Below are 243,793 nucleotides of genomic sequence, written 5' to 3' on the forward strand. Positions count from 1 at the left end.
CATCTGGGAGTGTTGAACAAATGCTTCTTGAACTCTGACAGGCTTGGTGCTGTGACCACTTCCGTGGGGAACCTCTTCCAGTGCAAAACCACTCTCTCAGTGAACAACCTTTCCTGATGTCTAAACTGAACCTCCCATTGCAGCTCCATACCATTCCCTCAGGTCCTGTTGCTGTCTTCAGAGCTCAGTGCCTGCCCCTCCGCTCCCCTCGTGAGGAAGCTGCAGGCCACCATGAGGCCTTCTCCCAGTCTCTTCTTCTCTAGGCTGAACAAACCAAGTGACTTCAACTGCTCCTCGTATGTCTTGCCCTCTGTGGAGTAAAGTAACTACAAAAATTAAACTAATATTCACATTTTAAAGAAAATGTATAGCATTGAAGAAGCTTTCAGGGTGGAGTGTAGCTGCCTACCTAAGCGTTCCCTAGGCTTCCAACCTTAGATGCTATTGCACTAGGGGAACCTGGTGTGCTGACTCTAAGGCACAGTACGGAGCGTAGAGCAGAGTGGAGACACCGCGGCTAGGCTCTGTGGCAAGATGGGAACTCGATTGTTCTTGTGCACACTGAGACCAATAAATTGCACATTTGCTACCCTGAGACAACGACCTGTCATGTTTTTGACAAAATGCTGTGCTCTAGTGAACTTTTGCTCATTATAATATCATTATAATACCAAAACACACCTCCATCCCAAAAGCTACCCACCTCCAAGGTGCAACCACCCCTCACTGAGCACACTCTCTGAATTTCTCAGAGCCTATACCTTTAAACGAAAGCAAGAAAACTTTTTACCAGTCATAACCAAGATATGCTTGACTAGAGTCACTCAAGTTCCACCTAAGGGATAGAAAATAATATAAATTGGCTTAAGAGAAAGGGGATATTAGGGAAGATACCATCAGGAAGGATACCTTCTGACATCAGTCAACGGACTGAGCCTCTCTTCCCCCCTCCATTGGGACACCGTAGGGTAAGATTTGAAGACTTGGCTATACCAGGTATCTCTGCAGAAACTTAGGAATCTCTAGAGTCTTTGTGCCTTTTAACACGTTAATAGCCAGGCTGTGTACCTGTGTATTTCATGCATGTTAGATTGCTTTTGCAGACAGTGAATTTATCACCGGCAATCCAAAGAACCTGTGTAGCTGTTGCTGTAATAAATTGCACTTAATTGCATTGTTCCTAGCCATGATAGTTCTCACTGAACGCAGCTAGAGTGAGGGTGTGCTATGTTGTTGGTGAATCCACGACCGTGATAGTTCAGTTCCTTGAATCCGACCAGACCCGTAACGGTTAATCGACTACGCCCCTTAACGCGACACCCTCTAGAACCTTCATCATCTTCTTAGCCCTCCTTCGGACACTCTCTAACAATTTTATGTCTTTGTTTTATTGTGGCACCCAAAATTGCACACAGTGCTCGAGGTGAGGCTGCACCAGGCAACAAAGTACAGTAGGTCACTTCCTTTGATTAGCTAGCAATGTTGTGCTCGATGCACCTCAGGGTACAGTTGGCCCTTTTGGCTGCCAAGGCACACTGTTGACTCATATTCAATTTGCTGTCAAGCAGAAGCCCCAGATCCCTTTCCATGGGGCTGCTCTTCAGCCTCTCGTCACACAGTCTGTATGTATAGCCAGCGCTGTCCCTTCCCAGGTGCAGGATCTGGCACTTGCTCTTGTTCAGCTTGATGCAGTTGGTGACTGCCCAGCCCTCTAATTTGTCAGGATCTCTCTGCAAGGCCTCTCCACCCTCAAGGAGTCCACATCTTCTCCATCTGCAAAGTTCCTTGGTATGCATTTGAGTCCTGCATCCAGACATCAAACCTTTCCTTTACAGAAAAAGCACTCTAAGAGGGGTGTGATGTAAAAGGCTTAGACAGCACCATCGATTTTGTTGTCTTGCTTTCTAAATTTCTAAAATATTGAATAAAAGCATAGGAAACAAATCAAAGCAAGGGGTTGCACATCTCCCATTTCTGTCATTCACAAAGCATGCTTAGTGTCTTATTCAAGCTGGACCTCCAGAGCAGCCTCTGGGAGAGTGCTGACATCACAGAGCATTGCCTGGTTGCTCAGCGACTCTCTTGCACTATTGAAATCACAGAGCATTGCAAGTCTAGAGAAGAAATGTCCTAATATTTAGTCTCTTTTTTTGGCTTGTGGTGATATTTTCATGGGAGTGTATGTTTTCATAGAATGAGTCCCATGATTTTCACATTTCTTGTCAGCAATGGGACATCAGTATGTATGTGAAGCCAAGACTGCTTTTATGCTTCTGTATTATTTCATTTTTGTCTATGCTGAATTTCATCTGTTTCTCTTTATTGGACAGTCATTCTTCTGCAACTGCTCAAGGTTAGCCCTTGCCCTTACTGGCTGTTGTCATTGTCAACCATCACCACCTCTTTCGCAACCCATTTTCTAAGATATTGACACATACAATGAAAAGCACCAGGTCCTTGCACATTTCCCAGCAGAACTTCATGGGTGACCCTTCTTCACTGCAAGTACTTACTTTTCACTCCTATCCTCAGTTTCTTGTCTTTTCATCAATTAGTTATCATTTAAGGACCTTCTCCCTATTGTCATGAGTACTCTGTTTCTTTAAAAGCTTTTGGAATGGGACTTCATTTAAAACTTTTGTAAATCCAAGTAGCTGTTTCATTCTCACTCTTTCCAATGCCTGTTTAACGCTTCAAGGAACTCCAATGGCCTGCAAAGTAGGACTCCTACTTACAAAATATGTCAACTTCTCCAAACTACAGCACATCTGTACAGAAATACACTACTTATAGACCAGTTTAGACTTTTGTAGAACATCTTTGGGGGATGAAAATAGTTTAGATTGATATAGATGGATGCATGGAGAGATTACAAGAATCTTACGCGACTTACACATAGATATTCACATAAGCAATTTAAGAAGATGTGCTGTCATCGCTTCTTTTGACTCACCTTCCGACATGTCCATAGAAATGTCAACAGGTCACCAAGAGATACATCTTCCATGATCATATAAAGTGGGAACCGGTCTACACAGCATCCAACCAATTCAGCCAGGTTCTCATGATGGCCAAGATTTTGATGGAATTTAATCCTTCCCAGGAAATCCTTTACTTCCTGGGGACCAGCCATATCTGAAAGAATCAAAGAAATCCCAGTCTAGCACCACATGGAGGCAGCAAAGAAAAGGGCAAGTAACTTAAAAATAAACATGACTGCAGTTTTCTTTGGTCCAATTAAAATGCTACTATGACTAGCTAACATGTTACTGAACACAGCTCTATCTAGTAACGACTGCAAAGTTCTGATCAACATCATGTCTTTGATACACAGATATGTATCAATACGTTTTCTGGCCATGTGCCTTACCTTGTAAGGCTTTCAGTATGACAGACGTAGTCTTCCCGGGGTTTCCAGTTTCCAATTCTGCTCTGTAGATGCTCCCATAGCGGCCATGTTTTATCACCTGGAAGGTGCCTGGTAAGAGTTTTTCTCGTGGTATCTCCAGTTCTTTCAGAGTCAGGGATGCAGAACTTAGTAGGCTCTCCACAGATGTTTCACTCAGCTGTATATAGTGGTTCTCTGGTGAGCTAGATTCCTGCTGGTTCCTGTCATTCACTGACAAAAAAAAATATATATGTGATGCATAAAAACAGAGGGATGAACTCTTGCAGTAGGTGGCAATGCCCATCCTACTGTCTTTTGATTTTTGCTCCATACTGTTTTTGGAAATCAGGATGAAGTAAAGAAATGTTAGTGTATCATACTTACCCCAGCCCCTGAGGAGTTCAAGATCTTTATCTCCCACTCTACTTGATGAAAAGGCAGAATGAGTCTGGAGATCTGCACTGTATTTAACTATACAAACTTTCTTTCTGGATAAGACACAATTTGTATTTGATTCTCATGTACTGAAGCAACTGTCATTTTCTTTTATTACCACCTACTGTTTGTTATGAGAGAGACACACATAGGGTGCTCCCACACACGCCTTATCTTTGTTTTCAATTATTTCCTTTAAACTAGGCTGAAGATGCTTTTTTCCTGTGCAGAAACAAGAACAGTTCAGAACTGGACTTTCATTTCCACACAGCAGCATGTGCTTGCGGTAATGACAACCCTTTCTTCACATTCTCACCGCTCCCTATTCTATTTCCTTTTGTCCCAATAGGAAGTGGAATACAGGAGTTTGAAATTAAATTTCTTAAATGACAATATATATAACAAGTTAACTAGGTGTGATCTGCATCCAAAAGACTGTCATACCTCTGTGAAACTCTCCCTGCATTAGCATCCATGAAGACTCTTACATAAGCACACTTTGCAGGTCTCACATGATGTTACCACAGTACGCTATGTTGGTTCAGGTTTGTTGAGAACCATCTGTACTACAGATTCCATTATTGCTACCACAAGTGGGGTAAATGAGGGTTCCCCAATTTTCCTTACGTTCACTAGATTGCTGGATACCACTCGGGATCTTCAGAAACACTATTGCCTAACGGCTCAAACAATGAGGAAATGGGATTGACTTAGGACCAATGAAACCAACACGCTTTCCTCTGGAAACTCTGATGGTTACCTTGTTGTCCAGATGGTGATGATTCCTCCCGCTTTGTTCGCAAGCCTCGACAATGGAGCCAAAGGATCACGGTTAGCAGGATGACAAAAAAACCCACAAGGAGAGCTGGGACAACAATCACTTCGGTCTGATATTCACGCACAACTACAAGCAGACAAAGAAAATGGGAAGCCAAGGCATAAGCATTGCTGTTTTGAAAAGGACTATGTGCAGCATTACCTGATGTGCACAAATTCTGTATTACATAGCAGTAATGAACCATTTCAGTAAACTTCAACCGTAAAGGTATGTGGGGGCATTCACCTGCTGCTCCTTGGAATAACAACGGAACACTTTTAGTGCTGCAACCCTATTCCTCAAAGGTGCTGAATATTTAAAACCTCATGAAGCCATCGGGACTCCTGCACCTCAGGTCACTTATTTAGATGCCTTAATACAGAGGTGAGGAACTGTAGCTGTGAGTGTAAATATCCTACCAGTGAAACATAGTTGGCCCTGGCAGAGGGATAGGAGGGATATGGGAAGGGCTGGACATTGCCGTGCTATCACAAATCTAGATAGCAATGCTATGCAGGTTCGACGACTTCCATTAAAACTATAGGGAGCATTTTAAAGAAAAAAGGGTGGGATCACCTGATTTAGAATTTGACCCAAAAACACTATAATTAACAAGGATGTTGCAGGTGATCGACTCTCTTTTATCCTCAGATTTGGGGGTGGTACTATTTTTGCACTGGGGCAAGGCACCATTTCAGTTTCCAAAGATTACATAAAGTGATGGAATCAAAATCTCACAAAATTGGTCCTTAGAAAAAAAGCAGATAATCTTACTGACTATGTCATGAGGTCTTAACCTCACCTTTATGACTCATTCAATGTAGAAATACTCTAAGATAGCTAAAATTATGTAAGATGAATCCCACCATAAAGGATGGAATCCCTATAGCAGTTTCCACCTTGAGACAATGCAGGGAAAACTCAGTCAAATCCTTCTGTTTGGGCTGGGATGCAAGTGGAGGAGGGGAAAGAGCTTGGTCCCCTTTTAGCAAAGCTGGCCAGCAAAGTTCAGCATATGAAAAATACTAAAGGAATCTGTGAATCTTACCACAGAGCTTGTCATTGCTGTTGCATTCCAGTAGCATGCGTGTGAATCTTTTCACGTCCCCTGCCATGTTCAATCACAAGCAAGTGAACCTCCAACCTCTGCCGTCTGCACTGACATGAAGAATATTAATGAAATTTATCAGGAGGAAGGATGATTTAGGAAACAATTAGTGAAAAGAACATGAAGATTTCCACCCCTTAAGTTCAGTAGTAGTGCGAAGAAGCAGCACAGGGACTTCTGGGACAGGGCTTAGAGAACGACACAGGATATCTACTATCAAATCCCATGAACTGTAGACTGTACAATCAGTGCAAATTTAAAATTAAGTTTTTTCTACAGTGCTACACAAACAATTTGGTACCCACAGATCTGAAGGTTGTCATATGAACAAACATTCATAGTCATTAACTCAATCATATTTAAAGAGCCTAGCACTTCTTAGATGCCAGAATGACTTGGTCTTTTATCTTCTGGTCCATAATGAATGAACAAATCAGAAGCATGAATACAAAATGTCTGTTGTGCTTGACTAGAGTTCTTTTCACAACTCATATTATTGCCGAAGACTTAGCTTCACGAACAGTATCATCTAGAATGTTTTAAAGATGTTGGGACTTTTTTTTTCCTGGAAGTACTTTTTTTTTTTTTTTTTGCTATGGGTTTAAGGCAATTAATCTCAACAACAAATGCTAATAGTAATACGGGATTCTTATTTATACTAACATGACTTTATGGAACTTGGTGATAGATAAAACATTAAAGAGTTTGTTCTCATGCTTAAAATTAAGGGATGAATTTATGTTTTATCAGCTGTACAAAAGATGCAGTGGAAAGAGGAAAACAGATTATATCTGCATTTTAAGATATTGAAAAATGTCTACTTCATTTTTTATTTCCTTTGATTCTTAATATGTTAGCAAAATCACCTGTTTCCAGAGCATGGCTACAAAATGACTTATATCAATGATACAGAAATAACACCAAGCTTTTCAGGTAAACTCTGAAAGCAAGCAAAGTCAAACAACCTTGACTATAACACATGAACATACTTACACACAAATACACAGGCATCACCCTAAGAGGAACATTCCTAGCTTCTTTCATTCTCAGACAAATACACAGATACAAAAGACAAGTGGGAACAGACACAATGGCATCACAGGACAACTGACTTTAGGACAATTAGCAAGCAATCATGTTGTATAATCTAAATCATAAACAGTCCAAGCTTTATCTTACCACTAGTCAACAGCTTTGCTTTGTACAGATGCTCATTAGAAATGCATGCTTATATTTAAACAAGGTGCATGCACAGGCTCATACAAGCACGTGCATACCAGCTGGCACTTACGCAGAAACATGTTCATACGGTCACAAAGATCCACAAAAAAAAGCCTTGATGCAGCAACCATGTATATACTGCTCCCGTTTCTGTAAAAAAGGTTCCTACCTACCTTAGGTACCTCCCATTAGCAATGTCAGTGGGTGGCACCCGCATTTTCTAACCATATCCAGGCAGAACTATGTGATCCAGAAATAAAATCACTGGTGCATTAATTGCACTGGCACTCCCACTGGTTGCTATTGCTTACAGAGACGCATTGGTGTTACCAATGTAAAAGTCAGAGTAGATAAGTCCATTTACACTCTATCCTCTTCCAAAACTCAGAGAAATAGAAAAAGAAGCTGCACTTAGTGATATAATTCTGAAAAGCTTCTCAGTGCTACTTTCCACGACAAGAACAAATGAATTCTTGTACTTAGCTCTGTGGCTTACTGGTCAAACATTAACAACATTGCAGTTCCTGCACTTCCATCCTGAGTTAGCACTCTTGTGGACTGTTCTGCTAACTCAGAAATACACAGATCTCATCTCACAGATCTCAGATCTTCTTATATATTTAATAAACATTTTTTACAGTATACCTGTAAGGCACCCATTGAGGTTATGTGGAACTAACATTTTTAAATTTACAGGTGCATTCTCACCACAGAGCAGAAAGCATACAGACAGTGCTCAAATATTTATTTTAATATATGAAGTCAATTTTCCAGCATCAAGCAAGGATATGGGGAACAAAAATATGTTACGAGGTTCAAAACCTACACCTTATTGGAATTGTATTTTCCCTTGTCTATGTCTTATGTTGTGCCAAGACCAGTGCTGTTTCAATCATGAGCACCTGGAAAACATATCCTGTATTATTTCAATTTAGAATTTGTATTGGACAATTTGTGCAATCACAAGTAAATATCAGTTTAGTTATTCTACTTTTTTAGAACTCTTTTGCATATACTAAAATCTACTCGCTGGAACTCTTGGATCTTCATTTCTCTTAATTGTTTACTTCCAAAAATGCATTTGCTTCTCCTTGCCTGAGCCTATCTAAACTTTCAGGTTATTCTGATTTCCTTCTCCTTCTGTTGAAACTCATGATTTTTGTTGTTTACACAAATCCTTGAATTTCCTTTTTTTCCTGCGACATGCACTTTTTTCACCAGATGCCCTGTTGTGCAGCACATCAATGTGAGAACACCTTATACAAGAAAACTAATTGGTAATGAAATATAAAAATAAAATGTGACAGGCAACAACCACAGTACTAGGCTACTCTTCCTTCAGAATGCCAAAGATCAAGGTAACAGCCATATGTTTCTGTGCAGTTGCAGGCTCCGAAGACTTCCTGAAAGACACCTTCCCCTTGATACATTGACCAGAATGCAAATTAGCTTTCTCAACAAAGCTTCTCAACACAAGGAACTGAATGAAAGCAACAAGAGGCTGCGAAGTTCTCTGTAAAGAAGAGTTTTGCAAAGGCACCTGTTCCCCTGATAAGGGCTCAGAAAGAGGGGACAGGAGTTTCACTGAAAAGATCCGGTGAGACATGGGAGCTTTTGCTGTGGCAAAGGGAAATATAGCTTTGCTGATAGTGCCCTTAAGAGTAATGCTCAATGCATTATTAACCATGTTCAGATACAACATGGCTCCATGTGGACTGTAACAACAACAATCAAGCCTTTCTTTGGCCAATACTTGAATCCAAAGCCCCACATCCAAGCTAAACACATAATCAAGACTGTGGTAGCTAGACATAGCAAAAGTAGCTGCCCTTAGACAGTGAGAAATACATAGCAATACTTAAGCAGAATCTATCCCACAGTCAATGGTGCTTGCAAAGTGCTACTAGGAGGCTACTGGGCAAGCCGCATGTGGAGCAGCAGTTCCACAGCCATTCCTTTGTTGACCGTGCCAGGTGAATTAGCCCCCATATCTGTCTTACACTGACCACTTACTAATTCCTCTGTGTACATCTGCCAACATGATGAGCACCGGGGAAAAAGGTGGTGTATTATCTTCAGCCAAGTTTGTTTGACAAGCTGGTCTGACACACTGGTGATTTAAACAAAGGATGGAGAACAACATGAGCACAGGAATAAGTAGCTAAAAGATGGCAATTGTGGGGGTTGCTTAAACAGGTTCAGGAAGCCCTGATGCTTAATACGAATAAGGTTTTGTGAACGCAGCTGACCTGAATTAAGTGTTCACCACTACCAAACCAGTGGAGTGTCTCGCTCCTCTCTGCGCTCTTCCCACACCTTGTTTTCCTCCCAGATGTGCAACTGATCACATGGTAAACTGATTCAAAACACTATGCCGACAAGAATAATTCACTGCTATATTTGGCACGGTACTTTCCTACCATTTTTGTGAGTGGTACTAGTTCACCAAGCAATTTAACAAGTGTCAACACAGGCTCAAAGAAGTGGCAAGAGCATACATCCAGAAGCAGGAACAGGGAAAACAGATCTTCCACTACCCAGAATATTGAATGACTATTTTGTCTAAAGCTGTACCATGACACCATTCCCTGGGTCAGCACCAAGCCACAGGCACTGTATGCCAGCATAAGCCCTACTACAAATTTTTCCATTCCCTGTCACTCATTCCAATGTTCATGCTGCCCCTATAGTGCTAGCACAAGAATTTACATGGCAATGTGGTAAACTGAATCGAGCAGGTGATCTGCCCTAAAATAAATAATCTTCTCTTGCGTTTTTCATCAGGCTCAATTTATGCTTATTTAAGTGCCAGCACCTAAAAGTCATGAAGCCTAAGAGACAGACATTGCTGTGAAGACTGAGAAGTAACAGAAATATAAACTCTTATGTGTCAATGGAATATATGGGAATAACTGGCTTGAGAACTGCGCACACAAACTGGCTGCTGCCTGCACCTGACACATTCAGGAAAATAAGATGCTGTATGTATTCATGGCACACAGTTTGCCAGTGAATGTATCTAACTTGCAACGTCAGTTCCCACTGTTAAAACAAATCCATGTGTACTGATTAGCTACTCTGGCTAAAGGAACAGGTGACTAAATTAATTAAATATGATAAAAATAAAGGCTAAGATTAATTCAGATCTTCATTAAACCGTTTAAACTGTGCTATGAGCTGATGTGGAAGTTAACGCACTTATTTCATCAGACTTCCTGACTTGCATAATTGCACACCACTTTATTATCACAATATGCTTCCAAATGTTTTTCTTGCACTCATCATAAGGACCAACTATAATATGACTGCAGGTAGGTAAGGAACAGCTGAGTAATTACTCTCTTCAGTCTAGCATACTGAATAGCCTGACTGATAAAAGACAAAATAAATCCTTTAACCATAATGCCTCCTATTTTATTCCTTGCAGCAGCAGATCTATACTCAAGCTTTTCCAGTCACCAGTTCTGTACTGCTTTTATTATTTTCTTTCTGTTGTATATGACCTTTGAACATTGCTACCAGTCAAGGCTATGACAGACGTTATGTGTGCAAGCGTGCTGCTCAGGTCATGCAGCTGGAAAGGAAGGGAGCTACTGGAAACCAAAATGGCAGTGAAAGCACAGTGTCTGGGCTCCAGATAGCCAGGCAGCTGTGCACACTGAATGTGAGAGAGGGAGAAGAAAAATACCACAGAAAAGCAAACAGAGAAACAGAGACTTCTTCCCAGCAGTCTCCACCACTCTACATAAAAGCAGTATCCAAAACAAAAAACAGCTCCCACAGGTCTCAAACTGAACAACTCGATGCCTTTTATGTCTACAAAAAGCTATGCACCTGTTAGACTGCATGTCCTGTCCCTTCTGCCTTCAGAAGACTTTAGTGACTTTTTCCAACAGCCTGGCAGATCACAACATTTTTGCAAGGCTTCCCTGACCCACTGAGCCGTCTCACCATAAGGCACCTCCGAGCTACTTAGTCTGAGCAGCATCTCCAGCCATGTAGAATGGGAAATTCTGACGGGTCAGTCCAGGTCATAACATACCAGAGCCACTTCACTTCTGTCCCGAACAGGGATTACTGATAATACCCTGTGGCTTACTGCACTTGGTGTCATAATTTCTCAGCTATCAAGATTCGGTATTCCAACTCACTTTTGCGTCAGGTGGCAGCTGTAACACCCTATAAGAAAACAAAGTATTTCAAAAAATCCCATGCAGTGACTCAAGATTTTCTCTTGGTCCAACATTAGAAGCAGTACCTGAACATCAAATCTAGGCTAGCTGCTACTGAAGCATATTAAGGAGTTAAAGAAAATCAGGATGACTACTTCTGAAGAGATATACCATGGAAAAAAAAGCAAATAATGAGGTTCATGCTACTATCTGGGCAGGTGGATCACTTCGGGCAAACCTGGCTCCTTTTCAAGGGAGCAGAAAAAATGGGCAAAGTCAGCAGTCAACATTGCACTGAAAAATATGAGTGAAGAGGACTCTGCACTGTTGTGCTTTTATCCTAATGAGATTAGTCCAAACTGGCACCACGTCAGTGGAGATATGCAAGATCTCATGGTGCTAAGTTTAAGCAAAACTTAGATCATCTCACAAAAAATGAATTTATTTGTACAGCATGAGGAAGTCCTGAGTATAGGAGTGTGAAATCGTACAGAAACTGAACGGTGATTAAGACAAAAATATTTTTTCTAATACAGACAAGCCCTTCTATAGTTTCTGAAATACTAACATACATCTTAATCACACTCCCCTTTATTAAGGCCACAAAAAATATTCCTCATAGGTAGTCTGCAAAATAAAAGTTAAAATAATTAAAAAAAAAAAAAGTGACAAATATATTAACCTGAAGCCCTTAGTGAGAAAGAATATGAAAAGTCTAGAGGCCAGATTCATGAGCATACACTTACCCATTACTTTCTTTTTTGTAGTTCCAAAATCACAGGCTACTTTTGAAAGCACCAGCCATGCTGCATCTTTTTGACTGACTGATTTTGGTAGTAGTAGCTGCAAGCACTTAGCCTGTACCCAAACCCCAGCACAAACCTAATACAGATATTCTGAAATACTGTGACAGAAAAAGCTGTACCAGGACATAGGAAGAGTTGAGAGTTTTTCAAAGGACCACAAACACATGTAGCTCTTCTTGTAAAAAACACTGCATGATAAAAATACTGCATATTATGTTGCTGCATAATGGCTTAAGAAACAATGTGAACCTGCTTTCATAGACACACAGCCATATGGAAATTTAGCTGAAGTTATGCACACAACTTTAGCTTCACAAGTCCTTAACTTTTGGCTGTTTGTTGGTGCATTTAATGTAGATTGTCTTTATGCTTAAGTAGCTTATGTGCGTGTGCACATAGATGGAAACAGGTAAATACACAGAAAAAGCTAGATATCTGCACCACATACGATTATTTAGTTTCCTTACAATCAAGCAGTAGTGACAGAAATCAAATGCTAATCAATTCTGAACCCACACCTAGGCACGTATTATTTAACTGAGCACTGAACGTATTTACATACATGGGCACTGCATTGCCTTGCATTGTTTCAGTGAACTGAGACTGATTTTAAACAGAACTTATTTCCTTTCTTATTTTCTCCCTGTTTAAAACGTACCGAGAAGTTATTTCATTATTTCAGTTTTTTCATCAACCTGTGTGTAGAGGATATTACCTCTTCTATTTTCTCAAACCCCAATACCATTATGACAAGATTTTACCACAGGAACGTGTAAGTAACTTCTGTACAAGCAGTAAGCACACACATAGATGTACACACATGTACAGATTTTACAGTGCAGTTATATCCTAGTTCAGGTCACGTTTATGTTAATAGGAGTCTTTTCAAATATTTAAATAATCATCAGCTAGTCTTCTAGCAGCGTTTTCTCTCACTTACCTCAGTCACACCACTTCTCTTGCCCTGCAGTGCTCTTTCCCTGGAACTTGCCTGCTGCCAGCTCCCTGTTTGTCTGAGGCCACTCCTGATAGTGCTGACGGTTACCTCGTGCAGTTGTAATTCTTATGACTAAGTTCCTCCTCACTGATTTTCCTGCCCCTGACCTGCCCGGATTCAGTTCTTCACTCCTCGAGGTTTTCTCGGCCGTCTCCCCAGGGATACCGCACGAGCCTAAGTCCAACACGCACGCCGACAGGTAGGCGCACGCTCGTAAAAGGGGTCTGCCTGGCTTGCACACGCCAGCTGCTCTCCCACTGATGACAGACACAGGCAAGGCAAAGACTCCTTGGGCGGGGGCCTTCGAGCATAACTCGAAGGGCAGGCAAGCACCCATCGAGAGGGACGGGCTAACATAACAAGCGGAAACTGCACACTTCAGGCTAATGGTTCGTGTTTAGAGATAAAATGGGTTCTCAGAACAGAACATTTGGACAACCCCCCTAAAAAACTCCACATGCTGAGAAAGCTTTCTAGCAGGAACACAACCTGGCAGAGAACATGAAAATGAACAAAGGGAGAAAAGATTAATAATACTCAAACAGATAGCTGCAAGGCAAGCTTTTTTCACGTTCAGGCTTGCTCCCTGTATCCCTCCTGCTCAGGCTGTCCATGCATTCTCCAGCATTTTCCATCTCTGCTGTTCAGCTCTTCCCTTTCCCTTTCCTCTCAGTAGCCCAGCTTGGAGCTTCCCACACAGTCCTGACAACGACTCTTACTTACAAAGCCCCTTCAAAATCCATCCTAATCTCCCCAATAAGTCCTGTTAATATTTTAGAACACACCCCTGCAACCTCGTCTTGTTACCGTGCCCACGAAGTCACTGTTCAGCTCTGTTAGTGCCCTCAGTCCTGAGAAGCCATGTGGTGCATTTCAGTTCCTTAGTTCCTTCAGTTCAACTTCATTGTATTTCAGTTCCTCAGCATTTCTGCCCTGGGGACTTTCTTCCCAACCAACCAGTGTATTTGAATCCCAGCTGCTGGGCTGTAGGCTCCCCCTATCAGCTCAAAGACTGCCCTCAGCTATCACCAAAACATCTTGTGTTTCAGATTCCTGACTCCTGACTATATGAGCCTGTAGAAGATTATTTGCTTACCTACTTCACACAAGTGGGAGGCAGTTGTATTACATGAGGAAACGACATGAGACCTACCATCGAGAGACAAAGTTCATTGCACAGTCATTACGCTCTACTGGTGGCTTTGGAAAAGTAAAAAATCATATGATCTCTGACAACTGTTTGAGCAAATCTGATTTATTCCTATTAACACTTTGGTGCTGTGTAAATTCATTTTGGGAAATTTTTAGCCGTGGTAGAGGCAATAGCTTTAGATACTGAAACACAATAGTTAATTTATCCATAGGAGCGACTGCATATCAATGTATCCGTACAGCAGTACCTCCCAAACTTCTCTCTGGGAAGATTGTTCCACCTGGCATTTACTTTCTAGGTATACAGAATGGTTAAACTCACGAGTGGATCTCTTTATGGCTTGATCTCTACAGAGCCTGGCAGAAGTGAGCAAAATAATATTAGTGAAATAGTCACGTAAGGTGGACTTCCATACCCCGACAAACCAGCAGAGACAACTTCTAGACTGAAAATTTTCTTGAGTTACAAAGATCACTGCAGCTGCAGACTGTAGGCTCAGGCTCTGGTTTCTGTTTTCCTCCTATTCTGGTGCTACCTTGCTTTGACTGTCAGCAGTATTTTCTCCATGAAAATGTAAAAGATCTGAGGATCTATACCTCACTCCTCATTAAGAAGCAGCTACATTGCAAAGGATAGTTCCTCATTTAAATGTGCTCTCTACTGAAATGTGTTGCTTTCCACAGGCACTTTCCCTAAGGGCAGCTGGGGGAACTTATTCAAATGTAATGTTAAATATAAATAAAATATAATAACTGATAGTCTTTCTCCGTTTGCTCTTTCTTTCACAGTTTCTACAGCCCACACCTGTAGAAATAAAGAGTAGGAAAGGCATGGGGTTAATATTCAAGGTATGCATATGCACAAGCAGCAACCCCTGCTGCTTTTAGTTTCTCCAGTCAATCTTTCTGCTGGGATCCCAGTCAGACTGGTTGGAGAAGATGTTTTAACAGTTCAGAGTTCAGACTTTAAACTACAGTCTTCCTCACAGATCATAACCCCCTCCCCCTGTTTGGTTAAGGGACAGCAGTCATTTATTGTCCTGTGAAAAGCAAACTTCTGCTACAAGTCTTCTATTGTGTGCACATCCACAAAGAAAACATTGCCTGTTTAAATGTCCTTCTGTTTTTTTCCCTTATGTAATTTTTTCCTTATGTATGATTAAGTGCACTGAAAGGTGATGGACTGTCAGTCTTGCTAACAAAAACGTCCTCTTTACCACATGCAGCAACCATGCAAACCACACACAACTGCTAAGTAACCTCAACAAAATGCTTCTGAGACTGAGTGGCAATGCAGCCACAAACCATTCAGTCTCTGTCCTATGTGATGAGACTGTTAAGCAGGCTGCTAATTTTGTAGTTCAACTTCCAGAAAGTCAGCAAACTCCAAGAAACTGTCACTGGTCCAGGAAGTAAGCTTCATATGAAGGGATCCTCTTGTTTAATCTTGCTGTGGTATCCACATTTTTTTCTGCAGTAACTTAGAGGCAGTAAGTTTTCTGACGTTTACTTTCACATCCTGTAAGATTTGAAAACCATACCCATAGATGATGGACCATGACTGATCTTTTGATCAGCTGAAGCCCACAGAGGTTGAAAGGCTTAGTACCTCTTCCTTTGGTTCTACAAGCTAGCCATTCACCCCTGAGCAGGGTAGGAATCCCTGAGCAGGGTAAGCAGAGATGATCTAGAAGCGAAAGAAACATTCCCGTCATTATCCCAAGTCACTTCTGCCTCAGGAGCTCTGCCTCTCATGATGACAAGATATTCTGACTTGAGAACAATTCATTTGCCTCAATTCTTCTTGAAAATGGTGTGATTTTCAATTCATCCCTACTGCTTTTGTTATTTAAAATTTCCATAAGAATGAAGACTAGGAGGAGCTGCATTACACGAAGAAAAATGAGGAGAAAAAAAAGAGCTCTTCCATATAAAAACTAAATGACCGAAGGATTAATCCTCATCAGCCAGTTGAAGTTCCAGTAATTTGCCAGCACTTACACTATTTAGGGTGAGGCACATCTAATAGTAATCTTTTCCACCCACTTTCCAACCAAACTAGACCGTACCTTTCCCAACTCTCTTCTTGAATCTAAATGGAAATTTCCTTTGCAGTTTTACAGTCTCTGCCTTGGTGGTCAGCCCTCCCTACTCAAACCAGATGCTCAGGAAAGACCCTGAAGGATGGTTAGATGCTCTAAGTACATAAGCTCAGTAGGTTACAGTAGTTTTCCCCTTTGGCTTCTTCGGCAGATTTTCCAGGCCCAGAGGCTTGGATTCATTTGACAGAGATGAAAAACTAAGTTAGGAGCATAGCTGCCACAGATTCTCTGTTATAGTTAATACAAGGTCATAGGCACTTCTGTAAAGCAGGTCAAGCACCAAAATCCTCTCTCCCTACATGACAGGTATAAAGGGTAGCCTAGCTCCTAATTCACATCTTTGTCAAATGACAGAAGTTAGATAACATGCATCTGAGCTAGAGTCTCGTTTTCCTCTTCTTCAAATAAATAATTTCCCAGAGCGAGAGCTCATTGGGATCCCCAAATCAGTAGTTATCAATTGATGAACTGTTAGACTGGAAGTTAGGTGCAGCACATACCATTTGCATTCCCTTCAGCTTTGTGTAGTTTCTTGGTGCTCCTGACCTTAGCAACTAACATCCTGAGCACAATAGGCATGCACATTCTTCAGTTACTTTTACCTTTTCTCTTTCAGCTTCTTACGTTCTTTCTGCTAAATATACACATTTTCCTCCTAAGTTCCATTTCTTTTGCCACTGCATTTTTACATTGTTCACATTTCCAAGTGAGAATACAACAGCTCCTCTTGGCAAAACTTGGAAGCCATTGAACAGAGGTATAATAACCTAAAACACCCAGTCTACATATTGAATAAATCGCATCACTTCACACAAAAAGAAGCAGAGAAGCCGGCTCTTCCCTGGCAAGGATGCCAATAGAGACCTCACAAGAACTAAAAAGTATGTATATCACAAAAGTTCACTTAATGTAACACTGTTACATAAAAGTATGTTTCCATTTAATAACACCTTTTTTGACCTGTAATTCACTCTCTACCATATCGCTGTGTCCTAAAGGACAGTCAAGAAGAATGACAAACCAAGGAATGTTGAAAAAATACTGTTCCTGTCTGCCAGTGCCACTGGAAATGGATTTTAGCCCATTTATTATCACGCACTAGCAAGGTACCTATTACTAAACTATTGGAATTACGTGCATACATTAATTATTGTATAAATAGACGATGTTTGCTGCCCAGATTTTCATGGAGTAAGGAAGCAATATATTAAAAAGCAATACCAGAGCTTCCTAACCACAGGCAAACACGCACACACAGCAGGAGGCAGCATCTGGGAGGCAGCTTAGCGGCACAGAACTCAGGAGCTGAGGTTACCAAACACTGAAATGCCTGTGCCACCTCAAACCGGGGGGCCGTCGGCCCAGCACTGTTCCTCAGACAGCCAGCAGTGTGAGGGAAACCAAAGACCGTAACAACATAAAATGACGTTTCTCACAACACCTTCCCTTGCCTCCAGCCACCTTTGGTATAAGCATTTATTTAGCCAGATATGGCCTTTTCTTGCCTATGCCTTGAAGGATTTTGCCCAACCGCCTTCAAACCCCTGCAAACTTTTAGCAACACAGTGCTCCGTGACGAAGTCCTCAGCTTCCGTGAAAAGTGTTGTGCCTCTTTTTGTTTGCATTGAAGATGGATTCCAGCCTTCAAACCAGCTGCTTACTGTGCTGGCAGTGAAATAAACGGTGATAGCAAGAGACGACTAAAAGTTTTATGCACAATGAAAGCCTTAATATACTCAAACACTTAAAAACGGGACGAAGCTTGAGGTTGTGCAGATGAAAAAGCACAAGGCAGCCCAGACAGCTGAAGGTCTGCACGCTGCTCTGGTCTGTGCCACGATTTGGGGTGCGAGCCGTTCAAGGGGACCCGACTCTCTGCCCCCTATACACCACCTCAGGACTGTTACCTACGAACTCCTGGCAGACTGCGCGTCGTGTCTCAGTAACCGGCATACTTCTAGCCCTGCAAACACTTGCTCCATTATTGTTATTATCTGAAGGCAAAGACCAGGGAGACGGGCAGACTTTCCTGCAGGAGGACACGCAGACGCCCAGCCCCTGGTCTCGGGGCCCGGCTCCGGGGCTGCCCTCGGACCCGCCACGCCGGCCCCCTGCAGCCAGCCCCGCAGGAGCCCGCGGCCCCCAGGAGGCCGGGGCCGGGCGGCAGCAGGGAAGGGGGGGTTACCTCCTGCCTTCCGGCCTCCGGGGAACGGTAACTACGTTTGGCGGCGGGGCTCCGGCTCTGCCGCGGACCGTGGCCGCTCTGGCAGGAGGGGCAGGCGGGCGGGACGCCCCGCGCCAGCCGCCCACCCCAAAAAAAGCCGTGTCCTTCCCCGGCCTTTCCCTCGGCCGCCTACCTCCCCGCCGCAGCGCTCGTTTCCGTGAACCGCAAAATTTACCGGGTGGCTCAGCCCGGGGGCGCCGCAGCCGCGAGCGGGCGGGCGGGGAGGACGGAACGGCATTTTCTCGTGTCCCGTTGCCGCCCGCCCCTGTCGCGCGGGCCCCGCTGGCGGCGGGGAGCGGGGAGGGTGAGGCCTCCGCGGCGAGGCGGGGCCGGCGGCTCCGTGAGGGGCTGCGGCGGGCCCCGAGCTGCGGGGCTGGGGCCGCGGCTGCAGGGTGGCACGGCAGGGGGCGAGTGGGCGGTTTGGTGCCAGACTGCGGGGTTCTGGGCAGCTGGTAAAGCTGGGGGCGCGCTGAGAGCCTTCACCGCGAGGCGTCCTCGTGAGGCTCGGTGTTCCGTTAAAACGCTTTAAGCCCCTTGTAACTCAGTGCGTTTCTGCCACATAACGTCAATCCACAATAAAAAAAAAAACACAGAATGGATACCCCCTAATTGCGTTAGATAAATTATGTGTTTTTGTTTGTTTTTTGTTTTTTTCCTGACAAAACCTATGCGTACTGCGTGGCATGTCTCAGTGCGGCAGTGAAGCTCTTCCCTCCATAGTTCCACCCCATCCATCTGTGGCTTTCAGAAACGGCAATCAAAGGCCAGGCTGTACGTTTTTGGTTAATACCAATGCTCTGAAACTTAATTTCTGAAGCTGGGTCTCTCTGGTTTTGCCCCTAAACTTTTTTTGCTTCCTGAAAATTTACATCCAAGTTAAGCTGAGGTTGCTTCCTGCAACTGAGCTGCTTATATGGTTACAGAAGTTACTATATGCAGTTATCTGGCTCCAGAAACACATGTGAAATGCTGAATATAAATGGAGATTTCACAACACATTGGAAAATTAGGTCAGAATATCTAGAGGAGATATTCTGAAGACAACTGTAACAGGAAAATAAAATTTTCTAATGATCTCTTTGACACAATAATCTTTGTTATTACAGATACCAAAATCTTTACCTCACACAAATACAGCATATTTCAGTGTAATTCTTTCTACTTAAGCTGATTTTAAAATGGATTGAAGGAAGCATGCGACATACAGTTGATAACCAGTAACTTCCAGGTCAGATTCTTAATGAATTAACATGTAAACTGAGAAACTTACACATTTTTTATTATTGATTTTTGTTCCAATATTGTCTTCCCTCAACTGTTAAAATCAACTCACCTCAAAGTAAAATAAAGTATGAAATACTTGCTTTCCTTGCAGATGGCCAGATCAGAACCTCAGGACAGAAATTATGAAAATGTGGTAAAGATGGTAGAGGACCTGAACAGAGACTTAGAGAAACTTCTGGAGGAAATGGAAAAAATGACAGGTAAAGGTCTTTGTTAAGAACAATATGGATTTGTCTACTAGAGTGAAGACATTGAAGATTCATTATTTATATTTATTGCTGTGAACTTCCTCGTGATAGAAATGTAGCTGGAAAAAAAATCGCCATCAGCAAATGCCCTAACGTTCTTAACTGAGAGAAAGAGTGCAAATAATCTAATTGGGCATTAACACTAAGATGATGCTTAGTTCAGAGTAGTGACTGAAAGCAGAAATAATATTAAGGCATTTAATTTACAATGATTAAAACATAGATAACATAAAATGAAAATTTCATTTTGAAAAATGGTGGAGTACACAGTAACTCTCCAGTCAATGCATGACAATCACCCTGTTGGAACACACTTTGCAAATTTAATCATAGTCCCTTATGTATGGAGAGGACTGCATATTCCTCTTCATATTCTGCAACAATTCTATCAGAAACTGTACAGCTAACACAAAGAGATGGAAATTGATAATTAGACTATTTGTAATTAATGATGATTTAGGAATGTTGTTGAGAAAACTAGTCAATTTATGGTAAAACAAAAGGGAAGGTATGAAATTTAAGAACTGATCTAATTAGGTTGTTCTTAATCGTTTTTCCATCTCCATGCTGTGATCTTTGGCTTTTCTTTTCCTCACCTAACATGAGCCTCCTAACTGTTACTGGTCTGGAGCTAGAATTCTTGGGTTTCATTCATTCATTTTAAAAAAGTCTATTACACCTTTTTTAATTACCCTTTTTGTTGTAAACGTTAGGTAAAAGCGTCCATCTCCTTTTTGTACTTTACATCTGTATACTTCCATTCTGAAGTATTTTGAGACATTTATAAAAAAGTAACACCAAACATACATAAAGTCTGGTCTGATAATAATGAATGTCCTTTATTCTTTTATTGAATCAGCCACTGCTTTTTTTTTTTTTTTTTTTTTAGCAAAATTCCTGTCTTGGTAATATCTTTTGGTTTAAAGTGCAGGCAACCTGGATGGCATATGACATGGTAGTAATGCGCACCAACCCAGACCTGGCCAATTCCATGAGGCGTCTGGAAGATGCCTTCCTGAATTGCAAAGAAGAGATGGAGAAAAGATGGCAAGAGGTGCTAAGGGAATCTAAAGGTGAAGAGCAAAAAAAGGAGTAAATTAGTCATACTGTCAGAGCTACATACCTTGGAAAATCTCTCCAGTCTTTTTTTTTGTCAGCCATGGAGGTTTCACAAACACCATGGAAAATAGATTGCCATTCATTTTACTAAGAAATACTTACGTGTATACATTTATGGAAATATTTTGATGAGTATACATACATGTATTAATATTGTTGAATATACAAGGTAACAATGTGTCTATTTTTATTGCATTCATCAGCCATCCTTATAGTGTATGTGAATATACAACTTACTTCCTGGAAGATCACACTCACTTCATAGTCAATATGTACACATGGAATAGTTTGACCTCTGAACAAATGTGTTGGGGCAAGAAAGAGTGTATACAACGGACAACTGCATTGCACCAGCATATGCCTATCAAGGAAAACTGAAGAATTACTTTTTTTTTCCCCAAATGAAAAACTCTAGATGTGCAGATTGATCAGGTTAGTTTGATGTGGGATTGCCTAATAGGTGTTCAGTGACAATTTTATTGTTAGATAGCTCACATGTAGCATTTTCATTTTGTTTCCTTGGATTTTTAACCATTTATTTGGACTGGTTATCCCAGAAAGATTGTTTCTTTCAAACTTTCTGAAGGTAACATGCCTTATTTAAGAAAAAAATGTTTACAATTATAGACCGTAGTTTGTGTGGTGTGGTTTGTGACATTGCTGCAAATACCAAATTAACATTATTATAAAACATGCTTTTCTCCATATGTTCCTACTGTGGGATATTAAAAAAGAATAGAAAAAAGAAATTTAGTTTGTTGTCAAGGTGTGGATTAAAAGCATCACCTCATGGCTTGTAGTTACTGCATAAATGAGTATTTTACCTGAGCTGGAAGTCAGTGTAAGCTTTGAGAAGTAATTCGTCTTTCATTAAAATGCAGTTTAGCAATACTAGCTGGCATTTCTAGAGGCATAAATGGTAAAGAATATGAAGTTTGAACTATATTCTTGACTTTTACACCAGCAGAAAACCTTCATTCTTGCCAAGGTAGGGCAAAATGGCAGAAGAGCATGATGAATCTTGCGCTTTGATTAATCCTTGGAAGATTTTCATGTCATGTTGTCACTTCGGTACCTTTGACAGCAGGTTCTTTAACGCTGCATTAAAAACTACTTTTTTGAAGAGGCATTGTCTTTAACAACTTATGTAGAAACTTACCAAATTTTGTGTGACGTTTTGGCTACCACGTGCTAAGGTATAGATTGACCATAGGTTTCCAGAAAGCTCAGTTTTCATTTAGACACTTAACTCAGTGGCCAGCATTTAAAAGAAAACAAAAAGCAAAACCACAGGCAATAAAACTTCTTTTTTTTTTTTAAGTCCAGCAGTCCTGAGAGAATACTGTTTAAAACCACCACTTCTGAAAAAACAAAATATGGCTTTTATCCATTAAAAAGTCCTCTGTGATATTCAGTGATGAGATACCTGTGGTCCTCTCCTGACCTATCATTATGTAATGTTGAATCTTATAGTACGTAAGTCTTTCTGAATACTTTATTTCTCCAGCACAAATGGACACAGCCAGGGAGCATAATTGTCAGGAGAGGAGGCATCTAGTATGATTTCTAGTAAAAATTTTTTCCCTAGCCCTGAAGTCTCATCATTTTACAGCTTTCCCAATCTTGGATTTTTTTTCTGTGTAACCACAGAGGTAGGCATTATAGCAACAGAAACCATTAAGTACACCTTAAATTTTTTCTCACCAGGAAGCAGAGAGATGATAGCACACCAATGCAGCCTTAAGAACAGGCACTCATGCTGAGGTACTAGGTCACCCCCCTGTGAGTGAACAGGCCAGGTTTGTGAATACCTGTGAAAAGTTGTTGTCTGTACTATCCTTTTTCTTACTGTTGAAAGTTCTTAAACTAGTAACCATGTGCCCAACAAATGCTTAACTATGATGAGCAGTAGGGACAAAAGTTAGGAAGAAAACCAAAGGTTGCAGGCAGGGACTACAGCACATACTTAGCTTAGAGAATCTGGCTGGATAAGTATACTAGGACTGCTGCCTTGTCCCCAAGCTTTTCTTCCCAAGTACATAACTGGAAGAGGCACGGATATACACCAGAGCAGGAACAGTTCATACTGTTTGTAATACAATACAGCAAGATGACTATTTTTTTTTTACTTCTAACAATAAGTTTTTTTGATTGATAATCATCTTGTGGAGATTGACAGTTCTGGTGTATGCATCTACCGCATTCTAGCCCACCTAGATACCTAAGACTTGCCACAGAAGCCACATCAAAGTATGGATTTTTCTGTGACGGGTGCACAATACAAATTCTGTTTACAGAAGTAGAAAGGATGTGGATCAACATCCCCATCTAGCGTTCACAACTTAAACTGTAACAGTAAGTGCTAGGTTGACATCTTCTAATAATCCAGTAGGAAGATTTTTGTAATGAAAGTAAGTAGCAGTTTAGTTTTATGCTCACTCTCAGTGAACTCCACTAATGTAACTTCAGCCTGTGCAGCAGTTATTCATAGGTGATTCCTGTACTGTATTTTAAGGAAAAGCATGCTTTTTCAAACAGCCACAAAAGTAAGAGAAGGGGGCACTAGTACACTGCCACTCCATGATCTCAAATAGAGCAGTAAGGAGTTCTTATTCCTCAGTTCTTAGTTATTCTTCCCTTATCCACTTACAGTAACACTTAATAGGCACATCACAAATCAGTTAAACTTTGTTTTTAAATTATCATTAATGCAGAGACCTGGACAGACAGTGGAATATGTTCACACTAGTTCATTTTGCATAAATAGATAGGTCAGATTTAATTCCACAGCTGATAAGTGTGTGAAGCTTAGCAAGGAGGGCATGGAGTTGATCTTTAAACACTTGTTTAGGCGAGGAAGTGCTCTGATGTTTAGCACTGCCACTTTTTTTTTACAGTATTCACCACAACAAAATTTACAGTCCATTGTTATGTACTTAACTTGTCTGCAGGGAAAGAGTTGGATGCCTACAAGTATCCAAGAACCAGCAAACCAAGTCATATGTTGTCTGATACAAGGCTGTAATGACACACTATAAAATAGAATTGACAAGGCCTGGCCTAGGGGGGGAACTTTGCATTTCAAATGTAAGCTTCAGCTTATCAGTCCTCATCAGAACATTAGCCCACACTTTGATTAGAATGTTATTTCCTCCGGTACTAGTGCTTACCAGTTCTGCTTTCCAGTTCTTATTATAAACCCAATTCATGTTATCTTACAAAGGTTTAGGAGGCAAGTCCATGTTTTGGATGTTTTACAAAGTTGGGCTATTTTACACATTGATATAAGTTTAGAAATCTCAGTCCAAATCCTTGCCTTTTCCCTGAACATAGAAACTAGAGTAGATGAGGACAGAACTCACCTGCCAGGAATCTCTACTCCTTTGTCATACACATGTACAGTGTTGCTCTGTACAAAGAGGGTTTACATGAAGTGCTATTCAATAAAGATTGTGAGGATTGTATAACTAAGTTCAGGAAGAGGTGTTTTAAGGATACAAATACACTACCCAAGGTTGGAGTAACAGCAACTGTAAGACAGAAACATGAAAAACGTTGGACATGTTGGAGAACGAAGCATGCAACAAGATAGCTGAAGGAACACACCCATATTCAGCAGCTGGAAGGAGACTGATAACACCTGCAAGATATCCGAACTTCACGAAGGCCAAACTTCAGGGAGGAACACAAACACATGCATTAGTATGACAGTTAATAACTTTAAGAACTTTGCTCTTCAACACAGAAGACATACAATATTTTACTGTTTTCAGTAAAAAAGTTCTTGGGGGGGCTAATAAATTTTACTGCCACTACTCTGGAACAGAAGCTTGAATGAAGTGGCATTTATTATGTTAGCTGTCTTTTTGAGCAGACAGGAATCTCAAAGAGAACCTTGGATTCTACTGTTTACAGAACACAAGAGCCTTGCAAAACAGATTTGGAATGCATTAGCAGGATAATTTTCCTAATCTTCCAAACTCCTGCTGGAAGACAGTAACAGAAAAACCTAGCTATTTGAGTCACAAAATCAGAAGGCATTTTAAGTTATAGCTCCACTGTATAATTTTCTGTAGAAGTTGTTTTACATTCAAGTAGCCCTACTTAACACTGCTCACGTATCATCCAACATAGCTGGAGACAAGACATCTTTATACATTTAAGGATGTAGCCCTCATTTTCGCACAAATGCTGAAGCAGTAAGATACAGTCATTCATTATTTTAAATGAGAACATGAACAAACACTTCAAATGGATTTGCTTTTTTGGTACTTGAAATCATTTTTATTTGTGAGGAACGTCACCCATGCTGCACAGTTTCAAATAGATCTTACCAAGGAAAGCGGAAATTTCTCCTCCCCGTGTCCTGCAGTGAACAGGACTGGCACAGAAAAAAGAAAACTCAACACACTTGGGAGGTTTAGCACCAGCATCCAATAAAAAAGCATTTGATTTCAATTTCATTTCTTTGGTTGGGTATTTTTCCCTTTTCTTTTCAGTTTGATACCAAAAGAAAAACTGAAAAATTCAATACTAGCAAAACATTGAAATTCTAAAAAAGAAAAAACCCACAGTTGCTGTTGAAACTGGGGAGGTTGCTCTGAATCTCGCTCTCTTTCTCTTCATGCATCTGTCTTGCAGGCGTTCCCTGGATCTCAGCTGCTGGTATTATTTTTAAGTTCTGATGTTTCAAATCTTTGCTTTCATCATTGTTGAGTATTTATTGCTTGAATATTTCTTTGGTGTTACTTTTGAGTTGTACTTTAGGACACCTGTTGAAAAGACGGATTGAAAATATAATCACAGAATATGTAACTTAATTTCACTTCACTGTTGAAAAGGTGGGATGTCAGAAGGGTGAGTGTTCTGATTAACAGATTAAGCATGACTGGCATATCCTATCTACAAACTGAAAATACAGCATCTTCCTACAGCAAAACAGCACCAATTCATTAATAGATGCTATTACTGAAGATACAGATAAAGCAAGACTTGTTTTCTCACAGAGAGAAAGAACAGTAGACAGTTCCTTGATTCACCTACACAAGGCTCTCAGAAGTTGCACGTAACTTACTAGATAGCCAGACATATGGGGATACAGCCACAACCCAAAGTACTAGAAATATACACGATCCTGTTTTAGTTGGAGTACAAGAACTACCCATATTCCTTACCTGAGAGATGGTAAAGGTGCCTCGGGAAGCTGGACATTACTCGGCACCACTCTGCTCAGTCACCGGAGCAGGATTTTCAGCAGGTGTTTCAGTCACCTTTGTCTGAGACACAATAAACCTTGTTAGAGGCAAAGACTAAGAAAATCCCTTCTCTGTTCAGTGGCAGCACCAATATAACCCAGGTTTTTATACAAGCAAGGAAGATGAATCTTCAGAAAATATAATTTTAGCATATTTCTTATAGTTAAAGCATTACACAAATCATTTTTGATACGCTTTTTTCAATGCAGCTCCAACATGGAAGAGACTACCTCAGGTGGATACAGAATGAGAGATTTGCTCACTAGGTAAAGTCTGTTTACAACCTGGATTCATCCAGTTCAAGCAGCTCAGAAAATTGATCCAAAGCTTTCAGAGCTCTCTTATCCTAGAAAGAGATGGTTTGAGGATATTTGAGGAAGCTCAGAATGTTTCTCTCTACTTCAAAAGAGTGTCAGTGACTCCAACTAAGAATTATCCAGAAGCAATTCCTATCCCACTGCTGGTTCCATTTAAGGTAAGCTGCTCAAATAAGTTCATAAGGAACAGGCAATGAAACCAGCTGCCTCTGTCAGCATTTTGGAGTCAGCCATCAGTAACCTCCAACACACCAATACACCTGGTAAATCCTCCCAGCAGAACAGAGGCTCGTGAATATTCATATCATCAAAACTCAGTTTCTGCTGCATTGCCAGGAGCATGCTTACCTCTTTCCCATCCTGAGCTGACGCATTGGGTGGACGAGGTCTACGCCGGTAGTTGTACGGGCGCCTATACCCACGGCGAAGTGGCTGCTGACTCATAGCATTGGCTTCATGCTGGTTCTCTTTGTTTTCGGCCTCTCCTGCCACTGGGGCAGGGCGTGGACGTGGGGGACCTCTGAAGAGACAGGGAAATATGTATCAAGTATGAGGGAGTCCTGAGAAGGTTAAACTACCTTAACTTCAGCCTAGCAAAAAGACCTCTCTAACCAAGTACCATCAAATGCTAGCAAGCAATCCCTTTGCAGTTTGGCTGTCATGTAGTTTAAGGGAAAAACTTGTTTCATTGGAGTAGACAAGCAGCCTGGGTGTCTCTTCACCACTGAGACTACATCAGCATGTTCTACTGCTTGTCTATAATAAAGAGGTAGTTAGGTCATCTGAACTGCTGGCTAAGAGAAGAAACAAGCCAGCAGTGGCCACATAACTCTACCAAGTTAGCCTTGGACTAGCCCAGCCTTATTTGTAATCGAATGGTTTAATTCCTAGTAATTCCTATTACACCCATGAACCACTTCTGTATACTCCCTCTGAAGTAACCAATACAATGTTGCCCCTCTTGACCACATAAAACAAGGACAAGATTTAGAGGAGCAAGTGAGGTCTGCTGAATGGCATACTAATACAATTCAGCTCCTGAAGAGTAGTCTCTATAAGGAATTATGAGAGACAACTACTGGATTGTGTTCACTGGTCTTATTTGTCACTCATCCTCCAAGAGGAAACAGAAGTCACAAGAAGTCAGGAATCTGAATAAGCTTTTCCACTTAAAGGAAGTTAAAAAAATAGTTGGGCAACATCTCAGAATGTGTAGCAGTCAGAGGCTGGGTATTTCATATACTGATATTTTGAACTACACTGAATCACTCAATTATGGAATTGCTCCCTCAGTGCAAACACATGGAAACTAGAGTGGCCATGTCAGAATTAAGACTGAAAAATAAAGAAAAATCCTATGCTGGCCAATTAAAGGGATGACTAACACGTCACTCAGCAAGTTAAGCTGCATACCCCATTGGAAAGCATGAGTGCTCATGTACAATCTAAACTTTGTCTTAACCCAAGAATAGCCTATTTGGTCACCCATTTAGCCCAGTTTTATGGATCCCTACAGGGATCCCTTCACCAGCACAGGATACTGCAAGTTCACTGAAATGCTACCATACAATCTAATGGCCTCTAAGAGATAAGGCATGACTTGAATTTTTCCTGAATAGTAGGCTTTTTTCTGTACCTACAAGAGACGCCAGTGCTTAGAAAAAGGCCTAAGCAACACACAGGACTGTGCTAGATACAGACAGACCAGTAGTCCAGCAATGAACTGCAAACTCCTATGCTACTACACGTGGATGCAGTCTATGTGAAGTATTAGAGCACACATTGCCCCTGCAGATGCTGGATCTACCTGTCCCAGATCAAGTGGAACAATGGTGAATCTAGATTCAAGGAGACATAAGAGTTCAGCTAGGACAAGAGAGCTTCCAACTCACTTCAATGTTGCTCAGTTGTGAGAAGTAACAATACAAAACTTTGCCCTTTCTTGACCTATTCCTGGCTCTGAGTAACATACAGTCACATTAAGCTATTTCTACAGTAACCTCCTGTAGGTAGAAAGGTATAAATATTAAAATGCTTCTCACCTCTCCCTACCACTCACATGTACATGAATGTTGGGGAATACAACTTCCTACTCTAAGCTTTTATAGACCACATTTATTTGCAATGACAAGCAGAGAAAATAGCACAAACCTGCGGTAGCGGGGACGATACGTAGGATTCCTATGGACTTGCTGATTAAGTTGTCCTCCTTCTGTGATCCCATCCTTGATTTCTCCCTCAACACCCTGCAAGCAAAGTAAATCAGGAGACCAAGATAAAGATGAAGTGTTATCTTTCCTCACAGGTGTATGTTGACTCTATAGTCCAAGGATTTGAATACCAGTTCAGACAGAACAGTAAGCCTGTACAAGGATCCCAACACATTAGGTTCTACATTCAAAGCATAGATACCATACCATAAGGCTTTTGTTTTAGCAAAGTGACAGTGGGGGCAGAACAAGAGTTAAAATGTCCTTGTTCCTCCTAGTAGCAGATAAAGCCACCTGCTGATGCCTCCTCCCTCCCTCTAGAGAAAGAGAGAAACCAACAGTTCTAACACATACCAGAGTGCATTTCAAAACAAATGTCACTGAATTGCAAGAGGTAAATGCATTATTGAAAGGTAGCCATTGATCTGGACACTTCTGAATTAGGATAGCTACCTGAAAGTCATCATGCTCAAAGTTGCTTCAGACTGCTTCTGGTCTGGCTCCATTAGAGAAAAACATTCCCTCACATCTCCCTCCCTTCTGTGCATGTCCCAGCATAATTATAACTTCTCTCCAACATGTGAGCTAACAGTTGGAATCTCCATCAGTTCTAACATGTAGTACCAGAAGTTAGAAATCATGAAGGCCTAGAAGGTCTTGTCAAAAGGACAGCATGCCAGAAGTTAAAGCAAAGCTAACAGTAAGGAGGAATGCAAAACTGTTTTCAGCCAAAACCTCTCCTATAGGACTTGACAATTAGCATCACGTTCACTGCTCTTTAAAGACACACAGAAATTCAATATTGCCTTTTAATGGCACAACCTAGGTCCACTCCTCCCTATAGAAGCCTGCATTCTCCCTACAGAAACCTGCATTGAAATCTCAGATAAAGAACAGCATTTCCCACAGTGACAATGACAAAAAGGAATGACTGAACTTGATGAAGCACTACTGGAAAACAATGCAGACACTGTTTTCCTATTCACCTTGAACTGAATTTTGATGCTTCAGTATTTTAAATGTGCTTGGGTTGCACAGCTAGTTGAAAACATTGAATTGCTTAGCCTAGAAATATCAGTAGTATCACAAAAATTAATACATTCGTTTAACTGAAAGTTAAATAGGTCTGCTGGCCAGAGGTCAAGTATGCTTCCAGAATAAAGCTGTTACACTGTTTCATTAACTTCTGACAGTGTAACCAGAAGCCAAAACTTGAGCTTTGAGATCTTGTTTTATTACACTAATAGTAAGTTTATTAGATTCATTGACTGCGAAAGCTTCATCTGTATTGTTAAAACATCACTACATCTCTAGCACACAGTCCTGTTCATTTAACATATTCCACTGAAAGCTTCTAATGTAAGATACCTGCTAACACATTAGGTCATCCTAAAAGATCAATGTAAGAAGTTGGCCTGGCCAGCTTCACTCCACATTTCCTCCTACAAAATAGGCAGGCATACTGTAACTTCCCATGAAGATATGAAGCTTTATTCTCTCCCCAAATGAAAGCGTATTTTTAAGCATTAGCTGAAACTGCAAGGTGCTTTTTACTCATCTGCTTCCTCCAATTTATTCGTGTTCTTCCATTTCAGTACTGTACAAAAGCTACTGAATGAGCCATTTATATTTTCACATCTGCACAAGAAATGTCAGCCTTTAAAGTGTTTCCCAAACAATTTTGCCCATCTCTGACTCATTCGTTCACAGGATTTAGATGACCTCATCAGTTCAAGGTTATTCATGATTCATTGCCTGTATTAACATTCCGACTACAGCTCCACACCATGTCTGTTACCACAGTTTGTGGAAGACCACAGCCTCTTTTCTTCAGTGAATGCAGTTAAGAAGCATCTCTGCTCTCCACAGAACCCTCCGAGCAATCCAGACAAATGTCCATTGAAGCTGGTTAAAAGATTCATATTCTTGAAGTTTCTTCTTGTTCTTGAAGAAAATCACAGGTGTTCAGGAACAGGCCCAGCAAATTACATCCAGAATACAGACATTTGAGCTAGCATGGCAAACAATGGATAGCATCTAAAGTTTGCCAAAAAACACGAATAAACAAAGAAAAATCTCTTGCTGGGCTACAAGGTTGAACTACATTTGCTAAGTGAAAGCAATGAGAAGTTTCTAAAACCTGGAAGACCGCTGCATCAAAATTCACCTTAAACTAAAGCTGAATATTACTGCCATTCTTAAGCTATAGCACTGTTTTTTTTAAGCTGTAAAAATTTTTTTGAATCCTTTGCTCTTTACTAAAGAAAGTATTGGTGACATGGAACTGAGTTCTTGAAGAGTCACCTCTGCAGCCTAGTAGATCTAAAGTGTATCAGGCGTAGGTACACTGAAATTTCTTTTTCAGATGTGCAACAACAGTTGCTTATAAACAATTGAACTTCCTTGAGACACTGAAGTCTAAGAATAGCGTACTATGAGTACCCAAAAAGTTTCAGAAGAGTTCTGAAAGACAGCTAGATGGAAACAACTCCAAGTCAAGCAGCAACACCTTTAGTTCAGCTGTGAACAGCACCATGGAAATAGCATATACATACTGCTATGGCTCAGACATTGCTACCTTCCTTTCCCCTTTGCAAATCTAAACAGAATGGTAAAGCAGAGGCCTTGTTAAAGAAAAAGGGATATTGGAAATAAGCCTCTTGAAATGCAGTAGTCTTGCAGTTGCAAGATGAAGAATGTGTTAACTGATACAAGAAAAAAATTCCTCAAAAGAAATAATGCTTCAGAAGAGGATTCACTCCACTAGGACACTCAGAATGGAGCTTTTACTTGTTCGGGCTACTAATTAATCAGTAAGTCAGTAAAGAAAGCCCATCAGAACTGGTCAGCCCTCAGGCTAGCTCAGAACATAAGAATGCTCCACTGCAATACACAAGGAGTTTAGCAGGCATAGCTGCAGCCAGAGCTGGCATTCTTGGAGAACTCGTAACTAAAGTCATGAGAAAGTGTCACTTGTGACAATCTTACACATCCAGGTCTATGGGACTAGATAGGATACAGTTAAGAGTGCTAAAGATGCTGGCCAGTGTCACTACCATCTTTGAGAAGTCACTGCAGTCACACAGTCTACCTAGTTACTTTGATAAAGAATGGTATGCTAAGGGGATGGTACTATGATGTGTCCAAAATCTTAGAAGTAAGTTCTGTTCTGCTGTCAGTTCACAGATTACACCAGATCTAGAGGACATATCAATGCTCTGGTGGGCAGGTCTGACATTCAAAAGGGTTCTCAACAACCCAAATGGAAGGAAAAAGCCTCATGCACAATAAGCACCCAGGTTAATAACTTTAGGTGGAGCATTTGCAAGCTTTGAAGGCTGTAATTCTTCTAGAAGTGATACCAGAGAAAGACCAGTACGTTTTCAGTTTTCAAAAGGGGCCTCATATCAATCACCAGGTCACGAAGCAGTTAAGGTCTAGTACTGCCCCTCCCAACACTAACATGGAGACTTGGATATAAACAAGCTTAAGAAAACAGTATATCACAATTTGTCCCCCTTGTGTATACTTTCAACTACTGGGATCCAAACAGTATCACATGCAAGCCAGAGTTTTAGCTGCATACATTTCCATTAGACATCCAAGAGAATACGTCCCAGTGCAAGAACCCCGAGACTGAATGTTCCCCATGTCCAAGACAGGTCTCACATTATCACTCCTCAGGCAGAAGGAAACAGCTGCTTTCCATACTCAGCAGTACACAGGGGTGTCAAAGCCTTGATATGTCTGCTCATTTAAAATTTGAATCAGCTCCAAGATAAAGCCAATACTATCAACTAAACCATTCACTGAAGACAGTTGAGGGAGATTTTAATTTTAGGAGAGCAAAAGGAAACAATCAGGAGTTTTACTCCTGTGTTTGCTCCTCAACAAGATAGCTTAACACCCAAAAAATGCTCTAACACCATTCAGAAAGATGCTAAAAAAAGCCTGCAGGACACCCAATAATAAGGCTCAGTATTAACATCAATGATATGCTGGACAAAGCAAAAATATGAGAATATTACTGAAGAACACTAACAACTTAAGCATTAACAGTTTAGCACATGCCACCGTTGAACCTGTTGTTCCATCTCCTGACAAGAATGGAAGATGGCTGTGGTAGGACAACCATCACTAAGAAGTCAAACTTACGCTTCGAGGTGGTCCACGGCGTCGGCCAAAATAGCCACGTCGATAGCGGCGCCTGTCTGCAGCATAGCGACTGCCTTCTACAGGGACTCCATCTGGACCAGTGACATTAGCTGCTTCTGCACCCTAAAAGGCCAAAAAAATTAACCACAATTCTGTGAGAAAAGAACCCGAGCCAGAAGGGGAAGAAAGAAACAAGGAATAACTTGTTTGCATGAGTATAACATCAGTTCCCAGCTACACAGATCCTTTCCTCCTGTAGTGCAAAAGCGGGTCTGTTATTCTCACCCTGCAACACAAGAGTTACAACTGTATAAGCTAATGAGTTGAGATCCTACCAGACTAAGTTCAGAGGGTAGGAAAAAAACAGGAAAAAAATCACTGATTAAAATATAAAGATCCAGAAAGCTCAGAGAACTCAAAATGAGTGAGAAAGTAGAAGCTCAAGAACTTTCAAGTTACCAGACTCCAAACCAAATTATTCAGGGGAATATATATATATCAGTTGTGGCCTGCAGACTGCTAAATAAGCATTAACTGTTCTATCAAGTAAAAGGATCAACACTTTAGACAAAAAACACTAGATGTACAGACAGTGCTCTGTGTTACTTCCCATGAGAGTGATGAGTGATGTAAACTCTGTATTACACCTCTATAATCTTACCTTCTCTCCCTCGACCACATCAAATTCTACAGTCTCTCCATCACCAACACTGCGCAAATACTTCCGTGGATTGTTTTTCTTTATTGCCGTCTTTAGATAAAGAAAAATACATTAGTTAATCTTACTCATTATCTTACTCCTTCATAGCACTGTAGATGAGGGAAGAATTATATTTTCCTGTTACAGTCCGAACTCCACATACCAGATCAGTCACCACACCAAAATACTTCAAAAATATTGATTCCCTCCCTCCACTTTATTACAGGGCCTCCTTCCTCCCTTAGTCAGGGTTCGCTCCTTTTTCAACACTCACAAGCTTACAAGTTGCTGCTGCCCCAGGACTCCCCCTTTCAAGCCTACTAAGTATCACAATCTTTCTGTATTTCCATACACTCAAATGGAGTGTTTGGTCTCCTGCAAGCCATACTGAAGTAGCTCCAGCAACAACTGTGACCCATTCCTTTACAATCACTGGGAGACCTGTTGACCATGTACAAAGATGTTAAGATCATGAGTATTTTGTAGGAGGTGGCATTAACTATAAGGTATCATGACAGCTCTTTGTAACTAGAAAAGAATTATGAACTATGGAGTAACAAAAATATGCATTTTACCTAAGCACTCTAAGGGAGACCCCAGAAAGTTAGGCAAGTCCCTGATGAACACAGGGGAATATTACTAGAGCATAGTCATCTCTTTCAGACAAGAATCCCCAAAATACTATTAACATTGCTTGCAATCAGAACCAGCTGACATCATCCTATCCTCTAACCCCAGACTCACAGGAACACCCAAACATCCTAGAGTGATTTTCAGCCTAACAGCTATGGATGCCTTTCAGTTAGTAGAACATTGCCAGGATTTCAGAGAGGCATTTATAACAAGGAAAGGCTACTGCCAGTTCATTAAGTACAGGTTCACAAACTGAAAGAGATCAGACAACATTAAGCACACATACATTGTAGAAGACAATCCAGGGAACCAGCTTTTTACTAAAGTCCTCTTTGATTAAAGACCAATCTACTCGAAGTCTCCTAATATGGATGTCTTGTTAGCATGAAGGAAATAGATGTAGATCCAGTATATAGAAATGCACAAATCCTGCTTAAGAAGTAAAGTACATTTACAAAGTAAAATAAGAGAATTGTAATATGTCTGCAGCCGAAGAAAGGAAGGCAGAATGAAGATCAGAGAAGTTATTACCAGCGCATGGCAACTATAGTCATTCAGTCAACACTAGCCCCAAAATATTTCCCACTGAAGTACTGAAAGAAAAATTCTAGTCAGTTTAAAGTTGAGCTTGACCAGTTTAGGAAAAGTATTTTCATTTGTTGCTGAAAACAATCCCCTTTGTTTCAGGCAACAGGCCAGCCTGTCCTTGTAGCCCTATAGCTCTGCATCTATCCAGTTTTTCTCTGTACACTGCAGTGTCCCTGAAAGGCTCTTAAGCCTTAGAAGAACATGAAAGTGTAGATAGTATTGCTACCAAAGCAAAAAACAATCCAGGAATTTTTCTGATAGGAAAGAAAACAGATAGGAAGAGATGAGATAATGAGAAGGAAGAGAACAAGCTGCTCAAGCACATTCTTTTGGGAACCACCACAACAAGCAGAGACTCCCACCTTCAGCCAGGACAGCTTTGTTTGCTTTCTTGCTGACCTCTTAGTAACTGCCCCATTACTAAAACCACCTGGAAGTCCTAGGTTTTCCATAAATGCTAAGTACTAGCACTAAAATCGTTACTTTCACTGTAGATTAAGGGTTTAATTTTTTCACTACCATTGTACTGAGACAATTGACATGACTCTGAAGTCTCACACTCTGCACATGATGGATGTCAACAAGCTGCATTTCAAACTCCTCCCCTTCCCTGTAAGGGCAGAGGAAAGAGGACTACTAGACATCCTTTCAGCAGAGGGTGTACTTAAGATTAATCAACCTATTCAAACTTTCAAGAAAGATAATGGAAGATGAAATCAACATGATTTCATGCGTACTGTTTCAGACTTATGGACAAAAGCTTCAAAGTTCAGGATTTGCAATTGAATGATCTGTCAATTGGTGATAGAAGCTGCCATGCAGTAGGCTTTGGGGTTATTTCATAAAAGCATACACAAAGAACTTTGAGAATATCTCAAAACTTGACAGTAAGTGGATGGCTTTACTACTACCTCAGCTGTAGGTAAACACTGCAGAAATAAGCTGCTAACAAGCCTAAGCTCCAAGCTTAGAGAAAAAGACTTGTACTCTGTATATCCAGAGAGGAGAGAGCACTATTCTCCCTGTTACTGTTCACCACCATTCTGCAAGCTCAAGCGCCTTTGTGTTAACACAGGCAGCACTGACAGCTAACACAAAGCCTTTCCTTTCCCAAGGGAACACTGATGAACAGACAGCTATGATAAACTTCAGAGCTAGTTCAGTACTTTGTTTGGAAGAGTTCTTTCTGTACCCTCATGATATCACCACATCATGTGCACATCCAGCATTGTCACAGTGATAGCCAAAATTCGTCACATCAGTTACTGGTACATCTATACCAGGTTGGACTATAAACACTGTGCATGAAGATACAGCCTGGTGAAGTGTAGAAAAAGAGACTAGTCTCTTTTGCTGCACAAGCTTCACCTCACTGCTTCTTGATTCAAACTATGCCTCAAGAAAAGCTTCTCTAGCTACCTACACTTTTAATGGTGTTAAGTTGCAGAACTCCCTCCTCCTTCCCTCTCACACTCCTTTGTGAGGATACGGAATGCCCACTGCTTGCGCTGCACCTAACTGACACAGTGCCCTCAGCAGCACCTCACACGAGCAAACTGCACAAGGACAACAAGCAAGACAAAGCCAAGCAAGTCTTGCCCTTCCCCAAACCACTGCTCAGGTCCCCCACAAGACAAAGGGTTAATTCAAAGCAAGCCATGCATGCCCTAAAGAGAAAAGCATTTTAATCTGTGCTCATTTATAAATAGCATCCAATAGACACACACTGAGAGTTAACCCCCATTCCGATCATGAGACCGGGCTGTTCCCTCCCCACTATGTGCGCACTGAGGGAGGAGGAGGGTGTATCTGTTCAACTAGGTCAACCTTATTCTAAAGGGATTAGATGTATAATCCAGCCCCTCCCCGGGCAGGGCGTGGGGGAAGGGGAGGAGGAGCTGCACAGGCACTAACACAGAACAGCGAGGGAGCTGCTGGCAGGATGTTTGCTTAGCCATGTTTGAATCGCCTTCCTCGCAGATTTGCCTTCCTCACACCACTCCCTGCCTGGCAGCTCCTGCCCTGAGTGGCCAGGCAGCAGCTCCCCAGCACCACGCAGGGGCACCAGGGCAGAAGCCCCAGCCAGGACACCCCGAGCAAGGACCTCCTCCCACTGCACCACCAAGCGGAGAGCAGACCCATCACTCCTTCGCACCCCCGCTTCCTGCCATTGTCCACGGACCGGAACAGCTCGGGATGGAAAAGTTTAGGAACATCTGATCACGGCTGACGTAGGCTGCATCTGGAGGAATCTACACTGCCATACAGAGCCCCCAGACAGGTTTAATCAGATGCAAGCTTGCATGTGATGTGGTGTTTCTGAAACACCAAGCCAGTTTTGCTCAGTGCTCATGCCTAGAGCATCTTATCTTCCACAGCTGAAAATCAAGTTCTTGCCAGCAGCAGTTTACATACAGGTAAATAATCATCTCCACGGGTGAGACAAAACAGCAGATAATAGCATCCTGCTGTGGGCCTTCACTGTTTTGAGTCTTCACAGGCAGTCTTAAAGAAAAACACTGATCTGTGTCATGTTTGTCATCAGTAGGACAGCTGGTTATCTTCACACAGGTCTCAGGGAGACCTTGTTTGCCTTCAGGACAGTTTTACAGTGCTGCCTATTCAAAACACCTTTCAGTTATGAGAACTTTTCCCATCTCCCTCCACGCACAGATGCTGTACCAGCAGCCAGAAGGGTGTATATCAGTGTGCACACAACACATGTTCATTAAGGAAGGAGGTTAACTGTTAGAAATTTGTATATGAATTAAGACCTCTTGAGAAGTTTGTATACACATTGAGAGCTCTTGCTCCCAGACCACTAACTAAGCTGGGAATACTTCCTCATATCTTCACTTGTTACAGGCATGAGTCTTACTCCCTCCTGGTTCCACCCATTTTAGGGATAATGGGTCTAAACCCTTGACCCAGAGAAACAGTTAGCCTGGGGTATTTAGTCATGAAGCTACAGGAGCTAAACTGACTCTTGATGTTTACCAAAGATGTTTAACTACATATGCACAAACCCTCTCCATCTGTAACCAACTCTGAGTGCAAGTTCACCAGCTACATTTCATGGAAATACTGTCACACCATGAAGAAAGCTCTGCTTTTAAGGCTCACGTGGCCTGCAGACCTTTCACAGGGACAAGCTTCAAGGATAGTATTTCATTTGCTGGTGAAGTCTCAGATGATGCAAAACCAGATCCATGCCAGCCAATCGGTTTACATCAGCATGGAAGCAGCATCCTCTGCCTTCCCATTAGCTGTCTGTGACCCAAGACTCACGGTACAAACTTAGTACAGCCTACTGACAGTTCAAGGAAGGTTAGCCAATGGCAGGCTGCTTGGCAATCTCTCCCTACTTGGGCACACTTGGCACATAGCCTTCCTCCCCTTCTTCCCAAGAACAGCTGCCTCATGCAGCAACAGCTGATGGCAACCCAGCCTGGTCAAGAGCCAGACTAGATCACTTTCTCTCCAATACCAGGGAGGGCAGACAGAACAGACCTCAAAGTGAAAAAAAGGGTGGGAAGAAACAGAAGACACAGGAGGAGCATTATAAAGTGGGGGAAGGGAAGAAGGACAAACAGCAGAAGTATTTACAAAACATAGGAAGTCTCCCTGAGGGTGGGGGAGAAGTTTAGTGTTCAAATCAGAGCAGACAGAAGACAGCATGAAGGTTTATAATACCTATTCCTTCAATTATGACTTCAGAGAGAAAGAAAACATACCCTCCTATTCCTCCCTGAAATGCATGCATGCCAAGATGTGATATTTGGAGTAAATATTCTAAGGAGCAGCAAAGATAAGCTGACCTCAGCCACCCAGCTATTCCAGAAGCTACACAAGAAGCCTACCACAGGCCAAGGATAACACACATCTGCAAGTATAATTACTGCTCTCTTACCTGATGAACAAACACATCTTCTTTGGTATCATTTCTGTGAAAAGAAAGTGATAAGTCATAAGACTTCACACTAACATACTTAGATAGAAATCCCTGACTTTACAAGTAAAAAAAACCTCCCTTCCCCCAGGCTGTTGTACATCCCCTGAATTCCACACATTCTGTATAAGGCTGTACTATCAGGACCTTGCTCTGAATTTCCAGTCATATGTTTAAGAGCAGAAAGGAGCCCCCCCAAGCTCTTCTTAAGGATGGGGGGGGAACAGGAGGGAGGTTCCCTGTAATCTGCAGGGTAGCATTCAGTATTTTGTTTCAACACAGGACAGAGTAATGACTAGACTACTTGCCTTTCACTATTCCACCACTCCCTCCCCCCCCCCCCCCCCCATCTTCTACAGGGCATGCAACCTGAGCTACTATCCTAGAGGTCAAGCAAGACTATCAACAGGACTGGCCACAGCTGTTAACAGAGCTCTTCTTTCAGAGAAACTCCAGGCAACTCCACACAAGAGGTGCTAGGAGCATCCACTGGTGGGAGAACCAGAAAAGAAGTCATTAGACTGTCTAGATTACACGAGCCAGTTCAGACGCCTGCAAACAAAACATGAAGATGTCAGAGACCTTGATTCTGTATTCCCATACAGCAAAAACAACCAGACCCTACAGTCTGGTCACTCAATTCTCTGCAGAGGGAATGGCTGGGTCCCTCACAAAGAGTTTGAGGAAGATATGTCATCCTAACTCTCCTGTGCTTGGTCTGACTGACTTCAGCTTGGTGCAGCAACTTGTTAGCTGTCTCACAATATCCAGCTGAAGGCTCCCACTTTCAAGCACTACAAAAGACTAAGAGCATTTCCTAATTCAAGCTTTTCTTTTATATTGCACCAGATAGTAGTCACTAGATACTGGAATAGTAATTTCAGCATTTCCTGTAGCAGAACTGGCTTCAGATCCTGAAAACAGGACTCTCATTCTACAGTGTCCAACTTCACCAAGTCTACCTGTTGTGTAATAGATTAAGAACTTGCAGGACAAAAATGAAGTGCCAGGTATGTCTTTTGCAAGACAACTGTTCTATGCAGGGGCCTCATTTCTCATAAATCACACAAGAGATTTAAGCTCAACACCACAGATATTCCAGCCTTAAAAACTGGAATTCCCTCCAGTAACTTGGAAGTATTGGTCTCAAACACATAAGGTTGAGATGTGATGAGCCTGACTTACAGCTCAGCTATTATTGGTGCCATTCAGATATTCATTTATATTCAGAGAATGAAGTTCTGTGAACCCAGGCCTGGAGTATCTTCTCATATGAGAGAAGCTGAAATTGAATTTAGAATGGGTGTTTTGACTAGTCTCTAAATACACTTGATTTTTTTATCCAAAATTTTTTCCCTTCCCCCATCCTCCTGCTTTCCTCACATCTTTAAAAGAATCCAGGTAGTCGTGAAAGACCATACAGCTCATTAGAATTGAGGTATGTTTACTCAGACTACATTTGTACAGAGTTTGACCCCCCTCCCCCTTGTGTTGACCCCCCCCCCCCCCACACACACACTTTCTATGAAGGGTATATGGTGGAAAGAGGCCCAGAGAAGGCATCCAAGTTTACTAAATGCCTGGCCAACCCTGGCCACTAACTGCATGAGCCGGTAGTCAGGTCTGCTGTTGCAACTACTAACGTAAGGCATATTATCTGTACCACAAGTCTTAGTACATTGTGTATACAAAATAGTTTAAACATACCTGTTGATAAAGCCATATCCATTTCTCACATTGAACCACTTGACGGTGCCAAGAACTTTTGTGGCTGGAAAGAAAAGTTAAAGTTGCTCTAGAACATAAGTATAGAAGAAGTGATTCTATGATTAGTATTACAAAAAATACTTTTATACAGGCCCATGAAGTCAGACTAGACTGATTCTGCTCCCTTAATGCTTAAGGTATTCATCTCTATTTCAGTTTATACTAATGTGGTAGCAGGCACAGGTTAGTGCCTTAACTTACTGTTCTTCATTAAGAAGTTAGCATGCAGCATCTAAAAATGAAGCCCAGCTCTATTTTCAGAATTGGCCATTCATCTCTTCTCTACTTCTTATCCCAGAAACAGGCAATGAAGCTGTAAACCTGCCATCTACCAGTTTTCTTTAGTTTAGTAGCTATGTTTCACATCTAGCTGAAGCTATTTAGAAGTCTCTTTCACTCAGTGTCACCCTTTCTTTACTGGAAAACAGAACTGACTAAAGAAGCAGTATCACAAACACCACACAACTCTCATTTGAAAAGGGCAGCACATCTTTATTTTGGATGAGCTCTTTCTTGCATTGTCAACTTCACTTTAACCAAAAGAACCCAACATTTGTTTTTCTTTTTATTCCTACTTCTGGAAGCCTTCCATGAAATATCAGCTATAAACTGACCAAGTACATGTCCTGAGGGTTCTAGGAAGAAGACAAGCTCCTGTCTCATACAATACCAAATTTGCATCTTATTTAGAAGCCATACTGCAGTGTTTTATAGGATCTGGTGAAACCTGTTCCTCCAACATATAGGTTCCTCCTGTGGGAGGAACTCGAGTGATGGAAGAAGCTCAGCCTCTCCTTCCCTGTCAGCAACTGGGTGGGGACAACAAACTTGTACTTTCCAAACCTGTAGGAAAGAGAATTTTGGGCTCTATTCTTTAATAGATGTTATTTACTACATAGCATGACCACGCAGTCATCCTATAATTTATACAGCAGATACCTGAAAGTGGTCTCATCAGGCAAATGCCTACTTGCTAAGAGCCTAACATATGTTCAGGAAAAACAAGCATCAATTAAAGGGAAAAAGTCTAGAGAGTCTCCAGTTCAGAAGTCCAAGCCAGTCTGCTAAAGGCAAGAAGAACACACTGCAAACAATTAAGTTCACTTGTTTTACACCTGCATTCTTCTCTGTGAACACTCACTAGGCAGTTACACAGCTAGACAGACTTTCAGTCCCATACAGTCTTGCCATTCTCATATACCTGAGAGACAAGAAGAGTGACCACCTCCTCCTCTCAATACACAGCTACAGAAGCAGTGTTTGCTGGTAGCAGTCCATTGTTGTACTGTTGCTGTGGTCTACTGAAAATAGTAACAGACTATTTACCATACCATTACTATTTATTCACTTTTCAGAAGTGAAGGTTTTGGCAAATGTTCACATTTAGAATAAACAAAACCAATTTAAGACTGAGACTGTTATTAGAGAAAAAACTACCTAATCCAGCATCCATTCCCAGCTTTCTCCTTATTTTCAAGAGAAAAACCCGAGTTTCACTGCCTCGCATTGACTGTGTAACAATAACCATCTTTGGCATCAACATTTATAAGTGTGCTTTTAGGTTTAGTTTCATGGGGACATCACCAGGTACAGACACTTACTGCTAACACGAAGACATTGGAAACATGCAAGACCTCACTGTATAAGTCAAGGGGGGAAAAAGTGAAGGGGGTGGAACAAGCACAGAAACAGGAGCCAGTTGTGCATGCAGGTTTTAGCCTGCTGTAATAAACAAGGCTAATACCGCTGATTCCATCACGATCATCCTTTTCCTCCCCCTCAAAATAGCCATTGAATCTGTTGGCCTATTTCAATCAGATTAGGAAGAGAAGCCTAGAAGTTTAACAGAAACCCTCACAGAGGAGCCAGAGAACTGGTGTGAGGAGCAGCAGTCAAAACCTCTGTGTGGCCAGCTGGCTGCTGACAAATGGAAATCCACACACATGGTTTCAGAGCTGGCTCAAACAACATCATTTTGCACAAGCTGTCAAGAATATACTGGAGACTTCTGTCAGTCTCTAGAATAGCATACTGGGGTAATATTCCCTACCTGCACAGTCTTACAGTCTCCCCTAAGCATTACTGTGAGGGGAAGAACATCAGACAATAGTATTATACTCTATGTCCACGTGACCATGGCACAGACATTGCTAAGCCTGAGCTGTCATAGTGGAGAGATCAGGCAGGAAGAAGGACAAGCCCAGAGGAAACCATAACCAGTTTCACTGACAATTCAAAGATAGTTGATGCAATGAGTCCTATCCCACTAGGGAGCAGAAGTCCACGTATTTCTACGAGACACTGTACACCCATCAGAGGAAACAATCATCAACTACTCCTACCCATGCCCAAATTACTAAGTTAATGAAAACATGGCTAAGAAAAATAGAAGAGAAAGCTGATTAATCTTTGCCCTTACACCTAGAAATCAGACACTCAGAGCACATCTCGGACCTTGCTTCTAATGGGATTTTTTTAAGAGGAGACTTTTTTAAACAGGAGACTTAAGTGAACATATTTACAAGACCGTTAGCAGGGACATTTGAGGTAGGCAGGTATTCAAGTCCATTTTGAATTGGCATCAGTCGTCGTTTTCTCACATCTCCTAAAGAGCTTGCCTAGCAATAAGACCAATTTGCAAAAGCATTGCTGTGATAGGTTATGTTCTCTGCTAGACCAGAACAGGCAGTTGTTCTTTCACTCCCCCATGAAGCAATAGCAAAAGGTGAACTAGTTAAAAACATTACTAAGAGCGAAGCAAGCCGCGTTAAGGCCAGAAGCGGCCTGATGTAGAAGATACCAGTGTGCCTCAACTGATTACTCACAGATCTGATAACACAAGAGGGAAAAACCACGCAGGCTGTACCTACGGTTGTTTTGCTAGCCTCCCTCCTACCTCAGCTCCTGTACCTGCCACACTGTGACCTCAATCCTTCTCTTGAGAAGAAGAGAGGATGCTGTCTTCGTGAAGTTCAGGGCTCTGCACTTTCTCTTCAGAGATGTTGTGTTAGCAAAGTTCAGGACTGTACGCTACCAGCCAGCCTCACTTTCATCTTGCTAGCCTCCTCGAGTCACGCAGTAGATTATAAATACGATTAGCCGTGTATAAATAGCAGCCTATTTCCACTAGAACTGCTTCGCTGCAGCCTGGCCCTTTTCAACAGGTTGATCCAGTTTAATCGCAGTCGGGAAGACAACACGCGCCGCCACCCTGGGCTCGAGCATGTGGAAGGCAACCCGGCAGCCCCCCCCCCCGCCTGCTGCCGATGAAGCAGCGGGCTAAGAGGAGCCCCCCCGGGGCCGCGGGCGCACCGGGCGGGCAGCCCGCCCAGCCCCGCTCCTGACTCACGGAGCGGAGGCGGGGAGCGGCGGGGGGGGACGGGGACGAGGACAGCGGCACCGCCCGTCCCGGCCACGTGCAGCCCCGGTACTCACCCAGCACTTTCTTCTCCGTCTCCGCCGCCCCGGTGGCGGCGGGGGCGGCGGCGGCGGCTGCAGCAGCACCGGGCGCCTCGGTGGTCGTGGTGGTGCTGGCGGCGGCGGCGCTGCCGGGGCTCTTGGGCTTGGCGTCCGGGGCGGCTGCGGGCGGTGCCGGCGGGGCTCCGTCGGCCGCCGCGGTGGTGGTGGGGGTGGTGTCGGTGGGCGCCGTGGCGGCAGGGGTGTTCTCCGCCGCCTCGCTCATGGCGACAGGGCGGGTCGGGGTGGGTGCGCGGCGCTCGGCGGGCGTCCCGGGGCCGGCGCTGGGTCTTACTGCCCCAAAATGGCCCCGCCGAACTTTTAACGCAGGCCGCGGGGGCCGGCGCCGCCGCCTCGTTTGCATTTAAAGGGGAAGCGCCGGCCGGGCGGGGCGGCGCTCGGGGGGCAGTGCCCAGACGGGCTGCTAACGAGTCTCGGGCTGAGTGTGCGCCGGCGAGCCGTGCCTTGGAGTATGCTTTCATAGAGCCGTTAAGGCTGGAAAAGACCTCCACCATCATCTGGCCCAACCACCCCCCTACCACCAATGTCACCCACTAAACCATGTCCCTAAGCACCAGGTCCAGCCTTTCCTTGAACCCCCCCAGGGACGGTGACTCCACCACCTCCCTGGGCAACCCGTCCCAGTGCCTGACTGCTCTTTCTGAGAAGAAATGTCTCCTCATTTCCAACCTGAACCTCCCTTGGCACAAACTGAGGCCATTCCCTCTTGACCTATCACTAGTTACCTGTGAGAAGAGGCCGACCCCCAGCTCCCCACACCTTCCTTTCAGGTAGCTGTAGAGAGCAATGAGGTCTCCCCTGAGCCTCCTCTTCTCCAGACCAAACAACCCCAGTTCCCTCAGCCGCTCCTCACAGGACTTGTGTTCCAGGTCCTTCACCAGCTTCGTAGCCCTTCTCTGGACTCGCTCAAGCACCTCGATGTCCTTCTTGTAGTGAGGGGCCCAAAACTGAACACAGTACTCAAGGTGCAGCCTCACCAGAGCAGACAGAGTACAGGGGGATGATCACCTCCCTGGTCCTGCTGGCTGCACTATTCCTCATACAAGCCAGGATGCTGTTGGACTGCATGAGACATCACCTACTTCTTCATGAACTGTGAACCTGGATTTGATGGATATCAAAACAAAAAGAAAAAAAATCTGTAATGCAGACCCTCCCACAACTGCAAGCAGACAAAGCCTTAGCTACCCCAGAGACCAAAATTGAACTAGTGAGCTGTTTTGAAATTCAAAATGCCATCAGAGCATTCAAGGTACTTCCACCCACACCGGCATCAATGCTCCCAATTCAATTACTTACTCCACTTTCCAAATCCTGTATGGAAATTATTATTGCAGTTCTCCTCATTGCACCCCACTATACACATAAGAAACAAAAAGATAATTTGTCCCACAATTTTGAATCCTCCACTCTATGTTTATTTTCTTACTTTATGTTTATGTCACTTTGTGAACTTTGTGAACTTCTACAATTTTCAAGGCACAAAATTTTGGAGGATGCTTATCTGAATCAATTTTTAAAAGAAATCTTATTATGCGTAAATGTTATGAAATGCTTTATCAAAATTCAGACATTTTTCAAATTTTCAATGCAGTTGATAATTATTATTTTTTTAAATTAATATTAGAATTTTATTGAAAAAACCATTCAATATCAAAAAATTACAATGTACAAGCCATGGAAATGTACTGTACTTTATTACATTCTTTTTTAGAAATTTAGCAATGTTTTCCTCTATGTTTTAAATTATTTTAATAATTAGAAAATTTAAGAATTACAGGGTAGTCTCATTTTTCCTTCCCTGGCTGACAGTTGGTAACACATTTCCTTTGCTTTGGTACTCCATCCATTTTCAAAAGTTATGTTAGAAGAAATTAATCTGCCAGCTTGGATAATAATTATAACTATCATATGTTGAGACTAATTTCGGCATCTCTATGCTTTCTGAACAGTTTTGATCACCTATTTGCAAGTATTTTATAAATTTAGAACAGTGCAGAATCACAGAATGGTTGAGGTTGGAGAGGGCCTCTGGAGTCCATCTGATCCAGCCTCCCTGGTCAAGCAAGGGACACCTGGAGCAGGTTGTTCAGGACCACCTCCAGGCAGCTTTTGAAGATCTCCAAGGAGGGAGACTCCACAGCCTCTTCCATTGCTTAGTAACACAAACATAAAGAAGTGTTTCCTAATATTCAGATGGAAGTTCCTGTTTTTCAGTTCGCACACATTGCCTGTCTCTTGTCCTGGCACTGGGCACCACTGAAAAGAGCCTGGCTCTATCCTCTTTGCACCCTCCCTTCTGGTATTTATATGTGCTGATTAGACTTCCCTGAGCCTCTTCTCCAGGCTGAACAGTCCCAGCTCTCTCAGCCTCTCCCCATAGGAGAGGTGCTCCAGTCCTTTAATCATCTTTGAAGCCTTCTGTTGGACTTTTTCCAGTATGTCCATGTCTCTCTTGTACTGGGGAGTCCAGAACTGGACACAGCACTCCAGGTGTGCCTTCACCAGGACTGAAGAGAGGGGAGGGTTACCTTCCCTCAGCCTGCTGGCAATACTTTGCCTAAGGCTGCAAAGGCGCATTGCTGGCTCATGTTGAACTTGGTGTCCACCAGGACCATTTCTGCCAAGCTGTTTTCCAGCTGGGTGACCCCCAGCATGTACTGGTGCCTGGGGTTGTTCCTCCCCAGGTGCAGGACTTTGCACATCTTGTTGAGCTTCATGAGCATCCTGTCAGCCCATTTCTCCAGCCTGTGGAGGTCCCTCTGGATGACAGCATGATCCTCTGCTGTATCCACCACTCCTCTCTGTTTTGTGTCATCAGCAAACTTGCTGAAGGTCCACTCTGCCCCATTATCCAGATTGTTAGGGAAGATGTTAAACAGGTTTGGACCCAGCATTGACCATTGAGAGTATGCTGCTAGTTACTGGCCTCCAACTAGACTTTGTGCCACTAATCACCACCCTTTGGGCCTGGCTGTTCAGCCAGTTTTCAGTCCACTTTACTGTCTGCTCATCTGGCCCATACATCAACAGGTTCTCTGTGAGATTCTTATTTGGGATAGTGTCAAAGGCCTTGCTGAAGTCCAGGAAGACAATGTCCACTGCTCTTGTTTCATCTACTAGGCCACTCATTTCGTCATACAAAGCTATTAGGCTGGTCAAGCATGATTTCCCCTTGGCAACTCCTGATTACCACTACTGATCTTGCCCTTCATATGCCTGAAAATGGTTTCCAGGATTACCTACTCCAGTGGTTTTCCAAGAACTGAATTGAGTGTGATTGACATGTAGTTTCTGGGGGCCTCCTTCTTGCCCTTCTTGAAATCAGGAGTGATGTTTACTTTCCTCCAGTCTTCAGACACTTCAACCAATCATAATTATCAATCAAGGATTATTCAGAGTGGCCTCACAATGACATCCTGCATCCCATCAGGGCACTTTACGTATGTCCAATGTGCTTAAGTATTATCTAATAAGCTTATCCTCTCCCACCAAGGATACATCTTCCTTGCTCCAGCCTTTTCCCCTAGACTCTAGGACCTGGGATTCCTGAAGGCCAGTCTTACTAGTAAAGACTGAGACAAAGAAGGCATTCAGTACCTCAGCCATTTCCATCACCTGTATAACCAGGCCCAACCAGGCCCACTGTCTCCTTCAGCAGTGTCTCCTTCTCCTAGTCTACATTTGGTCACGTATGAACTTACAGAAACCTTTATTGTTGTCTTTGACATCCTGGGTCCGACTGAGTTCCAGATGAGCTTTTTTTTTCCTAACCTCATCACTGGATGCTCATTGCCTCTGTATTCTTCACAGGTTACCCGTCCATGCTTCTACCCTCTGTATGCTTTCCTTCTGTGTTTGAGTGTGACCTGGAGACCATAGTTCATCCATGCAGGCCTCCCAGCATTTTTGTTCTTTCCTGCACACTAGGACAGACCTCTCTTGAGTTTGGAGGAGGTGACTGCTGAATATCAACCAGGTATTTTGGACCCCTCTTCCCTCCAGGGCCTTATCCTGTGGAACCTTACCAAGCAGCTCTCTGAAGAGGCCAAAGTCCGCTCTCCTGAAGTTGAGGGTTGTCTCCTTGTGTTTTGGCCTGCTGCCTCCTCTCAGGAACTCCACTATTTCATGGTGACTACAGTGAAGTCTGCCTTCAGCCTCCACATCCCCAGTGAGCCCCTCTTTGTTTTTAAGTATGAGGTACAGCAGAGCACCTGTCCTCATTGGCTTCTTTATCACTTCCGTTAAAAAGTTGTCATAAGCGTTCTCTGGCAACCTTCTGAATTGCTTCTGTCCTGCTGTGTTGCCCCTCCAATAGGTATGGGGCATGGTTAAAATCCTCCACAATTACCAGGGCTTGCAAGTGTGAGGCTGAAGAAGGCCTCATCTGCTTGCTCTTTTCTGATCAGTTGGCCTACAGGAGACACCCACTACAATGTCACCCGTACTGGTGTGCTCTTTAATTCTTGTGTTGCTCACATCCTTGTGTTGGCTCCTCATCCATCCCCAGGCAGAGCTCCAGGCACTCCAGGCAATCTCTCACATAAATGGCAACTCTACTTCCTCGTCATCCCAACCTGTCCTCCAAAACAGCCCGAATCCCTCCATTGCAACACTCCAGTCATATGAGCCAGCCCACCACGCATCTGTGATCCCTGTGAGACTGTAGCCCTGGAATTGCACACACATTTCTAGTTCCTCATGTTTATTCCCCATGCTACATGCATTAGTGTGCAGGCACTTCAGAGTGGCACCTTGATTTCCTAGAAAGGGTCTATTATTGTTTTGTTTTGTTTTGTTTTTTGATCCTCCAACAGGGTCCCATGTCAGAAGAAAACAAAACCCTGTTGCAGATACCAGCTCTGCAAACAGTTGTTGACACACTAGCCCCTCCTACTCCTCCTTTTCACACCATTTCCCCTTTCTGGTAGGATGGAGGAGAGCACCACCTGGGCCCCCATGCCCTTGACTATGACCCTAGAATTAACACTGCAAATGGTGGAAATATCAAGCTTGAGTTACTTGTAAATTGGCCAAACTGTGATAGCTTGGACTGAAATTTGTACTTTTTGTTTGAAAAGTTCAGTAGAAGACACTTAGTTCTGAAAATGAGGTGAGGTAAAAATTCTTTGCTTTTGCTCATTTGAATTTGTTTTAGGTCTTGGCTTCATAAATTGCAGTGATTCCATGCTTTTGAATGGAAAGTCAAAATCTAGGTGTGGTACGTGTTTTGTAGTTCCTAACTGAGGGGAGAACAAAGCCCCTCCACCCTCCAGATATTAGCAATCAAATTTCTCCAGGTAATCGCCTTCTGAAAAAATATTTTCATTACACAGTTAGTAATGATTTGTGGAGTTGAACTGAAAAATTATCTGAAGCTGCTGTCTGGAGGTGCACTGAGCATGCTCCAGCTCATGCCTGCTGTTTGAATTCTGTGTCTGTCATTCCCGCACGAGTACCATAGGACACTCCGACTGGCCAACCATCCTTGCTATTGCAATTCTTGTTTGTCACTGTGGCACCAGTCACCAATATTTGGAGCGAGAAGACTATCCCTTCTGTGCTCTTCCATGCATTTCCTGGTGCCCAAGTTACAATGAAGACAGGAAGCAGTAGATGGCTGGGGAGCATGGGCTACAGGGAACGCAAGAACAGGGTTTGCCAGGGACTGAAGCACCCAGGATGAACATGTCAGCAGGGGATAAAATACCAGCATAGCAGCCAAGAGAAAACAGTGGCTGAGAGAGCAGAGTTTAAGGTCTGGCAGCAAACAAAAAGAAATGAAGGCACTAAGTAAGCATAAGAAGGTGTGAAGGAGAGTAGATGATGATGAATAGGCCATGGGGAATGAAGGAGCACCCTCCTGACAGCAGCTTGGGACTTGGGACTCTGCAATTCATCTTCCTTCCAGGACGAGCCCAGAAGGCCATGAGTGTTTCATGCTCCATGTACTTTGCCTGCTGTTGCTCCAGCTCCCCAGTTGGAAGGTGTCTGACCTGAAGCCCTGGAGAGCCAGACCCTGTTTCCCATGCAGCTTGGTCGGCGTGTGTGTGTGACAACTGCACTATTCCTCAGCATGAGGTCTATTGCTGTTAAGGTTTTACTCTTGGAAGGGAACTGAAACACATTTTACAAAGACACTGAAGCAGAAAAGTTAAGCAAGGAAAAGTAAAGAAATACTAGAATTGATGCTACTTGTAAGCTTGAGGTTCAGCCCCCTGATTTGCAGAGATAATTATCCATTTCTTAATTAGATGATCACATATTCCTCCTCCCACAGGATCCTTCCTTTTTCAGCAAATGGGCTGTCTTTCAGTAGTCCCTTTCATCCTCACTCAATGTGCAGCTCAAGCTATTACTTAATGCATATTATATAACACTTAGACTAGATGCAGAATTATTCATTCCTTTTTTTTTTTTTTTTTTCTTTTTTATCCTGCAGGGCTTGTACTGCTATATATCCATGGTTCATAAGCATTAATGGATGCATTTTATCCAGCAGCTCTTGCAAACAGCTGAGATTATTATCCCATTCTAGGGATGGGGAACTGAGTCAAAAAGAGATCAATGCTCCTGTTTTCAAGTATCTGCTGATTTTGGGTAGCTGCTTGAATAATACATGTGTTTCTTTTCCATGGAACTTGCTCTTCTTACAAGCTGGGTGGGACATGAGACACCTGCACGAGGCTAGGACACATGGCACAGGAACATGGGAGATTCATACCTGCAGATGGAGGTCAGGTGAGATACCCTAAAGCACCCAGAGTGTCATTACACACTGAATTACGTGTATTGTGTACACAAGCAGAGCTCCCATCAGCTTTAGCTGTGCATGGGAGCACACAGGCTGAGGGGTGGCTAGGAAGGCCCTGGGTACTGCGAGGAAGGATTGTTTTATGACCTGAGTCCAGGGGAGGTTGCTTTTGCAGATCCTGAGTGGTAGGATATGTCTTGCTGCTGCGTCAGGCTGGGAGCCTGGCCTTCTTGGAGGGGTGGGGTTTGAACCCCACCTTTTCTCTCACTCTTTCGCACTGGTGTGCATAAGTTGTCATTCGTTGTATCCTGTGAGTTTCTCTCCTTAGGTTACTGATTCCTCCTGTGGTTTGTGTGGGCAGCCCAGGGAACCCAGCTCCATCTTCGTAATCCCCCAGGTACCTGCATTAGATTGTGCAGCTCCTAAAAATCAAATACTTTGTGATTTTTATAACAAATATCACATTTATCCACAGGGCTCTCTTTCATAATCCTTGCCTCTGGAGTTCTGTGTTAACCTAAAAATCTGTGTTTGCATTCCCTTGTACAGAACTAACATACTCCATGCTGGCTATGGAATAACCCTTCACATGTACTGCTTTGGGCTTAGATACTAAAAGACAGATTGGAAGTGCTAAAATTCATCATTATTCTAAAAAATTCATGATTTTAAACAAACCCCCATGAATTTTGAGTGCTGGGAAATGACAATGGTATGCTATAAGAATTCTAGATCAGATAGGTAGAGTCTGTTTGAGGATTTGTAGCGATTAATAACATTTTCTGCTTATAAAGTAGCTCCTTAGGGGCCTTGACCTCTACTGAGAAATTTAAGGGGAAAATAGGAGTTCTAAAGATTTTGCACAACATGAGATGTACAAGGTATCTGCATCCATCTTTCTGAAACAGAGCACATTCATGCAGTAGACTAGTTCAAACAGCAGATTGAGCTAAAAAGTTTTTTAATTAGAGAATGTAGTGTTAACTGAAGCTGAAATATGTGCAAATACTTTGATACAAACCGACTTTTGTAAGGTATTTCGTGGAAAAAAATGTGATAACTTTCAATAAAGGGGAAAGGTTTTGCTTCAACAATTGCAGAAAGTAACATTTCAATACAGAATTTCCAAATTATTTTTATTATGTAAAACAAAAAAATACTTTTTTTTTTTTTTATAGTAAACAGTATTTTTCTGGGGATATATTTTATAAAATACAGACATTTAGAAATACATATTTTTCTTTCCATTTTGGAAAAGAAAGACATTCAAAGCTACAGAACTGCCTTTAAATTGGAAAACCTATATCTTCTCAGATCTATTTGGAAAAGTAAGAGACTGTATGGGCTTTAAGCATGAATTTAAACCACAAATTCTTCAAAATAGAAGCTGTCCTACAGTATGCTTTTACACACATGCTAGCATAATTGGGACCTTATATTCACTGCGGCTGGTGCCTATGTTGATGTTGTCATAAAATTGGAAGTACAATGCTCTACCACAAGCAGGTTACTTAAACTTTCCACTTTACATTCCTTATTGAAAAATTAAAGTTATGGCATTTATCAAAAGACAGAAAAGTTTTAAAAGGAGAAGATAATAAATTAAAAAATGCAAGACTCGATCCACTGAGTCAGTGGAAAAATGGGCTTGTGATTGAAGTGTATGGTTGGATCTAAAATGTAGAGGATTGATTGATCTTAATTACTTTTACATTACATCTTATAACATCAACAGATACTTCTCAAGTAACATCTTTAATATTGTTTTGAAGCCAGTTTGTTGACATTTCACAGAATCCAGCCTTTTTTTTCTTGTTGTCATTCCTTCTTTGTTTTGTTTGTTTGCTTGTTTTTGAAGACTTCTATTATGAAAAAAAACACCTTACACTGACTTTAATGGAAAGTATTGATAATCTTGTAAATCCTTTAATCTAGAATGATTCAAAACTGTTCATAGATTGAATATCTGCAGGGTACAGTAGTCAAATGCAAAAAGCTGCTCCACTAACCTGTATCAAGAATACTTTACAGTAATGGCATAAGAGAGAAGTAAAGAATATCTTCATTAAAGCTGTGGAAGGTTATGTTGGAAAAAATAACAAAGTTACTGTGGTGGAAAGGTAACAGACTTCAGAAGTCACTGTCCCTTGATCTTCATGTTATTCTGCAAGATACTCCCAGCGCGCAGCGAGAAAAACGATACTGAATCTGGTATTATTTTATTATTATTATTTTTTTTTCTGGTGGAAAATTTATCAGAGATTGCAATGAAATTAGATCACATTCATCAATAACTTTTGCCAAAATAAAATCAATGAAGTACTCAAAAATTGTTAAAGAATTCAGTTGCATATGCTAAATGAATGTGTAGGTAGTCTACATACAGTACACCTGCTTCAGCATGGCAAGTGAAGACCAGCCCATCCCAATTTAACACCTAGCTTGGCGCTGTTCTGGGAAGTGTTGGATCAAATGCTCTCCTCTGAGGGCTTCTGTGTACTACCAGACAGAAGATGTGTTTCAAATTTGGTTGAAGTAACTGAGAATTATTGTCAATAAAGAATTTTTGGATCCCTTTAGGTGGAAGAACTTAAAAGGACTGTCTGTTTTCCTTCAGGATTTTTGTGTTATAAAATGCAGAAAAGCCTATAAGCAAAATAATTTTGATTATTTGGGAAATACTTGGGAAAAAGTTTGGGATAAACTTGGGAAAAAGCTGATGATGATGGAAAATGAGAATTTCTTTGCTAAGAAATCAAGGACCTGACCAATAGTGAAGGCCATGGAACAATTTCTGTTGGCAGATTGACATCTAAAAAGTTTTGATCAGCTCCTGAGTGTGTCAAAAACTGGGTAGTTGACAAGGCTAAAATATAGTACTGTACTGCCATGCAAATATGCCTTTTTCATGAAGAAACTGAGGAAGAAATTTAGCACAAGCTTGCTAGAGCCGTTCTTGAGCTCACTCGGTGCCTGGTGAGCCTCTGCTGCCCACTGCCCTAGCTTAGTTTCCCTGCCACACATCATCCTGCAGAACTGGTCTCAGCTTAATGCAGAGTTTTATCTTGCTGGATAAAACACACCATTCTCTACATCAGACCATCCATTTTCTAACCATGTTAAAAAAGGTGCAAGCATTAGTGTCCACAGACTGATAAAGCCGCTGAGCTAACCTTCCAGCAGTAGCATTTATAAACAAACATTTGTGCACACACCCAGGCACTGAACCTTCCCATATGTCTTTGGCTCCTTTCTAATCTATTAAATAGCAGCTAACAGAGGGGTAGCCTATTCCCCTACTTGTTAACTACTCCTACCTCTGGTCTTTGCCACAGAACCCATCATTTTCTTCTTCCCTATCCAAACTATCTGCTTTGGCTTCATCCTCCATTCCTTTCTCTGGATGCTCCCCTGTATCATTACTCCAGCCAAGGCTTCCTGCAGAGTCTTATGGGTTAACGTGACATAAAGTGAATGCACAATAGGAGGTGTTTTTCTAATTGAGTATCTGGAAGGACCTTATCAAGAAAAGGAATCTGCTCACTTGAGCAATGAATTGTGTAGTGACAGTCACACTGGCTTGCTTCCGTGTCTTTGTTTATTTACAGTTTTAAGAAGACTGGATGAAAGCCAGCTGTTGGCTCCATGTGAAAAGGCAAAGGAACAAGATGTCTACATTTACAATGAACTTTGGAAGCTATAATTTGTGTTACAGTGACAAACAAGTAGAGTACAATGTACCTAAATTTCAACTCAGAAAACCATTCCTCAGCCACATACATATACCACAAACCACACATTCACAAATCTGACTGCAAAAAAAAACACAGAGACCTCACACACAGAGAACTATCCCAACACATCCTTTCTTAGGTTACAGATGAACTTGCATTTGCCTGTGTTACAAAACAAAAACTCGGGTTGGGAGAAACCCTGATCACCCTTCCTGCTTGGTCAAGAAAGATAAGAGTGAACTGACAGTGAGCACCACAGATCTATGTGGAACCTTGACTGGACTAAGATGGGGAGCTACAGGTCAAATCTCAAGCAGAGGCGCAGCATAAGAAGCTCAGCTTGGTACAGCAGTGAGAAAAGTTGAGGTTGAGAAAGTAATGGAGAAGTGTAGAACACGCAATACTCCTTAGGTGGTATAGGAACATCTTACTGTGTCCTCTAACATGTCTCTCTGACGTGGTCTTTCCCTTGCATTTCATGATTATTTTTGATGTCATGAATATCGACTGCTTTTTTAATCTTTTCCAAAGTGTTATTTTTCATATCGCTGTGGCAAATACAATGGCAGTAAGTATCTGGGGTATTTGAGTGGAAGTATGAAAGGAATATAAACTGGCCTCTGTCACTGAGTAAATAACACACTCCTTTACCCATGAGTATTGTCTACACATGCACTTTGTAGAAAGCGTATTATATGTAAGTACTAGATTAAGTTTAAAAGAGCATCTGTCTGCGATATGGGATTCTCCTTTTGCCTGTCACAGTGACTGAAGACCACAGAGTTAATAAATTCCTTCTCCAGTTCTGAGAATGTCATTGGCTTGTTTTCTTGTCCTCAGGGAGTTTTGCAGAGGAAGGATGTGTCAAGGCAGGCATGGGCTCTTTGATTCTCTTCTAGTCTGGAGCCTGCTCTTCGGAGACATCCTTTCTCTGGTTTCTCTGCGCCAGGTCCCGGTAACTGTAATGTACCTAATGGCTGCACTTGCCTACAGGGAGAATGGGTAGGGAGATTGAACCTACTCAACTCAAAGTTTTATGGCAAGTCGTTAAAGATATCTTAAAGGTTAGAAGTGGCAAGTGAAGAGGGGAGTAGTCTAAAGCAGTGCAAAAAGTTTATGATTATGATTAGTAAAGAAAAGCACTGGAATAAAGAAGAATTATCTTTGTGGGGCAAGTATCTGCAGGCAGGTAGCAACTCTGTACCTGGCATAAGGAGACATGCCTATAGCTAAGTCATTCAGTATGTTTTTCATAAAAAAAAACCAGTCTCAGTCTCTGTGGGGGTGGCAAAAATCCCATTTACTTTAAAGCTAAGTTGCATAAAAGCATATCAGAGTCGCAAAGAATAGATTGCAGAGAAGAATCCTGCTCTGCCACATAAGAAAAGTGTCCAAGGTGTGATCTAATACAGTACCTTTTCATTAGACATTTATAAGACCTTATGAAATGCATATGCTCTAGAAATTCCTCCTAAGAGGCAACATGAGCTGAATCCTGTTGGACTAATAGCAGTTCCCAGTGGACTGAGCGGCCAAAATAGCAAGACAGCTTTTCTGGGAGGTTGTGTTGCACCAGTAGGGAAGGCTGTGGATTTGGAACCTGCTGTTCTGTTCTGGCACAGGGAGCTCTGGTGCGTTCAGGTGGGCTTATCTAATGCTTGCTTATAGGAGGAGAGAAGAAATCCATCAAAGGCCACCCATAATTAAAATCCATCCTGTCCTGTTTCCTTTTGTCAACAGCAAACATGAAAGCATTGACCTTTTCTGAACGATTTCTACCTTACAATGTCTATCTGATTGTTTACAGGAGAGTAATTAAAGCTACAACACTAACTGGGGCAGTAGAGCAGGGACAGTTTCCTGAAGCAATGAAATCAACCAATACCTGAATGTTGTTATTGTCTGGCATGCAGCAGGATGTTGATGTTCAAAGAGCAAGTTGCTTTCCTTCACCTGAGGGAGCTTGAAGGTCCTTGGAGCCATTTCGCCAATCCTGGTTGCTGGTTAGGCCACAAAACCTGTGATGCTTTTGAGGTTCATTCTCAAGGTGGATTTCAGCACCTTTGATAAAGGCCTGTTTTAAATTAAACTTTGTGAGATTGTGTGTATTTTTTTTTTTAACAATAAAAACCTTGCCTCAAAATGAAAAAAAGATCTTGTCTTCTTTCTTTAATCATAATTTCTCCTCAAATACAGCCCAAGGTTGCCACTACACAAGCATTACATCTCAGTTAATGTGGCGTAATGACCACACGGAGACCAGGGTTCTTTTAGGATCAGTAACTGCTACTGCTTTATTGATGACATAACTTCAACTCTCTCTTACTGAGGGCATAACCTCATCATCTTTATTGAGGACAGGCTCCCTTCTTATCCCATTCGCCCCACAGCAGTACTTTTCCACTAACTATTCATTGGTCAACGACCTTGCCCGGCAACAGCAAACACCAGCAACTTCCATGCCTTAACGGCTGGAGAACAAGCAGCCCAAGACAGCAAGGCGTCTCCTGAATCACCCTTCTTTGTTCCCTCTAAACTCTTTACATTCCTGATGGCCCTATCGTTAAGAGTCCGATGTTAATCACCAATCGTGGGGCTTGTCGACCCCCATGGCCACACTCCCGCAAGTTAATTCATTCCAAAAATCCTCTCTGCAGTTTCCTTATTGGTACACTGTTTTTCGGGAGAAATGTATTCCACGAAGTGATATGGGTCACACGAGGAACCCTGCTGACAGAAGCAATTCACTTCTCGTGTCCTAGCCTCTCTCTGATGTTTCCTGATTATAAAATTGGGCGTGGGTGTGTGTTTGTGTGCGAATGCCAGCCATCATCATGAATATGAAGGATGTTCTGCTTTACTCCACCCCACCACTGAATAAAGATTTGAGGTGGTGATGGAATTTACTTTCCTCTGAAAACACAACATTTGGTATTGTCTGAGATTATAAAAAGTCAGGTTCTGTTAAAGCCAATCCTATTACCCTACCCTATACAGCACTCCTCCTTACCTCTTAGGAGTTGCTGAACTCACACGGGAATCCTGCTAGGAGAGTCACCACATGCAGAAAGGTTGCTACACTTCCTTTACCTCCTGTCCCCTTTTAAGCTGGATTTTTTACTGTTTTTGTTATATATATATTTTTTTCTGCTGCCTGAATTATTTCCCTGTTCTCTGACGTTTTCCTCCTGTTGCACCAGTGAGTTCTAACAGAGAAGTGGTTCTTTTGGCTACTCTCATCACTTTTCATTACCTAAAACTAAAACTTCCCAGACAGCCTCTTCTTCCTGGCCCGGTCCCTGGATGTGGACTCCAAAACCATACAACTCTTTACTGTTCCAACTGGATCTTTGTGTTGGGAGCTTGGTGACAGGGCACATGGAGAGAAGGTCAAAAGGGAGGGAAGAGTCTTGCCAGTGTGTTGAAGGAAAGGGAACTCAGCTTTTAGCAAGAGTATTTGGAATAAACACCAAGAACTTTGAGATTCTGGAAAACTGTATTGGTTTTGTTATTTTTGTGTAATTTAAAAGGTTTTGTTCATATTTTGAAAATAAAGAAATATTTCACAGTAATTTCTAGTTGCCAAAATTACTCCTCTCCTCTCCTCTCCTCTCCTCTCCTCTCCTCTCCTCTCCTCTCCTCTCCTCTCCTCTCCTCTCCTCTCCTCTCCTCTCCTCTCCTCTCCTCTCCTCTCCTCTCCTCTCCTCTCCTCTCCTCTCCTCTCCTCTCCTCTCCTCTCCTCTCCTCTCCTCTCCTCTCCTCTCCTCTCCTCTCCTCTCCTCTCCTCTCCTCTCCTCTCCTCTCCTCTCCTCTCCTCTCCTCTCCTCTCCTCTCCTCTCCTCTCCTCTCCTCTCCTCTCCTCTCCTCTCCTCTCCTCTCCTCTCCTCTCCTCTCCTCTCCTCTCCTCTCCTCTCCTCTCCTCTCCTCTCCTCTCCTCTCCTCTTTTTTTTCCCCCCACGAGTAACTCAATAGCTGTGCTGAAAAGCTAACAGTGAATCAAAGTGATTTAAGCAGGAAAGGAAGACAAACTTTCCAAGGCCACTAGAAAAAAGATTTTAACCAAAACTTGTAGCTCTCAAATACACAGAGGAGAGGAGAAACGTCTATCTGAGACAACGATGAGTATATTCAGTCATAGCCAGTAGATGGCAGTAAAAGATGGGGAGTAATGAAGATTAAACCTGTAATTTAGAAACGGCCTGCGGGTTCTCATTTCTATTCAGAGACTTTACTGTGTCCTGGTGCCATACTCTGTTTACAGTTGGATTAGAAAGGCTGCATTGCATAGTTTCTTGGAGAGCTATTTTTTTCTTATTATGACTTGTGTCTTTCTCCTTAGGTTTATTGGATGCACAAGAATGTCAATGTTTCTGTAAAACAAATCTTTGTTTTCACAATTTAATCCCATGAATAAGATTTCCTAAAGAAATGTTGCAAGCACAATGGCCAATTTATAGGTAGGATCTCCCACAAACGGCTGAAACTCAGCTTCCCCTCATCAGTAACTAGTAAGTATGGTCCAGCAACTAAACAACAGCTCATAGAGAAAGTGAAGAGTACGGCCAGCTGACGTACAGATATACCCAGTGGAAGCAACTGGGAGCCCATTTGTCCACAGTAATGTTTGGTCAGCACTTGGATTAGCAAATTGAATACGGCAAAGAAAAATAATCCCAGGACGTTGAACAAGTGCAGTGGTCAAAGCCCAGGCTGTGCATTTTACACAAAGCAAAGCCTTGTGCAGCAGAATACTGCATAGGCATGCATTGTGTGAGCTGAATGAAAGGCTGGGCATTGTAGTTACAATGTCACTCTGGGATAGATGAGCACCTGGGCATTAAGGGACGTGACTATCTTCTGTCACAGCAAGAGAGGTGAAACGTGAGAGTGTAAATCTGGCGGGAATCCTGGGACACAGATGTTTTACCCTGACTTTGCAGCCATGCTCATCACATCACATCTTTAGGAGATTTATCATGCTCCGTCCCCAAACCAGTTTGTTCCCCTCCTCCCCTCCCTCATAAATGCCCTCTAATTATCACCTGTAGTATTCCATACTTCTACGCTACAATCTGCTAAAGCTATGACATATAATTATATAAACTGTAATGAACATAACACAATTATGATTATATAATATAGAAAATACAGAATTAATATAATTAATGTCATTACAATACATTAAAAATCTAAATCTAAATAATAAAACGTGCAGTTCAGATTGAAAGCAGGTTGACATTTTTCACAGAAAATGTCTTCTGACAAGAGAAAATTACTTCAAAGTTCTTCAAAATCTGCAACTTTTTCGGCAGGTGAAACTTTTCAGAGAAACTTTTTCAATAAAAATAGAAGCATTAATTCCAGGTTTTCTCAGGGGAAAGCCATTTAATCACAGGCTATATGTAACACTTAGAAGAAAGAGCATCCTTAAGCTGAGTCACCAGCTACCAAAGACTCCTGTTCTAGGCCTGCCTCTGCTGAGAGTGAGAGATCTCTCATGTCATGACCCTACAAGGGTTTAAATTAATTCTACCTTACACACATTGCGGGAGGCTGAACTTAATTTAATGGCTTCTGCCTGATACCCCAGAGGAACGCATGTTCACTGAAGACTCTTCAACAAGACACTTTGGTAAGTCCCAATTTGTATGAATTTCTCCTTGAAATGTACTATTGTTCCTTTTCCTCTCCATTTCACAACTGTCACCATTTTAGAATCACAAAAAAAAAAAATGTGGGAAGAAGGTCACCTAGTCCAGCTCCCTGCTCAAAGTGGGGCTAACTTCAGTGTTTGATCAGGTCACTCGTATTTTCTTGTAGAGCTGAGAAATCTAATAAAATACTGTAAATAGGACAACTGAAAAGCTCATTGAATGACAAGGAAATTCTTTGTCATGGCATTTCTTTAAGGCAGAGCTGAAGGCATTCACTGACATACCATTATTAATACAAAATTACTTGTTCTTGTTACAGTCTCTGCAAAGAAACAGTGTAAACTGCACGTGATTCCTGTTCCTGTTTTGTATAAAGTACAACCATCAGTTTGCACCAGGCATATATAAAACACAAGTTAGAGTGTATAAAACACTAATGCACTGACATACCTAGACAGGTCTTTATTGATGGTAGTGACTTGTATATTTTTTAATGCCATGAGAGCTGTTACCGAGTTCTGCTCACTGTCTGGTGAGGGGTGGCTTTGCCTTGCCAGGTATTTTCTGCAGTTAAATTTGGGGGTCAGTAGTCCTCTGAAGGAGTGTTAAAGCTGAATACCAGGTTAAGATATGAATCACAGGAGAACCCTTACAGGGTTGGGCTACAAAGTTTGCATTTGAAAAAAATTCTGCTTGGGGATAGCTTGACAGTGCCATGAAAGAGAAACCTTCTGGAGCCAATCTACATTTATATGTAAACTGAATGAACATAATTCTTCATTTTCTGCATACAAAGAACCAATTCAAGTCTTCTACATTCTGCAGGCAAAGCCTGTGTTGTTGTCCCAAAATATGGTGCGTGAACCAGACTTCTTGACTTTGGAAGGGGAACAGGGAGGGAAAGGGGCAGAGCTGGAAGAGAAAGGCAGGGGAGAGAGTGCAGCAGGACACAATCCTTCCAGCAGCAGCTCCCAAGCCCTCCCTCATGGAAAGCAGCAGCAAGCCTGGTCTTCCCACGCTGCTCCTGGAGGCTTGCTCCCTGCGATGTCCATCTACTTTACTGGAGACTAGGACTGTTCCTGTTGTCAGCATCTGCATGTAGAAAATGCTCCACCTCCTCATTTCTAATTTAGTTCTTGTCTGCTCTTAGGGATGGTTTCAGAGTGGCTGCCAAACACCAAGGCATCACATTCCTAAGGTGAGGGAATCTCTACACAGGGGTACAGGACCATCTCCCAGTGCAATATTCATGGGTAGCATGGCTGTTTCTCCAGCAAGCTCTACTAGTCAGGGTGAGAGCTGGTGAAACAGGATGTTGGGAGACTTCAATGACCAGCATTAGACAGAGGCTCCATGGCTCTCCTTCAGAAAGCATCAATCACAAGCATTTTTGGTAAGGTTGTTGCTCCCCTGGGGCTGCAATTCTCCATATGAATTTCCTACATAACAATACTTTCATCAAGAAAATACTTAGAAAATGTGTTATCTAGAGAAAGCAGTTTCAAATAGTTCTCTTTGAGAAGAAGACACAGGGATCTACAGGAGGCCTTCTCCCTTCTGGGGAGGCAGCTGGAGTCCAGAAGGAACACCTAGATTATATAAGATGACTCTAGATGCTCTTGTTTAGGCATCCCATTTGTAAACTCTCTATATTTTATGACTTCCCCATTCCTTCAGGAGAATGTCTTCAGGAATCTGTTTGCTTTAGAAACGAACAATTCTGTAGTAATTCAGTCCTAGAAGGCTTTGTGCTCGGCGCTATCACTGCTTCTAGCCTCTGTCTGGCCTCAACCAGGCAGTACATTGCATCCAGCCACCTGACCGTTGACTGTTGCTCTCTGCCACCACTGGGTAGCCAAGCCAAAATGGCTACTGAGAGGGGTGAAGGCTGGGCTGTGAGCCTGGATGTTTATTGCTGCACAATTCAGGCATCTATAGGAACCCCACTAACTGTTCTGTGCTATCTGATCCTTTGTTGCAGTGATGACCCAGTCCATTGTACGTGAGGTAAAGCAAGTAAGCTCTTGGTGATCCAGGCAGATAGGAGCTAAAAGGAAAATGCGAAGGCTGGAAGGGTAAGGGGAGAGTAGGAATGTTACAAGAACTCCCCTCCATGCGAGTGCCATGCTCTCATCTGTTTTGGTAACTACTAAATCCTACTGTACCCTAGAGCTATATTTATCTGATGACACTTCTGTACTGACTCATACCAGTACTCAGCTTCTGACATATACCTATGAACCCACAGGCAAAATATCCACCCATACTCATGCTGTATTTTCAAATCTACCGCTCTCCTTCCTATAATGCAGCAGTGCTTCAGAACACGAAAGGAGCAAAAACTTTATTTTTAACAAGACCAATGACAAGCATGTACCCTGTTGTCACAGCACAGTGGTACGATCCACCAGCTCTTCAGGTAATTAGGATATTCTCAAATGTTCTCTAAATTGCAGTCAGTGTGAGTGACATTGTTATAATCTAGAATAGCTGGACTTCCATACCACAGCCAGTATGGCTCTAAACCAGAGCTCAGCAACAACAGGTCACAACAGTAACTTCAGGTTCATGTATCTGACAGTATGCTCTAGCTGTACCTTAGTGTTAGAACCAGCAATTGGACTGAGAGGAAATAGCAAATATCTCACAGGGCCTGAAAGTGATTTGGCAACATATCACATTCAGTAAAATCTTACTCAACTGTCCTCCTTGTAGCAGATCTGTCAATACAGAATTGCTCCTCCCTGGGCCTGAGTCAGTCTCGTTTAAAAAGGACACCAATAGTAGGCTTGCTACTGCAACCCACATGCTGTAAATTGCCCATTCTGATATTCCTGAGTGACAGTAAGGGGTGAAATGAAGAAGATGAGAGTCTGGGATATGTTAAATGAGGCACACAGAAGAAGAGGAATGACTTCTAGACTTGTCATCCTACTGAGCCTCTTTTCTAGCCACCAGTCCTACCATATCCTAGATTAACTTTCTTGACTACTATGTAGTATGTACCATATCCTGCAATCTAGTCCATCCAAGTTTCAGGTCTTGGATGAGTCCTGTGAGTCTTATGCAAAATATCTCATACATATATGCTTCAATCTCAGTTCATAAACTCTTCATCTGGGAATACTTCTGAGATGAACCAATGAGATTAGTACTCGGTTCCTGTAAGGGTTGAAAGCAACCCAATAAATTTAATTATGGGTTCAGTAAAACCTTATTCCCAGATGTATCAGTTTTTCTCATGACTCACCATGTTTGTTGTATTTAAAGGTCATCGAGTACATCACTGTGACAACTGAAGAATTAAGTGCAATCTGTAGGTCCTTTTCACTTCTGTTTTTTCCCCTAATCTATTACTGTTCAGCTTGTTTCTTTTATCTCCAATGACTCCCACTTAGAATCTGTGAGAAATGTAGAAACCAGAGTCAGGATCAGAACAAGCAGCAAACATCACATCCTGCTTACCATCTTTTCACTTCACATGCTGCAGTCTTCACTTACAGAAGTGCCAATGGCTTAAGCAGGATCAGACCTACCTTGTAAAATGGTGTTCTCAGACAGAAGATTGACAAGTATCAGTTCCACATGGTGGTCCAAATAAGAATCAGGAATTGAAATAACAAGGTAATTCATGGAAGAACTCTACAACTCAAAGCAAATGAGTTATAAAGTAGGTATGTGGTTTATTTTGGTGCCGGGTGCATGTGGGATAGCTCCCAAAGGCATGCGCACCCTAACGCAGCAACTTGCTTTGGTTATATGCAGTAAAGAGTTAAATATGCATGAAGATTCCCAATACGCCTATACATATTCATAACATATCCCTGCTTTGTATTAAAATTAGCTCCAATAAGTCATTTCCATAAACTCCTCCCATCTGCGCCTGCGCAGTGCCTTCTGGTGGTGGTCGTCGGGGGGTCATGGGGATGAAGGCTGATAATTCTTCTTCATCACCACTAGGTGACCCCCTGCCTTTGTACAGACTCAGCTGCTCCTTGGCTCTTGTCCAAACCACAAAGTCGGTCTCAGCTGGCTTTTGAGACAGGTTCCCCATTTTGTCAGGAAACATCCTCTGTGAGGGGCCCCGAGACTCCTTGTTTTGGTTAATTTGCACAGTAGTAAGCAAAGACACTCAGCAATATCTATTTTAATGCAATAAAGCAAGCTCCCATTCTTCCATTCCTGGCTTTAATAATTACAATTGTTTTATTTAGAAATCATTAATGAGATTAAGCAAGCCCTCATTCTTCTATCCCTGGATTCAAAGGCTCATAAGAAAAGGTCACATTAGAAGTCATCTCCTTGGGAATGACTCTCTACTATATCTTTTTTTTCTTTTTTTTTTCTTTTTTTTTTTTTTTCCTCCTGGAAATGAAAAGACTCAGTGGATGAAGCTATACTTTTTCTCACTGAGAGACCGTCCAGACATTTCACTGTTCAGCCCAGCTACAAATAGTCTACTTAAACTCTAAAAAAATCAGATGTTTTCTGCATCACATGTGCTTTCTTTCCTAAGACAAATACAACATAGAAGAAAGGATGTAAAACTAAATGGCAAGCATCTGTTTTCCTTCATTTACCCTTATTCTGAAAGCTCTGAAATAATAATCTTTTTAGAAGCAGAAACATGAATTACTGGTTAAAGAGGTTCAGTCCAGGTCACCAGCATTTCATGACATCTTTCACCTTGTGATCACTTTCCTCAGAGGCCCAAATGAATCCCTCTGTGTGACAACACTACGTGTGGCATCTGAATAGCTTCTTGCCTGAGGATTCTGTCTTCAGCACTGGGGAGGATCAGCACCCACCTTTCCATACCTGCTTCTTCCCCAGTCCTCCTCCATTCTACCTTAAATGTTCAACCATGTCACAAGGAAATGACAGACTGAATGAATGCAAGTGTTGTGCAAATGCCCACTAGGCAGCATGTGAAACCTTTCAGTGCACAGCTACACAATCCAAAAGTAGCTATATAAAAATGCTCTGGAGATCAGTTTATCCTCTTAAGCTTCACAAAGGACTAATAACATGTTAACCTGCAATAAAGCTGTAGTGAGGAAAAAAACAAATTATTTTAAAAAAAATCATTTAAAGAACATTTTCCAAGTTGTGTTTACATAATGTTGTGAATGAACTCGCACAATGCTGGCAATAAGATGCCAGCTTTGTAGCCCTAGAAATTCTCTTCTGCCCAAATGATTATAGAACTATGTGCTACTCAACCACTCCTCCCAGAGGCTGAGGTGAATTTGACCCATTTTTCATTGCTTTGGTTTTCAACAAGCAACGATACAGCAGGCAGTGGTTTTATTCTGTAGTTTAGATGCCTACTAAATCAACAGCAAACATGCTTACTACTTCACAGCCAAAATGAACAACTGGTCACTACCATTCCATTCCAGATGGAAACTGAAAACTAAGAGCTGAAAAACTTTTTATATTTCTAAAAAAGTCATTACTACCCAGTACCAAACAGTCTTTAGCAGTCTTACAGTTCAAATGCATCTTCATTTACATTAACTATGCTTCTCAGCTCACATTAGCATAACTGAAAGCACAGCTTTTGAAGAGATGGTTCCACACATCCAGCTGCAGAAGAGATAAGGAGAATAGCTAAGGGCAGTCGCTGGAAAACACCTTCACTTCCATAGCGAGTTCCTGCACTGAAACAGCTGCCTTCAGTTTCTTCAGTTACATTAAGAGACCGAAATATACTGAGGTCTCAGCCAGGACGGCATCAACAGCTATGCCTTTACACAACAACAGTTATTTGAAAATTGACTGAAAAATCTTTAGAGTTTGCAGTTCAGCCTCAGGACATTGAGAAATATATTAATACACTGAATGATTGTTTTAAAATCTGTTTATGTTTCTAACTTATTAATGAAAAGACTGACATTTCAGACACCCTCATGGCTGCTTCTTTAGAAACGTGTCATAAAACCCACAAGATTGAAAAGCCCTCATGCAATTCTAAGAAGTGTTCGAGACATGGTTCAGACTCATACCACTGAAGATCCTCTCTAGAAAAATGACCATACTGTAATTTAATTCAGTATCCCTCCAAATACTTTAAATTGATGTTAACTATCAGGAAGAACTACACTGAGCAAGTACAAGGAAATTAATACCAGCAAATAAAGTGATTTAATACTTCAAAAGCAACTTGGACAGTGATAAAAAGCAATCAGGAAAAGACTCAAGGAAATATTACAAAAACACACTCTCTGAATTTTATCTTAAAATCAGAAAGACTAAGCACCCCAGTAAAGTAGACATTTCAGAGTAATAAGCAATCCTGAAAAAAGTTCAAGCAAACAAAGTAGAAAAGAACGTGTACTTTGCCAATAGGTTACAAAAACACAATTAAAATCTGGAAGGAGAATAATTCAGGAGAACCTACCCCGCAGCATAGGATCTAACTGTTTTTTTGTTTGTTTGTTTGTTTGTCATGGTTCACAGTAATGTATCCTATGTGAGGGTCCACAGGACCAACTGATGATCCATGTGTAAAGGAAACATTCAAAGAAAAGACAAAAGTATGTCAAAAAAGTGAAAGAAACTCTTGGCCTGTATTGTGGAGTTAACCACAGGAGGTTCCTGCATCAGAATTCTTCTTAATGAGGAATGCAATAGGATACCTCTCTCAAATTGAAGTATGAGTTGTTACAGTTTTAAAATAATCTTATGAGAAAAGCTAACATGGACTTTTAACTGATGCAATCACATCTCACCAGCATGCATCTGATTTGTTGTATTTTTGGATGGTTTTAAATGTTTACAAGGAAATACCTCGAAATGTCCCCCCAGAAAAGAAGAATGCCCACCCACCCCCAAAACTGGCAAAGTATTATTGTGTTATTGTCTAGTTAAGAGTAGAAATGAAGAGGAGAAATAAATTGTTCACTTTCACAAAGGTTGAAGGAAAGCTTTTATGTCTGAAAAGGAACTTTGCAATAGTCTGTTGCATCGTACATACATGTGAATGATCCTGAAAAATGGGTAGAGGAGTGTGCAAAACCTACTGAGACTGAATTGTTTAGGACCATAAAAACAAAATCAGATTATTAAGAATTGCAAAATACTAAGTAACTAGACAACTAAACAGCACATGACAACTCATTCATTGTTTGAAAATGTAGAGATGCACATGAAAAACAATCATACACATACAGACTGATTGGCTGTGAACTAGCTGTGGCCAAATGGAAAAGATACTGGTCTAAACATACTTGCCTTACAGGGACAGTTCAGGACATTCCCAGTTGGCAGTTTTGGCATATATCAATTAATCAGATGGCAGGGCCAAAATAAACAACAGCAGGGACTTTTTTCATGTTATTAGAATAGATTGTAAAACACATTGTTAGAGAATGCTGTACAAGCCCAAGATTTACATTTATGGTACATAATTAAATACCTGATACTCCATGGAGGACTAGTAGACACTAATATGCAAATCTTGATATGGAAAGCCATTAATTAACAGATTGCTGTTGGGAGGAGAAGTAGTCTCACTGCAGAATTTCTTTATCCTTATCTTCTTCCCTCTCTGCTTTTGGCCACTAAGTGAGAGCGTAACAATGGGATAGGTAGGTATACAAAGGCAATATGCCCTTGTACACAGCTTGCTGTACAGCAAAAATACATTATTGCCAATAGATATGGACCAGTTGAGTGATAATGTAGCCTTAAATTAGAAGGCCATCACCAACTCAGAAAGAAGCCCCATCCAAAAGAGATTTTTTTTTTAACATTTAAATACTACTCAAGTGGCTGACATTGAATTTGTGAGTTTGTCCCCCCATTTTACAGACAGACGGTTAGACTCATAGCAAGTGAAAACCTGAGTGCTAGAAATGCTTACATCACAGATTCAGGAGTCATTTTTGGTGACTGGCACATATGAAAACAATGCCAACAGAATCAATCTAGAACCACAATCTTGTTCCTCCTCACATAGGTCTCAGTCTGTGATGGTAGCTACAAACTGTCAGCAAAGAGAAGTAAGCCATACTAGAAAACTAAGTTAAATGAGGGCACTGAAGATGACAGGTTAGGCAACGCCCTTCGGAGTCCCAACATCCTTAATCAGTGTCTGAGGAGCTGAAGTGATCACTGTTTTGGTGGTATACAAGAGGATAATTTCCATCCTCATTTGTCTTTGACTGGCCAACCAGGCCAGGAGAAGAATGATCAGATAAACTCAAAAATGAAGTACTTTTTGAAGGATTTCCATAGAGCTTTCAAAAGTGGTTTTTGCTCTCATTTTTGTTAGTTTTTTTTATTCCATATTTGAGGCTCTGAGCCATCCATTTACTTGTTCTTTAAGAGTCAGCAGAAATATTTCCAGCCCATATCACACTGTAATCACACAGTGATAACAAAGTTGTGGACAGACCATCTCTTCTTGCTTGCAGGGAACTTGACTTCTAAGCCCAGCTGAGCAGTTAGGGTTCTGTATTGATTGGTCCTCTTTCTAAAGAAAGAAATTACGGCACAACAGCAGGGCAAGGAAAATTGATGTTGATTTATTGCAATCCACGTTCTAATAATAGAAAACACAATGAAGATTCAAAGCAACTTTTACAAAAATGTTCCTAACCTACAAGACAAATTCTGTAATTTTAAGAATCAAATGTTCCTGCAATAGAGCTGAAATTGCCAGTTCATGACCACGTTTCTTCAGTCCGTGCGCCACATTCTACATGGGAAGAGATGAAAAGTGTTAGATATTGAATTATATTAGCTCACAAGTGTCCCAGTATGAAGTAACACTAAGACACTGATCCATCTGTTGGGACACGGTATGGTTATCTGATAATCCCCTCTTTCTTATTATTTCATAACAAACATTCTTTAAAAAAAATATGCAGATACAATGCATGCTTGTCTTAGTTTGGATGTCTACATTTCCCTAACAATTCTGTCAAGTTTCATCTTAATCTTACAGAAAGGTAGAAATACCATCTTTCCTATGAGACGTTTGATCATGTCAGAATCCTAGAACTTAGGGCACAAGAATATCAGAGTGAAATCTATTTATTTTCCTTATATCAGACAACATGGGAAATGGAAGGATCACATCTGTCAGGAGAGAAAAGGCATTTGGACAATACTGGATAACAAGTGTTCACTTACATGGCTGATCTCTTCCTCCTGCATTTTCCTTGACATAGATGAATTCTTCTGTAACAAGACATCAGAATGGTCACGCTGCTAGATGATACCCCCCCACACACACACACAGAGCAAAGAAAACAATACAGCCCAAAGCTTTGATCTGCCAAGAAGGTCACAGTAATGGCCAAGGATGTTTGTACAGATTGGGATAGTCACAAGAAAACACTGAAGGGGAAGTATAGAAATACAATAATCTGAAAAGTTCAGGCCCCCCTTTTCAGCTAAAAGTGCTTATTACAAAAAAAAAAAAAAAAAAAAAGAAAGACAACTATGCAACAAGCAATCCTAGATAATTTTAATCCACTCAAAGACACCTCATCTTATGACTTTCTTTCCATCAAAACAAACCACCCTCAAAAGCAGACATAACCCTACATTTTAAAATGAAGATTTAGATCCAGTTCCAGATCTGGACATGTCCACTCAGATGCGGGAGACTGAACCTAGTTACCTACTTGGGGTAGCAACTTCTACCCTTGTTCATGTAGACACAAATTCATGATCTTCTAGAAGTAAGAGAAAGACACTTCAGGCATGATCAGGCAACAGAGCACTGTGTCCAGATCATGAAGATCTGAGATCTCCAAACTGATTGAGACCCTGAAGAATACATACAAAGTATGTAGTATCTGCATAAAAAGAGTAGGATTTTTGCTATAGAGGAGCAGGAAAAAAAAAAAAAAAAGAGTAGAAATGAAAACTCATGGAGACCCCCCGTCACACATCGCTCATTCAAACTGATGTTGTGCTCAACTGCTGGCATGAGGAAAAGGTTCTAAGAAACAATGGACAAACAAAACCCCAAACCAATAAAGTCGGTTGTTCGTAACAGTTCAGTTGGTCTTCTTCCTTGCCGATTGGATGTGAGTTACTCAAAAGGTTATCCAGAAACCAAGTACCATTTGTAACTGACCCAATGTATGGGCCACCTGGCGCTTGCATGCAGGACCTGATGCCTCTGTAACTATGCTGACTTTGCCAGGAAGAAGGAAGATGGACCTATGATGCCCAATAATGGAAAGATCAGGAATCCTGGGATTGCCGTGCATTGCCTACATCCTTTGTAACATGCAGTTCTTCTCTGGAGCTGACTCACATTAGTTTTTGATACTTTATGGATCGTTTGCTTCGTCCTGAATTTAGATCAAAATCTTAGTGTAGCCAGGAGGCCTCCACATATGATATTAAGATAAATGCTTATTATTTATATTACCAGTATATGTGGGTACCCTCATTATGAACCTTGGGAATATTTTATTATTTTCTGTAGTTTAATATCATAGCAAATATACTTATCGTTGCCATGTTTTCCTAAAACAAGAGTTACAGAACTTGTACATATCTTTATTAACTTATTAATGTAAAACCTTGTTTGCTGCTTCCTCACTGTAAAAAAAATGATCTGCCGATTTAAAAAAGTTTCCATGGCACAAGTTCCCTCTCCAGCATTTTCACGTTTCTAGTTTTTTGGAAAAGTACCAGAAAATATCTTCCTTACATATTGTAAAAAGAGACACAAACATCACTGTTTATAAGCGAAATAAAAATAGAGAGGAAACTTCTTACGTGTTCTGTTCCTCACATATTGCTCAGTGGAGATACTGCTGGGCTCACCTACAGAAAAGAAAAATCAGAACTCTAGGAAATGTATGGTTTGGATCCTTTTCATCAAAGCTGTTTGCAATTTGCCACAACAGGGTACTGTAGGGTTGGCTGCACTATGCAAAGGAAGCAGAAGTGGCAAGCTAGCTGAATTTCCTGCATCCCCTCCCAGTAATACCAATAACAGGTAGCAGAGTTCTTCATGCAAAGCTTTCTATTTATCACATACGTCAACTATAAGAAAAAACTGAGCATGCTATTTTTCCCCTCTCAAAATAAGTGCCCACAGATAACTCTTTCCTCTGCTTATGATTTATGTACCTAACTTGTATCTGCTGCAGGCTTGAAGAATCCGTGACAAGAATAAAAATTAATAAAATCCTGGCAATACAACAAAGAACATTGTGACAAATTAGGATATTTGGATACTGTTAAACAATGTTTGGGCTTCTGTTTACATTTATTTAATTTCTATGGTATACTTACAGCTGGAGAAAGGAAATGGAAGAAATATTGAAGTTTTTATCCATTTCCAGCATAATATAGCATACTAAAAATAACTGATTAATCTCTGATGGCTCCAAGAAATTTTCCTACTAAACTAGCAGACCAGACTTCACATTTTCAATATTTTTAAGAAATATTTCTTTTAAGAAAAAGAAATACTTTCTTGCCTTTTACAAAAAAAAAAAAGCAAGAAACAATAAAAACCCTCAGTCCGTCTGCCTCTCATTATACTTCACAAAGGAATAGGCTAAGAAGCCAATAAGCAAGCAATGACTATAAAATTTTCCTTCTTCTCTCTACACAGTAGGCTTCTATGCCATAGTAGAAATCTGAAAGGTGTGTGAGAGTGTTACGTGTGACTGTTGGCAGAAGATATTTGCATATAGAAGGGTTAAAGAAGCAGAACTCACTGGACATACCAGTCAAGTAGTCTTCCTCTGCGATAGAGTCATATTCAACTATTAAAAAAGAATATTATTATAATTAATAAAAAATACTAACATATTTTAAAAGGCAAAGATTTTTACGGCTTCACAGGAAACTTCAGCCCATAAGAAACGAACTGAGGTTCAAGTTTCATTCTGCGGAAGAACAACTCAAGTCAGATGTAGAAGACAGAGAGGAAGACAAGGGTATGCTGACCTGCCCACTTTTTCCTCCCATCACCCCAAACCCTCCTGAAATCCATACTATCAGGAAAACAGTATTAAATATTTTACTTGCTAACAAGAAGACTGAAAAGTAATGTTGCTGGTAGAAGCCAAAACCCTCAGATTTTTCAGTGTTTTAGGCCCAGTGCACAAAAGCCACGTGACGAAGTTACACTCCAGCCAGTCTCCTCTGGGCACACATCCCAGCAGAAGGTACTCACTTCCCACATCTGTGCTACACTGCTGTCCCCAGGAATGAACTGCAGCTGGTGAGCATGCTGACCAACCGTGAACTATACTTGGGAATCCAAGCCACAAAAGACCTTGTGTATCTGTGCTGCATAAGCAGAGATGCAAGAGAAAGGGAAGGAGAGACACAGTTAGAAACTAGATGAGCAACATTTGTGCAGACTGCATGAAAAGAGATCCTATGAAGCAGAATAGCGACCATCAAGGTCATGGAAAAGCTGAACTCAGAGCTCTTTCTGTTGGTGTGGCGATTTGCCAAGTTGGGGTGCTTTTTTAATCAAACATTGAAAAGAAAGAAGATAATCAGAGGTGGAGGATACTGCAGCAAGGGCACCAAAGCATGAGGAACTGAGGGAGGCGTGTGTGGGAAGGACAGGCCTGAAACAGCAGAAGGAATGTAGTTCAAGACTGGAGGAATACTGGCCATATTATTGCAGGAAGAAGATTTAATAGGAATAAGGCCTTCAAAATTAGTATGAGAGGACTCTGGTGGTAAAGAGGGAAAGGAATCTAAAGAACATTAATTTATGACTTGAGTTTAAGCTCACCTTCCCGCTGTTTTCTGATATAAAATCAGGGCTTTGGGTCCCAAAAGCCTGAAATGTCACTAAAGCAAAATCTACACACCTTTAATAGTCTGGGTCTTTGTGTCTCTGGCCTCTGCAACCTCTCATACAGTGGGAGCTACAGTCTTTCATGCAGTTATGGCAAGCACATGTATCACAGTAACAAGAGTTAGGTACTTCAGAAATAACAGAAAGTGCAAGACTAACTTACTGTATTCACTCCTTCGGCCTCTGCTTTCACTGATGGTCACTTCACCTGCAGCAACAAAGGTGAGTACAAGAGAGCATATTTAGGCCAGCTGTGCCCTACTAGCTCTGCTCTCTAACACCTACAAATGCTTAAATACATGTGGCCATCTGTGATTTTGGGCAAGACCTTTGTATTTGTCAGTACCCATCTGCAAAAGAAGTGTTGATGAATTTATTAAAAATTGTATGATAGTGATAGGCATGTAAATATCTTAGATTAAAAGCAAACAGGGCTCAGAGAAGAGTCTGCATACCATTTTTGAAGAACATTTTTCTTCTGCTATGATACACTTTTGAAATTGCTGTCAATAATACCCATTCAAACTCATTGAAATGGATGCAATTTAAGAGATGTAACAGTAGGGACATGGCTCTTTAAGCCTTTAGCTCAGCTGAGAGGCCATGGGAATAGTTTATAGGGGCTTACATATTCTAGAAAACATTCCAGTTATCAGTTGACCATTTTTATGGTTGATTTTCATAGTTGAAAGTTTACACTACTTAAAATGCGTTTCCATGCAGTGTCACATGAGCCAGCATGCAAAGCCATATGTAAACCACCCCCTGCATGGATCTCTTGGGAGTAGTGGTCTGTGTGTCCATTTCTTCTATAGCTGTTGTGGGTTACTGGGAAAAGAAACTCACCAGTAACTTCTGTGGTTGTGTCCTTCGGGTAGGAAGCTGTGACATCTGGGAACAATTATTAAAAATAATTAAATATCTCTTGTATGCCCCGAAGACATGAAATACTTTCTGGAAGCTTTCATTTCCACAGCAAATAGCATATACCTGAGTAACCCAGCACTCCATTGTCTTCAGCTATGGGTCAATAAGTGCTAGTTTGATCTCTAGAGGTCTCAGGCATACACAGTAATAAGGACAGTAGAATTTTCCATCAGTGCTTCCCAATACCACCGTGGGTCTCTGCACTGTATTTGCAATGTTCTTTGCCCAGAGCTGCTTACAGCACCTGGCACGTGAGCTAGAAAAAGCTCCTGTACAGATCTGATCTTAGCAAGGCTTCAGCTATTGCAACATGCATCTCATCTGGAGGGGAGATGGAGATGCACATTATCATTTTGCTTATGCAGCTGTATTTGTTTGGGACACAGGAAATTCGCAGTCCTGCTGGCTTCTCCAGCCCATCAAGCCCCAGAAGGGAGCATTGCTGACAGGCTCCGGAGAGAGCCTGAGCTGCCTGAATTTCCTGATTTCCAGGGTCACCATGGTTTCATGCTCAAGCCCGGCAGGCAACAACCTGCAGGGTCCTGCCACCAAACCTGTGAAGATGGGGCTGCCGGGGAAGAGGTCCTGGCACAAACATAGTCTGAGGCTGTGAGATCCCCAAACACAGGGGGCTAGGGAAAGCTGTCCTACCGAAAACAGACCCATTGTGCCAGACGGCCAATACACCCCTATCCCACTGCCTGCATACATAGCAGTGAGGCTGCTGGACACAAGCAAGCCTGCTGCCTTCAGCTTATACCCAAATAATGTACCCCCAAACAGCGTACCACCCCTTAAAGCTCCGCCTGGCGATGCTCCCCCTTCCCACCTGAGGCCGTTACCTGGCGCTGCGCTGGGGAAGGCCAGCAGTGGGGCCGGGAGGGCCAGCAGCAAGGCCAGCCAGGCCAGCAGAAGCACGGCTTCCCTCGGCATGGTCGTCGTCGGCCTGCCCCCTCCGGGAGCCCGGCGGCCGCCATTTAAGGGGCTCCCGGGAGCCCCGGGCGCTGGTGGGGGTCGCCTTGCCCGGCGACGGCCTCCTAAAAGGGTGCCCCGGGGCCCAGGCTGGGCGCAGCGGGGAGCCGAGAAACACATTCCCGCATTTTATGGGAAGTGGAAATTCCTGCCTTTCGCCATCCGCTGGCTTGCAAAAGCGCAGCCCGGGGGCAGTGCTCCACTCCTGCCTTCCCTCCTCCGTCCTGCCCCTGCCCAGCGAGGGGAGCTGGCGCCCACCCGCAGGCGCCAGCCTGAAGAGGGGCCAGAGCCCTGAAAGGATGGGTGGTTTTTTGCATGCTGCAAGCTCAACTTGATTTGATCCTTCTGCCCTTATTTTTATGGCCAGCTCCCACTGCTCTTAGGGATAAGGATTGCAAGGACTGCCTTCCCGAGCTGCAGAAGGCTTGGAGGCACCTGCTCTAGTGTGACGAGGCCTGTGTCAGGCATCCATGAGTCCATGTAATGGCCTCCAGAGACCTGCCTTTTAATTCTCCTCGTCAGGAAGGAGCTGGCTGTCTGCATGGGGAAAATCAACTGTTAGAAATCAAGTGACTTATCTTAATTAACAGCACGTCATGCTTTAAAAGATGGCAGAGTTTGTCTACATGAGACATTAGGTGGTGATTAAAATCAATTAAAGGCTCCGTCTTCTTTAGAATGCAGCATTTCCTGGTCTAGCCAGGATGAGGTGGTAGCTGCGTGGTCATTAACAGCAGACCTGGGCCCTGCAGAGCTGAGGAGGAGCAGTACAGAGTTGAGTAAGGTCATATTCTGGTGTATCAACCTGGGACAGCATTGAAGCAGGTGATTTTATGCCAGCCATGGAAGGTTGGATAACGATGGACCTGGTGTCAAGTCTAGCAGTACAAAGTTGAGCCTCCAGTATTTTAAAGAGGTTTCAAACAGCACAAGGTAGGGATATTTTGCAGTGGTTCTAGAAAATCTCAGGACAGATTTACTGTGATATCAAAGCCTAGTCTCAGTTTTGTTGTTTACCAGAAGTCTCTTCCTCTTGCTCTGTAACAGGCCACAAGATGTCTTTGCTCAGCTCTTAGGGAAAGAAACAAAACTCCCAAACCCAGAAGCTCGATTAGCCACACAAAATTCTGAAGAGATTTAATGGAAATCCAACATAAGGAGACACTAAAAGACAGCAGTATCTGTAAAGAATATGGCTTCAGACTTGGATCTGATAAATCCTGTGCAAACTCCGTTTCTACCACAAAGCACTTAGCATAGCCTGTGTGAGAGGGGACATGAGTTTCTGTGTGTACTGAGGAGAATTAAAAGATGAGCAATATAGTTTCTCAATGAGACTGTGAACTAACATGATCTCCTTGGTGCCCCAGATTTTCTGTCATGTAACTGATGCAATCCTGTTAATGTGCCCCAGGGAGAAAGCAGTGAAAAAAATAAAGGAATTTATTTGAGGGAAAACAGAGATATAAGTATGAAGAGAGAATTAAACACTGGTGGAAATGCATCTTTATTAACCCCCATTGTCCTTCCTTACTGAAATCACTTCTTGGGTGACTGTCTTGCTCTCTTCTTTGTCAATTAACTATCAACTTTCTTGACATTATTATTTACCAGTAACCTCATGTCCTTGTTCTCCTGTGGTTTTCACACCTTATGAATTTTTTCATGTTATCCTTATCTTGCACTTTCTTCTTCTACCCTTCTAATACTCCCACCCTTTCATCTTCTACTTGCTAAATGTCCAGTTTCATGCTTTTGCCTGTGTCTTGGACTGATTTTTGGATTTACAGGCTGTATTGTTATCCTAAAGAGGGGAGAACTAGGCTAAGTCTGAAAAAGGAGGATAAGTAGCAATATCTGTAAAACAGGCATGCTACAAACTGGCTTCTCCACAAAACCTGACAAATAAAGGGGATTGCATTAGTCCTGCAGATTACATCAGGTTATTTGTCATGTATGGGCTCCTTACCTATTCCATGCCTTTCTGCTGCACGGTACAAATACAATATGACCCGTGTTTACAGGTTGTTAGTTTGGAAAACATCAGTCACATTTCTGAGCTGCAAGAGGAAGTGTCTCATTTTAGCATTCACATCATCTTTGCGTTGTGGTAGACATGTTGGACTTGCTTTTTTTAACTCAATTCTTAACCACAACACATTGTACACAGTTATGCAGGCTTTTATCTTTCTTCGTGCTGCATGAGAATCTGAACCCAAGTTGCCACTGAGATTTTAAGTATAAAGTAAGAGCAAATGAAGAGTGCTGTGTGGACTCCAACTCTCAGGCCAGTGGACTATGAAGTACCCGGGGATCTCAGGACAAAACCTCTGCTTCTGTGTGTATTTCTGTACTGTCGGTTATTAAGGCATATTCATTTACTAAAAATGGAAAGGAGACAACATGCAGCCAGATGTGCTACTCTTCAGGGCTGAAATCTATAAATTATCAAGGACTCATGGCTGCCATTCTGCCTCAACTGCATTTCTTACCATCTCAGGTTGGTTGTTGAGGTGTGTCATCATTTCCGTTTTAGAGCTTGTGTTTTTTTATTTGCTGTTTGTTATCTGACTTGTCATGCAATAACAATTGAATGAGCATAAGGCCTGATCCTGCAAAAGAAGTCAGCACTTTGCCTTTGAGTTAAATGGGGTCTGGATAAAAGGCTGTTTTTGACCACTGACCATTACAAGAAAAGAATGACCATTGTTATAAGAAAAGAACTAAGAGTTCAGAATTAAACCACACATTGAAATCAGCTTAGAAATATATTTTATTAAACTGAATATGTATAAGGATATGGATTCAAGAAGAAAATCATGTAAAACATGGTGCTTCGAGGCTGATTTTTTAAGTGCGTGGATTTTGCTGAATTATAGAAATTTGTTCTTAAATTTCCAACTGTCTTTGAATCGTCTCTCCTGTACAACTGGGTCTGAGAAAATTCTAAACACTATCACACCTAAGCACAGAAGGAGAGTGGCAAGTAGGTAAGGACTAATACAGCTCCTATTACAACTGGAATAATTCTTAAGGGTCTGAGAGTTAGTGCTCAGTAACAGCTCAATAATCACATTTGGAAATATTAGTTCTAAAAGGACTAAGAGGCTTTGTCCTCCACTTACCCTCCCATTCCCTGGGGAGTATAGTAACAGAAGACCATGCGAGTTTTCCTTGGCAAACAAGATTCCTCTTGAACTTGAACCCCCAGATACTGGACTGGCTTACTGCAATTTGGCTTGTCAGAAAGGAAAAAATCAAACAGACTGCTGAAGGACATATGCACCCACAGAACTAGTACCCAGCTAGTCCTCGGTAAAAACAAAGGAAGATCATCTGAATGGACCAGAACTGTAACAATGAGTTGATACAGCTGATAAAATTTCCTTTGAATTCAGGGACTAAGACTGACCTCAGGGATCAAAGCTGGTTTTCTGTTCAACGCAGGCAGAGGGTAACTTAGATTAACCAGAACTGGCAAGAAACACAGCAAAGCTAGCGTAGGGTGCCTTTTGTTTTATTAGAGAATTCATAACCAAAACCAGCAGTATCACCACCTTTTCCAGCATTATTGCTATCTTGAATGAAGCCCCTGTGGCAGACAGGGAATAGAGGAAGAGCTCTGTCTGTGTTTGAAGAAAGTCCTCATCCTTAGTGAACCTTACTATAATGAAATCTGAGAATGAACTACTCAAGTCCACTGCCTCACAGGAAGGTTGCATATATGGACTGGGGAGTCCAGCTATGCAAATAGGTGGTTAGCTGATTCATCTCAGACAGTGGGCCACAGTATATCCTGTCATTTAGGAGGAGCTGTATGAGTTTTACATTTTCAAGTCCGAGAAGTGATGAAGTCTTTGGCTTACTGTCAAATGGCAAATGTGATACATACTTGATTGCACAAATAAGACAGATACCTGTGTTGTGCCATCTGAGAGAGTCAGTCCTCTCCTCAAACTGGTGTAGATATCTTTAGCTTGTGTCTCACCCTCTGAATGCGTCTGTGCCACTGTTTGTGTTTGGACCACCCTCAGTGAGTACAGGTTGACATACTTCATGAGGAAGGTGACAAGACATTGAGGCTAGATGAAAACAACAAAGCTGGCTGTGAAATGCCAGGGGACTTTCAGTTGACAGTTGCAGCTCAGACCTCTTGCCCAAGTTTGTGATACATAGCTGGCTGCCACATCTTTAATACCAGTGGGAGACCAAAGACATTCAGGGATTCACCCTTACCAGGCTATTCGTGATAGCTGAGATGAACCTTACCTTTGTGCAGTAAACATCCACATCTGATTCTGTATTATGGAATAGAAGGTGGTTCCTCAATAAACTGCACACCTGCATCTCCAGGAAACGCACACTAAATCCCTTGTGCAGTTAAGCACATCCTATGAGAACGTAGAAAATGAACCAGTGCAGCTCATAGAAGTTCCTTCATGTTCATGGCTCAGGTCTCCTGACTAGGTCCTTGGTCTTCCAAGCAACTCTACAGGAAGACCTACTGGGGTCTTGTGACTGGGGTCACTGTGGTTCCCTTGATGCCCAAGCAGCCAAGGGGAGGATACATAGCTATCTCCTCCTTTCTGTCTGCATGGAAGCAGGTCAGATCTTTTGCCCCTTGAAGTTCTCCTGCCTGTAGAGATGACTCTGCTCTGGGATGATTTCCTACACAGGCAGGTAGAGAGTTTTTTTCTAATTAAATTCTCACATCTCACATTGTTGACTTGATGCCAGCTATTATGCCTCCTAGCATTCTGTTGCTTTCCAGAGACATACTGTTAGAGTTTCTCTCAGGAATTGATGCATTGAAGAGAATTGCTAGGTAGAGCCTGAATATTCTGCTAGCTCATAATTTGGCTGTCTAGGGAAGAAGATGTACAGTGTTGAAAAGCTGAACTGTAGTACCTCTCTCTTCTGATGAACTCCTGTCCCTTCTTTTCCCACCCTTCAGCTTTTACAAAGAGAGTGCTGAATTTCCAAAGAAAAGGGTTTGAAATTAGCCCTATATGAGGATTTTAGTTGGTCTTCTAACCTTTATTATATTTGCCTTCAAGGATATCCTAAAATGTTTGTTCTGTGCTGGTTTATCAAGGACATCCTTTTAATGACTTGTTTGCATTCTTTTAATTATCTCCTTCAGTCTTCACATACGCGTTATTGTGTCTGTGAACAAAAGGGATGGTGCTTATCAGCAAGGGTTGACTGGAATGGGTGAAAATCCAGAAAAATAGGCCAAGCCAGAACAGCAGGAATGAATGTCACTTGTAGCTCCAAGATGTGCCTGAAGCCACAGGGAGAGAGAATGCAATAAAAGGAATCAGGTAAGCTCCAGGGAAAAGGAAAGGGACCAAAAACAAAGGAGAAAGACAGCTCCCTAGAGCCAGATTTACAGTCAGATGTAATTTTTAGATGTCATGTGTAAGACATGTAGTATTATATATATAATCAATGACCAGGCAGTCTTGTTTTAACAATTCAGTGACAGATAGTCCATTTCCCCCTCAAGCTGTATCTTACAAGGATTTTGCCTTTATGTTTGAGAGCAGGCATGTGTGAGCATGAAACAAATGCAAGGAGAAGGGTATTTCCTTTCTCACCCATATACATATCCTTAGTATTGTAAGGATGAGAAACCATTGCAAGCTGTCCCTAAGAGCAACCAGGCTGATGAGGCTCAGAAGAGTCATCAGCTGGCATGGCTCCAACAGGCAAGAAGTAACTAGAGCTCATCAGGGAACCATAAGACCCTGCTGCACACCTGCCCATCCATCATCTGTATATTTCTGTCTGCCAAGAGCTGTCAGCAGGAACATACTTCACGTCAACATTTCAAAGACACTAAATAGACTGTAAACATTGACAAACTCCCCCAAATTCAGTGAACACAATTATAGTCTCTGCCTTGTGAGAATGAAAATCAGGCTGAAGTTTGTTAAAATTGCCTTAAACACTATAGTGGGCTCATTGTCAAACCCACAAAAACGCAAAGTGTGCCAAATTCTTAGTAAACACCCAAAACAGTCACTTCAATTTTTAGAAGTTAACAACTTCTCATTTTAATCAAAGTCATTTCCCTCCTTCAGCTACCGAGCAGCATACAGAGCAGTACATGCATGCTTCTTACTGCATTGTCTATGCTGTACATGTGGTTACCTTCCAGATGGTAGGACCTGCCACTTATATTCCTAGGGATCTGCTTGTAGCAGCTGAAGACCTGGTTGTCTGCATGAGTCCCTGTTGGGCTTATAATCAGTGGCAGTTTCTAATTGGTCCTGAAATGCATTTCCCTTTGCTGTGTTTGCATATGCAGCATCTGGGTGGATGTGCACTTAGTTCCTTGTGAAGCTGGCTCATTCTGAAATGATGACCTTCTCCTTGGTAGAGCTTGTATTGCCAGGAACTATGACTCCTGCTGCTGTGTATCTGCTATACAAAACTACATTACTTTAGCTTTCAAAGACTGTGGAATTTTTCTCGCTTCCAAAGAAAGCTGGAGCTAACTTATTTAGGTTGACAATTTAATTTGGTTGCAGGGGTTATTTGATAATTTTATGTGAACCTTCAGGCTAAAATCAGATCAGTCTAGTGAAGGACAACAAAATGCAGCTCCATTTCAGGTCCAAATGTCTCCTGCCACCTCTTCTTTTATTATCTCTGTTTTTTAAACTTTTATTCCTCCACTAGTATTTAGAGACCTGGATTTGTCCCACAGCCTGGCAAGCAACATGATCTCAAGAAAAACATAACCATTTTCTTCTACTGTTCACTTGATGCTCTGCTTCTGTCTTTAGAAAGTCCTTATTAGATCAGCACCCCGCTTCCTGACAACAGCTCAGAAGTGTTGCAGTCATACAGTTAATAAATGTATGACTAACATAAGAACAAATGCTGGCATGCTAAGTGCTTTACTAAATCTTTATTGATTTCTGGTGAATATATTATAAAAACATGGTGCCTTATCAACAGCAACAACATTGCCTAAGTACAGATAAGCTTAGACACAGGGAACAATTCTACAAGTATTTGATACACTGTATAGTCCCTCCTACTCCGGGACTGCAAATCATTGCTATCAGCCTGTTCAGAGGAATTATAACAGAACCGATGAAAATTCAAAATAACGTAAAAACAGACACCAAAATAATAATTTCAAACAAACACATTTAAACCTGAAGTGTTTTAGTTCCAGTGGAGGGTTCTGATTTAACTGAAGCTACAGCATTTGGGGAAGAAAAAAATCAAAACAAAACAAAAATGAATTGCTGCTCCAAGACAGAAACAACATATTGTAAATCGGTGAGATACTCCTCTGGACAAGCAGAACAGAATAATTTTACTCAAGCCGGTGGCGGAATGAGACTGAGACTTCTCTGCTAAACATTTAAGTTCCTTGCACCTTTAATAAATCCCACCAGAAGGCTGTCAGAGGAAGAAAAAACACATGTAGGTCTAGACTTGGAAAAAAAAATAAGTTTAGTGCAACCATTTGCATTCCTTGTTTTATCCATACATTTTTGCACTTCAGCATATTGAAATCTAAAAGCTTATCTACATGCAAATTATGGCAAAATCAAGTCAGGTGTGAAATAAAAGTGATGTTCCAAATGAGTCTACCTGGTCATTTGCGTTGTCTACAGAAGACCCAGATCCAACGTTTGATGCAGCAGCTTGAGTCTGCGCCTTGTTACATGCACTGATATAGTGAGATGCTTGCCGGCATTATTATATTAATAATATATAATATATTTTGTCCACATATGGAGGCATTTAATGAAAATCCTGGAAGAAGTAACTGAAGAGTGATCAGTCTGGCAGCATGTCTTCTTTCATAGAAGTCTGTTCAGAGAAGATAATGTAAAAATAAACAAACTTCATGTCTTGTTTTGTCGAAGAAGCAGAGCCTTCCTGTTCTGACTTACCTGGAAATAAAAAGACAAAAGCTAATAGAATATCTTAGTGAAGTTCAACCTGCTGTGAGTGTCCTCGTGAGTAAAGGGAGGGCACCTGGGCATCATGGGGACCACAGGTAAATGTGCCATGCCTTGGGATGGAGGTGTGGTAGTGCAAATATGACTAGGGAGACACAGTGAGGGGGACATGGCTCAGTGACAGGGACACTGCTCCTGGCACAGGTTCTGAGGTGGTGACAGCCGCCAAGGGGAGTGATCTGGAGGAGCGATTAAACACTTTGTAGCTCTACAAGAAGTGAATCTGTGTCTTAATACTAGGTCTGTTTTCCATGCAGTGTTCTTTTACTAAAAGATTTCCCAAAAGATCCCCCAAAAGCTCTAACATGAGACAGGCACAGATGCTTACAATGTTTGTATCTTTCCCTCCACGTGTACCATGTCAGCCACCCTGTCCCAGAGGAGGCATTGCCTTTTCAAAGCTGCCCACAGAGGGCTCTAGGAGCACTGGATGTGAATGGGAGGATTTTCTCTGGAGGGCTGTTCCCTGCCATTCCCAGTCTGAATTGGACAATTGTTCTTCTGGCTTCTTTCAAACCCCAGACTGATAAACACGGCGCAGTTGTGGGAATCACCTCTAGCTGCACCAGCCATTTTTTTTTTATTTTTTTTCACTTCATGGCCTGCTGGTGGGGTTATTTCCCTCCACAGCTGGGAGACAACTATGGTTAAGTGATGAAGCAGATCCAAGACTTGCTCTGACAGGCAGTTCTGGCAAAGCTCTTGGGTATTAAAATGTGCCCAGTTAAGTGCACTGTGCATCAGCAGCAAGAAGCTAGATTTTATCGAGTGTGATTGTGAGTTGATGGCTGGCTGAATGTGTGGCAGAGACTTTATCATACGGGTAGAATGCTTCCTTGCACCTCTTCTGATAAATGTGAACATATTGTATGAAAATACAAATAAGGATAAAAATGTCTTACTCTGTTTGTTAACTGGACTGCACCATCTGCCTCAGGAATTATTACATTTCACAGCTAAAAGGATCACACAGATGAGCAGAATCACTGCAACAAAGTACAGGATGATGGCAACGTAACACCAGTGTTTGCTCTCATAGCAGGCCACTGCTGAAGAGAAAAGGAAGAAGGGTCTCACAACAGCCAGAAGCAACTGAAGTTTTGTTTCAAGTTAAGTTTTGTTCCCAGAAAGAAAAAAATAAATTTAAAAAGTCAGTTAGCTAGCATACAAAATCACTTTAGCTAAGCCCCCAACAGGAAATGTTGGAGGATATCATCAGTCTGTGCTGCAGATGCAATACATGCAATTGAAAGTGTTGTTGTTGTTATTGTTGTTTTGTTTGTTTTGTTTGTTTGTTTGTTGTTTACCAGGTAAATGTATTTGTATTAGCTAATTCTTGTTCTAGAAAATGTTATTATTAGTTTTAGTTATAATTTTAGCTATTAAGTGAAAATAAAGCCTTATTTTTTTTTTATGTTTATCTATGAATTCACATTTTCAGTGTCAGAAGAACCTGGTCAGTTCTAGTTTTGATCATGATAGCTCTTAAGAAGATGCCTGAAAATGTGACGTTTCTGAAACCATGCACAGCTTTGCCAGCACTGCTTGCCTTGCTGTGCAGTTTACCTGCTGCTGTTGCACAGCTCTGACAGTGCTTCTTGCTCTGCAGTATATCCGGATGTTCTGTCCCGGAGTTTCCCTGGGAGAATGACTCATAATGTTAGTTCTAGCATGGGGTTATTATTCTGAGGTTACACAGCTGAAGACCCAGAAGGAAATCATGACATTCCCATTCCAGCTTTTGGAAAAAGTTTTCACAGGTAATTTGGAAATTTACAGGCTGCTTTTTCCAGGTAGGCTCTTACCACCCTTTTTAAGCACTCCAAAGAAATACATGTTTAATTAGTTGTTAAATCCCTGCCATCCATTATTTTCTGCTTCCACTGTAACCCTGTCCAGCATCTCTGTGCCTGTGTTCTTCTGATCCCTATCCCTTCCCACTTTCCAGACCAATCTGTATAATAATAATAATAATAATAAAGATCTAAATGAGAATTAGAAGAAACACCTGATTTCAGTGACTTTTAAAGAGGTTTCAGTGAAAAATGTGAAGGCACAAAGGTCACCTATAGCATTTTGCCTGGATTTTGATAGTTCCAGAACCAAATTGTGCAAACTTGGAAATATGGGTAGACTAGGCAGAATCAGAGAAGGGGAGAAAGAAAGCGAGGACTGGAGTATAAAAAGGCAGTCAGCAAACAGAATATGATGATATATCAAAGCCATACACTGCATCACCTACAATACTTTTAATGCTGCAATCCAGTCCCAACTTCTGTGGCAAAAAAAATAAAAATAAAAATAAAAATAAATCAGAGGGAATTTAAAGAAAGCCAGTAAATTGATTTTGCCTTTATATCAGCAGGACTGAAACTGCATTTGGTCCACTGTCTTTTCTGCCTGACTGGAACCGTTAATCAGAAACACCTTCTAAAACTGTCAGTTTCTTTTTCCCTGCGGTAAGGCAAAATTAAACCAGCAATGGAAACATTTGTTCTCACTTAGCATTTTCTGCAGCTAACATTTTTTCTATAAATATCTTAATGTTCTTCTGCAATGCATGAATGCAATATTTTCTTTCCTTCTCTTATTTGTTTTAACCTCATACAAGTACATGTGAGTTAAAACTCCTATATTATTTTTCTTTGCAAAGCCAAATTTTGTTTTAGGGCTGGTCTCACTGATTAAAAAAAAAATATTTTAATGTGTCTTAAAATTTTCACTTCAGAAAAGATCAGACACAAGTTATCTGAACTTATTAAATAACTGTTCAAGACCTAATTAGCTATCACTTTCTAAAAATAACTCAATTTCTCCAATTTAAATGATATTGCGGACTTGTTTATTCTCTCTAAATGCATTTGGAAATGAAAAAACATACACAGAAATTGTTGCTAATAAGAACATAGAGCTTGCCATTGCAAAATAATTTTAACCACATGTTCTGAGCAACCCCTCAGGATCAAAATCATCTGCAGAAAAGATGGAAAGTAATACTGTCCTATACCCTGGAAAAGTGGGCTATTTGTCTGCTGAAAGGGTGGGGAGTTGCTGTGTTGTTTATCTACTTGCTAGAGGCATGGGAAAGCAATTATTCTGCTACCCATTCTGCGTCAGATCCTAGACCTCCAGTGGGCCACCTGGCCTGCAAGGTGCATATACGTTTGCTTCTGGGATCCTCCTGGGATGAAAAAACTGTTTCCTTCTCGGAAGAAACCTGGCCATATTTCACAGAACATTCAATGGTGCAGACATGGACAGTGCCAAACTTTACTTCCTCTCCCCAGAACTGATCTCTAGCACAATCCCCGATGGATGTTGTCATGGTCTATGTGAGAACCCTCATTATGTTCCCAGCAACATGCTGAAATGTATTCTGTGCCGTACAGTAAAACAAACAAACAAAAACCAACCCAACCCAACGAACAACAACAGCAACAAAATCAAGATGCCCCCCCCCCCCCCCCGAAAAAAAAACACAAACCAAACCACAGGAAAAAAAAAAAAAAACTGAACAGAAAAACAAAACCAAACAAAACCAACATACTTTGGCAATGTGCAGCACAGCCTTTTAAATTCAGGCATATCCACCAATATCACAATGAAAAAGATCTCATGGGGCCTAAGGGAAAGAGGGGGCCAGGCATTCTGCTGTGCAGATGCAGCCAGTGTGCTCCAGAGCTCCTTGCAGTGAGCAGCAGGGACGCAAATATGTCTGCACCACCATGCCCTCAGACCATCACGTACTCCCTGGTGCGATCCACCCAGTCAAGCACTGACACAAGAAAAAGATTTGCTGGACTGAGCCGCAGAGGCACCCTAATGCAAGGGACAGGGGTGCCATAAATCCTTGTAGGCTTAGCTGTGGCAGAGGGACAAGAAGCTTGGCCGAAACAAAACCTGGGATGGGAACCCGTGGCTGCACGTGCTAACTTTGTAAACACTCACCGTCAGCCTCCAGGCAGGGGTAACGAGCAGGAAAATCTTTGATGGTTTTTAAATTTGCCTAAATCATACCTACATCTCTGGAAACCTAGCACCAAGTAACTCTTCCATTACGTGTAATATGTAATTAATAATAAACGGTATACAAAGAGGATAACATTTAATGAGAAAGATATAAATTTCCTGCTGTATTGCCATACTTGTATGTGTAGACGTGGATGTATTGTTGGTGTTGTCAGATTTCCATTTCACTTTCACCTCAGCATAGGTGATCTGATCACCTGCAAAGACAAAAAAAAGTGCTACAGTTAGAGGAACTGCCTGAGGCCAAATCTCGCAGTTCTCATCGGACCCAGTACCCTGCAGCATCAGACCTGCTTGGAGAAAATGGTAAGAGCAAAAGCACACACTAGAGGTTATTTGCACTTTTTTTTTTTTTCTGTGTCACTGGATGAATTTGCCAAAAAGAAAGTAACACAAGAGCTCATGCAACTTACTGTCCTGTTGTACAGTTTTCCAAAAAAATCCAAAAGATGTTATTCAGTTATTAAATTTTAGAAAAATTAAAAAGGAACTGAAGGAACTGTTATCACATGCTGAAGTACTCTATTATAAATTCTATTTTTTTTTCTTTTTATTCCGTATGCTATCCACATGTATACTTTCTGTCAGTCTTTAAGTAAAAGCTAATCAATGGCAAGTTAGTTTAGTTTTGTTTGTTTGCTTTTTGGCTAAATTATTATTTTTTTCTTTATTTCTCAGTAAACTTTTTCTTCCTAGTGAATTCAGATCTTGCACATGGATATGAAGCATGCCTGTTTTCTACAGCTTCTTCTTTCACACAGGGGAGCACAGCTCCTAGGGGAACAAAGCTATGCTGTACTGCATGTGCGTAGAGACAAGCTATTTTACAGTCCCTTATGGATTAAACATCATTTCTAACAATTCATCATGTAAAATATAAGCTTATTATTTCACACTATTTTCTTTTCATCCACAGATTTTTCTTCCTCAGGTTCATTCTTTCAAGTATTTAAATGAGGTTTTAATGAATTGCTGGTAGGCACCACGGCAGACAGAGCACAGATTTTTCAGTACAAACCATTAATTTAACTTTCTCTTCAAAAACATGAAAGGGAAGCCTGGCTGCAGTTAATTCTCATCCAGAGTAGTCCAAAAGCTTCTTCCTTCCTTCCTTCCTTCCTTCCTTCCTTCCTTCCTTCCTTCCTCCCTCCCTTCCTTCCTTCCTTCCTTCCTTCCTTCCTTCCTTCCTCCCTTCCTCCCTTCCTCCCTTCCTCTCTTCCTCCCTTCCTCTTTCTTTCTTTCTTTCTTTTTCTTTCTTTCTTTCTTTCTTTCTTTTTCTTTCTTTCTTTCTTTCTTTCTTTCTTTCTTTCTTTCTTTCTTTCTTTCTTTCTTTCTTTCTTTCTTTCTTTCTTTCTTTCTTTCTTTCTTTCTTTCTTTCTTTCTTTCTTTCTTTCTTTCTTTCTTTCTTTCTTTTTCTTTCCTGTTCTTAGTCACAGGAGACAGAAACTTGAGGGAGAAGAATTAACAATAGACTTATCTGAATCTTTATTACTTTGCTAATTTATGACCATTCTCACTTGAGAAGAGAGGAGGCCCTCTTCTCTTACATCAGTGCTCTTGGCATTTGCTTTTCTTGACTAAGAGTTGTTTACAAGAGAAGCTTTCCATAATTGCTGCAGAACTGGCATGGCCACTCTCTTTGCGCGCAGTGGAGCAGTCATCTCCACTTAGCTGAGATACGCATTCCTCTTGGCTTAGAAGTCACCGTTTCACAAACCAAGACAATGGAACAGGTCTTTCTATCATTGTGAACATTTATCTTATTTGTTGTAATGAAGTTTAGAAACCACAGGGAACAACTGATTTTCCTCCAGATACTGTTTCTTCTCTGTCTCTTCCAAGTGTTACTTGTCATTCTTCTTCCTTTTTTTTTTTTTTTTTTTTCAAGTTTGCCAGCTGCTCAGCTGCTCATCAGATAGAGAGCTTCCCAGACCATCCTTGTTCTAAGAAATCCATTTTTAGGAATTATTTTTGTAAAAAAACTCCTCCATCCTTACACTTGATCAGACTGTGTTTGCATATCAGGAAGAAGTCTTCTTTCTTGTCCTTGTGCCTCAGAGCATGCACCCATTCCTTCTGAAAACCACTTAGCATCTCCAGACTGCTTGGAGGTATTGGGCTGCACTGAAAGAAACTGCCTCGAGACACAGAACATTTAAGCAAAATAAGCCATGGCTTTTCTGTTATTGAAAGACATCTTTTCCATACACAGGATTGCCTCTTGTTATGCATGGATCCTGTGGTAAACACTCTAGCATTTGCTATGGCACTGTATGACACTAGGTTTTCAAGAATGACATGGTGGAGGGAAGGTCCTTCCTGTTCTGTATCTGGTGGTGAGTCAGTAGCAAACCCTCAATTGCTCTGTTAACCACTAGCATGGTTGTGACACTCATGGTTGCAACCATTAAAAAATGTGTTTCAAGATTTTTAAGACCAATGGGACTAATAAAATGCTGTCAGGGTAGGTTTATCCAAAGGCATGGGATTGCCTGACAAACTGCACAGTCCCTTCTTTCACTTACGGCCTCTCAGCCTCAACAGCGGACAATACCCATCTGCTGTATTATCAAGAATGTTTGATAACCTGGGGGGGGGTTTGCTAACAATAATGCAAGTTGGGCTGGAAAAGGACTTGGCAGGATTTTCAACAGCAGACGTTCATTTTCCTAAGAAAGAGGGTCATTTTCTCAGATTGCTGTGCCTTAATACCAAGAGAAAAATCATTTCTCTTCTTATCTTTGGAGGCTTTGCCTACACTTGACTGTAATTATCTATGGATGCTTAAGCTGGCATCTGAATAACAGAGGAGATCTTTTCCACTATCACTGTAAAAGCAGAGCATCTTTCAGCAATTAGAAATTCAGAGACAGGTGCTAGAGATTGCGCTCAAGGCAGTCTTGATGTCTACTTCTGCCATGTCCTCTAGCTGCGTCATATTCACAGTGCTGTTAGAGGAACACCTGGAAGATATCTCACTGCCCAAAATCTCCACAAGCCCATTGTCCCAAATAAGCAAGACTGTAAAATCAGAGTAAGAGGGAGAGGAAAGTGGAGGGTGGTGGGACATGCTTGACAGACCCCAGCAGTTTTCTGTAGATGTGGCAGTGGAAGGTAGGAAGGAAGGGAGGGAGGGAGGGAGTGAGGGAGGGAGGAAGGAAGGAAGGAAGGAAGGAAGGAAGGAGCATTTTTTTTTTTTTTTTTTTTTTTTGGTTTATTTCAACACACAACCTTGTAGATTGCCTACTTTTGTAGATTGCCTACTTGTAGATTGCCTACTACTGCATCTTTTGCCTTATTTCCCACGAGCTCTGTACATCAAATTTGCTTGCTGAAATTTATTTATTTATTTTTTCTCAAGAGAGAAATCAAAGAGATTTTTCATTGAAGTGCCATGGGGAAGATGATCAAATTCAAATGTAAGCAGGGCAAAATGTAGGATGAGTCCAGCAAAGTGAAGATTAAAAGCTCTTGCCACCACATGCAAAAACTCAAGGCAGCAGTGCAGGTGATGAAGGCGGTTGAAGGGAGGGAGAGGAGAAGCTGGGTGCAGACTTGCAGGAGATGTGCATAGTGGGCACAGGGAAGTAGGCCAGACTTAAAGCTCTGTAATCAGATAAGACAGCACAAACTCTGAAGTCCGTAAGTCAAAAAATGCTCAGAGGCAGGGCAGTATGAAACCCCTTTTCTTTGCAGGTCTAAACTATCATTCCAGTCTTGTAGGAACAACTTTGGCCTTTTCCAGGTCTTGATATATTAGTGATCTAAAGTAAAATATACATGGAGTAAGACAGCAGCTGCTTCCTTTGCACCTTGTCAGGCAGGTGGCTGAGAGTGAACTCAACTGCTCTGAGCTCACTGTAGCATGGCAAATACCAAACTTTTGACTAAAGAAAAACAGCCTCCTCAGTGTGCCAGATCTGCCTTAGGCTTATGAAAAATGTTGAATCTAAAGCATGTTAATACCAAGCATTATCAAATAGCTCTCATATTAAATTCACCATCTTTCTCACACAAAAGCCAAGGAGTCAAAACAGCTCACAGCACCTGGCAAGACGAGGACCACAGTTTCCTGCACTGGTGTTCTAATTGGTGAAAGCAATTGAGCACATGTATAAATGGAAAATGGGAAGAATGTGTAATGAGTATGGATGTTATGTACATTCTCATTATAACACGAAAGAAAAATCTTAGTTAAATAGATTGGATGTTTTTTCACTTCGTCGCACTAGGACACACTAACAATAGGAGGCAAATTCAAGACTGATTTAAAGTATTTCTTCAGGCAAGATATTAGAATCAGCCTGTAGAAGTAATTGTTTTAGGAAGTTATTAAAGTAAATAATTTATTAGGAGACCAAAAGGGATGCAACATTCACAGAAGTGACAAGGATATTGGTGTTACAACAGCAAAGATTTTTCAAAAATATTACGAAAGGGTAAATGTCATGCCGTCATACTCTAAAGGGTAAGAAAAAACATTTTGCCTGAAATTTGATTACTTAGTTGGCCTCATAATTGGCCGTATATATATATATATATTTTAAGGTAAAAAAATTAGGTTCTGCCTGTCCAATAACCTAATACTGGCAAATTTCAGAATTATGTTATTGCATTAGAGGGCTCTCAGGATATATATATATAAAAGCAATTTTTTAAGCATATATTCTGAAGTATATTAGAAACTGTGTGAAAGCAGTAAAAATTACAACAATAATAAAAACATTAAAATGAGTTTTAAAGGATAATGTTAGTTGATGAAACAAACAAACAAAAAAAGATGGAACAGACTTTTATGCTCTCAATTTTTGAAACATTTTGTACAGATGTATTGGATGTGTGAGTACACCTCCAATAAGTACTTACAGGGTAATTCCACACTGGGAATTATCCTGGCAGTTCAGCACTTCTGCAGTGAACTGGTTGTGACCATATAGTCTAAGAGACAAACTGAGTTAACATATGAAAGATGAAGACATTGCACTGATACAGATGCTTTTAGAACTGTGTACCAAGAAGTGAATCTACAAAACTTATTTTTATAGAATAAAAGTTGCTTTGCTAACATATTCAATATACATTTGCCTTTCGTACTATGATCTCTAAATATAATATTAAATAATGTGTCCATACTTATTTATCTTTTAACTAGCGAAGGTCTGGTTTTTGATCAGAAATTAAAACAAACAAATAAACAAACAAAAAAACTTGATATTTTTGTTTTAAAAACATGAGGTATATCCATTAATGGATATCTTTGTCACTTTATTTCTTGAAAAAAATATTTTTAAAGTAATGTAGTTTTATAGTAGCAGACATCAATAGGTCGTACACATGACTAAATTTTGAAAATTATAGAAACTTCTACTGATTATTGACCTCTGTTTTTCTCAACATTTAACTTGCAGAAGAGAAAGAAAGACAGAGACAGACAGAGAGAAAGAAAGAATGAAATAAAAGTAAGGAAGAAAGACCTATTGTTTTACAATTTAAAATTATTTCTGGAGTCTAAGAAAATTAACCAAAGTAAAATATAAAATCAAGAAAATTAATCAAAGTAAATATATACTACAGGAGAGAAAATCTCAGTGTCATCACTGCACTGTAACTGCCAATGAGTTTTCAATAATTTGTATTAATATCTTGAATTTCTAATTGTTAATGCAATTCAGAAACAGCACTTTTTAGCTATACTATTGAAATCCAGAGTGGGATTTTAGAGGTCAGTCTTTACTTTTGCTAGAATTCAATTTTCCTTCTACTAATAAGAAAAAAATTTCCAAGCAAATGGATATGTAATAGATAGATACTAATATTCTTAAAAATGCTTTTAACAAGACTTCAGCTTCTTATGAATGTTTCTGTTCAAAGAAAGAATGAAAGATTTAAGAATGTGTCACTGAACAAAGAAAAAGTAAGTAATATTAAGATGACCATTTGTTACCTGCGTCTGAATTTTGTGAAGTAAAACGCATTCTTTCCTCAGGTGATACCTCTGCATAAATCACCTCACTTGCCATTTTGAAGAAATGTCTTCAGATCTGCAATCAAAATGGACTCATTGAAGGAGTAAGTACCCTGTATGACATCCTTTCTGGCCTCCTCCCACCTATCACACCATGTTAGGTCAAAAGAAATGTTTAGATGTCTGTAAAACGGAAGGAAACTAGATACTTTTTTCTTTAAAAAAAAAAAAAAAAGTAAATGTACACCTTGCACACTGATAATTTTTGTCTGGAACATGACCTGGCAACATGAGTATGCTCGTATCCTGTTCAAATCAACTGGACACTAAAATATTTTTCAACAACAACAACAAAAAAAACAGTTTGTGATTGTCAGATCACCTCCTCCTAAACTTTGCTAACTTAGGGTTGAAATCAGAAAGCAATGATGAGGGGAGGAATAGGGGAAGTATGAAACATCACTAAAATATCTCATTTCAATACTCTTGAATTGGGGGAGGGGGGGGGTTGTATATTGAATTTTTTCTTCATTATTCCATAATGAAAAAAATAATATTTGAAGTTGGATTTGAAACAAAGTGCTCTTATTAGGCCAACTTACTTTTTTCTTCAGATTTTCCTCCACAGATAATTTTTTGTTTTGTTTTGTTTTTACTGTAACTTAATATGTTGCCAAAATTTTTAATTCTTCTCCCAGACGAATTTCTGTTCTTCAACCAGCTCTAGGTTACATGCTAATACTTATAACCCAGGGGCATCATTAAACTCAGAATTAAATCATGATTGAGTCTGACCTGTGAATATTCTCCATGTTGGTCATCAAACATTTGCATTAAAGACAGGTGGCATGCTGCTTTGTTTTCTGCCTTTAGTAGTGGTGTTTGTTCAAGATGAAGTCAAGAGAGATATCATGGTGGAAAGTCAAGTAGTTCATTATTTTGCCCTCTTGGGACCAGCCATGAAAGTAAGACTTTGGCTTTTCAGCTTAAATCATTAAACTCTTTCAATAATGGACTATTATGCTGTTAATGATCATGGTAACTAAAAGGTTCAGTGTAATTTCCTTTTCTCTCAGGGACAGGTTTGAGGTGAGGTGGTTTGTTACTTTCTGTCTTATCTACTAATGCCAGGCTTTTATGCAGACTGTCAAACCATGAACAGAAAAAGATGAAAAGTTAAGTGTACTGATTTTTTTATTCTGCTTCAATGATTTGGAGTCAATGCAAACTACACAGCTATACTAGAAGACTAACTGAAAACTGCCATGTTCGAACTTGAAAAAGCAATAACCATAGAGATTTCCCAGGAGTAAAAAAAGAAAAAAGAAAAGAAAAAAAAGAAAAAAAAAGAAAAAAAAAGAAAAAAAGAAAAAAAGAAAAAAGAAAAAAATGAAAAAAAGAAAGAAGGGAAAAAAAGAAAAAAAGAGAGAAAAAAAAATATCCATTTCAAAGAACAACAAAAAAAAAAGAAGAAACTCGAACATCCCTAGATGAGACATGTCTATGCTAGGCTAGAATAAAATTGTGAAGCAATACCACTACTTTTTGTTTGAAGGATCTTTAAGAAATTATTCAATACATGTGTACGTTAAGCACATGTTGCTATTTACTACCAGGGTAACGCAAAGTTAAATTTATAAAGTCTTTACCAGCTGTCTGAGAGAAGGATTTGTCACCTAAGCTTCCAGATAGCTCACAGCTCTGCAGGCACGTCTACACTATTCAGGGATGCTGCTCTGGAGGGGCCTGGATGTATTGACATTGTGCATTAACTGGTGTAACTGTTTACACTCTGAGACTTGTATCCCACAGGCTTCTCCAGCATGTACCACACTAACAACTCGCCTATGCCATGCACAGACATCACTGTGCTGCCATGCTCCTTGTCTGGATGCAGGCACAGCACAACCCACAAATTCTGCTTGGCACTCACAGCAAGAATGTGGCATCTGCTCTTGCTCAGGCTATGCAACAGCACATCACTGCCTAGGACAGCTGTGAGATTTGGTTCATGAAATAGCAGGGTTGCAGGTGAGTTTGCATTTGACCTTGTACTGTCCTTGAAATGCCTGTAGGGAATGGGGAACTCTATTGCAAAGGGCATCTTTTGTAGCTCTGGCCCATCACAACAGCCTAATTCATGTCTGTGATTCAGGACAGTCTTCCACCGCAGAGAGGTGGTTTTCTGGCAAGAAAGGATTCAGTTGAAGATAACACTTGTTGCCTGACTTCACAGATGTTCCAAGGCAGATTCTTTACATCAGCAAAACAGCATGAGGAAGAGATTTGTGTTGGTACTTAGGCACTAAAATGTGCCCTCAGTGTCAGTGTTGCAACCTAGATTGACTTTACTAGCATTCTTATGGATATATTTATTGTGGAGTCCTAAGGCCTCTGAAGATATCTGGGGAAAGGAGAAAAGAGATTCTGTACGCACAGAAGCCACTGATGTTTGATCCTTGTTTTCCAGACCATGCATTATTAGATCACAGAACTGGCAAAATTGTTTTGTCAGTGGATTTGTGGAAAGGATGTAAAGATGTATATATCACCAACAGGACATTTCAATGATTTGGAAGAGGTCTTTGTATTTTAATAACACAAAATAGTCACTAGATGTCTCACCTGCACCATAAAAAAATCAAATTATATTCTACCTAAACTAAGATTTTTATATGCTTATATAGCTCCTTCCTTCCTTCCTTCCTTCCTTCCTTCCTTCCTTCCTTCCTTCCTTCCTTCCTTTCTTCCTTCTTCCCTCCTTCCTTCCTTCCTTCCTTCCTTCCCTCCTTTTCTTTTTTCTTTCTTTCTTTCTTTCTTTCTTTTTCTTTCTTTCTTTCTTTCTTCTTTCTTTCTTTCTTTTTCTTTTCTTTTCTTTCTTTCTTTCTTCTTTCTTTCTTTCTTTCTTTCTTTTCTTTCTTTTCTTCTTCTTTCTTTCTCTTCTTTCTTTCTTTCTTTCTTTCTTTCTTTCTTTCTTTTCTTTCTTTCTTTCTTTCTTTCTTCTTTCTTTCTCTTTTTCTTTCTCTCACTCTCTTTTTCTTTCTTCTTTCTTTCTCTTTCTCTTTCTCTTTCTCTTTCCTTTCTCTTTCTCTTTCTCTCTCTCTCTTTCTCTTTCTCTTTCTCTTTCCTTTCTCTTTCTCTTTCTCTTTCCTCTTTCTCTTTCTTTTCTCTTTCTCTTTCTCTTTCTCTTTCTCTTTCTCTTTCTCTTTCTCTTCTCTTTCTCTTTCTCTTTCTCTTTCTCTTTCTCTTTCTCTTTCTCCTTTCTCTTTCTCTTCTCTTTCTCTCTCTTTCTCTTTCTCTTTCTCGTTCTCTCTCTTTCTCTTTCTCTTTCTCTTTCTCTTTCTCTTTCTCTTTCTCTTTCTCTTTCTCTTTCTCTTCTCTCTCTTCTCTTTCTCTCTCTCGTTCTCGTTCTCTTGTTCTCTCGTTCTCTCGTCCTCTCTCTTTCTCTTTTTCTCCTCTCCTCTTTTTCTTTCTCTCTTTCTCTCTCTTTTTCTTTCTCTCTTTTTTCTCTCTCTTTCTCCCTTTCTGTCTTTCTGTCTTTCTCTTTTTCTCTTTCTTCTCTCTTTCTCTCTTTCCCTTTCTCTCTTTCCTCTCTCTTTTTCTCTCTTCTTTCTGAAATAGAAGGGCTATAATTCCTGCACCGGAACAGAGCAGGGACTGGACAACCTATGGAAGTCCTTTCACAGTCTTCTCTTTTCATGTTTTTAAATGATTTTTTTTCTCATTATTTCAGATTCTATGCTGTGGAGAATATATTCATATAATTTATATCCCAAAACAAGGGTATAATTTAGGTACATAAATATCCATGGGCATAAACTACTGTATCACTTTAAGTCTTCTTTTGAGCATAAGCTGATGAGCTGACTGGAACTGAACAGGCAAAATAACAGCCACCGACAATGATTAAAACATAATCTCCCTTTCCCTTCCCTTCCCTTCCCTTCCCTTCCCTTCCTTCCCTTCCCTTCCCTTCCCTTCCCTTCCCTTCCCTTCCCTTCCCTTCCCTTCCCTTCCCTTCCCTTCCCTTCCTTCCCTTCCCTTCCCTTCCCTTCCCTTCCCTTCCCTTCCTTCCCTTCCTTCCTTCCCTTCCCTTCCCTTCCCTTCCCTTCCCTTCCCTTCCCTTCCCTTCCCTTCCCTTCCCTTCCCTTCCCTTCCCTTCCTTCCCTTCCCTTCCCTTCCCTTCCCTTCCCTTCCCTTCCCTTCCCTTCCCTTCCTCCCTTCCCTTCCCTTCCCTTCCCTTCCCTTCCCTTCCCTTCCCTTCCCTTCCCTTCCCTTCCCTTCCCTTCCCTTCCCTTCCCCCTTCCCTTCCCTTCCCCCTTCCCTTCCCTTTCCACCGTCTGTGAGGTAGTAGTTACAAACTTAGCACTCCTGGGAAATAAAGCCCTACATCTTTCAGGGGGTGGAGGCCCTGATATTTCATAAATAGCCACTGTTTCCCTTAAGAATTATGTGTATTCCTAGAAAGGGAATAGGGAAATATTTTTATTATTACTTCTGAACAATATATCTCTTAAGACTGCATTCAAAAGTATGGAAATATTTTTATGTGTATATTTAATTTCACTGAAACATATAGACTAATAAAAATATGAAGAATAGCTAAACCCTTTTCTCCTCATCTGACACAGCTAAGCCATGGAAGAACATGTGGCTGGAAAATCAGAGACGCATTAAACTGTCTGCAATTTGACTTTTGTATCACACATATATTTACTGAAAAGGCTTAGACTAAGTATGATTCTGGACTGCAACATGCTCAGCTAAAAGTAATTACTCTTATATAATCAGAGGCAAGGGAAGTGCTGGCATGTGGACCTTTCTCCATTTAGTGCCTAACCAACTCCTGTCGATTTTTAGTAAAGCCCTGGTTTGGGAGTATATTATGAGTGGGTTCCAGTCTGCCTGAGAGACTAGAGATGCTATACTGCTTCCTTCTGTAATTATCAGAAAACTTCAGGGAAGACTACTTGTGATGACGTGATCTAAAATGTTTGAAGATCTTTGTAAATCTCAGCAAAGCAATCTGCATGTATTGCACAGTGTATATTGTAAAAGTTACTAACATCAAGGACATGAGACTGGATTGCAATTAATAATTTGCTGTCTTCTGCCAAAAACAATGCAGTATTTTATACATAATGTTTTAAAAAAAGCATTTATTTTTAAGGTTTTATGACGCATTAAAAATATCAGAAATATAGAGAAACACCACTAGAAGCAATGTCTCTTCAGACAGAATCCTTAAACAAATGAATCTTATTTTAAATAGGCAAAGTGAAAGCTTTATTACTGTTGTGTTATTCTCATAGCAATTTATTGCTGATATCCTTGTCCTTATTCAAAAGTGCTCTCTTATTTTGAATAACGGTTTGAAAGAGCCAAAGTTTTCAATTCAGATCCGTCCTTTGCTCAGCTCATTTAAACTATCATTTGCAAGCTTGGATAAATTATTTTTGATTGTATAATTTGGAACACGTATTATATAAAAATTAAGATACTAAAAAAGATACAAATTATAATTGTGCAATGACTACAACCCCCATTTGTTTCAGAGGGTTCTGTCTTTTTGTTTCAATCGGCTAAATACTGAACTGTTCAAATAGCTTAGAAAGAAGCACTTAGACAAGGACAATAGGTATTCCATAAATGCCAGAAAACACTAAAAGTGAGTTTGATGAGAAAGACAGGTAGTCCACCTTTTCACATAATTTCATTCCTCTTCTGATGCTGGACAATACAGATATTTTCCTGTGGTATCTGGAAAAAAAGTGCACAGAAAGTTAAAGACAACGAACCAACCAAGCAACCACTTTCTTTCCTCTGACTTCTTTTCTTTAGGGAGCCCAAGTCACAGAGGCCAGGCAGCTTCATCTGACTGAATTACACATTTATTCTGCTTCAGCTGTTAAAATGGACACAGCAAGTTTGCCCTTCTGTGTTAGATAGCCCATTATATTATCCTCATCTCCTGAGAAAGGAGACAAGGACACTGCACGTGCTATGCAAACCATAGCTGGTCATCAGTGTCCAGATTTCAGCCAGGCAAAGGCATACTGTGTAACTTTCTGCAGCTGCACAGGGGTAGCTGAACCATACGAAGGGACTGTCAGGATCCATGTATATGGGTTCATGGTCAGGGCAGCACAGTAATGAGGCAGGAGAGGGGTTATGCTCCCTATACTAATCTGACCAACACCAGCTAGAATAGCAGAGCAGCTCTTCTACAAGTTTACCCACATAGATTGGTTGCTGAATATTCAGGAGGTTTCAATTCAACCAGGGTATCCACTGCTGACAGAGTATCCACCAGTCCATGGCACCTCCAGCTTTGAATTGCCTGACATTGGCCTGAGTGGCCATAGACAGCTGGAGGGATTGTTGAGGGTCATTGGTTTCCAAATGCAATGGTCCCTTCCCTTTTCACAGTGAATGATGAGTATTGGATGATACATCAGGAATGTCACCAAGAGACCACCCAGCCCTGTTACAGCCTCATGACTTATCCAGTGCTGTTGTTTCACATGGGCACCAGTGATACAGCCAGGAGAATTCTGAGGAGTATGAAGAAGGATTACAGAGCCCTGAGAGCAGCAGTAGAGGTCTCAGGAGTGCAGGTAGTTTTTTCATCAGTCCTCCTGGTCAAAGGGAAGCGGATTGAAAGAGTCAGTAGAATCTGGTAAGTCAACAGATGGTTACAGGAAAGGTGCCACAGACAGAGGTTTGGCTACTTAGACCATGGGACTCACTGAGAAACCTGGTCTGCTGGGGGCTGATGGGGTCCACCTGTCAAAGAAGGGTAAGAGCATTCTCAGTCAGAGGCTTGCCAAGCTGGTGAAGAGGGCTTTAAACTAGAGTTGCTGGGGGAGGGAAACCTCAATCCATCCCACTCTTCCCAGTTGATGCCAGTGTCAGTGATAGATGCCCAGAGCATGGAGAAGGGTCACAGTCAGCGGGAGAGCACCTGAAGAGTAGCGCACAGGAATTCCAGCCACTCCAGCCAGTAAGTTAGCTTCATCAGGGGCCCAGCTCGAATGTCTCTATGCTAACACATGTAGCAGGGGGAATAAACAAGAAGAGTTAGAGATGTATGCACGCCTGCAGGGCTGTGACCTCACTGGCATTACAGAGACGTGGTGGGATGGCTCCCGTGACTGGAGTGTTGAAATGGAAGGATACAGGCTCTTCAGAAAGGACAGGCAGGGGAGATGAGGAGGGTCATCGCCCTCTACATCCATGAGCAGACTCTAGGCTTCAGGGCAGCAGGCTTTGGCGTCTTCAGGGATCTGCTTGGTAGAATACCATGGGACAAAGCCCTGGAGGGAAGAAGGGCCAAGAAAACTGGTTAACCTTCAAGGATCACCTCCTCCAACTCAGGAGCGGTGCATCCCAACAAAGATGAAGCTAGGCAAAAATGCCAGGAGGCATGCATGGATGGTCCATGACAAACTCAAGCAGAAAAAGGAGGCCTATGGAGTGGAAGCAAGGACAGATAGGCTGCTAAGAATACAGGGAAATTGTCTGAGCAGCCAGGGATGAGGTTAGGAAAGCTAAAGCCCTACTCCTATTAAGTTTGGCCAGGGACATCAAGGTCAACAAGAAAGGCTTCTATAGGTATGTCAGTGATAAAAGGAAGGATAGAGAAACTGTGGGCCCTCTCGGGAAAGAAAAGGGACACATTTTCATACGGGCTATGGAGAAGGCTGAGGTATTCAATGACTTTTTTGCCTCTGTCTTCACTGGCAAGTGAGGCCATGGAGAAATGGCCTCAAGTTGCACCAGGGGAGGTTTACGTTGGATATTAGCTACCAGCAGACTGTTGCAGCTCTCATGTCCCAGACTGCCAGTGCTGCATGCTCAGAGGACTTTTTTCCTGAACTTTGTGTTCAGGAAATATCAGGCTTCCTTCCCAGTAGTAGGAGGGGGTTTTGCACAGAGAAAATATTCTTTCAGGGAAGAAAAAATATATATATACTAAAAAATGAATGTGCTCTTTGACTCAAAGTGGGGCTGATCTCCAAATCCCAGATTATTCCACTGAATGTGAACTGAATTTGCAGGGAACAACCAGAGAAAGTTCAATGATAATGATATTAATCATATTAATTATGTTAATTAGAATCAACTGCAGATGGTGTAGCAGTTCCATCTTACGAAGCATGACACTGTCATGCTTTCCACAAGTCTAGGTAGATGATGTGAGTTGCTCTTTCACTATACACCATGGCTGTAATCCCACAACAGAGGGGTGCTCTTGTTGCAGAAATGCCTTGTGCTTTTTGTTGAATTTCCCTGGGTTGTGTTTACTCACTATGTTAGTACACCATTTCCCCATCTGCCAACCTTCTGGCCTCACCTTCAGACCCAAGCCTTTTGACCCTCTTACCTCCTTTTATTTCTGTCCTAACCAGTGAGCATCGCATTTTTCTGTTTATTGCCTTTTAAATAAACCAATACACTAACTTTGCACTATGAACAGTCTGCAGCCATGACTGTAGAAAACAATTCCTGTGACTGCAGAAACAGGAAGTTCTTTTCTTACCAGAGGAAATCCTGCTAATAAAATGTTTCCTACTCCACCTGATTTTCATGGGAGTTTTCATATCAGTTTGTTCTTCTTAGGATTCATTTTTTTCAAAAAAGCAACAGCAACCAGTAGTATTACTTATAGCCAACTGCGTTCCCTACAAATTCAGTTCACATTCAGTGGAATAATCTGGGGTTTGGAGATCAGCCCCACTTTGAGTGAAAGAGCACATTCACTTTTTAATATATATTTTTTTCTTCCTTGAAAGAGTATTTGCTCTGTGCAAAACTCCCTCCTACTACTGGGAAGGAAGCCTGATATTTCCTGAACACAAAGTTCAGGAAAAAGGTCCTCTGAGCACGCAGCACTGGCAGTCTGGGACATGAGAACTGCAGCAGTCTGCTGGTAGCTAATATCCAACGTAAACCTCCCCTGGTGCAACCTGAGGCCATTTCTCCATGGCCTGTTATTTATTCATACCACTACATACCACACCTTTAACACCTTCAATAACCCTTTTTAACACTTCTTTCTATCTTTCTCCAGCCTGTACTTTCACCAAAGTCTCAGTCATTGTCCAACTTAATTCCATACCTTTCTCCTTCCAGGATGCTGAAACATCATATCAGTATAACATATTTCATCCCATTTTCCTTCTCTCCTCCTTCTTCCACTCCGGATATTCCTACCTGAAGTGGCCAGGCTGGCCACACTTTCCTTCATCTCTCTTCCTCTCCTTTCCATCCTGGCCCTGACTGCCCCTGAAGATTTTCTTCCTCTTTCTCCAACCCTCTGCCTCACTACCTGGTACACTGTCAATACCATTAGCTTCACTCTCTGCTTTTCCTTCTCATCTCCCCTGACACACACCTTCGGGGCCTCCCTCAGGAGGGCCCCCAGTGCCTGTTCACTACATCCTCCCACCTCCCGGAACTGTGTCCCCCCCTGCCCCCCCCACCATGTATCCGGCCAGGCTCCAACCACAAAATGAACTTTCAAGACCCCCCAGGACAGCGGGTCCCCGGGACTCACCTCGAGCACTCCCCCACCCCGACCCCAGTCTCCCACATGACCCCTGCGCTGCCCACTATCACCACTCCAGCCAGGATCGGCAGGTGGGCACCCCTGCTCTGCAGGTATTACCCCCGGTCCCGGAGGATGAGCTCCTTCCCATTCTTGTATAGCAGCTCTCCTCCTGATCATTCCCATTTCTTCTCCTGTAAACAACATACTTAGTATAGACATCATTTCCCCCCAAGAGTATAAGTTAGGCCCTAGGAACTGGTCTAATTGTTCAGCTAGCCTGATGGGGTCCTCAATTAAAGACTTCATCTCCTTCTTAAAACCCCTAACACCTCTCTGCTGGTAAGGGGCGGGGGGGGGGGATACACAGTTAGTGTTAGTACTGTTAGTATCGGGGAAGACAAAATTCTCAATATCTCTTCTACCTTGTTCTAATTCTTACCAGAGCCTAGAGTAAGTCCTTCTCTAGGGACAGTGTTAATTGCAGACCCTGTCTCCCTTCCTGGAGCGACTGCTGCTGCCACTGGTGCAATATTAGGATTATAGGGAGCATAACTTGGCTCCTTCTCTGAAAAAGGAATCTTATTGTTTACATATAAATTTAAAGCCTGAATTTTCATCAGACCCGTATTTTGGCCAAAATACTGCTGGTTTCCTTAACTGGTTCTTTTGTCCAGACTGATACACAGTATTAAACCATTTTCTTCTTTTATCATTTCTTCTAATTTTGGGATTATTTTTCCAGTTTCTTATCATTCTTCAGGAAGATCTGTCAGTGGGCAGTCCCTCAGGGATATCTCCCTGCCCCCTGGAACCCATATTTTCCCATTTCTGAAAATGGGGGTGTACTGCCAAGCACTTCACCGTGCAAGGGGTACCGCACACCTATGAGTTTACCAGATTCCCTGGTGTACTGCCAAGCACTTCACTGTGCAAGGGCTACAGTACACCAAATTTCCCGAGACTCTTCCTTTCTCTCTCTTATCTCCTGCTTCATCTGTCTCCGGCCGCACCCCTCGTGGAGCTACGGAAGCACGGATCAGGACTCTACACTCTTTGTACAAAAGTACGTCTCAATCACACATCACACAGAGTCTCACCCTACCCCCAAGGCAATACTTCCTATTTCTTACCTTGGTCTGTGCACACAGTTACCGGATCAATTCTTAAACCCGCAGTGCCTACCTTCTTCCTTTCCCCACTCCTTCACGGATCCTGCCTCTTTCATCAGTCTCGGGCCCTCTGTCAGCTCTCCGCAGAACCGCCGCCGTCGATGCACAGGACCGCTGAAATCAGCGGGGCATGCCTTCCTGCTGCTGCGGCGGTGGGGCTCCCCAGTAGGCGACTGGATCCCGGACGAGCCCCCAAATTGTGAGAAACACTCCGTAGCCAATAACTTAGGCTCAGGTGAGGATCTCAGTGAAGTGGTAATTTATTCACAATTGCAGTGGTGGGTGTCCCACAAGCAGGAGTACACCTACTAGTCACACAGTATGGTTTATATACTTTATTTCTCAATGACCGGGACCCTCCCCTGTTTCCCCATTGACTGGGTAATCCAGGTTCACAACCTATCCGATGCTTCACAGACAATACATGGCCTTCAGTTGCCGGCCTATTAAATTTCAAATTTCTTTTGACTTTTTTTTACTGTTTGAAGTGGTAATGTTTCTTCGCTTACCTGACTTGACACCATGATCTTCACCGAATTGTTCTAAGGAGTCTGGTTGTCTGCATTTTACAAGGTTGCCTGCTAAGTTTTCTTATCACTGCAAGCATATCTCAATACCTCATTCCTTAACTTTAAACAATGTAACTCTGCAAAAACAACATATTTATTCCCACACCTTGCGAAAAATGGGAACCTCTCCAACAGGCACGCATGTTGTGTCTTTTAAGTAGCAGGCACAGTACTGTACTGTCATTAGAAAGAGTAGTACTGCAGTGGGAGTATATGGATCCAGAGTGCTTGAAGAAATTCTACCTCCACCAGTTGCAGGTAGATGAATGAAGAGCATGATCTGCAAAAATCACTGCCACTTCCAAAGACACCAATTTTGCTGTTAACAGAGGCTCACTGAATTGATCATCTTTCAATCAGAAGCAAAGTTGATGTGCTGCTGTAGGTGATTTTTGAAGAAAGAAATGCCTCTGTCCCCAGAATGAGGGCATTTTCACCACATGAATTACAAGTTCTCAGTATGAAGCAAAAACAATGGCACTTCAAGGAAAGTGTCAATACTCAAAGTGGAGAAGAAAACAGAGAGATGACTACTTTAGCATCTAAGATTCTGTAATTGCACTTTATTCCTATCTTCTGAACCCCATATATTCTATAGTCTACTCTATAATCTGCACCCTATCTATATGCGACTCCTTAGCTTTCTCTCTCGCTACAACCTGAGGAGCATTAAGCATTAAGATAGAAATATGAGTTGTCAGAAGAGGGGAGGAAAAGTACTGGTTTACTCTCTATGGTCCAAGCAACCAACAGGTCAGAAGTAACCTGTAGGAACAGCTATGTTCTCCTTAGAGAAGACAAAAAGCAACTGTTAAGATATTCCCTGCCATATCTAGGTAAAATAACAGAGATAGAGGCCATATGACCATAGCCTTGAGGGGGCTTTGAGTCCCATTATGGTCTGGTGGGAGGTGTCCCCACCCATGGCAGGGAGGTTAGAACTAGGAGATCTTTAAGGTCCCTTCCAATCCAAGCCATTCTGTGATTCTGAAATTCTGATACCTCACCAGTGGGTTCAGCTGAGACTTATCAAAGGTCACCTTGCACATCCAATGTGTCTGAAGTACAATCCAACAGTCTCAACCGTGAACAGCAGTCCTTCACTGAGCCTTTTACAGTGCCCTTCCTGTAATCCTTCCCTCTGATACTGAAGATGTGTGATGTTCCTCTGACTTTCTCGTCGCTGGTGCTTGAGCCTCTTCTCCCTCCCTGCAGCCTGACAGTCTGGAAGAGAAAGAAGTGACTGAAAGTAGTTGCTAAAGAGGTTAGTGTGGCAACATCTGTGTAGAAACAGGTACCAGCCTGTCTGGGGACAGCCTGTCTGGAAAGGAGATGTGGACTCCAAGCAGCCTGACTCATGGAACAGCCATAAGGGTTATGAATTTCCCCTTGATAGAGGCAGCTGCATCACTTTTATCTCCTGCCTTGTGAGGATACTGTAGAGCATCCAAGGGTTCAAGAGCTGTCCTGGACCAACAGGCATTCAATCCAGCAGCTCTGGAAGTGGGACAGGCATGGCTGAAGCTAGGAGGGTAAAACTCTATATTAAACATCTGTCTTGTGTACCCTCTTCTCTCCCTGCCTCCTCTCCAGTAAGAGTTATGGAGAAGCAGCAGCAAGAGAGAGAGAGATGCAAGGCAGGAAAGAATGCATAAACACCTCTGTGTGCGTGGATTGCAGCTTGAGAGGACAAAGAGTGGGTAACCTGAGACAAAGTTATGCCAGGCACGGCGAAATACATCAGTATTTATGCTAGTGCAAACCTGGACTTAACAAGAAGTGAAATCATTGTATAATGATTTTGGCAGAGCCAAAAGATATATCCTGCAGGGAGAGTGAAAAAGGGGAGAGCCTCAGTGAGATGAAAAACTGGGAAAAAATCAAGTTAAATAACTGTTTTGTAGATGCAGAATAACTTTCTTTCGTCATATTTGGAAATTTCCCTTCCCTTCCCTTCACTCCAGCCAGTAAGTTAGCTTCATCAGGGGCCCAGCTCAAATGTCTCTATGCTAACACATGTAGCAGGGGGAATAAACAAGAAGAGTTAGAGACGTACGCACACCTGCAGGGCTATGACCTCACTGGCATTACAGAGACATGGTGGGATGGCTCCCATGACTGGAGTGTTGAAATGGAAGGACACAGGCTCTTCAGAAAGGACAGGCAGGGGAGATGAGGAGGGTCATCGCCCTCTACATCCATGAGCAGACTCTAGGCTTCAGGGCAGCAGGCTTTGGCGTCTTCAGGGATCTGTTTGGTAGAATACCATGGGACAAAGCCCTGGAGGGAAGAAGGGCCAAGAAAACTGGTTAACATTCAAGGATCACCTCCTCCAACTCAGGAGCGGTGCATCCCAACAAAGATGAAGCTAGGCAAAAATGCCAGGAGGCATGCATGGATGGTCCACGACAAACTCAAGCAGAAAAAGGAGGCCTACAGAGTGGAAGCTAGGACAGATAGCTTGCTAAGAATACAGGGAAATTGTCTGAGCAGCCAGGGATGAGGTTAGGAAAGCTAAAGCCCTACTCCTATTAAGTTTAGCCAGGGACATCAAGGTCAACAAGAAAGGCTTCTATAGGTATGTCAGTGATAAAAGGAAGGATAGACAAACTGTGGGCCCTCTCGGGAAAGAAAAGGGACACATTTTCACACGGGCTATGGAGAAGGCTGAGGTATTCAATGACTTTTTTGCCTCTGTCTTCACCAGCAAGTGAGGCCATGGAGAAATGGCCTCAAGTTGCACCAGGGGAGGTTTACGTTGGATATTAGCTACCAGCAGACTGTTGCAGCTCTCATGTCCCAGACTGCCAGTGCTGCACGCTCAGAGGACTTTTTTCCTGAACTTTGTGTTCAGGAAATATCAGGCTTCCTTCCCAGTAGTAGGAGGGAGTTTTGCACAGAGCAAATATTCTTTCAGGGAAGAAAAAATATATGTATACTAAAAGGTGAATGTGCTCTTTCACTCAAAGTGGGGCTGATCTCCAAACCCCAGATTATTCCACTGAATGTGAACTGAATTTGCAGGGAACAACCAGAGAAAGTTGAATAATAATTATATTAATCATATTAATTATGTTAATTTGAATCAACAGCAGATGGTGTAGCAGTTCCATCTTATGAAGCATGACACTGTCATGCTTTCCACAAGTCCAGGTAGATGATGTGAGTTGCTCTTTCACTATCCACCATGGCTGTAATCCCACAACAGAGGGGTGCTCTTGTTGCAGAAATGCCTTGTGCTCTTTGTTGAATTTCCCTGGGTTGTGCTTCCTCACTATGTTAGTACACCATTTCCCCATCTGCCAACCTTCTAGCCTCACCTTCAGTATCATTTTCATCGCCTGCTTTTGTGGGTTGTTACTCCGCTTGAAAGCTTAAAATTGAATTGCATTAAGTAATTCACCTGCTCCAATGCATTGCAAAATCACTTCCTGTATGACTCTGTTGCTATGTTCCTAGCTTGAATCAACTTTACTAGTCATTACCTACCTTCCTGGTTTACCAAGGTCCCATTTACTTTAATGGACATTAAATACCAATCACATTTTGCTGTGGTTTAACCCAGCCGGCCGCTAAGCACCACACAGCCATTCGCTCACCCTCCCCCCTCCTTCTCTGGCATGGGGGAGAGAATCAGAAAAAAAAATGAAGTCTGTGGGTTGAGATAAAGAGTTTATTAGGACCAAAAAGGAAGTAAAATAATAATAATAATGATAATAGTACTGCTAATAATAGTGTGTACAAAACAAGTTATGCTCAATGCAATTGCTCACCACCCGCTGACCGATGCCCAGCCTATCCCCGAGCAGCCGGGCCCCCCCACCCCGGCCAGCCACCCCTATATATTGTTTAGCATGACCCCAGATGGTATGGAATACCCCTTTGGCCAGTTTGGGTCAGCTGTCCTGGGTCTGTCCCCTCCCAGCTCCTGCCCACGGGCCAGACAGAGAGAGAAGCTGAAAAGTCCTTGGCTTAGTGTAAGCACTGCTCTGCAACAATCAAAACATCAGTGCGATATCAAAGTTATTCTCATCCTAAATCCCAACCACAGCACCATACCAGCTACTAGGAGGAAAATTAACTCTATCCTAGCCAAAACCAGGACACATTTGAACACCCCATGGAAAAAGAAGAAGGAAATCAAAATACCTTATGATACATGCCAAACAGATAAATTGAAAGTTCCTAGTCAAAGAATTACTGAACTCCATAAAGAGCCGGAAGAGTCACATCACTGGATCCGCTATGAGTTGCGTTTTCAGTATGACATTCATGTCTGTCCCACAGTGTTTCCAGCTGCACAAAAAAAAATCATGACTTGCAGTTCTGAAGATTATCATCAGAGTTCTCAAAGAACATATCTATTGCAATGCCCTTCAGCAGTTTTAGCCATGAAACTGCATTCACAAGAAATAACTTTTGTTCTTTGTAACAGACACTTTATTTTCTTGTTGGTCCTGCCAATTTTTAACCAATAACCTCTTTTTGGAGAGTCACTATATTTCCCTTTATTGCTTCAAGAAGGAGGATCCAGGAAACTACAGGCCAGTCAGTCTCACCTCTGTCCCTGGAAAGATGATGGAACAGCTTGTTCTGGATGCCATCTCCAAGCAATTGGAAGAGAAGAAGGTTATGAGGAGTAGTCAGCATGGATTCACCACGGGGAAATCGTGCTCGACCAACCTTGTTGCCTTCTATGATGGCATCACCAGCTGGGTAGATGGGGGGAGAGCAGTGGATGTCATCTACCTTGACTTCAGCTTTTGATACTGTCTCCCATGACATCCTGCTGACAAAGCTGAGAAAGTGTGCGATAGATGAGTGGACGGTAAGGTGGGTTGAGAACTGGCTGACTGGCTGAGCTCAGAAGGTGGTGATCGGCAGTGCAGAGTCTGGCTGGAGACCTGCGACAAACAGTGTTCTCCAGGGGTCGGTGCTGGGTCCAGGCTTGTTCAACATCTTCATTGACGACCTTGATGAGGGAATAGTGTCCACCTTCACCAAGTACGCCAATGATACAAAGCTTGGAGGATTTGCTGACTCTCCAGAAGGCTGTGCTGCCATTCAGCAAGACCTGGACCGGCTGGGGAGCTGGGCAGGAAGAAACCAAATGAAGTTTAACAAGAGCAAATGTAGAGACCTGCACCTGGGAAGGAACAACCACATATATCAGTAGAGGCTGAGGGATGACCTGCTGGAGAGGAGCTCTGCAGAAAAGGACCTGGGGGTCCTGGTGGACGACAGGTTGACCATGAGCCAGCAGTGTGCCCTGGTGGCCAGGAGGGCCAATGGGATCCTGGCATGCATTAAAAGGAGCGTGGCCAGCAGGTCAAGGGAGGTGATCCTCCCCCTCTACTCTGCCCTGGTCAGGCCTCACCTGGAGTACTGTGTCCAGCTCTGGGCTCCCCACTACAAAAAAAAGACAGGGATCTCCTGGGAAGAGTCCAGCGGAGGGCCACAAAGATGATATGGGGCCTGCAGCATCTCCCCTATGAGGAAAGGCTGAGAGACCTGGGTCTGTTCAGCCTTGAGAAAAGAAGACTGAGAGGGGAATCTCATCAATGTTTATAAATACCTGAAGTGTGGGAGACAGAGGGATTTGGCCAACCTCTTTTCAGTGGTTTGTGGGGACAGGACAAGGGGCAGTGGCCACAAAATGGATCACAGGAAGTTCCACACCAACATGTGAAAGAACTTCACGGTGAGGGTGACGGAGCACTGGAACAGGCTGCCCAGGGAGGTTGTGGAGTCTCCTTCTTTGGAGATATTCAAGGGCCTTCTGGATGCCTACCCGGGCAACCTGCTCTAGGGAACCTGCTTTGGCAGGGGGTTGGACCCGATGATCTCTTGAGGTCCCTTCCAACCCCTAAGATTCTGTGATTCTGTGGTTCCCATGGAGAAGTCTGGATGTGATCCTCCTCCACTGTACCCCTTGGTCCTGTGGACCTCCTACAGCAGTGACTCCCTGTATTCTGAATTCCAATTTCGTATGAAGAAAGTCTCTGTATTTACACAGCCAGCTGTCCCCTATTAAGAGATTGTCTTTGGATCAAACTGACCAAGGGTGCAAAGCCAGTTCTTCTGTGAAGAGCACTTTTTAGTAGAGACAAAGGCTGAATTTATATGGACACAGTCTCCATCATCTGTTATATTGACATGAAACCTAAAAAAACAAGAGAAATACAAAAATTAGAGCAGAACTCTGGCCTAAAATTTACAAGATCTATTTCTTATTCTGTCTAAAATTGGCTCCTACAAACTGCAGAGAAAAAAAACCAACCAAACAAAAAAGAGAATAATTTAAAATGATTTTCTTTCTCATTGGGATGATAAGAATTTGAAATGCATTGTCCATGGTAATGCTCTGATGAGCCTTCTATTAATGTAAGTTGCTTTGATCTCCACAGGGACATACCATGTGTGCTTGTACTTCGCAATTTACAATGTGATGTGGACATAAAAGGCACAGATCACTCCCTGGCAAGACAGTTCTATTTTTTCCGACAGATATTGGCAGAATTCCCATCTAAGCATGGAGTTTGTTGTATAGGGGCAGATATTCCCCACAGTGATGCATGTTTTATACACTACCCATTTCTTCCAGTGTGGGTGCAAATGCACAAGAATAAAGGGAATCTATGACAATTCCAGCTTATTCTTTGCCCCTTCTCCACTTCTATTGGGACCAAACTAGATCAGTATTAGCACTTTTATAGTCATATGACAACCCTCATTTGAGAAAATATGCCAGTTTAGCTACAGTGGAATAGTTAATACGGAATAACTTTTCTACGTGGACAAAAAAGCTAGGGACTCTCCTCTTGCATAGCATATTTGAAAGAAAGCTCACAAGTTTGTGTTAAGTGACTCTCCATTCACCCAGAAGAATTTATTTTCTGTCTTTTGTAGTCCAATCCAGAAGTCTATAGTGCGCATTCGATATAATATAAATTCCTAGGCAAAACACAGAATAAAAGAACATATGGGTGTGATTAGATTTTTAAGAAATGATTATGATTTTATAGCTTTTTATAAAAAAAATATGTATATATACACTGTGTCACAGAATGCCTGCCTCAGCACTGTCTTGACTGTTATGTCACTGCAATTCCTTGAACGCTAGCTAAACTGTGTCTCTATCAAATTCCAGCTATACAAGGAAACAATTGATGGAGTTACAGAAACCATTTCAGCAGCAGACATAACATTAAATTAAAGCCACTAGAAACCTTACCAGATCTTGGACGTGGTCAATTACTGCAAGGGAAGCTCCAAAGTCAGAGCAGAACTTCCGACTGGAATTCCAGTCTGCCACAGATCCTGACTGATAGTAACATTTCCTCTTGTAATATAGCCAGTCATCAGGGCATGGCTCCAGGTCTAGTAATCTAGGTGAATCTTTTGTTCAAATAAAGAGAACATGACTTGCTTAGCATTAAGTTTTTAATATAGAGTTGTATACACATTTGCAAATTCTGGATCCATGTCCTCTAGCATAAAAATCTCTGAGACTTGCACTGAATCAAGCAAGACATAGGCAAACACAATAAAATTAAAGTATAGTGTTCTGTGTTAGTTCTTCCAGTTCTATCAGCTATAGTATTTCCAGGAATGCCTGACTGGCTGGGCATGTGTCAGCAATGGAATCCTGCATGTGCAGGTGCTCCCTTGACACTGGAGACACCACATATAAAAACATCAGGACAGAACAGACAGATAGACTGTCTCTGCAGATATGATAATATCTACCGTGAAGCAGCCAAAATTTATACTTAAACAGGTTCTGGTTTATGGCATTTAATCACAAACAAAACAAAACAAAACAAAACAAAAACCAACCAACCAAACAAAAACACCTCTCCATGCCAGAAACAAGTCAAATCAAGCATTTAAGTATTGCCTTGCTAACTCTGCTTATGGCCCTCGTGCCATTCCTCAGCATTTTGCTAAGCTGCAGTCTGATGAAACCTTGCAGAATATTAAAAAATGAAGTCAGTTCAACGCCAGAGGAAACAACTATGGACAACCTAGGCAACAATTTAGTTTCTTTTTTAAGATAATCCTTTTCCTGTTCCTGTAGCCATGGTGAATGGGAGGGGTGAATACCAGTGGAAATGCCTCTTACCCACCAGCAATCCACAAACAACAGAATGAAAGGCAGAAATACTGAATCTCTCTTTCCCAGGCTAGATTTTTTAATAAATGCACTCACATAAGATAACCCCTATTAAGATGAAAATCACAGCAAGACTGAAGACAATTCCAGTAACTCTTTTCCAGAAAGAAAGGCGTGAACACACATCTAAGGAGAAAAAAAAATAATCAACGCACGTCAAGGACCAAGGCACATGCAAAGAACTCAAGCTCATTACGATTTTCAAAGTACCAAACACCTGCAACCACCCTTGGAACGACTGCATATTACCCACCTTCAGCGCCTCTAAATCTAGACCGGGTTTCCAAAGGCATTAAGCTGCCAAATCCCAGAGAGATACTTTCAGAAAACCATTCCCCGAGCGCTTGCACCCCACGGGAAGAGAGAAGAGAGGTCTCAGAAGAGAGACAGGCTGTCCCCAACCCCAGAGTCCGGGCACGGCTGTCACCGTCCCCTCCCCTGTCTCACCCCACGACGCCCCTCGTCCCGGCTGTCCCGCCTCCAGGCACATCAGCACCCGGGTGGCCGCGGGGACACTTCTCCTGGCAGCGGGCGAGCAGAAAACGGGGACGTCGGGCGTCCGAGAGGAGCCGCCGCCGGAGCCGCCGCCGCTCGTCGCTACCCCCAAGCAGGAGCCGGAGGTGAAGCAGGGTCCGGTAGTCGGAGCAGCCCCTTCCAGTTTCGGTCGCGGTGCCGGCTCCCTCCCTCTTCCGTATTGCTTTTGCTTTGGTTTTATCGTTTTGCTTCCTCGGCGTGGGGCGTCCCGTCGGGTCTTCTCAGCAGCTTTCGGAGCGTGCGATTAAAGCAGGTTGGGGAAGGGCGAAAGAGGGGGAGAAGCAGCAAAAGGCCCGGGACAGCCCGGCAGTTCATCTGCAGGTGTCTTGCAGCCTAGAATAAGCATAGTATAGCTTCTTTGCTATTTTCCCAGCTGTAGATGGGACTCGAAGATGAGCAGGGACTGCAGAAGCCATCGCTGAGGACGTGGACTCCGCGAAATATATGCAATGTGCCTTTCAAACGCCTCACAGGTTGTCGAACAAGAGTCAGTGGTTCATTCACTGAGAAGAAGGTGCTGCACAAAACGTAAGATTTTTATGTTGTTATGTAAGACATCTTCCTGCAGGGTGTCTGAAGTCTAGCTTGAAATCCAAGTCGCTTGGCTTGGACAAGATAAAGAGATGGTAATTTATTTTGGGGCAAAGCTGTAGATACATGATTTAAGAAACCTATTTGTGTTTACTCCAAGTGTTCTCTTTTGTGTGAAAACAAGCATTTTTCCATGTGATAGTTTATCTATATGATATACTGTTGGTTAATATGTAGGAAGTGAAGGCAAACCTCATTAGAGAAAATAGTCCGTGCCTTTGCAACAGATGAGCATCTGCCTTTCACCTGCCTTGTCTGTGAAAGAGAGCTTGTGGCATAGTGTGAGAAACAATCTGCAGCCAATAACATAGGCTCAGGTGAGGATCTCAGTGAAGTAGCATTTTTATTCGTGATTGCAATGGCGGGCATCCTGCAAGCAGGAGCACACAGCAGAAGTGTATCATAGCCCTGTATTCCCTATTACCCGACGCTTGATTCCTCCCGTTTTGTCATTGGCTGAGTGCTACAGGTTCGTGAACTACTCGACACTTATTACTATACCATATATGTGCAATTTTATTTGACCAACCTTTAATTTCTCCTTTTCCTTTTTTCCCCCTTCTTCTCTCGTGACTAGAAGGCCTGTGATTTTTTGTTTTTACTGATTTCGCACTGCTTGTCTTGTTTTTCTTAGCTATCCTCCTTACTTTGGGACAGTGGGACCTTCCCCTTATCTGCTTAACTTACTCCCCACTGCTATCCCACTGTTATGCCTGCACAACCACTTTTGAATATGCAAGGTTAGTGCGATTTCCCACTGCAAAAACACATTCTACTGCAAAAACACAATTTTGTTTCTCACAGAAGGGAAAATAGGTTTGATTCAGGGTTGCAGCCATATGCTGAATCCAACCTCATCCTTTAATGGTTGAATTGTGTGAGAACATTCTCCCGCCTTCCAAACATGCATGTAGCTTAACTGAAGTCAGTGATGACCTACAGATTTTCAGACTTCAGAGGTTAGCGCTAAGAGGTCTCTAAAACATAGTGAAGGAGACTGGAAGGAGACACTGCAATTCATGCATCTGTTGAAAACTTTTGTATATTTATGGATCAAAACAATGCCAATTAGACGATGATTGCCATTTTGTTAAGCTGTCAAGTTACACAGATATCATAGAATGATATAAATTCAGACTGCCTTGTTTGACTTCAGTAGCACTTTGTCCTTACATTATTAAACTTTAAATTAAATGCTATTCTGCTGCTGTTCCATTAATAAACAAATACAGTCTGAGCCTAAGTGCTCATATATACAAAACCATTAATGATCTTCTTTTTCACAGGCAACTTTCTATGTACCGCATTTCTGCTGGTGATGATCATTTTATTTGTTGGTAAGTCTTTGAAAGATTTTCCATTTGAGATATGTTTCCTCTGACTACTGGGCTTCAGGATCACAGCAATGAAACACAGCAACCAACACGGTACTGCTTGCAGAGTCACAACACCTGGGACTTCCGACACTATTTCAATTTTGATATTGGTATAAGGTTGAATAACATCCAGGCAGCATTTAAAATGAGGGAGAATTTTCCCTACAAACAAGATTCGGATGATTTAACTGTAAAATTGCTTTTCTTTCGTTTTTGTTTGTTGAGTCTTTGCTGCTCTTCAGAGTGTAGTCTCTTGCCTGGCCATTCATGTGTCATATGGATGTCCTGTCGGTGCTTACACCAGTAACCTATCTGATTATACCACCTGGTGTTCTCTCAGCGTCACATCTCCAGGCACAGACTCCAAGCTTGTTGTCTGCTCCTATACCTGGTCTTGATGGCTTTTTTATTATCACATCTGGAAGACAACTACGTCATACAGCTAGACTATCTTTCTTACAAATGGTCTTTGGGTGTCATTCTGCCTTTTTGTTTTTAAAAAATCAGTTTGTGTTGCATGCTGTATTTTTAAGAAAAAGTCAGCCTTACCCGCCACTGCCAACAAGGGAAGCAAGATGTGCATCTGCTGTCCGATGCAGAGCTCATCAATAGGAGCACAGGCTGTGCTGCCTGCTTTATTATTTGAGGTACCCAAGTCACTGGATGCATGTGAGTCTCAGTGGAGGCTGTGCAGCTCAAGTCTGCACAGGCAGCTCTTGAACCCCTAGATTAAACCTACCTTCTCTCTGCCCCCTGCAACAACATGCGATATTTTAGCGAGGTCCTCTGCACATACATGGAAACAAATGGAGGACAATAGTGACATCTGTCTCTGTTAATTTTCCTTTCCTTTATTAGGCTTCTATTTCAACAGAAATAATCACATTTTCTTGGAGGGATGGAGGGCAGTGCTCAGTGGAACTTGCTAAAGGGTCTGCAGTTATTGTGAATGGAATAGCTGACTGGAAAGGAAAAAAGAGACCCAAGTGTGGCAACATCAGGCTGCGGAGTCTGGGAAATCAGTTCTCTTTCTGCAAGCTGCCATACTCACATAATGGTCAGTTACTGTCACTTCAAGGACAGCCATCACCAAGCACAAGCAGTGGATAAATGTGCTTTGGGTGAGGAAGGTCTGGATTCAATCCCAGCAGGATAACCCAGGAAATATACTTTGTACTCAGGGTGAGCCTGCAATTGTTAAAAAAGACAGGATGCTGCACCCAAAAGGTCACTAACTTTTCAGTTACAATCAGACTATTTTTGTTTGGATAATAGAAATAGAAGTAAATGCATGTTAATTCTCTTTAACACAAGAAATTAAAGTAAGTGCTAAAGCAAAATATACCAGTGAGTCTTCTCACCCTCACAGAGCTACTGTGACAGAAAGAAGATGAAGGGGGACATCAAAACATGCTGGGGAATAACTCCAAAGAACCATTCTCCAGATCATTATCTCCAAATAATAATAATTTTATCTCTTCATTAACAGACAAATTTCATTTTCATCATATCAATATCTAATTTACTTACCTTCGCACATGTTTCTCAAACACTTAAAAGGTCTGATACAAAATCAAAGCAAATTGTCTTAATATTGAAGCAACTTCATTACTTAAATTTTATCAATAAATTCATATAATATTATGTTTATTACCCTATTACTGGATTAAAAAATGTGTCAATGCCTCTAATTGTCTAAAATGCATGTTTTCCAGGCCTATTTATTTTATATTGATTTTAGTAATCAGGCTGTTGTCCTCAACTCACACATTTCTCAGCTGAAGACATTGTGTGAAAGTCATGGAAGGTCAGGACCCTTGACCTTTTGGCTTCTCTTCTGGCATCTAGTGTGGCATTTGCTTTCAAAAAATGTGCACTTTAGGTTGTTATGCTGATGAATGCTATGATTTTACAAGGTAGAAATTTTGTTCTCCCTTTTCTTTTGTAGTTCTAGTGCTTAAGATGTATCAGCGTGGGAACCTTCGTTCTGAGCAGTGTCCCAGTGAGTGGATAGGTTACAGAAAGAAATGTTACTTCATATCAGAAGAGGAAAAAAACTGGACATCTAGTCAGGCCTTCTGCACTAAGAATGAATCTTTGCTTGCCGTTTTTGAAAATAAGGATGAAATGGTAATGGAACATAAAACAAACCAGTACCACTTCTGTCTCTCTCTCTTTTCTTGACTGTTATCTACAAAGCTCTCTTTTTCTTATCTTGTAAATCTTTGTAAAATAAACAAGCTGTGTGAATTCAGGTAGTGAAAAGTACCTACTTGATCAGTTTAAGTAACTGTCTCACTGCAGCAGATGCAGCAGCACTAAAAGCTTTCCCATGCTGCTTTTTTGCCTGGAGTTAACTTGAATGACTTTGAAAAGCTCTTTTTTAATGAATCAAATTGTTTACATAGTTTTCCTTTTCTGTCCTATGTATCTTCATCTTCAAAGCAAGTATGAATCTATCAAACTCTCAGTATAGACAAATAAATATATCCTTTGCTTTCTAAAAGAAAGCAAACCATTGAAACCAGCATAATGGAAAATCATCCATTTTATCTACTTGTATCTGGTTTTAGATATGACTTAATGCCTCTTAGAGATTCATGCTTATACCAATGGTGGGAACATACCTCCATGGAAGCTGGTTTGGACATTTCTCATTCTAATAATTTTGTTAAGACACTTTAATTTGCCTGTATTATGGTCCAGTTGCATTGAGTTGAATGCTAGTGACATCTTGCTACTTACCGCATGTTACTAAAACTGCAATTTGCTTTTACAGACTTGCTGCCTCTTGAGTAATGCCAATGAGAAAGTAGTTTCATCAGAAAGTTAGTTTTTAAATAAGTTGACATTTGAGCTTTGTTACTGTGATTTTTAAACAGAGGTCAAAACTCTACTTTTCTGGCTGGCTGCTACACGTTGGTGGTGTAGCAGCTCTCGAAATAGAGGAAACCTCAGTGAAATTACAGTTTAATCACATCTAAATTTGTCTTGAGCTAATAAGTATTTTCACAGTGACAAGAATTTCAACAATGACAAAGATGCAGAACATAATTCTTACTTCAGTATGAGTCCCTTGCTGAATGTGGTCTCTGATTTTATCCTATAATCAGACTTTCTTTGTCAAACATATTTGCCAACTTGTCCCCTCTCCAACAAGCCCCTTCTGCATTGTTGCACTGTGCGTGGGACATCACTTGACTGATTTGTTAATGCTTCTCTTCCTTACTTATCTAAAAGATCCACTTTTAATTCAGTGCTTGTGATGTTCAGCTGATAATTGGCTAGGTAGAAATTGGTGTTATTTAAACTGCTGCTTAAAAACCTCATACGCACAAACTACGAACACACCTTATAAAAGTAAAGCACAGGTACACTGACATTGGCCTACTGGGTCAGCCTTGTGCTCTGTGTCATGAGGTGTCTGGTCTCCATCACTGGGTAGCATTAGCCACACCAGAAGAAGGTCCGTCAACAACTGCAGAAATGTCATTGGGATCGTACCAAGACAGTTTCTTCTGAACAGTATTGATCTGAAATTGCTAGGGAAGAGTAGAGGAGTAGAAGACTACATTATTTGCATGTCAATTATTAAGTCCATGCTGGCAGTTAATTTGCATATAATTTCTAATTTCACTGAGTCTAAAGACAGCTTGTTGCAGGGAGTTCTATAATATTAACCTATCGCAAGTGCTGCTTCTGCTGTTTTCCGTCAGCCTTTGCTGTGTTTGATATAGGTTGTTATAAACTTCTGAGATAGTGAACTGTCTTTTATTCTTTTTATCTAGATACCCACAAGGCTTTAAATAAGAACTGGGAAGGGGAGGAGCTCCCATATGCCCATCTGAATTGCAGTTTAAACACACCTGTTTGTACCACCCAATTTATACCAAGCTGCATATGTAGAGATTGATAAACACATATAGGCATACATGTGTATAAAAAATACATGGTGTTTGGGTATTTTTGGGTGCAGTGAATGGTAATAACTTTTAAGGGTGTAGAACTGAATAGTTTAACTGAAAGTTATGATACTAAAACAATCAATTCACGGGCTCAGTTAGGGCCAAGAAAAAAGAGTCAATTCATAACTGTCAATGAAATACTTAATGAAAACCTTCTAGATGACAGAATGATGGAGTAGTCCTCCTCTGAAGTCACTGGAGGGATTTGGTTCTTGTTGTGAGAACTCATGTTGATAAAATACTTTTTTTTTTCAGTATTCTTTAGTTAAACTATTGAAAATAGATGAATCTTGGATTGGATTGTGCAAGAAAGGTGAACGTTTCTACTGGGAGAATGGTACTGCCTTGAACATGGACTTGTAAGTTCCTTTTCATTGAATAACACATACCAGGACATTGAGAATACCATCAAGTGCTTAAGCAAATGTAGAACTGGGGTTTGCAGCACAATGTAATTTCTGTCAGCATTTTTTTTTTTCTGCTGGGACTTACAACCATGACTTTGAAAAGAAACTCTTTGCAGTTATTACTGATCTAAATCCAAAAGTGCCAATGAATGGAGAGAAGTCTGATTCAAAAACGATGTTTTGTTAGCTCAGCACAGTAAGATGTTATTGATTATCCCTACTTACTTTAATGTCTATATATTTTTCAGTACCTAGTATAGACATTTCAACTTCCAGATCTTCAAAGTTCTTGGTTTCTAGTGTGATCCTTTGTTCTCATCTTCTTGAAATACACAATATCTAGCAAAAGCTGTTTCAGTATGGCTCATGATGGTGTTGTCTTATGTAGTTGTAGTTGAGGCATTCATTTTCATTAGCTATTAGGAGATAGCAATTAAACCTCTGTCTGAATGGATCTATTTCAACTGTTCTCAACTTCTGTCAGGTTCAATTTATGCTGTTATAGGTCTCCTGCAGCCCTTTCTTTGCCGCTTTGCTCTCTTTTAGACCTCTCCCAAGTAATTTTTCCGTCTATGCATTCATTCGTATTAAAATAATGTAAAGTAACTTTTTGTTGCATCATACCAAAGTATCATCTTTCCAACGTGTTCTAAAGCTGTTTCATTTGGAATCCCAATTTCCTTCTTTCTCAGCAGTAATCCAACCCCTGTGACCAATTCTATTGGTGCAGTTCTAAAAATAATTGATAGACAAGGGACCTAGTTGTTATTTACATGCCTCAGTTTCTCATTTCCTTTACATTGCTGCCATTTCTCAGAGAGTATTTTTAAACAGTGGTGGAGCTGCCATGAACTCACAGACATGTTTTTCTAAACCTCCATCCTTCCTAGCATCTTGCCCTTCTTAGGAATTTTGAAAAAAAATACTTGTGATTGGAATTTTTCCTGGGTGTCACTTTTCACTTTCAATTTGTACCTATGTCAAGATTATTGGCATTATTCAGTGCCATCAGTAAATGTTTAACCTGTTCTTCTATTTTTGCCTAGATAGTTCTGTCTATTGTTGGAATCCAGATTTTAGGGGAGCTGGGACTTTGGCCAGACCCAGCATCACCACTGTCAAGGTTTTCTTGTTCAGTACAGACACCAGTATGATTTCTTCAGATATATTGTCTGTTTATCTATAGTCTTAGCAGGTCACCTGTTACTCTCACATGATTTTTTTTTAGGAATCAGAGAGAATAAATTGACAGGTAGGAAGGAATCATAGAATCATAGAATGGTTTGGGTTGGAAGGGACCTTAAAGATCATCTACTTCCAACTCCCCTGCCATGGGCAAGAACACCTCCCACTAGACCAGGCTGCTCAAAACCCCATCCAACCTGGCCTTGAACACTTCCAGGGAGGGGGCATCCACAGCTTCTACGGGCAACCTGTTCCAGTTCTTCACCACCCTCATAGGAAAGAGTTTCTTCCTATTATCTAATCTAAATCTACCCTTTTTTAGTTTAAAGCCATTACCCCTTGTCCTATCAGTATTGATAGGACAAAGAGTCACTCCCCATCTTTCCTGTAGACCTCTTTTAGATACTGGAAGGCCACTATAAAGTCTCCCTGGAGCCTTCTCTTCTGCAGGCTGAACAATTCCATCTCTCTCAGCCTGTCTTCATAGGAGAAGTGCTCCAGCCCTCTGATCATCTTTGTGGCCCTCCTCTGGACCCAATCCAACAGGTCCATGTCTTTCTCGTGCTGGGGGCCCCAGAGCTGAATGCAGTACACCAAGTGGGGTTTCATGAGAGCAGAATAGAGGGGAAGAATCGCATCCCTCAACCTGCTGACCTTCTTTTGATACAGCCCCGGATACAGTTGGCTTTCTAGGCTGCAAGTGCACATTGCCAACTCACGTTGAGTTTTTAACCACCAACACCTCCAGGTTCTTCTCCTCAGAGCTGCTCTCAATCCATTCCCCGTCCAGCCTGTATTTGTGCTTAGGATTGCCCCAGACCAGAGGCAGGACCTTGTGCTTGGCCTTGTTGAACTTCACAGGTTTGCATGTGCCCACCACTCCGGGTCCCTCTGAATGGCATCCCTTCCCTACAGCATGTCAACCGCACCACACAGCTTTGTGTCACTGGCAAACTTGCAGAGGGTGCACTCAATCCAACTGTCCATGTCACCAACAAACATGTTAATTAATACCAGTCCCAATACCTGCCCTGAGAGATACCACTCATCACTTGTCTCCACCTGGACATTCAGTTAGTGACCACAACTCTTTGAGTGCGACCATCCAGTCAATTCCTTCCCCACCGAGCGGTACATCCCTCAAATCCATGTCCCTCCAGTTTAGAGATAAGGATATCATGGGGAGGTTCCAGTTGACTGGAAGCTGGCAAACATTGTTGCAATTTTCAAGAAGGGCAAGAAAGAAGACTGTGGTAATTACAAGTACAAGTACTATGGGAGATACTAATTCTAGGTACAGGTACTACGGGAGCCGGCTAGGAAAGGTGCCCTCCTAGATCTGTTTCTTGTGAACAGAGAGGATCTCTTGGGTGGAGTGGCAATTGGTGGCCATCTTGGCCATAGTGACTGTGAAATAAGTAATCAAATTTAAAATATCTGGTGAGAGGAGGAGAACTGCCACCAGAACTTCAACCCTGTATATGGGGAAAGCAAGCAGACTCCCATACGGAGCTGCTCAGGGAACTGGTGAGCAAGATCCCCCAGGACTTTTTTTTTTTAAGATATTTTTTTGAAGACATTGGTGCCCATCAGTGCTACTCAGTTTTTAAGTACCACCTCTAATGAGCACAGGAACAGGCAATTCCAAAATGCTGGAAGTCAAGCAAGCAGGGCAGAAGGTTGGCTTGGCTGAGCAGAGATCTTCTTGTAGACCTTAGGCAGAAAAAGAAAGTGTGTGTCTTCTGGAAACGAGGTTGGGTGACATGGAAGGACTATAGAGATGCCGTTCACCATTGTAGGGAGAACTTTTGTGCAGCCAGGGCTCAATTAGAGTTGAAGCTGACCAGTACTGTGGGAGCTCTTTTAAAGGGTTTTTTAAAATATGCTAACAGCAAAAGGAGGACCAGAGCAAACATTGGTCCATTACTTGATGAGGATGGTCAGCTCAGAAATAGGGACGTAGACAAAGCAGAGATGCTCAATGCCTTCTTCCCCTCTGTCTTCAACACCGATGGTGGGCTCTGAGTTGGAGGACCATGACTGCGGTAACAATAAACTTCCAGCCAACCCTGAGCTTGTGGAGGATTTGCTGCTCCACCTGGATGCATATAAGTCTATGGAGCGTGAAGGGCTTCTTCGCAGGGTACTCAAAGAGCTGGCTGGTGTCATCGCAAGACCTCTCTCATTTTTCAGTGGTCTTGAGATTCTGGAGAGGTCCTGTTCGACTGGAAACTGGCAAAAGTTACTGTTTTCAAGAAGGGCAAGAAAATAGACCCTGGCAATTACAGGCTTTTCAGTCTCAGTTCAGTGCCTGGTAAAATTATGGAGAAAATTACTCTGGGAGTTATTGAAATACAGGTGAAGGACAATGTGGTCATTGATCATAGCCAACACGAGTTCATGTGGTGAAGGTTATGCTTAATGAACTTAATTTCCTTTCATGACAAGGTCACCTACCTAGTTGACCAAGGGAAGCCAGTTGATGTAATCTTTGTGGATTTCAGGAAAGCTTTCAATACTGTTCATTACAATATCCTTCTGAACAAAATATCCAACATACATCTAGATAAAAACATAATATGATGGGTGAATAATTGGCTGATGGGTTAGGCTTAAAGGGTTATAGTAAATGGGGTTACTTCAGGCTGGCGTCCAGTCTCCAGTGGGATTCGTCAGAGCTCCAGTTTAGGGCCAGTTCTCTTTTATGTTTTCATAAATGACTTCGATACAGGACTTGAAGATGTATTAAGTAAGTTTGCGGATGTTGAGGGTATGTGGTGGTTTTACTCAGGTGGGCGGCCGAGCTCCACCACAACCGCTCTCTCACTCCTCCTCCTCAAGGAGGAATGGGGAGAAAATACAATGAAAAGGGCTCAAGGGTTGAGATAAGGACAAGGAGATCGCACAGTAATTATAATGATGGGCAAAACAGACTCAGCATAGGGAGACAGTAAGATTTATTGCTTATTACTGACCATCTAGAGAAGAGAGAAACAAAGGAAAGAAACCAAAAGAGCCCCCCCCCCCCCATCCACCCTCTTCTACCTCCTCCCCCCGAGCGGCGCAGGGGAATGGAGGAATGGGGGTTATGGTCAGACTATAGCGCTTCTTCTCCACCGCTCCTTCTCGGTCACTCTCATCCCCTGTACTGTGGGGTCCCTCCCACGGGATGCAGTCCTTGCTGAACTGATCTGGCGTGGGCTGCCCACAGGCAGCAGCCTCCGTTGGTGCAGGTCCACCTGCTCCACCGTGGTCTCCTCCATGGGCTGCAGCATGGAATCCTGCTCCACCATGGTACTCCATGGGCTGCAGGGGGACAGCCTGCTTCACCATGGTCCTCACCACAGGCCGCAGGGGACTTCTGCTCCGGAGCCTGGAGCACCTCTCCCCCTCCTTCTTCACTGACCTTGGCGCCTGCAAGGCTGTTCCTCACTCCTCTCACTCTCCCAGCTGCTGTGTCGCACAGCGTTTTTTTTTTTCCCTGTCTTAAATATGCTCTTACAGAGGCGCAAACAACATCGCTTATTGGCTCGGCTCTGGTCAGCAGTGGGGCCCTTACCAAACATGGGGCAGCTTCTAGATCCTTCTCACAGAAGCCACCCCTATGGCCCTCTGCTACCAAAACCTTGCCACGTAAACCCACTACAGGGTAGAAAGGCCTTGCGGAGAGATCCTGACAAATTAGAGAGCTGGGCATTCATCATCTCTATGAAGTTTAACAAGTGTCAGATTCTGCCCCTGGGAAGGGGCAATGCTGGCTATATTTACAGACTGGGGGACAAGAGGCTGGAGATCAGCTCCACGGAAAGGGATCTGGGGATTTTGGTCAATGGCAAGTTAAATATGAGTCAAAAGTGCACCCTGGCAGCCAGGAGGGCCAACCAAATCCTGGGGTGCATCAAGCACAGCATTGCTAGCCTGCCAAGGAAAGTGATTGCTCCCCTCTGCTCTACGCTGTTGTGGCCTCACTTTGAGTGCTGCATGCAGTTTTGGGTGCTACAATATAAGAAGGACATAAAACTACTCAAGAGCATCCGAAGGAGGGCTATGAAGATGGTGAAAGGGTCTAGAGGGCAAGACATAAGAGGAGTGGCTGAGGTCACTTGGTTTGTTCATCCTGGAGGAGACTGAAGAGGAGGGGAGACCTTGTGGCAGCCTACAGCTTCCTCACAAGGGGAGTGGAGGGGCAGACACTGATCACTTCTCTCTGGTGACCAGCCACACTTCCCTCTGGACCTGAAGGCATGAAGCTGGACAGTGCTCTCAGACGTGGTTTAATTTTTAGGCAGTAATGTGTGGAACCAGGATTTGGACTCAATGATCCTTATGGGTCCCTTCCAACTCAGGATATTCTACGATTCTGTGATTCTATAACTCTATATTTCTACAATTCAGATGTCTGTGCTCTAAGCCTCTATATTTGGTGGATGCTTAGTGGCACAGAATCTAGCTGGAGGCCCGTAGCTAGCGGTGTCCCCCAGAGGTCAGTACTGGGTCCAGTGTTCAACTTATTCGTCAGCGACCTGGACAATGGAACAGAGTGCACCCTCAGCAGGTTTGCTGATGACACAAAGCTCTGCAGAGAGAGACCTGAGAGTCCTGGTGGACAGCAGGCTGACCATGAGCCAACAATGTGTCCATGTGGCCAGGAGGGCTGACAGCATCCTGGGGTGCATTCGGAAGAGTGTTGCCATCAGGTCAAGGGAGGTGATCCTGCCCCTCTACTCAGCCCTGGTGAGGCCACACCTGGAGTACTGTGTCCAGTTCTGGGCTCCCCAGTACAGGAGGGACATGGAGCTACTGCAGTGAGTCCAGAGGAGGGCTACAAAGATGATTAGAGGCCTGGAGCACCTGTTGTACAAGGACAAGCTGAGGGAACTGGGCCTATTTAGCCTGGAAAGGAAAAGACTGAGGAGAGGCCTCATCAATGTGTATAGGTATATGAGGGGAGGGCGTCAAGGAGATGGAGCTGGTCTCTTTTCAGTTGTGCCCAGCAAGAGGACAAGAGGAAATGGGCATAAACTGAAGCACAGGGAGTTCTGGCTGAATATGAGCGAGCACTTCTTTACTGTGAGGGTGACAGAGCACTGGAACAGATTGCCCAGAGAAGCTGTGGGGGCTCCTTCTCTGGAGATATTCAAATCCTACCTGGATGCCATCCTGCACAATGTGCTCTAGGTGATCCTGCTCAGCAGGGGGGTTGGACTAGATGGTCTTCAGAGGTCCCTTCCAACCTCGGCCGTTCTGTGATTCTGTGATGGGGGACATTGTCATGCTTTCCACAAGTCCAGGTAGATGATGTCAGTTGCTCTTTCACTATCCACCAAGGCTGTAACCCACAACAGAGGGCCACCATCTGGCCTGTCAAGCACCATCTGCCCTTAGTGAAGCCATGTTGGCTGTCACCAATCACCTCCTTATTTTCCATGTGCCTTAGCATAGTTTCCAGGAGGATCTGCTCGATGACCTTGGCAGACAGAGAGGTGAGACCGACTGGTCTGTAGTTCCCTAGGTCTTTTCCCCTTTTAAAAAATGGTAGTTATGCTTCCCCTTTTCCAGTCCTTGGGAACTTCACCGGACTGCTGCGACTTTTCAAATATGATGGACAGTGGTTTAGCAACTTCGTCTACCAGTTCCCTCAGGATCCTTATCAGGTCCCATGGATTTGTGTACCTTCAGGTTCCTTAGATGGTCTTGAACCTGATCTTCTCCTAGAGTGGGCAGTGCATTGTTCTCCCAGTCCCTGCCTTTGGATTCTGTGAAGTGGACACTATGGCTAGAGCACTTGCTGGTGAAGACGGAGACAAAAAAAAGCCAGTGAGTACCTCAGCCTTCTCCATGTTGGTTGTAGCCAGGTCTCCTGTTTTGCTTATTGAGGGGATACAGTTTCTTTTATCTTCCTTTGTTGCCCTATGCACTTCAAGGAAAACTTCTTGACATTTTTTACATCTCTAGTCAAGTTCAGCTCTTCAGATCATCTTCAGATGGATTAAGCATCTTCATAAGAAAAATCAGACTGGCTTTAGTGAATTTGTAATAAGCTGCAAACATCCCAGATTCTGCCACTGTTTATACTAGAAAATGTGAGGGATAAAACAGCTCTGCATCAGGCCTAACAAGCTCCCCCCTGCCCTGCTCTGAACATTTTTGGCCTCAGTAATTATAGGCTGCGGATATCATAAGCTGTCTTTTGTTTTTCCTCCTGTTACCATGTGATATCTGGTATTGTCTGTTCACAGAAATGGGGATTTATGCAGCAGTGCATGAGCTAAACGGGCTTTTCTAACAGGATTTGTTGCTCACCTTGTTTTGAGCAGCTGAAACTACCATGTCCTGGGGACAAAATTCAACTGGAAACTACTTCAGCGGAAGTTTGTTTTACAGCAGGCTGAAATATTTGGCTCTTTAGTAGAAGAAATTATTTAGTAATCACTTTTTTCTTCCTGTATTTTTTCAGGTTTCAGATAAAGAATCATTCTGAGTGTGCCTACTTGCACTCCTTCACTGTCTCTACATCGGCATGCTCTTTGCCCAGGCGCTGGATCTGTACCTATTATCCCTAAAGTAATAACTCAGATCTTCTTGGGATCTTGATAGTTAAGATGTATCTGTCCATTGTACAATCTCTTAGGATAAATGGCAGTCCTGACATGGCCACAGACTTTTGTACCACCTGGAAGCCTAAATCAGAGAGGAGAAGGCTCCACGTCAGCTTCCAGAAATGTGCTGTCCATAACACACCAGCTCTCCTGTCCTAGGACAGAAGAGGAATATGCTTGGTCCAAGATACAGATCCTCTACACTGGGGACTACTTGGGCTGGCTGCCTGAGGTGAAGGCGCAGTGGGATTCCTGATAGTCTTCTGCTGCATAATGATCTCTTTAGTGTTCTCCTTCATCTCAGCTCATGGCTTTGGGGATGACCACCAGCCAGAGACACTAACCAGCTGGCACAGCTGCAAAAGCACTAAATCGGGGCTATTCGCTTTCTCCAAAAAATGATGTTTTTATAGTGCTTACTCACTGTGTTAGTACACCATTTCCCCATCTGCCAACCTTCTGGCCTCACCTTCAGACCCAAGCCTTTCGACCCTCTTACCTCCTTTTATTTCTGTCCTAACCAGTGAGCATCGCATTTTTCTGTTTATTGCCTTTTAAATAAACCAATACACTAACTTTGCACTATGAACGGTCTGTGGCCATAACTGTAGAAAACAATTCCTATGACTGCAGAAACAGGAAGTTCTTTTCTTACCAGAGGAAATCCTGCTAAGAAAGTATTTCCTACTGCACATTTCTGGAACACAAAGTTCAGGAAAAAATCCTGTGAGCACGCAGCACTGGCAGTCTGGGACATGAGAACTGCAACAGTCTGCTGGTAGCTAATATCCAACCTAAACTTCCCCTGGTGCAACCTGAGGCCATTTCCCCATGTCCAGCTGCTTATTCCCTGGGAGAAGAGACTGACCCCTACCCTGCTACAGCCTCCTTTGAAATAGTTGTAGAGAGCAATAGGGTCTCCTCTGAGCCACCTTTTTTCTAGGCTAAATAACCCCAATGTCCTCAGCTGCTCCTCATAAGACTTGTGCTCCAGACCCCTCACCAGCTTCATTGCCCTTCTCTGGACACACTCCAGCACCTCGATGTCCTTCTTGTAGTGAGGGGCCCAAAACTGAACACAGTACTTGAGGTGCAGCCTCACCAGAGGTGAGTACATAAGGACAATCACTTCCCCAGTCCTGCTGGCCACACTGTGTCTGATACAAGCCAGGATGGTGGTGGCTTTCTTGGCCACCTGAGCACACTGCTGGTTCACATTTAACCAGCTATCAACCAATACAAGTTGCAGAAGTAATACAAAAGCAGAGTAAGGGGCTTTATGGAAAAAAAGGGTGTCAGCCTCCTGCTTCTTATAACACGATGAGATCTGCTTGTAATCATAGTGCTAGCAGACAAGAATGGTTTTGGATTTGTGAACACAAGGCCACAGAAGCATCTGTAAACCAATAAGAACTGCTCATTTAGTCATCGAACTAGTCATTTGAAACATTTGAAAACTTTGTTTGCTTTTGTTTTTCTTTTGATTGTATGAGAACATCTACATTCTATTAAAGCACCTATATTGTCCTTTGATCTCTATGATAAAATGTCTAGGTAGCTTCCTGCTTCTTTGTACAATGACAATGCCTCTTACAGGAATTTTGAACTTTGTTTATATGAAACATGTTTTTGAGAAACCTCATTTTGCTACAAGTTTTGCTCTAAAAATGTTCACAATATCATTAAAATCTTTACAAAAATACATTATTAAGTTCCAGAGTTAAAAGAGCTTATTTTCCCAGCTCATTTGAGTGATAGCAAATTACTTAGATCTGCTAGAAAAAGTTGTTTTCAGACATGTGAAGAGATTTCTCAGACATAAGGCCCAAACATTGCAAAACTTCTCCACCACTTGTATAACCAGAAAATCTGCATTCCTGTGGTTCAGTATTTACATAGTATTCTTATAGTTTATGGGAGGCATCATTGACAGAACAGAATTCTACAGCATCTAGAAATCTGACAGGAGGATTTACTCAAAGAAACAATGGATCTTGTGTCAGTTTTTCTTAGCTCTTCCCCATGTTACTAAACATCTACGGTTCCTACTGATCTGAGTGACAGTTGGAGAAGGCCACCACTGTGAGCACAGTGGTAGAGCTTTACCCAATTTCTCTACAGCATTTTGAGTTTACTGATTCTCTGCACAGTTTGCTTGCTCAAGCCAAAGACATTGTGTAGCACCCCAGCAACTACAGAAGAGAATCACAGAATCATTAAAGTTGGAAAAGACATACAAACTCATCTGGTCCAACCACCCCACTACCGCCAATATTACCCAATAAACTGTGTCCCTAAGCGCCAGGTCCGATCTGTCCTTAAACACCCCCAGGGATGGTGACTCCACCACCTCCTTGGGCAACCCGTTCCAGTGCCTAACTACGCTTTCTGAGAATAGATTTCTCCTAATTTCCAACCTGAACTTCCCATGGCACAACGTGAGGGCATTCCTCAGAAAAATATCAGCTTTTACTTCAGGAAATCTATCAGAAAATTTGCAGATGACACGAAACTGGGAGAAGTGGCTGATATGCCAGAAGGTCATGCTGTCATCCAGAGACCTGGATAGGCTGGAGAAACAGGATGATGGGAACCTCATGAAATTTAGGATGGGGAAGTGCAAAGTCCTGCACCTGGGAAGGAACAACCCCAGGCACCAGTACATGTTGGGGACTGACCAGTTGGAAAGCAGCTTAGCAGAAAAGGACCTGGGGTCCTGGTGGACACTAGGTTGAACATGAGTCAGCAATGCTCCCTTGTAGCAAAGAAAACTAATGGTCTCCTGGGCTGCATTAGGCCTAGTATTGCCGGCCACAAATATGATTAAAGGACTGGAGCAGAGGACCTCCAGAGGCCCCTTCCAACCTCAACCGTTCTGTGATTCTATGATCTTGCCTGAGTTTTGGCCAAAGCTAGACCTGAAGAAGCTGTATTTGAGAGCCAAGGCTTCTTCTCACTGTAGGCTGCTCAACTGTACAAAATATCACACACGATGTGCAAGGATTCCTCCATTTAAATACATCAAGAGCAGAGAGACACCTCCCTGGCTGAAAAAAAGAAAAACACAGAGGTTTAAGAGTATGCAGTATCTAGGGGAGGAATGGACATAACTTAGAGGGAGTCATGTCTCATCACTGGTCTGATGCTTCAGACCTCCGTAAACACAGGACCAGTGCATTTTCATGTTAACTATTGCCAAAATCAGAAGAAACACCTTACTCTTCAAAGAAATCTGCATTGTCAGACAATGGCCTCAAAACAGTGATACCGAGACTGGCTTTGTCTAACAGTAGGCCTGACTCAAGTTTGAGCCCATCAAGAGCAATTAAAATGAGGTACGAATATAGTACACACACTATGTTCTTGGAGAACTGACAACTTATGCATGCTGCCAACACTGCAGTGCTATGAAGAAAAAACGAACAAACAAACAAACAGAATTGTTATTTAAAATATCCTTTTAATTTTAATTTTAATTTTAATTTTTCTTTAGTCAAATCAGTGAAACTTAAAAGCACTTAGTAGTCTGCCTTAAGGTAAAAGAATAGGCATTTATTTTACCTTTCTGAATTTCAAAGACTAGATAGAAACATTAGAAGCCCATGAACAAAAGCATGCTTTACATTTATAAAGGAAAATGGTTGAAAAATCTCAGCAGACAATTTGTGGTTTCCTATGTGAAGCTTTATTCTACATGTTAACCAGAGCAACACACATGTTGGGGAACTTGCTTGTGTTTATGGTGGTGGAAATAATATGAAAAGACAACACACTTGTCTGAGAGTTCATCTAACCACCAAAGAAAATTGAATTAGAAGGGAAAAAGGCAATTTTGGAAATGTTCCTGGAAAGCTCCCTTTATAAAAAATCTCCCTTTATAAAAAATCTATTTCACAGCCAGATCTATTAGCCATATTTATGAATACTTTTGCATATGAACAATCTCTTAAGCCCTAACTCAGTAAGGCAATAAATTGTATGCTAAGCATCATGAAGCAAACTTGTTTAGCAGCAACCTTAGGTTTACTGCGAATTTTTGTGCTGGGAAGATTCCTTTTTCCATGAACTGTCAATATGTTATAGCAACATTTCAGTGTGTGATAAAATACAATTGATTGAACATAAGCATTTCTATTTTGCCATTAGTGATACTTTTTCTTAAACAAATGAATGAGCACTGGTGGTGGGTTGACTTGGCTGGCCACCAGGTCCCCACCAAGCATCTCTCTCACTTCCCTCCTTAACAGGACAGGGGGAGAAAATAGAATGAAAAAACTCATGGGCTGAGATAAAGACAGGGGATTGAGATTTTCCACCAATTACCGTCTCAGACAAAACAGACTTGACTTAGGGAAGATTAATATAATTTATTGGCGATTAATAACAGAGTAAGGCAGTGAGAACCAAAAAAACCCAAAACCTGAAAGCGCACTACCCCCATCTTCCCTTCTTCTTAAGCTCAACTTCACTTCTGATTCCTGACTCTACCCCTTCCCCTTTCCCAAGTGGCACAGGGGGATGGGGAATGGGGTTTTCAGTTTGTCCGTAACACTTCATCTCTACCGCTTCTTCATCTATACTCAGCCCCTTCTCCAGCATGGGGTCCCTCCCACGGGATGCAGTTCTTCCTGAACTGATCCTGCGTGGGCTTCCCACAGGCTGCAGTTCTTAAAGAACTGCTCCCACATGGGTCTGTACCACAGGGCCCATCCTTCAGGAGCAAACTGCTCCAGCACGGGTCCCCCATGGGCAGCAGCTCCTGCCAGACCCCATGCTTCACTCTGGAGTCTCCACAGGCTGCAGCTCCAGCCCGGGGCCTGCTCCTGCGGGGGCTCTCCATGGGTTGCAGCCTCCTCCAGGCCACATCCACCTGCTCCACCGGGGGCTCCTCCACAGGCTGCAGTGTGGAGATCTGCTCCGCCGTGGGATCCATGAGCTGCAGGGGGACAGCCTGCTGTGGTAGTTTTACTCGGGTGGGTGGCCGAGCTCCACCACAACTGCTCTCTCACTCCCCCTCCTCAAAGGGATAGGGTGAGAAAATACGACGGAAAGGACTCAAGGGTTGAGATAAGGACAGGGAGATCACTCAACAATTATTGTGACAGGCAAAACAGACTCAGCATAGGGAGACAGTAAGATTTATTGCCTATTAACAAAAAGCTAGAGAAGTGAGAAACAGAGGAAAGAAACCAAAAGCGCCTTCCCCCCATCCGCCCTCTTCCACTTCCTCCCCCCAACTGGCACAGGGGAACGGGGGAACGGGGGTTATGGTCAGTCTATAGCGATTCTTCTCTGCCACACCTTCTTGGTCACTCTCATCCCCTGTGCTGCGGGTCCCCCCCACGGGATGCAGTCCTTGCTGAACTGATCCGGCGTGGGCTGCCCACAGGCAGCAGCTCTTGAAGAACTGCTCCAGATATGGGTCCATACCACGGGGTCCATCCCTCAGGAGCAAAGTGCTCCAGCACGGGTCCCCCACGGGCAGCAGTGCTCCCCAGACCCCCTGCTCCTGCGTGGTCTCCTCTCCATGGGCTACGGGTCCGGCCTGGAATCTGCTCCAGCGGGGGTCCTCCACAGGCTGCAGCCTCCGTCGGTGCAGGTCCACCTGCTCCACCATGGTCTCCTCCATGGGCTGCAGTGTGGAATCCTGCTCCACCGTGGTACTCCATGGGCTGCAGGGGGACAGCCTGCTTCACCATGGTCCTCACCACAGGCCGCAGGGGACTTCTGCTCCGGCACCTGGAGCACCTCTCCCCCTCCTTCTTCACTTACCTTGGCGCCTGCAAGGCTGTTCCTCACTCCTCTCACTCTCCCAGCTGCTGTGTCGCGCAGCGTTTTTTTTTTCCCCTGTCTTAAATATGCTCTTACAGAGGCGCAAACAACATCGCTTATTGGCTCGGCTCTGGTCAGCAGTGGGGCCCTTACCTTACCTGGGGCAACTTCTAGATTCTTCTCACAGAAGCCACCCTTATGGCCCTCTGCTGCCAAAACCTTGCCACGTAAACCCACTACACCTGCTCCACCAGGGGCCTCTCCACAGGCTGCAGGGGAATTTGTGCTCCGTTCCTGGAGCACCTCCTGCCCTCCTTCTGCACAGACCTTGGGGGCTGCAGGGCTGGTTCTCTCCATACATTTTCTCACTCCTCTCTCCCAGCTGCTGTTGAACATCACTTTTTCTTATATATGGTTTAACAGAGGTGCAACCAACCATTGGCTTATAACACAGAAATACTCTATTGGTCATTGTAAATCACAAACTGTGAGTTTCTCTGATCCTAAGCATTAAAACCTAGTTAATATTTACTTTCCGACCATTTCTGGTTTTTAGTCTGTATCTCTCCAGTTTCAGAGTCGTCACCCAAATTGTCAGTCTACTATTGGTCTTTCTGAAGGTCCTATGACTGCAGATAATTTGAGCAAAAAAATCAGAGAGCTCTTGCCACAGCTGCACGTTTTACACATAATTTTTTCTTGATTACAAAAACAATCACTATGTGATAAATGGAACAAGATGGAACTGCTACACCATCTGCTGTTCATTCTAATTAACATAATTAATTTGATTAATATAATTATTGTAATGTAATTAGACAGCTTTAATGTCATGCAAACAGATCTAATCAACTCTTTATTTGGAAAGACAACTCAAATAAATAACGTGCCCTGACAAATGGTATCCAATTCAGTTTTAATGTGTAGTTTCTCCTCATATGAGAAGGGATTTCAAAATCAGATTATTTTTTTGCAAGTATTGGAGGTTAGGAAAAGTGCATCATGGATAATGTTAAAAAAAAATCATTTATTTTCATTATGGAAAAGTTCTTGTATTAAAGAGTGGTGTGCTTACAGACAGCATACAGAAAAACAATACCGTGGATAGCATGCATGAAAACCAAAATAGATTAGGACAAAAACCATAACTGTCACTCCAAAGGTCCCGACTGGGAGATTCTTTTATCATTTTCCTGATGGAAGCCAAAATACTTTTACAGTAGGTCTACAACTTCTCATTTTAGAAGACTGTGTATGCATTGTTTGTTTGAAACTTTTGCTAATGAAGAGAATAAGAAAGAAAACTGAAAGTTGATTTACTGTCCGTTTCAATAGTGAAACTATTTTAGATAATTGAAAGAATAAAAACTCATGCTATGGAAATTTTCCTTTGCTGAGAGAAAGAGATTGAACTTTTGGAGTTCAGAATACCTCTGCAAGAAATTCCTTGGATATGTGTCCCCTGAGTCCACACTGAACCCGGTTCAGCTGTCACAACCAGATGCATTCTTCACGATCGCCACTGATGGTTATCGCCCAAGCAGGGTTACGAGTGAAGAGTCAGGCTGGGGGGCAGGCAAGGGTAGTATACTGCCACAATGGGTGAGGCATGATTTCCCTCTAAATCTAAATGGTGGTTCTCTGAATCTGCTTTGAGACTGTTAAAAACTAGACTCACCTTCCAGTCTTCTGACACGGATACTTCTAAGCAAGTTGCATTGTATTAGCAGCTTGGCTGTCTGATTGCTGGGTTTCTTTACACGTCTTGGATAGATAGCATCTGACCATGTCCATTTGGGTGTATTCATTTTCCTGTTTATTGAATAACCTGTAACATTGACCTTCTGAACTGAGACACACCCTCTCATATATGTCCCATGAAGAAAATTTAAGTACAGAAACCTCACCAAGTTCATCTGTAGCAAACACATGTAACACATCCATTTTTTTTTCTATTACTGTATGGCCTTTCTGATCATCTATTGCTTTACCTGCCTTTTGGCAGGTTTCTGCTCCTGAAGAAGGAGGATTTTGTTATTTTAATGTTTCTTGCAAGCTACTTCTCAGTTTCTTTCTTGTTTTGTTTTATGATGTTATCATATTCAACTTTATAGAACTTATGCACCTCTTCTTTAGTTTCATTTTAACACATACCTTTTTGTAAGATTGGCTTCTTACTATTCATAGACTTTCTTGCCTATTTTTTAGCTCTGCCAGCATCCTTGGGGGGTGGACCCAATGATCTCCTGAGGTCCCTTCCAACCACTACAATTCTGTGATTCTGTGTTTCTGTGATCCTCTGAGTCTGTCATCTCAGTAAAAAGAATATAAATGTCCTCCCAAAATAAATAAAAAAATGTTTTTGACTTGGACTCACAATACCATGTTGTCAAGAAAGGTTGCTTATTTGCTTTTTACCCAGAAGTCAATTTAACAGCTCGTTTTTATAGTTGGAAGCACATGTTGGACTTCACAAAAGAAAATAAAATGACATAGCATTATATTTTTACAGCTCTGAAGTTTTCTTTCTGCTGAAATAAAATGTGAAGTGCAAAGTCTGTTTGAGAAACAAGAACCAGAATGGAAAAAAAAAAAAGATGAAGCCAGTTTTCTGAGCATGCAAAAATAAGAACTAGGTTGTGATGTAAAATACTATGCACATCAACTGTAAGTACATACGTAAAGAATTCCATGGAGACACTCTCATTGAAATGTAAGCATGCCTACATTTTCCTGTATTGTCCTTCTGGCTTGATGGTTGGAGCCAAGTTGCATGCTCCATCCTTCTGTTGAGACTGTGATCTATATTTTCAAGGCTCTTGGCTGTCACCTCCCTGCAACTTTGGTTGGTATCAGGTTCTGCTGCCAACCTGAGAGCAACCTTGAGCTTAATTTAACTTGCTAACTTATGTAATAAACACTTCTGTGTTTTTTAACCCAGCCTATGCCACAGCTGGAAGTCACTACCTATAAATGTCTTACTCCTTGACTTTACTTTGGTACTTTCCCAGTTATCCTCTGCTAGTATAGAACTAAAACCTCAGTAATAGATTAGCAGATACTACTATGAGATCACCACCCATCATTCACAGCATCATTGGTTTACCTTTCTTTTGTCCATTGTGCTCCTCCATTTTCTTGCTGTATCCACCTATCTGGCATATATTTTATGTTTTATTTTTTTATTTTTTTTAGAGAAGTAGCTGATAGGGTTTGACAAGGTAGACTCATCAAGTTGTTATGCATTTGTACAGTATTCACTCTTTACTCACTCTGTTCCAAGACTGCTTTACTGCAGTAGAAAAAAAATAATAATAATGCCATCTTTGGCAGAATGATGTCAAAGACCCAGATCCCTGAAAACTCTGTAACAAGTAAGGCTGCTGAAAGGTTGATGTTTTGCTGCTACATGGGGTTTGACATGCATATTAGTTGACTGTATCATTATTGGAGGTGTACTGCTTGTATGCATCAATGGCTTGGTTAATCTTTTGGCAGCGTGGTAATTCTTCTAAGTCTGGAAGACTGTTTGCCCTTTAATTGCGTGGGTTTACTTCAATCTTTATATGTAGATACAGGAATATATTTTCACTTCCACGTTTAAAAACTAGTCTAAGAGTGTAAAGGGGAATTAGTACAAATGAAATGAGAGACTATAGTATTTGAGCAGTGTACTTATCAGACACATGAGTTTTAAAAACTGGTCTGTTCCTATGCAGGAGGAAAATCCACCTAGGAATCCATTTCTGTCATTATTCCCACAGGTGGTCTTTTCTTAACCTTTTTAAGAGCTTTCTGAGACAACTGCAAGATCTATTCATCTACTCATTTTGATTTACTAGAACATTGTATAGCTTAGAAAAAAAAAAAAAGAAAGAAAAAAAAGAAAAATTATATAGACTATGTTAAGATGATTGTGGTAGGCTGAGCTTGGCCAGATGTCAGATGCCGACCCAGTCACTCTTTCACTCTCATTCCCACTACTCTATAGGATAGGGGAGAAAATAAGGTGAAAAGACTCATGGATTTAAGATAAACCCAGAGAGTGCACGTATGAGTTACTTTCACAAGCAAGACAGATTCAAGTTGGGGAAAATTAATTTAATTTATTGTAAATTAAAATAGATTTGTATAGTGAGAAACAAAAAGATTAAAACACCTTCTTCCCACTCCCTTTTCCCAGGCTCAGCTTCACACCTTCATTCCCAATTCCAACACCTACTCCACCCACCCCCCAGAGACACAAGGAAGCTTGAGTATGGGGGATTATGGTTAGCCCATGACAGCTCCTCTCTGCCACTCCTTCCTCCTCACACTTTTCCCCTGCTCCATGGTGGGTCTTCTCCTCAGGCTGCTGGAGAATCTGTGTTCTGTTGCCTGGAGCACCTCCCTTGGTCTTCGCAGGGCTTTTAACCCCTCACTCCTCACACTGCCATGAATGGATTTTAAACTTCCTTAAATGTTTTTTCCCAAGGGGACCACCAGCTTGGCTGATGGACTCAGCTGTGTCCTGCAGTGTGTCCTTTGGAGCTGGCTTTGTCTGGCACCGGGCAATCCCTGGCCTCTTCCCACAGAGACCACTTCTGCAGCCCCCTGTTACCAATGCCTTGGCACCTACACCCAACACAATGATGAACAAGTATGACCCTTCAAAAAACAGCTGTTGCCAGCAGAATATCCTTTGCGTCAAGGTGCTACAAAGGGGCAAGGGGCCAGGAGCATCAGAGGCTCCCTAGACCACCAGGGCAAGGCTTGTCAGCCAGGGCCTGTCCTTCTGCCCCACCAGGAGAAGGCACCTGGGGGCACCAGGACAGCCCCAGCCCTGACACCAGGCATGTTCCTGGGATGGGGCCAGGGTAAGACCTGTGTATGGGCCCATGGGTTGGCCTGGTTGGGCAGAGCACGACTGTGGGGAGATGGCCCTGCAGGAGCTTCATTGGGGTAGCGGCTGACGGCTCCAGGATCTGATGTAGGGTCCTGAGTGCAGGGGATCCCAGTGGGTGGGCAGGTTAGAAATATCTGAGAAGGTTCTAAAGTTTTCAGAGAAAGACAAAGAACTGAAAAAAAAAGAAAATCAAAAAAGTTCACTTGTCAATTCAGTTATGCTCTTTTAACTGTTACATTCCTTTTCATGGTCTCGTGACAGCATGACTTCAGTTAAAAGCACAAATGACCATCCACTGTCCTCTTCCTGTTTATAACACTTGTTTGAAACATTTCCCGTAACTGAGTTTGACACTAACAGTCATTTGCAATCAATAGGAAGAAGTGATAAAAAGACCTCGAGATGGAGAATGAAGAGGGTTACACAGAACTGAATTTCAAAGCAAGGAAGAAAAATTCCAATGCAGGTAAGCATATAAGCATATATATATCCTTCTGTATTCAGACATTTGAGTTACTATAAAACAATCAAACAAAAAAACAAACAAACAAAAACCACCACAAATCTGCCAAAATTTTAGTTGGTGTTGCTAATGAGCCAATGGTATATGGCTATATATTGAGAAACATGATGGACAGTAGGTAAAAAGTACCACCAGGCTTGGAGTGTCTGTTGACAGTCCCAGTACAGGATGGAGATTAGAAAATGGAGGTATGGGAAGAAAACATAAAGCAGTAATTGTCAGCAAGCTTGCAGTGGTCTCAGCTCATCACCTATTTATGTTTTGTCCGGTATTTTTTTTTTCCTCCAAGAATCACACCCAAGGAGAATTTAAGAATAATTTAAATGAAAACTGTAAGACAGTAACTTACTACCCAGTAAGCTTTTTCAACAACTTTTGGAGGGTTTTGTCAGGAGCAGCAGGGGAGAAAGTATAAAGATAAATGCTGGAAGGCTTTCAAGATCACTTTTGCTAAACTCCACTTGTTTTAAGTGATGTGCGGGAGAACTCAGACCACAAATATCAAGTCCTCAGAGCAATTAGACATCCAGGTTCCAAACAGTTAATTAGCTATGATGATAGGTTTCTGAGAAGTTCTGGCTGCCCTCTTACACAACAACAATTTTTTAAGTAAAAAAGTGAAAGCCTGAACTTAAGTTACTCAGCATAGTAGGACTAATTCTGTGCAACTTCATTGACATAAATTGTGCCAGTTTTGCTATTATTAAAACTTATACTGAGAGTCTGTTCCCAACTATAATAAAAGTACAAAACCAGCAAAAGTGAGAGAAAAATAAATGGAAAGCTGATAATAAAACTTAATATTTATTTAACTAAGAATTTTAAGTTATCAAACTTGTCAAAATGCAAAAATATGTTGCTGTAATGGAGTAGGTTGAACATTTTCATTTAAAAGAAGCAGAAAGTCAGGCAAAGTGTATGTTATCAAATGTACATAATAGTGTGTGACCATAAACACACAGAGCATGTAATGACTAAATCAGTTTTAAAATGCTCTGTCTTCATCTCCCTGCATGACTGGGTATCTTCCCAAAAGACCACTGCAGGAGCAAACAGGCAGAACAGGAAGACTTCAGGTAAGCAGCTTACAGGAACAGTGGTTCCTTTAAGCTTCCTTCAGGCCATATCCACCTGCTCCACTGTGGGCTCCTCCACGGGCTGCAGGGGAACTTCTGCTCTGGTGTCTGGATCACCTCCACTTCCTTCTTCACTGACCTGTGTTTGCAGGGTTGTTTCTCTGTACATTTTCTAAGTTCGCTCTCCCAGCTGCTGTTGTACAGCAGATTTTTTTTTCCCTTTCTTAAATACTCACTCACAGAGGTGCAACCAGCATTGCCTAGTGGCTCTTATCTGACATGTTATAGCTTCTGGGCTTTTCTCACAGACTCCACCCTTGCAGTCCCCCTCCTACCAAAATATTAAGCTCAATATACAGTGTGTGAGCTAGATTTAGACTAGACACAGGCTAGTCATGGTAGCATGGTATCTCAGAAGTGAATTTGCTGGAGTGGTTAGTAGTGGTCACAATGCCCTGTTGGCATAATCCAATGCAATATTGACACCAGTTCTTGTAGCACAGAAGAAAGACCACAATGCAGAGCTCCCCTTCCTCTTTGCAGTCACATCCGGTCTTGCCCGTGGTGCAAGCTGCAGAGGTGTCCTGAGAAGCTGGGCAAACACCAAGCTGTTAGCTTGTTCTTCACTGTCAGCACTGTGATATCACCACTACCAGAGCTCACTCTGGGTATCTGTGCAATAATCTGAGTATTTACACAAGTCACTTGTTACCGTTTTGCCTGCAGTCCAGCCATTGTGCAAATCATGGCAGAGATAAGATTAGATAACCTAGTTGCCTTTTTGTTGTCAAAATCACTGCACAGTACCCAAGGAAGAAGGAGAATGCACACGTATGCATAACCATAATATATGTTGCATAGTCAGTGAAAAGAACTGTATTCTATTTACAGAATATGTACTGTCTAAATAGGGTGGGAATATAAAAACAGTGGGGATTAACTGTTTGAATATTTAAAGACAACTAGTCACATATACAGAATTTCCCAAGTAAGCATGATTGAATGGACAAATGAGGAAAAAAAAATGTTTGACCTTTGTGTAAAACTGACAGCTAGAAACCAGTCATGAAGCGGAAGTGTTAGAGAAAATGAATTTATCCTGTTGCACAAAGTTCAATAGTCTTTTCATGATTGGAAATGCAGCTCCACACATTACATTTTTGAAATAATAGTGTTGCAGCAGAGAACTTTTCAAACAGCTGATTCACATCTGATCTAGATCACCAGTATTTGAAATGTAACAGTTATTAAAGGATATTTACAAAAGATACTTCCTGATGTAATTTACTAGATGCAAAACAAGATCTTTATGAGGTAAAATATTTTCCTACCCCATTTTCTCTTCCGAGAAGGTTAATTTCCATGAAATGGAAAGTCATTCTTCTGTTGTTCTCTGACTTTATTCCAGGACCCCAACTCAAGGCAGATGAGGGTAAGGAGTAGCACTGTATGTAATGGAGGGGCTGGACTACATGGAGCTTGCAGTTGGTGATGACATGGTAGAAAGCCTCTGAGTAAGGATTAAGAGACAAACAAATTAACAGATGCCATTGTGGGGGTCTACTACAGGCCACCCAGCCAGGATGATGACACCTATGAATTGTTCTTTAAGGAGCGAAGAGATACTCTAGATCAGCCACCCTTGTCCTTTTTGGTGACTTCAGCTTGCCAGATGTGAACTGGGAATACCCCACAGCTGATGCAAACAGGTCCAGGAGATTCCTAAAAAATCTTGATGATAACTTCTAGGTACAGGTACTAAAGGAGCTGGCGAGGTAAGGTGCCCTCCTAGATCCGTTTCTTGTGAACAGAGAGGATCTCTTGGGTGGAGTGGCGATTGGTGGCCATCTTGGCCATAGTGACTGTGAAATAAGTAATCAAATTTAAAATATCTGGTGAGAAGCGGAGAACTGCCACCAGAACTTCAACCCTGTATATGGGGAAAGCAAGCAGACTCCCATACGGAGCTGCTCAGGGAACTGGTGAGCAAGATCCCCCAGGACTTTTTTTTTTTAAGATATTTTTTTGAAGACATTGGTGCCCATCAGTGCTACTCAGTTTTTAAGTACCACCTCTTATGAGCACAGGAACAGGCAATTCCAAAATGCTGGAAGTCAAGCAAGCAGGGCAGAAGGTTGGCTTGGCTGAGCAGAGTCTTGTAGACCTTAGGCAGAAAAAGAAAGTGTGTGTCTTCTGGAAACGAGGTTGGGTGACATGGAAGGACTATAGAGATGCTGTTCACCATTGTAGGGAGAACATTTGTGCAGCCAGGGCTCAATTAGAGTTGAAGCTGACCAGTACTGTGGGAGCTCTTTTAAAGGGCATTTTAAAATATGCTAACAGCAAAAGGAGGACCAGAGCAAACATTGGTCCATTATTTGATGAGGATGGTCAGCTCACAAATAGGGACGTAGACAAAGCAGAGATGCTCAATGCCTTCTTCCCCTCTGTCTTCAACACTGATGGTGGGCTCTGAGTTGGAGGACCATGACTGCGGTAACAGTGAACTTCCAGCCAACCCCGAGCTTGTGGAGGATTTGCTGCTTCACCTGGATGCATATAAGTCTATGGAGCGTGAAGGGCTTCTTCGCAGGGTACTCAAAGAGCTGGCTGATGTCATCGCAAGACCTCTCTCATTTTTCAGTGGTCTTGAGATTCTGGAGAGGTCCTATTTGACTGGAAGCTGGCAAAAGTTACTGTTTTCAAGAAGGGCAAGAAAATAGACCCTGGCAATTATGGGCTTGTCAGTCTCAGTTCAGTGTCTGGTAAAATTATGGAGAAGTTTATTCTGGGAGTTATTGAAAAACACCCGAAAGACAATGCAGTCATTGCTCACAGCCACCTTGGGCTCATGAGGTGAAGGTCCTGCTTAACAAACTTAATTTCCTTTTATGACAAGGTCACCCACCTAATTGACCAGGGGAAGCCAGTTGATGTGATGTTTTCATATTTCAGCAAAGCTTTAGACAGTGTTTCTCACCATATCCTTCTGAACAAAATTACCAGCATACAGATAGAGGAATACATAATGTGATGGGCAAGCAATTGGCTGATGGGTTGGGCTCAAATTATGTAAATGGGGTTACATCAGGCTGGTGGCCATTCACTAGTGGGGTTCCCTGGGGCTCCATTTAGGGCCATTTCTCTTTAACGCTTTCATAAGTGACTTGGATGCAGGACTTGAAGGTATACTTAGTAAGTTTGCGGATGACACTAAATTGGGAGGAGCTATTGACTCTCGAGGGTAGAGAGGCCTTGCAGAGAGATCTTGACAAAACAGAGGGCTGGGTAATCACCAGCTGCATGAAGTTGAACAAGAACAAGTGCCAGATTGAGCACCTGGGTTGGAGTAACCCTGGATATACATACAGACTGCAGGATAAGAGGCTGGAGATCAGCCCCACAGAAAGAGATCTGGGGCTTCTGCTTAATGGCAAGTGGAATATGAGTCAACAGCGTGCCCTGGCAGCCAAAAGGGTGAACCATATCCTCAGGTGCATTAGGCATGGCATTGCTAGCCAGTTGATGAAAGTGACTGTCTCACTCTACCCTGTGCTGGTGTAGCCTCACCTTGAGTACCATGTGCAATTTGGGGCTCCACAATATAAGAAGGACATAAAACTACTAGAGAGCATCCAAAGGAGGGCTATGAAGATGGTGAAAGGGTCTAGAGGGCAAGACATGTGAGGAGTGCCTGAGGTTACCTGGTTTGTTCATCCGAGAGGAGACTGAGGGGAGGCCTCCTGGTGGCCTGCAGCTTCCTCACGAGGGGAGCAGAGGGGCAGGCACTGAGCTCTGCTCTCTGGGGACAGTGACAGGACCTGAAGGAATGGCATGGAGCTGCAACAGGGGAGGTTGAGCTGGACATTAGGAAAAGGTTCTTCAGTGAGGGGGTGGTTGAGCTCTGGAAGAGGGCCCCCAGGGAAGTTCATGGCACCAAGCGAGTCGGAGTTCAAGAAGTGTTTGGTCAATGCTCTCAGACATCTGGTCTGATTTTTGGATGGTCCTGTGTGGAGCCAGGAGCTGGTCATGGTGGGTCCTTTCCAACTCAGGATATTCTATGTTTCTATGAAAAAATTCTCCAAATTATAACACAGACTTTTCTAAAGGCCATCCAGTGTACAGGTGATTAATTAGTGAGTCCTGGTGCTAAAGAATTTAGCCCAAAGGTCTACTGGTCCTTTGTTGATTGACGGTGTGGGTATTCATAGCCCTAGAACTTCTTTTTTATTTGTACATTACATATTTGTCTTTTTCTTTGCAGCTTAGAAACTAAGCTAGAAACTTAGAAAATTCAATTCTTCCTTATATCTTTTTACTGTTTGTGAGGTTTTGTTTAGCAATATTTGTTAAATGCTTGCTGTGACATGTAACAGTCGTGTTACTTGCCAGGGTGATATCCCCCTGATATGAAGAAGCAGAAACTGGTAGCTGTTCCACTTATAACCTCAAATGGACTGGCAAACAGTGAAAACAGATTCAACAAATTTAAACCCAAGAAAACTTTTCATAAATGAATTTGTTAGAAACAAGAACCACTTGATATGCATGAGGCAACCAGAAGGGAAAAGGGAACAATCACAAAGCACATAGCAATGTGACAGTGAAGGATATTCTGTCTGAATGATGTCTAGAGAAACACAGATTTATGTCCTAGGTAATATCTCATGCCATGTTTATAAAACCATCTTATTTCTTGCAGAATTTTCCTCTGATTCTTCAGCCTTGCGGTATCTTGCTGCACTCTCAGGATTTCTGAATCTTGTATTTCTGGGAGCTGTGATTGCATTATTTCAGCAATGTGAGTGACCAAGTGAAATATTTTGCTTTAATTCCTGTGCAATTGGCAGGTGTTAATCCTTGACTTAAACAATTTTTCCAAACAGACTGTTTTGATATGGTGACAAGATCACTCAATGCTTTTTACTATTAGGTTTCCAATGAAGGTGAGAGGAGTTATTGGTATTTTGAGGCTGTGGATCTGCAGAAGATCAGTGGCTTTCAGAGGGCTGTTGCATGTTTGGAGTTTATGAACAGATCTGGAGTCTCTCATTTTTCAGTCCCTCAGCCTGAGGTTCCCTCTTCTTCTTTTCCAGAACTGAACAAATAACCCAGATTTCTAGCCAAAGAATTAATTTTTCAGTTTGTAAAAGCACTTTTGTTAATGAAACAGAGTTCAGTCTGGATATGTGGTATAACTGGAACCCCTGCTACCTCCTCCTCGTCTCATCCTCACGGCCAGTCTTCACCTCTTGATGCCCGTCTTTGCCTGCCTTAAGTTTCAGCCAGTCCTACCTGACTTGCACAACAAGAAATGTGAGCTGTACTTCAGGGATGGATGAGATAGGAGGGTGGAAGATGTTACATGTAGATGAAAACTACCTCTTTAAACAGAAATAAAAAGGTGTGCCTATAAATTTGTAAATGTGGTCTTTCCACTTTCCACAAAATGTATGCATAAGCACTGGGTTACTGCCAGTACTGATCGCAGAGCTTAAATATCTAGCACAAATGTATGTCATTATCCCTGGACATTTAAACTTTGGCATCAGAAAGAAGTGGCTGCAGTTGCTCTGGACAAGCAAGTTGAACAAGGTGGTCATCAACAAGTATCTAAATACTTATCAAGGAGTCTAATTTTAGTTTTCTCCTTCAGAAAATCTCAGCCTGATAACCCCAATGTCCAGCCTGCTTCTGGACATCAAAATCACTTTGCACATCAAAATCACGTGAGAATCTGGGAGAAAATGGAAATTCAGAAGCACTTCTGGATATAACTATATTGTTAATGGCAGTCAGCCATTCTCCCTTTCTCTGGATGTGAGTCCTGCACTCTCACATCAACCCATTCTTTTCTGAAATTAGCTGAATACAGAGTTCAGGCACTAGAAAATCAATGGCACAGCCATGTTATTTGAGAGATGGCTGTTATATACCATGTTGTTAAAAACAAGTTGATGACACAATCCGTGCTGTCTATGGGAGTTCTTTACAGTTTATTTGTGAACTTTACATTAAAATGTTGGAGATTCTTGTCCAGGTGACTTGCTATCAAGTGATGTGTGGAAGCCCAGACAAAATATTTCTGAAAGTGGCAATATCTCAGGGGAAGATCTCCATGAAAACAACTTATTGACTGCATTAAAGGAGAGTTTATGCATGAATACAAATGGTAAGGAAATAAAATCTCGTTCATAGTACCATAAATGGTTTGAATCTCTAGAAAAGTTTAATATAAAAAATAAACACCTGGATGAAGTAACCGACCTTCAGATTATAGAATAATAATATTTATATTGTTAAAGATGTATAAAGCGATATATTTCAGAGTTCCATTCTTGGAAATGTTAGTTTAAGGAAGAAATTCAAGTGGAGCAGTGATACTGAAGGTCTTTGTGACTTCTCTGTGGGTTCCATGGAAACCAGTTGTACTACTCCCAGGGATGTCAGCAGAATGGGAATTTTATCTGTGGCTTCTATCCAAGTTTTTATGTAAACTATTTAGCACAATTATCTAGAGTTCTGAAATATTTAAATGCACAGAGTGATCCCTAATCCCTAATGACTATCCTTATTGCCACTGTAAAGCAGAAACAATGTGCTTTCTTAAAATGAAGTGTACCATCACAGTTTCTGCCCCACTCCCGGCTTAAAGCTTCTTTAATCTCATATTCAGAAGCCTCAGAAAAAGTGCAAGTCAATACTACTAATATCAGTTGTAAATAACGCAGTGTCAAAATCCATTCACCCCAAACTCTTCACAGACTCCAGATGTGAACTCTGCCCCATTGGTTGGAAGCTGCATTATGGGAGATGTTATTACTACTCAGAAAAAAGTGACACCTGGGAGAATAGTAGAAGGTATTGCTTAGGAAGAAAATCTGAGCTCCTGATTATAGAAAATGAGACTGAAATGGTAAGCTTGTAAGGCACTCTGTGGTTCAAATATTATTTTTACTTATACCTTGAGAATCCAAATATCACAGCAGAGCTTTTCATGTATATTTAGAAGACATTTCTAATCCATATATGCTCATAAAAGGCATTGTCAGTGGTAAATGCACTGATGATTGATCTCTGCATGTTAAGAAATGTTTGTGTCAAAAAGACCAGTAGTCTAGATTTCATTTAAATAGATGCAATGATATGCTTATACTTCATCTCCAGCAAGACCCAGATGGAATTTGATTGAAGGATTATTGCATGTTTTATTCCAAATCAAACCAGTTCAGAGCTAAGTTGATATAAAGGCTGCTGCCTGTCTTCTGGGGATGGAACTATTTCTCTGTACTTTATACATTTTAAAATGTCAGTATCAGGCTGAGCTGGCAAAATGATCACCTCCTTCCTTGTAAGGGGAAAAAAAGAGGTACCTTCAGCTGCTATATTTCAGATCAGCCTGATCCTCATCTAAAATGTGCTAAAGGAATGAACCCAGGGCCAGCAAGGAGCCAAAATTAGCTCCTTGGTTGATCCACTTTCCAACATTAGCCACAGTACAGGGGTATAATTGAGAGTCTGAACAAATTTATATGCTGTTTTTCCTTCAATTTCTTGGAAACATTCTCTGGAGTCTTTGGGCATGGAAGCCTTGCTGTTTTTAAAATATTAGTTATCACTGTATGTTACTGGTGCTGGAGTTTTATGAAGTGCCATTATTATGAGAATTCAAAGGCATACCTTTCTCCAGGATTTCTTAAATAAACTGAAGGATAAAGACATTGGCTTTGTTTGGACCGGATTAAGTTTCAATGAGGATGAAGGAAAATGGGTATGGCTCAATGATCCCAAACATCTAGGGCACAGGTAAGTTCATTCTGGAATCAATCAGTATTGGCTTCTACAATGTATTCCCTACTTGCTGTGCTGAGGCTATTCAGCCATTACCACGAGAAAGTGACAATATGATATCAGAAAAAGTGAGAATATGATGTCAGGTGCCATGCTCCAGTCAGGCATCTCAGCCTATCCTGATTTTTCTCTATATAGAATTCTGATCAAAACATGCAGATGAAAAGTGAAATTCATTGACAGATTTCAGAAAAGAAACTGATTTTATTAGGAGGTGAGAATGCTGCATAAACTTTTTTCTTCCAGCTATATTTCAAGTAGGGAAGCAGAAAGGATGAAGCTTACTAAACAAGCAAAACCTGCCTGCTTTGCCAGAGAATCAAAAGAATGACAGCATAAAAACAACAACAACAAAAATCCAGTCTTTGTGGCTTCACTATTTATCTATTCAATTTTTTTCCCCCATAACACAAATTCCAAGATATTTATGTCTGTTTGTTGTTTTGCTGTTGCAGTTTTACAATAAAAGGAAGGAAGAAAGAAGAAAAATGTGCTGCCTATAAGCTGACAGAAATGCATGCTGATAACTGCCACTCCCTATACAAGTGGATTTGCAGGAAGAGTGCAGTGTTTCTGCGGGTCTAAGACGTTTTAAAGTGAAAGAGAGTAGGTTCTTTGAAGATTTATAGCATTTTACAGTGGGTAGGATATCTGATGTAAAATTAAGGGGAAATTGTTGACCTGAATTCTGATGAATTAATGCATTGTTATTCTATTTGTGATTAAAATCTAGGAAGATTTCAGGCTTCTTTCTCTCTTCTTTTCCAGATGAAGGTATAAAATCTATGTTTTTGTGCACGCTGATGCACGGCCCCTTAAAGCTACAAAAACAAGTAGCCTACCAACTTTAAGTTTAAGGAGTTTAAGGAGTCTAAGAGTTGTATAAACCACAGGTAAAATGAGGGTTTTGTACCAGCCTGGCAAATAGATACCAACAGGCCAAAAGTTGCTGCTGCTGCTTATTTTAGATGAAGAGGTTATAATTAAACTATGCACTTAAATGTGCCTGCATATCTTACCACTAGAGGACCAACATAGGAAGCCAGCATGACTCTGTGAAAGAGCAAGTCAAAATCTAGTATATTTTAAAAAAAATTGGTTTCATGTACTTCATTCAGTGCTACAGAATTTGAAACTTAAAATACCATAAATACCTCCTGAAGTTGGATGTGAGATTCAATTGTCTGTCTTTGTTCTACTAGCGCACTAGAAATGTCAAAGTCATATTTATGGGGCTACGGGGCTATAATCACTCCACTATTGATAGTCCACTGACAGACAATTCTTACAAGTCAGATTTTTGTTTGTTTGTTTGTTTGTTTAATTTTGCAACCCTCTTACATCTCAAGGCTACTGATCATGATGGGGCAGTGGATCTCAGAGAAATTTGCTCTTTTCTCTCTGCTCTAACCTTAAGATAACTTGTACAGGTCTGAGAGTAATCTGTAGTTCTTCATTGTTAGTATAACTATAACATACTAAGCATTTTAGTAGCCAAGAGAAATCAGTATAATGATTAAAATGATGACTCTAGGGTGTAAAGCCAAGTTCCAAATTGCTGTAGTTGTGGGAGATCACTCTAAGAGGCCCTTCCACCAGCAATGCTGTATTTTGGATTGCAGTAGCAATGTGGGTTCTTTGGTTACTTACTAAATGTCCAGTAACCTTTCCCTTTATGGCTTTTGAGCAACATGTCAGGCTTTAGGTGTAAGAGTAGTGTGCTCTGACATTTCTGGCAATTATCTGAAAATTGTTGAAAATTGCTTAGCAATGCCTAAATGTATTGAGCCTAACAGCATACAATTGCAATGATTTCTGTGAGCTGGGTATTGCTTCTGTGGGTATGATGTAAATAAAACCACATCCTTCTCCAGTGTTACTTTACATACACATCTCTTATCAAATAAGTTATACACAGATTTTATACAATTTGTGGACACGTGCTGTACACAATGTTGTTATACATCTCTAAAATTATCTGGCTAACTCCTTCACAACAACAAAAAAAATTTTTTGTAGTATTGGAACATGGTAGTATACTACTCACGTAGTTTTCTGAAATCTCTGTAATAGAGGAACTCTTGGTTACCACTATGACCGGTTTTCTATCCAGCCCAGAAGCATACGCTTTTACATATCTGTTTTATATCTCTGACATTATATAACACTTCACAAACTTGCAATCTTCCCATTCCCAATGTTGTAAATGTATACTTGATAGCATGCATTCTTTTTAAAATACATTTTATGATTATTACAGAATCACAGAATCACAGAATGGCTGATGTTGGAAGGGACCTCTGAAGATCATCTAGTCCAACCCCCCTGCCAAGCAGGGTCACCTACAGCACATTGCACAGGGTCACATCCAGGCAGGTTTTGAGTGTCTCCAGAGCAGACTCCATGGTCTCTTTGGGCAGCCTGTTCCAGTGCTCTGTCACCCTCACAGTAATGTTTTTACACATTCAGATGGAACTTCCTGTGTTTCACTTTGTGCCCATTTGCCTCATCCTGTCGCTGAGCACCACTGAAAAGAGTCTGTCTCCATCCTTTTGACACCCTCCCTTCAGATATTTATACACATTGATGAGATCTCCTCTCAGCCTTCTATTCTCCAAGCTAAACAGGCCCAGCTCCCTCGGTCTTTCCCAATAAGACAGATGCTCCAGTCCCCTCATCATCTTAGTAGCCCTACACTGAACTCACTGCAGTAGCTCCATGTCCCTCCTGTACTGGGGAGCCCAGAACTGGACACAGTACTCCAGGTGTGACCTCACCAGGACTTGAGTAGAGGGGCAGGATCACCTCCCTCAACCTGCTGGCAACACTCTTCCGAATGCACCCCAGGACACCTACCATTGTCCTTCTTGGCCACAAAGGCACATTGCTGACTTATGGTCAGCAATATTATTAATATTATGATTTCTAAACTTAATTGATTAAGCTTTGTTTTATATAGCACTTAAAATATTGAGTTTTACAAGTACACACCAGCACATCCATGTATATATATGTTACATGTGCAAACATAGAATCTTAGTCATAGAACAGCCCAGGGAGAGAGACCTGCAAAGATCACGATCACTATTATGAATGAGAGGCATGTTTATCTTCACTGAGAAAAACAGGTTTTCTCCTGATTAGAGACGGGAACACCTTGTAATTGGTTCGTTGTTTTTTTTTTTTTTTTCCCCATTATTCATAGTTTTCTCTTGATTTTAACTTCATTGGAATTGACCTAAAACAAAAAAGAGTATTATGCCTTTTTCCTTTCGTATATACATAAGCAACACCAAAAAGAAAGCAAAACCAGCTAAAATAACTGCCACAATACAACTTTGATTCACATTGATTCACTTGAATACTGGCAGTACCTTAGCACCAGGGATGTGGACTTTTAGCATTGCACTGCTTTGTGGAAGGGTCACTTTCTGGACCAAAGTCAGCTTCATCATGACAGGATGTTTTGTAAGAGCCTCACAGGCTCAGGGGCCCACACCCTTCTCTTTTAAGGGCTTGCATTTTTTTCTACAGTGCACATTTTGTACTTATATTTAGTTTTTCTTATAATTCCCTGATCTTCACTCATAACCAGTCTTTATTCTACCTTGTTTTCAAGATTCAGCCCTTCTCCAATTTTACTTCCTCTGTGTTTTAACTCAACAGGCTCCTAATTCAGATTTTAGTTTCTTGCTTTTGCCTTTAAAGCCTGAATTTCGTGATCTAGCCTATGTGTCACTGACCACATTGCCTATATGCTGGCTCATGTGATCTCTTTACAGGAAGGTTTGGGTATTAATGCTTTACATTTTGCAAACTCTTTGTCAACATCTGAGGTGGTTTTATAAAAACGGGTTGTGAGAGCTTGAGTAATCCCATTCCCCAGCTCCAACAGTTCTTATAGAATGGGCTGGAGTGTAAGCAAGATACTCGCCAGGACCACAAGGTCACACATTAACTGCATTCATGGTGTTCTGTGATCACTGGAGGCCGCCATCCACAGACTGGCTTAACTCCAGCCTATGAGATTAATATTGTTACTCAATACCAGAGAAGGTCTTCTACGCTGGAACAGGCTCCCTAAGGAATTGGCCATGACACCGAGCCTGGTGGAGTTCAAGAAGCATTTGGACAACACAGCCAAACATATGGTTTGATTTTTGGGTATTCCTGTGTGGAGTTGGGCTCGATGATCCTTGTGGGACCCTTCCAACTCAGGATAATCTATAATTCTGGTATTCACAGAGTTAACTCAAAACAATTAGGCTATTGTCAGGCAATCTGACTGCTAGACAACTGCTGTCACTGCTAAAACAAGCTAAAGTCAGCTCTGCCCAAGGCAAATGCAGACAAATCCTGCGTGGTTAGATAGAAGCCTGTCACTTTTTGCTAGTAATGGGAAAATCACATTAACTAGGTTACAGGGCTGTCTCATTGTTATTTTCCATGTTCCCTCACAGACTTTCTGCAGAAGAGTGAACAATCATTTCCTATGGATATAATCAGAATATTATGTGGATATCAATCCCAACGACACGTGGAGAATTGTACACTGTCATTTATTCATCTGAACGGTTATCTTGCTATTTCTACATTAAGTGCTTTAACCTTCTGAACATCATTCAAGTTTTTCTGTGAAATACGAATGCAACGGTTTCTGTAAGTTAGATGTCATCCAGCTACTTGCAAAGTGAAAAATGGTTGTATTTGGATATCCAGCCAAGCCTGGATAGCCAAGTAGCCTACGTACTTTAACTGCTGTGTAAATTTCTCTGGAACCCAGAAGGCACACAGATGTACAATGAAACATGCTGAATGAGTATGCTGCAACCAGAAGGAAATGCTACATTGCTTATCAAAAGAAAAATTCATGTAGCCAACCAAGTATTACTGTAAAAAATGCAAAATAACCAAGTATTACTGTAAAAAATGCAAAATAAACAAGCTAAAAAATGGAGAAATGAAAGATTATCCAAGCAGGATTTGTTTTATTCCTATTACAGGCTTTTAATCTAATTACACTCACAGCTTTTTAAACAGAAATGCCATCCGTTTGGGGTGCTAAGTAAACCGGAAGAATACAAAACAGATTTCTCATATATGTGGGGTAACCTGAGATCCCTCTGACTAGTACATTTTTATGCTGAAACCATGAAAGCAGGCTAAGGAGTTCTGATTCTTTAGGTAGTTACTATGAGTTGCACTTACCTGCGAAAAAAATCACATGCTTTTTCTCCAGTCATCAGTTTCTAGCTCTAGAAACCGCTCAGTCAGCCTTCTAGTTCATAGTAAACTGCTGGTCTGTTAGCTTGCAAGGTTTGTTCCTCTGCAAAGCTTTACATGGTGCTTTTGTAGGGAGTTGGCCTTGTATAGAAAACCAACCAGGATCCAGACTTTACTGCTAAAGCTTCTCCAGGGGCTGAGCTCAGCCTCTCCTCTCTGTCCTGTGCCATCCCAGGCAGTGTGCTATAATTTTGCTAGCGTTGACTCCTAAAGACTGATAACTGGGCCACTACCTAATATTGCAGGAGGTGAGGTCACATATTTTATTCCTCTTCTTTGAGGAATTTTGATCACCAACTCTGTTCTGGATTTTGATCTGTTTCCTTCTGTTGGACAAAAATATATTTGATTAAAACTTGAACAGTATATTATGAAAAATATTACAGACATGGTCTTCTTAATGGATTCCTAGATAGTCCTTATATAAAAAAATCTGTAAAGACTAAAGCATAGTGTATAGTTTCCAAAGAATTAATCAAACAGAAGCTGTGAATGAAACCTTTGGCTTCTTGTAAGCTGGTCCCAGGATGCTCTACAGAGCTGTAACTGAAAGAATTAGCCTTTGAATCTTAAAATTTTATGCTCAAGAATAATTTATTCACAACTGTATTTCTGCCTCTTTGGGGGGGAAAATAAAAAAAAAAAGGAGAAAAAAAGAAAAAGGAAAAAAAAAGTAAAGGTGCCACGTACTTGCAGTTGTAAAGAAATAACACTAGAGAGCACTGCAAGTTCTGTGGAAGGGCTGTTGCTGGCTGTAAGTCTCAGTCTGTGTTCCTGTAAACTTCCAGAGGCAAAATAATAATAATGATAACAACAGCAACTACAACAACAATAAAAATAAAAATAAAAATAAAAATAAAAATAAAAATAAAAATAAAAATAAAAATAAAAATAAAAATAAAAATAAAAATAAAAATAAAAATAAAAATAAAAATAAAAATAAAAATAAAAATAAAGCATTCAAATAAACTGAGGAAGAAGGAATCTCTCGAATTCTCTAGTCCAACCTCTTGTTCATAGCAGGGCTAACCTTAAAGTTAGATGAGGTCACTCAGAGCAGCACTCTTGTCTATGTGAACTTTAGCCAAGGACAAAGGTCCCACAGGCTTCTCATTTCATAAACAGAAAGAAAATGATTGCCCCAAAATTACTGTGACAGTAAATACATACTGTAATTGGCCAAAGAATTTCTGGCTTTACATGTTGAGGGCATTTACAGAAAGAGCTCTGGAATATATGGGAAGATGGAATCTGACGTTATCTGGATTCAAGCACTACAATTTGTGAAGCAACTACCTGCAAATTAGGTGCAAGCTGCATTCATAATCAGTCTGGCCTACTGAACAGGGTGCTGTGCTGAGGGTCAGGGGTGCTAAGCAGTCTTCTAGCCACTGCCACCAGGCCTCTGGGTGAGCTTGGGTAAATCTTTTGACTTCTGCTCCTCCATCTGCATCCTGGGAACAGTGATGGAAACACAGTTTAAAATGCTGCCCAAATGGTAATATGTTGTGATATACGAGGGTAAGATATGGGATCTCTGCTAGACCTGAAGAAAGGCAGGCTATGTCTGCATGGCAAAATACAGCATACCGCAGAAGGCCTAAACACACAGAGGCTTCATCTCCTAAGTCCACATGGCGTGATGCTGCCCTGCACTGTACAGATGTACTCAGCACACGGTGTTACAGCTAGTTGCATTGAACCAAGAAGTGTTCACTCAGCCACAACGCTGTGGTCACACTGGGATGATCTGCAGCTCTGCACCAAAACATCTGTTATGACATCGCAGAGACAACCTCTGTTGTACAAAGTGCTAGATGCCGTTGTGGAGATGTATGGTCTGCAGAAAGACACACTGCATTTTTTCCCAGCAGCCATTCTCCAATTCACAGTTACGGGTGTTCCAGAAGACCAGAACATAACTTACAACATTGCCGAGCACATATTACCTACGGAACAGGTCCCAACTGGCTCACTGACTCAAAGCTCCGAAGAAAAACTGATTCAGTGTGTGAGAGTGAAGGAAAGGACAGACGGCAATATGGCAGTGTGCTGGAAGGGGTGTTCACCAGCTCCTTCCTGACATGCCATCACCAAACTGGTCAGGAGACTGAGCACATTCTTCTGTCCACATATTCACCCCATCACTGCTGAGCAGTGAAAAATGGCACTCACAATAAATACTCCACACAGCCACATCTTTGGGAATGAACCTGAGGAGTAAAAAAGAGTTGACATTCCCCCTTCACACAGCACCCCCCTTCCCACCCAAAAAACCCACAAAACACACACATGTGGAAAAAACAAAACAAAACAAAACAAAAAAACTGCACGGGGAAGAATCCATCTCACAGACTCCTAATCCTGACTTCTTTGCATTTAACCCAGGTCCCACCTGCTGAACATTAAACTGCTGGTGTAGAAATATTCAGCCTGCAATCCCCAGGCACTGCTTGTTTTCTGAGCTCATTTTTTGTTTTTCTGGTAAATCCATGGGTTTACCCTGTTGAGATGATTTTTTTTTTCTTTTTTTTTTTTCTTTCTTCTTTCTACAGTGTGGGATGACAATTCACAGGCTTTCGTTCATGGGAGAAAGTGTCTTTGGTTGTAGTCATAGCTCTCATCACATCTTCTGCATGCATACTGCTCTTGCACTGACTGCATTGCACATACAGGCTCTGCTGTTGCACGGGGTTTAGAACCAAAACCTGAACTGGAGATGTATGCGTGGGGTTCACACATATCAGCTCTGTGTTACAGCTCAGCCTTAGGGAAATAAAGAGGTCCATTTTGTTGTCAGAGAAGTAGCTCAAGTTCTTCAAAATGTGCACCATGAGTCAGTTGGATGCCTGGGCTGAACTGCATGTTCTGTGGCAAAAGGTGTTGAATTATGCTTTGCAGCCCACATTGCCGTTTTGTCTACTCGTGCCTTTTCACGCAGTGGAGGACACACCGTCACACCCACAGATGGGGTGCAATCTGCAGTTATTATCACATCTGCCCTGTGTGTGACTGGAACAGATATCTGTGCTCGCACCCAAACATCACCACCTGACATTACTCAGCCACAACCGTTAGCAGCAGAGAATGTGTCTATGTGCAGTCAGGAACACGTGCCAAGGTGGGGAAGAACCTGAGCTCGTTCATTTGGCTACCTCAGCAGTGCTGCTTAAGCCCCAGATAGCCAGACTCCAAATGATGGGCAAGAAATCCTAGGCAACAACCCCCACCATCTTTCCCTGAGGCAGCAGATGCTGCAAGCAGGTCTGAACTGCCAGGTGTCTTCGTGCTCTGCCAAACAGTCTGAGAACTCGGGGACAACAAACCACTCCTCCCTGCAGCCTCTGACACGTGGGTGACTAATGCACAGCAAGCCCTGCTGTTTCACAGGCCTCACGAGGGCTTGTGTGCATGTTAGCTAAGCGTGTTGGTCAGGTGGCTGGAAGGGAAGATGGGAGTGAGGTAAGGCTCCACCTGGAGAAGTCAAAGGACATGACGTGACATGGCTGTGAATCCTAGGAGAAGTTTGGCAACATGGGCACACAACCCCGCTTACAGTTGTGATATAAACTTGTGAAGATGCATCTAGATATTTGGGCAACTTTTTATTTATTTTTTAACACAGGAGTAACAGACCAAAAATACTGTTACAACGGAATGATTATATGTGAAAAGATGACAGTGAATGCATAAATAATCTTAAATAGACTCATCTTGTGAAGCATTTATACTCCAAAATGCATCAGTAAAACACATCGGGCTGTCACAAGCAAAAAATGTGTTCAGATTTTTGCAATATTCATATTACAAAACTGAAGCTGTGACACTGTCTAAACAAACTAGATGAACTCTAGCAGAGTTTACAACAAGTATCAATACTTTATTTTAAGACACATGGCACACAATGAAAGATTCTTGCTTTATACAGCATAATGTTAGTCTGTTATCTGTAGTATTTTGTTAGGTAACATACAAGGAGGGGATTACAGAGAAGCTGGAGACAAACTCTTCTCAAAGGGGCACAGCGAAAGGACAAGAAGCAATGGGCATAAATTACAGCCAGGGAGACTGTGACTGGGCAGGAGGAAAAATTTCTTCCTTCATGAGAGTGGTGCAGCTCTGTTACAGGTGCCCACGGAGTATGTGAGACCTCTGTCCATGGAGATCTCTAAAACTTGCTTGGACAAATCTCTGAGCAACCTGATCTAGCTGTGGAATTAGACCTGCTTTGAGCAGGCATTGGACAAGAGGCCTCCAGAGATTCCTTCCTCCCCACATTCCTGCATGATCCTGAAGTGTGCAGGCTGGTAATGCTCCATAACCCAGAGTCCTGACCCTTCAAGCTGGAGGGAACTGCCACCCCCACACACGTGGGCAAGGAAAAGGAAACCTTCCCTCATCTCTGTGAGTAGTTGGTTGTTTTGCAGCCAGTCATCCCTTGGCTCTGTAATGGCCTTTTCTTAAAACAGCCAGGATTGTTCCTTCTGGACTTAAAGTGCTATCAGCACCATACAGTGAGGAATAGATCAGTGGGTCAACCTTGGTGACCCACAGCTGGGTATTCATAAATAAAGTCAGCATTTAAACTGAAAACAAAGAACAGAATGAAAATACTTGCAGAGTTGAAAGTATTAATTCTAAAGGAAATACTTAAATTAAAATACTGTAGCAGTGCAATATCCTTTTTAAAAGTATGAAAAAAAAAAACCAAAACACCACAAAACCATGGTTTTGCTGTAGAATGGAAAGAATCCAAGAAAAATGCCCTTCAAAGACTTCCATACCCCTATTCCTTCTAGAAATTAAAAATCGCCTTCCTTTTCCTTAAGTCTTAACAGTGAGCACAGCAAGTAGACTTCAAATCCAAAATGAGAAATGCTTATGGGTATTTTGTAAGTTTGCTGTGGAAAATAACTATTCATCATTTTTTTCAGGTAAGTGAGAACCTTTTAGTCATAAAGGATGTAATAGCTTGGTCTGCACCGCATGCTTATTGAGGTTACGTCCTGGTCTGAAAATGTATTTCAGCAGGGAGAAAAGAGAGGAGAGGAGAGGAGAGGAGAGGAGAGGAGAGGAGAGGAGAGGAGAGGAGAGGAGAGGAGAGGAGAGGAGAGGAGAGGAGAGGAGAGGAGAGGAGAGGAGAGGAGAGGAGAGGAGAGGAGAGGAGAGGAGAGGAGAGGAGAGGAGAGGAGAGGAGAGGAGAGGAGAGGAGAGGAGAGGAGAGGAGAGGAGAGGAGAGGAGAGGAGAGGAGAGGAGAGGAGAGGAGAGGAGAGGAGAGGAGAGGAGAGGAGAGGAGAGGGATGTTTAAAATAGAAACACAGGTTTTTTCCACTAGCTCAAAAAGACTCATGCTTGCACAGACTATACATGATTAGATCTTAATGGTTTTGAATCATTTAGGAGAGAGCGATGTGATAAAATGCTGCCTAGGTGTATATGAAATAATGGAAAGAAAGACTGAGAGCTCATGCAAGCTCTTTGGCCTTTTAGCTCTCCTGCTCTCCTTTATGGATCAAAGTGGAAAGAAAAAAAAGAAAAAAAAAAAAAACTTTTTTTTTTTTTAAATTTCTTTTCTCCATTTCAGAGCATAAATATCTTGCTGCAAATGATGTTAAGAACTTCAGGGGCCCACGATGGAAACTGATTCAATCAGAGGGCAAATGCTTTGTGTCATGATTGGACCAGTCATACAGTTGGTATGTAGATCGTCATAAAACAAACGTTATCAGTATCCAGTTAACAGTATCCACATCTGCATACTGATAACTTTGTGGCTGATAGAATAACAACAAATCAGATATGTTGCATATAAATTGTACCTGAGCAGTACTTCTGAGTAATTTGTTCCATGACTATCGAAGGTTCATTTTTTTCCCTAAACCTTTTTGTTTCTGTGCTTAACGCTGTTACCAACATTGAGAGTAGAAAGGGAAAAGATCAGTAATATAAGATCACAAAAATAAACTTTTTTTTTTTTTTTTAAATCTATAAGGTTCTAATAGTCCCGTTGAATGTAATAGAAAATGAGAATAGGGTATGTAACAGAATAGAAATATTATTTTCAATTAATATTAATAGGGTTGTAAACCCTATCTGTGCTGAATTCTGAAGGAATATTCTAAGTGGGAATAAAGCACAAAAACAACAATATAGCTCTTAACAGGAAATTTCAGACCCTTCATGCACAGTACTTTATGTCTTTATGTTCTGAAACATTTTTTTAGGTTATAGAAGGGCCTTAAGTTTCAGTTCAAATCTGTGGTTTTTCTTTTCAATATAGAAGACAAAAACACTGTCATCAAAATATGCTGCAGCAAACACAGGTGTCATGACCAAGGAATTAAAAGCAACTCAGACTTTCTGACTGTGGAGTTAGTGTCAAACAGGGAACAGCTCAAACCACCTAATGAACAGCAACTCTCATCCTAGTAATTACTGATAGAGCAATATAAGAGCATTCAAACACTCTCATAAAAGACATTGATTGTATTACTTTTTATTTTATTTAGAATTAAATGTGTTGCACTGTTAATATCACCTAAATTCAGTTATTAAACAATTAGTGGATTGAGCGGGTTCGAATTTGAGTTGCATTTTAAAAGCTCTAGCTGTGGTTGTAATTACATTAGCCCCCAAATGTCTTATACTGATACATATCTTGTTTATCTTCCTTTTAGGTAAATAAGTTACGTAAGATCACGCGCACTAGTCTAATACATCCACAAGCCATATTGTACTGCTTTAGCTATTTTGTGCGAACCAGAAGAGCGTTTGTACTTGTGTAAGTCCCTTTTTGTGTACTCCTAGAAACTTTCCTCTGTTTGGGCCATTTTATATTAATAAAAATAGTGTGTTTTTTGTTTTGTTTTTTTTTTCTTCTTCATTTTCTCCTGCATTCTGAAGGGCAAGAGATCATACAAGAAGAGACAGAATGGTGGCTGAAAACAGGCTTTGAAGCTGTATTGAAAGAAGTAACTTCCTTCCTTTTATCTCTTTCTCAGCGTCCCTCAGAGCCATAGCACAGCATATGTATACTTCTGGAGGCAGGCAAAGCTAATACAGGATGCAACCCACTGTATTAAACCTGCTCTTTCCATAACTCAGAGGGATTTGCTCATCAATGGCAGGCGATATCACGTACGTAGATGTGGCAATGCTACCCAGGGAAAGACCAAGCACGCCTTCTCGGACATCAGTTCCAGGTAAAACATCTAATCAGCTCTTGGACAAATACTGTTTTCTCTCCCTCTGTTTCACTCTCCCTCTCTTTTCCTTTCTTTTCCTTTCTTTTCCTTTCTTTTCCTTTCTTTTCCTTTCTTTTCTTTTCTTTTCTTTTCTTTTCTTTTCTTTTCTTTTCTTTTCTTTTCTTTTCTTTTCTTTTCTTTTCTTTTCTTTTCTTTTCTTTTCTTTTCTTTTCTTTTCTTTTCTTTCTTTTCTTTTCTTTTCTTTTCTTTTCTTTTCTTTTCTTTTCTTTTCTTTTCTTTTCTTTTCTTTTCTTTTCTTTTCTTTTCTTTTCTTTTCTTTTCTTTTCTTTTCTTTTCTTTTCTTTTCTTTTCTTTTCTTTTCTTTTCTTTTCTTTTCTTTTCTTTTCTTTTCTTTTCTTCTTTTCTTTTCTTTTCTTTTCTTTTCTTTTCTTTTCTTTTCTTTTCTTTTCTTTTCTTTTCTTTTCTTTTCTTTTCTTTTCTTTTCTTTTCTTTTCTTTTCTTTTCTTTTCTTTTCTTTTCTTTTCTTTTCTTTTCTTTTCTTTTCTTTTCTTTTCTTTTCTTTTCTTTTCTTTTCTTTTCTTTTCTTTTCTTTTCTTTTCTTTTCTTTTCTTTTCTTTTCTTTTCTTTTCTTTTGTCATTTGATACTAAAATAATGCTATAACATGCTGTGTGCAGAAGTCATGAGAAGGGCGAGAAGTTGCAGATTGTGGTGATACAAATCAGAAAAGTTGCTCTTAGGTCAGTATTGCTATGGAGCTCTGTCTCAGTTCTGGACTATTATTTTAAGTAACAGAACAAGAAGAAAAAAAAGTTGCAGCTTTTTAAACAAAGTGCATTATTTTTAACATGTACACTATGTTTGAAAGCTGTTAGGATATGCTCCACCAAATTAACCTAGTCCAAAAAATCAGACCAATGTATTTTGTAATGTTTTCATGGAAAGAGGATACTAAACTTAATCAGAAAACTAGTGGCAGTCAAAAGTGCAGTCAGTGTCACTGAAGGAAATACTGAATGACTCCTAAAACTCTATTGCTCTTCCTCTTTGATTTTCCCGGAATCACATTATAGGTCTCCCACCACCTGAGCAAACAGAAAATGTATAATGGTCATAATAAGATGATATTTTCATGTTTTCAATGATCATTAGAAATTAATATATTTAGTAACATTGTATAATGAGCATTTTTAGAACATGTTGTTCTGCTTACGGCGAAGATTAATAATGCTGATGATGCTCTGAATGCACGTAAACAAATAATACACTATTTTTTATATTTTTGCAAAAGCTTTATCTGAAAGATAAAAATGACTTCACTTGAACTAGATATCTAATGGAATAATCTACCTTACACTTTCTATTCGTACATTCACAGAGGTTGTTCAAACTGGTGTAACCTGTACAGTGCAAAGCACTGTACACTCAGAATTTTACCCAGTTTCTAGGGTGATATAATTTATTTGCAAAGGGAGACTGGTGTCAAATCTTGATTTGAAAACATTCAAACATGTTTCATGATCATACTCTCTAAAGGAAATCTTGATTTTGAATTGGCCAGGCTTTAATTTTCAATGGAAGTTCTCATTACTTTCGAGATAGTTCTTGTTAAACCTTTAATAGATTTTAGCACTCAGTATTTTCTCACATTAAATTACTAGCCAGAGCAGTTCATTCATCTCTCATTCTCCTTTTGCTTTTACATCTTTCATTGTAATTAGCTTTCTAAAGAATTCCAATCATTTTTGCGGATCTTCTCCTGTACATCCACCAGTGATTGCATCTCCTTTACAAAATACGAGCATCAGAAATATATATACTCAGTATTACTACAAGTCTCAGATATGCTGTCTTAATTATACAGAGAAAATATCTTAAACAGTGTTTCCTTCACTACTTATAGGTCGCAGTATCATCTTCCTTCACCCTAATATCTTGTTCTATTCAAACACATTTTATTCAACTGGGCTTGCATTTACAAGTCTGATGTGTGTCTTAATTAAATGTGTTGTTAAGATTTCTGTTATTTTTAAAATCTGAAATCTATCAGCAATATTTTTTCTACTTACTTTTTCACAAATGGAAGAAGCAGCAAAGAGTATTAGACAATATTAGACCTAGCATCATAGAATCATAGAACAGAATCATAGAATATCCTGAGTTGGAAGGGACCCAAGGATCATGGAGTTCAGCTCCTCAGTATAAGTTTAGAATATGCTAGAAATATCCCCTAATGACAATTAGTTCTGTCTTCTTCATCGACATATGCTAACATAGATGTTATTGCTATTAAAGAGGACAAAACCTTGAGACGTTTTATCATGCATTAGAAAATTCAAATGAATGATTTCAGCTGCTTATTCCTTCCTTGAAGTTTTAACATTTTTACTGGAATTCATATATATTCATCCAGCTGGCAAGTATTCCTTTACTCCAAGAGGCCCATCAAAAGCAAAAGAGTTGTTTCTACCATGGGAAGAATGGGAGAAAACACAAATCCACCCACAGAATTTTCTGTAATTTTTAAAAATTCAGGCAAAAAAGAAAAAACAAATAAACATGAAATGTGACAGAGATGTTGACCAATGTTCTTGAAACATGCTTAAACTCACTGTAAATGCTGCAGTTATTAGTGTTAAGGTACCCCACTGCATAGCGGCCCCTTACTGAGGTGCTCAACAATTCTTTAGAGCTAATGAGGGAGAGTTTGTGATCCATAAAACCCGATGTAATGAGCTAGGAACTGCCAAAAGCAGCCAATAGAGAGGACCAATGACCCAAGTTGCTGCTCAGTCAGCCATTTCTGGGTGTTAGATCCTTCCGTACGGGCTAGGAGAATCTCTCTCCAGTGTGGGCTGGGCTCAAGGCTGTTTTGGACAGAACAGCTTCTACATACCAGACATGCTACTAGCATGTACCACTCGTCACACCCTACACGAAGAAGTTTAAATGCCTTCTCCAGTTTGAAGACAGAATTTGAAGCCAGTTTTCACAGAGAGGGTCTCAGCTCCAAGGTGAATGCACTAACTACCAGCTGATGGGACTGTCTGTGGCAAGTGTCACAAGCTCTCCCTTTAGCTCTACGCTGACTGTGATACAATGAAATGTCCACTGGATGATGCCTATTATCCACAAATCCCCCTTTGCCAGACTTATGCCAGTCTTGCTCTTGGCCAGGGATGTCTGGCTATCTTGCAGAAAAAGAAGCAGCTTTAAGATGGGCATGGTTAAAATTTTACCAGGGAGGAAGGAGAACTGGCTTGAGTCACCACTGCAAATTCAGCAGATGAATACTTCAAGTTGTGGATTCATCAGGCAAGGAAAAACAGGCAAAAAGGAAAAACAAAAAGGAAAAACAGGCAAAGGAAAAAAAGGCAGGAAACATCAGGCAAGACCTCAAATTACTGGGCTACTGGAAAGTCAAACATGCCCACCTCCTCCTGGCTGCACTGTGTATGAGCTTTATTAGATGTAATTTACTGGAGCAGATACTAAAAATGCATGGGCTAGGGGCATAGCTAATTTGTCCTGCTAAAGTATAGCTGCGTCAAGATTTGGTGCATATGAAAGATAAACATGCTGGGGGCTGAATGTCTGCCAAGGTTCTGCAGTAATTGAGCAGGTATTTTAAATATGTAAAATTTGGATTTGGGTGTGAAAGTCTATTTCCAGATACAGGGCCCAGTTCTTTTTCATCTTTTCTTTATCTGTGAGAGCTGGATTTTTTTTGGTCATGTTATGCAGAGTTTCTTGGAGTTCTCCCATTTACTATTCTTATCTCAAAGGTTATTTATTCAGTATATTTTAACAGGATACAGAAAAAGATTAAAAAAAAAAGAAATCACTGGTGGCACAGTCACAAAGAATCCATTAGTTTGCAGACTAATGATAAGAAAAGCTCAGTTATTGAAAACTATTGGGATAAACATGATAGAGTGGACAAAGTGTTTAAACACTGTTTACCACAATGTAGGAATAAAACATGTCTGTGGATATAAATTTGTGAGGCTGCATCCAGAAGAGTGATAGAAATGAATTTGTTGTGATCCTATTCCAACTTGAAAGTCAGCAGTAGGTCATTACACAATCTGTTGGACTTCGGCAGTTGGTCAGGTGCTCTGAATTAGGACAAGATCTGAGCTAGAGCTCTGAATGCTCTAGCAGGTCATGTTGAGTGGGTGGTACTATCTGTGCACATGCTTTGGTGGACTAGCAGGTGCTACTATGTTGCTTCAAAACACATCTAAAAGTAGAAAAGTGTTACACAAATACATCCATTTTCTAGTGAAAGACAGTTTGCACTTCCTAGTGTATTCAAGAAATGTTTGAGAGCAACCTGATTATTGCCCATAACTGATTACATACAAGGCATTTCATCTAGAAAAAAAATAAAAAATAAAAAATTGGGAGTTCAATTCCACCATCTAACTATCCTACAAATAGTTGTAGGCTGCATTTATTTTGCCCCCTAGCTACTTGTACCCCTCCATATACTCCTTGGCCCCTTGCGGGTGCTCCATGCCCTGGCCATCTTACCATCCACCCTCTGCTGGACCCTTTCCAGCTTCCCCAGACTCCCTAAACCGGGTGGCCCCCACCTGGACACAACATTCCAGCCGTGGCCACAACGGCAGCAAGTGGAGCAGCACAGAAACTTTCCCTGCCCTGCAAGTCAGGGCTCTCCAGACTGAACCATGCTGGTGGCTTGCACCACTGTGATAATGATACACTGCTGGCTGAGATTCAACCTGGTTTCCTGTCGACCACAAGAGCACAATTGCTGTAAAGCCTGACTTTGTGGTGTGAATGAACTGCCAGGAGCACTCCCAATCTGCACATTCACAAAGTAGAAGCTTCCAGTAAACAGAAATATCTTTCTGCACTTGATGATTTGCATATAGAAAAGAAGTGAAATTTCAGTTTTAGTAAGTGACAGAGGTCTCCACCTAGAACCAGGGCTCCTTGTTGCTGAACTAGGTAAGGGTGTGTAAGCATCCGGCAAAATTCAGGTTACGTGGTATTTTCAAACCACTTGCTGACTTCTGAGGACTTGACATTCAAATGGTCATGTGCCAATACAGACTATAATAGAAATAATCTCTTTTTTGAAACATTCAGATTACATGGATAAGATTTTTTAAAATTATTTATACCGTTTGAAATGTGTTCTTTACATTTTTAAAGGAAAGTACCTTTATTTGGGAGAGAAAATATTTAGCAATAGTAACAGACTTTCTGAAGTATGTATTTTTGAAAAAGTGTCTCCATTTATAGGGGTAGTGCATTTAAATGTTTAGAAGTCCCCACTACTGTACTTTGAAAAATATTTACATTCTAAGAAGAAAAATGCTTACAAGCATTTCTTTCTGAAAACAGTTACTTATCTGTACAGTTAAATGCAATTTAGAAATTTTCTGTAGTTCACTGAGCCAATAAATTGTAATACATCAAACAACAAAATGTATCAGGCAATGTTCTCTAAAACATAGGAGGTCTTACCTCTATGAATAAACCTCATTTTCCATTCAGTACTCCTCATTATTTTTCTTACATTAAACCTCTCCACACTTCAGCAACTCATATCAAATGCTACCTCATTTCATCCCAGTGAAACTCTCTTCATTTTTTCCTGCCAAGTTCTTTCCTGACCAGTGAGACTATGTAAAACACAAAGTACTTCTTAAAAACCCAATGACCAGAAACCAAGGATGTAGCACAGCAGCTTAGTCTTGATTCAGCTTAATTAAAACCCACTATTTATGGAGAGAAGATCAATGTACCAAAGGTCCAAATATCATCCATAAAATTAGCTAGTAGCCCTACTAAATACCTGGTGAAAGCAAAATTGAAAATGTGGTCAGTAGTGAAGTCATGTGCATCTAACTCACCCCACTCTATTTTAATCGCTTTTCTTGCTTTGTTTTGGCAATGTGCATTTGGAAAGGGATGCCTTAAATCAGCAGGTCCATTCCTCTGCTAATACAGGCTTCATGTAATACTCTAGCATAAAAATTCACAGGCCAGAACCACCTTGCTGCAGAAGTATTTCTGTGAATTGCAGTTCTCCCCTTGCGGTCCACCTGCTTTGCAAAGCAATCACAGCTCTGCTGCCCAATAAGTCTCTATGGTACCTCTTGAGATGGCTTGGCAACATTGGGAAGCTTTCTATGGCTGGTACTCAGGTCTTAATGAAACTTCAGCCTGGCTGCCTCCTGGTCCAGCCATACAGTACCCAATTAGTTCAAGCAAAGATTATGGAGGAGGCTTTTAGTTACTTCCTGACAGCAGCAGGAAATGATAAGTCATCATCTTGCCTGTTTTTTTTTTTTTTAAAAAAAAGGAAAAAAAAGCTGAACCAGCAGCTCTGGAAATGCATGTCCCTTTTTATACGGACTCCGTCTCCTGTATAATTCTTTCTTCTTTCTCCACTTAATGGCTCATTCAACCACAAATGTTAGCATTTCCCTACTCCTTACAGGAAACATGATCACGTACGCTGAACTGCGCGTGAAGACGAAACCCAAGGGGTGCAGCAGATCAGAGATTTCCGTTTCTGGTATTGTACTATTTTGTTTGGTTGTCGGTTACTAATTATAGTTTGGTCTTTCCTATTACCCAACAGTAAAACCTATTATCAAGAGTCTTTACATACAATCTCCCAGTAAGGAATTGATTTCTCATTTCGTATGGTCACGTTTCTTTTCACTGGGTTTTCAGATTATCCTGCAAAAGTGATATTGAAAAAGATTTTTAAAATATTTTTAGTGCCTTTGTGCCCTGAATTAAAAATTTAGTAAAGGAAAGTAAAATTCTGCATTGTTTGAAGAACCCTCCTATAAGTACAGACTCACCTCTATCTCTGCAGGAACAGCCGTAGTGGGGCTTGGGAAGTAGCCTAATACCCAGAGCACTATTTGCAGTCCCAGCTCTCTACTCGCAGTCTGTGCCCTGAGGGTTGTCACCCTCTCTACTGAAGGACATTTGCAAAACAAGGTCAGACCCATGGAGCTCTGTGAGCTAAGAGGGAACATTGCAAATACATCTCAGGCAGTTGGAGAATGGGGCAGTTTCTCATCTCACCCTGGAAAGATCAGAAAAAGAGTAGTTATGAAAGCATAACTTTGTGGGTTGTGGAAATGACACCTTGACCCCAAATTTCCTCGGGTCCTGCCTTTTCCTGGGTATTACACTCTCAGAAACTGATGAATGCCAAATGGCTGGAGAGATGCTTGACCACCTGTATTTCTCTGTGCTGTGCCGTCAGTGTGGGATCTTTGCCTTTTTTGTGAGTTTGGGTAAGTTAGCGTTCAGCCACATGGCCAGCGCTTTAACACAGGAGAGCATGGCCAGAGAGCATACCACAGATCATTCCTGACATCTCCCTGGAATCGCTCTGCAGGGCTTTGCAGGGTGTAAGTGGGTAGATGGGAAGAGGCAATGCTTGAAAAATTATTTCAAAAGAGAAAAAGAGAATTCTTAATGGAATAACTGGTTGAAAATCATTTGCTTTTTCTGACAACAGGATCTTTCAACTTCACTTTCACCTATGCAAAATAGATGCAAATTGTTGATAAGTAAAATGTCCCCACATACTCCAAACGGCAGAGTTATTTTAGATGATTTCTCTGTTGTTTCCAGATTAGAAGCAGTCATACATGAAGGCAGTGCTAACTTTTGTAATGCAAATTGCTTAAGCCACTCTTCCCCTTGTCTTTCCAGGCTGCAAACAGCAGCGCTCAGCCTGGTTCTACGTGGCATTGGCCTTGGGATTTCTTGTGCTCATTCTGCTGGTCACCATGGCTGTGCTAGCAAAGCAATGTAAGTAAATCCTACCATCAGTTTCATCTCTTCATTATAGGCATGGTTAAACCTCACAAAAAGAGTGATACCAAAAACAAACTTCCCTTAGCATCGCATCAAAGGTGTCAAGTTATACACAGGTACAGGAAAATAATTCTAGTGTTCCAAAGGCAACATTTGCTACCTGACGTTTAATATACAGAGCACAGATGAAGGGGAATTGCTGCAGTCTACCTCATCATCAATAATGCTGAAAGGCTGTAGGGGCAGACTTCAAATCACTAGGATAATCAGAGCATCTGACCTTCCTGAATTACAAGTTAAAAGTTGCATCCACGGTGCTATTTTGAGTCTATTTCTCTTAATTACTTTGTGGGTTTGAACAAATAATTAAAAAAAAGGAAAAAAAACAGACTTCAGGTTATTTCAATTAATCAGACATCCTGGTACTAGTAATATCACAGCCCAGACCATGTTCTAGCTATTTAAGAACTAGTTCCAGAGAATATATTAATTTATTATATATTTATTAATAAATATATATATATTATATATATATATTAACTTAATTTAAGTTCCAGAGAATATATTAATTTTCTAAGAGAAAACAGCCTTGAAAAACTTCAGAAAAAAAACACATACTTCCCCAACAAAAATTCCTACCAAAATATCATTTATTCTTTATACATCCAGCTATCAAATGTGGCATAAACCTATTTTCATTTCCTGTACTCACCATATCTTTCAGCAGCTACACCCTTTGCCAGGCAGTTATACTCACTGAACATACTCACAACTGGGTGTTCATACCCCTCCACATGCGTACACACACATCTCACAGTCACAGTATAACACTGGATGCAAAGACTGTATTTCCTTGACCCTGTTGTTAATCATAATCTCTATTTTTATTTCGTTTCTTCAAGTTTTGGAAGGCAGAGCAGAAAAATCAGAAATTTTGTCCCAGTATGGTCTAAATAACACTGACAATCACATTTCTTCAGAGAAAACAGTCTCAGTGGTGCTCCTGAAATGGCTAATGGAGGAACTGTGTGAAGATGGAAAAGGTGAGGAAAGTTATTCCTTTCAAACTATGAAAGATGTGCTGTGTACACACTTCTGTGGTCCCTGTTCCCATTTCTACGCCAGCCTGCAATTTATGGGAAATCACTGGTACTACCCGGGGAACACGGTGTTCCTCCATAGGAGAAGTGGTGACTGGATCTAAACTAACATTTTAATGATGTCAGTTTTGCTCTTTTTTGGTGTATACAATTTTTAGTACTTTCTTTGATCTTTCTTTCTGTCAAAGGCTGCTGTCAGAAATGTCATCTATCATAGCCTCCCTGTATCCTAGAGAACACTTTCCAGACAATAACTGTTTGCAAAGAGTAGGTAGGATTTAACTTTCCTACCCTTTTGCAAGAATCATGCAGGGGAAGACCTTACTGGCCTTTTCACCATGGATCTATTATTTATTAGTAAACATTAATGCATTTCTGAGTGTTGATTGTAACGAGAAAAAAAAAGATATAGACACTGTTACTTTGAAACATTAAAGGAAGCCAGGACAGAAAATGTGAGGGATGTTCCTCACAGATGCTGTGAGTGAAACAGAGAGTATATCTGGGAATAACAGCATTCACCTTAATTCACTCTAATTCTTTCTTCAGCTTGATGGACAAAATTTGGACCTCAATAAAGCATCTGTAGTTTTCAGTCACCTCATATATAAAATCTATACACTCCGCATCATGTCATATAGCATGGTATCTCTTCACAAGGACTGCAAGAGGGAGATGAATGTCTTCACAGCCCTCTAGGTCCTCCCTGTACATATCCACCTGGCATATCCATCAGGGAGGGGAGAGCGAGGGGTTGTGCAGTGGGAATGCACAAGTACATAGCATCAAGGCAAGGGATTGGGAAGCTGAGAACAGGAGTGACAGAGGAGCCTTCAAACCTCACAACCTTCCGCTGCCAGTGAACCCACGCTTTGGAGTGAAGGTTGACTGCTTTTGGACCAGCCATCCTGGCACAGGAACATAAAATGCTACAGGGCAACTGGAACAAGTAATGGTGTGAGCTAATGTTTCCCTCTCTCCATCTACAGAAACATGTGAGCTGTGTCCGCCAGGGTGGCAACTACACAGGGGAAGGTGTTACTACTTCTCCGAGGAGGCTGTAAGCTGGGATGACAGCCAAAGAAACTGTCTAGCTAAGAAATCCCGTCTTCTTGTCATTGAAGATGAAATTGAGATGGTAAGTCTTGCAGCAGCCCTAAAAAATGCACCACAAGCATCTACCTTAGCCAAACATTTCACCAGGTGAACCTCCAAATGCTGCCCAAATATCAGGTGTACACACAGCCAAGCAAGAGCCTTATCAGGTGCAGAGCATCTGACTCCCTTTGGACAGGACTTCATTTCAGAGAGGGTCAAGAGAAGAAATGGAGAGAAGCACAAGAGGAGCAAGTGTGGAAACCACCACAGTTTTGACTGGGAAGAGGAAATGCTGGGGCTTCCCACTCATCTCCAATACTCGGCTCTGGGAAGAGAGGTTTGATTTGACTACTGAATGGAAATTCAAACAGTCAAACCTTCATCCCATTTTTCTTTGGAAATGTGAGTATCAGGGTATGACTAAATGGCAGGTCATGGCTCTTCTGAGAAACTCTTTGTTCTTTGAGGAACAAGACTACCTTAAAGCTTTGCAGTCTGGCTCACTAGAGTGTGAAACATCACTGAGGCCATTTCCAGTTGTCGAGGGTTTTTTTGACAGCTGGCAAGAAGCTAGTTGGTCTGGGCACCGGCCTAAATCAAATCTCTGTGGGTGGTCATGTGTATAAGCCACTGTAATGGGCTGCTTTGCTGTAGCTGGATCCCTGCCCTTTCCCTTCATGTGAGGGACTACATCGAAAGCTGTGTATGGGACAGGACAGGGACCTGAACACAGCAGAAAAACTCTGTTGTTGGATAACATATTTCTGCTTGTTCCACAGGAATTTATAGATAATAAAGAGAAAGATACCAAATATATATGGATTGGGTCAAAGGTGGAAGATGAGAAGAAACAACAAAATTTGCTTGAAGATCCCAGAGTAAAAGAAAACAGGTGATTACTGGTTGTGGGTTTGAAGGGGAAGGTATCTTTGGCCAAAGCAAAGGTGTATTACTCTGCATGGAAATATAACTATGAGCCCAAGCTCTTTTCCCAAAGTCTCAGGCACCTATTCTGGGTCTCTTTCACTGCCAGTTTAAACAGATCCTGCTGGGCACCTCTGCAAACACATTTGTCCTCTGCCTGCAAGACCAACCACAGTCACAGTTTTTGTGTATATGAATACAAAGGGACATTGTTACACACTTCTCCCATTAAAAATCACCATCACCAAACTCTCAGTGTGTAGACTGTGCATACCACCTCCACTGAATGTGACGTCCATCACATAGAGTTGGTGCTGGGATTCGTGCAGCTGAAGGGTCCTTCTCCTGCTTTCCACTATTACATTACATTGCAGTTCATCATCATGGCTGCATGCAGAGATTTTTTCACGTTTCTTACACTAATGTTCATGATAATCAATCCTTCAGTGGCCAAAAGGATTGACTGTGGGTGCCTATCCCACCTATGCATGGTTGTAGAGGAACTGTACCTCAACATGTCACTGAATGTGCTTTCCCCAATACCCTGACCCAGTATATTACCAGTATTTTTATCCAGTACTGAATTTAAAGCTGACAAGTCATTATATCCTTCTTGTTCTCTCATCAGGTTAGCTACAAATAGAATTGGGACTGACGAGAACTGTGCTGTTTACAGAAAAAAAAATATGATCCAAACGGATAATTGCCAGACTTTAAAGAAGTGGATCTGTAAGAAAAATGCAACTTTGTTGGCTCTCTAAGCTAAATTGTCAAACAATAGGCAGAGCTTTTTGTCAGGAGACCTGTTTTGCTGACAAAACAACAATTAATCAATGTAAATAATTTTATGAAACTTGTGCAGAAATTTGAATTCTGCCATTCTGTGCTCGCTAAGGCCATGTCTGATAAAATCAGGGAACACAGAAGTTGCCAAGTGTTAGCGTGAAGGTCATGCAACAGGACTGTGAGTCAGCACGTGTGGCTCTGGGAGTGATGAGCATTCCCATGGACAGACATCAGCAGCAGCTCTCTCTAGGAAAAGACAGGATAAGAGATATGTGAGGATGAACACTGTGTACATGAACTGTATGATATGCAAGAAAGATGCCATCTGTGAGGGCTGAAGACTGTGCTGGAGCCCACTGCTTTTGTATACGTCCCTGAGGCAGACTTTGCTGAGGCACATTTTATTTGGGTTTCAATATTTTGGTGTTTTCTGAAGGGCTGGAAGAAAATGATTTTACTAGACAGCGTCTCATACTTATTCAGAGCCAACCTGCATGGCTGCTGGGTATAGAGGTACTGGACCAAGCACAAAGTGACCCATAACAGTTGTGGCTAACAGTCTGATGGCTCCCATCTTCTTCTAATGTTGAACCTTGTGACCTGAAACAAAGCTCTGAGCTAAGGAAGAGATTTGGACCATAAGACAAGATCGCAGAGGAACAGTAGCAAGGAAATGAAGATGGTGGCCTGCCTTTCCTCCTACATTTTGTCCCTTTATGTTGTGAATTCTTTGACATGGAACTGTAAGTACTGCCTGAGAGATGTGATGAGATATTGAAGCTAAAGTTTAGTGAAATTAATGACTGTTGATGCAGTCAGTAAATAAGATGCTTGGTCACTCAATTTTCAGGGACACACTATTTCTGGACCTACAATGAAAAAATGCTAAGAGCAATCTGACTTACTGTCTTTTTTAGATTAATATATTTGAAAAAAATATATGAAAAAATGTCATAAATAGTTTTCAAAGAAGTCACGCAAGTAACTTGTTCCAATTTTTACAAATACCTTAGTCTAATAACAGTGACAATTACTTTAGATTTCTAGCTAGCATGTCTTTGAAATGAGTAACCAGTCAGAGTGCAAATATTTGCACCACTGTTGAAATATTTCCAGTGACTCATGTTCAACAATGAGGAGAGCAAGTAATACGTAAACATGGAAATTAACAACAACAACAACAAACAACAAACATATAGGGGAAAATGGAAGTGGAGGTGTAATAAAACTGCTTTCCTCCTGTTTGCAAATCATGTACCTCCACTTGGGTATTCACAGGGCCCTGAAGGCACTAATAGGCCCTAAGGGTCCTGACAGCTTCTGCTGAGACTCCCACCCAGATCTCCTTCCCACGGGCCCAAGAAGACTATTCAGTCTCAGGCCTGGGGTCAGTCTCTGCCTGGGCTACGTCATAGATGTACTGTCTCCAGTCTTGCCTTCCTGCCTCATTTCTTGGATGGATCTTGAACCTTTGTTGTTGATATCTTGTCTCCTGGATCCCTCCTTCTAAGAATTTTCTAATTTGTCTCCAGTCCTCTCTTTGTCCCTGCCTGCTGGATGAGCTCTACACCCACAGTATAGTCTTGTCTCTAGCCATGTCTCTGGCCCTGTTGCTCCTGACTGGATTCCCTAAGTCAGGATCCTGGACCTGCCTCATCACTTGCTTTGCCTGGGACCATTGAAGGACACTGTTATCAGCACCCTGCTCTACCTGCTGTTTTCAGCCCCTATGGGACTGTGCCTGGTTGATGAGAGCATTGCCTGTGCAAGGTTTGTCCTCTGCTCCTGGCTCACCTTGCCTTTGGTATATTCCTATTTACACCAGCTGCTTCTGAACATACCAAGCCCCACAGGTGGCACCTCAGATCTATCGTACAAATCAAGCAATGAATTTCGTATTCTTGCAAACGCTCTTTTCACTATTGGAGTGCATAATTTCTGCTCTACAAGTTTTATGTCCCGTAACAATATTGAGGGGCTAGGGGGACCTCTGAATTCCTCGTCCATACAAAGATGCTCAGCAGTCCTCTGTCTGCCTCAAACACCCACCGAAGTGCCTTGCAAACCCTGTTATGCACAAGTTCACCCAAATGAAATACACGATCCTTATGGCAGACTGTATCCCATTTATTTGTATATTTCCAGACTCTAAGTGAAGTTGTGTGTGTGAACTTTGTTTTCTTATTACAGCAGCAGTGAGTAGAAAAAGATCTCCTCCTCCAAATGGAGAGGTGAGTTACCAAACCTTAGACAGGTGGCTCTCCTTGAGAAGAGAAAAACACATCCTTGTTTCTTCTCTGCTGGATACTTGGCACTATTTCTTATAGTCAAAACAACAAGTTGGTTTATTTAATTTAACAAAGATTTGTGCAAGGGAAAAATGAACACAGTCCAATCTGAATATTTTATTGGAGCAAAGAAAACCAACTCTTCCACAGTATGTTTGAGTCTTGTTCACTGATACTGATACACTGACTGTATTAGTCATGAAGCATAGCAGTGGTGGCTGTTCAATAGGGAAGCAAAACAGGGAGACTGCATTTCAATATCCTTCTCTTCAGGTATGCTTTGATTAAAAAATACCGGTGTGACATCTGAGTCCTATCTGATAAAATATCAAACACTTCTGATGTGAAAGCTAATATTCAAAAAGCTCAAACTAAACTCTGAATCTCTAGTTTCGTATTCTCAGACAGTGGGGCCAAACAGCTGAGGCATTCTCATACATACAAACTGCTGCCTTGCAAAAGTGTAAAATGTACTTTTCCATGCTTACAGACAGGGTTGCTTAAGCAGAAAAAAACCAACTTTTTTTAACCCTTTCTATTTCAATTTTTAACCCTTTCTATTTCTATTTTCCACTACGTTGTGCTTACCACAATAAGACACTGAATTCTTACCTCATTTCATAGAATCATACAATATTTTTTAGAAAAAGGCACTCCAAGGCCCTTTTGGGGCCAGCTGGGGAGAGTTTCTAAGCTGCCAGGGTTTTAATACAGTTTTATGTGCTTTTACATTGTCTCTGTGTGGTGAACTGTGTGTGGAAAAAAAGACAAACCACAAAATACCGTAACATTAAAATCAAAGGTGCTGCTCTAACAAAAAATGCACAGACTGGAATTAAAGACCTTTTTAGCACCAAGAGAGATAAATAAGTCCAATATGGCTTTCAAAATATAAAGCCTTTAGCTCATGTTTACTGTGGAACACGTAATTAAAGGCAGCTGCAGTTTCCAAGGTATGTTGATTCATACCTGTACCAGATGTGTGGTGCCCATCTGGAGGGCTGTGGTTAGTGTCTGTAACCTGCGATGAGTAACTAACAGACACACTCGCAAGTGAGCTCATGGCATGAAGTACCACTTTTTTACCACACACGTGACTGCAACTTAGAACAAAAGTTTCATGATATATGTCATAACACCAACAAACTGACACCCTTCCCTCACTTCATGTGGCTCTTAGTGAGTTCTTAGCTGCACTGAAAACAAAGAGAAGACAGAATACGGCAGTATGTAAGCCTTGAAACTCAGAGACCAGGGAAACTATCTACACAAGAAGGGACCCTCCATATTTTAGCAACTCACCTCTCAAACAGCTGTAGAGTCATTGAACATTTGAAGACCTCAGAAAACTAACAATATTAAATTAAATTTACAGACTTCTGCTGACCTGCACAAATAAAAACCTGTTGTGGTGTTAGAATCCATCCATGGACACTGATGTCCAACAGTGCACTTATTTATGGACACACAAAGATGCTAGGGAGGTAGTAGGCGTGTGTAAGTGAGAGTTTTAAAGGCGAAGAGATCCTCTTTTGAGATACTAACCGCTTGATGCAGTCTATGTTCCATAAGCACAACACAACAGCTTTTCTTAAGATCTTTAAAGCTGAAGATTAAAAAGTGAATGTCACCATCAGCGTTACTGACTTCCTTTCAAACGAAAAAAACAACGTAACTTTCCCCTGCAGAATGTAGTATCAGCAACTAAAGACTCATTTGAAAAACTGTTGTTCTCCTTGTGTTAAAAAAAAAAAAAAAAAAAGAGAGAGAAAGAGAGAAAAAAAAGAAAAACTCAGTTCATCATGCATGCAGGGACAGACTTGTTCTACATGGAGAAGAAAAAGCAAGGAAAACATCTGAAATGAACAAGATACTTTTTCTCAATGGAGAAAAAACCGTATTATTCCAGGGTACTTAGAGCCTACCTTTCTATATGCATTGTAGACAACTCCTGGATTGCTGGATTTTATGGCAAATATTTCTCAAACCATGTTGTGGTTTAACCCTGGTAGGCAGCCAAGCACCAAATAGCCGCTCGCTCACTCTTCCCAGGTGGAATAAGGGAAAGAATCAGAAAAGCAGAAGTGCGAGAACTCATGGGTTTGGAGGAAGAGAGTTTACTAGGTAAAACAAAAGCCATGTATGCAAGCAAAACAAAACAAGGAATTCACTCGCTACTTTCCATCGGTGGGCAGACGTTCAGTCACTTCCCGGAAAGCAGGGCTCATCATGAATAATGGTTTCTTGGGAAGACAAACACCATCACTCCAAAAATCCCCCACCTACTCCTCCTTAATCCCAGCTTTTATTGCTGAGCATGATGTCACATTATATAGAATCCCCCTGCAGCCAGTTTGGGTCAGCTTCTTGTGCACCCCCAGTCTCCTTGCTGGCAGAGCAGCATGACAAGCAGGAGTCCTTGATGTAGCGTAAGCACTGCTCTGCAGCAACTAAAACATTGTTATCAAAATTATTTTCCTCCTAAATCCGAAACAAGGCACCATACCAGCCACTATGAAGACAATTAACTCTATTCCAGCTGAAACCATGACACATGTTGAGCTAATTTCTCTGAAATCAGTGGTGATTTTAACAATACTTATGAAGTATGTTATTCAAACATCCTAGCTATTACTAATGTAATTAAAAATTTTTGTAGTGTCTTACCAAAGCCCTTGCCTACACTTTAAGCAGTCACTAAATCTTGTGTAATCCCACAGATTTAAAAGAAAAAAAAAAAACATTTAATTGTAGTACTTCATTAACCTCACTGTGAGTAAAGTGAGTTCACATCCTGCCCCTTCAGTTCCTAGCATGACAGACATTGGGTACTAACAAAGATGCGAAGTGCACCCATTAGGAGTCATAAAGTGCTTTCATTGTAACCCATTGTGCTTATGGTTTCTCCAAAACCTCCTTTAAGAACCAAAATTTTCAATATTTGGACTCTACATGTAGATGGCATTGATGGAGAAAAAAAAAAAGAACAAAGAAAACCAAGAGAATCACAGAATCACAGAATCATCTAGGTTGGAAGAGACCTCCAAGATCATCTAGTCCAACCTCTGACCTAACACTAAGTACTCCACTAAACCATATCACTAAGGGCTACATCTAAACATCTTTTAAAGACCTCCAGGGATGGTGACTCCACCACCTCCCTGGGCAGCCCATTCCAATGCCTAACAACCCTTTCGGTAAAGAAGTTCTTCCTAACATCCAACCTAAACCTCCCCTGGTGCAACTTTAGCCCATTCCCCCTCGTCCTGTCACCAGGCACGTGGGAGAACAGACCAACCCCCACCTCTCTACAGCCTCCTTTAACGTGCCTGTAGAGAGCGATGAGGTCTCCCCTGAGCCTCCTCTTCTCCAGGCTGAACAATCCCAGCTCCCTCAGCCGCTCCTCGTAAGACTTGTTCTCCAGACCCCTCACCAGCTTCGTTGCCCTTCTCTGGACTCTCTCAAGCACCTCCATGTCCTTCTTGTAGCGAGGGGCCCAAAACTGAACACAGTACTCGAGGTGCGGCCTCACCAGAGCTGAGTACAGGGGCACAATCACTTCCCTAGCCCTGCTGGCCACACTGCTTCTTATACAGGCCAGGATGCTGTTGGCCTTCTTGGCCACCTGAGCACACTGCTGGCTCATATTCAGCCGACTATCAACCAATACTCCCAGGTCCTTCTCTGCCAGGCAGCTTTCCAGCCACTCATCTCCCAGCCTGTAGCGCTGCTTGGGGTTGTTGCACCCCAGGTGCAGGACCCGACACTTGGCCTTGTTGAACTTCATGCAGTTGGCCTCAGCCCATCGCTCCAGCCTATCCAGATCCTCCTGCAGAGCCTTCCTGCCCTCGAGCAGATCGACACACGCACCTAACTTGGTGTCATCTGCAAACTTACTGAGGGTGCACTCGATCCCCTCATCCAGGTCATCGATAAAGATATTAAAGAGGACTGGCCCCAGCACTGAGCCCTGGGGGACCCCACTAGTAACCAGCCTCCAACTGGATTTGGCTCCAGTAGTGGTACTCCAAGAGAGTGCCATTATTCTGTATTTAAAAAGAATGTCTGGGTAAATCAGCTCATTGAAGAAGAATAAGATAAAATGTGGTACAAGAATACCCCTTATCCCTCACAAATTCTATCAAATTTGTAAAATATACCTATAGAATGTAAATATATAAATGCTCTGAAAACTTTGCAAGAACAAACTGAATAAAACTCCATGTTTCCCCCCAAATTTACTGTACTGTTTGTATTTCACTATGCTTGTTTCAGCATTTCCACAGAACTACTTCAGCAGAGTTTAGTTAAATGCTTTGTTAAATCTGACATATTTTGAAGAGTTTAAAAAGATTTAAAGATTTAAAGTGTTAGAAAATGAAATGTCTTCTGGGGTGGTGATGTGAAATGTCATGTTTCATGTAAACCCCAACATTATCTTTAAAGAACTTTTCATACTGAAAACCTGAATATTTTATTTTGCTTCAGTCTGGTGTGACTTTTTTTTTTCATATGGTGCCTGGGCTGAAAAAGACTTTTAATGGTACAACATTAGCGCACACACCACTGGAATTCAAAAGCTCTGTAAAGATATTTATTAAGTATCTTTTCAGGACTATTGCACGTTACCATACCCTTCAGAGCTAGTTAATTTAAAAACATTGCAGGGAAACAAACAAAACAAACAAGTTACGTATAAATTAACACATAGAATATTACGGCTATTCATACAGTAGAGTCCTGTTACTGTGCTTATAAAGAACACATGCAATTAAAAAAGTGTAGTCCAGAAAAATTATGACCATATATAAATTCACATCTAGAAGACAAGTTTTTAACAATATCTGTACCACAAAATCCTGTTACAGTACAGTCCTACTGTCACAGAAAATAATGAAGGCATAAACAAAACAATTAACAAAATTAGACAATTAAATTTTCATAAAAATACAGTGAAGGCAAAAAATAATTAGAAATAGGACAAAATATAATACTGCAAAAAAAACTTTTAGTGCAATTTTACATTCTTGAAAATGAAAGAAACATAATTATCTTTCCTTCCCTGAAGCTACAGTGCACTCTAGTGGCTACTCAAAAAGTTATTCCACTTGCTTCTTTAAGAAATCCCATGTAGTCTGCGGCATACCACATCACAAAAGTCAACTGTGCATGCCTGAAGAGGTGGCAGAAGGGCATTGCAATACTGCAGCAGATCCTGTACTTCTGCAGAGTAGCATATTTACACTTGAATCAATTGAGCAACACTGATTTCCACCAGATGAGAGGTCACCCCCCTTACTTCCTAACAAAATACATGGACAACCTCTATGGCCAGGGGCATTCTGTACTAGGTATACTGCCAGAGCTGCCTAAAGGAGAGGGAATCTTAGTAAACAAAGTCCATTGTTTCCAGATTTTATTCTGAGCAAGAAGTATTTTGCCCTGTTATACATAAGAATTCCTGATCCTTCCTTGTCTAGAAAACCATTACAAATAGTCCCTCCATGAAAACATGCTGATTTGCTTCCCCTAGTTCAATGTCACTTTCCGTCTTCAGTTTACCCTGTAGACATGAACGGACAGAGTTCAGTGGGATTGTGCCCTCATTCTGTTTAGACTGATAGCCATTCAACAGCACTGTATGTTGCTATTGAAAATGATATGCACACAGAACAAAACACTGATTGTCTATACAGGAATTGACCACTTGTTTAGATTCCTCAAACTCAGATAGGCACAAGACATGAGGAAATCATGAAGGCACATCCTTTACTATTAATTCTCTTATTCTCAACATTTTGCCATTTGCACTAGTGATATTTCTAATTTTACTATATTAATACTTGGACCCTTACTTTTGCAGTTTGAACTTTTCCTCCCCATTTGTGCAAATCCTCAGATAAATTAATACTCTAACTTTTTTCTCTTTTTTTTTGTTAAGATGGGTGCTGCAGGAAGGAGAGCTTCAGGAAAGCAGCTATACGAATTTCAATATTACTACCAAGCAAATTAAACAAAATTAATGCAAAATAACAATTACAACAAACAATGAATGCAATGCAGAGACACACAAGAGGCACCCCATCAAACTGGGAGAACAAAGTCCACAATGCTCATGTCTAAAACCAAAGTGCTCATTTCTGGATCATCCTGTATCTGGGAGACACAGAAACCTTTAGGCAGAGCCACTTCACTTTGTATAATAACACCGTGCCTGTACACAGAGCTCGGATAAGGGAAAAGCAGAACAAATACCTCCAATGACACACCAAAAAGAAAAGAACAGCTGCTTAGGATCCTACAAGACAAGAAATCATGGAAGAAATACTGATGACACAAAAGAAACTACAGGCTGAGCAGTAGCTTAGTAGCTAGAAAAATGGGGCAAGAAAATTTATCAAGACCCTGAGAAAAGACATTGAAATGACACTGTGAAAAAACAGAAGCCTGCTCCATGGGCAGAAAGTCCTGGCTACCAGAAAACACGTTCACTTCCAGGCAAGAGCTGAAATGCATTCCCAGGTCCCAAAGTATACACATATACTGTGCAGATATATCAGAGCTCTAGGTGTCAGAGGTGGTGACTTTGCCCACCATTATCACGCTAAGCTAGTACTCAAGCTACAGACCCACTTCCTGGTTAAATAACATCCAGAGGCCGAGACTCCTTTTGACTCAAGATAGGCACAGTTTCCAGAGCCTTTTACTTCAATCCTGGAAGGGAAAATGAAAGATACTATTACTTTGACAGCCAGAATCAAATAATTCAACAGAGAAGAGAGAACTAAAGGGATTAAGGATTCTTTTCATGTAACACCTGATTTACTACAGGCAAGGCATGGCATGAAGATGATAACTTGCTCTTTGAAGAAAATGCCACAGGTATCATCTTCTTTTATGGGGTCTGGCCCCCAGAATACAAAAACTAGGGCTAGCAGTATTCCTACATCTTGTCTAGTGGTTGCTTAATGTGAAATACGTCCCTAGAGCAAATAATGGAATTTAAATTTACCCTTCTGAAAGACCCCATGCTATCAAAGACTGGCTCCACTTTTGACTCCCTTGGCATTCTATACAGCTAAAAAGTTCCAAGAGAAGCTGTGAAACAAATACTTTTTTCATTTTCCCCTTCCTCAGAATTGAGCAAGGCACTATGGTTAAGGGGCTGGTGGGAAACAGGAAATGAATCTCCATTTCCGCACCACAGGCATGGAAGAGGTAAGGGCCTCCTTCACCAACTGTGTGTTAAAATAAAATGTAATAGTGTTCAGTGAGTAGGCTAACCAAATTGATACATTCCCTGGAAAAGACAAAGGACAAATCCCCCCCTAGTGCTAACAAGACTCTTACAGTACATGTGCTTGGACATCAAGGCGCTCACTCTTTTAAAGACAGAAGGAACAGTTTTAGGCATGCACAGAGGGAAAAGCCTAAGAATGCAAAGAACTTCAACACTGAACATAAAAACAACAGTGGATGTTTCTGTCACAGGCAGGGGTAAGCAAGAATGGGAAGGACTGCAGTTTCCAACTTAAGATGCATACATTCTGCTTACATCTCCTATTAAATGTATAAGATCTTTGTCAGATCCAGCTTGCAAGTCTCAGGGAGGAACAGGATATAGTTACGCATAACTGGTGATGTCAAAAACTTTAAAAAGTGAAAAATCTAAATACACAATGTTACTTTCAGACTTTTGAAATCTCAGTGTCTATCACTGTCATTGGTTATTCTACAGACTCCTGCCAGCAGCTGCCCCAGCATGAGATGCAGGACTCTCTGAAATGATGGACCAGCCATCGGTGGGAGGAGCAAAGTACCCCCACACTCGATGCCTGTGAGAGGACGTAGGGCAGGTACCACCGAGTAGCTCTTACAACACAAATTCACAGCTTCACCTTCTCCTCTGGCAGCCTTTTTTTTTTTTTTTTGTGTAGGCATATACCATAAGAGGTATGAAAATATCTTACAAGCCTCCCAAATACCTTTCATATAAGCCTCTTGCATTGCTTTTTCAAGCTGTATTTTATGATGAGGAATTCAGGTTATTGGCATCTTTCATCCCTTTCCCCATTACTTCAGTATCTTGGTGGTCTCAAGATTTAACTTTCACTTTGCTATAGTGTTTGTTACCATGACCTCCCTTCTCATTTTGCTTCTGAGTCAGGTGTTACGGATTTATCTCCTAATTTTCATCATCAGTTTTACCCGTACTGTGTGAAATCTGTATTGTATTCCTTGCTGTTTCCATTGCCATCTGGACAGCATCATTACAGGTATTTCTTTCAAGTCACTATCTGTATCTGTATGTTATCCTGCCTTGGTCCTCTATAATCTAGTATCACTAGCAAAAAACAACAGCATTGACTTACAGCTTGTTATCTAATGTGCTCCCATTCACCCAAAAGAATTCTTCATTTATTTTATAGAGTCCAATCCACGGGTCTTGCTTTGTTATCTTCACCATAAAACTCTGCAGGAATAAACCCATGAGAGAAGTTTTGCATGTTCCATACAGTTACCAAAATATGAAGTCTTTGATGCAAGGCTCGAAAGCAAAGCAATGATCTTGCCTTTCTCTCAAAAGGAACAGTATTAAGGACTAAATCTACAGGGTACTACAGCATCTGGATCTTGTGTGATTCACCTTACTGAAAGAGAACTTACAACTTTAACAGAAATAAACAGACTAATTTTAAGATTACCCCTGCAGCACTCAGATATTGTAGCAGTAGAAATGCCAATTACAAGAATCCAAGTATACTGCTGAATATTAAGAACTACTATGGAACTGCATTTACTCTTTCTCCACAAGAAACTCTTCAAAGAACAATGAACACCTTTGCAGATAATGCATTTTTCCATCACTGGTATGTCTTCATCATATTGAATTTTTATTACCAAGTAGCAAGGATTTGTGATAGACATTTTAGAGAGAGATGAGTGAGGGTAGAACCTTGCCACAGCACATACAACAGGACTGTCATCTGCACCCAGTATACCCATTAAACTGGTATCTGTGATGTGATCTATTGACCTAGGGAGAGACTGTTTTAAAACAGCAAATGCTATCAAGGTCTATTAACAGATATGGGAGGATATATTGTCCTAGGTCTTTTTACTAGTATGATACAGAAAAGGATGCTCTAAACTGCGGTTAGAATAAATTATCTCCTAACACCAAAAGTCAAGACTAACACATCTATCAACTTGTCTGTCAATCTATCTTGCTAAGAGAGAACAGTTTTCATCTAATTAAAGTTACCTAAGATACAACGATGTTTACCCTGACAGTTGCCTTCAGTGTGAGTATTTATGGTTGCGAACAGCATAAAATTTAACTCAGATAAGCCTTGGGGATGTTCTAACATATCAACTGTTCTAACATATCAACTGCTAGAACTGATGTTTGCTGTTTGCAGGCAGAGAGGTACGCAGCTTTCTGCTTGCTGTGACTTGTCACAGCCTTTGCATCAGAATTAAAACTGTTTGGCTTACAAGGCTGGAAAAACTCATGGGTATATTGTGCAGTATCCTAGAAGTGAGATGGAGTGAAACCAGGATCCCCGCTTTGTTCTCTTACCAGTTCCTGAAGATTTTCGATCACAAGGAGGGAAGCATTGTGCAATGAGCAGAAGTTCTGACTAGAGTTCCAGTTGGCTTCACTCTCTGAGAGGTAGTAGCATTTCTTCTGGAAATATAGCCAATCTGATGGACAGAGTTCCAGGGACGGACAGGCAGGAATATCTTTGTCTGAAGAATGGTTTACTGCGAAAAGACAGAAACCTATTTCTTCCAAATGGAAAAGGTTTCTAGAGTTTTTTAGCTTGCTTTGTGGCTGCACCATCTAATTCATCTCAGTCTAACCACAATATCATTATCTCTGCCCAGCAGAAATATTTATTGCAAACTAATTATGTACTCTAGCTCCCGCTAACAAATCTTTGAAGTGATGATCAGGGCAAGCCGGTTGAAGTAACTGGGAAGGTAATAACTATGTATGCCTTAGACACTCATCTACAACTTAAATGTTTCTGACAATTAAGGCTTTTGCGAGTGTTCTGAATCAGTAACTTTATTATAGTGTTAAGGATTACAGAGTGGTTGCAAAAGACCATCTTCCATTTGTTTTCCCAAGCTTGGATTATGATCAACAGCAAGGTTATACGATTGAATGTCAGAAGCACACTCAGACTAATCTGAGCGCTAACTATTGGAGTTATTTCCCCAGTATCTGACCACAGTTTTAAACAGCAAGGCATGAGACATCTATTTAACTTTGAAACAAGGTAAGGTCTGAACAACCCTCTTGTGAGGTCCCGGGGACTTCTGACCACACAGAACTCTGGTAATTTCTAAGGCTAGTTATATGTTCTTTGTCAGTAACTTACACAAAGTGTATACGCTTACCAAAGTGAATACACAAAATCAAAATGACAGCAGCAACGAGGATTCCAGCAACACCTCGCCAGAACCAGATATTTGAGAACACACCTGAAAAAAAAAAAAAAGAAAAGAAAGAAAGAAAGAAGAGGAATTTTAAAAAATATACGGAGTTGAAAGAGGAGTAGAGCCCAGGATGCACGGAGCCGTTCCAGAGGCCACTCTCTGAGGAAAAGAGGCGAGGGCAGTGGCCCGGGTGGGCGCCGCGGCCCGATCCCCGCCTGCCCGCGCCCAGGCCGGCCCCAGGCCCCCCGCAGCCCCTGGGAGCCGGGCGGACGCCATCTCGCCGCAGGCCGCCGCCGTGCCCCGGCGGGGGTTTCCAGCAGCCCGGCGGCTCCCGGGACACCGGCGCTGCCCCGGGACACCGCGGCTCCCCGCTTCCCGCCCGGCCGCAGCCAAGGCGGCCGCCGCCGCCGAGGTCCCTCGCCCCCTGCACCTCCAGCCTTGCGGGGCGCCGTCCTCCGCTCCGGGGAGCCGCCAGCCCCGGGGCGCCCCATGGGTGCGGAGCTCTTGCCCCGCCGCGGGAGGAGATGACGGGGCCGGAACGGGCGGAGAGACCGGCGCCGGGGGCGGCCGGGGGAGGCCCGGGACCCGGCTTCGCCGGCCCGGTGCCGGGGCTGGACGCGGGGCCGCAGTCTGGCTTGTAAGACAGGGCTGTACGTACCAGGAGGGCTGGCGCTCTGTACAAGTATTTCGTCCGCTGTGTTACGCACGGTAACTGCTTTATTCGCGACAGATCCTGGCTGTATGGCATGGTCAGATGTCCAGGGGAATGCGGCTCTCCGTGCAAGGCTGATGAGGTGCACACCTAGTGCTGTTTTGTCCAAAGCATGCAGCCATCTGTACCCACGCAGAAAACCTTAAAACAGAAAACCATGAACATGGAGGGTTACACGTTATGCTTTCACTGTGACCTCCAATTCCTTTTATTTGTCAAGAATATTTGAGCAGCTTTGAGGGTAGTCAATTGATGAAAACTATCTCCAGGTGCTTATCTTTGCAGATAATAAAGACCCATATAAAGTGTATGCTTCTATACGTATTAATTGACCTACGGTTGACTTTAGCTTTTGACTGTGGCAGCGGTTCAGTTAGGCAATGTGCTGGGAGAGCTGGACGTGCCAGTACTCCTGGGATGACACTTGAGAAGGGACAGGCAAAAGGGTGAAAAGGAATAAAAAAGGTGTGTGAAAACAATACTTAAAATATGTTGGCTTAGGGGAATTTAGGGAACCAAAGATTCCCAGAAGAGGGGGGAGGGGAGGTGGAAAAAATAATGGATCCAGAATGCTCAGGATGTATATGCTTTTAGGTTTGTATACTTTTTTAGGTTTGGGGAGAACTGAACCCAGAGGAGCAGAGAATGAGAGGAAGATATGGAATTAGGATGGCAAGAAGGGTCAGTACCTGTTTCATATTGAACAAGTTTTGCATAAAAGGAGACAGTGAAATACTAGTGTATGCACAGCTATTTGTGCATCTCTTTCTAAGAACAAGTTTCTCATCATTTACTCATTCTTCTACTTTAGGCTGTTTAGTGATAAAAGTTGCCAAGCACCTCATGACTTAAGCAAAACAAAGCAAATCTGAGAACATAAACAACCCCGGACACTGGACCATCCACTTTCCTACAACCTGATAGTGCACTACCTGGTTTTAGTCTTAAGAATGAAATGTCTCTTAAGTGGCTCGCTCTCTTTTCATTCAGATCTGCCTGCTACTGTGGTCAAAAATAGTTTACTGTGGCTTATAACCACAGAGAAGTCACAGGTATCCATTTCACACTTACTCACCCACTGCTATTATTGACATTTTCAGGTCATTCTCCAGGTTGACAAAGAAACTGAGAATTTACATCTTCCGTTGTGAATCATTTGATGCTTCAAAATGGCTGTCCTTGTTACCCTAGATGCTTCCTTTACATAATTGAGACACTTGACTTTTAGTTTCACAGATCAATTTGGCTAATACACCTCCAGACCGAAGAGTAAGCAGCCTGCTGCTGTTACTGAGGAAGTGTGGTTTTCAAGGCTCCCCACATGAGCTAAAGGCTTTGGAGGGGGACAGTTGCTGCTGAACTACAGACAGACGAGTTGGGTGTTTGCAGTGAGTGCTCAGGATGATCTTGGAGGAGAAGGGGAATTTATCCTTGTACCAGAGCAGAATGCAGTGCATAGGCTGAGTGCAAGACAGACACTTGTCAAACCCACTCTCAGCTGCTAATATTTAGGGCAGCTTTCAGCTCTCCTTTCTAGCACCTTACTGGCTCAAAGCATGTGGGCTTCTGTGAAGGTAGGCCTGCAAATTCCTCTGCGATGGTAACTTCCACAGATGTCACTGGGGGCTGTTGAGCTGTCAAGGATAGCTGTTCAGAAAAGGGAAGTGTTTATTTTTGCAGGAAAAAAAGTCTCCCATTAGGTGTTGTAATGGCCATGTATTTGCTTAGCTGTGTAGTTTCATGAAATGTTCCCACATTTTATAAAATGAAGATTGAAAAAGAAGATAAGAATTTGATAAAGGCAAAAGGCAAACATACCCTCCAGACAGAATCACAGGGAGAAAATGCAAACATTCTAACCAAAAATGTGGCATTTTCTAAGCAAATTATTTTCTCAGAAAAACAACTTGGCCCCTTCAATGCTAGGAGTCTCATGGGATTGACTCAAAATGTTTGATGGATTCCGTGATGCCACCTCCTGCTTACTGCTGTAACAAATAAACGGTGATTACCTTTTCTCACCCATTAACATGCTACCTCTAACTTTTCAATTATGCAGGGAGAAATCACTTCAGAACAAAAATTTGGGGTATAGAGCGTTTACATTAGAAATATCTGCATGGTGGTCACAACAGCGTACTGCAGGGATGCCCTAGTTTGACTGGAACTAAATAGCTTGCATGCTAGCAGCAATTTAGCTGTGATTGCGCAGCTAGGCCGGGGGAACTAATTCGTCCTGCTCTTGGTTGATTTTGTCAGCCCATCTCTATCTTCCTCCACAGTCGATGGAAGAACTGCCAGTGAGTTAAAAATCTTCAGTCAGCCCTAAACAAGGGCTATACCCTAAACAAGATGTTAATTTTGGGGGTGCTGTTGAAACTGTAGTAAACTCTACATATAACATTTGAAAAGTGTTAATTTTTTAGGATCAAAGGGTTTATTAGAAAAGTAGCTAAATGAATGTGTTGTGTTACTTTTTAAGTTTTTTGAAGCTAGCAACCATCCACAGATCCACAGATCAGTACCTCTCATGCAGCAAAACGCATCGCTTATTTGTAATGTTTTGACTGTAGTCCCCAGAAGCCTCCTGATCTCAGCATGTCACTGTATGATAGGAGTCCAGTAGATGGGAAGGAGGAAGGTACTGGAGGATTTGGGTTTTGCTTACTATTACTAAAGTTTTCTTTGTGTAAGTCCTATGTTCAGCTGAACAAAAAGACATTTATTTCTTTCTGTTAATAGTTATAACAGTAATCTTTTTGTTTGTTTGTTTGTTTGTTTTTTGATATTTTAGTGCGTATTATTTTTGAGGTGATACATTTTTCAGGATAATATCAAGAGGTTCTTGCAGTTCCCAAAGTGAAATCCTTAGACTGGAGAGAGAGATACATATGCGTATCTTTAAGCTGTGAATATTACTCTTGTGTAATACGACATGAGTCAGACAAGTAAATGTTAACACAGAAAATATCCATGTTTTAGACAACAGTATGAAAGAAAGAGATGAAGGAAGAATGTAGCAGAAATAATGTTAAGGGCCTTACGGGACATCAGGCATGTGTAGTAGTTTTGAACATTTTAAAAGTTGCTGTACTTTAGAAGGTATTTAACAGAGGTATTAGAAGGTTGTATTTACTGGAGAAGGTAAGAAGTAGTACTTGAGGAGCACTAAGCATGTTATGAAGCGCGGGACTGAGAATGTTGCAGCTAGGTCTTTTACATCAAAAAGGCCAGTCATTCAGCAGTCTTGCAAAACATTATTTGGAATGTTTTGGAATAGGACACGTAAGAGAAAGGAATCCAGATATGTTATTAGCTGTGTTTGCATTTTTGGTGAGACTAGTATTCACCAGGATTGTTATTTACTTGTCTGCAGCACTTGTGTGTTAGAATTTTGTAGAAGACATAGCCTCTGTCTTTAAGAACTGACAATATTAACACTGGAAATGACCCGAAGGAGGACAGAAATAAGTAGGGAGGGTTGAAGTACAGAAGAGAAAGCACCACAGCAATATAGTTACATGAACGCAATTAACAATATTAAGGTTAATAAAACAAATAAAAACATAACAATAGGTGTGACAGGGAGATTATGGTAGAAACCTCAGATGACCTAAAACATCAGACTTCCTCTTTGTCATTATCTACAGAAGCTGATAGACTGGATATCAATAATGATTAGTAGCTGTATTTCCTGTTAATGTTATCTTTCAGGAAAGTTCAGAATTTCTTTATAGATAATGTGATTCATCACAGAGCAAACACAGCATTTAACACCTTGAAAAGTCACTTACCATTTGAAGCCTTTGCAACCACAAACTGTGAAAGGTTCCAGTGTTGTGAATCATAGATTTTGCCAGTTGAGGTTGGTGTCATCATGTCCCCTGCATGGATAACCATGTTAGAAGTTTCTCCCCAATGTGTCTGCAGGCTATGCATCTGCACCAGGAAGTTCTTAGCGGCCAGCACGTGAGACCATGCAGCTACACCATCAGCCAGAGTTCTCCATTGCTTCTACTGAGGTCCACTCACAACCAAAGAGGAGAGAAAAGAAGTGTGTGTAGTGCTCACCTGTGGCTTTTTAAAGTGGTGAGTCATTCTGACAGGGGCTTGACAGAGCTACTCAATTCAGTTTCCTGTTCAGCATCCTGTTCATCTGTGTCGTGGTTGCAGCTGGTGGAGCTGTGCACCTTCCTTCACAGGAATGAATAATCTCTTGTCTGCTTGTAAAGGTTTCTTTTCCTATCCCTTATCAGTTTAACAGCTTTTCTTCCCCACATTGCCTGCTGTAGCAAAGGTACTGTAGCAAGAAGTACTGTCCTCCTTGGGACCAAAGCAAAGGAAGGAATATTTACATGAAGTGCTGAGTAAGAGAGCTGCATAGGGTAGTGAGTCTGTAGGGAGATCAGACCATTTCATGATCCGATGAGTATGTAGCTTTAAGCTGAAGAAAACAAGGAACCCGTATGCCGTTGATTTCTATAAGCATGGTGATATGTTCAGTGTTGTTCTTTACCATGTTCTTTGTACATCCTTTGTACAGCCTGTTTGCTGTTTTGACAACAGATCTATGTTAGCAGTACCTAATGCATAAACTTCCTTTATTTTTTATTTTTTAACGTAAAATGTCACAATTCACATGTCTTGTTTAGGCCTCTGCATTTCTTCACTGTCAGCTCAAGTTCTTAATCACCTAAATAATCCATGGTACCCTGAAAATTTTGCTGTGTCAGTACTTCCTTCTTCCACCCCAGACTATATTAAATTAATATTAAATATTTTAGCAACATAAGCAGATTAGGTCTGCATTAGATATATTAAGTAACATAAAGTAATGGTTATTACATAAATATTTAAAATCAGAGTGAGATGGGAAAAATAACAAGTGTGCATGGCATATGAAAGTAATACTTTACCTGTTTCTGTTTAAAATACTTGTGTTTAATGAGATTGAGATGGAAAAATATGCTACCAGTGGTTTAGAAACCAGGCATAGCTATAAAACCAGAATATCTGTTTCTTTCACATCAGTTCCTGGACAAGACTCTGTATACTAAATACCAATAGCAACAGGTAATTTTGCCAGGAAGAGCCTGTGGTCTAAATAGAAAAGTTCAGCATAAGACCAGAGAGAGAAATGATTGTTTTCCATATTTTATGGGTGAGAATCAATGTGCAGAGCTGAAGTCCTCATGGCTACATAGTGAATCTATAAGCGGGAGAAAGGAAGGAGAAGACTCAGTTGTGTGCATCATCCTTCCTGTCACAAGATTAATTTAAAAAAATAGATATCTGCATGAAAAGGAAATGGTAGAGCAAGTTGTTCAAAATAATTTTGTTATTGAAAGGACTGCGATCTCATGGTCTGCAAGTAACTTGAATACTTCTTCCTTTCAACTTAAAAATCCACTCTAATGATACTTAAAGTTATTGGGTTAGGATATTAAACAAATATATCCCAGATTTTAATGCAAGAATGAGGCCGAGAAAATCAAATGATTTTTGAGCTGCCTGCATTTCTTGGGTCCTTAATTTTTGGAGTATTCTAGGCAAGCCAAAAGATTGTGTTAGAGGGCCAGTAAGAAATGCAACCAAATAGTAAGAAACTGTTTTTACATCTCTTTCTCACCTACCACCTTAGATCCACAAAGAATGAGGTGAAAAGCAAACTGCACTGGAATATGGATGATTTCTTTAAATATGGCACTTATCAGAAGGACAGAAATATCAGTGCAATGCAGTCTGAAGGACTGTTTTCCACCAAACCTTAAATAGGTTAATAACAGCCATTTCCTCATCTCCTCTGGAGCCAAAATAGTCAACTGCATCACGTACATTTCTATGGTCTGCAAGACAAAAGCAACTGAGACAAATATTACACTGTAAGATCTGTCAGAGGAAAAAATGTTTGCCAATAAAATGCCTTGTGCAAAATATTATCTCCTCATTGCAAGGAGGGAGTAATACCGTTTTTTGTTTCCTGTTTTCTTAACTAAAAATAGAGTAGAGGGAGGGGGAAGGGATAAAGAAGGGCAAGGCAACAAAGCAGTATAGAGCATGTCTGTGTCCACTCTGTCCTTCAGTGTCATGCTGTTTTTCAGTGTCAATTTCTGTGGGGTGTTATATGGGGTATGATGGAAAGAAGCAGCAGCTCCCATCTCTTTAGGTGACTATATTGGGCTTAAGTTGCAAGGTTTCGGTAGCAGGGAGGCTGCAAGGGTGTCCTCTGTGAGAAGAGTCCAGACGCTGCCCCACGTTAGATCAGAGCCAGTTTCAGTAGGCTCCAAAGGGACCCGCCACTGCCCAGAGCTGAGCCAATAAGTGATGTTGTCTGCACCTCTGTGAGAGCGTATTTAAGAAAGGGAAAAAAAGTGCTGCACAACAGCAGCTGGGAGAGCAAGGAGTGAGAACCAGCCCTGCAGCCCCCGTGGTCAGTGCAGCAGGAGGGCAGGAGGTGCTCCAGGCACACAGCAGCAGTTCCCCTGCGGCCTGTGGAGAGGCCCCTGGTGGAGCAGGCTGTCCCCCTGCAGCCCATGGGTCCCACACGGAGCAGATCTCCACGCTGCAGCCCGTGGAGGAGCCCCCGGTGGAGCAGGTGGATGTGGCCTGGAGGAGGCTGCGGCCCATGGAGAGCCCCCGCAGGAGCAGGCCCCGGGCCGGAGCTGCAGCCCGTGGAGAGGAGCCCACGCAGGAGCAGGGGGTCTGGGGGGAGCTGCCGCCCGTGGGGGACCCGTGCTGGAGCACTTTGCTCCTGGGGCATGGAGGGACCCCGTGGTATGGAGCCATGTGGGAGCAGTGCTTGGAGAGCTGCTGCCTGTGGGAAGCAGGCTCAGTCTGGGAAGGACGGCATCCCGTGGGAGGGACCCCACGTGGAGCAGGGGCAGAGTGACCGAGAAGGTGTGGTGGAGATGAAGCGAAGCAGTAGGAACTGACCACAGCCCCCCTGGGGGGAGGAGGTAGAAGAGGGTGGATGGGGGGGGGGGGGGGGGGGAAGGTGGTTTTAGTTTGCTTTTAGTTTCTCACTGCTCTAGCTTTTTAGTAATAGGTAATAAATTACATTAACCTCCCTATACTGAGTCTGTTTTACCTGTGACGATAATTGTTGAGTGATCTTCCTGTCCTTATCTCAACCCTTGAGCCCTTTTCATCCCATTTCCTCCTCCTTTCCTTTGAGGAGGGGGAGTGAGAGAGTGGTTGTGGTGGCGCTCAGCTGCCCAACTGGGTAAACCACCACAGTGAGATGGGCCAAGGTGGCAGTGTGTAGTTGTGGTCTGTAGCTCTTGCTGTATGGAGTTGTGTGGAGGTCAGCATGCAGGTGCAGATGGTGTTGGAGGCATGGGTTGTGGTAGTTCCTGTGGCTGTAGTGAGGGTTGTGGTGGTGGTGTTAGCTCTCCTGCTTCTGCTTCTGCTCATGCAGGGAGGATGATACATACCTGGAAGTGAGCTCTGTCTAAGAGCAGGAGTGCATACCCTTGCAACTGTAGCAATTGGCATACCCCAGCTGTTGAATTGCAGCAAGTGAGGTCCAGTCCTTCTTCATTTCCTGGTCACTATTGTTATTGCTTATTTCCATTCATAGGAGTCAGTTTTTCATCCATACCAAGAATAAGTGCTTTTTGCATCCTGCCTCAAAAATGGGGTTTGAGCAACAATAAAAACAGCATGCAGAGAAAACAATTGATTGCAGAAGAAAAAGAATGAAAATAAACTGAGAGCAAAGATCTTAGGGTTAAAAATAAGGAACTAGAGAAGGACACCAAGCAGAACACCACCTGCTGCACCCTTTCGTTTCTGAAGGCACCCTAACAGCCAGCAGACATTGACTAGTAATGCTCCCACACAGACATAATAGGGTAAGGGAAATGAAGCAGGGGCTACTTTTGTCACGGTCCCACAACAACCTTTCTCCTGATGGGAGGCTAACTTGATCAAGCTAGCAGGAACTTACAGCCGTATTAATTTCTGCGCTGCTCAGGGGGAGGATGTAGTAGAAGAGGGTGGATGGGGGGGAAGATGTTTTTAGTTTGCTTTTAGTTTTCACTGCTTTAGTCTGCTATCAATAGGCAACAAATTACATTAATCTGCCTCACGTTGAGTCTGTTTTGCCTGTGACTATTATTAGTGAGAGATCTCCCTGTCCTTATCTCAACTCACTAGCTTTGTTTTAATTGTATTTTCTTACCCCGTCCTTCTAAGGAAGGGGAGTGTAAGCATGGTATGGTGGAGCTTATCTACCTACTGTTGTGAAATTACCATAGCAGGAAATGGCTTTGTGCTCTGTACAGAAGCTTTTGGTCAACACATACACATTTTTTTAACGGATCTGTTAGGATGACCACTGATGGCCAGCAACTCTTGACTTGCCTGGTCAGAAAATTACCGTATTTTGTTCTCTCACACAACTGTTGGCTGATCCCATGATCAGAGATCCACTTTCCATTTTGATGTTGCTGACATATTTGGTGTTATGTTCAGGATAAGAAAGCATGGAGGGAGGTATTCTTCCACTTGACTCCTCTGCTGTGTAGTGGAAGGGAAGGTAACCACAAAAGAGAGGTTAGTGGGAAACAGTGTTGACAATGCAACCGTAAATAGATTCACAGCAAAAGCACATCTCACACTGCTTCTTTGGGTGGGTTGCAGTCTTAGAAGGGAACTCTAAATCCTCACCAACCTCATCCTATTTGCTGTGCAATTTAGAGTGCTTTAATATTTCCTCTATGCACAGATCAATGAAATCATGATACAAATACTTCTAAACATCAATTTTAGAGTGTGCAAGTTTGGAGCAAGAAAAAACAATGTCTATCAGCTTGTACGTTTATTTTTGACCGAGATGCACAAATACAAGCAAATGTTGCTAATCAAGGCTGGCCTGGCAGATGGATGACTTCTCCAGTGCCATTCTTCTTAGGGTACAATTTTGAAGACTTGAGAGATGGACATTGACTGGCCAAAAACCAGAACTTATCATACCTACATAGTGGTTGTAACTGGGGTTCTTTTCTGCTAGCCTGCCATTTTATCCTTGCAGTCTGCCAGTGCCAGAGCAGTTGCAAATGAACTCTGTAGTTCCTAGCAGGAAATATTTTCACTGTTTAGCATATGCATGAAGTTCACTGCATGCTTAAAAACTTCTGCTTACCATGCACAGAGAGGCAGGCCCAAACAGAATAAAAAACAAGTGATAAGGAAGTCTGGCACATTTTATTAGGAAGAAGCATTACCAGCCTCCTTGTTCACAGTATGGGTTGTACTGCAGGAGTTTTCTTAGCTCTGGTATCAGCTACAGGTGTCAGCTCACACATACGTCAGACCTTACTGATACAAAGCTAGAAAGAAGTGTCTGTGGTACCTCAAAATCTTTCAGAGCTAAGGTAATGGTTAGAGGGCATAGCAGGATACATGCCAGAAATGTGGAAGACGTTCTGCATAATCAAAGGAAGCACTGCAAGGAAAGAGCGTGCCCTCGTAAATCTACTGTCAGAACAAGGGCTCAGCATATGTCTGAGCCAAAGTTCTCAGGGTCCTGTCAGCAAATATACACGTTCGGAGGAAGGTTTGACCAGGTAGATACCCTCACTCTTTGCACAAAAAAATACAAAATAACCGTGATCTGATCTGACCTAGAGTATTTGCCTAAAGGTCTGACTCCACTACAAAGTGATTCTTTTTATCTTGTGAAATGGAACATTTTCTGCTTTATGACATTGCATTTGGTGTAGTCATCCAAACAGACCTTTCCCCCTGCCCAGACTCCACTAATAAAATAATAATGGCCTCCATTCTACCAAAAGAAGCAGGTTTGCCAGGTGGATCGTGGCCACTGTAAGGCCTCCTTATGCTTCTCTACCTGCTCAGGGCTCAGATACATGGGCACCTTTTGCTGTGCTCACGCTCCTGCCATCCACAGTCAAGCCCTTGAATCCATACACCCTTCCTTTGTGGATGCTCCCTCTTGCTAGTTGTCCATTCTCCTCATGTTTCTTTCCACGTTCACCCCAAGAGGACATGGCACATTGGGCAGGATCAGGAAAGAGCCTGACCTGAGGAAGAGAAGGACAGGAGGTCCCAGTACACTCCGCCTGTGCTCAGGGCCGCTTTCCCATGCGTCTGGTGTGGAGAAGCCCAGGTTATCCTCAGCAATGTTGCAATGCTGCTTTCAGGAGAAGGCTGGGCAAGAGGTGTTCCTGGTGGGCAGGGCCTAAGCTTTATAAACCAGGAAGATATCAGATGTTGGTTTTCTTGCCAAGTTCCCTCCCCTCCTATTACTCTCTTCCAGAGGCTAAGGCTCCTCCTTCGCCAGAGAGGAGTGAGTTTAACTGAAACTGTCCACCCCTGGGCAAGTGGGAAGGGCGTGCATTGCCTCTTTTCCTCCTGGCAGCTCTCAGCGCCGCTGCTGGCTCTGGGAGCTTTTGAGAAGCCCTTGTGTCTTGCCTCATCCCAGCCAGTGAGTAAGTGCTTCTGTCCTCTGTGTAGTGCAGCTTGCTTTCAGATGATGGGCTGTGATGGGAGATGTACAGGGAGAAACCCCCCAGTTCTCCGGGGGATGGCCAGGGACAGGAAGCTCACCCCAGGGGCTTGGCTGCTGCATGCGATCACACTCTCGAGAGCAGGGGTGCGTTTCGGTGAAGTATTTGGGCAGGCTACCATGGTGGGGGATAAGAAACAGAATAAGGAGTCTCCTCAGGCAGCTGTTCTGTGCACCATGCAGAGTTTATTTTCTTCCTGAATGTCTCAATTATCAACGTTTGCTCCCCCCCCCCCCCCCCCCCCCCCAACAAGGCCCTAGATGTTCAGCAGAAGCTGTAGGGAGTGTAACTGACCTCTTGCACTGTTTCATGTGCCCCAAACAGGAGCTACCCCTTCCTGAAATACAGCTCTTGTGGCAGAAGGGAAACAGAAGAGAAAGCAGTGCCTTCTGTCCCCTCTAGAGAGGCTGAGGAAGCAAAGGCAATTAATTCTTTGTGACTCAGGGAGAGTGTAAAATGCTCCCAAGCACAGACTGCAAGACCCTGAAAACAACGATGGCTCTTGCTCAGGCTCCTGTTCTCTCTGCTGGCGTTAGTGTCTCTGTTTAGTTTTGGTTTCACATCCTCTAGCAAGCTCAGCAGAGGGAGTCCCTTTTCGATGTGGAGGAGGAGGAAGAGGACAAGAAAAGAAGACAGTTTAGCATGCAAGCAGATAGCAAAGTTGAGAACGAGGAGACTGGCAACATTCAAGAACACCATGCACTGCTCATAAAGTTCTCAGCAAGCTGTTGTGTCTTATTCCGGTGCTGGACTTCTAGCTCTGCAAGAGATTAGTATATTTGTCATTAGAAGGCCACAGCTGGTTATTTACAGTTTTGGCAATCCTTATTTATTTTTGGCTCTCATAAGGTGAACTTGCTTGAAATATTACATCCGGATCTTTGTGAAAAGTAATTTTTTCCAAGCCTAATGAGGTACTGGGTGATACAGGTAGCAATACAGAGCAGCAGTACCTGAGGCTTGCTACATCCCTGTTGTCCATGCAGAATGAGCAACTTGCACTGTTGTTTTGGAAAGGTCAGTGTATTCTCCCCACAGCTTCTCCAGTGTGAATGGAGAGATTTTTCAGATAGAATGGAGAGATTTTTCACACAAAGAACAAAAACCTCCATAGCAATCACATCTAGATTTTATAAAGAGCTCCAAGGCAAACTGTTTGATTCCTTCTTATTTTGCATAGCTCAGCTAAAGTGAGGGAGTAGCCATCTGAGAAGGTTCAGTTATGGTCCACAGGACTTTCTTGTGGTCTGCAGAGAGTTATTTGCAGAGGGTTGCTGCGTTTAGGGTACTTGCTCTGCTTTATGCCTTTCCATGTTGATAATAGCAAAAGCAGATAGCATTCTGTACATTCCTAATATTAAATCCCAAGTAGATAATACCATTTAATACTATTGTAATATTTAATATATGAAAATACTATTATAATATTTATAAATATTTTATAATATATATTTATATATTATAATATTTAATACTAAATACTATTTAATACTATTAAATACCAAGTAGGTAATCCAAGTAGATAATAGTTATTACTAAGGAATTTTGCTGTTGCAAATGCTTGAATGAAATATATGGTTACTTATCATTACTATAATAAATTAATTCAAATTCTAGCTAGATGAAACACATTTGCTCCCAGAAATAATACCACTGAGTTAAATCAGATCATGAGTCAATGCTTGAGTGTGACTGAAGTTTAGAGTATTGATCTGAGTTGAAGCCAGGGACTGAGCCAGATGCTTGATGCCCCAGTTCCTGAACTGAGAGCCTGTCACCAATATCAGTGTTCCTGCACTGCACTACAAGTGTGTAGTGTAGCTCAAGAAGAGAAGCATGGACAGGCAAGATAGTATGCCTTTGGCAGACAGAACAGTTTGCATTGTATTTCTGTCTTGTATTTCTGTGTATTTTTATGCTGAATAATTTCATCATGTGTGATTTCATGTTTTGCTTTTGCAGAAAAGAGTGATGGATTTCAAAGAGGAAATTAAACCCATTTCTGATGTATGCATTAAAGAAACCAGTTCTGCATTATCTACAAGAGCCGGAATGTCAGATCTTCAAGGACCACTGGTGCTTCCTGAGCTACCTGAACTGGCAGCCCATGAGACTCACCACATCTTTGTCAGTTATAGCAACACTGATTCAGCCTGGTCAAGGAACTTTATCCAGAGTTTAGAGACTATGATTCCTAATCTGAAGGCGTGTTATCATGAGAGAGACTTTATACCGGGTAAAACCATAATTGAAAACATGGTTGAATCCATTCAAGGAAGCCAGAAAATAGTCTTAGTTCTCAGCCCTGACTTTGTCCAGAGCAGGTGGTGTCTTCTGGAAGCCAATCTGTCTGTCTTCCAAGACTGTTTGGGAAGGAAGCCTGTGATCCCCATCATGTTAGTGCCCTGTTTTGTGCCACTGCACCTCACCCATTTGACTTATCTTGACACCAATGATGTCCATTTTTTAGATAAAGTTGTCAAGGTCATTTGCACTCCCAATGACAAGATGAGGAATGCCACCATGGTTCCTTATAGCCCTCCATCTCTCTACAATGGGAAGTCCCTCCTGTCTCTGCCTGCAGTGGATGACCAGGTCATTCCAAAATGGAGAGGAGGCACATTCAGTGAGGCACTGCCTGACCAGCTGAGTATAGTCTGTGAAGATACTGAGGTCTACAGAAAGGCCATCCAGATGATTAATGAGGTATCTTCTAGGGTATCACCTTGTACCTCAATCAGTGTTGTCTCCGGGATATCAGTTTGCATATTAGGAAGCTTATTTTTGGTGATTGGTATCTTCTTATTTGTTGGGTTTGACCAGTACTCTGGTGATTCTTATACAATTTTCTTGGGCTGTATTATGATCTTTGCAACTCTGTGTACCTTTTCTGTTTATATTAATTGTGCCTACAACTACAAAATCAAATCAGCTGATGAGAAACTTCTGGAGATGTCCCAAGCTGCTGGTGAGGCCAACTCACTGCTGATAAAGAATTCCCTTCTGGTTGGCTGTGATTCCCGACTGAAGCTCCAGTTAGTCTACATCTCCCTCGAGGGGTGCAGGAGTCACTTCTCAGAGATTTTTGGAGAGGGAGAACCCTCTGCTGAAGAGATGTTCCAGAGAGCCTTGCACTATTTCTCCTCTGATTATGCCTGTTGTGTAGCCAAGAAGCATTTCCAGTTCTCTTGCTTGGGGACAACACCAGGACACTGGGATAAAGGGCCTTGTTTTTGCCAGTTTGTTTTCCACTGTATGGAGAAAGGGTCCTGGTACTGGAATAGTGATTATCATCCAGATAAAAGAGCACTGGATTTAGGTTAGATGCTGGTGAGGTTATACTTCGAGCAGCAGACAAGATAAATATGTAGCGGACACTAGTATCACTGTATCACTAGTCCTTTTTTGTCTTGACAAAAAAAGAGCTTTGGGTATAAGAAAGAGAAAGGGATTGTATTCTATTTCCATTTGACCCTCGAAGAAATTCAACACTAAGGAATCTGCAGGCAAAATATCTATGGTGTCAATGTCACAGGAAAAAAAAGTCATTTCTTCATCTACTGAGGTAGCTACACTCAAGTACAGCCCACTTATATACTGCCCACAAGACAAAGGTTAGGGGAAAAAGAAGCATAAACCACAAGGTGGTTGGCAGTGCAGACATCTAGGCGTACAGAAGGTGTCTTGCTGAAGGCTAATAAGGGGAAAAATGTTCTCCAAAGAACATCATTTCCCCTCCATTTCAGGCTTATTTGCAGGGGAGGTAAAGTAAGTCAAAGAGAAGGCTGGTTGATTTACTGTCTCTTGAGCACACCATGTTCTTTATTACATGCCCTCTAATTAATCATTTCTGTAGGTTGTACAAATACAAACAGGACAAGTGCTCATCTTCAAGTCTAGTCTTGATAAAGCCCATCAGGAATTGCCTTGATGTATGCAAGGGTGGAGTAGGAAAAAAAAAAAAGTACTTGTGAAAAGTGCAGGAGTGGGCAGAACTGAACAGCAGTGGAATTACCAGAGATTGCTCAACCCTTCTGGAGAGCAAGCATCTTTAGATACATGATGTATGTGATGCTCCCCTTTCTTTCTGGCCTGGAGGGCTCCAGTGAGAGCAGCTGGGAAACTCCAGTTGTCTGTCAGAAGGATGAAACCTCATCTTGTCCTTTTCAGGGGCAGCATTTTTAGTCCACACAGAGCATTTACCAGGGTGATTTCTTGCTACATCAAGAAGTTCTCTCGTCAGCACCTGATTGAATCTGTGAACTGCAGTGGTTACTTTCAGATAGCAGTTATCAGGTATATACATTTACAAGAAAAGGGAGCGGATGTTATGCAGGGGCCTGTCTTACTGTGGCAAGGACAGGGTCTTAAAATAACTGCTGAGAGGAGGCTGGGACAGTTGCACTGTTACTTTGTTAGTGTTGGGCACCACAGCTTGTGTGACTTCTCAAACCGAAATTGCTGTCTGTACTGAGCCATTCTATGATTCTATGAAAATAAAATAAAATAAAATAAAATAAAATAAAATAAAATAAAATAAAAATTTTTAGGCACATTAAGAACATGATAAAATATTGGGGTCTGCATTATTGTTTATTACAATACTGAGTTTTCTGGCATCTGTTCAGCAAAATAGGAACTGGGTTTGCAGATCCACTTTCAGGGAGACTCAAACACAGTCTAAGAGCTAATGCTGGGGGTAGGCCTAATAGGTAATTATGCCCAAGGATGAGGTCTAACAATATGGAGAATTTGTGCAGTTATAATATCGACATTGCTGTGCCAACCAGACTTTGGTACGGATTTCTTCATACCTACAACACATCTTTCAAGAAATTTCTATGCTTGGCTAAACGTCCTCCAGCCTGACAGGTATGAGAGGGGGTTAATTTTCACAAATAATATTTAATAATCCATTGTAGCACTCTTAACCCATTGGTCTGCAGGTCGCAGGCAATGTGGTATAGCTACTCAATTCATAAACCTCTCACACAGTCTTGCACAATGGTACTGGTAATGTGGATGCCTTGGCTGCTTTGTATTTGTTTCAGCTCCTGGTATTGAGTGGTTAGTTCAGTCAAAAGTATAAGCATACTATGCTGATTATAATGCATAGTGGAATAGGCAAACAGCAGTCCTGAATGGATGTCCACAGCTACGAATACAAAGTGTTTGCCCTGCCAGGCTGGCAGGAGCCCCATATCATTGACTTGCCATATTTCACTAGCATAGCGTCATTTAATTGAGCCTTTAACAGAGGGACAAGATTAAATCAGGAACAAGTAAGGCAACTCAAACAGGCTGCTTGCAAAGCTTTTAATGGCACTTGTTCTCTCTTCTTGGCAGCCCATGCTTTGGCTGCAGTTGCTCATCACTGCCCTGAAGCTGTGTATATTTGAGTAGCCTTTGTCATAGTATCTTCTTTAGTTATTCAATCACTACAGCGTTGTGGACAGTTCCAGAGGCATTACACTTTGTAGGCACATCCGCATATCACATCCAGATTGGTTTTTGCAAACTAATGCAGTATATTTCTTTTCACAGTTCTTTACCCCACAAAGGTTTTACAATGCTGATAAACTCCTTTGTGGCCCAATAGGCCATCCATGTCAGTAACCCTTTGCAAACAACCTGGTTGTTGGTATATGCACACACATGCCCTTCTGTACAACTGAGTGTTAAATGGACCATATACTGTTTGTCCTACTGCCTAGATTGGCCTCACTGCTATCTAACAATGTTTGTTTCCATTTTGGGTTATAGTATACCGCTTGCCATCCACAGTATTGTATGCGGCCAATCTGTCAATTACCCACGCAACATGTTTCTGTTCTTCTGTTAGATCACCATATAGCGGGACCTCCTGCCTATAGATGGGTGGTTAAAAAGTTATTGCCCATTCTATTGATTCTGGGGAATGGGTGAAAGCAACAGCTCCCCAGAAGGGCAGCATGAGCGTAAGTGATGGGTTTACCTGAAAGCATACCTTGCTGCAAATAGTGTTTCCATCTAAAGTGGGTAGCCTGAAAGTAAAAGGTCCTAAAACAGTTTGCAGCACTCGGCCCCATCAATATATCAAAGCCAAGAAAGCATCTATATATAGGAGCTGCCAGCACCATGGTGCAGATTTATCAATAGCCAATTTAAAATGGCCCACCAAACCCATTTTTTTTTCCCATACCCCCCTAAAGCTATCACCCACTGCTCTCCTCCCCAGGGCCACATTATCCTTAGGGATATATAGGGATGTCGGTCCCCCAGGTGGTATGCTCCGATGGAAACATGATGTTTCCATATGATGATCTCATCTCCCCGAGGAGATCGTGGCCCCGCGACCATACACAGATCTCGAGCTCACCCTGTTTATTTCCCATGCTTCGCACATTGGTATACAGGCACTTTAGGGAAGCAGCAGGTGCAGTTACCCCTGGAGGGACACAAGAAAATTCCAGACGGGGTATCGGGAGCATTACCTTCTCTGAGGAGCCCTCAGACAACCCTATGGGACAACTCAGAGGTTTTTCCCTACTATCTTCAACAGTGACAGCAGTGACAATGTCCCCCAGCCCTCCTCTGTCACATCTAACTCCTCTCCCTTCCCCTGTCAAACCTAGTTTAAAGCCCTGGTAATAAGTCCAGAGAGCTTGCTCCCCAATACACTTGTGCCCCACTTGCTGAGTCGGAGTCCATCAGCAGCCCACATACCTGGCTTCTCAAAGGCCTGCCCAAGATCAAAATACCCAAAGGCTTGGTCTAGACACCACCCCCTCAGCCAGTCATTTACCTGTCCCGTTCTCCTTCTTTCTGGGTCCCAGTCACCCATCGGGAGGACAGATGAGAACACTACCTGCACCCCTGATCCCTTCAACATCCTGCCCAGGGATGCAAAGTCCTTTTTAATGTTACTCATTTTCCTTGTTGCAGCATCCTGGGACCCATTCTGAATGACAGTAAGAGAATAGTAGTCCTCTGGTTTAGTGAGCTGTGGCAGAGCCTTCCTAACGTCTCTGACATGCACTCCAGGAAGACAACACACCTCTCTGGAGAGGTTATCCGGGTGGCAAACGGGAGCCTTGGTAACCCCAAGCAAGGAGTCCCTGATTACTAAGACTCTCTGCCCGTTTTTGTGGCACTGGCTTGGATGCATTGCCCCGACCGGCCCCGCTCCCTATGCTTGGTACTTCCCTCATCCTTGACATGCTTCTTGGGGCCTGGGTTCCAACTGCTGTCCAGACCTTCATCCTTTTCCTGCCCGAGAGCCTCGAATCTATTACCCAGGGACACTGTGGGGGTTGGTGGCACCGTGGGTGTTGGGGGCAGATACCTCCTTCTGCTTTGAGCAGATACGAGGGTCCAGCCTCTTTCCTCTCGTGGGAGGTCAAGCCCTCTGTCCTGCAGGTGAGCAGCTGGATCAGCTACTACCTCTTGCAGGGACTTAGGAGGGGGCTGCTGGGCCTCAGTAGGGGTAGGTTGACACCTCCTATCTGTCTCCCTCAGAGACTCCCAGGAGCCCCTCAGGCTGCCGCTCTCTCGCTGCAGCCCAGCCATCTGCTCAAGCAGTTCCTTGAGCAGGGCACACCTGAACCCATGACAGCCCACTCTTCCCTCAAAGCCCAGGGGGGCCTCCAGATTCCAGAGCGCCCTGCAGTCCTCAGTCTGGACTGCCACTTCACCAGATGCGACTCCACCAGATGCTCTGGCCTGATAAGCAGGAACTTGCTGCAGGTCTGTCTGTGGTTCAGGAATGCTGAGGAATCTTACTATAAGCATGTTCTAAAAGTTGGCTAAAGTTTGGTAGTTGCTAAGCAGAGGGTTGAATTGGTCAATACACTCCTTTCTGCTCACCAGTCTTCTGAATTCATCTCCCTTACAAAAAACTGTTTGTATTTTATTTATCAAAAAAGAATAGGGTGTATTGAGGTCTAGTGTAGAGAAACTACTTTTTTTTTTTTTCAGCAAACTCCATGTTTTTCTTTAAAACTACACTTAGTCCATCTCCACTGTTCTCTAAATGTACTGTATTCTCTCAGAGGATTCCTGCACAGTTGAAAAAAAAATGTATATTTTTTAAACATGTATTATTTTTCTGCTTGTTTGATCTTCATGTTTTGTCCCAGACCTCATAATAACAAGGAAACTTTTCAGAGGGTTAATGTGTATATATGTGTCGACACATATGCATATATACACACATATTTTCTCTTCAACATGCACTCAGCCATTTATCTTTGTTGATTCTTCCATGAAGGGATCATTCAGGTTATCTAAAATCAAACCATGCATGGGGGGGAATTGCACAGAAATCATGCTTTTATGTCAGTGCCATCACAGACAAAAGTGGAAGAGACAACTCATACCAACCAGAGAAACGAGGTTGGAGGAATATTGCCCCCAACCAGTAAATGTGCAGAATAACCCAGTTAATCCACTAAAGACCACTTTGCTGTGCATCTCTTGTAGTTTAGACTTGCCAGATAGTCTCTTAGGTAAAGAGGTTGTCTCTTTCTCCCCCGAGACATGGTGGTTGGTAAATCTAGTATTTCCTGATTTAATTTTTTACGTGATTTTTCAGATTGTTTTAGAGATTTTCAGTGGAATATTATAACAATATGTGACTGCAATGTAAATAGTGTATGGCCTTAGCATAGACTGTAGGGAATATTACTGTTGCAAGAATAGGACAATTTGGTGCAAGAAAAGGGTATTTTAATTTTAAAGCTGCTGTGCATTTGTGTGAAAGCTATCCTAAGCCAAACAAACACTGTCTTTTGTTGGCTCAGCTGTAAATAGGATGCTACAGACAGGGCTGCAAAGAATGGTCCTTCTGACAAAGGAGATCCCTAGGATGCGTCTTTGTGGTAGACTTCAGCTCTGCATCTGACTGCCAGCTACTACACTGGTAAGCAGGAAGATGTCTTTGTCCTTTCTCTGAATTGAATTGTACTGCTTTTCATGTCTACACAGCTACTGTCCAGAATGTGATATGCTTTGGTTTTGTGCTTTGAGTGTCATCTCTCCCTCCTCATAGTTTTGGCCAAGTCATGAATGTAGTGCTTTTAGTCAAGAGCATGCTTTCCTTTTCAAAAGGGCCACTTTTTGCATTGTGACTACCCTGGGTTCCCTTTGCCCTTCATCAGAGGCAAAACAGCTGAAGTGATTTTTCTTGAAGCAAACTTAGATATAGGTCTATGAATATAGGACAAACCCTAAAGAATACCTCTTGAGTCATAGAATCATAAGAAATTCTTCCTAATGTCCAGTTTAGATCTCCCCTTGTGCACTTGAAGCCATTTCCTCATGCTCTATCTCTTGTCACCTGAGAAGAGACCAACACCCACCTTGCTATAATCTCCTTTCAGGCAATTGTAAAGAGCAATGGGGTCTCCCCTTTTCTCCAGACTAAACAACCCCAGTTCCCTCAGCCGCTCCTCAAAGCTCTTGTTTTCCAGTGCTTTCACCAGCTTCATTGCTCTCCTCTGTACACCCTCTAGCAACTCCGTATGCCTCTTGTTGTGAGGGGCCCAAAACTGAACACAGTACTTGAGGTGCAGTCTCACCAATGTTGTGTAAAAGGGGACAATTACTTCTCTAGTCCTGCTGGCCACACTATTTCTGATGCAGGCCAAGGTACCATATGCCTTCTTGCCCACCCGAGCACTCTGCTCGTTCATGTTCAGACCAGCACCCCAAGGTCCTTTACTGTTGGGCAACTTTCCAGCCACTCTTTCCAAAGCCTACACTGCTGTATAGGGTTTTTATGACCCAAGTTCAGGACCTGCTACTTAGCCTTGTTGAATGCCATTCAATTGGACACAGCCCATTGATCTAGCCTATCCAGATCCCTCCACAGAGTCTTCCTGCCCTCAAACAGATCAACACTCCTGCCAAATTTGGTATTGTCTGCAAACTTACTGAGGGTGTACTCAATCCCCTCACTCGGATCACTAATAAAAATTATATGCAAAACTGTCCCTAAGGCCGAGCCCTGGGGAATGCCACTGGTGACTGGGTGCCAGCTGGATTGAACTCCATTCACTAAGACTCTCTGAGCCCAGTTACTCAGACAGTTCTTCACCCAGTGAACTGTACACCTGTCCAAGCCATGAGCAGACAGTTTCTCCAGGAGAATACTGTGGGACACAGTGTCAAATGCTTTACTAAAATCCATACAAAAAACATCCTCTGCCTTTCCCTCATCTACTAAGTTCTCAGTCCCAGGTTCTTCTTGATAATGGTCATTGAATGAAGCACCCTGGAGCCTGCCATGTATCTAGGATGTGCACTATGACGCTGACACTGTCAGCCTGACCTAGCCAAATGACTGTTGACCCATTGCCCAACTGCAGAAAGAATTAAAACCAACCTTGTAATTCTCTGCAGTCACCAACCACAGAAGTTCTGAGAGGCTAGGTTTGGATTGGTGTGGGATTCCCCTGCCCTTGGCATCAGGATGAGACCACGACCAAGGCTGAGTTGGTGTGAGTTACTTCACCTTTCCTTGTGGTGGACACGCCAAAAGCTAACCAAAGTCTCTCAAACTGTAAACTTCAGGTTTATTTAAAATGTAAGATAACAAATCCAGAGAAAGATAAGACTTGTGAGCAAAGGAAGCACTGAGGCTGAGTAAATAAACCAGTTTAAATCAAACTTCCTCACTTGTTAGATATTTCTTTGTAGACAGTGTTCTCTTCTTACTCCTTTGACTTTCTGGATTTGAAGGACTTCATGTTGTCCCACAGTGACCTTAGGGCCACTTCCTCGTTTCTTTCACCTCTGATATGTAGCTGCTTAGTTCTGCTGCTTTCTGAAGCCTCCAAATTTGCATTAGGTCCAGTGGCTCCTAGGGAAGTGATATATCCCCTGCCTCCTTCATCAGAGCCCACCCAATTAAAGCACAGCAGCTAGAATACGAAAATTAAAAGGCAGCTCTCTTCCAGACTTCTCTGTAGTACAATGCAGAGCTATCTCCCACCCCCTTCAGTAAACTGAGTACAAACAAACAGCCCCATCTTCCTTCTGAAGTCCCTTTAGACTCTGGTTTGGGCCACTGAGATTATTGTATTACATTTATGTTCTTACTTTGTTCTTCGGTGATTAAAGGTTAGTGAAGGAACTACAAATATGCTTTAAAGGACACTTGATGAATAAGGCCATTAAGAAGTATTGCTTGTCTCAGAGACATCAGAATGTGCTTTCAAGTAAGAATGAGAGAATGTTTCCTGCATAATTCTATGTTCATTAGCCTTGGCCACAACATTTTTAATAGCAATTGTTGATTAAGAGAAGACATTTTTCTTTCTTTTCTTCCTTTTTTTTTCCTTTTTTTTTTCTTCTTCTTCCAATGAGTAAGCATGCCGTCACTGCACTTCATTGAAGAATTCACAAATCTGTTTATCTTTCTCCATCCTGCAGATGTTGGAGAGAGCCATGAATTGACTTTGACACAATTTGAAGTAAGAGTGTTTCTGCCTCAAAGGAGATGGTAAAAATGACAATCCTTAGAGTCACAAAAGCACCAGAGTCCCAAGAGCCACTGAAAGACATTGGAAGAGCTCTGGTAGCATTCACCATTTGCTGGTCATGTCTCTGCTCCACTGGTACCTCCTCTTTCTTGTATTGGCTCTGACATGTCAGTGCCAGAAAAACCTTCACGTATATATTTCTCCATTATCCTGAGAAAAGCAGGAGAATCTGCTGTGATGTCATTTTCTGCAGGCCGCTCTCACATCTCTCACCAGCTTCTTCACAGGTACCTTTGTTTTCAGTAACAACTTTCTGTCCAGCTAACTATTATTGTGACTCTGTTTTTCAACTTTTGGTTGTCTCTACTGCTCTTCATCCTGTGCACTTTCCCATCAGGATTAAGTCTAACTCTGACTTTCTTTCCTTGACCTACACAGGACTGCTGATGATTTTATGCAGAGGTCTGTGGCGTAGGATCATTTCACTTTTTGTAGGCAATCACATTTTAGCCCCCCAGAGATCTGGTATCCAGTGCTGGTAAGTACTTGCTTAGGGTTTTCTGGTCATTTTTTTCTCCTGTCAATCTTGTCTATAACACATAAGGTTGGGTGTGGTTGCACTTGTCTGCAGGATCCAAAATATAAATACATCTTAAACTTTACTTGCAGCTGCAGAGAAGGCCAGTGCATGGCAATGCTTCAAAGTGCCTCCTTGTGCACAAGGAGGACTGTGGATGTAGAAGTGTGTATGCATGTGTCTATGAGAAACAGGATCTGTATGTGATCACACCTCTCACCAAGGCAGGACTCATCACCAAACAGTGGTTCCCTAAAAGTCAGGCTTCTGACGTTAGCAAGTCATCCAGGTTCCTAATGTGTAAAAATTAAGGTTCTTCCAGAGGCTCATCCATCCAGTCTTTGACACCTCTCTTAGCAAAAAATGTGCTAAGCTTGGCAAGGTGTCTAGACAGAAGGGTGAGAGATTCCTTTGATTAGATATTTAAGCAGATAAAATGAGACAAATTCCATCTGGTGTTCCTACACAAAACTGGGAGTAAGGTTCCTACTTGAATCTGTTTTTTGTCGCTCCTCTTCTGCCTTTTCTGAAATACTTGCACCTTTTTCACACATATTTTTTGTTGTTGAGGATTCATAGCAAGGTGCAGTTGACACTTCGCCAAAGCCAACAACAGTGCAGAAGTAGTCAGGAGGTCCTGTTATAGGTCCTGTTATATTAAACCTGAACAGGGAGAGAAAGTCAGATTTAGTTTCATTCCTGACCCAGTTAGATGCAATGGCAGTGAATAGTATCATTTACATGAAAGACAGTGTGTCACCTCGCCTTGCAGCCTATGTCTTTGTCAGTTGTAACGGAGACTGCCTCATCAGAGGGTCTCATAGAATCATAGAATCATAGAATATCCTGAGTTGGAAGGGACCCATAAAGATCATCAAGTCCAACTCTTGACACCGCACAGGTCTACCCAAAAGTTCAGACCATGTGACTACGTGCACAGTCCAATCTCTTCTTAAATTCAGACAGGCTTGGTGCAGTGACCACTTCCCTGGGGAGCCTGTTCCAGTGTGCAACCACCCTCTCTGTGAAGAACCCCCTCCTGATGTCAAGCCTAAATTTCCCCTGCCTCAGCTTAACCCCGTTCCCGCGGGTCCTGTCACTGGTGTTAATGGAGAAAAGGTCTCCTGCCTCTCGACACCCCCTTACGAGGAAGTTGTAGACTGTGATGAGGTCTCCCCTCAGCCTCCTCTTCTCCAGGCTGAAGAGGCCCAGTGACCTCAGCCGTTCCTCGTACGTCTTCCCCTCCAGGCCTTTCACCATCTTCGTAGCCCTCCTCTGTACACTCTCCAACAGTTTCATGTCCTTTTTATACTGTGGTGCCCAGAACTGCACACAGTACTCGAGGTGAGGCCGCACCAGCGCAGAGTAGAGCGGGACAATCACCTCCCTTGACCTACTAGCGATGCCGTGCTTGATGCACCCCAGGACACGGTTGGCCCTCCTGGCCGCCAGGGCACACTGCTGGCTCATATTCAACTTGCTGTCTACCACGACCCCCAGATCCCTCTCTTCTAGGCTGCTCTCCAGCGTCTCATCGCCCAGTCTGTACGTGCAGCCAGGGTTTCCCAGGTGCAGGACCCGGCACTTGCTCTTATTGAACTTCATGCGGTTCATGCGGTCTCCCTCCCAGCTCCTTAATTTTTTTTCGCTCATCCTCAACAGAAGTATATGGGCTATGCTTTCCCATGCAGAGACCTTTCTCTTCTTTGTTATGCTCCATTCAATGATGCTAAGATCACAGTCTCTTTTATATCTGCCTGGTGTATCCTTCCTCTCTTCACTGAACTCCATTTAGTCAGATACCTCCTTTGCCAGCAGAACTGTAGCTGTGCCCTGTCTTGCCATCCTGATCTGACATGCCTGATTCAGCCATGGACTCCCTTTGAATTGTCATTAGGAGGTACTGTAGCACCTGAATCTCAAGGAATCAGTATGCTTCAAAACCCTGATTTTGCTTGCACACTGTGTTGGCCCTGGAGCATTTGTGACAGTTTCTAGACATTCATCACAGTGATTTGCTGGAATAAGCTTACATGTCTGTGCTGTGTTCTCTGCCGTTAATCCACTCCCAATTCTTCTTGCTTTCATTGTACTGGAGACCAAGTAAGTAATAATGATTTGTGGATTGTGAAATAAGGTAATCCTAGACGGGAAAAAAAACACAATGCTAATACTTCCAAATTATATTTTCTTCACTGGACGTGCACAGAAATTTTAGTACTAAATAGCCAACATAGAAAGAACGGTATGGATCTAGCTACACTATCTCTTTCCGCAGCTTCAGAGGCTGAATTCTTTCATTCTTATTTAATCTCATCCCTCTTCCTGAGGCTTCTTAGGAACAGACTAAATAAAATAATACACTCCTGATACTATTAAAGCTGTACATTGTAGTTAGCCAGATGTGACTTAATACCTGGAGACACTTTTTTGTTCTGACTGTGATGGGAAGGCCTCTTCGGTTTTTCTCAAAGTGATGTCTCTGACCAAAAATGTCTGTTTGATTCATTTGGTCTTGGTTTGTGTGCTAAATCCCTTTAAGGCATACATCATGTAGGAAGAGAATTTTTTCCTTCCCATGGGAACACCTTTGAGGAGAGAAGCTTCTAGATGCAAGACTTTAAGAGGGTAAGATGCCAAAATGCATCTTACTGTGAAGGCTTTTTCTACCTTACAGAGGTGCTTGGTGTATGTGAGTGTTTATAGGCCCCCAGAGACATTTAACATAAGAAGACACCAGTAACCCACGAGGTCTTTGACATACGGGTCAAACAACCCTAGAAGCAGCCTCATGGATTTAGATCTCACCAGTTCTTTCTTGTTGTCAATGGTCACCAGTTCTGAGTGCATGCCAGTACATTCATCATGGAAAGCTTTCCAGTTTTTTCTTTCTGCAGTTTGAGAAAAGAAGTAGCATTTTTTCCCATTTCTTTTCCAATGTTGGGGGCAATCTATAGGAGGGAAAAAAGTGGAAAATCCCATGTTCAAACAAACAAAATGATCCCATTACAAAAAAAAAAAAAGAAAAATAAAAAAGAGTAAATTACAGCCAGAAAAGTACCCTTGTGGTTCTGTTCATAATTTTCAGCAGGCCGCCAGGGATCCCTGCCAATCTCTATAGCTAATACAAGCTCATTAGTCTCTATGCATGAGTCAGAGAAGTAGGATCATGGATAACATTATCCAGTCTTTTAAAACTTTGCTCAGGAAGTAAAGAGAAAAGCTTGGGGCAAAAAGCAGCTTTCAGTTTTCAAACATCTTATTTGCCCGTTTCAATATATGGCAAAAGTGGTGCTACTGAAAGAAAGAATATTTCTCCCTGTTGCTAGGAACAGAAGGACAGAGAATGAGACTTGGAAAGGGTGATACAATTCAATGAGACAGAGACTGTGTGATAGAGTTTTGTTAGTTACTCAGCAGCCCTTAAACATCAAAAAGAAATTACACTTAGTTAAAAGGCTGAGAATGGAGGGGTATTTGAAAGCAATACATATGCATTGATCCAGCATGCTCACTACTATGCTGTGATACCAAAAGGACCATTGTATTAATGTCCACTCATCTAGCCACAGGCTCCTCTGCACTACCATGAAGGGAGGAAGTCAGTTCTTCCTCCCTCTGAAGCAATAATGTAGTGTTGAGCAAGCACTACTTTCAAAGATGAAAATATTGCTGTTTGGCCTTGAGAGCATATTCTCTGAGTTATTAATGACTTTTTTTTTTGTCAGATTAGTATTTTTATTATTTTATTATTTTTATTATTTTTCCTCTGAAAAAAATCAAGAACCCTTCTTAAAAGGCAATCTGACAGGTACCTGGAAACTGCCTTTTGAACCACAGATGATTACCTACCTTGTGCCTTATCATAGGTCATGGAGAGTGTTTCTCTGTCCTGTGGGCTGCTTGTGGTTGGATGGTCTGGAAATAAGATGACAGTAATTTCTGTTTTGAATAGCTGACCATATTGCCACAGAGTGTCAAAGTTCTTCTAGACCTTTTCGATCTTCACTATCACTCCACAAAGAATATCTACTCCTCCCCTATTTCCTCCTCCACTGAAAAAAATGGTAGTACTATACTGTGGAGCAGATTTCCAAAGAGTGTTGCACCCTGAGATCAAAAAGAGACAACAGTCTTCACTGTAGGTTTTAAAGCAGATACCTAAGCTGAAATTACCTTATTTTCACAGAATTAGTGGCTGAGATCCCACAGGACATAGTCCTTAGGGACAGGGGATCTGTTCAGAGCTGGCAACTATTTAAGGATATTTTCCTTAGAGAGCAAGAGCTCTCTATTCCCATATGCAATATATCAAGCAAGTAGGAAAACAGCATGGTTGAACAAGAACCTGCTGGCCAAACTTAGGCAAAAGAAGAAAAAGCACAGACAGTGGAAACAGGGCCACGTACCCTGGGAAGAGCACAGAAATGCTGTCCGGATGTGCAGGGATGGGATCAGGAAAGTCAAGGTACTGACAGAACTAAACTTGGGGAGGGATGCAAAGAATAACAAGAACGGGTTGTACAGGTACATTGGCTGCAAAAGAAAGACTAAGGAGAGTGTACCAACTCTGACAAATGAAGAGGGAGAACTGGTAACAACAGATGTGGAGAAGGAAGAGGTCCTTGACAACTTCTTTGCCTTGGTCTTCACCAGTGGTCAGGCTTCCCACCTATCTCAAGTCCTCAAACCTCTAGGCAGGGGCTGGAGGACCAGAGTCCCTCCCACTGTAAGTGAAGAGCAAGTTTGTGACCTCCTGATGCAACTTAACAATTACAAGTCTATGGGCCCTGAAGACATGCATCCCAGGGTCCTGAGGGAATTGGCTTATGTAGTTGCCAAGCCACTCTCCATCATATTTGAAAAAATCACGGCAGTCAGGCAAAGTCCATGGTGACTGGAAAAAGGGAAACATCACTCCCATTTTTAAAAAGGGTAGAAAAGAACACTAGGGGAACTACAGTCAGGTGAGCCTCATCTCTCTGCCTGGCAAGATCATGGAATGGGTCCTCTTGGAGTCAATGTTAAGGCAGGACAAGGAGATGATCCGGGACAGCCAACATGGCTTCACCAAGAGAATTAGTATTTTTATTATTTTATTATTTTTACTATTTTTCCTCTGAACAAAATCAAGAACCCCTCTTTAAAGGCAATCCAACAGGTACCTGGAAACTGACCAATCTGGTGGCCTTCTATGATGGAGTGACTGCATCGGTCAAAAAGGGAAGACTGACTGTTATCTACTTGGACTTCTATAAGGCCTTTAATGTGGTCCCACATGACATCCTAATCTCTACATTGGAAAGATATGGATTTGAAGGGTGGGCCGTCTGGTGGATAAGGAATTGGCTTGATGGTCACACCCAGAAAATCAATGGCTTTATGTCCAGGTGGAGGGCAGTCATGAGCAGTGTCCCTCAGGGATCTGTCTTGGGACTGGTGCTTTTCAATATCTTCATTAATGATGTAGACGATGGGATTGATTGCACCCTCAGCAAGTCTGCAGATGACACCAAGCTCAGTGGTATGGTTGATACAACAGAAGGAAGAGATGCCATCCAGAGGGACCTGGACAGGCTGGAGAAGTGGGGCCATGTGAACCGAATGAGGTTCAACAAGTCCAAGTGCAAGGTGCTGCACCTGGGCCAGGGCAATCCCAGACATGAGGACAGACTGGGAGAAGCACTCATTGAGAACAGCCCCGTGGAGAGAGACTTGGGGGTTCTGGTGGACAAAAAGCTCGATGTAAGCCAGCAGTGAGCACTTGCAGCCCAGAAGGCCAACTGCATCCTGGGCTGCATCAAGAGAGGAGTGACCAGTAGGTCAAGGGAGTGATTTTTCCCCCTCTACTCTGCCCTCGTGAGGCCCCATTTGGAGTACTGCATTCCGGTGTGGGACCCCCAGCACCAGAAGGATGTAGACCTGTTAGAGCAAGTCCAGAGGAGGGCTACAAAGATGATCAGAGGGCTGGAGCACATCTCCTGTGAAGAAAGGCTGAGAGAGCTGGGGATGTTCAGCCTGGAGAAGAGAAGGCTCTGGGAAGACCTCCTTGCAGCCTTTAAATACTTAAAGGAGTCTTATAAAAAAGATGGAGAAGGACTCTTTACTTGTGTAGATAATGATTGGACAAGAGGCAATAGTCTTAAACTAAAAGAGGATAGATTTAGACTAGACATAAGGAGGAAATTCTTCACTGTAAGGGCAGTGAGACACTGGAACAGGTTGCCAAGAGAAGTTGTGGATGCTCCATCCCTGGATGTGTTCAAGACCAGATTGGATGGGGCCCTGGGTAACCTGATCTAGTGCGTGGCATCCCTGTCTATGGCAGGGGCATTAGACTTAGATGATCTTTAAGGTCCCTTCCAACCCAAGCCACGCTATGATTCTATGATTATTTTCCCTGTTTCTTCTGACATAGTGGCTGTGAGGGATTTGTGCTCCATGGCAGGCTTCTGACTCCGCAAAAAAGGGACTTTGGAGAGAGGCTTACAACTTCATTTTTATTATCTGATGACTAACTGGACTGTATGACTATCACAGAGAAAAAGGAAAAAAAATCTGCGAGGGTGAAGAAAGTGGTTTTGAGGCCTCAGATGAGCTAAAGTTATGCTTTACTAAAGCTTATGTTTACTAGAGTGGGTCATGTGTTTTTATGTATTTTTCAAGTCTTCTCAAGCCTTTGGTTTTTCAGTTTTAGCAACTTCCCCAAGAGTTTAGATCTTGAAAGAACTGAGTTCAGGGATCACTCACAATTAACAGGCTAGAGGAGGATTTTGTTTTTCCAGCTGGCTCTGTGTAGCAATAACTAAATCTACATATTCTCCAAGCTTCTCTGCTTGGGAAAACTCAGCTGTACATCAGAGAATCAGAATCACAGAATCATTTAAGTTGGAAAAGACCTCTAAGATCATCAAGCCCAACTGTTAACCTAGCACTAAACCATATCCCTAAGTGCCACGTCTACACATCTTTTACATACCTCCAGGGATGGTGATTCAACTACTTCACTGGGCAGCCTGTTCCAATGTTTTACAACACTTGGAGTGACAAAATTTTTCTAATATTCAACTAAACCTCCCCTGGCACAACTTGAGGCCATTTCCTCTTGTCCTATCACTTGTTGCTTGGGAGACGAGACCGATCCCTACCCTGCTACAACCTCCTTTGAGGTAGTTGTAGAGAGAGACAAGGTCTCCCCTGAGCCTCCTTTTCCCTAGGCTGAATAACCCCAGCTCCCTCAGCCACTCCTCCTAAGACTTGTTCTCTAGACCCTTCACCAGCTTCGTTGCCCTTCTCTGGACACTCTCCAGCACCTCAATGTCCATCTTGTAGTGAGGGGCCCAAAACTGAATGCCCTATTCAAGGTACAGCCTCACCAGAGTTGAGTACAGGTGGACAATCACTTCCATAGTCCTGCTTGCCACACTGTTTCTGATACAAGCCAGAATGCTCTTGACATTTTTGGCCACCCAAGCACACTGCTGGCTCATATTCAGCTAGCTATTGACCAATACTCCCAGGTCCTTCTCTGCCAGGCAGCTTTCCAGTTACTTGTTGAAAAATACAACGGCCCCTGCCATGAACAGCTGTTTTTAGTTCAGCTGATTATTAGTTACTGAATTGTATAGAATAAAGTTTCAAGAGGCATTTCTGAGGTTATTTGGAGTTGAACAAAAAATGTATTAGTAACTACGGTAAAGAAACTATAGACTAAATATTATAGTGGTAGAATTATTATACTTGAAACCAGAATCAATAAATTCATTGAAAACAAACAAAAAATAAAATAAAATAAAATAAAATAAAATAAAATAAAATAAAATAAAATAAAATAAAACAAAACAAAACAAAATAAAATGAGAAAAAAGATTGGATTCAAGAGAGTTCTGACAAACTTGTACCAGAACAGCATAGTTCATGCTGTTCATGGTTCAGCATGGTATGCAGGCTCCATACCTGAGACAAACAGTAAAAGAGACAAAATATTAAAAGAAAGAACTTCATTTACCAGCAGTAAACTCAAAAATAAGATGAGAGAAAAGAAATGGGGTGGCATTTAGATTATGTAAAGTGCAAACAAATTCCTTTAAATTCCCTAAAACTCAGGAACCTCTTTCAAATGTACTTTCATTCATATTCAGTTAGAGATTTCTTGTGTTATAGACATCCTAGTGATGTTATACAAGATCATCTCTGAAATATTCTCATGGGTAACCACCATAATATCATTATTATTTCATTTTTACTTTCTTTTTTTTCAACATATTTGTATTTATTTGATTTATTTGTTTGATTTGATTTGATTTATTGCTTGAACATTGTATATTTTGATGATTGTGCTTCCGATTTTTTTCTTTTGGAATTTTTCTTTTGATAACATAGAATGGAAAACCATTCAACTCCTTTACAGATTTCTCCTATGACCATGGTTTGTCAACAGTTACTGTCCTGAACCATCAAAATAGCCTTCTGCTTCTACTGGTTTTACTCGTCATGATTTAGATGTTATTCTTTGGGTGAGCCACAAGTAAATTGCAGTTAATACATTTTTAGCTGAACTTACACAGGAATGTCAGCCCCACCCCTAAGACCAGTAGGAGGATTATCACAGCAATCAATATTCCAATATGTGTTCTGGAACAACAGTTTTTACCTACAGAGAGAAAAAATAAGGATTAGGAAAACAACTGTGGTAGGACGTTTCATCGTCATTCAAAGATGCCCTTTCCAGGCTCATATTGAGACAACTCCTTCAAGTTAGTCAAAGTTTTTCCCTCTGATGTTTGTTCTTCTTGTGCATACCTGTTATTTTTTTTTTTCTTTCCCATGATAGGTATTCAACTGAACCCTTCTGATACTGCCTAGAATACTATGTTAAATTCTGCTGTACCTGATGCTAGAATTCAGTGCTCTCTGGCATCCTTACCTGCCCTCTCAAAATATTAGTGAAGGAAAACCCAATCAGCCTATCAGATAAAGGTCCTGCCATATCATTTTTTCAGAAATGTTGAACTGTCTCATCTTTATGTTTTGACAGTTGTTTATGTATTTTTGGTTTTGGATTTACTTCAAGGAGATCCTTGCGTCAGTCATTACTCTGTCAACTCAGTGGGTACTGCAGAGCACAGGCAGCTTCAAGAGGGTCAAAAGATATGTTTGGAAGCTGACTGAACTCATCAGACACTGAATTAAAGGGTAAAGGACAGCTTTCCATCACTTCCCGCTTCACATATCTGCTAGAGTATTTTACTTACCCCTTCTGCTGTCTTTGAAGTTTGTGATGTCCGTTTGACCACTGGGAACTGTAGAACAAATGTAGGTTATTCTGTATATCATCCCTAGATCTTTAAAGTAAATAGTTTTATGTAAAGGAGGAGACCAACCCGAATCTTCACCCTAGCTGCAGTCAATACTTGGTCTGTTTTGTGTGATAACCTCATTTTCACGCCTATGTATTCATTACTAGTTGAATTAGTGAAGTAGTAAAAAGCTGTCATATTTAATACAGTATTAAACTGAACTGCTTTTAAAACAGTCTTTGAAAAAGAGTCAGCAACCCCAGAGTGAAATGGATCCAGGTAAATTCAAAGAGGCCAAACTGAAGATGCAGAAGCAGTTTTGGATGCCAGAAGTGGATAAATTGGTCAATTACTATTATGGGAGCTATTGGAAGGGGCGTGTGCCCAGGCAGAGTTGGCTGTACCTCACTGTCAATCACCTCTGTTCCTATTCGTTCCTGCTGGGCAAAGAGGGTGAGTTGTAAACTTGGTAGTTGCTTTTCTGCTATATCCCATGATCTTTTTAATGTGGTTGATCTTTCATGTGGACTTTTTTTAAAGCTGACAGTTGGTTTTATTTGTTTGTTTTTCCTTTTAGGAATCCCTTGAGCTCTGGCTCAGCATTTAGATCAGTCCTTATACACATAGGCACTTCAGTGAAATTTAAACTGAATGCCTGAGTCACAGCTGGACTTGATTATCTTAGAATTCTTTTCCAACTCAAGTGATTCTGTGATTCTATATACTAGAAGCCTAAGAAATAAGATGAGAAGACCTAAAATGTCCAGCCCTAGATTAAAACACCCAGGCCTCAGGCACCAAAGAATGTGTGCTTTGTGTCATCCGAGATGGCCTCAAATATCAGATAACTGTACATGTCTGGAAGATGTTGCTAAACCTACATGAGATCTGTGGTCTTCTAGATCTGCCTGCTGAAGGCAGACAGAATGTGCTAATACTTCCCAGGTGGTTCTGGCCACCTGCGGTTTGTTAACCGAAGAGTACCCCAATATGTATATGGGAAAGTGGATAAGAGGAAAAGAGGCAGCATAGTACTAGACTACAAAAGGAAAAATAGAGTGCTAATGGATAAAAGAGGGGAACTACATAAAGGAGAGGGCACTTCTTATAAAAAGGAAGTTGTAAAGTGCTGCTAGAAGAGAATAAAATCCATACAGGCAGAGCATATATTATTAAAGGATAACATCGTGGCAGCGTGTGGACAATATAAGCCACTTACTAAGAATGATCTGGGAACAGATAAAAGGAAGCAGACAAGGCTATTAGAAACAGATGGTAAACTTTACAAAGCTGTAAACATAAAATTTACAAAGCTGTAAACACCAAATGAAAGAAATAGAAAGCATCACAAATGGTGGGAAGATAAAAATCATATATAAAAATAATTAGACAGCTAAGAACTTGAGAAGCAAAAACCATCAGAATTACCTCTCAACCTGTCTTTAAACACAATGAGAGAAGGTAACTTTATGGAGCTTTGTAGGCTGGTGGATTGTATGGTATCCATGAAGTATTCAGAAGATAAGACTATAGCAGAGAAATTAAATTAATCCTTTAATCAGGGTTGACTGAATAAGAACTGGGTGGATCTCCCATTTCAGGACAGTTTTGTGTGAAGAGTTTCTTGAATGTGGCCCAAATACACAAATGGGTGCAGTAAAAAATTCCAAGACAAGTTAGGTGTGAGACAGCTGGATTACTAATGCAGTTTTGTAATCCCTCTCTTAAAACTACCTTTGTACCCAGGAATTAGAAGGTAACACATCTAATGTGAGCTAAGCCCACAAATAAATAAATAAATAAATAAATAAATAAATAAAAAAGCTAGAGTAGATCTGTGAACTTCAGCTGATCACACAATAACAGAATCATTTAAGTTGGAAGTGACCTTTTCAGATCACGTACTTCAACTCCCTCGCTCAAGCAGGTTCAGGTAGAGCAGGTTGCTCAGGACTGTGAGGTCAGGTTTTGACTATCTCCACAGATGGAGACTCCACAATCTCTCTCTGGGAAACCTGTTCCACTGTTTGACCACCCTCAGAGTAAAGAAGTGTTTTCCTTTGTTCTAAGACTGTACCAGGGAACCTAGTGGGTACTATAATATGGTACCCACTATAAAATCCTGAATATCATGGAGACCTTGGATTGGGTTTAGCTGCTTACTGTTTCTTTCAGGGAGCATTAGCTGAAATAGTAGGCCAGCTCAGAATAGACAAATGGAGCCGGTTCTTCACTGCATATTTAAAAGAACTGTGGATCTCCTTGTCAAAGGATGTTATAGAAATCAGGGCTGTGTATGGAATCAAGGGGAGATTGGGCAAGTTCATAAAAGAGAAATCCACCAATGGTAAGCAAATAGAAACACATCTGCCTCAGGAAGTCCTTGAGTAGTTGGATGCATGTGAAAGTTATTACAGGAAGATAGCATATATGCCTACGCTCTTCTTACTCGTCAGTAGTTGTACACCTTTGACTGCCATTGCAGATAGAGGTTGGGCGATGTGATTTCTTGATACTGCCCATAAATCTTGTGTTCCTATGCCAGTGAATCCAAGAAGTGTTTAGTTGCATATAATACAACACATCAGATGCTCCTTACTTTGGCTTCATAAAGCAGTCAAGTGTATATTCCTGTCTCCATGTGGTCCCATGTGGTTTTATATCACTTCATTTCTTGAAAACAAGGAATGGACTCCTCTCTTCACATTGTTTAAATTCATATCAGTATAGCAGACAGCTGAAAACTCACCAAATGATGCATAGCTAGCTACAGCACTTGTGTCTAGGGATTGCACATTCAGTTCTGCGTATGTAGAATCTAAAAGCAGGCAAAAATAATGGGGAACAGAAAAAGAAGAGAAACGATTTAAATGTAATAAAAATAACTGCAATTATGAGAAATGATAAACACATGGCAGCAACTGATGCAATTCATGTGACAGTGTTTAACTTTGACACAATAATATGTTTGTCCACTGTATTCAAACAATAAAGGACTTGCTATAAGCAGAAAAAAGATCTGTTTTATCATCAGTTCAGTGCGGACAGTGACAGAGGAAACATGAACACACACTTTAAATCTAAACAGAAGTGGAAAAAAATGTCTAAGGTCTCTGACTGTCTTACCCAACTGTCTTTCTCTGTTAAACAGAGAAAGAGGGGAAAAAAAAAAAAAAAGAAATTCGGAGATGAAATCTATAATGTCTGTCATTTTAGGATGTAATTTTATGCAGATGTAGCAAAAACAGTGCAAAAATTTACATAATAATTCTTACTGCTAAGATAAGATTTAGGTAAGAATTTTGCAAAATCATTGTACTAAATCAAATTGAATCTGTTCATGAAATATTTTATGCTTGATTTCTTAAACAAGCAGCATGCACCGGCAAGCCCAGGAGGGAGAAAACCCAAAACAATGCTTGCTATGCTCAGCAAGCAGCATTGTACTATGGATGAGACTGCTTCAAACAATGGAAACATGAGGAACTCAACCCTCTGATCAGTTTGCTGTAAGAATCAGAGTATGCTACATAAGAACAGACCTGGATCAGGAGATCGAGTAACGTTCAGCTGTGGAGTAATTTCTTAAATCGGACCTCTTAATACCACACAAGAAACTCTCCTTCATATTTGCACCTTGACAAATGAAAAGTAGACCTTATAACGATTTCCTTTATTCTGGTTAAAAAATAAACTAAAAATTGACCCCACCTGCAAATTTTTCACAGCTTTGCCCTCTATATTTCTTTCACCCCCTTTGGGGCTTTGGTGCCACCCTCTTTCAAAATATCTCTGAGGGAGGCTGAAGAAAACAAAGTTCAGTGCAGACAGATTGACCTACCTTGGACATTGATGTCCTTCTGTAGCCTAGACCTTCTTGATTCAGTCAAGTTCAAGTCAGCATAGATGAGATTTTCTGACATTCTTATTCCCACTTCTTTTTTTCCTTTGTTGCTGTCGAAAAGTTGTTCTCTGCTGTAACGGGCTTGTAACTTCCCTCCTCTTCTTCCTCAAGAGGAAGTTCTTTCTTCCTTCTGTCATACAGAAACCAGTAATGATAGGGGAAGTTTGATTCTAACTGATCTTTTTATAGCAGGTTTAAAGGTATAGGGTTAAGGTTAAGGGTAAGGTTGCAGCCTCGATATGACGACCTTTGTCTAGAAGGGGTTCTGGCATTGTTAGTATTTTCAAATTCTACTTTTTCCCCTTGTATTTTGAAAAGACAAACTTCGTTAAATGAAATGGGAAGGAGAAAAACAGAACAGATTCAGAAGTGAGGTCTGAGAAGCAGAGTAAAGCTGTCAGTGTGGACCTGCAGCACATCATAGGGAGCAACCCTGAGTTGTTCAGGAGGCAGTGCTCTCAAAAGCAGACATCTGAAAGTATGATATATTTATTCCTGATCTGTAGAGTATTCGATACTGCTGAAAGAGGACCCTGCCACACTTCAGGGTTTTGTGATGCGGCTGCAGCTTTTTAAAGCCAGAAACACCTGAATTCCTGTGTCCTGAGGAATGTGGGTTTCATACAGCTCTCAAACATGTTCATACCCTCTGTGGGTAACTTCTCATGGCAAATTGGAATTCCTAAAGTGGGATGGCTCCAGCATGTTTCAGGAAGGGCCAAGGGTGGTTAATTTGCAAAGGCAGCAACTAGAAAAGTTTAGCCTAAACACAACAATCCCCAGACTTTCCAAGTTTTTAATCCCCCCGTGACTGATGCTTTCTTAGAACAGAAGATGGCAGTTATGTGGACCATATGCTGTGAGTCACTTTTAAAGAAAGTGATCATAGCAGCAATTAGCAATTGAAAATACCAGATTTACTAACATGCCCTGAAGGCAAATTGATCTGCCGGGAGAAATCTCCTGCCCTCATTAAAGTACAAGGGAGGATGAATGGATGAATGAAGAGTCTGCACTCTTGGCCTTCCCATGACTTGGCTACACTGTGAGTGAGAAGAAATATGATATATTCCCATAGGAATTTGAAGGGGAGGGGCTTTATTATTGTTATTATTTTTTAAGTGAGAATTGTGAGAATTAAGATAACATTATTAAGAAGAACACAGTGATCTCACTAATATCTTTTATTTGGGATGCAACTCTGGATGTCTGGATGATTCTCTTGGAATCTTTTGGAATCTGAGATTCTCCTCATGAGTTTACCTTCAAAGCAAATCAGTTTTTTCTGCCTGTGCTTCAGTTTTAGATAAGATAATTACTAGCCATTTAATATTCATCAGCCCAATGAAGAAGGAATCCACACTGCTTAGTTATCCTTCTAACCACTCTGTTGTTTGCTTTTAAAGTCAAAAAGTGTTTTTACCTGGTATATTAATTATTGTCAAAATAAACACAGGCTCTGCCTTGGAGAGTGTAGGGAGAGAATTTGTTGGAAACTTCCAGTATGAAACTTGAAATTTGGAAGAGTCAATATGGTGACTAAAACCATAATTCTGAAATTTGTGCCAGAGGAGATGTTGACATGGAATATCTGTGTATACCTGACTTGTAGGATGAAATACATACCATACTCATAGCCAAAAAGTGACGCCACCAGAGAGCTACCATGGATAGAGATCTCTGAAGAGTTAAGGAATCAAACCAGCTAATGATAGCTGCTCCTGGTGATGACCAGTACTTCAACAGAACTGTCTGAGCAAACCTGGGCAACTGACAGTAGCTTATATAATAACAAGACCTACATGATATAAAAAAGTGCACAAATCCGTGATCCTTCCCCTATCCTTCCCCTATCAGCGTACACATCAGAGATTACATCAACCACAGTATGCATAAAAAGAAAGTATTAATTATGATTCTTTCTGATGTCAACTTGAACTCTAGTTTTTGATGTGAGGAAGAGAGGACCTGGCGGCAGGTTGTACCAGTATAAGAAGAGGGTCTCATAGGTAATCACATATGAATATATACCATGAAAAGATTTCTTCTGATAGTCTTGTTCTTGCAATGGCTATAAAAGAAAAACCATGAAGAGGACTGTGAAAGACAGGGTACAAAGAGAATGGAGCAAAGAGAGAGATTTGTTTACATGATGGGTTGTCACACAGCTTGTGAATTATGGTAAACTCTAGAAAAGTTACTAAACCAAGCAGAGGAAGTACGTGTTCTTCTGATTTCTTGTGGTCTGGCCTGTTCTTCCTGTTCAGATTGGTTTGGCTGTGATGGAGCTAAGGTTTTTTGTAGCAACCTGTGTGATTCTGTGTTTCAGATTTGTGGCTAAAACACAAATTGGTGACACACCAATGTTTTAGCCATATCTGACCAGTGCTTGCACAGTCTGAAGGCCTTCTCTGTTTCTCTCTGTGCCCTACAAGTGAGGAGTCTGGGGGTGGGCAAGAAACTGGGAGGGGGCACATCTGGAACAACTGACCCAAACTGACCAAAGAGATATTCCATACCTTCTGATGCTGTGCTCAGCAATAAAACTTGGAGAGGGAAGTTCTTCCGAAGTAACCATGGCTTGGGGACTCGTTAGGCATCAGTCTGCTGGTGGAAGGTGGAGAGTGATTACCTTTGCATCACTTGTTTTTGTTGTTGTTGTTGCTGTTTTGTTTTGTTTTCCTTCATTTGTTTAACTGTTTTTATCTTGGTCCACAAATTTTTCTGACTTTTACCCTTCCTGTTCTCTCCTCCATCCCACTGATGGGAGGAATGAGCAAGGATCTGGTGTGTGCTTAGGTGCTAGCTGGGGTTAACTGACCACAATTCCTTATGTGCTCTACTGCACTCCCTGTTTGCATTGTTATCATTTTATTTATTTATTTTTCCTTTGAAGGACCTCTATTTTACTTGCAGCTGAAGAGCTTGTACTGTTTGAATGTCATCTGTTAACTTGACCTATCAGTAGAGAAAAATGGCTTCAGGAAATGTGGGTACAGTTCAGAGACCAATGGAACTTTGAACCAGAAAATTGAAAAACATTTAAAATTTATTCTTGATGTTGTTCTCCTCTACTGCCAGTCATATTCTCAGGAGCATAAATCTGTCAGAACCTACTGCAGATGCAATGGCACCTTGAAATATGGTTTACAGAAGTCAAAACGTGGTCAGGCCATTTTACATGATTTTGGGTTCCTATGCACGCTATCAAGCTGTTGCAGTCTTCTCTAGGGCATCTCAGCACACGCCTTCAGTCTACTGAAACTGAGGAGCTTAGCCTACTGAAACTGAGGATGTTACTGTTTGGCCATGAAATCTTTCAGATTCATTCATCTATTGGTGCACTGAAAAAGTTAGTCTGCTTACTGTGAAGTCATTCATGTACGTGACTTCATGTTGAACGTACCAACGAACGTGCCAACGTACAAATGAGTAGATGAGTAAGAAGTCATGCAAAGCAACCCAATGCATTTGACCTCCATCCTTTAGTTTGACGTGTCTCATTCTTCAGATGCTCATTTTCTCCTTAATTCATAAGCTCATGTAACCTTTTTAAGAAACACGCAAGAAAAGGCAAACCTTGAATAAAGTCGAATATTATGGCTGTATTGTTTTCTGTTTCATTTCTCTCTCTCTCTTTTTTTTTTTTTTTTAGGAACTAAAAGCTGGGAAATTACTCACAGGAAAGGTGCTTTTGAAATTCTGCCTTACAAGGAGAAATATAATTGCATGTAAAAAGGGAAATTATTGTTAACAGAAAAAGGTAGTTTAGAAGGATTTAGCAAATATATCATTCTTCTGGTACACTTCACATCATGCTGTTAGACATCTTTATGGAAAATTTTTGCCTGTAAAAGCTTCCAGCAGAACTCCAAGTTCAGTGTCGGTATGCTACAGATACCACACTGCAGCAGGTCTCCCTTTGGTTTAAAATGATGTTTTTGTCTTCCATAGTAGAACATTTGAGTTGTTAATAAAAGGCCTATGTTCTGGACGATGGTCTGTCCAGGACATACTGTGCAACAAAAACAAAACAACCTTTACTTCATATGGTTCAGAAGTCAGTTTCACCTCCTTTCCACTTAAACATTATATATAGAAAACTCTTCTTTTAGCCAAAATATTTCTACTGATAAAAGAACTTTTAGGAAAAACTAGAAATGAGAATATCTGCTTTTCACTTTTCCCAGCAATATATCAACTTCTTTTTTCTTTTTTCTTTTTTCTTTTTTCTTTTTTCTTTTTTCTTTTTTCTTTTTTCTTTTTTCTTTTTTCTTTTTTCTTCTTTTTTCTTTTTATAGATTTTATATGAATGTATTTTGGTTTGTAAAGAATATTTTCATGATATTTCTTTGAGGAGTCCCAGCCTGCTTTGTAGAATATCATGACAGGGTTGAAGTTGGAGAAGTGCTAAATTTAATTTCAGAGTCAGAGTTCCTTAGGTGTCACACTGTAAGAAAATATCTGTGTACAGTTAGAAAGGAAAACAGGAAAACTTCAGCATGATAGATTAGCCATTACACTTGCATATATTTAATGTCAAGGCATGGGATTCTTGAGGTGTTCTATATCTTCACATTTTGATGTTTCAGGTCTATTATTCAATAAACACCCAGCCATTGCCTCATTATTACCTGGCAATCAATAGATAAATTCCCTGACATGCAGTTGCTGGAATACATACTTTATTGCTGGATATGGCACAACTGGCTTTAGATTCAAATATATTACTTGGATTATTAATTAAAATGTTTTAATAACTAAGGAGCCTAGTTTTCTGTACTGACCTAAGTGCAGGTTGTGAGTATATAACTAGAAATTAGATAAAAATTACTGAAATATCTGTGAGCAAATATACATCGTAACCCATCTATGAAAGCTCTGGATTTAATAATTAATCACCAGCTATTCAAGAAATGACATCATATTCCTGTCTTTACTGCATTATAGTACATTGTTTTTTTGATTTAGAACAAACTACAATAGAAAGTATTTTTCAGGAAAATAAAATAAATGCCAATACACACAGAACCTATTTCTTCCAAAGGGAGAGAATATTCTATTATTTAGGTATCTTCTCATGTTCACGTTGGGGCTGGAATACTCTGATACCAGGTGGTCACTTGTAGTGACTTCTTCATCAGGCCAGTGATCTGTTCTAGTATTCTGCCCCTCACTTCCTATACTCAGAGGAAAAGATAATCCAAGCAAACAACAGCTGTGTGAGAAAAAGAAGAGGAAGTGAAACAGTTTCTTTGGTGGTTGATGATTCAAAATTGTGTGCTGCGGTCAAACGAAGGTTTGCAGTAGCTCTCAGATCTGACAGTGTCAGTTGTGCAGAAATATTGTGACAGAGAGCCCGCTCTGGAATACAAATATCTCTGATGAGACCACTCTCACTTTTCTGGATTTCCTGGGGATGGAAGGAAAGAGGCAAAATAAAATTACAGTTTCTCCGTCTAAATAAGTTGGGAGCCACAAGAATTCAGAGATAACACTATAAGTTTTGGATATGTTTTAGTCAATTTTCTTGTTGTCTGGATGAGTCATCTCAGAAAAAGTCATGAGACAGAAGAGAAACCCTCTGAGACAGGAGAAGATGGATTTTACATCCTTTCTCAGTTTATGAGATTTTTTCCCCCTGATTTATCTGTAAGATCAGTAGGTATGAGGCTAATATGTAATTAGAGAAGTAAAGGCTAGGAAGCCATGTCCCATGAGATTGAGCTTTCTGGATCATCCTAACTCCCATGTTGCTTGAGGGATCTTCAGCACTACTTTATCGTTTATTGCATCAAAAATGCCCTTCTGTAGCATTACCTGTTAAGCACTTATTACTGAGATGCAAAAGGTTTTTTTTTTTTCTCTCTGAAGAATGTTTAACTTTTTTAGAACAATGGTAAATGATTATTAAACATCTCTTGGACAGTTGCTTGCAGTTGCAGCCTAAGAGACGGGTTTTCATAATTCAAGTACTCTCTTTCATTTACAATAGATAAGCTGTAGATAAGCTGATATTTCTCATGGTGGTGTGTGTTGGCTCTGTATTTCAGCTGTGCTTAACTCTCAGAACCTCAGAGGTGACACCATTTTCCCAACCACAAGTTGTGCAGAAGGGGGACTTACATTAATGGTTTTAATCACAACTATTTGATCTGCCTCCTTGGCTGCTTTCTCTGCAGTTTTGACAGTTTCATTATTCCAGTCAACAAAGTCCATGGCCATCATTCCTTCCACTGCACTGGGGAGAGAGTAAGGGGAAATGGGGAAGTAGAGAAGACAAGCAGTGAGGAGGAAGGAGGAAAAAAGAAAGGAAGGGGAAAAAGAAGAGATTTTTAAGGTGACGGAATTGATAAATTCCTGCAACAAGAGAATTCAACTAGACAGATCCAGATATGTGGGTATATCTTCCCTAAGACCATTTCATTTACATTCTCTTTTCCATTTACCATTATTGATAGCTACATTTTGCTATGCTACATCCAGAAACATGCTGACTCAGGACTCACTCTGAGGCCTCCTGCTTGAGTACATGCGCGATGTACAAAATGTCAGGGTAGCCCATACAGCTGGAGATGTTGTTACGAGGGTAGTAGAAGAGGAATGAGAGACACATCTCATTCATGGTGCTTGGCCCAGCCTGCAAAGACATAAGGATGACTCAGAGGCCTACTGAGATTCCAAGGGAAGACAGTTTCTCCTCAAGAAAGCACTCTTGTTTACAGGTCCTGCAGATCCTGTGTGGTGAATAAAGAAGAACCTGATTGTCTGTCAGTTAGAACCAAAGAATCCTCCTGGCAGTTCAATAAAGAGTCTGCTCTGTAATTTTATAACTTAAATGTACTTACTTTGTCTTTCAGGAAGACTATCGTATTTGTATTTCAATCTATGGGATCTTAAAGTCTGAAACTTTGCAAAGTTCTTCTGAAACATTAAGGGAAATATCTGATATATATATATAATATCTGATCTGCTCTGCATTGTATGTGCTCTAAAATAAGTCAGTTATGAAGCTAGAGTATGACAATAATTGCTTATGTGCTGTGTTCTGCAGAAGTGTATAATTAAACCGGTGGTTGAGATCTGAACAAGAAGGGTTCAAGAAAGAATGACGTTATATTTTGAGAAGTCCAGATCAGATCTAGCTGCCAGATTAGTTCATTTTCTGTATTTGACCCAAACTGTCCACTAAATACAGTTGTTCAATGATTGAAAAACAACTCAGCTGCAAGTTTCTCTACTTGCATATGACTTTTTGGACAAGGGTTAGCTTGTATGGTATTAGGTGCAAGACATCTTTGGGATCTGCTCATAAGCCTAGAGTAGGAGGGTCTCAATGGTGAGCTACTCTCCAGCCACAGCACAACCTTGCAAGGCATGCCTCAGTATGTCTGATATTGTGTCTAGCACTAGAAGCATTTGACAGTGCCATATTTGCTTTGCCCAAAGGATTTTAACGGGACTAAACTAATTTTAAAAGCAATGGAAAAATGGTAGGTAGAAAAACAAACTTACAAAAGTAATCCCTGACCGATCCAGTGTCTGAAAGTTACATTCGACCAGGATCTCATCCCCCTAGGGAACACAGTAGGTCATATCATCAGAGCTGTACAGACAAACCACAGACAACAACCACATGCAGGAAAGAGGCCAAGGCCTGAAGTGGAATGAAGGACAGAATATATCAACGTATTCTAACATTTCTGACGCATGTCACCTCCCCAGCTTGCTCTCCCACAGCTACATTCCAGAAGAGGAATGAACGTACTGGTTTGATTACAAGGATTTCCTTCATGTCCCGAATCTCCTGCAAGGTGAAGTCATACTTGTTGTCCTCACAGATGATCCCCAGCTGTTTTCCATTCCTGGCAAAGATGTACAAGGGGAGAGGGTTATAATGTTTGCAGAGGGGAGTGTGGAATAACTGATTCCCGGATGAAATAAACGGAGCTGAGGAAAATCCCATCCAGACATCATGCTTGATCTCTTTTTTACATAAGTTACACAACACATTTTTAGTGATGGTCCCAAACACACACTTCAAAATCTTTTTTTTTTTTTCTTTCTAAAATTTTCTGGAATCCCAGAATTAAGAACTCCAATACCTGCACTACAAAGCACCAAAAAGAAAGATTCTCTGACCCTAGCATAGTAGAGCTGGCAAGCTCTGTAAGCCCTCCCTTGCAGGTGCATCAAAAGTAAGTTAATTTGATATTTCTATACTGCTATTTTCATTTTTATTTGCTATTTCTACATTGCTTTTTTATACAGCTCTTTAGGTGGTCTTTTCTCAGCTTGAGCATTGTTAATCCATGAATATTACAAGTCCTTATATCTTGCTGAGTACCTCTAAAATGCCAAGAAAGAAGATGCTTTGTCACATAACACACAGTATATGTGTATCATGTGACTTGCATAAAGAGAAGGAGCCCCAAACTACCACTATCATTTGGAACAACATAGCTTTACCTTCCTCACATATACTTGCTATGGGTGCTTTGGCACGTAGGGATATTTTGAAACTAAACACCTAAAAAGGAGAGAGACCTGTGCTACCAAGGCCCTGAGTCAAAGGCTCCAGAAAAAAAGCCACCTTCCAGAGAGAAACTTTCAGCCAGGGACAACCGCAGAAAGTCCCTAAATTGTTATCAAGGATAATCACAATCACAACACACTATATTTTACCAAGACCAACTTCCAAACAGGCTGAGGGCTCCACTAATTAGACAAATAACTAAGAACAACATAGTCATCCTACAGGAGAAATCCCAGAAAAGAATAATCACCTCCCACAGCTCACTGCGGCTGAATCAGATCTGTTCAGAAATTGTTTCAAACACTTGACTTTCTGGTTTGGAACTTGTGCTTGAGGTGACTTCAGGGCATGGTCCTAGCATGATAAAATCTGTAAGAGTCTTTTCTCATATATATGTTCATCCTAAGTAAATTGAACAAATAGGATAAGGGGTAATGATTTTAAACTAAAAAAAGTTAGGTTTAGATTAGATATAAGGAAGAAATTATTCACTATGGGGGTGGTGAGGCACTGGAACAGGTTGCCCAGAGCGGTTGTTGAAGTCCAGTTTCTGGAAATGTTTACGGTCAGGTTGGATGGGGCTTTGAGCAGACTGGTCTAGTGGAAGGTGTCTCTGCCCATGGCAGGGGGGTTGGAACTGGATGATCTTTAGGGTCTCTTCCAACCCAAATTGTTCTATGATCCTATGAATTCTCTAGACAGAGAGGCCTGGGAATTTAGTGTGAGAGCACAGCCACATAAAGACCAAGCAATGCCAAAGTTTCTTGGCATTCCTAATGGGACCCACATTACACCCCAGATGCATCAGTGATGCTGTGTAGACAGTCAGAGAACTTCACCTCGAAGGTGTCACAGTGAGCACTCTAATATTATAATGTTGCTGGAACATCTTGGGCTACACCCATATGGCTAAACAGCATGGACTGTTCTTGGGCTGAATAGAAAGGTCAAAGTGCCTGACTCCCTGTAAAGTCTGAAGCGTGATGCTTGGCTCATACTGGGTTGTTCTGAAATTAGAAACCTAAGGAAGAGAAAGTGTTCATACCTATGCTACCAAGCACTTGGACCTCTGTTACGCCTTTTTGGCCTAAAGCACAACTTGCTCCCCCCCCCCCCCCCCCCGCTTCAGTTTATTTATAAATTTAAATTGGCAGAAGCAGTGTTCAAACGCTGTGCTGCAGACCATGATTTGCTGTTTTCATAGGCTGAAAGCGAGAGTTCATGTCTCATGGCTTGGGGTGTGATCAGACAGTGCATAGGGGAGATGAAATCTTTAGAGTGGGAGGATGGTAAAGGAAACCAAACCCACTATAATTTTGCCTATACAGCCCATGGGAACTGGTACATGCAAACCACAGAAGTGCATCTATATAGCCTTGGGGTGAGTCTGGCATGCAGGGCCAGACACGTCAGAGCACCTTGTTGCAGTTGACCAGTGTAGAAGAGCAGCAGTGCAGTGCTTGAACTCACTGCCTGGGGCTATTTTATTTGACAGCACATGCATTCCTAGTCTTTCACTCCTCACTGAACTGACCCGTCTTTCTCTAAGAGCTAGCTGTTGGCACTACAGTTCAGACTCTATGGAGTCTCCTGCACTAACAGAATGGAAATGACCCCAGGAACAGGATTCTTGTCCACTCTGACTGAAGAGTCAGTGACTGAGCCCATGGCAGGGGAAAGAATATGTCTCTTACCTGTACTGCGTAACCTTCACTCCTCTGCCAGCCAGGTGAGTGTGAAGCAAGTAGGCAAAGACGTGCAGATCTGGAACCGGTGTCCCATTCATCTGCAGTCCAAAAAAAGTGGGTCATGGCCTCACTTTCAGAGCTTAGCAATACACATTTAAGCCTGTCCATCAAGTCAAAAGCTTCATTGAACCTCTCTAAATGTCAACTTAGCATTTTTTTTAAAAAAAAAAGTTTTAGCCTGTCTCCTCATGTAGGCTGTTACTGTTGAAAGGTTGTTCTGGTGAGCCTTTCTGAAAATTTCACTTCAGGTAGTTTGAAATAGGTGTCTGAGTCTGTGATTTCTCAGGCTGGGTACTGTAAGTATATTTTGCTATCAGCTATTACAAGCTAAAATAAATAAATAAATAAATAAATAAATAAATAATAGAAAAGTGGTAGTAAGTTAAACATGTAGATACCTGAAGCCTAACAAAGACCAAGGAATGGAAAGAGAAACAGCAAAAATCATAAGACTGAACAATCAATGGGCTATTAAAAGAATGACCAAAGTGTAAACCAGAAAAGGTTCAAAGAGAATCCTAATAATTGGTGAGAAGAAGAAAATCAAGGTTACCTCAGGGCTCATAAGGAGCAAACTTCTCATAGGATGTTCAATTAAAATAGTAAAACTTTTAAAATTGTAAAAATGTAAAATCGCTCAATTAAATGTAGAATTTATGGGATGTTGTAAGTGGGTTGTGGGAATGTGCAAAATGCATTATGGGATGTTTAGGGAAAATATCAAAGGTAGGGAAATAGTAACAAACGTAGGACAACGGGGAGAGGAAGGAGAGAGTCCATATGTACTTCAGCAGAGTTAAGGTCAGTGTACTAGTCTGGCCAAGCCTGGTACTTGACCTCTGCAGTCTATATATACTACCTTGTTACACTCTATTGCTAATTATTTTCTGTGTGAGTGTGCCTTCTGTACTACATATATGTAAGACTCAAGGTCCCCGCAAGACACTGCATAAAACGTGCCTAGGTCTGGGCACAAATACTGGAAGGACTTAACAGAGCGAACCAGAAATTGGAGTGACCTAGAAGTATGAGTACATGTGAGAGCTGCATGAGAGTATGTGCATGTTCCTTCCAATTCTTTGCGTGCATTAAAAGGAGCATGGCCAGCAGGTCAAGGGAGGTGATCCTCCCCCTCTACTCTGCCCTGGTCAGGCCTCACCTGGAGTGCTGTGTCCAGTTCTGGGCTCCCCACTACAAAAAAAGACAGGGATCTCCTGGAAAAAGTCCAGCAGAGGGCCACAAAGATGATACGGGTCCTGGAGCATCTTCCCTATGAAGAAAGGCTGAGAGACCTGGGTCTGTTCAGCCTGGAGAAAAGAAGACTGAGAGGGGAATCTCATCAATGTGTATAAATACCTGAGGTGTGGGAGACAGAGGGATTTGGCCAACCTCTTTTCAGTGGTTTGTGGGGATAGGACAAGGGGCAATGGCCACAAGATAGAGCACAGGAAGTTCCGCACCAACATGAGAAAGAACTTCTTCACGGTGAGGGTGACGGAGCACTGGAACAGGCTGCCCAGGGAGGTTGTGGAGTCTCCTTCTCTGAAGATATTCAAGGCCCGTCTGGACGCCTACCTGGGCAGCCTGCTCTAAGGAACCTGCTTTGGCAGAGGGGTTGGACCTGATGATCTTTCGAGGTCCCTTCCAACTCCTTCAATTCTGTGATTCTGTGATTCCTCTAGTGAATTTTAACCTTGATTTGCCAGATAAGAGGAATGGGACTGGGTCATTTGTGTTGTCTGTGCTCTCAAGGTACCCCCATGTTTGTGCTCACCCATGTGGTACCTGTAAAGGCATTGTACTCCTGTCTGTGTTGATCTGTCAGTGGCCAGCTGAGACCATTCTCTGGTCATGTGTGTTTGGGTAGGTGGGGTGGAGTGGAGGATGTCTGTATCTTTGGAGTTTGCCCCCAGTCTCAGCACTGGCTGGTACTGGGAACAGTGAAAGGAGTATCTAGTAGTCCTGGAGGGAGTAAATCCCCTGGATCCCACAGTCCACGGGAGTTGACTGTTGTTAGCAACCCCATGGCAGTTTTTAGAGGGATGTGAGCTCTCTGCCCTAGAGGTATCTTCTTGACCTGAGAGATTGCACCACATCCTCCCAGCCCAGCACCTGCCTTCCTGCACCAGTACCACATACCTTGTGGTAGGACAAAGTTCTCACGTATGGTGGAACAGACTCCCTTGGGGGTCTTGGGAAGCTTTACATTCTTGGCTTCCACACACACACACACCATTTACTTAGATGTTGTGAATGGGTACTTAAGCCATGATTTTGACATGCTTACACAGCTCTGCTAATGCTCTTGGGTCAAACCCTGGGTCTCTTCTGAGCAGTTTTACTGGAAAAGATATTCATTTTGCAACATGCAGAAATGGAAGGCAAGATGGCACCCTGCACCAAATGGCTTTTGGACGTGTCTAGAGCAAGACGAAAGACCAAAGTGAGAAAGATCTAGAAAACAAGAAGGATTTCTTATGTCTTTCCCCCACACTCACTTCATCAAACTGGCTTGAATTGCAAAGGCCGTAAGATCTGTAGGATTCTGCTCCAGGAGGAATGAAATGCACAGGGAAGGTGAAGATGCCTGTTTGCAGTACCCCCACATCGTACTTTCGTACCTCTGGTGTATAGTAGATTCGTACTCCTGAACTGTCGATCAAACCTTTAAAATAAAAATAACCGCTCCTTCAGCAGTGACTCCAGAAACATCTCTGGTTTACATGACCCTTTTCCTTAGTTTTCCATCCATCCTGTGCATGTCTGAATCCTCACCTTTCCCAGCTCCCACGCCCACATCCCCAGTCCCCTCAATACCCAGATAGCCACCGCTTGACTGTCAGTACCCTGTACACATCAGTCTGTTCTGCTCACATCTGTACTTTGTTCTGTTCATAACTGTACCTTGAGTCCCTTGTGTTCTGTGATCTCCTTTACCTCTGCCCTCTTCCCACCCCTGGGCCTCCAGGCATGCCTTGCTGTCCTGACTCTGGATAATTTCCCATTCTTCTTCAGGAGGGAGCACTGGCTAGTTATCAGCAGAGGGGCCTGAAGCAACAACACCTAGAGTGTCTCATTCCCAATTACGGAACTGGAATAGGCACAGACTGACAGGAGGGCCTAAACCCTCCACCCTACCTGCAGTGACATGATTCACTGTCATGTACAATCTCAAAGTCATGCAAGGTTCATGGTTGCACAAACCGTCACTCACAGTGTATCTCAGTCTGACCCTGCCTATAGGCTCAGGTGGTTCCTATCAAAACTTTAGTTTTGCCTACTGTAAAATGATAATAAATAACATGGTAGTATCCTTCATCACTTGTCATAGGGATTGAGTGCTGGAGGTCATGGTAGAAGCCTGAGGTGATACTATTAGCCTCTCAGGACTTCATCCTGACCTGATATTCCTATTTCTCCTGTAGTCAGTCTGACACTTTTCACTCTGCTCCTCTTTCCCACGATGCCCACCTTTTCTTGATGTTCTTCCTAACACTCCCATGTACCGTACCTGCTAGTATGTACCAGCAGATAGATGTGCTTAGGTTTCTCTATAACAAGACTTGTCTAACCTAGGCAGGTATAACTTTAGAATTCTTCCTGAATGGGAGCCAGTTAAGTTTCCTCTTACTGTCTGAAGGTTGTACTGGTCAATACGTGGAAGGATTTCACACAGTAACTCGTTCCTAATTGGTATGTAGGTGAGGTCTGAGACTACCATCCTGCTGCTGTTCTTTGTCAGACAACTGCCCAACGTTACCCACCTGATACTAAGTCAAAATTGCTGTAATGGATTTCCAGTCGGACATACTGAGGGTCCCAAGGTGTCCCAATGGAATATGCAGCATCATCTGGAAATTGATAAGACTTGTGGAGAAATAAAGTTACATGAAGTAATTAGTAATTTTAACTCTTCTCTCTCTCTCTCTCTTTTTTTTTTTTTTGACAGGGACAGAATATGGAAACTTAGAAAAATAAAGTTTTGATTTTCTTGCATCTGTGAATTTTTTTTAGACTTTGTTAAAAACCAAAATGTTGTCAAAAATTCTTCCTGTTCTATTAATTTTTTTTTCTGAATTGAAATAAAGAAGAATTTTCAAAATTTATTTTTCCCTTATCCTTTTGACTGGTTTCGTTTTTATTTTGTTACTATATTTTATAGGATATTTATATAAAGTATAAATTCGTGCATTGAATTTCACATCAGCATTGGAACTGCATAATTTGAAATCTAAATAAAATGAATGTGTTTTGTCTAAAATTCATCTCCTACATCTTTTCCTCCCCATGTACATCCATACCATAGAACCACAAAATACATTTTGCTCTGAGAAGTGAAATAACAATCACAATATAGATGCTATAATTTGTGTAACCCTGACTATCAACTAAATCACTCATCCATGAGCACCAACTTCACCTAACTTTTAATTTTATTATGCTGAAAAACAAGTGGAGCCAGTAGGACTGAAGGCAGTGAGTAGGTACACTCCTGTCCTGGTTTCAGTTAGGACAGAGTTACTTTTCCTCCTAGTAGCTGGTAGGGTGCTATGTTTTGGATTAGGATGAGAAGAGCGCTGATAACACACTGATGTTTTAATTGTTGCAGAGCAATGCTTACACCAAGCCAAGGACTTTTCAGCTTCTCGCTCTGTCCTGCCAGCGGGCAGGCTGGGGGTGCAGCAGGAGCTGGGAGGGGACAGACCCAGGACAGCTGACCCAAACTGGACAAAGGGGTATTCCATACCATCTGACATCATGCTAAACAATATATAGGGGTGGCTGGCCGGGGTGGGGGGCCGGCTGCTCAGGGATAGGCTGGGCATTGGTCAGCGGGTGGTGAGCAATTGCATTGTGCATCACTTGTTTCGTACACATTATTATTAATAATACTATTATTATTATTATTATTTTTATTATTATTTTTGTGTCTTAATAAACTGACTTTATCTCAACTCACAAGCTTCACTTTCCCGTTTCTCTCCCCCATCCCAGAGAGGGAGGGGGGAGGGTGAGCGAACGGCTGTGTGGTGTTTAGCTGCCAGCCAGGTTAAACCACAACAACAACTTTCTCTTATGCAAGATTAGTCCAAGGAGAGTTTTGTCACGTTAACGTCAACATTATCAAAAGGTCAGAATGAAAGCCTTACTATTTGACATATAATAACTGTTCAATGCCTGTATGATAATAACATGCACATACACTCCGCGTATCAACAGCTATGTAGAAATCAGCATCTTCAACTGATCCCACAGATGACTTGAGTGAGAACAGAACGAGAGTCCCCCAGTTTGATTGGCTCTGCAGGACAGTGAGGTCTTACTGGATAAGCTGACAAAAAGGGTTACCACTATTCACAACAAGAAATAAGGAAGGGAACGGGCCCCCAGACTCACCTCTCCTCCAACAGCCCAGCCCACAACCACCTGAGAGCACAGGGCAAAATCTGGATTGGCTCCGTAGCAATCATCTATGCCACTTGGTAACACACTGGCATTGCCACAGGCATAAATCAGAATATGATGAACTAAAGTTATGTTGTGGGGTGTTATTACAGGTTCAAACTGTAAGCAAGAGAAAGAGACAAAAAAGAAGTTATTTTCAATCCTAAAATATTTATTTCCCAAGCAACAAGGAAGAACATCTAACCACAGCTTGAGTAAACAGATAATCAGATTCACAAGGTGAATGGCAAACTGGATGATGGTTTATCCACTGATTTCAATACGCACCCAGCAGAGTCCATTTTTTCCAGAATTGAATTGCACCTTCCTCTAAAGCATGTTTCTTTAGTCAGAATTACAGGGATGTCTATTTGCCCTACTATGTTGGGCAGTGTGATTCCAGACTACAAATATAACTAGTTTACCTCATGAACCACTTTATTGGCTGAATAGCAAGATAAAGAACCTTGACCTTGGATGCTTGATCTAGGTTCATTGTAACTTGCTGTCCCCTCAGTTGTGCCTGCACAAGTATAATCAAGATATTTTAAAATAAATCTGCAAATAACCTGGATCTGTTTATGAATCATTGAAGTTTTACTAGTACCAGTGAGATCAGGCCTCAAACTCCTGATGTTACCACCAGAACTGACTAAAACTCCTGAGTTTGTTCTGTAGGCTTGTATTTTTGTCTTTTAAATTCTTGCTTTTCAAGTCCATGTAAATTCTTCCTTCTGAAATTTTATGTCATTTCATTGGAACATCTCTTTTTTAAACCTTCAAAACCTGGAAAATTAAGAAGGGTTGTGTGACATTAAAGCAAAATTATCTCAATTTGAGAATTAAACCAGGTTTGGTAAGTTCATGTTTTTCCTTCCCTTCCCTTCCCTTCCCTTCCCTTCCCTTCCCTTCCCTTCCCTTCCCTTCCCTTCCCTTCCCTTCCCTTCCCTTCCCTTCCCTTCCCTTCCCTTCCCTTCCCTTCCCTTCCCTTCCCTTCCCTTCCCTTCCCTTCCCTTCCCTTCCCTTCCCTTCCCTTCCCTTCCCTTCCCTTCCCTTCCCTTCCCTTCCCTTCCCTTCCCTTCCCTTCCCTTCCCTTCCCTTCCCTTCCCTTCCCTTCCCTTCCCTTCCCTTCCCTTCCCTTCCCTTCCCTTCCCTTCTTTTCAAATACAGAAAATTCTGCAGGCTCCCTTTGCTCTCAAAGATACTGATAGGTAACATGGCCTGAGTTCATTACACTGAGAGAATCAGACTTGTAGGAAGATTTCTTCGGGTGTGATGTACATAAAGATAATTCCAAGGTTAGAAATAAAGGTTAGAAATGAGGCAGAGAATATTTTTACACAATCCAGACAAATTCACTGGCTCATCCCAATGGCAGTGAAGGACACATGGAATGCTCCCAGATTTATGCTAAAAATGCTCTAAGGGACAGACTTGCAAGCATAATTGAAGGAACAAGTCTGTTCTGTCCTGTTTTTTCCCCAGCAAGACAGCCAACGAGTTTACCTTGTAGATGTGGTGCTTCTGCTTAACCATGGGCAGTGGGAGAAAGGTACAGGCATACTTGGTTTCTTCAACGGGAACAGCAAACTGGAAAAGAATCAGACACAAATCACCTGAAGATTCCTCTGGCAACACAATAACATGTGCAGGAAAGTGAAGAAGCCAAAAGGAGGCTGTGCAAGGAGAATGAAAAACAGAACTGGACCCTGTTCCTCCAGTCAGGAGGGAGAGATGATGCAGTTAGCAAGAGACTGATGGGGTTCTGGTAGCAATGAGTGAAATGATTAAAGGTTCAAGAAGACAAGACTCCATTCTGGTGAAGAGAAAATACTTTGGTCAGCTCCACCAGCTCTTAACAATTAACCTGTTCAATCAAATATTTTTAATTCCTGTATGTCTAGAGTCTCAAGCACAGCACATACTTATATCTTTTTTTTTTTTTTTTTTTTTTTTTTCTGAGTAAGTCTGTCCTCCTCTAACACATCCCAGGTAGTCTGCTCCAGTATTCCAGTTCAGCTATCCACATCTCTGAGCAAGCACAGCTTAGACATTGAGTCTGGGAGCTAACTGTTTTTTGTCCAATACTTACGTTGTCCAGCCTCAGGTCATAGGTGAAGAATATTTTAGGGTCAGTTGAGTTGGATGGACTTCTGTATCTCATCAAGAAAAGAGATTTAGAAAATTTTTGGCCCTTAAAGAGTTGGACTGTGTCATCAGTGCCAAATACAGTAATGAGACGTGCTGTGTCCATCTGTAATGAGAGTGTTTCATTGGAAAATCTTAATTCCTTCCCATCAACGATAAACATGTCATTCACTCGCATCATATGCATTATACCGCTGCACACATATTAAAATCCAATACAATACTAACCATGTGCAGTTAAAAGTCACGTGTATTATAAATGTGAATGTTTGGTACGTATGTTACGTATGGACAATCAAGCAATATATCAGAACACACAACAGAATGTAACCACTGTAATACATAAAATTTGCCTTGTGCAGGCACAAAAACAATATACACATATATTTGTGTGTATATATATATACACATATATAAATATACACACCTTTTTTTTTTCCTTACAAATAAAGGGTGCTGGCTTCAGAAATTTTTACTAAGAATTGCTACAAGACCTAACACAAAATGCTAAAAAAACTGTAGTACCATGATTCTCCATTAGCAGCTAACACTGAGCATACATTCCTGCCTGGATCTGCCCCACCATGTAAGAACAGCAGTAGCCTTGGAAGTCTGAACCTTCTTACCATTTAGAATGGGATCATATTTCTTCCAATTAGTGAAGGTAATTAGGAAGGTCTGTCACTTCAAAGGAATATAACTAGTTTTTTGAGCATGTATTTGAACTCTGGAAAAATGTTGAATATACACCTACCTCTGGACAAACATTTTTGCGTAGACTAAACTTGTATTCAGGCTTAAGAAAACACTGAGACATCATCACAATTCTTTGATGGAAAACATTGTAAGAAAGTATAAAACACATCAATATCACACCCTTGAAATGGGCATTATAAATGTGGCCATATGATCCCATATTTTTCTTCATATTCCTGTAACTTTACTGTTGTGAGAAAATCTTGTTATTCTCAGATCCGATCCAGAGAAACTGGGACTACAGGGGGACATGAGAGCAGTTTGGTTTGGTTTGTTGTTTGACCAGTCCCCTTCCTTACTGTGATATCCAGGTCATTTGAGTCACACGTCCGGAGGTGGCGCTTGAACAGCATGGTGGTGGAGGTCTCGTTCTCTGTCACTGACAGCAGTTGGTAGTCCTGGCTGTCATCTTCCTCAAGGGTTGCCTCATCTACCACATGAAAATCCTGGAAAAGGAAGAGTGGTAAAAGCCATAGAGAGGAGAGAAAAACTTCCTACACTCCAGGAAGTCATGTTCCTAATTACTGTTGGTGGCACCTGAATAATCTAAGTATTTCTTTCACCAAAAAATCTCCCCCACTTTCACTGCCAATTTCCACAAATAAATCAAAGATAATTCCCATCCAGTCCTGCTACATCCAGCTTCTCAAAGGAAGAGCAGCCCTTGGTGTCCCATTGCCCAGAGGGTAGCCTGGATAGGATGAATCCTAGAGGATCTTCCCCACTCCCTGACAGAGAGAGTCTCCTCCTGCATACCAGGGTATTTTAGCACATTTGGCTAAATTACACAGGAACTGGGAGGTAAAGTAAGCCCTGCTGAAAAACAGGGGTAGTTTAAATACGAAATATTTGGGGCATACCAAAGCTTCTAAGATCACAATTTAAAGATAAGTATTTTGCAAGTGAAGTACTTTGAAATAAATATGTAAAATTAAATATACCTTAAGAAAGAGAAAGGCAGTGAGCAGCTGTAACAACAAACAGATATCCAACAACATTTTTTTGGCTAGTTTTTCCACCCATTGGTCATTATTCAGATAATGAGTTTGGCATGGTTGAAGTAAAAGGGAAGATTAAAACAAAAACCAAGAATGCAAGAAAAAGGATTAAGGGAAGAACACAAACAGAAAGCTCCACATAAACGCCATTTACGGTAACTAGCAAATTTTTCCTCAGTCTGTTCCATGGGTTCAGGAGAAATGACACACAGGCTACAACACATGTAGATCTTTGTGTTCAGTAATGTGCTTGCTTACTATAATGTCTCCAGATTTAAGTCATTGGGACATATTTTCTTATATGTAGTAAAGCAGATAAAAACTAGGATGTTTGTGGGACTGAAGTGATTTTCTAATTTAAACAAAGAATTCCAGCTACCAAGGTAGAGAAACACTGAAAATGTTAAATATTTAATATGAATATTATGGAATGTTTAATATTAATAATTTTGAAACTGAATACTTCAATTTCTTATTTTAGGATGTACCTTTCAGGAGTTGTTAAAGGCTTTCATTTTACCCTAAATTATTATTATTATTATTTTGTAATTACTCTTAAATAAACTACAAGCAACAGTTTCTTCTAAGTTGACCATATTATTTCCCCCCATAGTTTCATTTACCCCTATAATTCATTGTGTCACAATCACAAAAAAGATTTGAAACTCAGTATTACAACAGCAGTTTGGCAAACAACTAGACCATGAGTGAAGCTAGCTACCTTATCTCCTCCAAAGTTCACTGACTTTAGAAAAGCGTAAAGACACATTTCATGCAAAACACATTTTACTGTTATGTGAATAGGGAAAATAAAATGTCTCAGCAAACTAAAACCACTTTGAATTGCAAATATTTAATCGGTGTAACCTTTTTCTTTTCCTGTGTTTGGATAATACTAAACTTTTTCTCTTTCAAACAAACAAACACACACTGTCCTTGTATTTAGTGCCCTAATGGGCATTTTTTTTCATCTGCAGTTCAGCTGTCCTAACATCAGGCATCTAACCTTAGTTATTGCCTTTACAGTCAATGGAAAAAATCATCAAGCCCCAAGAGTGTCCTATCCTATTCCTAATGGAGCATTTAACACTGTCAGGAAGAAGCCACCTGTGGAGGTGAACACATCTCTCCACTTACTCCAGAAGAAACCCAGAAAGCTAGTTCAAACCAGATGACTGCCTCTACAACAACTTTACTTTTGTAGGAGGACTCCCATTCACAGTACTCAAGTCAGAGCTAGGCTCCAAGGAGGTCTCTTTCACTTTGCAAAGCTAGACCACAATTCTGATAGACTTAGGCTATGAGCTCCTACACAAAATCAAGACAGCTGAATGCATAAATAGCAGAGAGATGTGAAAAGTTGTTCTCCTCCCCATCCGCTCAACATCTGTAGTGAGCAAACTATAAACTTTCATTTTCTTGAATTTTATTTAACCTTTGAAGAGAAGGAAGTGATGAAAAACAGAGGAATTTCACATCAGAATCCTATCTGAAGTAATTCTCTCAGCAGCCCTTTCTAGTTTCATGGTAGGTGACTGCTTTGATCATATCGAATTGGTTCTAGCTGTGGTTTTGACTCACAGATGGGATCAGTTTATTTGCCTAACAACAACATCTAGTGCCATCTGGCATATCATAGTGTATGTGAGGTAGCTGCACAGGGCTAGCAGCCATGATATAGGACCTGCAGAAGTCCTGGGACCTTTTGGACTCTTTCAGTTGGAGGCTAATATAGCATCTAAAATGGCCCCAGATAGCTAGCTTTAGCCGGTTAAGCCCATGTGCTGTCAAGACAACACACTGACAATATGGCCCTTGGCAAAGAGGGATGCAGAAGAAGACTTTTCAGAAGAGTTTTCAACTTACAGAGAAGTAGATGCTGCCATTAGGGAAGACACCTCCAATCACAATGTCAGATCCAGGCAACTCTCCGTGAGGGCTGAATCCAAATGCCACCCAGCCAGTTGTGTGAACCTGCAGGTCAAAAGTCATCATCTCCTGTTCATCATGGTCCCAACGAAGGTATACCATGTTTGAAGGATCCAGGTAGACAGAGAAACGTAAGAGTGGAGGTGCAGGCTGACCAGAACAAAACCATGTGAGGAACAAGAGAAAGAGCATGCCCTTTATTCTTGAGAAAAGAACAGACATTATCCACAGGACCGCTGCAGTTTCTGTGTTCTGTTGTTATCCTGAGCAGCTATTCTGCTGTGAGGGGCCCATCTTATATGGAATTACATGAGGCTGGCCTGTTGCCAGAAAGGGGAACTGGAAACCAACTGTTTTATATCCAATTTAACATTTAAGAAAGATCAACACCTTACATAATATGTCCTGGCACCCTGCCTCTGTGAAACCATAGTAGTCCATCCCCTGTACATATTACAACATTTTTAAGAGATCTTTTGTAACACACAGCCAAAGAAAGCAACAAAATGTTTTTGTTTTACCCAGTACTCCTTAGAATAGGTGAATGATGTCTCTTTTCACAAAGGAAAAAGAGCTCTTCTGACTACCTGTCTTTCCTTGCAAATGCTGAAATGAACACTGACTGTACCACCCTATTGCCTGGTGCAATAATTATTGGAAAGTTTGCCAGAAAAAGGCTGGTGAGCTTTAGTTCCTGGTTTATCAGAGGATGCTGTGGTGAAGCTATATAAAGAGGGCTCCTGTGGTAGCAATCTGGACTGGGGCTATATGGACAAAAGGCCCTATCATAGCACCATAGAATTGTTTGGGTTAAAAGTAACCTAAGGTCCCTTAAAGATCATCCAGTTCCAACCCCCCTGCCATTGGTAGGGACATCTTCCACTAGATCAGACTCCTCAAAGCCCCATCTAACCTGAACACTTCCAGGGTGAAGAGTTACACAACTTATCTGGGAAAACTGTCCCAGTTCCTCACAACCCTCATAGGGAAGAATTTCTTCTTTATATTTAATCTAAATATACTCCTTCAGTTTAAAAACATAACTGGTTACTTGTCCTATCACTACACTCCTTTCGTAGAGAGTCCTCCCCACCTTTCTTGTGAGCCCTCTTTAAGTACCGGAAGGCCACAATAAGGCACCCCCAATAAGGTATCCCCAGAGACTTCTCTTCTCTAGGTTAAGCAACCCGAACTCTCTCAACCTCTCTTCACAGGAGAGGTGCTCCAGCCCTCTTATCATCCTCATGGCCCTCTGGACTTGCTCCAACAGGTCCATGTCCTTCTTGTGCTGGGAGCCTCAGAGCTGAACGCAGTACTCCAGGTGGGGTCTCATGAGAGCAGAGTAGAGGGGGAGAATCACCTCCCTCAACCTGCTGGGCATGTTTCTTTTGATGCAACCTAGGAAAAATTGGACTTCTGGGCTGCAAGAGTACATTGTTGGCTCAAGTAGAGTTTTTCACCCACCAGAACTCCCAAGTCCATCTCTACAGGACTTCTCTCAATCCATTCATCACCCAGTCTGTACTGATGCTTGGGATAGCCTTGACCAAGGTGCAGGACATTGTATTTGGCTTTGTTGAACTTCATGAGATTCACATGGGCCCA

General features: G+C 41.7%; 11 protein-coding genes across 47 annotated transcripts in view; 4 read left to right on the forward strand and 7 right to left on the reverse strand.

Moving 5' to 3' along the window:
• Positions 1 to 18,717, reverse strand: part of STYK1 (serine/threonine/tyrosine kinase 1) — a 23,057-nt gene extending 4,340 nt beyond the window's left edge. The window contains exons 1-5 of one of the 12 annotated variants that reach the window (XM_080551475.1): positions 18,598 to 18,717; positions 5,689 to 5,793; positions 4,584 to 4,727; positions 3,371 to 3,619; positions 2,954 to 3,135 (exon numbers count right to left, since the gene is read on the reverse strand). In XM_080551475.1, the coding sequence (XP_080407601.1) occupies positions 2,954 to 3,135; positions 3,371 to 3,619; positions 4,584 to 4,727; positions 5,689 to 5,755 (642 nt within the window). In that variant the 5' untranslated portion in view covers positions 5,756 to 5,793; positions 18,598 to 18,717. The other 11 variants (XM_080551484.1, XM_080551483.1, XM_080551479.1 and 8 more) reach the window with 11 other exon arrangements.
• SYCE3 (synaptonemal complex central element protein 3) lies at positions 13,055 to 21,251 on the forward strand. Of its 7 annotated transcripts, none has more exons than XM_080551594.1 (4): positions 18,295 to 18,410; positions 19,529 to 19,650; positions 19,798 to 19,906; positions 20,881 to 21,251. In XM_080551594.1, exons 3-4 carry the CDS (start codon positions 19,798 to 19,800, stop codon positions 21,048 to 21,050), a joined length of 279 nt encoding a protein of 92 aa, XP_080407720.1. In that variant the 5' UTR covers positions 18,295 to 18,410; positions 19,529 to 19,650; the 3' UTR covers positions 21,051 to 21,251. The 7 variants fall into 7 exon arrangements, with proteins under 7 accessions (XP_080407722.1, XP_080407717.1, XP_080407720.1 ...); XM_080551593.1 differs by lacking the exon at positions 19,529 to 19,650 and adding an exon at positions 19,115 to 19,193 and having other exon boundaries at positions 18,370 to 18,410; XM_080551592.1 differs by lacking the exons at positions 18,295 to 18,410; positions 19,529 to 19,650 and adding exons at positions 18,656 to 18,726; positions 19,115 to 19,193.
• A 4,083-nt stretch (positions 21,252 to 25,334) lies between these two features.
• On the reverse strand, positions 25,335 to 44,478 carry YBX3 (Y-box binding protein 3). Its single transcript, XM_080551575.1, has 9 exons — positions 44,083 to 44,478; positions 40,588 to 40,651; positions 38,842 to 38,875; positions 33,672 to 33,761; positions 33,011 to 33,133; positions 28,797 to 28,891; positions 26,994 to 27,165; positions 26,248 to 26,349; positions 25,335 to 25,845 (listed from the first exon to the last, which is right to left on the reverse strand). Exons 1-8 carry the CDS (start codon positions 44,465 to 44,467, stop codon positions 26,284 to 26,286), a joined length of 1,029 nt encoding a protein of 342 aa, XP_080407701.1. The 5' UTR covers positions 44,468 to 44,478; the 3' UTR covers positions 25,335 to 25,845; positions 26,248 to 26,283.
• A 24,299-nt stretch (positions 44,479 to 68,777) lies between these two features.
• On the reverse strand, positions 68,778 to 75,230 carry LOC308187672 (uncharacterized protein). Of its 5 annotated transcripts, none has more exons than XM_080575870.1 (7): positions 74,841 to 75,230; positions 73,918 to 73,962; positions 73,235 to 73,279; positions 71,978 to 72,016; positions 71,016 to 71,063; positions 69,408 to 69,452; positions 68,778 to 68,970 (listed from the first exon to the last, which is right to left on the reverse strand). In XM_080575870.1, coding segments are annotated over exons 1-7 (474 nt in total). In that variant the 5' UTR covers positions 75,091 to 75,230; the 3' UTR covers positions 68,778 to 68,968. The 5 variants fall into 5 exon arrangements, with proteins under 5 accessions (XP_080431996.1, XP_080431995.1, XP_080431994.1 ...); XM_080575869.1 differs by having other exon boundaries at positions 69,408 to 69,455; XM_080575868.1 differs by having other exon boundaries at positions 71,969 to 72,016.
• Positions 75,231 to 107,905: 32,675 nt separating this feature from the next.
• On the reverse strand, positions 107,906 to 116,463 carry LOC308187689 (uncharacterized protein; the record flags this gene model as incomplete). The annotated part of the gene is made up of 7 exons (XM_080575891.1): positions 107,906 to 109,337; positions 110,306 to 110,409; positions 111,097 to 111,200; positions 111,481 to 111,644; positions 112,459 to 112,548; positions 112,870 to 113,184; positions 116,454 to 116,463. 7 exons carry the CDS (start codon positions 116,461 to 116,463, stop codon positions 109,003 to 109,005), a joined length of 1,122 nt encoding a protein of 373 aa, XP_080432017.1. The 3' UTR covers positions 107,906 to 109,002.
• A 554-nt stretch (positions 116,464 to 117,017) lies between these two features.
• On the forward strand, positions 117,018 to 152,095 carry LOC308187576 (killer cell lectin-like receptor subfamily F member 1). 6 transcript variants are annotated; one of them, XR_013944788.1, is made up of 10 exons: positions 117,018 to 117,053; positions 119,144 to 119,247; positions 135,364 to 135,518; positions 138,114 to 138,202; positions 144,038 to 144,136; positions 145,376 to 145,507; positions 146,100 to 146,251; positions 147,026 to 147,141; positions 147,325 to 147,400; positions 147,642 to 147,768. XR_013944788.1 is itself a non-coding variant. In XM_080575683.1 (10 exons), exons 4-9 carry the CDS (start codon positions 138,139 to 138,141, stop codon positions 147,769 to 147,771), a joined length of 693 nt encoding a protein of 230 aa, XP_080431809.1. In that variant the 5' UTR covers positions 117,018 to 117,053; positions 119,144 to 119,247; positions 135,364 to 135,518; positions 138,114 to 138,138; the 3' UTR covers positions 147,772 to 147,792; positions 151,647 to 152,095. The 6 variants fall into 6 exon arrangements, 5 of the variants coding, with proteins under 5 accessions (XP_080431809.1, XP_080431811.1, XP_080431813.1 ...); XM_080575683.1 differs by lacking the exon at positions 147,325 to 147,400 and adding an exon at positions 151,647 to 152,095 and having other exon boundaries at positions 147,642 to 147,792; XM_080575685.1 differs by lacking the exon at positions 147,325 to 147,400 and adding an exon at positions 149,447 to 151,632 and having other exon boundaries at positions 147,642 to 147,792.
• A 1,855-nt stretch (positions 152,096 to 153,950) lies between these two features.
• Positions 153,951 to 177,110, forward strand: LOC308187575 (killer cell lectin-like receptor subfamily F member 1). Of its 3 annotated transcripts, none has more exons than XM_080575682.1 (9): positions 153,951 to 157,403; positions 159,148 to 159,251; positions 159,472 to 159,672; positions 166,152 to 166,229; positions 167,393 to 167,491; positions 168,400 to 168,540; positions 169,587 to 169,735; positions 170,475 to 170,587; positions 171,248 to 177,110. In XM_080575682.1, exons 3-9 carry the CDS (start codon positions 159,591 to 159,593, stop codon positions 171,378 to 171,380), a joined length of 795 nt encoding a protein of 264 aa, XP_080431808.1. In that variant the 5' UTR covers positions 153,951 to 157,403; positions 159,148 to 159,251; positions 159,472 to 159,590; the 3' UTR covers positions 171,381 to 177,110. The 3 variants fall into 3 exon arrangements, with proteins under 3 accessions (XP_080431808.1, XP_080431806.1, XP_080431807.1); XM_080575680.1 differs by adding an exon at positions 158,055 to 158,166 and having other exon boundaries at positions 156,856 to 156,873; positions 159,148 to 159,672; XM_080575681.1 differs by lacking the exon at positions 153,951 to 157,403 and adding an exon at positions 157,713 to 158,166.
• Positions 177,111 to 178,260: 1,150 nt separating this feature from the next.
• Positions 178,261 to 188,874, reverse strand: LOC308187572 (C-type lectin domain family 2 member B-like; the record flags this gene model as incomplete). Of its 2 annotated transcripts, XM_080575674.1 has the most annotated exons (7): positions 178,261 to 180,407; positions 182,066 to 182,166; positions 183,277 to 183,461; positions 184,104 to 184,187; positions 184,801 to 184,995; positions 185,930 to 186,501; positions 188,649 to 188,874. In XM_080575674.1, the coding sequence occupies 6 exons, from the start codon at positions 185,946 to 185,948 to the stop codon at positions 180,293 to 180,295; spliced, it is 699 nt and encodes a 232-aa protein (XP_080431800.1). In that variant the 3' UTR covers positions 178,261 to 180,292. The 2 variants fall into 2 exon arrangements, with proteins under 2 accessions (XP_080431800.1, XP_080431799.1); XM_080575673.1 differs by lacking the exon at positions 185,930 to 186,501 and having other exon boundaries at positions 188,649 to 188,793.
• LOC308187571 (uncharacterized protein) lies at positions 184,642 to 199,958 on the forward strand. Of its 4 annotated transcripts, XM_080575670.1 has the most exons (4): positions 184,642 to 184,850; positions 185,467 to 185,535; positions 188,785 to 188,943; positions 197,349 to 199,958. In XM_080575670.1, the coding sequence occupies exons 2-4, from the start codon at positions 185,500 to 185,502 to the stop codon at positions 198,708 to 198,710; spliced, it is 1,557 nt and encodes a 518-aa protein (XP_080431796.1). In that variant the 5' UTR covers positions 184,642 to 184,850; positions 185,467 to 185,499; the 3' UTR covers positions 198,711 to 199,958. The 4 variants fall into 4 exon arrangements, with proteins under 4 accessions (XP_080431796.1, XP_080431797.1, XP_080431795.1 ...); XM_080575671.1 differs by lacking the exon at positions 185,467 to 185,535; XM_080575669.1 differs by lacking the exons at positions 184,642 to 184,850; positions 185,467 to 185,535; positions 188,785 to 188,943 and adding an exon at positions 190,854 to 195,304.
• A 5,961-nt stretch (positions 199,959 to 205,919) lies between these two features.
• LOC308187573 (killer cell lectin-like receptor subfamily B member 1B allele C) lies at positions 205,920 to 220,963 on the reverse strand. 4 transcript variants are annotated; one of them, XM_080575675.1, is made up of 8 exons: positions 220,566 to 220,963; positions 219,474 to 219,542; positions 216,680 to 216,727; positions 215,989 to 216,078; positions 211,278 to 211,343; positions 210,234 to 210,376; positions 209,459 to 209,568; positions 205,920 to 208,088 (listed from the first exon to the last, which is right to left on the reverse strand). In XM_080575675.1, exons 1-8 carry the CDS (start codon positions 220,645 to 220,647, stop codon positions 207,887 to 207,889), a joined length of 810 nt encoding a protein of 269 aa, XP_080431801.1. In that variant the 5' UTR covers positions 220,648 to 220,963; the 3' UTR covers positions 205,920 to 207,886. The 4 variants fall into 4 exon arrangements, with proteins under 4 accessions (XP_080431801.1, XP_080431802.1, XP_080431803.1 ...); XM_080575676.1 differs by lacking the exon at positions 216,680 to 216,727 and having other exon boundaries at positions 220,566 to 220,751; XM_080575677.1 differs by lacking the exon at positions 215,989 to 216,078 and having other exon boundaries at positions 220,566 to 220,751.
• Positions 220,964 to 224,239: 3,276 nt separating this feature from the next.
• LOC308187570 (putative DBH-like monooxygenase protein 2) lies at positions 224,240 to 242,815 on the reverse strand. 2 transcript variants are annotated; one of them, XM_080575668.1, is made up of 13 exons: positions 242,126 to 242,815; positions 239,561 to 239,707; positions 238,450 to 238,611; positions 237,864 to 237,947; positions 236,310 to 236,477; positions 234,677 to 234,779; positions 233,411 to 233,577; positions 230,859 to 230,950; positions 228,397 to 228,493; positions 228,144 to 228,203; positions 227,138 to 227,268; positions 226,755 to 226,869; positions 224,240 to 226,041 (listed from the first exon to the last, which is right to left on the reverse strand). In XM_080575668.1, exons 1-13 carry the CDS (start codon positions 242,408 to 242,410, stop codon positions 225,802 to 225,804), a joined length of 1,851 nt encoding a protein of 616 aa, XP_080431794.1. In that variant the 5' UTR covers positions 242,411 to 242,815; the 3' UTR covers positions 224,240 to 225,801. The 2 variants fall into 2 exon arrangements, 1 of the variants encoding a protein (XP_080431794.1); XR_013944787.1 differs by having other exon boundaries at positions 225,904 to 226,041; positions 226,755 to 226,864.
• Positions 242,816 to 243,793: the final 978 nt, after the last annotated feature.

Source organism: Anser brachyrhynchus (assembly GCF_964034855.1).
Source record: "Anser brachyrhynchus genome assembly, chromosome: 1".
NCBI lineage: Eukaryota > Metazoa > Chordata > Aves > Anseriformes > Anatidae > Anser > Anser brachyrhynchus.

Coding starts and splice junctions, on each gene's coding strand:
- SYCE3 (XM_080551596.1), top strand. CDS start 19,798: ATGGCCAGATCAGAACCTCAGGACAGAAATTATGAAAATGTGGTAAAG. Junction 19,907..20,880: donor GGAAATGGAAAAAATGACAG/GTAAAGGTCTTT, acceptor TTTGGTTTAAAG/TGCAGGCAACCTGGATGGCA.
- YBX3 (XM_080551575.1), bottom strand. CDS start 44,467: ATGCAAACGAGGCGGCGGCGCCGGCCCCCGCGGCCTGCGTTAAAAGTT. Junction 33,762..38,841: donor AAGATGTGTTTGTTCATCAG/GTAAGAGAGCAG, acceptor CTTTATCTAAAG/ACGGCAATAAAGAAAAACAA. Junction 33,134..33,671: donor ATGTGGTCGAGGGAGAGAAG/GTAAGATTATAG, acceptor TTGGCCTTTTAG/GGTGCAGAAGCAGCTAATGT.
- LOC308187672 (XM_080575867.1), bottom strand. CDS start 75,090: ATGTGTTTCTCGGCTCCCCGCTGCGCCCAGCCTGGGCCCCGGGGCACC. Junction 73,963..74,840: donor CTTCCCCAGCGCAGCGCCAG/GTAACGGCCTCA, acceptor AATTGTTCCCAG/ATGTCACAGCTTCCTACCCG. Junction 71,064..71,968: donor CTACTTGACTGGTATGTCCA/GTGAGTTCTGCT, acceptor TCTTTTCTGTAG/GTGAGCCCAGCAGTATCTCC.
- LOC308187576 (XM_080575683.1), top strand. CDS start 138,139: ATGGAGAATGAAGAGGGTTACACAGAACTGAATTTCAAAGCAAGGAAG. Junction 138,203..144,037: donor GAAGAAAAATTCCAATGCAG/GTAAGCATATAA, acceptor TATTTCTTGCAG/AATTTTCCTCTGATTCTTCA. Junction 147,142..147,641: donor CCCAAACATCTAGGGCACAG/GTAAGTTCATTC, acceptor TTGCTGTTGCAG/TTTTACAATAAAAGGAAGGA.
- LOC308187575 (XM_080575682.1), top strand. CDS start 159,591: ATGGCAGGCGATATCACGTACGTAGATGTGGCAATGCTACCCAGGGAA. Junction 166,230..167,392: donor ATCAGAGATTTCCGTTTCTG/GTATTGTACTAT, acceptor TTGTCTTTCCAG/GCTGCAAACAGCAGCGCTCA. Junction 169,736..170,474: donor TTGAAGATGAAATTGAGATG/GTAAGTCTTGCA, acceptor CTTGTTCCACAG/GAATTTATAGATAATAAAGA.
- LOC308187571 (XM_080575669.1), top strand. CDS start 195,008: ATGCTGCTTTCAGGAGAAGGCTGGGCAAGAGGTGTTCCTGGTGGGCAG. Junction 195,305..197,348: donor GTCTTGCCTCATCCCAGCCA/GTGAGTAAGTGC, acceptor TTGCTTTTGCAG/AAAAGAGTGATGGATTTCAA.
- LOC308187573 (XM_080575675.1), bottom strand. CDS start 220,647: ATGTCAGAAAATCTCATCTATGCTGACTTGAACTTGACTGAATCAAGA. Junction 219,543..220,565: donor GAAGGACATCAATGTCCAAG/GTAGGTCAATCT, acceptor GCCTGCTTTTAG/ATTCTACATACGCAGAACTG. Junction 208,089..209,458: donor AGAGAACACAGCACAGACAT/GTAAGCTTATTC, acceptor CTCCCTGTTCAG/GTTTAATATAACAGGACCTA.
- LOC308187570 (XM_080575668.1), bottom strand. CDS start 242,410: ATGTCTGTTCTTTTCTCAAGAATAAAGGGCATGCTCTTTCTCTTGTTC. Junction 233,578..234,676: donor CAATTTTGACTTAGTATCAG/GTGGGTAACGTT, acceptor TTTATTTTAAAG/GTTTGATCGACAGTTCAGGA. Junction 226,870..227,137: donor CTCAAGCAGGAGGCCTCAGA/GTGAGTCCTGAG, acceptor CTCTCTCCCCAG/TGCAGTGGAAGGAATGATGG.